The sequence below is a fragment of the Drosophila ananassae genome, chromosome XL (genome assembly GCF_017639315.1).
Source record: "Drosophila ananassae strain 14024-0371.13 chromosome XL, ASM1763931v2, whole genome shotgun sequence".
NCBI classification, from domain to species: domain Eukaryota; kingdom Metazoa; phylum Arthropoda; class Insecta; order Diptera; family Drosophilidae; genus Drosophila; species Drosophila ananassae.
Window position 1 is genome coordinate 4728310 of NC_057931.1, and position 285829 is coordinate 5014138.

General features: G+C 39.2%; 19 protein-coding genes and 5 long non-coding RNA genes across 38 annotated transcripts; 12 read left to right on the plus strand and 12 right to left on the minus strand.

Moving 5' to 3' along the window:
* Positions 1 to 200: 200 nt before the first annotated feature.
* LOC6503519 (midnolin homolog) lies at positions 201 to 30796 on the minus strand. Its single transcript, XM_001964186.4, has 4 exons — positions 29372 to 30796; positions 13541 to 13628; positions 2971 to 5235; positions 201 to 2904 (listed from the first exon to the last, which is right to left on the minus strand). Exons 1-4 carry the CDS (start codon positions 29800 to 29802, stop codon positions 2149 to 2151), a joined length of 3540 nt encoding a protein of 1179 aa, XP_001964222.1. The 5' UTR covers positions 29803 to 30796; the 3' UTR covers positions 201 to 2148.
* Positions 30797 to 31743: 947 nt separating this feature from the next.
* On the plus strand, positions 31744 to 36056 carry LOC6504119 (inosine-5'-monophosphate dehydrogenase). The gene is made up of 6 exons (XM_001964187.4): positions 31744 to 31851; positions 32122 to 32502; positions 33572 to 33722; positions 33935 to 34586; positions 34753 to 35293; positions 35354 to 36056. Exons 2-6 carry the CDS (start codon positions 32330 to 32332, stop codon positions 35457 to 35459), a joined length of 1623 nt encoding a protein of 540 aa, XP_001964223.1. The 5' UTR covers positions 31744 to 31851; positions 32122 to 32329; the 3' UTR covers positions 35460 to 36056.
* A 761-nt stretch (positions 36057 to 36817) lies between these two features.
* LOC6503518 (rabphilin-3A) lies at positions 36818 to 47853 on the minus strand. Its single transcript, XM_001964188.4, has 5 exons — positions 47490 to 47853; positions 42089 to 42555; positions 39731 to 40647; positions 38193 to 38407; positions 36818 to 38124 (listed from the first exon to the last, which is right to left on the minus strand). The coding sequence occupies exons 1-5, from the start codon at positions 47564 to 47566 to the stop codon at positions 37821 to 37823; spliced, it is 1980 nt and encodes a 659-aa protein (XP_001964224.1). The 5' UTR covers positions 47567 to 47853; the 3' UTR covers positions 36818 to 37820.
* Positions 38401 to 39452, plus strand: LOC123257495. Its single transcript, XR_006507572.1, has 2 exons — positions 38401 to 38620; positions 38684 to 39452. It is a non-coding gene; the product is annotated as an uncharacterized LOC123257495 (long non-coding RNA).
* A 3194-nt stretch (positions 47854 to 51047) lies between the features above and the next one.
* Positions 51048 to 56559, minus strand: LOC6503517 (vacuole membrane protein 1). The gene is made up of 5 exons (XM_014905480.3): positions 56374 to 56559; positions 52554 to 53058; positions 52214 to 52495; positions 51838 to 52144; positions 51048 to 51777 (listed from the first exon to the last, which is right to left on the minus strand). The coding sequence occupies exons 2-5, from the start codon at positions 53012 to 53014 to the stop codon at positions 51244 to 51246; spliced, it is 1584 nt and encodes a 527-aa protein (XP_014760966.1). The 5' UTR covers positions 53015 to 53058; positions 56374 to 56559; the 3' UTR covers positions 51048 to 51243.
* Positions 56560 to 57038: 479 nt separating this feature from the next.
* Positions 57039 to 59829, minus strand: LOC6503516 (gamma-aminobutyric acid receptor-associated protein). The gene is made up of 3 exons (XM_001964190.4): positions 59512 to 59829; positions 57792 to 57989; positions 57039 to 57721 (listed from the first exon to the last, which is right to left on the minus strand). Exons 1-3 carry the CDS (start codon positions 59599 to 59601, stop codon positions 57644 to 57646), a joined length of 366 nt encoding a protein of 121 aa, XP_001964226.1. The 5' UTR covers positions 59602 to 59829; the 3' UTR covers positions 57039 to 57643.
* Positions 59830 to 61270: 1441 nt separating this feature from the next.
* On the plus strand, positions 61271 to 66791 carry LOC6504120. 3 transcript variants are annotated; one of them, XM_032452870.2, is made up of 4 exons: positions 61491 to 61626; positions 61733 to 62106; positions 63083 to 64163; positions 64310 to 66791. In XM_032452870.2, the coding sequence occupies exons 3-4, from the start codon at positions 63338 to 63340 to the stop codon at positions 65245 to 65247; spliced, it is 1764 nt and encodes a 587-aa protein (XP_032308761.1). In that variant the 5' UTR covers positions 61491 to 61626; positions 61733 to 62106; positions 63083 to 63337; the 3' UTR covers positions 65248 to 66791. The 3 variants fall into 3 exon arrangements, with proteins under 3 accessions (XP_032308762.1, XP_001964227.1, XP_032308761.1); XM_032452871.2 differs by having other exon boundaries at positions 61271 to 62106; positions 63086 to 64163; XM_001964191.4 differs by having other exon boundaries at positions 61271 to 62106; positions 63256 to 64163.
* A 335-nt stretch (positions 66792 to 67126) lies between these two features.
* LOC6504121 (alpha-(1,6)-fucosyltransferase) lies at positions 67127 to 70997 on the plus strand. Its single transcript, XM_044716751.1, has 5 exons — positions 67127 to 67393; positions 67457 to 67919; positions 68635 to 69181; positions 69325 to 69749; positions 69810 to 70997. Exons 2-5 carry the CDS (start codon positions 67675 to 67677, stop codon positions 70447 to 70449), a joined length of 1857 nt encoding a protein of 618 aa, XP_044572686.1. The 5' UTR covers positions 67127 to 67393; positions 67457 to 67674; the 3' UTR covers positions 70450 to 70997.
* Positions 70998 to 73094: 2097 nt separating this feature from the next.
* Positions 73095 to 74570, plus strand: LOC116655270 (alpha-(1,6)-fucosyltransferase-like). The gene is made up of 2 exons (XM_032452884.2): positions 73095 to 73324; positions 73385 to 74570. The coding sequence occupies exons 1-2, from the start codon at positions 73290 to 73292 to the stop codon at positions 74022 to 74024; spliced, it is 675 nt and encodes a 224-aa protein (XP_032308775.1). The 5' UTR covers positions 73095 to 73289; the 3' UTR covers positions 74025 to 74570.
* Positions 74571 to 78127: 3557 nt separating this feature from the next.
* Positions 78128 to 79454, plus strand: LOC6504122. The gene is made up of 2 exons (XM_001964193.4): positions 78128 to 78671; positions 78865 to 79454. The coding sequence occupies exons 1-2, from the start codon at positions 78563 to 78565 to the stop codon at positions 79098 to 79100; spliced, it is 345 nt and encodes a 114-aa protein (XP_001964229.1). The 5' UTR covers positions 78128 to 78562; the 3' UTR covers positions 79101 to 79454.
* LOC6503515 (phosphorylase b kinase gamma catalytic chain, skeletal muscle/heart isoform) lies at positions 79207 to 88590 on the minus strand. Of its 3 annotated transcripts, none has more exons than XM_014905479.3 (11): positions 88399 to 88590; positions 87523 to 87838; positions 87005 to 87150; positions 86323 to 86501; positions 85981 to 86265; positions 85828 to 85918; positions 85274 to 85410; positions 85121 to 85218; positions 82571 to 83194; positions 80607 to 80765; positions 79207 to 79992 (listed from the first exon to the last, which is right to left on the minus strand). In XM_014905479.3, the coding sequence occupies exons 3-11, from the start codon at positions 87094 to 87096 to the stop codon at positions 79858 to 79860; spliced, it is 1800 nt and encodes a 599-aa protein (XP_014760965.1). In that variant the 5' UTR covers positions 87097 to 87150; positions 87523 to 87838; positions 88399 to 88590; the 3' UTR covers positions 79207 to 79857. The 3 variants fall into 3 exon arrangements, with proteins under 3 accessions (XP_014760965.1, XP_032308759.1, XP_032308760.1); XM_032452868.2 differs by lacking the exon at positions 82571 to 83194 and adding an exon at positions 84375 to 84458; XM_032452869.2 differs by lacking the exon at positions 82571 to 83194.
* Positions 88591 to 90690: 2100 nt separating this feature from the next.
* LOC6503514 lies at positions 90691 to 104958 on the minus strand. 2 transcript variants are annotated; one of them, XM_032452855.2, is made up of 7 exons: positions 104598 to 104958; positions 102681 to 102994; positions 99669 to 102364; positions 96450 to 96623; positions 94180 to 94546; positions 92359 to 93107; positions 90691 to 90809 (listed from the first exon to the last, which is right to left on the minus strand). In XM_032452855.2, exons 2-6 carry the CDS (start codon positions 102973 to 102975, stop codon positions 92512 to 92514), a joined length of 4128 nt encoding a protein of 1375 aa, XP_032308746.1. In that variant the 5' UTR covers positions 102976 to 102994; positions 104598 to 104958; the 3' UTR covers positions 90691 to 90809; positions 92359 to 92511. The 2 variants fall into 2 exon arrangements, with proteins under 2 accessions (XP_032308746.1, XP_032308748.1); XM_032452857.2 differs by lacking the exons at positions 92359 to 93107; positions 104598 to 104958.
* A 170-nt stretch (positions 104959 to 105128) lies between these two features.
* LOC6504123 (COMM domain-containing protein 10) lies at positions 105129 to 106180 on the plus strand. The gene is made up of 2 exons (XM_001964196.4): positions 105129 to 105297; positions 105358 to 106180. The coding sequence occupies exons 1-2, from the start codon at positions 105266 to 105268 to the stop codon at positions 106052 to 106054; spliced, it is 729 nt and encodes a 242-aa protein (XP_001964232.1). The 5' UTR covers positions 105129 to 105265; the 3' UTR covers positions 106055 to 106180.
* LOC116655275 lies at positions 106067 to 119742 on the minus strand. The gene is made up of 3 exons (XR_004310408.2): positions 119437 to 119742; positions 119214 to 119384; positions 106067 to 106139 (listed from the first exon to the last, which is right to left on the minus strand). It is a non-coding gene; the product is annotated as an uncharacterized LOC116655275 (long non-coding RNA).
* Positions 119743 to 122768: 3026 nt separating this feature from the next.
* LOC6503513 (activating transcription factor 3) lies at positions 122769 to 162719 on the minus strand. The gene is made up of 5 exons (XM_032452866.2): positions 161949 to 162719; positions 143819 to 143872; positions 132070 to 132985; positions 131900 to 131989; positions 122769 to 128125 (listed from the first exon to the last, which is right to left on the minus strand). The coding sequence occupies exons 3-5, from the start codon at positions 132337 to 132339 to the stop codon at positions 126605 to 126607; spliced, it is 1881 nt and encodes a 626-aa protein (XP_032308757.1). The 5' UTR covers positions 132340 to 132985; positions 143819 to 143872; positions 161949 to 162719; the 3' UTR covers positions 122769 to 126604.
* A 22268-nt stretch (positions 162720 to 184987) lies between these two features.
* LOC6504124 lies at positions 184988 to 186477 on the plus strand. Its single transcript, XM_001964198.4, has one exon. It carries the CDS (start codon positions 185175 to 185177, stop codon positions 186357 to 186359), a length of 1185 nt encoding a protein of 394 aa, XP_001964234.2. The 5' UTR covers positions 184988 to 185174; the 3' UTR covers positions 186360 to 186477.
* A 250-nt stretch (positions 186478 to 186727) lies between these two features.
* Positions 186728 to 188332, minus strand: LOC6503511 (glycine-rich cell wall structural protein 1.0). The gene is made up of 2 exons (XM_001964199.4): positions 188086 to 188332; positions 186728 to 187557 (listed from the first exon to the last, which is right to left on the minus strand). The coding sequence occupies exons 1-2, from the start codon at positions 188089 to 188091 to the stop codon at positions 186961 to 186963; spliced, it is 603 nt and encodes a 200-aa protein (XP_001964235.1). The 5' UTR covers positions 188092 to 188332; the 3' UTR covers positions 186728 to 186960.
* A 1233-nt stretch (positions 188333 to 189565) lies between these two features.
* Positions 189566 to 190075, plus strand: LOC116655280. Its single transcript, XR_004310414.2, has 2 exons — positions 189566 to 189663; positions 189733 to 190075. It is a non-coding gene; the product is annotated as an uncharacterized LOC116655280 (long non-coding RNA).
* Positions 190076 to 192148: 2073 nt separating this feature from the next.
* On the minus strand, positions 192149 to 199209 carry LOC6503510 (DNA-binding protein Ewg). Of its 7 annotated transcripts, XM_014905472.3 has the most exons (8): positions 198138 to 198969; positions 197859 to 198068; positions 197034 to 197549; positions 195581 to 195706; positions 194770 to 194905; positions 194582 to 194700; positions 192812 to 192838; positions 192580 to 192683 (listed from the first exon to the last, which is right to left on the minus strand). In XM_014905472.3, the coding sequence occupies exons 1-7, from the start codon at positions 198825 to 198827 to the stop codon at positions 192833 to 192835; spliced, it is 1803 nt and encodes a 600-aa protein (XP_014760958.1). In that variant the 5' UTR covers positions 198828 to 198969; the 3' UTR covers positions 192580 to 192683; positions 192812 to 192832. The 7 variants fall into 7 exon arrangements, 5 of the variants coding, with proteins under 5 accessions (XP_001964236.2, XP_014760958.1, XP_014760957.1 ...); XM_001964200.4 differs by lacking the exon at positions 192812 to 192838 and having other exon boundaries at positions 192149 to 192683; positions 198138 to 199209; XM_014905471.3 differs by lacking the exons at positions 192580 to 192683; positions 192812 to 192838 and adding an exon at positions 192905 to 193413.
* An 11037-nt stretch (positions 199210 to 210246) lies between these two features.
* On the minus strand, positions 210247 to 243400 carry LOC6503509 (ras-related protein Rap-2a). Of its 4 annotated transcripts, none has more exons than XM_044716759.1 (7): positions 243122 to 243400; positions 233774 to 233972; positions 233359 to 233538; positions 230350 to 230581; positions 221136 to 221339; positions 212361 to 212453; positions 210247 to 212297 (listed from the first exon to the last, which is right to left on the minus strand). In XM_044716759.1, the coding sequence occupies exons 3-7, from the start codon at positions 233445 to 233447 to the stop codon at positions 211965 to 211967; spliced, it is 951 nt and encodes a 316-aa protein (XP_044572694.1). In that variant the 5' UTR covers positions 233448 to 233538; positions 233774 to 233972; positions 243122 to 243400; the 3' UTR covers positions 210247 to 211964. The 4 variants fall into 4 exon arrangements, with proteins under 4 accessions (XP_044572694.1, XP_044572693.1, XP_044572691.1 ...); XM_044716758.1 differs by having other exon boundaries at positions 221142 to 221339; positions 233359 to 233606; XM_044716756.1 differs by having other exon boundaries at positions 233359 to 233606.
* On the plus strand, positions 213210 to 215443 carry LOC123257497 (RNA polymerase II degradation factor 1-like). The gene is made up of 2 exons (XM_044716755.1): positions 213210 to 213270; positions 213344 to 215443. Exon 2 carries the CDS (start codon positions 213347 to 213349, stop codon positions 214868 to 214870), a length of 1524 nt encoding a protein of 507 aa, XP_044572690.1. The 5' UTR covers positions 213210 to 213270; positions 213344 to 213346; the 3' UTR covers positions 214871 to 215443.
* A 3826-nt stretch (positions 243401 to 247226) lies between the features above and the next one.
* Positions 247227 to 248197, plus strand: LOC26514118. The gene is made up of 2 exons (XR_001408527.3): positions 247227 to 247531; positions 247583 to 248197. It is a non-coding gene; the product is annotated as an uncharacterized LOC26514118 (long non-coding RNA).
* Positions 248198 to 259983: 11786 nt separating this feature from the next.
* LOC123257498 lies at positions 259984 to 260321 on the minus strand. The gene is made up of 2 exons (XR_006507574.1): positions 260224 to 260321; positions 259984 to 260160 (listed from the first exon to the last, which is right to left on the minus strand). It is a non-coding gene; the product is annotated as an uncharacterized LOC123257498 (long non-coding RNA).
* A 9689-nt stretch (positions 260322 to 270010) lies between these two features.
* Positions 270011 to 271416, plus strand: LOC6504127. The gene is made up of 2 exons (XM_001964203.4): positions 270011 to 270340; positions 270408 to 271416. Exon 2 carries the CDS (start codon positions 270633 to 270635, stop codon positions 271230 to 271232), a length of 600 nt encoding a protein of 199 aa, XP_001964239.1. The 5' UTR covers positions 270011 to 270340; positions 270408 to 270632; the 3' UTR covers positions 271233 to 271416.
* Positions 271417 to 285829: the final 14413 nt, after the last annotated feature.

A 285829-nucleotide genomic window follows, 5' to 3' on the forward strand; every position in this document is an offset into this window, starting at 1 on the left:
CTCTCTCTCTTTTCTCTCATTCGTTCCATTCTTGTCCTCTCTTCCATCCCACAAGTCCCACAATTCCACTCTCTTTAATCGTTACTCGTCGATCGCTACTCTTTACTCGCTATTCTTTTATCTCTTATCGTACATCAATCTTATATGCCACCTAATTCTACTTTATAAGTTTTCTTTTTTTCTTAATTTTTATTTGTTAATTTAATTTTAATTTATGAAGAAATAGACATGGAAAGTTATATAGATGGATAGCTAAGTAGAGGGGGGGGTATACAACTAAGAAACTAAAAAAAAAGAGGGCCTCTTATCCTTTTTTTTTTTTTTTGTAAAAATTGCACATAACTGTTCTTAGCTTGCACATATCCTTTATATTTTTTAGGTTAGATTATTATTATTTTTTTTTCAGTGTTTCAAAGTTTCCTTTTGGTCGATACTCTTCCTCCTCCTTTTTCTCTCTCTCTCGAGTGTGTGTGAGTGTGTGTGTGTGTGTGAGGGTGAGGAGGTTATGTATTTTACAATTCTTACTAAAGTTCCACATATATATAATATATATTATATATATCTTCTATATATATCCCATATATATTATTTGTATCTGCAATTGGCACATCTTTTTCTAAAATAAATAAAAAGTTTAATGGATGATGTGTGTATTTTTTTCTCGCAGTGTATTGCACATAAGGAACACAAGAAACAGGATCAAACGTGTTCAGTTTCATGAAAAAAGGGGGTTTCGAAGCTCAAAAATAAATTGAAATAAAAAATATTAAAAAATCAAATAAAATAATATTAAAAATAAATAAAAATACCATTTTTTACATGTTAACTAAACCATTTACTAAACATTTATTAAAATCAAGTAGTGTTTGTAATGAAATCAACTCAAAAGTTCAAAACTCGCCTAAAAACTAATTGCATTATTTTTAAAAATAGAATTTTTTTAGGACAATTGTTTGTGTGTGTGTGTGTGTGTGTGTAGGTGTAGGAATAATAATTATAATTATAATAATAAAAAAAAAACACATTTAATTTAAATCTACAAAGTAGGTTAGCTTAGACACTTTTTTGTTTCTTATTTTTTTTTAATTTCTGTTTATGATTTTTTAAGGGAAAACTTAACTAACAATAATCATAAAAGTTGGATAATTTTTTTGTTTTTTTTTTTTTAAATGAATAGAGAACATAGTAACTTACTAACTAATTTAATAGTGTGTGTGTGAATAAAATTTAATTCGAAATTAAAACACATTCTCGCTGGGAGGGGGGGGGGGGGGGGGGGGGGGTAATATAATTGAATAAAAATTAAATATAATAAACGATTTTCTATTAAGGCAAATTAGGTTTAAAGCGCCACATTCTGTGTTTTTTTTCCATCTTTTTTTTTCTTTCAGTGTAAAATGTAACATAAAGCTGCCAAAGCCAAGGTGTGTGTGTGTGCTTCTGTGCGTATAATTTTTCATTTTTTTTTTAGCTCTACTAAATTTTTTTTTAAGCATATTTTTTCTTTATAATTCTAAATTTTATATTCCATTAAATTTTAATTTTTTTTTCTCTTAATTGTTGACATTGGGTTGGGGGGGGGGGTGTGTTGAAAGAAAATTTCACTAAATTCAATTTACAAAGCATGAAATGATTTTTTTTTCCAGTGTATTTCTTCGAAAGTGCAGCTCTTTATCCGATCCGATTCGTGTCTCAACATGTTCACAAAATCGTCTTCAAAAAACAAATTCCTCTCTCTCTCTCTCTTGAATGTTAATAATTAATAGTTGAAGGAGCTCTCTTTACTCTCTCTCTTCCTCTCTGTTGTTATCCCGTTGTTCTGCTTGTTCTTCTTGTTCTTGTTATTGTTTTCTCTTAAAATTAATTTAACAGCGTCCTTTGTTTTTGTTTTGTTTTTTTTTTTTTTTTGTAATTATGTAATGCCCCTACTCTTCTTCTTTTTTTGCCATGCGTCTGTGCGTCTTAATATTTTTTTTTTAAGTCTTATTTGATGCACTCGCGAATCCAATTGTTTTTTTTTTTTCCAGTGTTTTGTTTTTAGTTTTCTTCTTCTTTGTTGTGTTGATGTTTGTTGTTGTGTTCTTCTTCTTCTTGCTATATACTATACTAGTAAATGCTAAAAAATAGGATCATTTTTAGGGTTAGACTTTAGGCCGCCGTATCCACTTCCTCCACAATGTGATTCGGCGAGACTTCACTCCCCCCACCACCACCTGCCCCTGCCCCTGCACCTGTCGCTGCCCCTGCCGCTGTGGCAGCTGCCGCCGCCGCTGTTGTTGTTGTTGTTGTTGTGGGAGATGATGTTGTTGTTGCTGTTGCTGTGTTACTGCCACTTGTAGTACTGCCCTTGGGAGTAGTTCCCTTCTCATTATTCGCCACCAGGGCACTAACAGCACTATATTGCATCGATGTGGCAGGTCCCGAAGCACCCGGAGTGCTTGTGCCACCCGTGATCTGAGCTGCCGCCTGGGCAGTGGCTGTGGGCGTGGCATACGGACCACTCTTTAGCTTCCGGGCCTCTCGCTTCTGCTTGTGCTGTTGCATGACCAGACGCAGCTGGTCCATTTTGGAGCGGGTCTTCATGTTGGCCAGCTCCACGGTGCACTTCTGGCAGGTGTACTCCCGTTCCCCGTCCCGGAACCGGCAGCTGCAACCGCCGCCATTCGTAGCTGCCTCGGTGGCTGCCACACAACAGCTGTGCGGCTTCGACGAGGAGGAGGTGGTGGTGGTGGAGGATGATGATGATGATGATGCCTTGGAGGACGTGGAAGATGATGAGGAGGATGCATAGCCTTGGCAGTCGCGGTAGGAGCAACTAACTCCGTTGCCAGACGCCGCCGCCGCTGCCGCCGACTGCTGTTGGGCGCGACTGTTGCACTTGGCGCAGTTGTGGTGCTTGGAGTACTGCAAGGATAACAAGGATCAGTAAGGAAATAGAAGATCAGAAGGAGTATCCTTTAAGCTACTTACCATTTTGCTGCGCGAACCATGATGCATGCCACTGCCGCTTGATCCTGAACCGGAACTGGAGCCGGAGCCCGAGCCAGAGCTGCCAGAGGAGGAGCCGGATCCGGTGCTACTGGGAGCCTCGAAGCTAATCCGGGCACCCCTTCCATACTGGGGCGTGGCACTCAGCAGATCGTTCAGGATGTGTATCACCGTGGAGATGTCCCGCTTGGGCCTTCCATACCGATCCTGCAGCGCCGGGTTCAGGGTGCCGGAGAAGGTGCCCGAATAGATGCCCTTGCCGTGATTCTTCATCGACTCGATGACGGCTCCCGAGCCGCCCTTTCGCGGCGTCTCATCGCCGTTGTGACCAGATCCAGAGCCGCTGCCGGAGCTGCCCGAGTTGCCGCCACTTCCGGAGGAGCCGCTGCCAGAGGAGCTGCCACTAGAGGAGGAGGAGGAGCTGCCACCGCCGCCGGACAGATCGATCTTGTTGGTGAACACCTCCTTGGAGAGTTTGCGCAAAGTCTGGGTAAGATTCCGAGAGGCCTCGGCCAGAGTGCGAGTATCGGAGACACCCAGAGTGGAATCGTCCGGTTCGGGGATGGCCGGTGGCGCCACCACTGCAGCTGCTGCTGTTGCTGTTGCTGTGGCAGAGCCTGTTGTGGCAGCACCTGCAGATCCTGCCACTCCAGCTGATCCAGCTCCCACCACAGCCTGCTCCAGCTTGCGACGCGATGAGGTCGAGGAGGTGGCCGATGAGGACGAGGAGGAGCAGGAAGAGGCGCTGGTTGCCTGATAGAAGTGTCCATGTCCGTGACCATGTCCATGGCCATGTCCTCCATGTCCACCGTGCCCATGACCGTGACCATGTCCGTGGTAGTGGCGATGCTTCAGCCGAGTGATCCGATTGTTGCCCGTCTTGTGGAGCATCGAGTTGCCGGAGAAGATGACGCCCGCAGCTCCGGGGGCTATGGAGCGGGCAGCGAAGCCGGCATTTGTGCAACTGGCATCGGGGCACTTGCTGCTGCTGCTACTTGCCACTGCAGTGGCTTGCTGACCCGATCCAGATCGGGTTAATGGAGGTGCTGCTGCTGCTGCTGCCACGGCGGCAGGAGCGACCTGCGGTGGTGGAAGCGGTGTGGGCGGTAGGCGGGTGCACAGACAGGATGTCAGTTTGGCGGCAATTGGATCTTGTTGGCAACCGCCGGTGGCACATGAAGAGCTGTTGCCGGAGCAACTGCATCCGGCGGCCGCAGAGGAGCTGGAATTCGATGTGGAATTGATTGGATTGGAACTGGAACTGGAGTTGGAGTTGGAAGTAGCACTGGCCACCGGCTGAGGAATGGTCTTGATGGCCGTCATCTTAATGGGACTGGATACCAGATTCGACAGCGACTTAATCGGTGACTGTTCCATCAAATTCTTTCCACTCTTGGACGACATAGTCTGTCCGGATGATGATGAGGAGGAGGAGGCCTTGTCCTTGGCCAGATTCTCGACAATACTCTGACATCCCTTGATCAGTAGCTTGGTCAGATCCGGATTCTGTACAGCCGATCCTGCGGTGGTATTCGATCCGGAACTTCCCGAACCGGAAGCACTTTCTCCGTACAGCTTCCGCAGCGAGGACATCCCGCCACCACTGCCGGCCGCCACGGCCGAGGCGTTGTGATGATGATGGTGGTGGTGATAGTGATGATGATGGTGATGCTGGCCATGGCCGTGACTGGAGGAGTGACCATGCCCGTGACTGTGACTGTGGTGCCCATGGCCGTGACTATGTCCATGATGATGATGATGGCCGCCATGCCACGAGCCGTGCTGCAGGCTGGGATGCTGATGACTATGGACATGTCCGTGGCCGATCCTGCCACTTGCTCGTTGTCCGGACGAGCGGTTTCTCGACGACGACGACGAGGAGGAGGATGAGGATGAGGAGTTCGACGACGAAGAGGACGATGATGAGCCAGAGCTACCTCCTCCCACGGCCAGAACGGGAACACCGCTGGCGGATGTGGCTGTGGAACTGCCACTTGCCGTCACTGCTGCCGTGGAGCAACCACTTCCCACGGCCGGCGTGGTGGAGGTCGATGAGGTAACTGCCCCACCGCTACTGCTGCCGGTTGAGGCCGGGTTAACCGTACTGAGTTGCAACTGGATGAGCATCATGTGGTCGCCCAGGCGCATGCTCAGGTTCAGAGGCGTCTTGCCGCTGAGGAAGTCGTTCACCTGTGAGTCGTTGAGGGATTCCAGTGCCTGCATAACTGTGTTTTCTGGACGCTGAGCCTGAAAAGCAAACAGAAATTCAATAAAAATTAGTTCTCTTTCGGGATTTAATTGAAAAATTAACAAATAATTAAAATATGAACTGCTTAGGATGATCTAGACAGGCTGTGGTCCGAACTGCTTTAAGAAACTGCTTGAAAAGTTACAAAAGCAGTATAAGAAGCAGTATATTCTGCAAGCAGTCGACTGTAAGCAGTAGACTGTTATTTAACAGTAGGGAGTAAGAATACTAGACTTTATATTTTTTTCACAGTTTATTGAAAATGGTAGTGGTACTAACCCCCACACCCCACACATTCCAATCAAATGAATCTCATAATATTAATAAAATATATGAAATATCTCCCCTAGACCTAGACCAAATATCATTATTTGCGAGGTGCCTCCGGGGGCTCTATTGTTGGACGTGATTCAATTCAATACACTTCCCCACCACCCAAGCCCCCCAATTCCTACAATCCTACAATCCCTCCCATACAAAACCCCCTTCTTTGTGTTTTGCGATCAAATATTTGCAAATAAAGCCAACTCAACGCCTCAATTGCGTCACAAAAGGGTTTCCAACTAAGTGTTAATGCCACAGAGTAAGAAAATAAAATTTTAAAACGACTTTAAAGGTAAGTTTTTAAGTAAAATATAAAACAAAAAAAAAGCGAGAGCTTAACAAAGGAAAGTAAACTGTTCGAAGCTTGATTTTTGTTTTTAGAGGTCTGGGTCTGGGTTAATTAATCATTTCCATTGCATATGGAACAAGACAGCAGCGGGTAAGTAAATAGTACTACTATGTAATACTACTTAAAGGTAAGTGATAAGTTAAGATAGTTATAAGAAATAGTATACAGAAAGTGAATGAATTGCAAATGAAGATAGTCTTAAGATAGTCCTAAGAATAATCTTAAGATAGTCCTAAGAATAGTCTTAAGATAGTCCTAAGAATAGCCTTAAGATATAGTATATAGAGTGTGATATAGACCCCCCCTTGTAACTATAACTCCAACCGCTACTGTGCCAAGTGAAATAAAATGCAAAGACTGGCTGGAAAGCAGGGGCGCGACACCCGGGAGGGTCTGCGATCTGCGATCTGCGCTCTGACACAGTGACCCAATAATATTCAAATGAAGACAAAAAACACAGAGCTCTCTGCTAAACTAAAATGAAGATATTATGAGGATGATTATCGTAGTGATGATGATGATGGGACTGCCTACTTTCTCTTTGCCATTTGACGCGCAGCATGGAACCTTATGCAACCTTGTGGCTGCTGTTGCTCCCTCCCTGCCACTGCCTCCTAAATAAATAAATAAATAAATAAAAAAAAACAGCCGGCCTAGCAACCGGCCAAAGTCGAAGTCGAGCCTATTTGGTGACGAAGTAACCATGGCTATGAGATGTTACTTTTTGGTGTGTTGCCTCCCTGCCTGCCTGCCTCTGCCACTGCCACTGCCTGTGACTCTGCCTGTTAAGTGTACCAAGGTCAACTTACGTCACCGTCAAGCCAAAGCCCCCGGCGAAATCGAAATTTTCAAATTTTAAACCTCAAGACTCGGTCCCCAAAAAAAAAAAACAACAACCACAACAATCGCAACAAAGACAGTCAATGCTGTAATTTATTAACTTTGTGCAAATTGACTTGACGTTTTTTCTTTTTTTTTTGTATTTTGTATTTTACTTTGCAACTTGGCAGGGAAAACGTGGATTTTTTTTTTGGTTAACCGGTTTCTTCACGACACAAAAGTAACTAATACATCATAATCGAAGCCCTAGATTTAAAGCCCTGGCTTGAAGGGAAAATGAAAGCTACTTGTTGCACTTGCATACGAAATTAGAGAGTTACTTCATAAGGGAAGTCAGGGAGATAGCTCTGATATATATATATATATATATAGTACAGATAGATAGTTAAATAATTAATTGAAATAATAATTAGAGCGGAAACTAAAAAGGTAGATGATATCCGGTACTCTTTTTAATAAAATTTAAATAATCCCTAATCCATAAAATATATAATTTACTAAACCGACTTCTCATTATTTAAACGAAAAAAAAAATAGCAAAGTACACGTAACACAAAGAAAAAATATTTGTACATTTTTGGGACAAAGCATTTGCTTTTTTATATTTTTTTGTTTGATTTTTTTTTTTGGCGTTAGTTTTGCACTGACTGGCTGGCTATCTTTGCGTGCGTGTTTGTATGTGTTTGTTTGCTGACCATGAAATTATTTTTATTGCGTAGCGTTTTCAATGGAAGTTGTGGATGTGAGAGTGAGCCTCTACCACCTACCACCTACCACTTGCCTCTGGATCTGTACCCTAGACCTATATGCCTGGGCCCTCCTCTTCTAGAGAAAAACACTTGACAATGTGTAACAAATGAAATTGGCCAAAGCGCCATAGCGCCAAAGCTACAAACTGCTTGCTTTTTGATAAGAAGAACCAGAACCTGGCCATCCAATCCACCCACTTGTATATTAGTTGGTTGTACTTTATAGTGCCAGGGCAGCGGAATAAAGACAAAGACCGGCGCCAGCAATGACGCCTTGTTTGCGTCCATTATCTGGACACATCCCGGTACCATACCGGTCCGCTTCAGACCACACTACACTACACAAAAAAAAAAAAAGGGGCACTTGTCGCTTAAAAAAAAGTCACATAACAGTCATATACACGAATGTTCCAAGAAACCTACATGTTTCTTTTATAAAAAGAATCTCATATCTACATATATTTCTTTGTTATGTCGTCGCTGGGCTGGGCTTTTGGCTTTTGGCTTTTCTTATCTATTTAATTATGGGAATTTTTTCCACTACGAATGGAACCTACAAAACAAAAGAATTCGAATAGTTTCACGTTTGAATTGTGCATTGTAATTGAAAGTTATCGGCGAGTGAAGCGCCGGGGCATAAAACAAAAGGCTGGCTTCTTTAGCTTTCGATTAGAAAGAAATCTAATAAAAACAATCAATAATTACTCATGCTTCAACGGTAATTAAATCGAAACTAATAATAGACAGCCAGCTAGTTAACTAGTCAGCTAGCTACTAGAGTAAAATGGCAAACAAAAGCAATCTCCAAGTACCATAGCCCGAGTCAGAGTTGATTTCGAAGAAATATAAATAATAATGCGATGAATGCTGGATAAATAATCAACTACAAACTACAGAAGGGTAAATCACACACAGAGTGGCAGTCTGTGATGGAATTGGAATTTTATCAATGAAATTCAAGACGAGATCAGTTTAAGAATCAAAACAAGTAACAAGTACAGTCATCGATCGATAAAGAAGCGAGACAAGAGAGGGCGGACGAGAAACGTGTCTGCCACATCCGCTACAGTGAGTTAACAGTGCTCGCTTAACAGTTCTGTTATCCGGATGAATAAAGAAGCAGATGAAGATATAAACCGGATTTGCGGAAATCTCCAAGCTCTTGTATTTCCGTTGTTTTTTGCTTCCAACTCGACGCCACTCCGTTAAGAGTTTATGAAACAGAAAGAACTTGTTGACACTGAAGATTATGATAATGAAGATGATGACAATGATGATGATGCAAGTAGTGTGATGGCTCGTGTTGCAAGAACAAAGCAGATAAAGGGCACTCTCATCGCCAAAATATAACAAAAAAAAAACAAAAACTACGTAAATCAATATATAAACTATCAGTAACTATGACTTCATAGCAACTGTATAGTATTTTTTATCACAAAAAAACAAGAAATTTCTTTGATAAATAAATAAGAATATTTCCGGCGATGACGACATCCCCTAAATTATCTGATAGATATGCCCCACACACATAATGAAGAGATACAATGGGGCATCCCAGTGAAGACCCAAGATAGTAGCATTTCACATTCCAGGCAGAGCCCAGAAGAGAAGTTTCAGATAAGTTGCCTGATTTCCATTGAAGAAAGCACCAGATAGAGATGGCTTCAGATGAGAAGAAAGAGAGAGAGAGAGAGGTAGAAGGGGAGTGGCACGAGAAGAAGGCAAAGTTCGCCAGACAAAGACAAATAGAACTGGTTAATAACCTGTCCCCTTGGCTTCTTCGTTCGCATCTTGTGCATTTTTTCCTTTTTCTTGCACTTCTTCCTACCTCTTCTCTCCTTTTTGGCAACAAAAAACAAAAAAAAAAAACATACAAAGGACACATAAATTGGACTGGTCACACCCAAAAGCCAACATTGTTGTCATCATTTGGATACTATATCTCCGATATTTTGGCTTTTTATGAGCATCTTTGTTGCTTTGTCTGCGAAGAGGACTGAGACTGAGACTGAGACTGGCACTGGTACTGGTACACTGGTACTATGGACTATCATCCAGCGTCATCATCATTATTATTATTTTTACCATCAAGCATCACTGTCCACTGTCATCATCCTCCACTCGATGATCTTTTCGCTGTTATCAACTGGCATGGCCCTTTGTCTGCCGCTTTTGGCTTTTGTCTTTCTGGACTTGCAATTAAAATCATTTCCATAAATCTATGCACCACCACACAGCACCACACTCGGACTCGGATACACCCACACACTCACTCAACCCCTTCAATCCTGTCTGTTGTTGCAGAAATGCCAAAAATACAAAAAGGAAAAGTAATTAATTTGACAGGCAAACGCCAGCGCATCATTTAAACCACATAAATAATGAAAACGAATTCGAATCGAAAAGAGTATATTTTTTTTGTTTTTTTGGCTTGGCAAGTGGGTGGGTAGGTGGTAGGTTGGAGGACGTCTCCGTCAGTGTCGCCGCTGCCTCCCAGTTCTTTCACAGTTTTCATTCTCCTCTGTGACAGTCGGTCATGGGGCAGCATGAATCGGTGGTAGTGGTGGTGCTGGTGGTGCGGTGGTGGCTGACAACGCCCACCCACTTGATTGTCATTGCCGACAGTGAGATATACACTGAGAGGAAACAATGAGAAAGACTCTCTCCAATGTTACTTTTAGAAATATATATATTTCTTACTGTGCAATTTCTGCATCTGGCATGTGGTTATTGTTGATTTCTTCGCCAAAAAAGTCGCAATGAAATCGAAAATAGTGACAAAACCACAAAAAGGTGCCCCACTGGGAAGGCGAAATGAAGAAGAAAACAGAAAATTGGAAAGGAAATTTTGGTCTTCTCTTCAGGACTGACAGAAGCCAGGGAATAATGCATTTCACTTCTTGTATTGGGAGTTCTTTAATGCCTTTTGTTTCAAAAGTTAAAATGAAGAAAAGTAATTGAAAGATTGAAATAAAAATCGAAATAAATCTCGATATATATATGCTTATTTTTAAGTATATACATCAGAGAATGCTTCTCAAAAAAAAAAACATTGCGATAATAAACTTTACAAAATATTACTGTTAATAATAGCAGCTCTTTTTGGCCTGTCTGCGATAAAATATGGAACAGAGCAGAGTGTCAAGATAAAATTGGAGCAATATGCAAATGTCGTGACAGACAAATGAATATATTATATATATTTTTAGGCAATGTGTGGCGAATACTTTTACTTTTTCTTAGACAATTGAAACAGAGAGAGAGGCAGGAGGAGGTTAAGAGGTTGTGATCCAAAAGATCGAAAGATCAAAGTCACCTTTACTCACTCGAAGCAGTCAACAGTGTCAATAAATCCAGAGATGTCTCCATCAAATCAACCTGTCACTTGTTAACATACATTCATTCGGAGAGCTTCGAGGAGGAGATGAAGAAGGAGGATACAACACACACCTGTCCAGGTTGACAAGCAGTCGCCACTGAATTGCAATGTTTTCAGCTCATTTTTCTGCTACCTTTTTGGCTACTCTGGCTGTTGCTAATTAGGAGGCAATGGCATGGGCATGAGGTGGCAAAAAAAAAGGAAGACAATATAAAAAATAAATACAAAAAATAAATAAAATTAAAGTATTATGACTCAGAGAGAGAGACGCACCTTTACCTTTTTGGAAGATACATAAAGCATACATTCTTATTTAAGAAAAGATTATACAGATTTCTTTCGTACCTTTCTGGTTTCTTGCCTTTTTTTTCCCTTAAATCCTTAACCAATTTATTTCGCGACAAAGTTCAAATAAAATTAAAAAAAAAACAAAAAACAAGCTTTAAAAAAAGAAGACGCAAATTGTTAATTGGCTATTTAAACAATTTATTTTTTCGTTGCAATTTCGTTTTGTAAATAAATTTTAATCAGCATTTCTTATTGACTTTTTTTTCGCGTCTTTTTTTTTATCAAGAGACTGAATTCTTTTGAGAATTATTATTTATTCTAGTTGATAATTTGTTTATATTTGGCATTAAATTGATTAATGACTTTAAAGCCTCAATAAAAAACTAATAAATGCTCTTCTATAAGCAATTTTTTAATGTATTTTTTTTATTTTAAAACGAATACAGAAATGTATGCAATGTATATGCAAAATTTGGAGCTTGTCTGGTCGTCTTTTTTTGGGATTTTTATGGATTTTTCGTGCATGCCAAAATATTTCTTTGTTCAGATCACGAAAATTGCATGAAATTTTATACATACATATGTACATGTATGTGTTATAAACACACACACACACATACGAGTGTGTATGTTTTGAATGCAATATGAATTGCAATAAATATGGCCAGCAAATGTCTGCCAAAAAGAGTAACAAAGGTGTGTGTTGTATAGAAGAGGATATCATCCGGAATAAAAATTCTCATATTAGAAATACATTTCCAATGAAAAGCCATGAAATAAATCAATTTTTAAGCTTCCTCTTTCAAAAGAAAATGTAAATAAAATATATAGGAACTCGTACAACTCATATTTGAATCAATTTAATACGAAAAAGAGGTTATATCTGAGATATAATGGAAGTTCAAAGGAAAAATATTAATAATACTATAAGGATGAGGCCTATAAAGATACATTTTGTATCTTAAATGTCCAATAAGACTCCCTAATCCATCATTTCCTGACAAAAATGGAATAATTTAGTATCCAGGTTACCCAATTACTGGCTTTATTGTCGATCCAGAGTGCGTGCCACTCACTGAATGGCAAACATCCATTGATAATAATGTTGCAAATGGCAATCAGAGACAAGCACACTTGTTGCTGTTGCTGTTTCTGGTGCTGCATCATGTTGCAACATTGCAGAGTCACGCGCATTGAAAGAGATTGGTAATAGCCACTTCCAGTAGAGTTGTTGGAAGACTGGAAGTGGATTTGTTGCCAGGTTGCCAGGTTACCCGCTTGCCCTGGCTCATAATTCAAACGGTAAACGGTAAATCAAACGGTTGTGTGTGGCAACCACACAACACACACACACACACATACAAACATCAACAAGAAGTGGAGCAAGAGGAAAAGTGCAAAGAAGCGCAAAAAGATAACGACACAGAAGCAAAGAAGGAAATAAGAATGATTATTTTGGAAATATTTAAACCTAAAAATGGTGAAAATAATGTATATTTTAAAATATAGTTACCAGGCACACTCCTTAACCCACCATACTCACCACACAGCTCACTTTTAACCCACCACAACTGGCCAAAAATCCACAATCAGGGCCAACAGGCGCAACTGCGCATACAAATGCAAACTTGACCTTTAGATGGCGCTGTTGTTTCAATTCAAAATCAGCCCGAAAAACTTTCTCATTAAAAAATCACGCACATTCGATAAAAAAAAAGGCGAAAGAAACCTTCAAAAGGCCAAGTCAAGGAGCGAAAAAAGGCTAAGAGAGAATTTAAGGCTTAAACCGTTTTTTTTTTGGCCCATCAAGCGATCGTCAACTCCAAAAAGGTTTAATTTTTGTTCACTTTTTGGAATAAATTAAATTACTCCACAAATCGACTGTGAGAGAGATTCCAACGAAAGCCTGCATTTTAAGGTTATATGTACACCCCCGTCGAAAATCAAAGTAGGCTAAAAACCAGTTGAGGCTGGTAACAAATGTATGTGTGTAATAAAAATAAATATGTAAATAAATTAAAATTAATTAATGTCAAACAACTTTGGCAACGACAAATGACAACAACAAAAACGGATGAACAATAATCGGCCAGAATGCCAGATTCGAATGTGAAACGGAATTTAGTCGAATTAGTCACAGTCTCACAACAGAGTGATATCTAATCGTTCAGAAATTCATTAAACACACTTTCAGATTTAAGATTTGGCTTTAAAGAGATACGCTACAAAGTATCTAGAACTACTAGAACCAGTTGAGAATTTTAAATAAAGTTGAAATAACTATATAACTGGAACTATAATGGATATAATGGAATAACTTAGACTATAACCCATCTATCTCTTATATAGAGTCAAAATATTAAGTCTTAACTTACCAGTAGACCAGTTTCCACATTTGGTATCAAAAATATCTTAGAGCCATCCATTAGATTGTGATCTTTAAGTGTGCCATCCTGTAGTTCCCTGAAAATAGATTCGAAAAAGAGAATCATTAGTTTCAAGTTGAAAGATTCTTGAAATAAAAATAAAACCAGCTGACGAATGCCATCAAGTTTTAGCGAAATAGCTGAAAAGACAAAGTATCCACAAAAATACAAAGAATAATAATAATAAAAGAAAGAATTAAGAGTCAATTTAATAATCAAGAAAAAGGCGGCGTGCGCCATTCGTTGTATTTTTGGCCACTTAACAGTACAGTCACAAAACAAACACTGAGAAAAATAAGAGCCAAGGGGATTATATCGGCATTTTAATGGATAATATAATTAATTTGGCATTTGATTTCTTTGCTTTTGTTTAGTCTCTCAAACGAGCAATTTTTTTTTGGCCAGAAAGCAAATTATATAGTATCGATATTGGAATATTGCTGGGAATTTTTTTCTGAGGCGTTGATTTGCTGCTGTCAGCACTCTTGCATGCGTAATGAAATTTTTTCTGCGACATTTGAGACATTTTTTTATATAAAAGTCAACCGAACCCAACAACAATAACAATCATAAAATATTTACAAAAAAAAAAAAAATGCGGCAAAAGCACATAAAAATCGATGCGTTTTTTGCCACTTTAACAAAATATCCATAAGACTACATACATATATATCCCTTGATATATGCCAGGCCACGTTTTTTATTTAGTATTATAAACTGGTCTGTATAAAAAATACTAATATCGTTAGTCATTGAAAAGATACAACAAAAAAAAAAGCAGGTACTTATAAGGAGAGATTTAAATCAGATTATTAAAAAGGTTATTTTGTAAGTTAACTGGGTTAAGAAAGTGATGGGGCTTGATATTCAATGAGAATTTAAAGAAATTTTATTCAAAAAATAATAATAAGACTTCAAACAGAGTATCTAGTCTCTATTTTAAGACTAAAACTTAATTTTAAAGCAACAAATAGCTTAAATTCTCTCCTAAAACTTAAGAAACAGAACCAGAAACTCTTTTAAAATGAGAACTTACAAGCTCAGAGACAAAAATTAAAAGTTCAAGCACTCCATTTATTTTTTGTTCTGTTTTGTATTTATTTTATTTTTATTTTCTCCTGTAATTGTTTCTTGTTTCGGAATGTAACAAAAGTCAAAAGTTAAACGCTGTTGACACTTTACTTTTCACTTTTGTTTTTTTTATTTTTGGGGAATTGTAATTCGCAGGTGTGTTAAGTGAGACACAACACCAACAAGAACAATAAGAATAAAAAAAAAAAAAACAGTAACAGCTGCCGCTTATTTGTTTAATTCCATTTACTTGGGATAATAAAGAGAGAAAAATATGGGAAGCCAGAGACTCCCAGACTCGAATGAAAATTAACCGCCAAAGAATCGGTTTTCCATTATTTGCATACTAAATTGTTAACAATTTAGATAAAGATATAGATATAGGATAGGTATGAGAAAATCATTATAAAACGTATATATGTATATAGTTCATATAGTTAATAAATTGTTTAATAATAGTTGTATCTTGTATCTTGTATCTTAGTCTCTATTTTGGCTCCGATTTTGGGGCTTCCCCTTCACTTCACAAAAGTACAGTTGCCACAGCAGCTGACGCAAGCCCTTATATAGAGTATATATATACATAATTACAAGTGTGTGTTATATATAGCTATGTAATCTATATACTAGTTACATTTGTTTTGGCTAGCAACGAAAAGTCACAGAGCCATAACAGAGATTCAAAACATAAATCGGATAATTGTGATAGAGGGAGTAGACAGGTAGACAGGCCTTTAAAATTAAGAGAAATAATAGGTTGAACCCTATATATCTCTACTATATCTATCTTTTTTGATAAATCTACTATGTTGCGGCGAAGATAGTCTTGCCTTTGCGGCGAATTGACAGACAGACAATGCGATGCGGTAACCCTGGCAACATAAACATGAAAACACAGCAACAATGGCAACACTGATACTGCTTGGAAACGAACCAATAAACTAAAATGCAGACCAAAAAAAAACCAAAAAAAGCAAAAAAGCAAACGAGGCAAACGAGCGCGTTTAATGACTGCATGCATGATGATGAATTGATAAGATTTTGGTTAGCTGGCTCTGGGCTCTGGGCTCTGGGCTGGCACGGAAAGCGTATTCGAATTTGGGTCAACGAAAGGGGCGTGGCAACAGCAACAGCAACGCTCCGGTTGCACGCAACATTCGGTTACACACACACACACAAACACACACACAGATGACACAAAACACGCACCGGCGGCGGCCAACTCGTATTGAAGGAGGAGGGGAAGTCCCAAAGCGACAAATTCAAACTTTAAACTTACAAATTGCATAAAACATTTATATTTTTAACACTTTACTTACCAATAAAATTTTTTTTTTATAAAAAAAATATATAACTTTTGAGTAAAAAAAGAAAAAGAGAAAAACTGTATAAAAACTTTTCTAAAAATTGTGTTGCTTGTTTGGAAATTAAAATAAAACTAAATAATATCGAGAAATTTCGAGGATTTGATAAAAATACAAAAGTGACAGGAAAAAGCAAAGCATACTTGCATTTTTAAGCAAAATATGAGACAAAATATGAGAAATACTTAAAAAAATGCAAATTACATGTGATTTTGGGGAGAAAAAGCAAAGAAATCTTGAGGAAAAAGAAAATCACAATATACTCTTCTTCTACTGAGAGAAATTTCAAAGTAGTTTCATGATTTCCATATACACGCTATTCTACGTCTTACATCTTATGTTACGCAATGGGCAGCATAACATAAGTGCGTTTTCTTTGTTTCTTGCGCTCTCTCATTCGCTCGCTAACTCTCCGTCTCGCTTGCACTCTTGGCCAGACAAGCATCAACACGTTGCAGTTATCAATTGCAGGTTGCAGGTGCCAAAATGAGCGAAACTCACCACAGCGGAAAGAGAGCCAGAGAGAGAGAGAGAGATTGGAGAGAGGGAGTACTCTCCCAGAGAGAGCATAAATATAACAAGGGAGAGGGGGAAGTTTCTCATTAAATTGCTTTATTATTTTTATTTTTTATTAATTTAATATTAAATATTAAAGTGTTTTTTTTTTCATATTCTTTTTTTGTTGTGTCTATGACGGTTGAGGTGTGTTTTTTTTTTTTTTTTGCTTAAGCTTTTATGTCTACGGGGGTTTCCGCTGCCTCTGTCTCTGCCTCTGCCTCTGCCAGCGGCGCTGCCTTTACGCAATAGACGACGCAATGTGACGCGACGACAAAGCAACAGCAACAACAATAGCGAAGGCCGCCGCTGGCTGGTGGGTGGGCGGAAAGGGGGGCACGGCAGGCCAGACAGACAGACGGATAAAGGGAGGGTGTGAGGGGGAGGTGGGCAAAGGTGAGGCGGCTGAAGAAGAAGAAGAAGCCAGAAAGCAGAATTTAACAACTAAGGTGGAATGGAAGTGGAAAACCAAACCAAAAAGAGGCAAAAAAAAAAAAGGGAAATAGAAGAAAGGCCTAAAGTCGGGCACTTTTCAAGCATGTATCTGGGTATGTCTTAAAGAGTGTATCTATGAGATACAAGATACTAGATAACAGATAACAGATACTGTTGGCTATTATTTGAGGTTATGTTAGTTTTTCTCTCTAAATATCAGTTATAAATATCATTTATAAGTTATCCCCCCTTTTTTTTTAATAAAAGTTATTGTTTTTTTACCCCTTTTTATGCTTTAAATTTCAAAGCCACCGCGGGATCAGAGGTTAGATGCTTCCGGCACGCTCTCTTGGCCCTTTGGCTTGGCTTCTCTCCCACTCTCTTACTCCCTGCTCTCTCTCTCCCTGCTCTCTCTCTCTCGATCTCTCTTTTATTCTGAGTTCTGAGCCTCTGGCTTCTTTTCGTCCGTGGGGGTATTCGGCATAGCCTTTTCGGAGCTATGTAATTTCAAACCGGGGAACCAAGTGAATTGTCATAAAATTCCACCACCTTGCACATACGATTCTCTAGTTCTTTTTACACACATACACCACATACCATACATACATACCATATATGTGTATCTGTATCTGTGTATCTATGTATCTATGGTAGTGTATTTTAAGCATCATGGTGCGTAAATTATCATATTTTACTGCCTAGAAAGGAGAAGGAAATGGTATAAAGAAGGCTACTGGGATTCAATACCAAACAAAAAAAGCGAGTTAGAAAGAGACAGGATGCCTAAGGACATTCCACATCCAGTCATCCTGCTCGCTCGCTCTCTCCTTTATTCTTTTTACACATGCTGGCTAGAGAGTAGAAGCCTAAAAGAGAAAGAGCGACAGGAGATTTTCCAAAGGATAACCACGACCAGGAGCAGGACCAGAACCAGGACGAGATGGTCAAAAAAAAAAGGACCAACAAGGCAGGCCTTCAAAAAAATGTATCTGGGAAAAAAATAAAAATTGCCGACTAAATGTCTGGCCAAAAAGTTTTGGGGCTAAAAGAAATAAGAGAAGGGGGGCAGGGGCAGGGCAGGACCAGACTCCTCCTCCTTTAAGGACTCAAGGGCAACACACCCTGTAGGCCAGCAGGATTAAAGAAATGGAATAGAATGGAATATGAGAAAAATTCCAAGAAGATGGCAAAAAAGTAAAAAAACTGAAACAAATTCTAAATTGGAGAAGAAGAAATTAAACATTTCTCATTAAAATTCTTCAATCTACAACTTCTCACATACTAGAAGCCATTAAAAATTGTAATAAGAGAGACTTTTGTAATATTATTACTAAGATTAGACCTCCCTTGACCCGAGAAACTCTATACCCATATATGATATCATATCATCCCCCAAAAAACTATCATATTTCCAACTGCCCCCCCGCCTATTTAACCCCTTAAATGTCAGTTAACTCTCTCAGCCGGTTACCGATTGCATAACCTTTTCTTTGTTTTTATCCAGAGACACTTGATTTCATTTCAATTTCGATCCTCACGGAAATGTCAACTAACTAGAATATCTATTAATTTGTTCTCTAATCTAGTTTTGAAATAAAAAACTTCATAGATCGATAAATGGATAGATTCTATAGATTTTTTTCTTTTATTTATTTATTTATTTTGTTATCTCAAAACGCGTTTTAAACGAGAATCAGTTAGCCAGTTGAAGAGAGTAATATTTTTGGGGTTGGCAACTTGGGGTCTGAACTATTTGCCAAAGATATGAGGAAGTATTTCACAGATATTTGCTTGAAATACGTCAACAGAGATACAGATACAGCTGGCAGATACAGATAGGAACGTGTTAATTAATAGTATTCTGTCTCTGTCGTAGGTAGATACTATTTTTTGTGAGGAATGGAAGTTGTTACAACTTGTCACTTGGCTAGAAAGAGCTTCTATCATTATTGGATTTAAAGAAAATCCTCTATTTGATTTAATTTTATCTGAAAGGTATCTAAATGACTTTATAAACTTAATTTTTGTCGCCCTTAAAGCGTCACATTGATGGTATAGATACCTGATATCTAACAAATATCCTTTTTCCGCGACGGTCTGTTGTTGCTACCCCTAAAGGCTACTTTAAAGTCAACTAATCCTTACTTTGATTACCAAATACACACACACACACACAGGGGGCCACAGCCTGGTTGCCACAACCTGGTGCACCATCATCAACACCAGCAACCACACAGCAGCCACCACTGTGGCAGAGTCCACTTGGCTGTTAGGCTGAAGTGAAAAACGGGAAAAACACAAAATTTCCAGCCCAGCTTTCACTTGAGAGAAGCTTTTCCTTCAGCCTTCTATCCTCCAACATCTACACCCACATCATCATCATACTTTTTTGGGATGGGAAGGGAAGGGAAACCACCCACATGGCAGCAACTTGGGGTTGCAACCACCATTCGTTGCCTTTAGCTGCTGCTGATGACTTTCATTAATTTCCGGCCGAAAAAGCTGCACCACCATTGCTTTTGTGGTGGTATGTGGGTGGGAAATGGCTATAGGAGTATAGGAGTGGGTAGGTGTGTGGCAGTGGGTGTGGAAGTGGAAAGGTGGTGGTGGTGGTGGGATTAGAACGCCTCTTTTAAAAGGGAGCTAGGCTAGCTTGTGGCATTGACCATATGGTGGTGCAGACTAACCAATTGCGGGCCAGTTGCCATCCTTATGACTGTATCTAATCTAATTTATTCATTTTTGCATTTATTTAGAACTAGTTTAGTTTAGTCTTTTTATCGAAAACCTCTCAATAATTCAATATTTAGACATAGTTTCCTTAACTAATGGGTGTTAGGTCTTAGGGTTTGACTCTCCCTGGTCTAAAATAATTTTTCTTTATTTTTTTCTATAGTTTTTCTTCTTTAGAAAAGTATTTTTAAACCAAAATCTCTTAATAATTCAACATTATGTCTCCAGGTTCGACTCCAAGCCAAAAAAAAATAGTTTTTATTGTTTCTTCTTTAAAAAAGTATTTTTTAATCAATAGTACCTCCATAATTAAACATTTAGAAATATTTTTCTTAACTAATGAGTCTTGGGGTTCGACTCCGGTCCAAATTAATATTCTCTTAATCAAAACCCTTAAAAAATCACTCATTTAGAGCAAATTCAACAAACTTCTAAGCCCTTAGGTTCGACTCCTGATCTAAATATTATTATTTTTTAATAAAAATACAATTTTTTTCTTTAAAAAATAGTTTCTTAGCAAAACTTGCAATAAAAAACTAATCCAAACTTGTGTTTTTGACATAAACTCAGTATCTATGTATCTGAAGTAGCTTTGTATCTTGCTATCTATGTATCTGAGATCCGGCCACCGTGGGAGGTGAGATTCATCCGGGCTGTCAGCTGCAGTTTTGCCAGCCAGCCACGCCCCCTACCTACTCCCCGTTCGACTAAACGCCCCTTTATGGTGATTTTGTTAAAGCTTTTGTTTTAAAGAAAAAAAAAATCAAAAAAGAAAGAAAGGGTTGAGCCAGGAAAGGAAAGAGAAAAAGAATGAAAAGGGGAAGGAAAAGAGAGAAAGAGGATAGGCTGGTGAGAGGGGGAGGAGGAGTGGAAAATCGATGGCAACAGCTGAATCGCAGCTTTATAGAGTCAACATCACATCGCATTTGCATGCCGGGGGCGTTAAGGGGGCGTGCCACACAGACACACACACACACACACACACACACACAGCATCCAACACAACAAAGACAAATTAAACAAAGAAATCAGCGAGCGAAGGGTGGAGAGGGAGGGGGTGATGGCTGCTGGTGATAAAGTAAAGGGAAGAGAGGAGGGGTGGAGGCGGGGGCGGTCTGGCAGCAACAAACAACAATGAGAAATCACAGCAAGCGACTAAAAATAGCAAAAATAAAAAAAAAATAACGAAACGCCCCCGCAAGCGGCAAACGGCAAAAAAAAAAAATCCACCTACGAGAAAATAAAAATTTAAAAAAAAAAAAACAAATAAGAAAAAAATCAGCAAATGCTTCTAATTTCGAACTATTGATTCAGAAGGTTTCCGCTGCCGACGTCAACTGCAAGGCTAGAGCTGAGAGCAGCGGCAGCGACGGCGATAGCGGCAGAGGCAGAGGCAGCAGCCACCGGAAGACATTTTTGCGCGAAAAGGGCAAACAGAGAAAATGCAAAAAAAAAAAATATATTTGAAAAATAAGAATATATAGAAACTAAAAATAAAATATAAATTTATATTTTTAAATTACCACTGTATCCCCCCCTCTCACTCTAGCACAGCTCTAATTTTTTTTTATTTTATTATTAATTTTTTTTTTTTTAATTCATCATCTGTGGGGGCTGCGCGCGCACACACATATGCAAGCAAACAAACACACACACACGCGCCACAAAGAGAGCTAAGTCAAAGCACACCGAGAGAGAGAGAGAAAGCAAGCCAGCCAGAGAGTTAGACGGCAGTGGGGCAACCGTTGGGGCTAGAGAGGTGGGGAGGAGCAGCCAGGCGGAGAGAGAGGGAGGGAGAGAGAGCCAATGCAGTGCAAACAACAATTGCCGGCCGGTCGAGCCACAAAAGCAGCGCTGCAGCAGCGGCAGAGGCAAAGGCAGAAAGCAGCGAAGCAAAGCAATCTGTTGATGGAGCTTGGGGGCTTTTGAAGGTGGGTTCGGGAGAGAAGAGGAGAGGAGAGGGGTAGTGTGGTGATGTGGGGCTTCTCTCTGATGACGTTATTGATGCCGTAAGTTGTTGTTGTTTTTTTATTTATATTGTTTTTTTTTTTTTGCATTGAAAGTAAAGGCGACGTAGAAACTGCAGTTATTGAAGCAAATTGTTAGAGATGCACTGAGAGAAATGGGGTGGTAGTTTCAAGGGAATTAATATATATATTTATTTATTAAAAAAAAAAAATATATATAAGGAGTTTATTAGTTTTTGTTTGTATTATATATTCTTAAACTTATTTATTCTTAAATATTTTTTTTAATAATATATTTATATATAATATTTTTGTTTAGTGTCTTAACTGAAAATTAGAATGGTATTGTAGGAGAAGTATGAATGATTATGATGATTATTATGAGGATGATGATGAGGAAAATCCATGTGAATGAAAACCATTATCCCAAACAGAATCATAAAGAAATATCTGATTTAATCAATTAATGGATAGAGGATTTCCTTTCTCTATTAATATTCTATTTTTTTAAGTACTACTATTATTTTTTACTATTTGTTTTTTTTTTTAAGAAAACCCCATATTTCATTGTGAGTCAAGACCCGAGTATGATTAATGAATGATCCATGGACTATTAGTAACCTTCTTTATTTAGAAAAGAAACAAATATTACAAATATTCTTTGCTTATTTTTCCTATTTTATTTTTTTCACTTTGAAGAATTGCTATTAATGGCTATTAAAATTAAGACTTTGCATTTTTTTAATATTATTTTTTTATTATCATAAACAATGGTGGTTGGTGGCATGGTGGCATGGCGGCATGGTGGTGGTGCAATGACACATCCTCCCAACCAACCACCAAAAAAAAAAAGAGGAGCAATACTTGGGAGGAGGTGGGTCAAGAGAAGAGTCATTGGTCTGTGGGCCATAAATAGGCGGCAGCATCAGAATCTTGCCTCGTTGTTGCATGCAATTTGGCACAAGGAGTGAGCGGCGGGTGAGTGGCAAGTATCTGCCAGATACAAGATACAAGATACACAGAGAGACTAGCTATACTAGCACAAGGAAAACATGCAAACGTGCCGTTAGTTCAGATTTGGCCACTATTTTTGTATCTTACAGATACACACACTCACCTAGCCATTAGATACAGATACATACACAGCCCGAGCGCACCTTAAATAAACTTAAAAGAAGGCAACCCCTCCAACCACCCAAAAACAGAAAAACAACCACCCATCCATCCACCCACTCATTGCCCAACCCATCAGATACACTAAAAGGAAAACAAATACATACAAGGTAGATGAGATATTCTATCTATATTAGTGCAGGTATCTGAGAGAGTATTTTTCACTTTATAGAACTATAGATTCTGGCAGGGATACCCCCTTTTTTTCTCACAGTGCTAGGCCATCTCAGGCTGCTTTTTCAGTTTATTCTAATAATTCAGTGGATGGCTACCGACTAGCTGCTGTTGCAAGCTGCAGTGGCAGTGGCAGAAGCAGTAGAAGCAGTGAGGTGTGGCGCCATCTAGCGCCGAACAAAGCCAAGGCTAAGGGCCTAAGGGTAAGGCAAGACGGATGAGGAGGAGGCAGCCAAAATGGCAGCCTTCGAAATTGGCCAGCGGGGGTGTGTGGAAGGGAGAGACTGAGAGAAGACGAAGAAGAGAAAGAAGAAGAAGGCAGGCAGGTGATGCCCCATGGCTGCCATACTTTCCCACTCACTAAACGAGTTTCAAAAAAACACACACTAAGATACCTAACTACAAAGAAAAATGAGATAAACAAGAGAAGGAAGTGTAATCTTAAGAGAAGAATCACCAAGGACCCTAAGGATTCTAAAAATTAAAAGAAATAACTAAAATATTTCCCCAAAAACTAAAAGAGAGAGAGCTCCAAAAGGGCTGAGAGCAAAAGAAGAGAGCCAGAGAGTGAGAGCGCATGGTGGCTCAGAAGAGAGGCTCTCTTGTGTAACCTGATCTTCAAAGTATGACCAGAGGAGCAAAGGGTGGGGGGTGGAGGGGGACAGTGGGACTAATAGAGACCCAAAAACAACAAAAGAGGCATCTAAAAAAAAAAAAAAACAGAACAAAGCACATTGTCCGTCCATATTTCAAACAAGATCTCAGCTCCTCTCACTCGCTCTCCCAGCTAATCAACAACAACGTCAAATAAAATATAAAAAAAAAAAATATACACACACACACACACATACATAACAACAACTAACAACTGCGCAACAAAGCAAGCAAAATCGAAAAAAAACGACGCCGGAAAGAAAAGTGCCTGCTTTTCACCCTTAACCCATGACGGCCAAACCCACAACATAGGCAATAAAGTTTCGATCGAAACGTTAGATAAGAGAAGATCACGAAGAGAGTGGGAGGAGGAGAAGGACGGTGGAGTGGCGTGGCGTGGTGGCAGAGAGGGTCCTCACGGGGCAAGCCCCAAAAAAAGCGCCACTTCACAAATCCACCACACTCTCGGCTCTCGGGCCCAAAGAAACTCACCTCAAATAACCCCAATTTCAACTCAAGAGGGGCTATAGTACTAATTTCTACTGTAGAAATTATGGTATTATTAGCATATTTATTAGAATAAAGTTAGAAAAGACATAGGGACTGCTATACCTTCATATTAAAGACTAATGTCTGTTAATGTCTGTTATCTTCGAAAACATAGACTTTTATGCTTCTAATTTCTAAAAAACTGGACTTATGGTTAGTTCTTTAGGTAGATTCTATAAGGAACACCTATAGGACCTGGTCTATATAGCCTAGGCACCCTATTTGGCTTACTTAGAGGGTTTTAAGACTAATTCCAAGTCAAATAGCTTAAAATCAAAGAATCTGATGTTAAGAATCAGAGATATAAAGCCATTTCTTCTAAGAAGATGATACTATACTTTGTAGAACCTCTTCCTTTGAAGAACCTCTTCCTTCGAGAGCCTCTTCCTTTGAAGAATCTACCTCTTGGAAGGGGTATCCTTTGGAGGATCTCAAGTCAAATAGCTTAAAATCAAAGAATTAGATGCTAAGAATCTGATATACAGGGCTATTTCTTCTAAGAAGACGATACTATACTTATACGTAGAATATCTTCCTTTGAAGAATCTCTTCCTTTGAAGAATCTCTTCCTTTGAAGAATCTCCTTCTTTGTAGAATCTCTTCCTTTGAAGAACCTCTTTCCTTATAAAACCTCTTCCTTTGTCTCTTGAAAGGGTATGTAGAAAGAGGGAAGCACCTGAGAGACAACTAGAGACCCCCTTAAGCATAGCCAGACTATATAACCCCCTTGCTGTCTGAAAGTCAGAAGCCCCATCTCTCACGTAACCCCACCTATGTACGTACTTCCTGCTCCTCGTTCCAGAATCATCAACATGGAACTAAAATTACGAAAATTAAAAATGTTGATAATACAAAAAGGCCGCACCAGGGCCAAAGCGAAATCATGGGAGGCGACTTTATTGCGACTATGTATATTGGTTGCGTGTGCTTGGCGCGTTATTACGTAGTCTCCTAGTCTCATAGTCTAATAGTCTCATAGTCTAATAGTCTCCTAGTCTCATAGTCTCCTACCCTCATAGTCTCATAGCTTTATAGCCTCCTAGGTCTATCTGAAGAACCCCAAGATAGAGTGGGAAAGGTGGGTAGGTAAGGTGGTTTGGATCGGTACCGGACCTGGGAGCTTATGTCATTGAGAGCTCACACACACACACACACACACACACACACCTTGGGAGTGTCTAGAAATCGGGGGACCTGATAGCGACCTGGCACTGGGACATCTAATCTGCTTTCAATATTTCTGATACGACATTATTTCTCCTCTATTCGCACTATGTTTTGTTTTTTTTTTTACTTCTTGCCTATCTGCTTGAATCTTTTTTAGAATATTTCTTTTTTTTCAGTTCTTGCCACATTATGTTGTACGTAGTACTTGCTACCTACTGATCCATTGCTTGCGCTTCTCTCTACTTTTTATTTATTTCTTCTCAAATCCGGTTTGTTGTTAGGTGTTCTTGGTGTTTCTTTGGGTTGAACCACCACGTGTGTGTGACTGTGTGTGTGTGTGTCTGTGTTGCTCTTTAAAGGGTTGATGTTCGTTTCGAATAAACAAAGAAACATAAAAATGTTCATGGCTTTTAGTTACGGCATTATTTTGTTTCCATTTAAAATGCTATTACCAGTTTCTTTCCTTAAGAATTTAGAGGGAAAATGGTTTTCAAAAGATATCTTTTATGTTTTATCTTGTTATTTGATATTATTATATGAAGTAGAAGGTATAGAAGCTTTAAGATCTTCCTTCAAGAGTTCAAAACTCTTCAAAAAACATGTTTTCAATTACAGTTTTTTGAAGTTCTTGAACTAAGGTATCTTATAACTTACTATTTAATATTATTATTTGAAAGAGAAGACTTACAACCTTTAAAAGAACCTTCAAGAGTTCAAAACTCTTAAAAAAAACATATTTTCAAGTAATGTTTTTTGAAGTTTTTGAACTAATATAGCTTAACTTCCTATAGCTTCCTTAAGTATAGCTCCTTTTGTTAAAAATTTCCTATTTAAAGTTACTCTTGTTGGTATAACTCTTGTTTCTAATCTATTTCTATCTTAAGTTAAAGCGTATTATCCCTGAAAACCACGTGATTTTGAAGAAGGGTTGCTTCTAACTTCTAGTTCCTCTTGAGAGTCTCTCCCTCTGCTAGATCTGGTTCTGGGTTCTGGGTCTTCCATATTTCCATATTTTCCATTTGGACACTGGCCATGATGTCTCTGTGATATAGGGATTCCAGATGCCTGCTTTTCGGTGGTGCATCCGATACATATTGGTGGCATGGTGGTGACTTTATAAATATGCTACAAAATGCGACTTGTTCAGTGATGTGTGTGTGTGTGTGTAGAGTCTTGTGGCCCTTATTTTCTAGACGGACCTTCTTGCCTCGCCTCGCCTCCATTTTTCCTGGTGGTGGCTTCGGTTTCGGTTTCGGCTTCTCCATTTCCTTTCGCATCTTCCTCTTCTGCGGGCGGGCGGGCGGTGGTGTTGCACAAACGGACGGAACGGAACGGTGGTGTGAAATAAGCTTTCAACGAAAGGCTTTTTTTTCTTCTTTTTTTCTCCACCAGAGACCACCAGGGTGGTAGGTTTTTCTTCTTATCAGTAATAGGCGGTGGTGGTGGGCATCTATGGCTTCTTCTTCTTCTTTAACTTCTACATTTTGCCAGTTTTGCTTTTAGGCCTTATTCTTATGTGCTTCTTCTTCATTACAACGGGGTTATAAGCCAACAACATATGACATTCAGACAAAGAAGAAGACAACAGAGAGAGAGAGAGAGAGAGAGGTAGGCCATTTTCCGAATGTCCGATAAGAGAAGAAGAAGAAGAAGAAGCAGCAGGAGGAGATGCAGATGGAGAGAAGGAAGATGAAGACGAAGAAGAAGACGAAAAATAAAAGGCAATTTGATTGCAGAACAAAGAGAAGAAGAGCATATAAAAAAAAATCTCTGCCACACACACACACTTACACACTTACAGACACATGTTCGAGAAGCCGGCAGAAGAAGATGAAATAAAAAAAATAAATAAATAAAAAAAAATAAAATAACTTCAAGTGGAAACAAAAAACCAGCACTGTAAGATGAGAAAAATAAAAAAACAAAAAAAAAAAGAATGAGAAGTGAGAGACAACAACACCGTGACGCCATTGCTTTTGTTGTTGCTGTAAAGTGGCATAAAACAGATGCAACACAGGAGAAAGAGAGAGAGGAAGTAGAATTCTTCTTATCAGTCAAGTTTTCTTCTTCTCTTCTTTTTTTCACGAAGAAAGCCAAACAAAGAAAGGGGTGAGAGAGATGAAGAAGAAGGGCAGAGGAGGACTACTCCTCCTCTCAATTAGAAATCTATTTGCAGAAATACAGTACAACACAGAAGAAGAAGAAAACATATGGAGGAGAAGTTGCAACCAGAAAGGGACAGACAGAGAGAGACAAAGAGAAGCGCCCAGCCCCAGTCGCCCGCATTGTTGGGAAGTCACTGTAATGCCGCATGGACATCTCTTTGAGAATAAGGATAATTTATTTAATTTTTTAAGTTAAAAATATAAATAAAATACCTTTTTATTTACCTTCGAACTAACAGAGATGGCAGACTGTTAGTTAACAGAGGCAGTTAACAGTTAACAGTGCCATTAACAGTTGCAGTTCAGATGCAGTTAACAGTGCAACGCAACTAGTTGGAAATTGTCTCTCTCTCTCTCTCTCTCTCTCTCTCTCGCACTTGCTTGCACTTTTTGCTTTGCATTTTTCTGTTTTTGTTTGTTTTTTATTTTTTTTTACATTTTTTTTTTGCCGGTTATGCGCACACTTTTGTGTTTTATTTTTTTTTTCATTTTTTTTTTGCGTTGTTTTGTAAAAATAACAAATTGATTATGAAATCGCTAGCAAGTGTGTAAGTGTGTGTTTGTGATCATTTGAAACTCCCCTCCCCTCCCCTTCCCCCTCCACCATCCATTAAACTTTGAGGTTAACCCTTCAGATATGCCAATTTCTGTTGCTATTTTTTTTGGAGGTTATATCAATAATAATCATAATAATGAGAGGAGAGGAGAGAGAAATAGCAAACAAAGAGGTTAGAAAGAGACGATAATATAAACGATAATCAAAGGCATTTAAGCTAAACAACAACAACAATAATAAAAAAAAAAATGAATCTACACTGAACTTTCAACCTGACAATCTGCATTCCAAATGTGTCCCAATCAGTAGTGTTCCATATAGAAATTACCTCATTTTGGCTCATAATCTTGTATGGTATGTATTTGGCAAGTTCCAGTTTCCCAGTCCAGGTGACAAAACAACTACCGATTACGATAAACAGGCCAAGGGAATAGTGGTTGCATCATTAGGTTGAACTACTTTTCAAGTAACTCCAACTTGCCTCTCAAATTTCAGCTTTAAAGCATCACTTTTTGAGATTTCAACCAAAAGCACGTGTTTAAATACGTTTCTGAGCACTTTTTAGAGTAGCCAGATGTGCCAACTACCTTTTCTAACAGAGAATTTGAGAATTATACAACTTTAAATAGAAATAAAAACTAATTTTCAATTAACTCTAAAGTTTCCTTTAAAATTTCAGCTTAAAAGCATCAATTAAACACGTTATTGAGCACTGTTTAGAGTGACCAGATTGTGCCGATTATCCTTTCTAATAGAGAAATGGAAATAGAGACTCTTTTTTTTAAATTTTCTCTAATTTGCGTCTCAAAATACAGCTTTAAAGCATTCATTTTAGTGATCTAAACAAAAAACACGTGTTTAAATACGTTTCTAATCACTGTTTAGAGTGACCAGATGTGCTAATTATATTTTCTAATATCGAAATAGGATAATAGAGATTACTTTTCAATTTCCTCAAACTAGCCTCTCAAAACTCAACTTTAAAACATAAATTTCATAAATCCCAACCAAAAGTACGTGTTTTAAACACATTTGTAACCACTGTTTAGAGTGACCAGATGTGACAATTACCTTTTCTAATTAATTTCTGACAAGAGAAATGAATTTCTTCCTTGTTCCCAGCACATGTTGGCTTATAAGAAGTGGCATGCAACCCTTCTTTGAGACACAAATGAGTGGCAAGAGTATATAAAGTAACAGTATATAAAGTAACTCACTTTTCTCGATGCAACAATCGTATACGATCCTTGGCCACCTTCAGCTTTTTGGCAATAATCTTCTTCAGGCTCTCGATGCTGATGTGCGGCTCGACGCTGACGCCAAAGTTGCCGCCGGTGCTGGTGCTGATGTTTAGATTAACGGTTGCTGTTGCTGCCACTGCTGCTGCTGCTGCTGCTGCTGTTGCTGCTGCTGCTGCTGCTGCAGTTGTTGTTGCCAAGCGCTGTAAGGCGTTGCTACCGCCGCCAGTATTGTTGTTGCTGTTGGTGTTGCCGGCGTTGCTGTTGCTACCACACCCAGCTGCGCTGCCGGCCGAAGATGCTGCTGCTGCTGCTGATGCTGATGCTGTTGTTGTTGTTGTTGTTGCTGTTGCTGCCTCATTTTGGCCATCGGCCGTAGTAGCCGAATTGGTGGCCGCCGATTTATCCATATTTTTTTTTTTTAATTTTTAATATTATATTTTAATATTTTTGGAGAGAGTTGTTGTTGCTTGCAAGCTCTCTTCTCTTCTCTTTCTTTCTGTATATATTTGTATATATATATCCCTTTCACTCACTGGAGGGCTCACAGCAAAAAAAAAATTTAACAAAATTTTTGCTGCCGCTGCTGCTGCTTCTACTGCCGCTGCTGCTGCTGCTGCTGCTAAGAAATCGCGTAACGGCACACACGCGGCGCGTTTTCGGTTCGATTTCAATTTCCAATCGATTTTCTATACACACCACACCTTACACACGCACACGCACACACATATATATATGAATGCCGCAACTGCCTCTGCCGCTCTACAATTTTTCCTTCTATCTTTTTTTGAAATTTAATTTTTTTTAAGAGTCTCTCTGGATGCTGGGATAGTAGTTGCGGGAGGATCTGCGGGTTAGGATGGTGGTTTCTTTTTTTTTTTTTTTTGGTGTGTGGGAGAGCGACGCGGCACTTACGAAGTCATAATTTTTTTGTTTTTTTTTTTTTGCAAATTTTATTATTTTATTTTTTTGTTTGAATTGAAATTGCAATGGCCAGGTACGTATTATTGGGATGCTCTCTCTAATCGCTATTAGTATTTTTTGCTATTGGCTATTTGACAAAAAATTTGATGGTTGTTTTTTCGTGTGTTGCCTGTCACCTCGTTTCGATTGGAATTCTTTTTTTTTTTTTTTGACTACCAGTCAGTTTTGAAATTTTTCCTTCTTGTTACGTTGATTGGAATTTTTTCTTATTTTTATAAATTTTTTTTTTTTGCCACAAACTGCTGTTAGTGTTACTGTTACAATTTGCTGCACTACACACACACACACACTCGGCCTGGAGACAAACGAGTCGAAACACACTGTGGCAAGTGAAGCGGTGCCAACCGCCAAATAGCATCTGACCAGGTCGTCCGTGTGCCCGTCTCCGGATGCGATATTTCCCTCCCCAAAACCGCATTCAGTGCACCCTGTAGCTGGTTTAGGGTTACCCTGTGGCAGCAGCACGCCGGTGCTTGCCTCGATAGTCGTTCTGTTCGCCTGGAACTAGTTCGATAACATTGCTTTTTGGCTTTTTTAACGCAAAAAGTAATACCATTTTTTGTAAATTTTCTTTTTGAATTGATTATTATTGACTTTATACATTTTTTGGATGTTGTTGATTATTTTTTTCATAATTAGCACTCTTAAATATATATATTGTGGAGTTTTTAACCGAATTCGAGGTCAGAAATTTTCAAAATTCAGCTCCATTTTGTTTTAAAATATAAATTTAGAAATAACTAACAAGTTTCTATTCCAAAAAACAACTGAAACTTAAAATATGCTATTTCTGATCATTTATTCGTTAGATTATATGGCTTCTATGAGATAGAGTTGCCTTGGCTATGTTTTTTTTATATTTTTTTGGTTTTTTAAAAATATAAATATTAGGACCAAGGTTCTTAAGTTTCTTATTATTTTATTTTAATTAATTTATCCTCGATTGAATATTTTTTAATTGCTTGTTTTTCACAACAGAAATGGATACAAAATTTTTGAAATAAACCTGTATTTTAATCGATAGTAGAATCGATTTTGAACTCTATTATTTATTTCGTTTAATTAAAATTATATTAAGTTTAGTTATTCATAGACTTATAAACAAAATAAAAAGCTTATTTTAATATTAAAAATTTATTAAGATTTTATAAAACTAAATAAAACATATATGTATAAAGAAATCAACAAAAATGTGTTTAAATTCTTCTCAAAAAATATTTAAATATAAGTTCTCTGTAATAATATTTAGAAAATTAAGTAGGGATAGTTGTTGCTCTAAAATATGTAATTTAGAGAAAGCTATCTTTTTTTTTAAGTAAGCCCCCTCGAGAGCACTTGGTAACCCTGCTGCGAACTGGTTCAAATGGTTCCATACCGTAACCGGAACCAGTCGCCGCGGTATATAGAGCCACCACGTTTCGGCGGCCGCCGCATTGCTGAACTGCAACGGACTCGACTTGCCTGCGGCTGGACTGGTAAGTGACGAAACCATGTGCTCCGGCTAGAAGCTGGCCTGGCAACCGATTTGATTCTGGAATCGAGTCTACCACCACCCGGCCACCCACAGCTCCCGCCTCTCTTAGCCTTTAAAGCGCCCAATTAACCTTGTTATATATTTTTTTTTCTTCTTTGCTCTTATTTTTTTTTTTTTTTACCATTTTTTTTATGTGTGTCCCTTGACAATTTTCTTTTCTTTCTGTGTGTGCGTGTGTGTGTGTGTGTGTAATTGCGTTGCGGGGAAAAAGCTAACAAGCATTTGCCAAAAAAAAATAAATAAATAAATTTAAAAAAATAAAACACATTTAAGGAAGAATAAAAAATTGGAAAAAAAAAAATCAAAAATCTTAAAAATTTTTTGGTTTGTTTATCGCCCGCAATCGCACTCGCATCTCGTATCTCTCTCTCTCAATCGGTCGGTTGCCGTTTCCCAAAGTTGAACGGACGAACAAAAATATGGAAAGCCCACAGAAGCAGCAACAACAACAACAGCAACAGACACCGGCGGTGGCAAAGTTGAACGGCTTCCTGGAGGCCACCAAGGAAACAACGGGTGCAATAGACGAACAGCTGCAGGATGGTCTCAGCTGCCGGGAGCTCTTCCAGAATGGCGAGGGCTTGACCTACAAGTAAGCTAACAGAATCTCACTTCATTTTGGGTTTAGAGTCTGGCTCTTTCGAGGGGGGAAATACAATTAGAAACATGGAAAAATTTATATTTATTTTAGGATTTTTTAGGTGTTTTTTGATTATTTTATTCTGTATTTTATCTTAAAAGTTATATAAAAAGAAGGAGTTTGTCCTTCTGTACGTCAGTCTCTGTGAGTCCTTTAAGGAGTTCCTAATGAAATTCTTCTTAAAACATATCGAAAATGATATATAGAAGTGTTCTGATACGATCTTTTTAATATTTTTCTTTCAAATGTTGTAGAAAGAGGACCTTGTCCTTCTGTCCTTCAGTCTCTGTGAGTCCTTTAAGGAGTTCCTAAAGAAATTCTTCTAGAAACATATCAAAAATGCCATACAGAAGTGTTCTGATACGATCTTTTTAATATTTTTCTCTTAAAAGTTCTCTAAACAGTGCCTAGTCCGTCTGGTAATCAGTCAAAAATGTACTTCGAAAGAATATTCCTGACAAGATCCTTTTAATATTTAGTCTTAAGACTTCCATAAACATGTCTAGATCTAGATCTCTTTCCAGATGTCTGTCTGTCTTCTTGTTTATTAAAGACCGACCTCAAGCCAACGATCTAAGGAATATGTTTATTATTCTAGTAACAGAATACCCCCCTAAGTAGTAGTCTCTCTCCAAAGAGATAGCTCTTCAGACTTACTTTCACACAGACAGACAAATAAACAATTCCATGACTTTGTTATTGTTGATTCATAAATCACAAAAAAAATAACAAACAAAAATAAAAATTAATCAAAACAGGGAGCAATTTAAAGGTATAATAGATGCCAAATTAATATTCGTAAAATTCCATTTAAAAGTCATAGCTTCATTGGTAATCATTTTCTTCACAAAACCCGAAACATAATTAACATTTCTACGTCGAGTGTTTAATATTTTGGAAGCCCTTCTAATTGTATTCTCCCCTTCCTAAGACTAACAAGAAAAACCTGATTATATATGAGAATAAGAATTAGAACCTCCTATAACACCCTGACAAAAAAAAAACCCCCCTTAACCCACAGTGATTTTCTCATATTACCCGGCTACATAAATTTCATCGCCGAGTCTGTCGATCTGAGTTCTCCCCTCACGAAGGCCATAACCCTGAGGGCTCCACTGGTTAGCTCGCCCATGGACACGGTAACCGAATCGGAGATGGCCATAGCCATGGCGGTAAGTACAAAAATACAATTTGATACCAATTGGGAATATAAATATATAAAATATATATACCAATTGGAATGAAAGCTGTGGTTGTAACTCAACACTTTTACGCGCCTCTCTAACCGCCACAAAAAAAAAACCTCTTGTGTTTCTCTCGCTTTGATCCGAATCTGATTCAAATATGATCCGTATCTGATACCACTACGATCATCCTCGTGCAGCTGTGTGGTGGCATTGGCATCATCCATCACAACTGCACGCCGGAATACCAGGCGTTGGAGGTGCACAAGGTTAAGAAGTACAAGCACGGCTTCATGCGTGATCCTTCGGTGATGTCGCCCACAAATACGGTGGGTGATGTCCTTGAGGCACGACGTAAAAATGGCTTCACCGGCTATCCGGTCACTGAGAATGGCAAACTTGGTGGTAAACTCCTTGGAATGGTAACATCACGTGATATTGATTTCCGTGAGAATCAACCGGAGGTCCTTCTAAGGGATATTATGACCACAGAACTGGTAACTGCCCCCAATGGGATTAATTTGCCAACGGCGAATGCTATTCTGGAGAAGAGCAAGAAGGGCAAGCTGCCGATCATTAATCAGGCTGGGGAACTGGTCGCCATGATTGCTAGGACGGATTTGAAGAAGGCACGTTCCTATCCGAATGCCTCCAAGGACTCCAATAAGCAGTTGTTGGTGGGCGCCGCCATCGGAACGAGGGTGGAGGACAAGGCACGTCTCCAACTCCTGGTGGCCAATGGTGTGGATGTCATTGTACTGGACTCGTCGCAGGGCAATTCCATCTACCAGGTGGAGATGATCAAGTATATTAAGGAGACCTATCCGGAACTGCAGGTTATCGGAGGAAATGGTGAGTTCTGAGAGAGAGATTCGATGGAACTTCAGATAGCCCAATGATGGCAATTATAATGACATTATCTTTGGTAGTATCCGATAATGGGATACGCCATACTGTTATCTGAAAGATTGGATAAAAAAAAAACAGGCCACTATCTAACACACACATTCCCTTCTAGTGGTGACTCGGGCCCAGGCCAAGAACCTCATCGATGCCGGCGTGGATGGACTGCGAGTGGGCATGGGCTCTGGATCCATTTGCATTACCCAGGAGGTGATGGCCTGTGGCTGTCCCCAGGCCACGGCCGTCTACCAGGTCTCCACCTACGCTCGACAGTTTGGTGTTCCGGTGATAGCTGATGGTGGGATTCAATCCATTGGACATATTGTGAAGGCTTTGGCTCTGGGAGCCAGTGCTGTGATGATGGGCTCCCTGCTGGCTGGCACATCCGAAGCACCCGGCGAATACTTCTTCTCCGATGGCGTGAGATTGAAGAAGTACCGAGGCATGGGCTCCCTGGAGGCGATGGAGCGGGGTGATGCCAAGGGTGCTGCCATGTCGCGTTACTACCACAACGAGATGGACAAGATGAAGGTGGCCCAGGGTGTCAGTGGTAGTATTGTGGACAAGGGCAGTGTCCTGCGATATCTGCCCTATCTGGAGTGCGGTCTCCAGCACAGTTGTCAGGACATCGGTGCCAATTCAGTGGCCAAGTTGAGGTGATATATTGATTCTCCTTAAGGGTACTTTGGTCTTATTATCCTATATATCCTTTTCAGGGACATGATCTACAATGGACAGCTGCGATTCATGAAGCGCACTCATTCCGCCCAGCTGGAGGGCAATGTCCATGGTCTCTTCAGTTACGAGAAGCGTCTCTTCTAACATACACCCATGGCTGGTGGGACAGTTTGTGGTAGTGGTGGTGGTGGTGGTGGTGGTGGTGGTGGTGTCCAGCATCCTGTCCAGCAGCAACAACAAGGACATCGTAGACAGCAACAGCATCGCCACAGATCAGGACGAGCTAGTACTCAACCCGATTATGCCCGACTATTCGATCGAAAGTGAAAAGAAAATCCAGATCCAATTGAACCAGTTTTTTTTAGATTTAAGAAACATGTTTTTTGAAACATACAGATTCCCCCCCACCCCCTTTTATATAATTTCCGATTCGAATGTGTATACCATTTAATATCCATAAAGATATAGAATCCATAGGAACTTAAGTGTTTACAGGCGATCTTGATCTGTTTAGAATTGTATGTAAACTATATGAAATACATATATATATATATGATATATGATATATATTGTATATCCTTATCCATTATCCATATTCTTATCCGCTATATGTATATAGATGTTGAAACTCTCTATTTGTATAGTGTTTTTGGATATAAAGTTGGATATATTTCAAGTTTTAAGCACCTCTTTATGCCAAAATTTATTAAATGTCAAATTGAAATATGACAGAAAATGGAATACTTATTTATTTTTTGGATTGAAACGTTATCTTTGACACGTGGAAGGGGTTCTACTCTTATCTCTTAATTGTTTTTCTAATTTTTTTTTATTTCATAATCATAATGATTATGTTTTATGTGCTGTAATTAGGGGGGGACTTTATTTGTTTGTTATTGTAACTATTCAGATTGCAATATCACTTACCTTGATCTATATTTTTTTGAGGAACTAATATTTGAACAATGCTTTCAATTGTTCTGGTTTTATGAGAGGCTCTTGTATACTATTTTTAAAAAAATTAAAAAAGGAATATATTTCCAGAATCTTATATCAGATTTTTAAAGAACGAAAGAGGAGTCTTGTATACTATTTTTATAGATTATTTTTATAGATTTTATAGATTCCTTTGGAAGCTCACTTTCCTTTTGATTTATGGAACATAATTGTGTCTAATTTATGATCCTTTAAATATTATAAACCTTTTTTTATTAGAATCACCCCTTAAACCCGCAAAGAATAAAACTTAAAACTCAAACTCAATTTTAGAATATAGCTGTATATATATTTTCGATATATTTTGAAGTACATAAGTGTAAGTTTGATTATAGATTGAATTTAGCAATGAATCGAAAAGATTTGTTTTAGTTTTTCTCTTTTTTTTTTTGATGTTGATTAACCCCTTGGTAAGGACACTTAAATAAGCTATATACAGTTTACAAAAAAATGCCGATAAGATCCAAAGTATATAGACATAGAAAATTCAGGTTACATTACATAGATTTGTTTTTTTTTTTTTGTGTATTTTGTTTTTTTGGAAAGCTTAATCATACACTCCCACACACTTTCATACTTTATCCTTCTATCTCTTTCCCTAGCAACTCTCTCTCTCTCTCACTCACACGCAGGCATATCAAAAATATATGTATATTTTATATATTTATATATATATGTATTTGTATAAGTTTAAATATTAGTGTATATTTGGAGCTAAAGTCAAGTGGGGTCTGGCTTCTAATTTTTTGGCAGGTTTTTGATTTATTTTTTTTTTTAATACATATTTAAAATTTATTTTGAGCAATATTTGGTAGTTATTTTGGAAGAATTTATTTTTGAACTTTCTGTTTTAGTTTTTAAGTTTTTAGAAGAAAATACTATCTTTTTGATTGTTTAAATTTTAATAAAAGATATTTTGAATAAATATGAGAGTTTTAAGGGTCCCTCTTTTTGTTTAAAATACAAAATTAAATATTCAAATTTTCCATTAAATAAAATAATTTTTTTAGAAGAACACAAACGACCTCGAAAGTAAAGAAAAGTTGAAAGGAATTTGTGATGGAAGCCAGTAGAGACCAACTTCTTGTCTATTTAAATATTAAAAATAAATATTTAATATATTAAATAAATATTAAAATTATAATAAAACTTAAACAAAAAGATCTTGGGAAAGTAAAGGAGGAAATAAGAGCAGGAAGGTGGAGTAGAAACCTTCTATTTTTCTAGTTCTTTTAATAAAAAATAAAAAATAAAATAAGAAAAGCAGAGAAGGGGGGCCTTTGAAGGGTTAATACTTTGGAAATATTAGCTGTCTTACAATATTTATGATAAAAATTAAATTTTAAATTTTTTTTTACAACAAAGAACAAAAAAATCCTGCCAAAAATTGAGAAACCATCTAAGTGACTTTCAAGGATAAGTTCGATAAGATTGAATCGATTTTAGTTTTGGAATAGAGCTGGGCGGGGCAGGTTGGGCGGCGGGCGGGATTATAAATTGTATTTTCGATTAGTGGGCGGGATTGTCGGGGGCGAGGCAGTGCCACTTCTCATGGAAATGATCCGGCAGCCGGATGCAATCGAGCCACTGCTGGAGGCGATCTCCCTTGCTCTGAGCCCCCAACTGGAGGCTGCCGAGGAAGTCGTTGCTCTTGCCCAGATCCTTATCCCAAACGGTCAGGATGAGCATCTCCTTGTTGAGGTCATGGGGACTGGCCTCGAAGTAGAACTCCTCATTATAAATGGGATTAAGAGTGCGCCACTTGACGCTGGTCTTGTGCTTTTTGTTCTTGTGCGCATCGGGTTTCAATTGTCTTTAAAAAATAGATATAAATTTTATAAAAAATAGAGTAGAGAGTAGAGTTTGAAGAAGAGAACTCACATTTTGACAAAGGGATCGGAGCTGCCATTGTTGTCCATTGGCATCAGATTGATGCACTGCTTCACGTTCACCACCAGAGCCCGGCGCTTCGTGTTGTAGCAGAGCGAGAGCAGCATCTTTCCATTCGGCCAGTTCTGGGACATCTCCGCCGCATTGCTGTACTGGTCCTCCGCCCCCAGGGGCACTGAGATCCGGTACTGGGTTGTGCTGTGCACCTGCGGTCCCACAAATGAGAATAAGATACAATTTTCAATCTTTAAAATAATGAATATCGAGATAGGCTCCCTCGAACCAATCCCAAGGAACTTAAATATAAACCAGGATCACAAAACCCTTTATTAATAAGAACTACATTTTTTTCCAGCTGTTCCAGCCGACTATGCAAGAGTCCAACCCAAAATCTGGCCAAGGAGCACTCAAAACAATAGGTAAAAATAATCAAATTTCATTTTATTTTTGAATAAATTTCAAAGGGATCATTTATGGCCCAGATCCATAGCTATATCTCAGCCAATTATGACCCGATCCTGAAAAGGGATACCTTCTAGGACTTCTGGATCGATTCCCCATCGTTCTGCATCAAAATCCGGACGGATAATATTTTTTCAAATTTTTCATAATTTTTGTGGCCAGATCCCTTCCAGAAGGCGGGATTTCCATATAGGGCCCCGATCTATGGCTATATCTCAGCCAATTCTGATCCGATCTTCAAAAGGGATGCCTTTTATGATTAGGGGGTCGATTTCCTCTCATTCTGCATCAAAATAAGTACCCAATATAGTTTTTAAAATTTTTTTTCCTTTTTTGTAGAGATACCCATTGAAAAGTGCTCGATTTGTGTAATTTTAGTGCCCATTTTGCTAGAATGCTTGGGAAAATAGTTGCTCCGCCACTCTTGCGGCAAAAAGAGAACCATGCTTAATCATAAAATAAAAAATTTAAAACGCAAATCAATAAAATAAAATCAGCGAACAAAATATAAGATTCACACGGGCGAGCAACCTTACAAGAGCCCACTTTTAGCTTTTTAAAATAAAATAAATTAAGAAAAATGTTTAAAAATAAAATAATAAAATGAGGAAAGAAGGAAAGAAGGCATGTAGTATTGTCGCCAAAGCTACAAAACCCATGAATAAAAATAAATAAAAAGAAAAAATAAAATAAATAAGAGATAGAAGTAACCCACACGGGAGAGAGACCGTACAAGAGCCCAAGTTGGAAATTAGAAAAAATAATAAATAAAATAATAATTAAAATAAATAAATATTCCTATTAATTTGGGAAAGAGGCGAGATGTTGAGGCCTTTGAGTCGAGAAGCCGACTGAATAAAAATGGAAAGAAATCTGGGGACTTGAAATTTCCAAAAAAAAAAAAAGTCAAGGCTACTGTGATGATTGAGGAAGGCCAGTGTTGGAAAGCAAAGAATGAGGCAATATAATGCTATTTGTTCTTTTTCAACACTACTCTTAAACTATTAGAAACCCAGTGTCCATTTAATATCTAATTTAAAGCGAAAACCCCTTTAAATAGAACTCACCGTTGAGAGGCAGACCTTGGCCGCCCCCAGGAAGTCATGGCCGTACTTGTCATCATCGAATAGTGCCACATAGAGTAGGGAATTGCCCAACTCCTCCGGCTCCACGCCGACAAACTGCAACGTCTCATTGAACTCCGGATTCCGGGTCTTATGGACCGTCTTGGTGCGCTGCCATCGGGTGTATTTGGTGTGGGCCTCGGGCGTTATGATGTTCAGTTTGCAGTAGGGATCGGTGAGACCGGCGGCATCCATGGCCGGAAGATCCCTGGCCCTCACCATCGTACAGTCCAAACTGTGGAAGGCCTCCCGATAGCTAATGGCGATCTCCAGCCAGCCGAGTAGCGGATCCCGGCAGTGTTGCTGCTGCTGTTGATGGTACGGCTGGGATTGGGATTGGGATTGGGTGGTGGACTGTGCCTGGGATTGGGATTGAGATTGGGTGGTGTGGGAGTTGCCGGAATTACCCGATCCGGAGCTGTCGCTGATCGACCAAGAAGAGCTCACAGAACCGCGACGCAGGAAGCTGCTCTCCCGCCGCAACTTGGAGGACATGCTGACACTGTCATAATCCGGACACTCGGACGGCCGATGACTCTGCTGTCGTCCAAAGAAGAAGGAGTTGGAGAGCTTCCGTTCGCCGCCATCGATGAAGCTCCGTATGGAACCATAAGCCCTCAACCGAAAGCTATCGTCCCTCTGAAGCCGTCCGCCGGTGGTGGAGCCGCTCTTCGAGATGCCACCAGTTCCAGAGGCACTACCATTACTAGCTGAAGCACCAGCAGGACCACCGTCCACCTCGTCCTCCGGCTCGGAGTGACTGGAACTGGAACTGCTGTCGTTCACCCGGATCGTTAGCTTCTTAATCCGCGCCGGACGCGTCGGTGTGCCGTGGCAGCTCTGTACGGCCCGCGTGTCTCCTGTGTTTTAGGACAGAGACAAAAATTATCGATTAACGATAACGATTTATTCGATTATTCGATCTTTGCTCTAGAATCAAAGTTCTAGGAGGTAATGGCACTTAGAAATAGTTGCTCTTAAAGTGGAGTTTTAAGATTAAACTTATTATTTCTAATCCGATAGTAATATCGATGACTAACGATAACGATTATTCCGATAGCAATTGAAATTGTTGTGTATTTATCGATAACGGAGTTTTAAACGCATTCTTTTTTATTTTCAGATTAATCGAAGCATTTGGGAGTTACTGATAGAGTTGTATCGATTTCTAGGCCCTCTTTGTTAAGTTATCGGTTATCGGAGTATTTCGATTGCTTTTTCGCTTATATAACATTTGAATTTAAGCTCTCTTTATTTTATAATTAAAAAAATAAAATCAATTTTTAATTGTTATTTTAATCACTCTTTGAAAGTTGAAACATTTTATGATGTTTCTGAAAAGAGAGATTAAAAAACTTTCGTTACTGACTTTTGTTTTGGAATTTCAATTTCACGATAATGTAATGACATTAAATGGTATTTTATATTTGTAGTTATATGTTAGTAGTTTGTAGCGCAAATTGCCATCATATTTTCATGCGAATTTTGCTCTCTTTGTGGCAATATAAGCCGGAATATTGCCATAAAAGGCTTACATTTCAAGGCCACTGCAATTTTCAACCCACCATCCCACCCATCCACCCATCCACCACTATAATTAAATAAGTTTGCATATATGGATGCGGTTGTCTGTGCTGTAGTTAGTTTATGGATGGATTTTTGCTTCAAACCCCCAACCACCCACCTTCCTACTCTCGTTTTTGAAAAGTTTCAACTTTCATCTGATCTAATTAGATGCTCTCTTGCCTCTTTAAAGAGTTATTTTCTTTTTTTTGTTATATTTTATTAACAAACTTGCTTAATTTCATCGCAATTAAAATTCAATTAAAAACGGAAATTACTATCAAATTTAATTTGTCAAGGTTTTTCGCTCCATGGGGCACTTGGAACTGGAACTTTGTTAACTAATTTAAATACCAATTTAGGACCAATTTTGCAACCCTTTTTTAAGCCTAAATTCCATGGAATTTAAATATAATTTGAATAAATAAATATTTGTACTTATTTTTAGACTAATGGGTCTACCTATTTATTTATCTTTCGCTTCAAGATGAAAATTAAATTTTATTTTTAAATTGATGCCCTCCAGAAATAAAACTAAAAATGTTATGGAAAGTATAATTCCTTCTGCTACGTGACTTTTGGCCTTAACTTCATTTGGTTACCCGGAATTTGGGTCAGAATTCAACCCGGAACCCGGAATTTGAATTCTTTGTTTTGGAAACTTTAAAGCCGAGACCGAATTCCGGACACGTTCTAGGGCTGGGATTTTGGGATGCCAACCTCCGTAGAGATACCCACCTGCCATGGTGCCTCCAATGCATGGTGTGGGTGTGGGCGTGGCACTGGCACTTCGCGGAATATCATACTTGGGTAATCCCTTGAAGAACCAAGCACCGGACTTCTTCCACATCTCCCGTGTCTCGGAACAGATGCGACATAGCCAGATCTCACGGGATTTCTCGCTGGTATGGTAACGGATATTGATGTCCAGACTGCACTTGGTGCAGACCGCCTGGCGGCAATCCTCGCATATGATCCGATGGCCACGTAGTAGCCCGAAGGTGTCACCACAAAGACGGCAACAGTTCGGGCCACGTTCCACGGCATGTTGCTTAATCTTCTCAACTCGCTCCACCAGTCGACCCACTCTTAGACGTTCCGCCACTTCGATCTCCTCATTCCGACGGATCACCGATATGATGGCCTCCTGCTCCTCGGGCCGTAGGGGTTCACTGCTCTTGGAGCTGCTCCATCCGGCTTTCAATCTGAATTAGGGGGATACAAGATGGAGAATAACAAGCTATTACAGTGAGAGAATAAGAGGTTAAATATGTGATGTATTGATGAGGAAGTAACTGGTAGAGTAACCACTTTTCCCTCAGTGTAGTCAAATTAGGGTTGGCTAGGGATTGGTATTGGGGTGGACCCTAATGAGCTGGTCTAATGCGGTTTCCATGTTCCTACCCCCTCGGACCACTCGGCCAAAATGTCAAGTTCAAAGTTAATTAACTCGAGCCTCGGGTTCATTACACCCATTAACACCACCCCCCCGCCGTCACAGTCTGAATTATAAATGGGGATGGCAACCCTAGACCTAGTCCTTTAGACCACGCCATATGATAGGAAAATGTAATTTTTTTAAGTGTCTAGGTAGTCTCCTCACCCAAATATTCAATTAAATAATTAAGTACCGGTTATAAGCTATATCTGATGGCATTTAATATTCGATGTGTCCTCCTATCTATTTATTTTTAGCTCTTTCTGATTATTTTTTACAGGATCTAGTAAAGATTAAGCTATTCTATTAGCTCTTTTATCCATCAACTATTTGGGCAACTTTTCGTCACTGTTTTCCCTCACAAAAAACCTTTTTAAAAACTAGCAACTATTTCTGCCCTCAAGGATAGCCCTTCATACTTGCCAAGTATTTTCAAGTTGTTTAAATATTTAAACAACTCTGTCCCCCCCCCTTTTTAAATAATGAAAGTAAGGTCGTTGTGGAACTTTTTTTTTGTGGGAAAATTTAAGAGAAAAGTTACTGAGAAATTTTTACTTCTAGTCTGTAGTCTGTAGACTTGTTTCCTAAATTCCACATAGTTATAGAGCCACTCAGATGCCATTAATGGAAAAAAAAATATAGCCCACATACGGGCAGGCACTTGGAGTGGCATGCAAATCCGGTTTGTTGCCTTCACGGCGGCGGGTTTATTGACTCTACGTGGTGTGTGTGTGGTGTGTGGGTGGTGTGTGGGTGGTGTGTGGGTGGTGTGTGGGAGTGTGGATGGTTGCCTAAATGCCCTTGTGGGTTCCTTAACATCATAATTAAATTACAAAATTCGTTTAGTGCTCTATCAACAATGGTGTCCCAAAAAAATAATGATTATCCTTGAGGGAGAAGCCAAGTTCAGGTCAGAGTTTATTGTTACACGAAAATCTGATTGTTTCTGTCGCAAAAAAAAAAAACAAACAATAAAAGAGAGAAGTACTCACTCGACTGGGCATGACAAAGTCGGATTCTTATCCATTACAACATATCTTTGTCATGGAACTAAGCCACTGGAGTCTCACATTAAAGCCCCCACCAACAATCAAATAAATGTGCCTTAAGGTTAAGCTACAAGGATTTTCCTCTGATTTGATTTGATTTGAATATTTGCGAGTACAATCCAAAAACTTAAAACTTACAAGCCAGCAATTAAAATAATTTATTCAAGCAACTGGGATGCCTTGAACCGAAAAAAAAGAGCCCCCAGTTCAAGTGAATAATCATTTGCATATCCACGAAAATCCATTCATGTTTTATTGAAGATTCTTGTAATAATCATCGTCTGTAATAGGGTTTCAGAGTCTTACTCTCCACTCTTCATCGCGAAAAGTAAATTAAAAAGTCGAGACTTTCACAATAAGAAGCCAAAATTTAACTCGACTCAATTTTACTCGCAATGGCTTTGACTTTGGCTTCTTTAGCTCCTCATAGCCAGGCGAAATTCAATTTCAACTGGAAGGAAAAATACAAAAAAAAACAAAAATAAAAAAAGGAAAATAAGAGGGAAAAATACACAAAATTGAAGCTCAATTTCAATTTAAAAAGTCAAGGGGGAGCGCTGGTAGATACTTCCGTTTAAAATTCGATATCTTTGTAGTTTTATAATGTTTCAAAAAAATAAAAGAGAGAAAAAGAGTTAAAAATATAAGTCTTGACGCCTAAAAGTAGGCTTTTTATTTTTAGATAAGGTGCTTTTTTAAGATCTACTTGTTATAATATTCCAGTATGCAAAGTATCTTCTACAAAATAGCTTTTAAATAAAGTCCTTTGAAGTATTCTAGCTGCAACACCCAAAAGCAGGCAACAAATTTAAAATTTATAGCCTACTTACAGGCTTTCCAGCTATCTACTCTTTTCTACTTATTTTTTATAGTTGAAAATCATTAGTATTCCCCACAAAAGACCTATTAGACAACGTCCTTTTCAAATAATCCACTTAAAACACCTAAAAGTAGGCAACACATTTCAAATTTATAGCCTACTTACAGGTTTTTGTGCTATTAAATAGCTCTTTTTTTAATAATCACTAAATTTAAATTAAAAGTAAAAAAAACTACAAAAGAACTACCACCAATAGTCCAATCCTTGCCAATAATCCACTTAAAACACCGAAAAGTAGGCAACAAAAGCCAGGCATATCCGGCAATTGATTTCAAAAATATCCGACTCCCACGTAAATTATTTAATTTTACAAATGGCACTCTGTGTGGCACATGTCAAAGAATGCCGAGCCAGTTACTTTTGTGGTCTTGCGTTGAATTTAATAAATGTCGGAGAGTGCTGCGTGTCGCCAGATTTGGGCGTCCTGGCGGCCTGGGTGCCAGAGAGATCGTCTCATTTGCATAGTTAAGCAGCCAAAAAAAAAATATAAAAAAATAAAATGCCAACTGGAGTCCTGGCTGGGAAGTCAGTCCTGTGGCCGCGATTTGAGTTCGCGTTAATTCTCCACTTCTTACGCTCCTTTGACTTCCTTTGGCTCCTCTTTGACTTTGGCTTTCCTCGTGCCTCGTGCCCTGTGGCTCTCCCTTGAGTTGTAATTTGAATTTCAAGTACAGAGCCAATGCCACGAGCAGTCTCACGGCTCCCCGCAACTTCCCAACATGCCACAGAAACACAAAAAACAAAAAAAAAAACCCCATAACCCCCTTACTCAGTCGCCCAAAAAAAAGCAACTTGTTTCTATGCTGCTGGGTTTTTTGAGTGAACTTGAATGGTTACTTTTATTTTAATTTAAAACTTCTTTGTTCATCCATGTTAGTTTGCATAAAAATAGTATTAAATACTTTGTTAAGTCTTTAATATATTTTGAAAATAATATCAAGCATACGCACGGTTGGCTTTTTGTTATTTTATGAATTTTAATGAGTTTTGAAGTGCTTGGATAGAAATTATGGGAGTATTTTGGCCTTAAAGAAGGTCTTTATCGTCTTTTGGTCATAAAATTTCATTAAAGTCTCATTAGAAAGAAAATTTAAATATATTACTCATACGCCATGTTGTTCTTTTATGAACTTTAAGGGATTTTGGGTAAAGTTTTATGCAAATGAAGTCCTTAATTTCTTAAGGAACTCCTCTTTTTATTCATTCTTGTCCTTAAACTTTATTTAGGATCTTAGTTGAAAGAATATATAAAAATATCACTCATACGCCATGGTGTTTTTGAGTTATTTTAAATATTTTTTATTATTTTTAGGATATCATCTTTTTAGACACTTTTTGGCTAAAAATTATGTTATACTTTCTAGTAATTTGATCTTTTGAAGCCTTTTCTAAGTAGTTTTTTTCCTTTTCCCATGAAATCAATCATACGCAGTGTTGTCTCCGTCATCATATAAGTATTTTTGATAAATATAACTAAAAAGAAACTAAAAAATGCTTCTTATAAGAGCTATAACTCTATTTATGATCTTACCTATTTGTCTAATTATAACTCATACGCCCTGTAGGCTTTCCTTTTCAAGAAGTTATAGCACCAAGTCCACCCTAAACTTTTCGTGAGTCCTTACAATGTTGCCAGCGAACGGAAGTGTAAATTGCACACTTGAAACCTGGCAGCCTTCAGCCCACCAGAGGCAGCAGCCCTCGCCCGCATATACTCCGGTTGTTGTTGTGTGTGTGTGTGTGTGTGTGTGTGTGTGTGTGTGCGGCTTTTTGTATTTTTAATGCGCCCAAGTCGCATTTACAGTCAGCTGGGATTGATTCGAGTCGAGTAGAGTCGAAGCCCCAAACAGTATGCTACTATATTGCGAGCATATGTTGGGGATATCGGTGGTGGTTATAATGCTTTTTGGGTAGAAGGGGCTAAAAAGCTAGTAGGGTAGAAGTGGGCGTGCCACACAAATCATGTAAATGGCCTCCCCATCCTTTTTATTTTTTTATTTTTATTTTTTTTTTTCTGCGTCAATTGCAATAAATAAATGAAAGGCTCGGCGAGGGGCGTCGTAAAAAAATTGAGGCATTATTAAAATTTAATTAATCTGTCAGCATGCAACAATTATGATTAGAAACGCACACAAAGACAGCTCAGGGACGGACGCATCAGTATGTGTTAGTGTTAGTGTTAGTGTTAGTGTTAGTATGTGTGTATGTATGTATGTGTTAGTGAGCGCACAGCACATGTACAAATATTTCATTTGATTAGGAAGACAATGTCGTGCGCTTTCGGCTAATCAGCCACAACCACACACTCTCACACACACACAGAGACACACACTCTCTCTTCTTGGCCAAGTCAAAGTTAATTAAATTATGACTAAAGCTTTTGTCAAGTTCGCGCTTGTAGTTGTTTTGTTTAACTCACACACACTAACACACCCACACACACACTTATCACACACCAAAAAAAAAAAATGGAAGCCACTCTTATCAGACGGCGGTTTTTTATATTATTTTTTTTTGTTTTTTGTTTTTTTTGGAGTGGTTAGTGTGACGCATTCAGCCAATTGTTGCATTTCAATGCCATGTTTTCAAGGGACACTTGCAGGCACAGTAGAGCCTCTATTTAACAAACTATTCAGTGTTAGACGCTGAAAAGTATGCTACTTTTTTGTTAGATCTTGTCCATCACCATCACACAATAACATATATTGCAAGACACCCGAAAAAAAATGAAGACTCTTTCCTCATAGGGTAGCTCTACTGTACTATACTCACTTGGCACGCAGGGCCAGCTGTCTGTCACTGGGACAGACAAACTTGTTGGCCGTGTTGTTGCGGTTCTGGAAGTCCATCTTCTCACATTATAATCGCCGTATTTTTTATCTTGCGGGACAGCGGCTCCTCCCATTCATTGCCAGCCTTATTCCCGTTAGTACCGTTATTCAGTTGCTACCAACTGTTGTTTTTTTTTTTTAGCAGCGGCATGCAAGACTCTACACGTCGGACAACGGTTGCGAAGAGTTACGGCACGTTGGTCGGTCGGTGGTGTCGAGTCGACGTCCGTGTGCGCACGCAGCCTGGTTGGCGTCTGAGGCACAACTGCCAAGCGGCGACTGCCGAAAGTCCGCCAGTACCGTTACAAATTTTTCGTAGCAATGCCAGCTAGAGATGGCACTTTTACTATCGAAGCTATCGAAAGTAATCGAAATAAGATATTAAAACTCCTGAATCTATAATAAAATATAATTCTTGCCATGATTTATTTATGATAATTTTATAAATAATAAGCCATCTAACTTATCCGATCGATAGACTAAGGTTTAACCTATTCCCATCTCTAGAAAGTATCGTATTGTGGCCCCCCTTACCATGCCTGTTGCACTGCGGAGTCTCGACTAGCGGCCATATGGCTGGCTACGCGCAGGAAGCTGCCAAAGTGGCGGGTTGTGTGATGCGGCATTCGGGGCCGATGGGGCCGTTGGGGGAACTGACAGTGCTGGGGAGAGCTTTGTGTCATATTTGCACGCGCACAGGCCGAAAGCAAAGCTCGCAGCCCCAAGCCAGGCACTTGAGCACGGCCATCAGCCTAACCACAGTGATGGCAACTCGTAAAAGTATTAATTGCTTAGCTTTTTTTTCAGGACTTTAGTCTTTAGAAAAAATAAGTTAAATAATCTTTGTAAAAACTTATAGCTCCTTACAGCTAATGATTCTTAAGATTAAATCTTAACTTAAAAATATAATTTATTTAGATACAAAGATGTATCTCAAAGTTTTCATCTTCCTAGAGTTTAAAGATAACTGCCAATTTGGCTTGAAAACTGCTAACTCTCTCATATCTGAAAAAGGCTCTTGCACGCGCCTTATCTCACTCTCTCTCTCTCTTGCTCTTGTTCCCCTAGTCCTTGGGCACACTCGACAGCTCTCCAAACTCTCTGATGGCCCTCTCGCTCGCACGCAGCATAATTGTATTGCATACTTTGGCGCACCGACTAAACTGCCATTAGGAAGGAGAAAGGGGAGAAAGGGGGTAGGGGGCGGGGCTGGTCTGGGCTGGGAAGGTGCCAAGTTTTAAGACTAAAACGGAGGCTTAGCTCTCTTCGGTCGCAGCTGTGTGAGGTCGAGGTGTATCAACTAATGTCAAAGGCGACACGCACGTAGTCGCCTCTCGCACCTCGCATCAGAGCTCTCTAACTGTTTCTCGTGTGTGTGTGAGTGTGTTTGTCTCTCTGTCTTTCCGACTGTCTGTCTATCGGACGGCGTGCGTGTTTGTCTGTCTGTCTCTGACTGTGTGTAGTTGCGGAGGGTGTGGCCTCCGTCCTACGCACCGTCCGTGCAGCCAAGCGGAATTTATGCCGTTAGCTTTGGCCAGGACACGGTGTAACTGTAAATGCCCAGCTTCCAGCTAAATCCCTCCATCCCCCCCTTACCCCACTGTACTGTGTCCATTTTAAATAAATGCTGACAGCTAAATGAAAATATTTAACGTACGTGCAGAATTCTAGCCGCTGACATTTTGCACGTCCCGTTATTTTATTTTTTTTTATTCCTGTCCGGACTTGTCCGTCTCTCAGACGGATAGACGTCAGCCTAACAGCGGCCATCTCGCTCGCACTAGTTGAACAATAAATAGAAGCACCTAGTCCGTCCGAATGTGTTGACACTGTAGGACGTTTTTCGCCGTTAGCCGCTGGCAGTTGTCATCGCTGTTTGCCTTCCTCCTGGGCAGTGGCGTCGCATTAGGGGGGGTCCTTAACATATCACTAATTAAATAAATAAAAAAAATTAAACTTTAAATAGAATTCTTTTTAAGAAACTTTTTAAATAAAAAAATATTTTAAATTTTAAAGCCTACTTTTAAGCTAAATCTCGTTCATGTTTAGACATGAATTTCAAGTTCAAACATGAAACTATTTGCCTCAAGCCTCTGCCTATTGTTGTTGCTGCTGAATGTTGACAGGATTAGGGATTCAAAGCGCGTCCGCATCATCGCTAGCCACCCCCCGCCCCTCTGTCCTGCCAGCAGCGACAATTGTCCTTCAAGCCGGACACTCGAAACGGGGTGAAGAAGAAGCCGAGAGAAGGGGGGTGGGTGGTGCCAGGAGCTATTTGGCTTAATGAGTGCCAGCTTGATTTCAAAATGGAGGCCAACTGTTGATAACGGATTTTCTGCAAATCTAAGCGATCCGTAATCCCCCCCACTAATTTTCTCTATTTTTATGGCCTACTGGTCGTATGAGTGATTTTTTTCCCTCCCCCCATACAAGAACCAACGTGTCGTATGAGTAATTTTCTAAGCTAACCTCCCAAAGAAAAGGGTTTTTTTTAAATTGTTTATTTATATTTCCTTTATTATTCAGCATGTTTTTTTATTTTTGCAATTATTATTTATTTATTTTTTATTTATTTATTTTTTGTCCAGTTCAGTTCCTTTAATATAATTTACTTATAGCCTTTTTTTCGTTTCAATTTTGTTTTAACTATTTTTTTTTTGCATATTTCACTGTCAGTTCCTCTTTGTTTTGAGTTTTACATGAGTTTCTTGTTGTTTCTTTTTTTTGTATATCAATATTTTGTTAATATGTATGTATAATTCAGGATTTGGTTATTTATTGTTAATTATTTCCCCCAATTATGCAGTTTTGTTAGTAACCCATTTTCAGTCCCAAATTAAATTTATTGAATACATTGGCTTTCATTCTTCTTTAATATCCATATTTTCGTTTTTATTTTCTTGTATTTTCTTTCATTTTATTTGATTTATTTTCTGTTTTAGTTTTCTACTTCTGGCTATGAAATTTTGGGCTAAATTTCTGTTTGCTCTGGCATGTTTATGCATGTTTATGCTTGTTTGTGTTTGTCTTTTTGCAGAACTTTTTGCACAATTTGCTTTTCATTAAGTGCGACTAGCAGCTCTCCTTCTCCTTCTCCCTCTCCCTCTTTCTCTTCGCTCTTTTTTTTTTATCAATTGTATAATTAAATAAAAAAAAAGTACCGTTGTCAGACATGTTTAGAGCTGTTTTTTTCTTGTAAACTACTAAAATATATTTATCTTTTTTGTATATATATCTAGTATATTTATCCTGATCCTGGCTAAAGTGATTCCTACTCAAGGACATTTACTTTTTATCTTTTATCTGTTCTTTTTTTTTCATCTTTTTTCCTAATCTAGACTATAACGGTAAATTCCTTGGGCTGAACCGGCCAAAAAAAAAAAACCTTTTCATACATATAACTATCTCGCTCTAGCTCGCTCGCTAACTCTCTTGCTCTCTCTTACTCTCTCTCTCTCTCTCTCTCTCTGTTTCGCTCACACATGCATACAAAATACAGTTATAATGATCAGCATCGCGCATACTTCCGTTATAATTTGACTAAAAAGCGAAAGCCGCAAAAACAAAATAATTTTAACGAATTGAGACGAGTCCTTGTCCTTTCGCGTGAGTCCTTGTCCTCGTTTTTGGTGATAAAACATAAAAAATAGGATATTGCCGCTCTCTTTCTTATAACTCTTTTCTCTTCTCATTCTCTAATCCCTTAGAGCCTTCTGTTTGGCGGGCTTTTTGGGCATCACTGTCGCCGTTGCCGTTGCCGTCGCCGTCAGTGGTGGCATTGTGGTTGTTACCGTTTTTTGGCTAGCTCCTGCCGCTGCCACCGCCTTCTTGTGCAGCCTCTTGTGATAGCTCTGGGCCAATGAGTTCACAATCGAAACCACAAAATAACAGACCATTCCAATGACAAAAGTTTCAAAGATCTTCGATAGCAAGTTGCCAGAGTCGGTGGCAGCTCCAGTGGCACCACCACGTCGATGCAATCGCTGCTTCTGATTCTTGAGGAAGGCCTTGAACGGCTCCTGGAGCTTATGACCCAAATAGGGTAGCCCCGCCAGCAGATCCACCGCCCGTTCGATCAGAGTCTCATTGAAAGCGATAATTACAAAGATCTTCTGGATATGCATCTTGATGACGGCCTTGCCGATGAGTGTGGCCCCGAAGAAGGTCCAGAATGGCACCAAGAAGTGGCCGCACGTTATGCCAGCCAGATCGAACAAAGGATTAGGAATCTACAAAGTCAAATGTGTAAAATAAGGACACTTGGCAGGACAATGATTTTCACCACTCACGCTTGCACAGGCCAGAATGCCAAAGAACCCAACTCGCTCCACCACCCGCTCCATGAACAGCTTCCCCTTGTCCATCAGACTGAGGTTCTTTTGATGGCGCTTGGCATTCAGGGCCTCGAACTCGGCCAACTCCTCGGCATCATCCGGATCATAGCCGGACAGTCGCGCCGCCTTGGCCATGAAGTAAGGAGGCAGTTCACCCAGAGCAGTGCCAGCACCCCACAAGAACGCCTCCAGACGCACCTTGGACATGATGGACCAGATATTGGGCACTCTCTTGTCATACGGCTCCTCCGGACAGATGATGCTGTGAAGGATATAGAACAAGGATTAACTTAAAGTCTCCTTTTAAGGATCATCTGTATGATGCACTTACTCATCCGGGTATGGTGGCTGTGGGAATCGAAGCGAATTGCACTCGTAGGCCGCCAATGTAACGCTGGCTATGTGCGGCCCCAAATACAGGAGGAACGTGTGGAGGCCAGTGCCCAATCCCACCGACGAGAGAACACCCAGACCCAGCCAATAGACAAAGAACCAGGTGTTCCTCCGGACAAACTCAATGGCCAGCTGATGGGGACCATCCACTTTGTAAACTAAGCTAAATACGATGCCTAATACTATCAGAATGGCCAGCAAGAGTCTCTGCTGCAGTAGTCTATAATGGATAGAGGAGGATTAAATATTAGGATGAGGAAGTAGAGGATGAAGCTAACCTGGAACTCCATGTATGCAGCAGGGCAGTTAACTCGAGGGCACAGTACTTGAGGGTTTGGAGTGGACGTCGCCAGAGAACCAGCTGGCTACGCTCCTCCCGCTCACGTTCGCGCTGTTTGTCTTTTTGGTTCTTCTCCTTGCGACTGTTGGGCGCTACTTTGCCCAAAAGTGGTGTGTCCAGCATCCTGTGCGAGGTGGACACTTTCGAGGAGCTAGTGGTGTGGTTGTTAGTAGTATTGTTATTTGCTTTTAAACTTCCGTTGGCTGCCACTGTCACTGACGCTTGTGGCAATTGCCTCTTGTGGTTTTTGTTGTTGGAATTGCTATTATTGTGGCGATTTTTTTGGTTTTGATTTTGATTTTGATTTTGGTGATTTTGGGATGCATGGCTACTGCTGCTGCTGCTGCTACTGCTGCTGCTGCTGGTGAGGATCGTCTCCTTCTTCGAGTGTTGTGACATTTAAGCGGTTTTTTGGCTGGTTTTTTGTAAGGCTGATCGGAAAACTAAAAAAAAAAAATGCCACAAAATATAAAATAAAAATGTAGAGTAGAGTCTCTCCAATTGATATTCCAATGCCACTGATGATGATGATCCCGATCCTTCCGGACTGGACACAAATTTTTTCACCACAAATGATTTTTAATTTTGACAAAAAATAATAGATTCTCTGCTATTTCGTTAAAAAAATATCTTATTAATGACGACTACTTGCACGAACTTGCGTTGCAAAAATTTAAATATTTTATAGAAATACGAAAGGAAAGTAAATAAATAAAAAAAAAAAACACTTAAATTGGACTGATAAAAGTGATAAGCTCTAAAGCGACGAGGGGCTGCCAAGTGTGTGTACGGTGTGTACGGCTCTATGTCTGAATTATTTCTAACCGATTGCCCTGATTTCCCCCCCAAAAGCCTTTCAAATTTCAAATTTCACTAACGCACCGCGTACTACAACTAACTAATACTACTTAATATTATATTTAAATCGGTGGACGATAAGAGGATCCACTACTTGCGAATAATTCTCATATTTAAATAGCGATTCGAGGGGCAAAATACACTTTTTCTTATCAATTTCATTCAGAGTTCGATACATTACGATATGGATTTGAAGAAGAGGTCTATAAAGAGGGGTTCTCGTTGGAATTTTATTTATTTTAAAGGTGGAGGATCCTGCTTTTTTGTCTTGGACTTTGGGTTAGGAGGCTACTTCCGTATTCGAGTTAGAGTTCCACATCTAACATCTATTTTTTTTTAGGAAATAACTTTATATTTTTAAAAGTATATATATTTAGTGTCTTTTTATATACATTTAAAAAAAATCATAGGTAAAAAAAATTAATATTTTGTCATTACTATTTTGCTTCTTATTCAAAAAAATATTAAAAATATATAATCTGAATAAGAATCTTTCTAGGTTATTATTTATAGCGATTATTGTATATTCTTCTATAATTCTATAATTTTAAATATATTTATAAACATTTTTAGCTAAAATACTACAATTTTATAATCAGAAAAGTGATAATATTTCTGTAATCTTCTGTAAGATATTTTCTCTCAGACCTAGAATCTTAATATCTTAGAGTATTAATCATAGAGTCTAGAGTATAATTTTTCTATAATTCTATAATTTTCTATAAATTGTAGCTAAAAAACTATTATTTTATAATCATAAAAGTGATATCTTCTAATATCTTCTTCTGTAATATGTTCTATAAGATTCTACCTCTTAGAACCTAAAATCTAAATATCCTAGAGTATTAATCATAACGACTATATCTTTATTCCTCTATAATTCAAAAAGTATGCGGGTTAGTTGATAGTTTTATTTATTTTATTTTTTTTTAAATTGAATTTGATTTGGTGGGAAAATGTTTTTAATTTTCGGTAGCTATGCGGCCGCCTGTCTGCCACTTGACTTGGCGAGTGTGTGTTGTGTTTGTGTGTGTGTTTAAAAGTGTAAATGTGCGAAGCCCGCGGAAAAGCACAACAACAACAATAGCAATAAGAAATGTGAGGAAAAATAAAAAAAATAACAATAGAAGCACTAAAGAACGAAAAACAACAAAAAAGCGCGAGATTATCATGCGATACTCGAGCGCCAATAAAACGGATCCACGTGAAGCAAGCCAGAAACAGAACACAAAGCGTAACAGAAACAGAAGCAGAAAACAGAAACAAAAAACTGAAACAGAAGCAGAAGCAGAAGCACAAAACAGAACACAACAATAACAAAAAACAGCGCCACAAAGCTAATATTGTTTTTGTTTTTTGTTTATAATTAAAATACCCTTTTTTTAAAGAGATATTTAAATATTTTTGTTCAAAAGGCTATAAATTATTGACCTTTCTTTGATCTTTCTTTAATTTATAATTTAAACAATAACTATTAGTTCTATAAGTTAGAAATTTTCAAAGATTTCAAGAGTATAAGAGTAAAAATAATAACATTTCTTAAAAATTATGACTTTTTAAATGATTTTTAAACACTTTACCCTACTAAGACTTAAAATTCTAATATTTTTTAACACTTTAAAGAAGATAAGACCATAAATTAGTGTGTTTTTGTCTTATCTTTTTTAAAATTTAACTTTTTAGAAGACTATCTGATAAAAAAAATGCATAAACTGTGAAAAAAATTCAAAAAATCTTTAGTTTTCAGATAAAATAAATAAAAACTCTACATTTTTGAAAGGTTTAAGATAAAGTTTTATTTAAAAATGCTATAAACATAAGTTCTAAAGTTCAAAACCCTAAAAAAATACTTTTAAGAACTTTTTAATTGAAAAATTATTGTTATAAGAGCATTATCCCACAGATTTATGGTTTAAAATTGAAAATAAAAACAATATAAAAAGATTTAAGACTAAAGTCTTACTTTAAAAATAGTACCTAAAGTTCAAAACCCTAAAAAAAACATATTTTAAATTATAAGGAACCATTAAAGGGTATATTAGAGGGTTAAAAACTAAAAGATATAGAAATATTTAAACTAGAGACAGACTTTTAAAGAAAAAGAATAAACTATTGAGTTAAAACTGCAAGAAAAAAACTATTTTTGATAATTTTCCATATAAAAAAAATAAAAACAATATACCCTCATTCACAAGAATGGGTATAGAATCTTCGTTTCCGGCCTTTTGAAGTTTTTGTTATTGTTCCTAGAGGGTAACTACTTTGCCTAATCAGCATTTAGAGCCATAATTTAATAAATCCCCCTACTCATCACTTATTTTTTTTATTTTATTTATTTAGCTCATTTTTTTTTAGTTTTTTTTTTATTATTTTTTTTTTTTTTGCAGTAAGTTAGTAAGTTAGTAACTGGTAGTAAGTAGGTGGCAGTAGTGTGTGGCAACCAATGCAGCTGTTCCACGTCGTACCGGGAAAGTGGGGTGTCGGTGTGACTTTGGCAGGGGGGGGTGGTGGTTGCAAAAGCCACCCCCAAATAACAAAAACAAAGAAACAAACGCCGCCACAAGGGGCAAGCAAAGAAAAAGGAAAATAGAAATAAAATAATGAAGAAAAAAAAGAAAAGGAAAATGCGACAACAAATCAATTGAAGCCAAGAGAAATAACTACGCCACCAATAAATAACTATTTTTTAATATATTTTTTTTAATCTAATTTACACCGTCACGAGTACAACAACAACAACAACAACAACAACAACAGCAATAACAAACAATGTCAGGTCGAATTTTTTTCGCGTTTTTTCTTTTTTTTCTCATTTTTTTTTCTTGCGACAACTGTTTTGTAACTTTTGGTTGAAGTAACCGCCTTTATGGGTAATGCCAGTGATCCCATATGGTGTTTACCTGATTCTTTAACTTTCTACGTATGACCCGTCGTTATGGCTCGGCCGTAATTGCACTTTGGCACGATGTTTCACATGAAAACAGCGATTTGTTAATAATTTTAAGTAGCCCAGCCGATCGACTGGTGGGTGGCTGCACCGACGCTTCACAACACTGCCACGCCACCACTGTCCAGCACTTGGCCAAAAAGTGTGGCCAATTTTGTTAAGGCCAGTGCTGCCCATCAAGTGGATGGTAAGGCGCGCAATTCAAAATAGCTAGACTTGCTACTTAGTGATAAGAGCTAGGTTTTTTTTGGCGATAAGATATTGTGAAACAAAAGTATGAGTCACTAACTAGAAACAAAGGGTGTTGGATATATAGTATAGACTAAAATTAATATTTTTCTTAAAAAAAATACAGTTAAAAATGATTAAAAACCCTTAGGAATGATAAGAACCCTACACTTGTATGATTTAAAATAAGTAGAAAGTGCGAGAAAGATTGGTACAACTTCCCTACAGAGATAAGGATTTTTTTTCTTAATAATATATATATATATATATTTTGTAAGACATTCTCTTTGTCAAAACAAGACAGTTATCAGTTAAGTATTCTTTCCTAATCCCAGAAATATATATATATATATATATATTTTTATCGGAGAAACAAAGAAAAGCCAGAGCTTTGTATACTTTTGTTGTTTTTATTTATTTAATAATAGATTAATTACCATACACTTAACCGAGAGAGTCCTATTCGTAACCATACACACTAAATATGCACAAAATTTTCTTGTATTGTTTTAAAAAAAAAAAAAACTCATATATAGAGGGGGTTGTAGGAGAAAAGGAGCGCATTTAAAAAAAAAAACGTTAAAAAAAAAACAAAATTTAAAGCAAAGTAAAGTACAAAAGTGCGAAATATTTTATTGCACGAGGGAGGGAGGGGGGTATAGTTAGGGGTGTTAGTTAATGGACTTTAGTTGAAATACTAACGCGTTTTTAGAAAAATGTGTATATATATAAAATAATTCTTCACATAACAATTGTTTTTTGTCGTTTTTCTGTTTTGGTTTTTTCTTCTTTTTTTTTTTGTTTTGTTTCCTAAGTTCAGATCATATATATTTTTTTTTTTGTTATTTTTTTTTTTCAATTCGTTTAGCTAACTTTTGCGTCCTTATTTTTTTTTTTTTTTAAGCTGCTTGCGAAACATAAAATATAGTTTATATTTATATATAGGGGGTGTGTGGGTGTGTGTGTGTGTGTGTTGTTTCGGTTTCTTAGCCAAGTTAGTTAATCGCGGCCATTCCATAGACATTCTCATCCGAATAGGCAATGTACAGGAAGTAATCCTCCTCATGATGTTCCTACAAAAAAATTATACATAATTTTTTAATAAAAAAAAAAAATATAAATAAATAGGAATAAGACACATACCTGATAGAGGGATCCCATGGTAGCCGATGTTGGTGGAATGACGTTGTTCACAAAGAAGAAGAGTGCATCCTCGGGACGCAGGTGGATGCGCTTGCGAATCAGAAAGTAGAACTGGCCGACGGTGAGGTCAGAGGGCACCAGGTACTTCTTCTTGTCCAGATCTCCAATACGCGCCTTGGGTGCCTTCTCAACAATCACCTTTAAAATTTTAAATTAAAAATTTATTAAAAATAATGTAAACTGCATTACGTGACAAAAATATTTCAACATATTTTGCAATTTCTGTGTTTCTAATTACATTCTACTACGTGTATTATTGCATAAGTCATCAAATTTCATAAAAATCGTGCTTAAAATTTCTATTTTTTAAATGACAAATATTTAAGATATTTTTGTTTGCAATTTTTTTTAAACTCTATAGTTAAAAAACTAGTATTAGTGAGTTTTTTTTGTTTATTTTGGCATCGATCCTGGTGGAAATTAATTGGCCAACTGGTTTCTGGCCAAGTTTGGAGCAGGAAGCCGGGGTTAGCAGCATAATGAATACCAAATTAGCAAAATGAGAACCCCCCCTAGAGCAAAAACTCAACCTTAGAGCCAAAAACAAGCGTCATTGGCCGAAATCAAGGTGTTTTTTTTTTTTTTTTATAATATAGTATTAGTATGTACTATATATTAGTTAGTATTTTAGTATTGGTACTATATAGAATTCAGATATATATATCAGCTGGCCTTGCCCCTCGGTCAGCTGTTGTGATGTTATGTGATTTCTTTTTTCGAAATTTTGTGCATTTGCCAAAAACAAAAAAAAAAAATAAATAAATAAAAACAAAGAGAAATAACAATAATATACATATGTATGTATGTATGCAACTCACATACACACTTACACACATATACATATTTAAAGCAATTTTTTTGTATATTATGTAGTTGGGGCACCTTCAGAAAGGAGTTTACTGATAAGGTGATGAAATATTTAATTATTTTGCATTTTTATTTATTTATTTTGTTTTTTTTTTCTCTCCATCTATGACTAATTCGTAGTACTAGTATGTGTTTTTTTTAAACAAAAACAAGCTTCGAATGACAGTGTTAGTGAGTGATTTGTTTTTATGCGCAGTACTTTGCTTAATTTTTTTTTTGTTTTTTTTTTTGTTTTTTGCAAACAAACTAAAACCGAAACCGAAAATGAAATTAAAATTAAAAACAACTGGTTGTGATCTCTCTCTCTCTCTGGCACCACCACCCCCTGTAACAGCTGAGCAAGTGAAACGACTATACATACATACATACAAAAAGAAGAAAACAAGAAAAAACAAAAAACAAAAAAAGAACAAAGCACTTTGAATGTATTTGTGCGTTAGAGGGGGGCTTCAGATTCAGATTCAAATTCAAAATCAAATTCATTTGTTTTTCTCTTTTTTTAGACTAACCTCCCCCCCACCACCTCTTTATGCAACATGCACCTGCCTGGCTAACAAGCAGGTGTAAAATTAATAACAATTACTGACATTTTCCCCCCAATATGCGCAGTATTGATTTTCTTCGGAATACAATACAAAAAAACAAGAAAAAAGAAGAAAAAAAAAAAGCAAACGACGCAAAACAAACGCATACATACAAACTAGCCAACACACACATACACCCACACATACATCTGTTTATATATGCATTTATATGAGAAGAGGGGGGGGATTGGGGATTGGGGGGTACTTACAGGCACACGGTCTGGATATTTGCGACGGATCTTGTCCCCCTCAGCGCGTCGCTTCTCGAAAGCGTGCTCTTCCTTGTACTGGAACTTCATGATTGTGGCAATAAGGTAATTGGCTAAGAAACGCAGTTTTCTTTGATTTTCACTTTTTTTCGCCACCAACAACAACAACTAAACTATACAAAAGTGTATATTGATGGCCGTGTATGTAATTGTGTCTTTCGCTGCTAGTTTGTGTATGTGTGCGGTCTCCGCAGCTGTCGCTCCTATATTGCTCTGTATTGCTGATTGCTGGCTTTGGGGGCTTTGAAGTAGGGTTGTTAAAAATTTATAAAAAATATCAATTTATCGATATGCGTCATCAATATATCGATAGTTGTGTCTCCAATCACGAAAAATGGTAGGTCTCCCAGTAGTACTTCAGCGTGGTGGCAACAATAGCTAACTATTTGGTATTTTTATAGGTATTTTTAGCTATCGTTTATTATATCGATATTTGACAAGTACTTCTCAGAACTAGATGGCGCTAAAAAAAAATTGTGTCGAAAGATCTATTTAAGAAGAATGTAGATTTTCGAAACAAAGGTAAAATTTTAAGATTCCTATTTATGATAATTCTCTCAAGTTAATAGTACCTTAATATCTTATTCATTTGTATAAAATAATATTTAAAAGTAAGTTTTGCGGGAAATATTAGTTGTCATCTGGCAGCACTGAAATGGTACACACACACACACACACACACACTTATCGCCTGAGTGTATTGGAGTGTGAAAAATGAAACTGGCAAAAACGCAAAAACGAGCGAATCAGAAACAGGGTCGTAGTTAACTCGGGAGGGGGGGTGTGTGTGTGCACGAAATGACTAATACCCCCAGCCAAGCGTGAGAGAACAAAGCTCTGCGAATTGGGGGCACATGTTGGGGGGAATTTCCAAATTTTTCCAAATACCCGATTGTTTTTGAAAAACGGAAAACGGGTTTTTGAAATGGCGGCCAAGTGGGGTAAAGGAAATGTGGAAAGTCGCCGCTAACAGATGGCCCTTCTCATCGAAATATCGATACGATGTATCTTCTATCTATCGCACGTACTTATAGTGGTGTGTGTTTGTGGAAGCAGGCGACGACGACGGGGTATAAAATAAGCGAATCGCAGGCACAAGCAGAGGCCGAAAACAACTAAATTGCAGCTGCTATATGGCTATGGCTCGCGGTAAAGGCGAAAGAACGCCGAAAGGCAAACGAGCGATAGGCGAACTGAGTGGCGCGTCATGGGCGTAGACCCATGGGATGGGTACTTGACTTGACTGTTAAGTAGTCTCTGAAAAACAGGAATGCGACTGGTTATTCAAATGTATTTTATGCTTTCTTTGAATTTCAGTTTTCGGTTAACATATTTAACAATCAATGAATGAACTTGGGGTTAGAAATAGATAAAATGACGGAAGTAAATAGTTATAGACCAGCTGATTGAGATATTTATTGGGAAAAAGCCTCTTCAATATGCATTTCTATCGCCACACGTGGGGGGCCATAAATAAGCTCGTCGTGCTTGCACAAACGCGACTAAAAATTTAATGCCCCTGACGCATCCGCAACCCCTCATGAATAATGGGACAACGACGCCGCTGCTGCATCGCAACTGAGTCCAGTGTTGCCAGCTTAGCTGCTTTAAAGCTCGATATATATTGAGATATTATTTGTAACTATTATTAAGATTGTTTAAAACTAAATAATTAAATTAATAACATGTCAAATTTATTATTAAATATAAAAATTAATATTTTTTAATAAAAATATATATAGTTCTACTTAATACTTAATTTTAAAAGTTCGAAAAATAAAAACAACTCTTTGTAGTTATATTTTTGTAATTTTTTATAGTTTCTTCGTTAAGTTTAATTAGTTTTTTATTAATTTTAGGTCGTATTTATTGCTAAGCTAGCACCTTCTGGCTGTAAACAACGTGGCAACACTGCCCGACGCAACCGAGAGAGCCAAGCAGCGCCATCACACACAGACGTCGCCGGCAAGCGAAACGTTGAGGGGTGCCAGAAGAGAGATACAGATACAATCGGGGAAGCTAGAGCGGGCGAGATAGCGATAGCTCCTGTTACCAGTTCGTAGTTCCCAGTTAGGCAGGCAGTTGTCTTCCACAGCTGCACGCTATCCTTTTGTGTTGTCGTCACACCGTGTTTAAATCGCCCCCCTTTTTTTGTGTTCAGGCCTGTTTGGCATCGACGCCCCTGTCACAGGCAGAAGAAGAAGAAGCAGAGAAGGTAGAAGAAGAAGCAAAAGCAGTGGCAGTAGCAGTAGAGAGAAGCGAAGCAGAGGCAACAGCAGAAACGAACGAAACAGCAGAAACAGCACACAGCTCGGTAAAGGCAAAAAGGCAAAGCTGTGGAGTAGTTGTTTGGATGTGGACGGAACGGAAGACTGTCGGCGACTAACATAAAATTAAAAAAAACCAAAATACATGCTGGCTGGCTGGCGGTGGCAATCGCAGCTCATCGCATCAAGCATCTCCAGGCATTCTTGCATCAACGCATCTTGCATTAAAGCATCTTGCAACAACGCATCATCTCGTATCGCATCAAAGGTAAGCAAAGCAAAGCAAGCCTCCTAAACGCCGCGTACCGAATTCCCGGCCACATTCTCTACTCTCTTCATGTTCAGTTCTGCCGAAGTCGGATCCCAATCGCCATCTGAATCTTTCGCTAAACTGAACTGAATGATGTGTTTCAGTTTGGCCTGCCAGCCTAGCGTGTATGTTCATGTCTCTCTGTATGTGTGTGTGTGTTTGTGTGTGTTTTTGCGATATTTGGCAATGTAAGTGTGACTATATAGTTTTTTTTTGTTGTTGTGGGGGGGTGAAGCAAAAAAGCTCTTCTCTATGTTGCCAAGAAAATAAGTTTGGATAAAAAAGCATTTGTATTTTTTTTTTTCAACAAAATATATCAAATAGAAATTTTCTGCTGCTGTTGTGTCTTTGTGTGTGTGTGTGTGTGTGTGTTTCTGTTTCACTCACTTTCAGTGTATGTGTGCGCTTCGCACTCTCTCTGGGTGTGCAAGAGAGTGCGTGTGTGTTAGTGATGGCAGTTGGTATTAGTGCTGGCAGTTATGTGTTAGTGACGGACCAAAAAGAACCCGACTTGGACAACGACAACGACACTGTAAAAATTCGATTTGTATGTTATGTGTGTGTGTGTGTGGTGTGCGAGGCGGCGAGAAGAATTTTTTTTGCGAATAGAGTGCCGATTTATCGGTTTTGAGTAAATAAAACAAAATAACAACATTAGAAGCGGCCGAGACAGCGGCTAGCACTACTAACAGTAATCAATTGCAACCGAATTAAATACAAATTCCCCCTCTGTTATCCACTCCCCCCCTCTGCATATGTAATCGTAACTGTAAAGCTAATTGTATGCCTTCTTTTTTTTTTCGCTCTCTTTGTCCACCACTCTCTCTCTCTGACTGTGGCTCTCTCTTTTTTTTGCTTCTTCTGCTTTCTGGCATTCTGGCTTTCTTCCTCTTCTCTGCGCTTGGTCTCTGCAACATTTCGCCGGTGGAAATAGCAGTACATTGAGAGGAGCAGCAACGGAAGGACACGAGTGAGGAGCCAGGATATCAACCAAAAGCGATTGTTATAAAAAATCCACGAATCCTGGGCCGCTTCACTACCACCACCACTACATCATCATCATCATCATCATCATTATTCTCATTATCATCCCTTAATCTTCATCAGGATTGGCTGAAATTGGCAGGATCAGGAATAGGAACAGGAACAGGATCTGGATCAGGATCAGGATTAGGATTATAGCCCAAAAATGTCCAACGGGAATGCGTCGGCCTCGTTCTTCGAGAACGGGACCGCCACACAGTTCGAATACTGCTACCAGATGTACCCCGAGGTCCTCAAGCTGAAGGCCGAGAAGCGCTCCAAGAAGCCACAGGAGCTCATCCGTTTGGATCAATGGTATCAGAATGAACTGCCCAAGCTGATCAAGGCACGCGGCAAGGACGCCCACATGGTATATGACGAACTGGTACAGAGCATGAAATGGAAACAGTCGCGTGGCAAGTTCTATCCCCAGTTGTCCTACTTGGTCAAGGTGAATACACCCCGTGCCGTCGTCCAGGAGACAAAGAAGGCCTTCCGCAAGCTACCCAATTTGGAGCAAGCGATTACAGCTTTATCGAACCTCAAGGGTGTCGGGACAACAATGGCATCCGCCCTGTTGGCCGCCGCCGCCCCCGACTCAGCACCGTTTATGGCCGATGAATGCCTGATGGCCATACCGGAGATCGAGGGTATCGATTATACCACCAAGGAGTACCTCAACTTCGTCAATCACATCCAGTCTACAGTGGAGCGCCTCAATGCTGAGGTTGGTGGCGAGACGCCGCACTGGTCGCCGCATCGTGTCGAATTGGCATTATGGTCGCATTATGTCGCCAATGACCTCAGTCCCGAGATGCTGGACGATATGCCGGCGCCGGGAGCAACTGCATCATCGGGCAATACAGTTGCCGGTGGTGCCGGCAATCTCAGCACAAATGGTAGTCTGGGCAGCAAGAGCAGCAAGGTTCTCGATGGCGATGATACCAATGACGGTGTGGCCGTCGATCTGGACGACGAGAGCCTGGGAGCAGGTAAGTGTTTCTACCCCGAGATTCATGACTTTCGTATTGTTGGTGGCGGTTTTTTGTGGTTTCTTGGGCGAGTTATTCCCCCCAACTAGACCACAACCCGTCACTGACCACTGCAGACCATTACTTAGAGTGTTTTTTGTCCACAGGCGGTCGGAACACTGCTACCGAATCGGAGACAGAGAACGAGAACACCAACCCGGCTGTCCTCACCGGCGACTCCAAGATCAACAACAGCAACAGCAATGCAGCTGGTGTGGTGGGCGCTTTGCAGGACGGCGACTCGAACTTTGTATCGAACGATTCCACCTCACAGGAGCCGATCATCGATGACAATGATGGCACCACACAGACAACCGCCACCACCACATCCACGGAGGACGGTGAGCCGGCCATGTCCCTGGGAATTGGCATTGGAATTGGCATTGGCATTGGAATGGGTGTGAGTGGCGGCGGAACACCGCTGGCCAGCGACTCGGAGAGCAATCTGGAGGCGCCACTTAAAGCCAACAGTCTGACAAGCCTCAACCAGCCAGCAGCAGCAGCAGCACCAGCACAGCCCACGAGCCATGCTCCCAGCCAGCAGCCGCACAACAACAACAAGCAGATCACCAACAACGGGCAGGTAGCCTCTCCAGGCACAGAGGCAGGATCAGCAGGAGCAGTTCCTGAAGTAAAGCCGACCAGCAAAGTGGGAGTGGCCGCCAATGGTAATGGCAATGGCAATGGAGTGCTGGGCGATGGAGAGGACGAGGATGAGGAGGAACTGGAGGAGGAGGATGAGGACGAGAACGAGAATGAGGCGGAGATAGAGGCTGATGAGAGCAACAGTAGCAATGGCATTGTGCGGGACAGTAAACTGCAGCAGTTGCAGCAGGTGGTGGCGACGAACAAAGCAGAAGCGGCGGAGACGGAGACGGCGGCGGCGGCAGCGGCAGCAGCGGCGGCGGGAGATGATGGCGTGGTGGTGGCAGCCATTGGCCAGAAGCGATCGGCACTGCACTGCGATATGGAGCTGAAGAATGCCGGCGGCGGCGGCGGTGTGGGGGAGAAGTCGCCGGAGCTGAAGAAACTGCGCAGCGAATGAGGCGGGCGAGGATGCGGAAATGATAACGAATGGCGGATGCGGATACGGATGCGGATACGGATATGGAAGCTGAGGCGGAAGCGGAAGCGATGGGGGTAGAGGGGGGGGGCGGTTCGATTCGATTTCAATATCGGGGGTTTACCGGACACACCGTATCTGGTGGAAAGACATATGTATGTAGTGCAGTTGAGTCCGAAATAGAGACATAGAGCAACATTACCTACACTTTACCACAACAACATTCAAGAAATTCTACTATTAAGCAACTAATTATACCTACATATAATATATTATATATATATAAACGACATATAACGAGAGAACACACAACACACAACACAACACAGCACACAACACTCACGCAACATGAAACATAAAAAAGAAAACAAAGCTCAGATCATATAGAAGGAGGGGGGAGACAGCAGAACCACAAACATTTCAATAGGAATAGGGATAGAAAGTGAGGAGGAGAAGAATTAGAATCAGGCCGCAAGTGTAGACAGTAGACAGGCAGAAGAATCAGAATCAGAAGAATCCGATATCCGATCATGATGAAATAGAAACCGAGAAGAGCTGGAGAAGATGAAGAAAGAGAGTTCAGATTGCAGCAACAGCATGTTAACTTAATATTATTAATTGAAACGAAAAGCAAATACATAAATAGAAAAAAAAAAAAAAACTATATAAACCAGATCCAGATGGAAGCGATATTTTTACATACAGAAGTCAAGAAAATAAGGAACATTTAAATATAACATTTAAAAGAAATTTACAAATGCCGCAGTTGCCCACTACATACAACAAAAAAAAAAGAAATTAATATTAAAACAAAAAAAAAAACAGAAAAAGGATGAAAAGGAAAACAATAATTATAATAAAAAAAAAGAAACAGAAAAGTAATTTATATACATAAGTATTTAAATTTAACAATAAATCAAAACTTGTCGCATATAAACACGCATTCGTCGTGATTCCGAGATCCCCAACGCCCCCAGCCACGCCCCCTATATATATATATTCTGCCACAGCTCGCTCTCTCTCTCTCACTCTATCTCTCTCTCTCTCTCTAACACACAACAAATCGGAAGAAACAAAGCAAAACAAAACAAAACAAAAACAAAACTCATTTCAAAAACACTAAGAAATTTTTGTGGTCGTAACTGTAATAATATAATTTATATTTTATGTGTACAACTTTTTTTTTTTTAAAAAAACTATACATATACTGAATTTTTTATAATTTATACGATAATCACTTTTTCATTTTTGATTTCCACAAACGGACAGTCCTAACTGGATGGAGTGTAGGGGATGCTTTGGGGGGGAATTGTTGGAGACGGTGACGATGGCGGGCAGTGCCTGCCACCCACCCCCATGTGACCTCCAAGGCGACCCGGCAATCGCACCCAGTTCGGACTTCACGCAAAAAGAAAACAGCAAAAAAAAAACACACATCTCAAAATTATAATCATTTTATTATTAGTAGCATAAGACCGAATAAAATGTGAAATATTAAGAGAACACGTCATCAAACTGAACAAAAATCGCCATACGTTTTGAGTTTTTTCAACATCCCAAGTGAGCAGCGCGTTTTTCAAATTCAAATTTGAAAAGGAGTCGACTTTTTTTCAGTATATCGAAATTTCGATAGTCCGCTATCGATATGTACCATTAAAAAAAAAAGTCTGGCAGCCCTGTTAGAGATGAGCGCTACTGTTGTATAGCTTTGAAACGATTATTTTCGTATGAAATTTACCTTATATATGTTTATAAACATATTTTATTATATTTACAGGTTTTTTCCTTACACAAATAATATATTTCCTGTTGGAGTGCAAAATTTGTAGTATTCTTGTGATAAAGCTATCGGCAACTAGAACTAGAATATATCGCTGCAGTTGTCACATCACTAGGCCTGACAGCACTGCCTAAAAGAAAACACTGGGACCCAGGAACAACATATACAAGCGCTGGCGTTTTCGCACCAATTTGCTAGTGCCACGACTGCCGATCAGGCTAAACCCTCGCCTCCGGATTCCCGCTATCACTTTCTCAGACATCGACACCGTCTAACTAACACTTCCCCCCCATCCACCCACCCCCACATCGAACACGGAGCAGCAGCAGCAGCAAAAAAAAAAAAAAGGTTCTTAATTGAAGTCATTCGGCAAGCGTGAAATTTACTGGTCCACCATCTGCCATTCGACAGACAGACCATCATTTCCATCCCATCGTCGCACCGGTGCAGCCTGCATATTAACAACGATGTCAGCGATCCCTATTGGTGGCGGGCCAGTGAATCGGAGTTAAGGGACTATGCTCCGGACAGCCTGCAGTGGCTGCAGCACTGACACCCCCAAGGACACACCACTCGAAGGATAGTGTGGTAGAAAAGACTTAACAAGGACCACTCATCACCTCGCGGCCATGCTGCTGGTACGGCAGCTGTTCGGTGCCTCGGCCAATTCCTGGGCCCGCGCCCTCATCTTCTTCGTCCTGGCCTGGGTGGCACTGGTCTATGTGTTCGTGGTGAAGCTGACGAACACCCAGGGCCAGCAGGCGGCTGGCGAGAGTGAGCTGAACGCCCGAAGGATCAACCAGGCGCTGCAGATGCTCGAGCATACGCGCCAGCGGAACGAGGAACTGAAGCAGCTCATCGATGAGTTGATGAGGTAAGGGAGCTAGGATCTAGGATGTAGTATACTTCTATAAGAGATATATAGTTGTCCGATTGGTATATGAGTTTAAAAAGGAAGAAACAAACAGGAAGACCTTTAAATTCCTGACCATTGAAGCCACTTTGACTCCTATCTCTCTAATATTATCTGCAAAAGAAACCTCCTCTGCTTTCCATCCATTCCTTCCATATCCACAAAATCCATCAACACTGCACTGCCCTAGGGAACAGGAAACATATGGCGAAAAAACTAGTTTTTTTTTTGTTTCAATCATTGCTTTTAATGTTAAACAGATGGACTGGCTATCCAGTTCGTGCATAAATGCATCTGTTCTGGTTCTATAATTATAAATATTTATTTTGATTGTGTTAACTTATTGTCTGTTTATCGATCCAAGAGGCCATTGAACTCTGCGAGGGCCTAATTAGGAGATCAATTAGCTTAATTAGGAGTTATGGTTCGCCCATTTCCCGCAACAGATCGGAAATTAGAGTCACAGTTACATAGAAACAGTTTAAATATCAGAGTTTAGAGGCGGATAGCTCGCCAAATTACCATTTTTATCGTAAATGGGGAAATGGCGAGTCGGATTTTGAAACTGTCGTGCAATGTGTTGGTTAATTATTCATGCCACGCCAACAGATTACAAACGATAAGCTGCTTACTCACCCGCAATCCGCACTGTTATGTGCGTGTTCTCCACTTCCAGCGATCAACTGGACAAGCAGAGCGCCCTCAAGCTCGTCCAGCGGCTGGAGAACGATGCCCAAAACACAAAGAACTCGGCGGATGGCATCGGACCCGAACCGGAGTCATTGTTTGAATCGGCGCCCGCCGATTTGCGTAGCTGGAACAACGTGGTGGAGGCGGCACCCAACGACATTGTGGACGTGGGGGAGCATGGCGAAATTGAGCCGAGTCTGGAGTATGAGTTCACCCGCCGTCGCATCCAGACAAATATTGGAGAGATCTGGAATTTCTTTAGCAGCGAGCTGGGCAAGGTGCGCAAGGCGGTGGCCGCCGGTCATGCTAACACCGACCTGGAGGAGACCATCAACCAGGTGCTGTTGCAGGGCGCGGAGCATAAGCGGTCGCTGCTGAGCGATATGGAACACCTGCGGCGGTCGGATGGCTATGAGGCGTGGCGCCACAGGGAGGCCAAAGAGCTCAGTGATCTGGTGCAGCGGCGGCTGCATCATCTACAGAATCCTAGGGACTGTCAGAATGCGCGAAAGCTTGTCTGCAAGCTGAATAAGGTGAGAAATGAAACAGTTTTCTTGTTTTTTTTATTTATTCTTTTATTTTTCAGGTAATTTACGCTCCAATACATCCCTAGATCCCTAGGATCCATAACTATCTCTATAATACCATAACTAATCCTGTAATCCTTTACTTCCAGGGCTGTGGCTATGGATGTCAATTGCATCATGTGGTCTACTGCTTCATTGTGGCCTATGCCACCGAAAGGACACTGATCCTGAAGTCTCGTGGCTGGCGCTATCACAAAGGTGGCTGGGAGGAGGTGTTCCAGCCGGTCTCAAACAGCTGCCATGATGCGGGCACCGCCAACACATACAACTGGCCCGGCAAACCCAACACCCAGGTGCTGGTCCTGCCCATTATTGACTCGCTAATGCCGCGTCCCCCGTACCTGCCGCTCGCCGTGCCCGAGGACTTGGCACCGCGTCTGAAGCGCCTCCATGGTGACCCTATTGTCTGGTGGGTTGGCCAGTTCCTTAAATATCTGCTCCGTCCGCAGACAACGACACGGGACTTTCTTACCGCCGGTATGCGAAACTTGGGCTGGGAGAGGCCCATTGTCGGGTGAGTTGGACTCATAAAGAGGGAAGTAAAATATTGCTAACATGGCATCTGTTTCCTTAGCGTCCATGTGCGTCGAACGGACAAGGTGGGCACGGAGGCAGCCTGCCACAGCGTGGAGGAGTATATGACCCATGTGGAGGACTACTACCGCACACTGGAGGTGAACGGAACGAGCGTTGTACGTCGCATCTTTCTCGCCTCGGACGATGCCCTGGTGATTGAGGAGGCGCGCCGAAAATATCCAGAGTATCAGATCATCGGTGATCCGGAGGTGGCACGCATGGCATCAGTTTCCACGCGCTATACGGACACAGCGCTGAACGGCATCATTCTGGACATACACCTGCTCTCGATGTCCGACCACTTGGTGTGTACCTTCTCGTCCCAGGTGTGCCGTGTCGCCTACGAGATTATGCAAACGATGTACCCAGATGCGGCACACCGGTTCAAGTCGCTGGACGACATTTACTACTACGGAGGTCAGAACGCGCACAATCGCCGTGTCGTTATCGCGCACAAGCCCCGTTCGCACGAGGATCTGCAGCTGCGCGTCGGCGATCTTGTGTCCGTGGCTGGTAATCATTGGGATGGTAACTCCAAAGGAAAGAACACGCGCACCAATCAAGGCGGCCTATTCCCATCCTTCAAAGTGGAGGAGAAAGTGGACACCGCCAAGCTACCGCTCTATCCGGGCGTTTAGTTGGATATATATATATATATAAATATTTATATAAAATGACAAAGAACCCAGTTGGTCGGTTAGTCCGCCATGTTGTTGATTGAATCTGTGAATCTATTGAATCTCTTTAGCCGCATTCCACCCGGTATCCTACGCCGCCCGGTGCACTTCGGTTCAGCATTTCCAGAATCTCAACCAGATATCTCTAGCTCTATGTCTCGAATAATAATTCGTATGTTCTGTTCATCTGTGCTTCTTCGTGTTCGTCTAGATTTTTATGCCCTGGATCTGATTCGGATTCTGATACTGATTCTGATTCTGCATTTGTACAAGTCTTTTTATTATTTATAAGTCGAAAGCCGAAGAAATTATGTTGACAAGAATATACATTTAAAACAAAGAAACAAAGTATATATATAAAGAAATTATATATAGGAGTGCATGTAGGTTCACTAAGCGCAATATAGTCTATCACCTGTAAAATAGTTGAAAAAGATAAGAGAACGTAAAAAAACAAAATCTGATTACTTCAATAGCAAAAGGAATAAATAGAAATGTTTTAAAAAGAATGTATTGTGTGCTTTGTACATGTTTTTAAGTGCCAGCGCTCTTATAAGCTCTTGAAAGCGCATTTCTGACCCGATCTGGCAACGCTGCACATTTTTGAAATCAGCGTTCCAATTCCCACCGAACTGCATCATTAGTTTTTCGAAATCGAACAACTCATTTTCGACCCGATTTTCGAAAAAATGGAAAGGGGTTACATCACGTTTATTCTCGATTTTGGCTGAAAATTTTATTGTCCGATTTCGGCGATCTTTGGATGCATTTCGACTAATTTTGGGGTGCTGATTCCGAAAATGTGCGGCGTTGCCAGATCGGGCCACAAATGGCCGAGATACAGGCTCTAGAAACTCCATTTCTGGCCCGATCTGGCAACGCTGCGCATTTTCGGAATCAGCGTTCAAATTCCCATCGAACTGCATCATTAGTTTTTCAAAATCGAACAACTCATTTTCGACCCGATTTTTGAAAAAATGGAAAGGGGTTACATCACGTTTTTTCTCGATTTTGGCTGAAAATTTTATTGTCCGATTTCGGCGATCTTTGGATGCATTTCGACTAATTTTGGGGTGCTGATTTCGAAAATGTGCGGCGTTGCCAGATCGGGCCACAAATGGCCGAGATACAGGCTCTAGAAACTCCATTTCTGGCCCGATCTGGCAACGCTGCGCATTTTCGGAATCAGCGTTCAAATTCCCATCGAACTGCATCATTAGTTTTTCGAAATCGAACAACTCATTTTCGACCCGATTTTCGAAAAAATGGAAAGGGGTTACATCACGTTTTTTCTCGATTTTGGCTGAAAATTTTATTGTCCGATTTCGGCGATCTTTGGATGCATTTCGACTAATTTTGGGGTGCTGATTCCGAAAATGTGCGGCGTTGCCAGATCGGGCCACAAACGGCCGAGATACAGGCTCTAGAAACTCCATTTCTGGCCCGATCTGGCAACGCTGCGCATTTTCGGAATCAGCGTTCAAATTCCCATCGAACTGCATCATTAGTTTTTCAAAATCGAACAACTCATTTTCGACCCGATTTTTGAAAAAATGGAAAGGGGTTACATCACGTTTTTTCTCGATTTTGGCTGAAAATTTTATTGTCCGATTTCGGCGATCTTTGGATGCATTTCGACTAATTTTGGGGTGCTGATTCCGAAAATGTGCGGCGTTGCCAGATCGGGCCACAAACGGCCGAGATACAGGCTCTAGAAACTCCATTTCTGGCCCGATCTGGCAACGCTGCGCATTTTCGGAATCAGCGTTCAAATTCCCATCGAACTGCATCATTAGTTTTTCAAAATCGAACAACTCATTTTCGACCCGATTTTTGAAAAAATGGAAAGGGGTTACATCACGTTTTTTCTCGATTTTGGCTGAAAATTTTATTGTCCGATTTCGGCGATCTTTGGATGCATTTCGACTAATTTTGGGGTGCTGATTCCGAAAATGTGCGGCGTTGCCTGATCGGGCCACAAACGGCCGAGATACAGGCTCTAGAAACTCCATTTCTGGCCCGATCTGGCAACGCTGCGCATTTTCGGAATCAGCGTTCAAATTCCCATCGAACTGCATCATTAGTTTTTCGAAATCGAACAACTCATTTTCGACCCGATTTTCGAAAAAATGGAAAGGGGTTACATCACGTTTTTTCTCGATTTTGGCTGAAAATTTTATTGTCCGATTTCGGCGATCTTTGGATGCATTTCGACTAATTTTGGGGTGCTGATTCCGAAAATGTGCGGCGTTGCCAGATCGGGCCACAAATGGCCGAGATACAGGCTCTAGAAACTCCATTTCTGGCCCGATCTGGCAACGCTGCGCATTTTCGGAATCAGCGTTCAAATTCCCATCGAACTGCATCATTAGTTTTTCGAAATCGAACAACTCATTTTCGACCCGATTTTCGAAAAAATGGAAAGGGGTTACATCACGTTTATTCTCGATTTTGGCTGAAAATTTTATTGTCCGATTTCGGCGAACTTTGGATGCATTTCGACTAATTTTGGGGTGCTGATTCCGAAAATGTGCGGCGTTGCCAGATCGGGCCACAAACGGCCGAGATACAGGCTCTAGAAACTCCATTTCTGGCCCGATCTGGCAACGCTGCGCATTTTCGGAATCAGCGTTCAAATTCCCATCGAACCGCGTCCCCCGTACCTGCCGCTCGCCGTGCCCGAGGACTTGGCACCGCGTCTGAAGCGCCTCCATGGTGACCCTATTGTCTGGTGGGTTGGCCAGTTCCTTAAATATCTGCTCCGTCCGCAGACAACGACACGGGACTTTCTTACCGCCGGTATGCGAAACTTGGGCTGGGAGAGGCCCATTGTCGGGTGAGTTGGACTCATAAAGAGGGAAGTAAAATATTGCTAACATGGCATCTGTTTCCTTAGCGTCCATGTGCGTCGAACGGACAAGGTGGGCACGGAGGCAGCCTGCAACAGCGTGGAGGAGTATATGACCCGTGTGGAGGACTACTACCGCACACTGGAGGTGAACGGAACGAGCGTTGTACGTCGCATCTTTCTCGCCTCGGACGATGCCCTGGTGATTGAGGAGGCGCGCCGAAAATATCCAGAGTATCAGATCATCGGTGATCCGGAGGTGGCACGCATGGCATCAGTTTCCACGCGCTATACGGACACAGCGCTGAACGGCATCATTCTGGACATACACCTGCTCTCGATGTCCGACCACTTGGTGTGTACCTTCTCGTCCCAGGTGTGCCGTGTCGCCTACGAGATTATGCAAACGATGTACCCAGATGCGGCACACCGGTTCAAGTCGCTGGACGACATTTACTACTACGGAGGTCAGAACGCGCACAATCGCCGTGTCGTTATCGCGCACAAGCCCCGTTCGCACGAGGATCTGCAGCTGCGCGTCGGCGATCTTGTGTCCGTGGCTGGTAATCATTGGGATGGTAACTCCAAAGGAAAGAACACGCGCACCAATCAAGGCGGCCTATTCCCATCCTTCAAAGTGGAGGAGAAAGTGGACACCGCCAAGCTACCGCTCTATCCGGGCGTTTAGTTGGATATATATATATATATATATTTATATAAAATGACAAAGAACCCAGTTGGTCGGTTAGTCCGCCATGTTGTTGATTGAATCTGTGAATCTATTGAATCTCTTTAGCCGCATTCCACCCGGTATCCTACGCCGCCCGGTGCACTTCGGTTCAGCATTTCCAGAATCTCAACCAGATATCTCTAGCTCTATGTCTCGAATAATAATTCGTATGTTCTGTTCATCTGTGCTTCTTCGTGTTCGTCTAGATTTTTATGCCCTGGATCTGATTCGGATTCTGATACTGATTCTGATTCTGCATTTGTACAAGTCTTTTTATTATTTATAAGTCGAAAGCCGAAGAAATTATGTTGACAAGAATATACATTTAAAACAAAGAAACAAAGTATATATATAAAGAAATTATATATAGGAGTGCATGTAGGTTCACTAAGCGCAATATAGTCTATCACCTGTAAAATAGTTGAAAAAGATAAGAGAACGTAAAAAAACAAAATCTGATTACTTCAATAGCAAAAGGAATAAATAGAAATGTTTTAAAAAGAATGTATTGTGTGCTTTGTACATGTTTTTAAGTGCCAGCGCTCTTATAAGCTCTTGAAAGCGCATTTCTGACCCGATCTGGCAACGCTGCACATTTTTGAAATCAGCGTTCCAATTCCCACCGAACTGCATCATTAGTTTTTCGAAATCGAACAACTCATTTTCGACCCGATTTTCGAAAAAATGGAAAGGGGTTACATCACGTTTATTCTCGATTTTGGCTGAAAATTTTATTGTCCGATTTCGGCGATCTTTGGATGCATTTCGACTAATTTTGGGGTGCTGATTCCGAAAATGTGCGGCGTTGCCAGATCGGGCCACAAATGGCCGAGATACAGGCTCTAGAAACTCCATTTCTGGCCCGATCTGGCAACGCTGCGCATTTTCGGAATCAGCGTTCAAATTCCCATCGAACTGCATCATTAGTTTTTCAAAATCGAACAACTCATTTTCGACCCGATTTTTGAAAAAATGGAAAGGGGTTACATCACGTTTTTTCTCGATTTTGGCTGAAAATTTTATTGTCCGATTTCGGCGATCTTTGGATGCATTTCGACTAATTTTGGGGTGCTGATTTCGAAAATGTGCGGCGTTGCCAGATCGGGCCACAAATGGCCGAGATACAGGCTCTAGAAACTCCATTTCTGGCCCGATCTGGCAACGCTGCGCATTTTCGGAATCAGCGTTCAAATTCCCATCGAACTGCATCATTAGTTTTTCGAAATCGAACAACTCATTTTCGACCCGATTTTCGAAAAAATGGAAAGGGGTTACATCACGTTTTTTCTCGATTTTGGCTGAAAATTTTATTGTCCGATTTCGGCGATCTTTGGATGCATTTCGACTAATTTTGGGGTGCTGATTCCGAAAATGTGCGGCGTTGCCAGATCGGGCCACAAACGGCCGAGATACAGGCTCTAGAAACTCCATTTCTGGCCCGATCTGGCAACGCTGCGCATTTTCGGAATCAGCGTTCAAATTCCCATCGAACTGCATCATTAGTTTTTCAAAATCGAACAACTCATTTTCGACCCGATTTTTGAAAAAATGGAAAGGGGTTACATCACGTTTTTTCTCGATTTTGGCTGAAAATTTTATTGTCCGATTTCGGCGATCTTTGGATGCATTTCGACTAATTTTGGGGTGCTGATTCCGAAAATGTGCGGCGTTGCCAGATCGGGCCACAAACGGCCGAGATACAGGCTCTAGAAACTCCATTTCTGGCCCGATCTGGCAACGCTGCGCATTTTCGGAATCAGCGTTCAAATTCCCATCGAACTGCATCATTAGTTTTTCAAAATCGAACAACTCATTTTCGACCCGATTTTTGAAAAAATGGAAAGGGGTTACATCACGTTTTTTCTCGATTTTGGCTGAAAATTTTATTGTCCGATTTCGGCGATCTTTGGATGCATTTCGACTAATTTTGGGGTGCTGATTCCGAAAATGTGCGGCGTTGCCTGATCGGGCCACAAACGGCCGAGATACAGGCTCTAGAAACTCCATTTCTGGCCCGATCTGGCAACGCTGCGCATTTTCGGAATCAGCGTTCAAATTCCCATCGAACTGCATCATTAGTTTTTCGAAATCGAACAACTCATTTTCGACCCGATTTTCGAAAAAATGGAAAGGGGTTACATCACGTTTTTTCTCGATTTTGGCTGAAAATTTTATTGTCCGATTTCGGCGATCTTTGGATGCATTTCGACTAATTTTGGGGTGCTGATTCCGAAAATGTGCGGCGTTGCCAGATCGGGCCACAAATGGCCGAGATACAGGCTCTAGAAACTCCATTTCTGGCCCGATCTGGCAACGCTGCGCATTTTCGGAATCAGCGTTCAAATTCCCATCGAACTGCATCATTAGTTTTTCGAAATCGAACAACTCATTTTCGACCCGATTTTCGAAAAAATGGAAAGGGGTTACATCACGTTTATTCTCGATTTTGGCTGAAAATTTTATTGTCCGATTTCGGCGAACTTTGGATGCATTTCGACTAATTTTGGGGTGCTGATTCCGAAAATGTGCGGCGTTGCCAGATCGGGCCACAAACGGCCGAGATACAGGCTCTAGAAACTCCATTTCTGGCCCGATCTGGCAACGCTGCGCATTTTCGGAATCAGCGTTCAAATTCCCATCGAACTGCATCATTAGTTTTTCGAAATCGAACAACTCATTTTCGACCCGATTTTCGAAAAAATGGAAAGGGGTTACATCACGTTTATTCTCGATTTTGGCTGAAAATTTTATTGTCCGATTTCGGCGATCTTTGGATGCATTTCGACTAATTTTGGGGTGCTGATTCCGAAAATGTGCGGCGTTGCCAGATCGGGCCACAAACGGCCGAGATACAGGCTCTAGAAACTCCATTTCTGGCCCGATCTGGCAACGCTGCGCATTTTCGGAATCAGCGTTCAAATTCCCATCGAACTGCATCATTAGTTTTTCGAAATCGAACAACTCATTTTCGACCCGATTTTCGAAAAAATGGAAAGGGCTTACATCACGTTTTTTCTCGATTTTGGCTGAAAATTTTATTGTCCGATTTCGGCGATCTTTGGATGCATTTCGACTAATTTTGGGGTGCTGATTCCGAAAATGTGCGGCGTTGCCAGATCGGGCCACAAATGGCCGAGATACAGGCTCTAGAAACTCCATTTCTGGCCCGATCTGGCAACGCTGCGCATTTTCGGAATCAGCGTTCAAATTCCCATCGAACTGCATCATTAGTTTTTCGAAATCGAACAACTCATTTTCGACCCGATTTTCGAAAAAATGGAAAGGGGTTACATCACGTTTTTTCTCGATTTTGGCTGAAAATTTTATTGTCCGATTTCGGCGATCTTTGGATGCATTTCGACTAATTTTGGGGTGCTGATTCCGAAAATGTGCGGCGTTGCCAGATCGGGCCACAAATGGCCGAGATACAGGCTCTAGAAACTCCATTTCTGGCCCGATCTGGCAACGCTGCACATTTTCGGAATCATAATTCCACTTCATCGGATAATTCCACTTTTTTTAAGATCGGATATGAATTGGCAGAGATATGCTCATCGGAAGGGGCCAAGGTGGGGATAGTGTAGAAATCGCATCATTTTAGAGGGGTACCCCTTGGAAAAATGTAGAAAAATTAAAAAGGAAGGGTAAATGACTCCCTGAAAAAAGCATAGGCGGACATTAACGGACATTTCGCAATTATATTTATGGATATTGATTAGCTGGGGACTTGTTTTATGGGATTTGGGTTCAAGACCCGTTCGGCGCCGGCGAAAGTGCCCTCGCGATGAGTCAGTAACCCTGGGGACCTCTTAATAGCATTCTGAAAACCGCAGGAATTCCACACTCAAAACAAGAAAATTCCCAAAAAAAGCAAAATATGTCAAATAAAAAACAAAACAAAAATTCAACGGGCGCCGGGTCGAACCGAAAAAAAATCAGAAACGTGATAAGGTGGCTCTCCCCCGACTTCTCACCTCATCCCAAAACAAAAAAAAATATAAACGAAATCATTAATAAATATATTAAAAATGAACGAATGTGTGTGTGTGTGTGGTTGTGTTTGCTCATAAATAAATTAAAGTTGAATAAAATGAAATTAACACACGAGAGATGAGTGTCGTTGGTGTGTGGGGGCAATTGTAATTAAATACTCAATGAACCGATGGGAAGTCGTCGTCGTTGGCCAGTAAACAAAAAACAAAAAGCAAAAAAAAATATAATATTTTTATTATTGTTAATAATAAGAACAAGAAAAGCAGCCAAACAGGCAGCTGGAGGAGGATCACTGGGAGCTGGAAGCTGGAAGCTGGATCGTTGGACAAGGTCAAGTCGGATTAGCCCCCGTCTCATTCCGGGCCTGATAACTGGCAATCGGTATAAAGCATTGGAGCTTCGGCTCAGAAACCAGCACTTGCCGACCAGCACTCCAGTCGATAGCATTTCCACAATCACATTCCTTTCAATTTCAATCGAAAAACCAGAACCAGCACTGCAGGATGTCTCGTTTCGTCGCCATTGCCGCCATTGTCTTCATCTGCCTGGCCGTTATCCTGGGAGGACAACAGGCCCAGGGTGCCATTGCCAGGGTTAAGGCCGCCAATCCCGGTAAGCAGGAACTTTAATTATAATCTTAAAAAATTGTCTTTGTTGTTAAAAATTTTATTTGTAAAATATTGCTTTTATATTTATAATTTCAATATTAAAATTATAAAAAAAATCTTAACCTATAGATAGAACTATTATAATTTCTAAAATCATTCGATTAATTCGATCAACACTCTCGCTTCTTCGATAACAGATCATCCCGGAAAGTGCGTGCTGGGCCCCAATTCCGTGATGTCTCCTGGCCAGACCGGCAAGGCTCCCAACCATCCTTGCGCCGGCGTGGAGTGCCACGGCGATGGGCATGCCACCATCACTACCTGTGCCGCGGTGGCGCCACCCAAGGGCTGCAAGCTCCGTGACTTTGTCAACACGAACCGTGACTTCCCCGCCTGCTGTGAACGCAACTACGATTGCTCCAAGCACATCTAATTGCTGTTATCGATAACCTATCGATTCATTTGATCGTTTTTTTTTTTGTTTTTTTTATTTATTGTGTATACTACAACATAACAATTAAAATGTAAACGCTTAGCAATACAATTAAATAATTTAATAGAATCATTAACAGAAAATACATATGCATGTACGCTTGCTCGTGTGGGTTTAGATTTAGGCTTTATCTTTAGATTTAGGTTAGGATAATGAGGCAAGGACCTTGGGACCCATGGAGATGCGGCTCTCTCTTCCGCATCTTCCACTCTGCTCGTTGTTCGGCTCGTTCTGACAATATTTGTTGTTAACTAACTGATATTTAATCACATAGAATATGTTTATCGTTTATCGTTTATCGGTAAAAAAAAAAAGTTAAATAGAATAAACAAAATCACAAGGACAAAAAGGCTGAGAGAGAACAACTATACATATGTACACTTGTGTGCTTTTTTTGCTCTTTTCACTGATGGTTTTTATCGTTATTTTGTATCGTTTGTTATCGAAAGCGATTGCAGAACGAGGCGATATCGATATCGAAGGCATGTCCTTTTTTGGTGTATATCCTTTCAATCTCCTATCGATCTCCAGTATATGTTTCTTTTCTAGTAACTTTGCTTAATTCGTTTTTCTGTTGTTGCTTACTTCTGGCTTCGCTTTCGCTTTCGCTTTTCCTTTTGCTCTTTTTTCTTTCTTTGTGTGTGTTTTGTGCTTAAATAGCTCAGCAGCGACCACGCCCAGTTGCGAACACCGCCTCCTATCGACTGAGATTGTTGATGTAAAGGGCATGGAGCTCGGTGCGGGGAGTATTCTCGAAGAGGGCGGCCCGGTTTTGGCCCTCGCCCTTCTTCACCCAGTGGCCATAGACACGGAAGGCACAGCCATCGATAACCTATAAAAAAAGGGATAATTTTAATCAAAAAAGGATAAACAATAGTTCTAGACTAGATAACTTAGGAGTAGACTATGATTACTAAACTTTTTCAGTGAAAAAAATGATCAAGAATGGGTCTATGGCTTCAAAATGGTTGTTTGGATCATGTCGCTTTAAAACGACATAAAATTATGGCGTTTTAATCATCAAGATCAATATTCACGAAGAAAAAGCTATCATATTATAGCTATTTTAAGTTTCTCAAACTTCAGAACGACATAAAATCTTCCTAAAAGAGCGACATCGATATTTTATCATCGCTTTAAAACGACATAAAATATTTATAGAAAAACGACATATATATATCGTAACTATGTCGTTTTAATCATCTAGATCATCATTTTTGAATAAAAAGACAAGATATTATAGCTATTTTAAGTTTCTGAAACTTCTTAACGACATAAAATCTTCGTAAAAGAACGACATCGATATGTTATCGATAATTTTTCCTTCCTATTGTTGGAGGGAAACTTCTAAACGACATAAAATCTTCGTAAAAGAACGACATGATATCGATATGATATCGATAATTTGTCCTTCCAATTGTTATCTTTATCGAAAAAGCAACTCACCTTGCGCAGAACCTTGACGCGGTACGGATCCCGGATCGCCTCCTCAACGTGAAGCGGCTCGGCGGTATACCGGAGACGACGTATCCGGATTACGGCCCTTATCACCAATATGGCGAATTGGAACTTTTTGCGTGCGTTGAAGCGACTCTGTTTCCGCAGCTAAATGGTGTTAAAGAGAAGGACATGGATTAGTTATCGAAGCCAATCGATAGCAACTTGCATTGCGTGTTGATCTCATTGTTGGCTTTGTGTTTATATTTTTTTTGTTTTATTCTTTTTTTTATTGTTTGTTAAGTGCACACGCCATGGGTTAAACGGGGGTTATATATATGGTTAGTGTTTGTTTTTTTGGGGGGTTAGTCAGTCGGTCGGCGGGGTTAAGAGTTGAACAAGATTCAACGAGTGGGATTAGTGGGTTAGATCCTTGCGGACAACACAGAAAGAGGGTACTTTGTCTCTATACCTCAAGTGTTATTTATAGACATTGGTTAGTTGTGGGGATTATAGGGTTAAGCATGAGTCTGAATGGGAGTGTGAAGTGTTAGTTAATAGTGTTTTTTTAAAACAAAATACACAGAAAATAGAATAGAACAGAATAGTAAGCAAAGCGAACAAGAGTTAATGGTTTTAGGAGGTGGAACAGAACAAGGAGTGGTGTGGACTTGACAACGCTATTTAATAATAGTATATATCGGATATTGAGTGATTGGATGGATGTACATAAATATGCAATTGAATCTATCTATCAGTTTGACTTGGTTTACTCACAAGGGAGTCTCCACAACACCGACTTATAGACACACATCCTATAAGGGCGTTGAGACTCTGACAATATAGAGACACATGACACAAACACACAAAACGTGTATAACATCATCAAATCATCAACAGTGGAGGAGATTAAACGAAAAATAATCCATCAGTGAAACGATAATCTTTTGGGGTGTCGTTGTGTTTATATAAAATATACAGATACAGATACAGATACAAATACAGATACAGAGATACAGAAACAGATATATGGGTGTATGTATTTTGTGGGTTAATCAGAGCTAATAATACCATGCCTTTTGGGGTTAATCGTGGGGGTTAAGTACCCTAGCTCCCTACAACACACAGACAGAAATACTATAATGAGATATAGACACACGACCGGGGAGTTAAGCGGACTATATATATATATATCTAAGCCGGAAAGCAAGTCAACTACATACAGTTCTAAGTGGTATATATCATCCAGTTCACCCGAGAGATATGTACTAGAGAAAGGTGCATATAATACAAACATGGTGTTTACTCTCTATGATATAGAGTGATATACTAAGTGTCGTCTATAAGAAAATATATAATAAAATTAAGAGTGCGGTATAAAGTACACGATCTTAGGCTTATCTAATTGCAACTAGGGTGTTACGATGGATCGATAGATCGATGGATGGATGGGAAGCAGTGTCCTTCGATCCACAGACTTACTGTCTTAGACAGAGATAGTGTGCGCGTATGTGAGTGAGAGGGATGATAGTGGATGAGTTTCTAAAAAATAGAGGATTTTTTTCAAAATATTTCTTTTTTTTCGAAGTGAAGTCTATGTGCTGGGGGATGTGATCTAAGAAGCTCTAGAAATTAATCGGCAAATAGTGATCAGTAAGTCATACGTGAGGTTCTAAGTGGGAATTAGAAAAGGAAAACTCAAAATTTAAAAAAAAAAGGGAAATTTTTGAAAAAGGGATATTTTTGAAAAAGGGAAGTTTTTGAAAAATAATTTGAAAAAATTATTTGAAGAGTTGTAAGATCTGAACAAGTTTTTGAAATAGTTTTTAAAATATTTAAGACTGAAATATAATTATATAAGCTATTTTAAACTTAACAATTTCCCTTTTTTTGAGTTTTCTTTTTTTAATTTTTATTTTTGGGATAATGTTTTTGTGGTAAAAGCAAAAAAAGTAAATCAAAGGAAAACCTGCCTGCACGGGTATTGGTGCATGGAACAAGTGCTTGCCGCCGGCTGTCAGGCTCTCGCCTGGCTGTTGCAAGTTCTGTTGCAAGTGCAACTGTTGTTGCTGTTGTAGCTGCTGTTGCTGCTGCTGCTGCTGCTGCTGTTGCTGCGACTGCAACTGCAACTGCAACTGCGACTGCGATGGTGCCTGCTGCTGAGGCTGTTGCTGATAGTAGACCGTTGCCGTGAGCGTTTTGTGGGAGGAGCAGGAGGCGGAGGAGGAGGAGGAGGTGGCAGATATGGACGTGGCCGAGGCAGATGCAGTGGCAGAAGTGGAGGCTATGGCGGAGATGGGCCCAGAGGCGGTGGATGAGGTGGAGGTGGTGGCATGGCAGGAGGAGGTTGCTATCGCAATGGCGGTGGCATCGTCCAGAGGGCCGTCCCGCAGCCGGTTCGAGGAGTAGGAGCTCTGGGGCGCCCCATAGTACAGGTAGGCGGGGCCGTTCAGCTGCCCAAAGCGGTAAGAGCTGCCAGAGGCAGTCGCCGCCGCCGCCGTTGCACCACCGACCGTGCCACCATTAGCCCCCACCTCGCCCTGGAGGTGGGGATACCGACTGGAGACCATCGTTTGGCGGCGTTCACCCATCAGCACCTGCCATTATTGGCACAGAACAGAACATATCGAGAGAAGTGCAGTTTCGAGGCAGGCCAGGCAGTGGCAGTGGCAGCAGCAGAGTAGTCGCGGAAGAAATTAAAATTTGGTTATAAGTTTAAAAATAAATGTGTAAGGATGAAAGGGGGACCATTTTTCTTATAACTAATCTCTATAAGGTAGGTCTTAGAGCTAGAAGGTGCCTAGGAGCTCCCTGAGATACACTTTATATGCACCTTGCCTGGGGGGACTATCGGGTATCGATTAATAATCGATAATCTATCATAGTAATAGTAAAATCTAGTTATTTAAATTTAGTATTAAAAGATAACCTCTTCCAGTCCTGGATATGTAATATTATAATCGATATCTATATCTCACTACCTTTGATCTCACTCTGACTATCGGGAACATGCAGTGACTCGATAACTGGGAAGGGACAATCGGGTCTGGAACTGGGAATTCCTGGGCTACGACACAAGGACCCTACTCTAATCGGTTTTTCATTTGAAATTAATTAATTAATTTAAGGCATGCAGACACAGAGATTTCAAAAATATATATATAAGACAGAGCATGAATATCGAATGGCAAGCGCTGAGCTGTTATCGGTTATCGGTTTGGAGTTAATCGAATATCTTTTTTACACACAAACATGGTGTTTTTTGAGAGAGGTGAGTGGAGGGGGAGTACAAAAAACGAGATGTAGGAATTAGGGGGGGGATCTTGTTATCGTTATCAATCAAATAGGGGGGCATCTCATCTCGCAATCAACAAGCAAAACAGATCAGATGCAATAGTTCTTTTGTTTGTTTGTTTTTCTGTTTTTTTTTTTTGTTCGGTTAGAAGTTATTATGCTGGCATATAATATATATTATATATTTTATATTATTATATATATAGTTGATGTACAGATCGAAGCAGAAACAGAAACAAAAACAAAACAGAATGCACGGAACACAGAGACGAACGAATAGAAGATGCAAAGGGCCGGACGGACGGAGTATGAGTTTGAAATGATAGAGCCGGCCCGGCCCCGATAGTTTTTGTTTGTTTGTTTGTTTTGGTTTGGTTGGTTGGTCATCGGGATTATCGTTATTACAGCGATTACGGCTCCGATTAATGGAGACACACAGCACAGAGAGAGGGAGATTGGGTTAGTCCGGGAACAGTTCGTTACCAGTGCGATCTCAGTGATGCGACTCATTCGTCGGGACTTGGTCGACAGGCTGCGCTTGAGGCCATCAATGTTTTGCTCGAACAGCTATCGAATTAATCGATTTTATCGAGTTTTTTGGTTTTTATTTTTTAAAATTAATTGAAACCGAACGTATACGTATATATGTAAGGAAAAGAAGAAAGAAAATGGTTTTGGTTGTAATAAAAAATCGTAATCATAAAACATAAACTTAAAGCAAATGCACAAAACTATCGATTAAAAAAGGGGGAGGTCTGTCAGGCCATAGATCTGACAGTGTGTTACATCCCTAAACTTAAACTTATGCCAGGAATATCAGGATTCGGAAATCAGAAATAATAATCATAATTTTAATTTGTAGGATAAATAGTAAGAAGCAGTTAATAGGCTGTTTTGTGAGTGGGTGAGTCACAGAGTTCTTAATTTTTTGTTTGGTTTTTAGGAATTATGTGTTTTAGAGACAATTGCAGGGGCGGGTTGTTGGGAGAGTTGTGTGTTTGATTCCTCACCAGAGGCTCTTAGTCTATGGGTCTATTGTGAAAGCTTTATATACAAGGACTAGGACTAGGACTAGGACTAGGACTAGCACCCGAAATAAATAAAAAAATAAAAAGACTTCTGGGTAAAAATGCCCCTTGTTCGAACGCGGATACCTAAAAGGTGTGTAGACTGATCTCTTTGGGAATAAAAAACAGAGTAGTCTTGGTCCTAATGGGACGAGAACTTACCATTTGGTTGAAGAATGGATGTCTTAATACTTCCTTGACGGTGATACGTTGCGCAGGATCAACGACTAGACATTTGCGTATCAGATCCTTTGGATCCTCTACAAAAATATCATTAAATCTATTTCTTTTAAGAGGTAACTGGCAAGTACTCACCTGAAATATCTGCCCATTCGGGCGAGGTGAAGCTGTATTTGCCCTCCATTATATTTCGCAACATGACCATCTGTTTGCGGTGCCAGAAGGGCGGACAGCCGACGAGCAACGTGAACATAATCACGCCACAGGCCCATCTGTTTTTTCGAAAGGAGGAAGAGGTGTTGAATTCAGTGTGTCGAGGCATAACAGGAGACCCTTATTGGCATTTAAGCAGCACACCACCACCACCACTAGCACCACCACCCATTGCAGCCACAAATCTATATGCTTTCGTTCGTTTTGCTGAATCCAAGAAAAATAGTTGACACAACATCGACAACCGATCGAGTATCCGATTTCCTATTCTTCTACGCTGTGCAAGTCAGAGCCAGAGGCGTGACTCAGAGCTGGTTTTGGGTATTTTCTTTTGAGGAATGAATCAATTGTAAAGTCGCACGTTAATCGTAACACTACCTAAAGTATTATGTCGGCCTTGACAGAAATTGTATATATGTATATAGACAGGGGGGAGTGCTGCATAAATGAATTCCCTAACTAATATTATGTCATACATATCCACTTCCTGGGAGTAGCCGGGTGAGCCCTCGAACATGTTGCACTTGAGAGTTTCCGGCGCCAAGTAGCCAGGTGTTCCACACAGATCTGAAAAGGACAAACAGACATTACAAAGGATAATAGTTATAGTTAGATAGTAACTCCTCAACCTGTTAGCTTCTCGCCCTCTTGCAGCTGCCTGGCGAAACCAAAGTCCGTGATCTTAACATTGTGATTCTCGTCCAGCAATATGTTCTCGGGCTTCAAGTCACGATGGACGATATTCTTGGCATGGATATACTCCACACCCTCGAATATCTGTCGCATAATGGTGCGGGTCTTCTTCTCGGATAAAGTAACCACGGAGGTCAGATAGTCGAAGAGCTCACCCTTGGGACACAGCTCGAAGACGAGGAAAACAAATGCATCTGACTCGAAAACGTCCTGTAGATCAACTGGAAAGACAAAAAAGGATTAGAGAATGAGAAGAAATCTATCTGGGAGGAACTCACTTATGTAGGGATGCCCCATGACCTGGCGCAGTATTGAGATTTCTTGTCTGGTTGCTTCGAGCATGTGATATGGATTCGTTTCACCCGCCTCCGTGGTGGCGCCCAGATCGATGATCTTGGCGGCGAACTCCTTGCCGGTCTCCTTTTCGATGCATCGCCGGACCGTTGAGCTGATGCCCCTGAAAATAGCGAACAAATAAGATCATGTAAGTGGACACTTGCTTTCGGCATGATTGTGATTTATCTAAGGAGCCGTTCCCATCCCGCCTCTCAACAGATAAGGAGACTGTCGTCGTCGTTGCAGTCATGTAAGTTTGTTTTTTGTTTTTTTATTCACAAATTGTAAATTGTTGCCCTTGTTGTTCCTCATCTCGGTTGTAATTGTCAAGTGCAATCCGGATTTATGATTGGATATGGAAACACCATATACCCAACCGATTAGCCGGCAACCAGGCGCCGCTCCAAGCCACTCCAAGCCGCTCCGAGATGGCCCTGTGACTCATGGCACAGTTTTTTTGTTTTTTTGCCAAAAAGACAAGCAAGAAGTTGGATAACTGCAAGCTCCGCACTAAATATAAACAATAATTGATTTCTTTTCTTGTGAAATGCCATTCTCTCCGAGGGATCTATACTTTTTTCGATGAAATAGCATTAGTATTGGAGTCAGATGTCCATCACTTACCTGCCGAGTATCTCCTTGGGCTCGTATTTGGCGTAGAAACCCTTGGCGGCATCCTTGTCCGGCAACAGGTCATCCTCCTCGTCCTTGGCCATCAGATCCAGTGAAATGTTGCCGCTTAAGCGATAATTTTGGGTGGTAACTTCTCTCTGGGAAAAGGGGCAATAGGGATTACGGATTACTGGTCAGTGGTTGGCTCATCTCGCTTGAATGTTAATCTGGGACTGGAACTGGGAGTGGGTCGGGCTGGCAGATCGTGTTGCGATCGTTTAAGGCGTTGCTATTTTTATAACGGATCGGATCGTATCGGATCGGATCGGATCAGAGATCTGATTCTGTTATGGAGGAGGCTCCAGGGAACAGGGAACAGGGAGCAGGTGACAAGTGCAAGTGGAATGAATCTGTGCAACTGAGAACTGAGAGTGCCGCCGGATTCATTTAACTTTTTCGTTATATTTATTATTATTTCTTTTCTTAATTTTTTTTTTATTTTTTATATTTTTTATTTTTGTTTTAATTACCAAGTGCCGCTGGTGGTGGTGGCTGCTTCGGTTGCTGCTCCGATTTGTTGTGCGATTTAACTTTCGTGTGTAGTTTTTTTTTTTATTTTTTTTTTGGAGGTAGGGGGGAATGGAAAAATCCCTATTCCAGGGGGCCCACTGTCTCTCTCTCTCTCTCTGTCTCACTCTCCCTTCTCTGGCTGGCTTTCTCTCGCTCTTACGCTCAGCTGTTGGCGGCGACGGTGACGGTGACGGCGACTGAGGCAGCGGCGGCGGCGGCTGAGGCAACAACGACGGTGGCGACTACTGAGCTGATTTAATTAATAACGAATGCCAACTACAAGCAGAAGATCGATTTGAATGGCAGAGAGCCCACAAGGAGGCAAGAACAAGAATAGAAAAAAAATAAAAATAAAAAAATTAAATCAAAAATAATAGAATTTGCATTAAAATACTTATGAATGATTACACAACAACAAAAAGTCAATTTGTTTTTGGTTGTTCTTGTTGTTGTTGTTATTATTGCAGCACACACACACTACTTATTATTGTTGTTGTTCCTTATCAGTAACAGTACTTCTCTGGCTATTGTTGTTGTTGTTGTTCGAAAAAAAAAAGAGTTGTGTTTTGATTTCAATCACACACACACACACACCCCCCTCTCCCTCACATATGTAAACAGTTAGGTGGAGTATTGAGGATCCGATTATCATTCGCATCTACTATCCTCCTTTGCAATCAAGAGACACACACACACACACACACACCCTCGCAGTGGGGCAGAGAACACACACGCACCTCTCGGTGTCCACTAAGCGGGTACATTTCAATGTCAACTAAGGTTAAAAGCAGTTCGCTTTTCAGCGGAGTTGGCTGCTGCACCACCGATTCACATACATTCCGGGCCGCACTGTTGGCTGGTCACTTGCAACGCCGCTTCTCGCATAACTCCACGTCTGATATTAGGCGGATTAAATTGCAGAAAACCGTGTATTTGTATTGACACAATCACAAAAAAAAAAACATCCACAGGCAGCACTAATAAATCATTTATCGATATTGCGATAAGCCGGTTATCGCCACTGCCGGCAGTGTTGGTAAATTAGTGATGGCAGGGCTGGCCACATCAACGACTCACGCTAGTGGTGGCTGAACTTTGGCGGTCCCTTTTTTTAGCTTTTTAAATTTCAAATTTAAATTATCATTCTTATATTTTGAATAACAAAAAACTGTTAATGTTGATGTATGTTAATATTTATTTACGGAATACAATTGTAAAAAATATTTAATAAGTGCTAAATGTATATAATAATTATGAGGCAAACGTTACAATTTTCTTTTTTTTTGCTTTCTTCCGATTCCGGATGGGGAACTTTTGGGGAAGAATTTCTTTTTGGGAAGGAAGAAAGGAAATGGAAGCGGTATATAGTGTGTGGGTCAGAAGATCATACCGCTCGTCTTACACTTAAGGTTTTACTTTTTCCACATTAATATATATATATATATATATATTTTTTTTAATCAGCGTTTTGTCAGCGAAACTTGAAGCGATATCGTTGCAGATTTGATTTAACCTTTCAGATACAGTCGGAAATACGTTGATTTGTTGTTTTTTTGTATATTTACTATCAAAATACCGTAAATGGAATACAAATACAAATACAAATGAAGCAGCGAACACACTCGCGAAACGGTTGTTCAATCAGTGCCGTAGATACAATTACAATATAATAATATTATTAATTTATAGAAAAAAAAAACACATGTAATATATATATATGGTATATATATATGCATATATATATATATATATAAAGAAGACACACACACACACAGAGGCGATGCGCCAGCGGCACCGCCTTGTTGTTGTACACATACACATGGGGGGTACTAGGCCTACGGGACTTACAAATAATATCTATATATATACGTATCTTTATGGATCATATCGCCATACTCTGTCGACTCTAGCATCGATTTTGTGTCTGTCCGATCTGGGTATTTATTTTTTTTTTCACCTAAGCGCTCGCTTTTCGGGGACTATTTATTGGGAATGGGTTTTCGTTTTTTGTGGGAATGAATAAATGGAGGATCAGTAGGAGAATCAGTAGGATCTGGATCAGTAGAGCAGGTCCGTCTTCTGGGTGCCTTCGCTGTACACCACTCCTGGTCCCGGCGTCGCCGTCAGATGGTAATCATCTTCGTCCACTGCAGCGCCGTCTCCATTGGATGATGCTCCTTCTGCTCCTGCTCCTCCTGCTATTGAATTCGGTTCTGGATCCTTGATGAGTCCCTCGCCGAGGCCCACCAGACTGCCATTGCCATTGAACATGGCCCGGTTGGCATTGGCTCCGGCCGGACTGGTGCCATTACTGCTGGAGTTGCTGCTTCCGCTGCTGCTGCTCTCGGGTAGGGCGTACCGGGTGATGCCCAGCTGGAAGAGGCTGTCCATCGGCGTGCCGCCCTTCATGGGCGTGTAGAAGCCCAGTGCCTTGGAACCTAAAATTGTTCAAAATTCAACATTAGTTTGGGTTTAAATACAATTTTTTTGTTTTTGAATTGAAAAATCTGATGGGTTAGTTGTTCTTAAGAGTAACAAGTGGCACCGAGTTTTGGGGAGAATATTTTCAACCAGGTGGTGGGTAGTGGGTGGGATTTGATGGGTGGATAATGATGATGGTGGATGGCGGATGGTTCTCCAGTCCGATTAAGGGGAACTCTCCAAGCAAACGAAACTTAAACTGGACTTGGAAATGGAAATGGAAATGGAAGTGAGGAGGAAGTATGAAACGATGACTGGCAAGGCAATGATGATGATGACGAGGATGTGCCAAGTGCTGGGTGCTGGGGTGCTGGGGTGCTGGATGGTGGTGGTGTTTCCACAATAAATAAATAGAAATATTTCGTGTTTTTTTTTTGTTCTAATCTCTGAGGGGTTAGTTACCTTAATAGTAATATGAATTGGCGATTAGTTTTGATTGCCCAGCGGAGCAGACAGAGCAAGTGCACTGGGTTAGAGGTGTTCTTGTTCGCTTAGATTTTTTAGATTTTTTTTGGTTCTTGGGTTTTATGATTATTGTTATTTTGTTATTTGCGGGTTGAGCTGCTGCTTTTCGGATCGGGTTATCTGCGCCTCGGCTTGGCATTATTTTTATTTATTTTTTTTTGTAATCATAGATATTTATTTTGGATTTAATTTTCTTTCATTTCATTTCAGTATTTTTTTTTTTTTGTTTGTTTGGTTTCGGTATACAATAGATATTATTTCAACGATTTGCTTATGTATTCTGTTTACATTTAAATAATATCTGCAAAAAGAAATTAGTATGAACGAAAAAAAATTGAAATCGAGGGTAGAAATAGAAGTAGAATGGGTTGGGATGGGGTAGCTTTTTTTTAACAAAAGGTTGCTTCTTGAAATGGAAACCCCACAGAAAGAGATGGCAAGCCCCGCACAGAAAGAGATGGGATGCATAAGCAGTTTCAATTGCAATTCAATACATGCCTCAACAAAAAGCAACGTACAAAAGGCACTATAACTATAGTACATAATTAATATATACACATATATGTACTGTATATAGACAGAGGCACACAACACGACACACAAATGCACAAAAAACACATCAATTGAAACGGAAAACGAAACTAAGGAAGTTTTGGCTTGCAAGTGCCACTTGCAACACTGGCCGGGCATGCTATAGTGTTGCAAAATAGCAGGTGTCCGCTGTCCGTCCTCCGCTGTCCGTCAATTATACAGTTTTACTTCCAAATCTTATTAAAAAAAAAAGGTTTAGACATAATTTTGAAGCTTAAACTAAATATTTTCAAGCTGGCAATTAATTTTAAAACAAATTGTTTAAAATTCTGACAAATTTTGAAAGATTTTTTGTCCGCTGTCCGCCAATTAAACATTTAAGATTTAAGGTCTGAAACAAAAACTATTTAAGCCTTAGTTTAAAGCCAAAACAAATTTTATAACAATTTCCAAACAAATACTTTAAAATTAAAGCTTATTTCAAAGTTTCAGTCTGTCTGTCCGCTGTCCGCGATTTAAAAATTAATTTAAAAGCAGAAAACAAACATATTTAAGCAATCTATTAAAAGCAAAATAGCAGGCTTTGTTTTTGGCTAAAAATTAACTAAAATCTAAAGAATAAATAGGAATCACAGTACAAATAACTAAAATACAATAAAATTTAAGTAAATATCCGCCGTGTAAACCTAACAACTAGCTCTTAAGAACTATTATTTTCAGGATAAGGAACAGATGAAGCCCTAATTTTTAGCCAGGGGTTTATAGCAGGGTTTGTTGTAACAGAAAAGCATCTATATCCCATTAATCTCCGACTCCAATTGTTTATATTACAGCATCATCCAGGTCTGTCCAGGTAACTCTAGGTGGCTTCATCGCAAACTCTGGCTCCGCATAAACGTGGCATCAGGAAGCGCATCTAATAATTGATTAATCGTGTGTTTCGAGTGTCCGGCCGCCCCAGTGTTTTTATTTTTTAACATTTATTAACTTTACTTTTTCTATTTGTTTGTTGTGTTTGTTTTGTGAGTGTTGTTTTTGAGTTGGTTGGGATGTTGTTCCTTTCTTCCGCATTGAGTTGTTATTATTATTGTTTTTGGAATCGGAATGGAACTTTACACTTTACAGCTTACAGTTTAGCGGCCATTTGAAAAAAATGATCAACAACCAGTTATGGGAACGGATCGGGGTCACCATGGAGGTTTTGCCAACAAAGGAGGTGTTGAACGGACCGGGTACCGGGTACCGGATACCGGGAGTTATGGGTGATTTTCTAGCCTAATTTTAAACAAATATCATTTAAAGGTCTTGGCAATGCCTACGTTTCGGTGGCTGGCTGGGGATATCTCTGGTTCTGGTACTGGTACTGGTACTGGTTTCTGGTTCTTGTTTTGGAGTAGAGTCTGTTGGTGTTTTTTGGTTTTTTTTTTTATTTTTTTTTTTTGAGGAGAGCTTAGAGTGGCGGCATCGGGACATCAGACATAGTAGAGCGTAGTGCCTGGTATGCGGGCCTGGAGCAGGGCGGTGCTGGCATTGGGCAGGGCCAGCGACGACGGCAGACTGGGCCGACGACGTGGCTCCCGTTGGTCAGGGATCTGGATCTGGATCTGGAGCTGATCGTGCTCTCCTTTATCATATTTACTCTGCTGTGTCGGCGATTGCTCCTCCGAAGTGCCTCCTGCCTCCTGCCGTGCCATTGGTGAAAAGGAGAAGGAGGCCGCCTTGCGAGGTCCTCTTGTAGCTGGCAGGGATCTGGGTGTGGCATCATCGTTTTGCAGGAAGCAGGCATACTGCGGCTTCAGCAACACCGAAGGACGGTGGCTTCTACGCAGCGGCTGTGGCTTCGCCGGGAGCTGGGGGCGCTTGGCGACCGTGACATCGTTGTTGTTTCTGGCAGCGATTGGCGCCAATCCGGTTGCCGATGGTTGTGTCATTGTTGCTGTTTCTTTTGGCGGAGGTGATGGTGCTTCGGATGTTGCCACACTGGCTATGGCAGGTTCGGGCGGCGACTGCTGTGGCTGTTGTTGTGGCAACTGTTGCAAGATAATACCCCTCCCTAAACTTGGGTAATCTGCAAAAATAGTCGAGGGAGTCGAAATTGAAGCCATGCTCCGCATCCAACGGCTAATGGCTAGTGGCTAGTGGCTAGTGGTTGTGCTTCAGTTGATGGTCTTCTTCTCTTATTTTTTTTGGCCAAAAAATCATATTGGAATGGAATTTAAAACACAAACTGAAGCACAACTCTGGAATGGATTAGAGTTCTAGAGCAGGGAGGATAATAGTGGTGGTGGTAGTGGAGTAGAGGCTGCTAGCTGATTGGCTCCACCCACCTGATGAGCCTGGTCAGCCTGGTCAGCCTGGTCAGCCGGCGGAGCTGGGCGCCCAGGTCTCGGAGCTTGGGCCAACAGCCATTGCCGTTACCCACCGACCTGGGGCTAGATATTGTGGGAACTGAGACGGAGACTGGTGGTGGGTGGTCTGGTGTATCATTATTATTATCTGTAAAGTGTTAGAAGTCTTGGGATTATCAGAGGTTATCCCTTAAAAGGTAATACTATCTCCTGCTTAGACCCTGAAGAATTCTTCCCCTTTCTTCTAATTTTTTTTTGTTGTTTTTTTGACTTAAAAGTAATGATATGTTAGTGGTCCTTGAGATCCTTGAGACAAAAAAATAAAACTAAAAAAAGAGACAACTAAGATAGAGGTCGAGATGAGTGATGGATGATGAGTGGGTGGGTGGGTGGTTGGGTGGGTAGAGTGTGATTATAATTAATAAAAAAAAAAAAATAACTAAAAAAACAGCTTTAAGGACACAAGACAGAGACAGAGACAGAGACAGTGGTAGAAAGAAAGAGACAGAGGCAGGCAGTTAGATAGAGAGAGACTGAGTCAGGCAGGCAGGCAGGCAGTGTATGATAGACAGAGACAGAGTGACTAAGATATCGACAGAGACAGAGACAGAGCAAGCCATTCCATATATTTTTTTTTTTTTGATGCTGCTACTACTGTTGCTGCTGCTGCTGCTGCATCTGCTGCTTCTACTGCATCTGCTGCATGCCACACCACATACATATGTATGTATGTGTGGAGTAACGCACGCTTGGATGGATAATGCGGAACGGAACGGAACCGATATTACTTACCCAACGGTAAATTCCCCAGCATCGTGCCGCCCCCCGTCGCCCCCGGCACCGACGCCGCCTGCTTGTTGTTACTGTGTCCAAGTCCATGCCCATGTCCATGTCCATGCCCTAATCCCTGTCCCGCCGTCGAGGTGGGCAACTCAATGATCTCATCCACAGTAACATGATGATGCTGCTGATGCTGCTGTTGCTCCAGTTCCAACTGCTGGCGATGCTGGAGCAACTGCATCTGCTCCGCCAGGGGCAGCTGGTGGTGCTTGCCAACATGGCCGAAGGGATCGGCGTACGGCGGGTCGTCAATGGTCATCGATGCCTCGGAGGGGTATTCAAATGTCGATGTCAGCGTGTCGTTGAACTGCACGCGGAACTGTGTGGGAAAAAGATCAAGAAATCCGAGTCAGTAAACGAGTTTCATCAACTGGAATAGATAATTAGTTTCCAGAGGAGTGCTGTGGTGTTATTTGGGGGGTTTTGGGGGGTATCCATGACCCATGATACACGATAGCTTCTATTTGGCTTCTGAAGTTCCTACAACCTCCAATGATAGTTTCTCTAGTGACTTCAGGGCTTCAAAGATTGATGTTCTTCTAAAAACTAGTCCTTATATACCACATAACACCTATATTATCCCTAATTTCATTCATTTATCATTTTATTAGAATATTATTATAAAAAAGAAGGTATATTTCATGATATAGCTCTTCTGTTGGCTTCTTAAGTTCCTTCAAACCATTTTCTTTAATAATATTCTTCTCAAAACTAGTCCTTATATGTCCTAGAACTCCCTCAAAACCCTCTTTAACTCTAAATTCCCACTTTCCCTATCAATACTCTTATCATTTTATTCTGTAAATCATAGTATTCTTATAAAAAAATGATTATGACACAATTATTTAGGGTTTCAGGAGGTATAGTAAGTGATATAGCTCTTCTGTTGACTTGCCAAGATCCTCAAACTCTCTTATTTATATAACTTATATTATACAACTCCCCTGTTATCCTTCCTAAGTTCCTCAAACCCTCTTTAACTATTAAAACCCCAACCCTATCACTACCACAACCATTTTATGACAATATTCCTTAAAAAAAAGTAACTAAACCTTAATTATTTAGAGTTTCAAGAGGAATATAACATGAAATAGTCCCTCCAACCCCTTCCAATATTCCCCCTCTAATATTCTCCTAAAAAAGAAGCCATTCTTGAAGAAACCCAAAAAACCACAACTGATAACAGCTCCTCCTATCAATGGATTCGTTTCTAATCACCACCCGATAAAAAAAATATCCAGACTGTGAAGGACAAAGGGAGTATCCAACTGGCCATCACTCTGGCCACTTTCCAAGACCAAGACACCAACTAGACCTTATAGCTCCAAGGTTAGCCAAGATCCGTTTAAAATACGAGTCTCTAATGCATTATGTATTAGGCAGTTTCGATTTCATTGGCATTTGAATAAATTATTTTATTCCAAAGGTTGGTGTCTCTTCTCCAGATACCATAAACTATAGACCAGATGGCTATGAACTCCTCTCCTGTCTAACCGTGACATTGTGGCAATTACAAATTGGATTGGCCGCCTCTGTTGTTGGAGTAACTCAGAGTCCCCCCCAGAGTTACTCATCGACCTTATCGGAGAATAGCTACCAAGATACCAACCCCCAAGTGACTCAACCCCACCATGATGATGATGATGGTGATGAAGAATCGGCTTCTCTTATCGAAGAAAACAAACCCCCGATTGAATTGATTTCAAAATTTCAGGCTGCTGCTCTTTGAAAAATAAAAATAAAAAAAAAAGAGTTTCCCTATCAGTCACACTGATGGAAAGCACCTGAATCGGAATATATATATATATATATATAATACAAGTTAAATACAAGATAGAAGCAAATATAATGCAACTTGATTAATAGTCCGCTCCGATAAATATAAAAAAAATAATATAATATAGTATTTAAAACCTTCTTATCGAGGTGGAAGGCCCAGGTGGAATTCGGTCTCCACTTCCCCCACTATTTCTGGTATTTGTTCAATACTGACTATAAATATGTGGCCACCACACAGTGGAGGAATATAATCTTATCTTATCCTTCCATAACATACAATAAAAAGCAAACTATTGATATTGGTGACTTGGTGGTAGCTTTTTTTGTGGGGGGGAATAACAATATCCACTCCACTCCTGACTCACTCCTTGGGTATTTCTCTATAAGAGGGATAAGAGGGAGTCCTGGAGATCCTCCTAATCCTCCCAATCCTCAAAACTCACCGTCGACTCTTTGGGTTTGTGGCGTATGCTGGACTTTCCATCAATCACAATGTTGGCATTCTCGAACTCCACATCGCACGGCGATGGCGGGCACATGGATAGGTCGTCGTAGTCCGTGTCCGTCGACGTCTCCACGGAGAGGTCGCCCAGCAACACGAATCCCGGCTCATTTGGCTGCAAAAAAAAAAAAACAAAAAAACAATAAGCGGAAATTGTAGTAATTAGTATTGTTATTATATGACAAGTGGGAGGTGGATTGGATTACCGACGAGATGGAAGGCAACTCGATACCCTTATGGCGTTATTTTTTTTTATATAAAAAAAAGTGATTCCCAGCTGTTCTGGGGATTAAAGTCACAAATTCCTCAAGAGATTGGATTACAAGGGGGGAGGGAGTAAGAGTGTTTAAATAATAGTAACAGGTACTAGAGAGATATTATATTAAAATAAAAAATAAATAAATTAAACTTATCCCCTCCATACATATGTATGTGATTCAAAAAAGTGAAATTCTGGGAAATGTCATTCCCGGTTGTGGGTCATCATCGGCAGCTGTGAGTCACGGCAGGGGGAAGGGGAAAGGGGGGCTGCCCAAGGGTCCACAGTCCAGAGTCCGTCCAGAGTGAGTCCCTCTTGTTCCCAGAGTCTCGGCTCCCCAATCCCAGTCCCAGTTGGCCCATTTTCGTGCCACCAATAGCGACCCCCAGCCATATGCCACAAAAAAATACAAAAAAAAAACACAAAAAAAAGAGACAACAGATAATAAACTCCAAAAGATAAACAAAAATCAAAGTCAAAAGACAGAGATGCAAAAGCAAAAACAAAAGCAAAAGTCAGAAGTAAAAGCAAAGCAAACACACCACAAGTGGAAGTGAACAAAAAAAAAAAACAAAAACAACAAAGAGGAAAAGAAAGAATTGACAAAATTGGGTTCACCGCTGGAAAGAGAGTGAGAGGATAAGCGAGAGGAGAGGAGCAAGGACAGGTAGATGGGGGGGAGGCTATGGGGAGCCAAAGGGGCGGTGGGAGGTCGTACGAAAGAGAGAGAGAGCGCCAGAGAACGGCACAAAGCACAAACAAAACGGGTTTTCAGGCAGCAACCGGTGCGAACAAGAAGAAGCAGTGGGGAACGAGAGCCAGGAGAGCAGAAAAGATAGAGAGAGAGAGATCGACTGCCAGAGATGCCCAACTATTCCAAAAAGCTAAGAGATACTAGAGTTTATAAGCTAGATATAGATAGTTTTGGAAAATATTAACTGTTTTTCAATAAAAAAAATTAAATATTATTAGATCTTATTGGAAAAAAAATGATTTTTATAAAAAAAATAGTATTTAAAATTAAAAAAAGCTATTATACTAATATAAAAATACAAAAAATAAATCTTAATAATTAAACAGACCCAAAAATATAGCTATCTCAAAGCATTAAAGATAAAAAATAGATTAAAAAAAAATAGTTTTTTAAAGCAGAGTCGAACTCCTCACTAAAAAGCCAACTAATCATCACTAGATAAAGCCAGTTTGCAAGGCAGCTACAGGATCTGAAACAGCTGTGCCTGGGCCCAGCCCAGCCCAGTCCAGTCTGCCATCCAAGTCGACCAAAAAAACCCAAGTTCCAGCCGGCAATCTATCCCACAGATACAAGCTACATAATACTTATAGAGGGGGCAAAAAAAAAAAGATAAGTTTGGCTTGGAACTTTGATGGGAGCAGGAAGCGCAGAAATATCTTCTCATGTCCACATGCATGCCATGCCACCAAGAAACTGGTTTCCCAAGCAGAGCAGAGCAGAGCAATCAAAAATAAGTAAAGAACTGCAGCCCAAAAGCCCAGAGAAGAAGGGATCGAAGACTGAAGACAGAAGACTGAGACAGAGAAGACTGGCAGCAGATGCGACTTGCATCTGGTTGCAGGGCAGGGAACAAAGCAGACTTTGGGAAATAATATGCAGATACTATATACTATATATTATATACTATAGTATATAGTATATGCATATGGGAGTGACTCTGGCACATGTCGCACTGGGAGGAATCGGGGCTATCGATCGGAGAGCTATTCAAGGCGAATTTTAATTGACTCGAAGACTCGGAGACTGAGAAGATCAATGCGAATTCTTCAAGAATTCAGTGAGCTTCTCCTACAACTACTTATAGAGAGGTTTGTTGCCTTTTTGGGGGCGCCTTCCTCATAACCATAATTAAAGATCATTTGTTGATCAAATGTTGATTATCTTGACTCTCCAGATAGAGACTGGGGGACTGGAGGCACTGAGGTCTACTCTATGATTGAATGGAACCAGTCATTTGGAGAAGAGATCGAAAGTAATTATAGGAAAGGTATAATAATCCTCGGAAGAAAGCCAGTAACTACTCTTAAGGCTAGTAACAAAGTAGTAGTTAAGATATGGGAGTAGACAGTCTAAGAAGAGAGGTCCTTGAGGTATCATTATGTTTCTTTAATCCCAAAGATCAATAATCTCAAGACTACAGAAGAATCACTCCCACAAGTGACTCACAAAAGCCACACCGAAGAAAGAGTATCCAAGGTTCTACACAATTCTTCAAGCATTCTTCAGAAAGCTAGTAACTACTATAGGAGCTCTAGTAGCTCTAGTAACTAAGTAGTAGTTGGTTTTCGAAGTACAAAGTCTATGAAGATCACTAATCTCAAGACTCCTGATCACTTCTCCCACAAACGCCTCACAAAAGACTGCCTAGATTCCGACAATCGAAAGAAAGCCACCCCGGGGAAAGAGTATCCAAGCTTCTCCACCATTCTTCCAGATATCTTCAGCTCAGTTCGGTTCAGAGCTGCCTCTCAGTTCCGTTCTCGCCGCCTCTTGTTGAACTTTCGAAATGCGCATGATCGCTCTTTGTTTCATATTTGTTTATATGGCATGGCCGCCGTATGACACAAAAAGAAATACATATATCTATATATCTATCTATCTTTCTAGCCACATACATATGTATATAATATAATAATAAAACAAATAGTAAATAAAATGAATGTAGAATGGGAGAAGGAAACTGAAAACTGAAAACCATAACAACAGAGCCTCCAACACACAAAATTATTATCAAAAAATAATAATAATTCACGGGGTAATTGTTAAGCATGAATAATCCGCAAGATAAGACTGCTACTGGTCACATTCTTCCACCCGGGGAGGGAAGAATTCTTCCACAGACAGAGACTATAAGAGAGACGACTCACCTTTGGCAGCTCCCGCTTGCGCCTGAAGATCACAACATCGCTTTCGATATAATCCGGGACTCCCTTGGTGCTCTTCGAGAAGTTGAACACCATCGAGTTGTCCGTCGCCGTGTGACTGGAACTGGCCATCACTCCGACGACTCCGGCTCCCTGATTCCTTGTCTTTCGCAGCGTAACCATCGGTGAGGCGGTGGTGGCATCCGTTTCACAATTGTTATGATTGTGATGGAGATGATGGAGGTTCTGGTGACTACTGCTACTGCTGGTGGGTGGCTCCTTGGTGTTTATCACGGTATCGAGACTAGTGGTGGGTGAGCCGAGCGATCCACCCGCTCCAGATCCAATGCCGCCGGCTTCCGTTGACTTCTTCATCTCATTGATCCGATTCTTTTCGATCTCCCGACTCGTCAATGGCGGCGTGATGCCCTGGCTGTTAAATAGCGGCCGGATAACTCCAATCTGCTTGGTGGTACTGGACGAGGATGATGATGATTCCGTGTTTAGTTTCCGTACTGGTACTGCTGCTCCTACAGCTGCTGCTACATGCACGTTCTCAGTCGTGGGAGCGAATGATCGGTGCAGGGCGCCTCCCGCTTCCGTCGCCGGGCTCTTCGTCGCCGGACTGGGCTTATCGCCTGCCGCGCCCATTTTATCGGAGCGTAGCTGGCACTCATTGTTTTCGTCGTCATCGCCATCGTCGCTGCCATCGCCATCGCCATCGCCTTCGCCATCGTCGTCGCCTTCGTTGTCGTGCTTCTCGTTGTTGTCGTCATCGCCTTCGCCTTCGCCTTCCCCTGCGACATCGCCCTCATCTCTGTCTCCATCACCCTCGTCGTGCGCCGCCTTCGCCTCAGTCTCGCTCGGCGCCTCGCTGGGCTGTGTTATGGTGGCCACCTGCTCCTCCGCCGGCTGCTGCTCCTCCGCCGCCGTCGTCTCTGCCAGATCGATGCGCCGCATCGCCTGCCTTGGTATTATATCCGGATGATTAACTGGACGCAGTGGCGTAGAGGAGGCAAAGCCGACACTGGTCGGCGCCACTTTCTGCTCCTTGATTATCGACTTGTAGCTGGCCACCTTGCTGGCCACTCCTCCAACTCCATTGGAGCGGTGGGCAGTCCTGGGCCGGCGATTGGCGCTCGCCTCGAACATCTTGAGCGTTTGCTTGACAAGATCGGGTGGCGGTCGTTCCGTATCATCGATAATCGAGGCCAGACGCTTCGGTGGCGCAGTATCCGTGCCGCTGTGCAACCGTTCCCGGGCATTATGGATCTTGTCCTCGATGGTGACGCAGGTGGGCGAGGCGGCCGGTGAGGTGGCTACCGCCATTGCCATCGTTTTGGCTGCCGGTGCATTGGATCCTGGTGTCATGTTGCTGCTGCGCTGACTATTCCACGGCGACTTCTCGCAGAGCAGGGCCTCCACGGACCGGGCCCGCTTCATCACCTCATTACCGCGCTTAAAGTGCCTCGATCGGTTGCCATTGGCCACCACACCGGGCTTGGTGTCGTCGCTGGGCGGATTCTGGACAGAGCTGGGTGCTGTGGGTGGCACTGTTCCATTGGCACCCAAGCTAACCGGTCGCTGGATGGGCCTTGGCGTTGGCTTCGCCCCCAAAATGGGTGGCGGTGTGGATTTGGCACGCACTTGACTGATGGCCACCGTCTCCTCGGCCAGTTCCGCCTCCCCCTCCCCATCGGCCTCGTCGTCGTCGCGATCGAGGAGCGTGTTCAGGCTGGTGGATCGTTGGAGGCGCTGTTTGCTGTTCTGCTGCCGAGATTCGCGCAGGGCCAGGCTGAGGTAGCGACACCGTAGCTTCGATACAATGCCCGGTCCATAGCTTAGATCCTCTCCAGTGTCCACCAGAGAATCCTGTAGATTTGAGGGACTACCTTCGGGATCTCCACCGGCACTGCCGCTGCCAGCACTGATCTTTCCGGGTATGTGTCGGTGGTGGTGCTGGCCATTTTGTTTCGTCGTTTTTTTCATTTCTTGCATGGCGACCATTGTCGGTTTTACCGTTACCTTGCTGGGCGACACTAACTGTTGTTGTTGTTGTTGATGATGTTGCTGCTGTTGTTGTTGTTGTTGCTGCTGTTGTTGTTGGATGAACTTGTTGCTCTGCAATTTATCGGATATAGATTTTGTCTTGCAGGAGCTGGAGCTAGAGCTCTTATTATCGAGTTGGCTCGCTTCTGGGAACAACGAGCCTTCAGCAACGCTCTGGCCGGGTTTGCATTTCGTTAACAATTGATTTGCTGACGACGACGACGTTGCTGCTGCTGCCGCTGCTGTCGCTGCCGCTTGTGTTGCTGCTGCTGCTGCTGCTGCTGTTGCTGTCTCCGTTAATGCTCCAGTTGTCTCTGCTGCCGCTGTGCCAGATTCAACTTCACCACGAATATGGGAGCGAACTGACAGCCCCACCATGCCTACCGCTGCTGCCGGCTCTCCACGCTCTCTCAGATCCGTATTTAGAATCTCTGACTGTTGCTCCTGACTTCGTTGAGTGTTTAGTAAACTCGATCTCTGCTTTGGTATGGGTGCTAATGGTGTTGTTGTTGTTGTTGTTGTTGGTAGTTCTGTTGCAACAACAAAGTCTTTGCCTTGGGTATGATGACCTCCGGTTAGAGATTTCTCAGACTTTTCCTCTGCTAGCAGCGCCGCATTCGCATTTCTCTTGGCCAGTGCTTGACTAGCGTCTAAAAAAAACAAAAGAGAGAGAAGATAATTGGCAAGGCACACAAACACAATCAGTTCTCAATTTTCTGGCTTCAAATAAAACTAGTTTGGCTTTTCGACCAGGTGGCAACCTCGCCATATCGATAGCGCGTTATCGATAGTTCGGCGCGCTGTTTAAATAAAAACAGACTTGAAAGTGAGAGTAACGGAAAACCAGATTCAAAATTATATCAAATTATGAAGCTAACAAGTCACTAACTAAGATGATAATAGAAACAGCTGGATATTTAGATTACATAATCCACAGAGAGACAGGTGTATTGGCCAGTTGCTCACCTGAATTGCTGGCACCTGGCACTGGCACTTCCGGCAAAGCCCCACAACTGCCACCGCCGGCCTCGGTGGGTGAGGCGGCGACGGACGCCGCCTGGGTGCGGGCCACGTTCGTTTTGCGCCGCTGGATGAGATCCTTCTTCCACTGCGGCATGTCCGGCAGGAAGCCGGAAGTGGGCGACATCTCAGCTATCGCTCCACCCACTGATCCAGGTCCTGCTCCTCCTCCAGCTCCTGCTCCCGCCTCATCCGTGAGTAAATGCAATGATGGCCGCTTCGGCGGCTGGTGTGACTCCATTATTGGGGCTCGTCTTGGTCTGCAAAGAGCATTATTTGGTGCATTAGTGCATGGCTATCTGGGTAACTGGGCTTTTGGAATTCCTCCTAGCTAGCTCAGCTCCTTCTCTGCATCTTGACCCGTTCGCGCACCCACTTAGACTGAGAATGGCCAAAAGCCGGAGCAATCAGCGAATGCCGATGCCCACGATGCTCTACAGTGAAATGCTTGGGGCATAGCCGAATCCCAAAAGAACCAATTGGATTTCCATAAGAGAGCATATTGTGTAATTTCCCTAAATTGTACATCTAAGCATATTTTCTGGCTAGTGCCGAGTTGGCAGAATTATTCTTAAATATTACATGGCTTTAAAGCTTCAAATATTTAGATATTAAGAGTTGGAGCTACTCCCCGGGAAGGTGAATCTATAACTTACTTCACCTTGTCTATGACGAAGTTATATTTATAGGATTGCCTCTATACGGATACGGGGTTCTTGAAATTTATGGCCTATTGATAAACTAACTACCATATAACGTTCCTACTAACTGATAATAAGTACTCCGGCTGGCATTAATTTTTTCCAGTAATTAGAGTTGTTTCTGCAAATGGATTTTCGATTAATTAAATATTGAAAATGTGAAAAAATACATACTTTTTTAGCTCTAGCTCAAGCTTTTCGATATATATTTCTAAAAAAAAATAGTTAATTTTGTTTAGAGCAGCAGGGTATCCTCCGTATCGAAATGACCGCCCCGACTCGACTTTTATTTTTCTTAATTGGATTAAACGCTGTTTTTATAGCCCAAGCCCGGGCCAAAAAAAAAACAAAACAAAAACAAAATGAAAAAAATGCAAAGGTAAGAAGCGAAGAAACCCCAATATTTTTCCAACATAAATATGCTAAACTGCCATAATGAGCGGAAAATGCCATAAATAGAAGAAAACCAGAAAAACGGCAGAAGAAAATGTTTTCTTTTTTGGGTTTTTTTTTTTTTCGCTGAAATGATTGCATGGCTAGATTGTTGGAATTGTTTCTTCAGCTTTATAGTTCCCACTTTTTTTGCATAGCTGGGCGATAAAAAAAAAAAATAATTATTATTATTTTTAATTCCTTTCTACCCCCCCGCTTCTACCCCTTTGTCACCTATCTTGGTGTGTATATATCTCTTGTATTTGTTTCTTCTTCTGGCTCGCCCAATGGGGTGGGTGACAGGGAGGGAGTATGCTGAAGTGCTGGACTGGTGGAGTGCTGGAGTGGTGGAGAGTGGGAGATTGGGAGAGCGAGAAAGGGGCTGCAAATTGCAGACGAAGCATAAAATAAACAACCCACGGCGCGCTATCGATTTTTTTTCGGAAAAAAGAGCTGCTGCTGGTGCTTCTGCTTTTTGAGATACACGTACACCAAAATACACTGAAACAAATCGAAAAACTTCACTTATCAGTTTGGGCGAGCTATTTGAAAACTAACGGGAATTAATTGATAAAAAAAAAAAGAATGGGGGAAGCCTACAAGAGAGGAAGAGAGAGAGAGAGAGCACCCACCAGAGCCGGGTTTTGTTTATTTACACACAAAAAACAATAAACAAAACACACAAATAGTGACTGGCTACGGCTCCTGCAGGATATCTTAGTATTCTTACTTTGTAGTTTTGTTGGGTAGCTTTTGGTGGGTGCAGTAGCTCACTGCTTTTCACTTTTCCGCTTTCCACTTTTTCCGCCCGTCCGCTTTCCACTCCACAAAAACACCATTCGACGCCCTGGCCCGAATTCCTGCTGGATCTCCTCCGCCGGACTCTCCTCCGCGCACTTTCAACTGCCACTGCAACTGCAACTGCTGCACTTCTAGGGGTCTAGGACGTGTGGCGTGGGTGCACACTCGCTGCGCCTCAAAAGTGCATCTTTTGCAGCAAAACCGAAACAGCAATAACACTGCCCAGCTCAGTTACCAGCATTGTTGCGATACTTTCCAACACTGAACAGATATCGGCCTGAACTATCGAAAGGAGTAAGCCCAGCTTTTCTCCGACGAATATAAGTGCAGAATTAAAAGAGTTCTAGAAAATAAAACAGAAGAAGGAATAAATTAATTAGAAATATTGTTTAAATAAAAAGATTCCAGTTATTACCTTGTCTGGAGATAAAATCAGGCTGGAAATGGCAACTCTCCTAACAGCTGTCCATATCGATAGTTATCGTTTCCTTTTTGTTATTATTACTTCTCTACATAAACAATTTGCTGGAATATATAAATTAAATAAATATAAGCTTAATTATAGAAAACCCCCGCACAGAAGATAAACCCATTCCAATGAGCATTAACTGGATAAAAATCACCGATAGGTATAGAACATCTAAATAATCAATTGAATGCAAAAAAATATTAATAAATTATTAATTTAGAGCCCGGGAGGGCATCAAGATCATCAATGCCCTGCCCTACGACACCTTTAACACAGTGCTGCTTTACACTCACCGTCAAATGAGTCCTAGTGCAACGGGTGCACCTGCGGCGAATGCCACCAGTACCGTGGGCACCAGTGTGACGACCACAGAGCGGGCGGACAGCAGCACCGACGATAATCCCACCAGCAGCAGCGAGCCGGAGTACACTTTGGAGGAACTGGAACGATTGGTGGGCGTGCCAAGGGCCGACTTCCTTCTGCTGATCAAAACCTTTTCCTACATCCTGCGCCGCATCTCCACGTTCATCATCAAGCCCAGCCTGCTGCAGCGGGAACTGCGCGAGAAGCTTCAGCTGGAGGACGAGGCCAAGATCGATGCCATTCTGCGGCTGTGGGTGCGGGAGACCAATCCGATCATGAACAACCTGGCCAGCAAGCGCTACGAGTCCAATGTCATCGAGGATGCCGCCTGGAAACTAAACATGGAGATCTCCTCTCACTGCCAGCAGCGGGAGAAGACACCGCTGACTGTCCTCCAAATGAAAACCGGAGCTGGCGAAGACATTAACATCGAGATGAACCATGCAGAGCTCCTGGAACTCTATAATCAATTTGAGAATATACAAGGGGAACTGGACGCCATGCTGGCCATGAAGGCTCCCGAAGCAGCGGCTCCTGCTGCCAATAATCCGTAGTGTTGGACACTTGACCAATCCTGGTGCCAATTTAGTTGTTAATAGATCTTTGTTGTAGTATTCTTGTGAAGAAAAATCTATGGACCTAAAAGTTTGCAATATTAAAAGCCAATTTTTTAACCGGTACTCGGAGAGTACAAGAGTATTATTATTCGTGGAAATATGTATATCTATGGAAGAAGGTATCATTTTTAAGCCAGAATCAATCCAAACATTAACATTTTTTAAGTTTTTAGTTTTCTATTTTAAATTTAAGTCAGCAGCCTAGAAGTATGCCCCAATATTTCATTTGCGCCAGATTCAAAGTTAGGTGTTTATCGATAGTCCTTGACTTTACGAAATAAAAAGCATTTTCCCTTGAATTATTATGGGTTGCAGCTACTTTAAATCTATTTGGATACTTATTAAAGCCTGAAGATTATATGCAAAGTAATAATAATACCAATTAATTGAAAAATATCTGAAATAAAATATTTTTCGATGTTCTTAGAGAAAATTATCGGTTTTCTGGAGATGAACGGTCACATCTTAGCAGTCCCGGCGCCAAATTTAAAAAATAAAATGGCAAATGGACTGTTATAGAATCGCAAAAACCCCAGAAGCCAAAGTTTCGAAAACAAATAAGAATGGATCTAAAAAAAATTCGTGAAAAACAGGTTTCAAACAAACAGCGTAGAATCAGCGCTGAGCACAATGAGTAATAATCAAGAATTATGCAAATCCTGCACTGCAACGCTTAGTAATGCGCGAAGAAACATCAAAGCTTGATTGATTGCCAATTAGTCATGAGTAGAGCTATTAATTTGCTGTAGATGCCAAATTTGTAGCTTTTTCGTTGTTATTTTGCTGCGCCAAACACTTAAATTTCGATTTGCATTCGAATTTCGACGACGATTCGAGTCGAGTTAATAATATCTCACTTGTAATTAATTTCGTTTTTGTGTGGGCGTTGCATGGTTGAAAACTATTAATATTTTGACCTTAGGCAGTCCACACTGCAGCCACATCTCAGTGTGTCAATAGTGCAGATTTGCAGGCCCCACTCCCCACTCTTACTGCATCGCAAATTGTTATTTTTTTGTGGGCCTTTGCCACGGCCCATTTGGCGAGACAAATGCTGCACCTGACTTCAGTATTGTTTATGGGTTTTTGTGTGTGCAGACACATAAATCACAAGCCCAATAAAAGCTGTACAGTGCGTAGGTGACCTTGCCAGGAAAACTAACACCTCGGGAAACGAAATAATTGTATTTTTAGTTTTTACTTATTAACTGCATGTGCAGAATATTTTTACATTGCCCAGCATTTAAGCACATATTTTGAATGAGGAAAGGAGCTACTGAGTTCCCTGATTCCAAAATGGTACACAGTTTCCAGATCGGTTATGAATTGGCAGAGATATTCACTTGGAAAGGTGGCCAAAATGGGGATACTGCGAAATCGCAGCATTTTATAGGGGAACCCCTTGGGAAAAAATCGAAAAATTAAAAAATGATATTTAAGCAATATTTTGGATAGGGAAAGGAGCTACTGAGTTCCCTGATTCCAAAATGGTACACCATTTCCCGATCGGATATGAATTGGCAGAGATATTCACATCGGAATGGGGCCAAAATGGGGATACTGCGAAATCGCAGCATTTTATAGGGGAACCCCTTGGGAAAAAATCGAAAAATTAAAAAACGATAGTTAAGCAATATTTTAAATAAGGAAAGGAGCTACTGAGTTCCCTGATTCCAAAATGGTACACCATTTCCCGATCGGATATGAATTGGCAGAGATATTCACATCGGAATTGGGCCAAAATGGGGATACTGCGAAATCGCAGCATTTTATAGGGGAACCCCTTGGGAAAAAATCGAAAAATTAAAAAACGATATTTAAGCAATATTTTGGATGGGGAAAGGAGCTACTGAGTTCCCTGATTCCAAAATGGTACACCATTTCCCGATCGGATATGAATTGGCAGAGATATTCACATCGGAATTGGGCCAAAATGGGGATACTGCGAAATCGCAGCATTTTATAGGGGAACCCCTTGGGAAAAAATCGAAAAATTAAAAAACGATAGTTAAGCAATATTTTGGATGGGGAAAGGAGCTACTGAGTTCCCTGATTCCAAAATGGTATACTATTTCCAGATCGGATTCCAATTGGCAGAGATATTCACATCGGAATGGGGCCAAAATGGGGATACTGCGAAATCGCAGCATTTTATAGGGGAACCCCTTGGGAAAAAATCGAAAAATTAAAAAACGATAGTTAAGCAATATTTTGGATGGGGAAAGGAGCTACTGAGTTCCCTGATTCCAAAATGGTATACTATTTCCAGATCGGATTCCAATTGGCAGAGATATTCACATCGGAATGGGGCCAAAATGGGGATACTGCGAAATCGCAGCATTTTATAGGGGAACCCCTTGGGAAAAAATCGAAAAATTAAAAAACGATATTTAAGCAATATTTTGGATGGGGAAAGGAGCTACTGAGTTCCCTGATTCCAAAATGGTACACCATTTCCTGATCGGATATGAATTGGCAGAGATATTCACATCGGAATTGGGCCAAAATGGGGATACTGCGAAATCGCAGCATTTTATAGGGGAACCCCTTGGGAAAAAATCGAAAAATTTAAAAACGATAGTTAAGCAATATTTTGGATGGGGAAAGGAGCTACTGAGTTCCCTGATTCCAAAATGGTACACCATTTCCCGATCGGATATGAATTGGCCGAGATATTCACATCGGAATTGGGCCAAAATGGGGATACTGCGAAATCGCAGCATTTTATAGGGGAACCCCTTGGGAAAAAATCGAAAAATTTAAAAACGATAGTTAAGCAATATTTTGGATGAGGAAAGGAGCTACTGAGTTCCCTGATTCCAAAATGGTATACTATTTCCAGATCGGATTCCAATTGGCAGAGATATTCACATCGGAATGGGGCCAAAATGGGGATACTGCGAAATCGCAGCATTTTATAGGGGAACCCCTTGGGAAAAAATCGAAAAATTAAAAAACGATATTTAAGCAATATTTTGGATGGGGAAAGGAGCTACTGAGTTCCCTGATTCCAAAATGGTACACCATTTCCCGATCGGATATGAATTGGCAGAGATATTCACATCGGAATGGGGCCAAAATGGGGATACTGCGAAATCGCAGCATTTTATAGGGGAACCCCTTGGGAAAAAATCGAAAAATTAAAAAACGATAGTTAAGCAATATTTTGGATGGGGAAAGGAGCTACTGAGTTCCCTGATTCCAAAATGGTATACTATTTCCAGATCGGATTCCAATTGGCAGAGATATTCACATCGGAATGGGGCCAAAATGGGGATACTGCGAAATCGCAGCATTTTATAGGGGAACCCCTTGGGAAAAAATCGAAAAATTAAAAAACGATATTTAAGCAATATTTTGGATGGGGAAAGGAGCTACTGAGTTCCCTGATTCCAAAATGGTACACCATTTCCCGATCGGATATGAATTGGCAGAGATATTCACATCGGAATGGGGCCAAAATGGGGATACTGCGAAATCGCAGCATTTTATAGGGGAACCCCTTGGGAAAAAATCGAAAAATTAAAAAACGATAGTTAAGCAATATTTTGGATGGGGAAAGGAGCTACTGAGTTCCCTGATTCCAAAATGGTACACCATTTCCCGATCGGATATGAATTGGCAGAGATATTCACATCGGAATTGGGCCAAAATGGGGATACTGCGAAATCGCAGCATTTTATAGGGGAACCCCTTGGGAAAAAATCGAAAAATTAAAAAACGATAGTTAAGCAATATTTTGGATGGGGAAAGGAGCTACTGAGTTCCCTGATTCCAAAATGGTATACTATTTCCAGATCGGATTCCAATTGGCAGAGATATTCACATCGGAATGGGGCCAAAATGGGGATACTGCGAAATCGCAGCATTTTATAGGGGAACCCCTTGGGAAAAAATCGAAAAATTAAAAAACGATATTTAAGCAATATTTTGGATGGGGAAAGGAGCTACTGAGTTCCCTGATTCCAAAATGGTACACCATTTCCCGATCGGATATGAATTGGCAGAGATATTCACATCGGAATGGGGCCAAAATGGGGATACTGCGAAATCGCAGCATTTTATAGGGGAACCCCTTGGGAAAAAATCGAAAAATTAAAAAACGATAGTTAAGCAATATTTTGGATGGGGAAAGGAGCTACTGAGTTCCCTGATTCCAAAATGGTACACCATTTCCCGATCGGATATGAATTGGCAGAGATATTCACATCGGAATTGGGCCAAAATGGGGATACTGCGAAATCGCAGCATTTTATAGGGGAATCCCTTGGGAAAAAATCGAAAAATTAAAAAACGATAGTTAAGCAATAGTTTGGATGGGGAAAGGAGCTACTGAGTTCCCTGATTCCAAAATGGTACACCATTTCCCGATCGGATATGAATTGGCAGAGATATTCACATCGGAATTGGGCCAAAATGGGGATACTGCGAAATCGCAGCATTTTATAGGGGAACCCCTTGGGAAAAAATCGAAAAATTAAAAAACGATAGTTAAGCAATATTTTGGATGGGGAAAGGAGCTACTGAGTTCCCTGATTCCAAAATGGTATACTATTTCCAGATCGGATTCCAATTGGCAGAGATATTCACATCGGAATGGGGCCAAAATGGGGATACTGCGAAATCGCAGCATTTTATAGGGGAACCCCTTGGGAAAAAATCGAAAAATTAAAAAACGATAGTTAAGCAATATTTTAAATAAGGAAAGGAGCTACTGAGTTCCCTGATTCCAAAATGGTACACCATTTCCCGATCGGATATGAATTGGCAGAGATATTCACATCGGAATGGGGCCAAAATGGGGATACTGCGAAATCGCAGCATTTTATAGGGGAACCCCTTGGGAAAAAATCGAAAAATTAAAAAACGATAGTTAAGCAATATTTTGGATGAGGAAAGGAGCTACTGAGTTCCCTGATTCCAAAATGGTATACTATTTCCAGATCGGATTTCAATTGGCAGAGATATTCACATCGGAATGGGGCCAAAATGGGGATACTGCGAAATCGCAGCATTTTATAGGGGAACCCCTTGGGAAAAAATCGAAAAATTAAAAAACGATATTTAAGCAATATTTTGGATGGGGAAAGGAGCTACTGAGTTCCCTGATTCCAAAATGGTACACCATTTCCCGATCGGATATGAATTGGCAGAGATATTCACATCGGAATTGGGCCAAAATGGGGATACTGCGAAATCGCAGCATTTTATAGGGGAACCCCTTGGGAAAAAATCGAAAAATTAAAAAACGATATTTAAGCAATATTTTGGATGGGGAAAGGAGCTACTGAGTTCCCTGATTCCAAAATGGTACACCATTTCCCGATCGGATATGAATTGGCAGAGATATTCACATCGGAATTGGGCCAAAATGGGGATACTGCGAAATCGCAGCATTTTATAGGGGAACCCCTTGGGAAAAAATCGAAAAATTAAAAAACGATAGTTAAGCAATATTTTGGATGGGGAAAGGAGCTACTGAGTTCCCTGATTCCAAAATGGTATACTATTTCCAGATCGGATTCCAATTGGCAGAGATATTCACATCGGAATGGGGCCAAAATGGGGATACTGCGAAATTGCAGCATTTTATAGGGGAACCCCTTGGGAAAAAATCGAAAAATTAAAAAACGATATTTAAGCAATATTTTGGATGGGGAAAGGAGCTACTGAGTTCCCTGATTCCAAAATGGTACACCATTTCCTGATCGGATATGAATTGGCAGAGATATTCACATCGGAATTGGGCCAAAATGGGGATACTGCGAAATCGCAGCATTTTATAGGGGAACCCCTTGGGAAAAAATCGAAAAATTAAAAAACGATAGTTAAGCAATATTTTGGATGGGGAAAGGAGCTACTGAGTTCCCTGATTCCAAAATGGTATACTATTTCCAGATCGGATTCCAATTGGCAGAGATATTCACATCGGAATGGGGCCAAAATGGGGATACTGCGAAATCGCAGCATTTTATAGGGGAACCCCTTGGGAAAAAATCGAAAAATTAAAAAACGATAGTTAAGCAATATTTTAAATAAGGAAAGGAGCTACTGAGTTCCCTGATTCCAAAATGGTACACCATTTCCCGATCGGATATGAATTGGCAGAGATATTCACATCGGAATGGGGCCAAAATGGGGATACTGCGAAATCGCAGCATTTTATAGGGGAACCCCTTGGGAAAAAATCGAAAAATTAAAAAACGATAGTTAAGCAATATTTTGGATGAGGAAAGGAGCTACTGAGTTCCCTGATTCCAAAATGGTATACTATTTCCAGATCGGATTTCAATTGGCAGAGATATTCACATCGGAATGGGGCCAAAATGGGGATACTGCGAAATCGCAGCATTTTATAGGGGAACCCCTTGGGAAAAAATCGAAAAATTAAAAAACGATATTTAAGCAATATTTTGGATGGGGAAAGGAGCTACTGAGTTCCCTGATTCCAAAATGGTACACCATTTCCCGATCGGATATGAATTGGCAGAGATATTCACATCGGAATTGGGCCAAAATGGGGATACTGCGAAATCGCAGCATTTTATAGGGGAACCCCTTGGGAAAAAATCGAAAAATTAAAAAACGATATTTAAGCAATATTTTGGATGGGGAAAGGAGCTACTGAGTTCCCTGATTCCAAAATGGTACACCATTTCCCGATCGGATATGAATTGGCAGAGATATTCACATCGGAATTGGGCCAAAATGGGGATACTGCGAAATCGCAGCATTTTATAGGGGAACCCCTTGGGAAAAAATCGAAAAATTAAAAAACGATAGTTAAGCAATATTTTGGATGGGGAAAGGAGCTACTGAGTTCCCTGATTCCAAAATGGTATACTATTTCCAGATCGGATTCCAATTGGCAGAGATATTCACATCGGAATGGGGCCAAAATGGGGATACTGCGAAATTGCAGCATTTTATAGGGGAACCCCTTGGGAAAAAATCGAAAAATTAAAAAACGATATTTAAGCAATATTTTGGATGGGGAAAGGAGCTACTGAGTTCCCTGATTCCAAAATGGTACACCATTTCCTGATCGGATATGAATTGGCAGAGATATTCACATCGGAATTGGGCCAAAATGGGGATACTGCGAAATCGCAGCATTTTATAGGGGAACCCCTTGGGAAAAAATCGAAAAATTTAAAAACGATAGTTAAGCAATATTTTGGATGGGGAAAGGAGCTACTGAGTTCCCTGATTCCAAAATGGTACACCATTTCCCGATCGGATATGAATTGGCCGAGATATTCACATCGGAATTGGGCCAAAATGGGGATACTGCGAAATCGCAGCATTTTATAGGGGAACCCCTTGGGAAAAAATCGAAAAATTTAAAAACGATAGTTAAGCAATATTTTGGATGAGGAAAGGAGCTACTGAGTTCCCTGATTCCAAAATGGTATACTATTTCCAGATCGGATTCCAATTGGCAGAGATATTCACATCGGAATGGGGCCAAAATGGGGATACTGCGAAATCGCAGCATTTTATAGGGGAACCCCTTGGGAAAAAATCGAAAAATTAAAAAACGATATTTAAGCAATATTTTGGATGGGGAAAGGAGCTACTGAGTTCCCTGATTCCAAAATGGTACACCATTTCCCGATCGGATATGAATTGGCAGAGATATTCACATCGGAATGGGGCCAAAATGGGGATACTGCGAAATCGCAGCATTTTATAGGGGAACCCCTTGGGAAAAAATCGAAAAATTAAAAAACGATATTTAAGCAATATTTTGGATGGGGAAAGGAGCTACTGAGTTCCCTGATTCCAAAATGGTACACCATTTCCCGATCGGATATGAATTGGCAGAGATATTCACATCGGAATTGGGCCAAAATGGGGATACTGCGAAATCGCAGCATTTTATAGGGGAACCCCTTGGGAAAAAATCGAAAAATTAAAAAACGATAGTTAAGCAATATTTTGGATGGGGAAAGGAGCTACTGAGTTCCCTGATTCCAAAATGGTATACTATTTCCAGATCGGATTCCAATTGGCAGAGATATTCACATCGGAATGGGGCCAAAATGGGGATACTGCGAAATCGCAGCATTTTATAGGGGAACCCCTTGGGAAAAAATCGAAAAATTAAAAAACGATATTTAAGCAATATTTTGGATGGGGAAAGGAGCTACTGAGTTCCCTGATTCCAAAATGGTACACCATTTCCCGATCGGATATGAATTGGCAGAGATATTCACATCGGAATTGGGCCAAAATGGGGATACTGCGAAATCGCAGCATTTTATAGGGGAATCCCTTGGGAAAAAATCGAAAAATTAAAAAACGATAGTTAAGCAATAGTTTGGATGGGGAAAGGAGCTACTGAGTTCCCTGATTCCAAAATGGTACACCATTTCCCGATCGGATATGAATTGGCAGAGATATTCACATCGGAATGGGGCCAAAATGGGGATACTGCGAAATCGCAGCATTTTATAGGGGAACCCCTTGGGAAAAAATCGAAAAATTAAAAAACGATAGTTAAGCAATATTTTGGATGAGGAAAGGAGCTACTGAGTTCCCTGATTCCAAAATGGTATACTATTTCCAGATCGGATTCCAATTGGCAGAGATATTCACATCGGAATGGGGCCAAAATGGGGATACTGCGAAATCGCAGCATTTTATAGGGGAACCCCTTGGGAAAAAATCGAAAAATTAAAAAACGATAGTTAAGCAATATTTTGGATGAGGAAAGGAGCTACTGAGTTCCCTGATTCCAAAATGGTATACTATTTCCAGATCGGATTCCAATTGGCAGAGATATTCACATCGGAATGGGGCCAAAATGGGGATACTGCGAAATCGCAGCATTTTATAGGGGAACCCCTTGGGAAAAAATCGAAAAATTAAAAAACGATAGTTAAGCAATATTTTGAATAAGGAAAGGAGCTACTGAGTTCCCTGATTCCAAAATGGTATACTATTTCCAGATCGGATTCCAATTGGCAGAGATATTCACATCGGAATGGGGCCAAAATGGGGATACTGCGAAATCGCAGCATTTTATAGGGGAACCCCTTGGGAAAAAATCGAAAAATTAAAAAACGATAGTTAAGCAATATTTTGAATAAGGAAAGGAGCTACTGAGTTCCCTGATTCCAAAATGGTACACCATTTCCCGATCGGATATGAATTGGCAGAGATATTCACATCGGAATGGGGCCAAAATGGGGATACTGCGAAATCGCAGCATTTTATAGGGGAACCCCTTGGGAAAAAATCGAAAAATTAAAAAACGATATTTAAGCAATATTTTGGATGAGGAAAGGAGCTACTGAGTTCCCTGATTCCAAAATGGTATACTATTTCCAGATCGGATTCCAATTGGCAGAGATATTCACATCGGAATGGGGCCAAAATGGGGATACTGCGAAATCGCAGCATTTTATAGGGGAACCCCTTGGGAAAAAATCGAAAAATTAAAAAACGATAGTTAAGCAATATTTTGAATAAGGAAAGGAGCTACTGAGTTCCCTGATTCCAAAATGGTACACCATTTCCCGATCGGATATGAATTGGCAGAGATATTCACATCGGAATGGGGCCAAAATGGGGATACTGCGAAATCGCAGCATTTTATAGGGGAACCCCTTGGGAAAAAATCGAAAAATTAAAAAACGATATTTAAGCAATATTTTGGATGAGGAAAGGAGCTACTGAGTTCCCTGATTCCAAAATGGTATACTATTTCCAGATCGGATTCCAATTGGCAGAGATATTCACATCGGAATGGGGCCAAAATGGGGATACTGCGAAATCGCAGCATTTTATAGGGGAACCCCTTGGGAAAAAATCGAAAAATTAAAAAACGATAGTTAAGCAATATTTTGGATGGGGAAAGGAGCTACTGAGTTCCCTGATTCCAAAATGGTATACTATTTCCAGATCGGATTCCAATTGGCAGAGATATTCACATCGGAATGGGGCCAAAATGGGGATACTGCGAAATCGCAGCATTTTATAGGGGAACCCCTTGGGAAAAAATCGAAAAATTAAAAAACGATAGTTAAGCAATATTTTGGATGGGGAAAGGAGCTACTGAGTTCCCTGATTCCAAAATGGTACACCATTTCCAGATCGGATTCCAATTGGCAGAGATATTCACATCGGAATGGGGCCAAAATGGGGATACTGCGAAATCGCAGCATTTTATAGGGGAACCCCTTGGGAAAAAATCGAAAAATTAAAAAACTATATTTAAGCAATATTTTGGATGGGGAAAGGAGCTACTGAGTTCCCTGATTCCAAAATGGTATACTATTTCCAGATCGGATTCCAATTGGCAGAGATATTCACATCGGAATGGGGCCAAAATGGGGATACTGCGAAATCGCAGCATTTTATAGGAGAACCCCTTGGGAAAAAATCGAAAAATTAAAAAACGATAGTTAAGCAATATTTTGGATGGGGAAAGGAGCTACTGAGTTCCCTGATTCCAAAATGGTACACCATTTCCCGATCGGATATGAATTGGCAGAGATATTCACATCGGAATGGGGCCAAAATGGGGATACTGCGAAATCGCAGCATTTTATAGGGGAACCCCTTGGGAAAAAATCGAAAAATTAAAAAACGATATTTAAGCAATATTTTGGATGAGGAAAGGAGCTACTGAGTTCCCTGATTCCAAAATGGTATACTATTTCCAGATCGGATTCCAATTGGCAGAGATATTCACATCGGAATGGGGCCAAAATGGGGATACTGCGAAATCGCAGCATTTTATAGGGGAACCCCTTGGGAAAAAATCGAAAAATTAAAAAACGATAGTTAAGCAATATTTTGAATAAGGAAAGGAGCTACTGAGTTCCCTGATTCCAAAATGGTACACCATTTCCCGATCGGATATGAATTGGCAGAGATATTCACATCGGAATGGGGCCAAAATGGGGATACTGCGAAATCGCAGCATTTTATAGGGGAACCCCTTGGGAAAAAATCGAAAAATTAAAAAACGATAGTTAAGCAATATTTTGGATGAGGAAAGGAGCTACTGAGTTCCCTGATTCCAAAATGGTATACTATTTCCAGATCAGATTCCAATTGGCAGAGATATTCACATCGGAATGGGGCCAAAATGGGGATACTGCGAAATCGCAGCATTTTATAGGGGAACCCCTTGGGAAAAAATCGAAAAATTAAAAAACGATATTTAAGCAATATTTTGGATGGGGAAAGGAGCTACTGAGTTCCCTGATTCCAAAATGGTATACTATTTCCAGATCAGATTCCAATTGGCAGAGATATTCACATCGGAATGGGGCCAAAATGGGGATACTGCGAAATCGCAGCATTTTATAGGGGAACCCCTTGGGAAAAAATCGAAAAATTAAAAAACGATATTTAAGCAATATTTTGGATGGGGAAAGGAGCTACTGAGTTCCCTGATTCCAAAATGGTATACTATTTCCAGATCGGATTCCAATTGGCAGAGATATTCACATCGGAATGGGGTCAAAATGGGGATACTGCGAAATCGCAGCATTTTATAGGGGAACCCCTTGGGAAAAAATCGAAAAATTAAAAAACGATAGTTAAGCAATATTTTGGATGAGGAAAGGAGCTACTGAGTTCCCTGATTCCAAAATGGTATACTATTTCCAGATCGGATTCCAATTGGCAGAGATATTCACATCGGAATGGGGCCAAAATGGGGATACTGCGAAATCGCAGCATTTTATAGGGGAACCCCTTGGGAAAAAATCGAAAAATTAAAAAACTATATTTAAGCAATATTTTGGATGGGGAAAGGAGCTACTGAGTTCCCTGATTCCAAAATGGTATACTATTTCCAGATCGGATTCCAATTGGCAGAGATATTCACATCGGAATGGGGCCAAAATGGGGATACTGCGAAATCGCAGCATTTTATAGGGGAACCCCTTGGGAAAAAATCGAAAAATTAAAAAACGATAGTTAAGCAATATTTTGGATGGGGAAAGGAGCTACTGAGTTCCCTGATTCCAAAATGGTACACCATTTCCCGATCGGATATGAATTGGCAGAGATATTCACATCGGAATGGGGCCAAAATGGGGATACTGCGAAATCGCAGCATTTTATAGGGGAACCCCTTGGGAAAAAATCGAAAAATTAAAAAACGATAGTTAAGCAATATTTTGGATGAGGAAAGGAGCTACTGAGTTCCCTGATTCCAAAATGGTATACTATTTCCAGATCGGATTCCAATTGGCAGAGATATTCACATCGGAATGGGGCCAAAATGGAGATACTGCGAAATCGCAGCATTTTATAGGGGAACCCCTTGGGAAAAAATCGAAAAATTAAAAAACGATATTTAAGCAATATTTTGGATAGGGAAAGGAGCTACTGAGTTCCCTGATTCCAAAATGGTATACTATTTCCAGATCGGATTCCAATTGGCAGAGATATTCACATCGGAATGGGGTCAAAATGGGGATACTGCGAAATCGCAGCATTTTATAGGGGAACCCCTTGGGAAAAAATCGAAAAATTAAAAAACGATAGTTAAGCAATATTTTGGATGAGGAAAGGAGCTACTGAGTTCCCTGATTCCAAAATGGTATACTATTTCCAGATCGGATTCCAATTGGCAGAGATATTCACATCGGAATGGGGCCAAAATGGGGATACTGCGAAATCGCAGCATTTTATAGGGGAACCCCTTGGGAAAAAATCGAAAAATTAAAAAACGATAGTTAAGCAATATTTTGAATAAGGAAAGGAGCTACTGAGTTCCCTGATTCCAAAATGGTACACCATTTCCCGATCGGATATGAATTGGCAGAGATATTCACATCGGAATGGGGCCAAAATGGGGATACTGCGAAATCGCAGCATTTTATAGGGGAACCCCTTGGGAAAAAATCGAAAAATTAAAAAACAATATTTAAGCAATATTTTGAATGAGGAAAGGAGCTACTGAGTTCCCTGATTCCAAAATGGTATACAATTTCCAGATAGGATATGATATGGCAGAGATATTCACATCGGAATGGGTAATAGTTATGATATTTAGAAACCCACCATTTTTTTAAATTTGTTAAGTACGTACAGTTTTGTATGCTACAATAAAATGTATATTCTTTACCAGAGTGACTTTTTTGATGTCGGAATAGGTCCTTACTGCTTCCTTGGTTCAATTTATGTTTACCAAATGCGCTGGTTTTAGAAATAAGATGTTTTCCTGGCTGGCTTAGTGGTTTTCACAAAGTACAGTCGCATATCGGCGTTTTTAATGTAACTTAGTTAAATAAAGAGACTTAAAAAATATTTCTTTAATCCATTTTAGGTCGGGAAAGCCATTTACTTACTGCGATTACATAAGATCACATATGAATAAGAGTTTACCAATTAGAATAAGAAAATCCAGGCACCACATCCACAGTTAGCAGTATCCCTCATTTCAGACGTAAAACAAGCAATGTCAGTTGGTGAAAAATAGCAGTCCTTCATCTTTAAGTATCCAGTAAGCTGTAGATCCATTATTTCTGTAACTTATACTCCATTATGCTGTATATTTTCCAATTTGCAACAAAGAAAGCAACAAAGAAAGACGCCAAGCAGACGGCCATCTTAGTTAGAGAGGAGCCAGGATAACTAATAAATCTTGATCTTGATCAGTAACCTATCGATAACAAAATACTGTTTTGACACGCGATAGTTGAAAAAAGTTACATCTCAAACAAAACTTCCATCCCAATAACAGGGAAATTCTGGTAAACCCAATTGGAAACATTTTTATATTGAATTATTAGGCGGGAAAATGTATTTTCCATAATTTGGATAGCTTCTTTGTTGTTCTGGTAGCTGCATATTTCATTTTTGAAACAAAGTTTTTCAAACAACAGCACATATTTTGGGGTCTTTCACCATTTAAAACGTTCCAGAAGTAGAACTTTATTGTATCTATGAGATGAGTAAAAAGATTTCTCTTATCTTAGATGACTTTTCAACTTAAATGGACTTCAAAAAGTCTATTACCCATAGTATGATCCCTATAAAACCTAAAGTTATGAAGAAAAAACTGAGGAAAATCAAAAAAATAGAACCCAATCAGTGCTTAGGAACTTTTGCCTATTTTAAGTTATTTAAGCAAAGGTTTTTAATCCGAAAGACTTTTGCACAATACTTTGGAGTCTAGGAGACTAAATAATTGCCTTATTTGTAACTTCATTGCCCATATTTTGCGAAATTTTACATTTTCGAAGAGCAGAAAACCAATTAGATTTCCATCCGCCATTTTGTTTCTAGAGAGGAGCAACGATCAATACCTTGATATCGATAAAAAATACTTCAATTCTGAGAAAAATACGTATCTATCGATACAAAATACTGAATTTTTCGACGATAGTGTCATCAGGAGGCCTAGTAAACCCAATTGGAAAAATTCGAAAAACTACAACATTTTATTTAAAAAATGCACTATTTAAATCATTTTGAATTCTTATTAAACTAGGGAGATATCTTAAGGATTAAATAATCCGATTTATACATGAAAACGAATGGATTCTTGACTATATGATGCCCAGTACTCTTCTAACCGAAATCCTCAACCTTTTGAATTATTGTTGCTAAGTTTTAAGTATTTTTGATTATTTAACATAGATTTACTTTTTTTTTTATAAATATTTGAAAAATCCTCAGTAATGAGTAACCGATTGTTTCCCTTCCACATATGGAAGTCAGTTTTTATTTATAATTTTTAAATTATTCTCCACTCCAGACAGCTAATTAGTTTATGGAGGTGGTGGAGCAGGTTCCCGACCTGTCTATTTTTTAATGTTCTTGACCAGGCCACGCCTTGGATGCAGATATATATATATATATAACAATAAGTAATCCCGCTCCCAGCAATCTGAAGTCGTACAATTACCGTTTCCCAACCTTCTGGGGGCACTGAGTCACTGATAGACTCTTTTCCATGGCATATGGACCTTGGCAGACAGCAGGTCGACAGTTGGCCGCCAACATAGGAGGTGGAGGGTAGAAGGTGGTTGCCTCGGAAATAGCTAATCTCAAGTCTTTTGGCGGCCCCGAAGACATTTCCCATTTATCACAATCGCACTTGCTATGGTCTGGTGTGGTGTTTTGTTGTGTGGTGTGTGTTGTTGGCATAATTTTTCACTTAACGCACGACTATAAATACCCAATGGTGCAACACATGTAAGACTCTATCTAAATTCAAATACTGATACACCTGGTCAGGTACTGATACACCTACCTCTATGTATGTAGCATGGGATTGCTAATAGTTAACTCAATGATAATGCGTTCCGTTGTTATTTATGACCGATATTTTATGCGATTAAATGCCATAATTTATCAAAGCACTGCGACGGTTGGCTTCGATTTCGGTTCGATTTTTATATTTCATCGCCAGTGGGATCTAAAATATTGTTCCGAACCGGATGACGTTTCTAGACTAGAACTTGTGATTAAATGATATTTTAAAATATGATAACTAATAGACCCTTATAACATAAACCATCTTATAAAATGGTACTGCAATTAGAAAAAAATAGAATTTTAAAATCTAAGGTTTTAGAGGTTCCCCTCTTATCGCAGTTGCAGTTGCAAACTTTATGTTGCACATTTGAAACTGCAATATCTTAGCAACCAACACCCACAATCGTGTGGTCGGTGCATCAGGCCACTCCGGGGGTGACTCCAGCAATATCCCGCGGAGGCGGTGACCCAATACCCCAATCTATGTATGACACATGCCTCGCTGCATCGAGGATTTTGTTCTTTTATTACTGTTATAACATTCAGTAAGCAATTAGGCATTAATCACGGCCGGGGGCAGCATTAATCATCCAACCAAACGGATCCGATTCGATCGGCAACAGCAGCAGCAGCAACAGCAGCTCTACTATATAACTTTGAGCGCCAAAAGCGAGCCTTCAACTTATGCATATGAGATGTCGGTCGGAGAATCGGTGTAAGCCGATGTTTCTATCTATATTCATATAGTCATGGGGGTAAATATTGTGGCCAAGAATAATTGGCGACCAGCAGCTAGTGTCTGTCGGATGCAAGAGACACTACGACCTGAGACATGATGTCACCGTCTGTTTATAAACCGGCCCGTCAGCGATGCAGATCCGATCTAATATCGACGGGGGGCGGAAGGCGGTCGGTAGGTAATGAATAAATCGGAGGAGGCGGGACAGATCGGATCGGATCGGCAGAACAGATTGTCCCACGCCCACGCCGAGACACGCGCCAAGAATGAACACATTCGAGAGTAAACAATTGGTTTCAGAAATGCATTTCAAAACGAAACTATAGATGCTCTATAAGTTATTATAATAATATAGTATTCTACAATAAAAAATAGTATTAAATCGAAGGTATAGTGGGGATATAGGATATATATCCTTCAGGTACTAAACACTTATTTCAAAAGATCCTTTTTAAATCCAACCAAAAGACATCTTTAAGCCAAAATACCTCTCATAAAATAGAGCATACTTATGGAGCCAATGAAGGCAGGTCAGGTTGATTCAGATATTGCCCACTGGGCATAGATGACGTTGGGCTATACTTATAGATACTATATCCCCCCCGACTCCCACTGGTAGCCACTTAAAACCCAACGGCGGCAGATCAGAGAAATTAAAAACATAAAAAGCCAATAATGTTTTTTTTTTGGATATTAAACTTGAATTTTTATTGTAGTTCTTTTAGAGTGTGATCGGTTGTGGTCGGATCGGATCGGAGATGGTTTACAGAGACAGTTAGAGATACAGATACAGATGCGGATACAGCGAACGTTAGAGATACGGATACAGCTACTTGGATAACATAGAACACTCTGGATAGGGAGCTTCTTTTCTTTTCATATTATTTTTTTCTTAATTTTTGTTGACTATCAATTAGATCTGTTAGACATACATCGATTGGATGAGGGAAGGAGGCTTGGCTTTCACAATTCAAGTCATTTAGATCTATTTTCCGTATAGTTTTGCTCTCGTCAAAATTACACAAATAATATCCGGGACTCTCAATCTCAACACATTCGACACTTTGCATATTATTTCGTATTATTATTTTTTTTTAGCACAGTTTGTGGGAGTTTTCTTTGTTTTTGTTGCTTGCTCTTGCTTCTTGTGGACATACATACAAATATTTCATTAATATATAGTAGATCTTTAACTTTATCAATATCTTTTTAGCAATATACATGGATATATATATAGGTCTAGGGCTATACATTTCGGGGGGGTACTATTTTTTGGGTTTTATTTCTACCTGCAGCTGAGTTTTGGTTGGTATTTATTTTTAAACATTAATCAACATTCAATTATCGTTATCGTTGATCGGTAATCGGTAATCGTTAATCGTTTATCGTTACTTTTGTCCAGGTACTTTTGTAGCGCATTTTGTGTTTTCAACTTCTTGATTTATTTTATTTTTTTATAGCCTATTTTTTAACTAAAATCTAAGGATGAGGGTCCAGTTTCAGGTCAAGGTCAGGGTTACAGGTCATAGGTCAGAGGTTAGATGATGGAGAAATGCAGATGCGCCACTAAAGAAATTATTATTCCGTCTAGAATGAGAGCGAGTTTGGTGGTTTTTCCGATGATTTCGATCTACTGCTACGATGACTTCTATTTTATACGAATTTTTTTTTTTAGTCCTCCATTCAGCTGCAGGCAGAAGCGATTCCCCAAAAAACGACCCCGAACTCAAAACTCAACACTTTCTTTTAGGCCATATATTATATAGATATATATTAGAGAATATTAATCGAAAAACAAACAAACAAATCGTCGAAAAAATATCGATTATACAGAGTAGAAAAAAAAATAAAATGATAAACAAAAATTTACAAGCGAGAAGTTTCATTTCGGCCCTCGGTAGCGAGGGTGTTAACATGGATTTGATTGCATTTTGCCATTTACAGTTACGGTTTACAGTTTACAGTTTACAGTTAACATTTACAGTTACGAATTACATTTAACATCGAATGTGGTGATGGCAACCCTGGTTGTTCCCCAACTCGCCTGACCTGAGTGTTTAAAACTTTTCAAAGTTTTTTCTTTTCTTTTTTATTAATATATATATTTTTTTGATTTTTTCTTTTGTTTTTTTTTTTTTTGGTTGGAAGCTGAAAATAATATCAATATGTCGGCGAGCAAAGGAACAGGGTTGCCCTTTGTGTGTATGAGGTAAACTTTTGCTTAAGGTGTATGCTCAAATACAATTTTAATTAATAATTTTAAATCAATTTTTGTTTTTTTGTTTTTTTTTTTTGCATATATGCTTAACAATCCTATTCAGGGCAAATAGGCAGGCATTTTCTTGTGAGGGAAGAGAGTGACATAACATTATGGTAGACTTGGTAACTCTAGCGAAAGGCGGTGCTCATGGGGGTGTTATATAAATAGATTGGATTCTTTAATTACATAGATTTAATTTGATCAAATATATAATTTATCGTTATCGTTATCGTTATCGTTATCGATGGTTGGTTAACTCTTTAGTACAAATCGAGGCAATTACAATTACGAAACAATTTCAAAGCACTTATTGTGAGGGTAATTTGAATTTTTATATTCTTTTATATTTTTTTTTTTGTAGTTTGTGTTTTTTGTTTGGGGGATGCTCCTTTAGGCCACTTTTTGGTGTTCACAGCTGTTTATACACACAAATTTGTATACATATATATAATTTTATATCCGTATATATATATATATATATATATAAATGAACTCTGCTCGATCAAGCAATAGACACACACAAATATATAGACTTTTTGTTTTTTTGTTTTTAGTACACGATTGTATATATAATCCACGACTCATCCTACCATATGTATAATATTATATATAATATATAAATTACAAAAGTTGTTCATCGTTTTAACTGTAATAAGGCGCAAGTTGAAAGGAGTTGCAAAGTTACAATGTATTTTTTTTTGCATTTTTTTTGTTGTATTTTTAGTAGCACTTTAAGGTCTTCGATTTCCACCCAATACATACAATATATATATATATATCTCTCTGGTGTATATAATTATAATATTTATATCATGTCGTTGTTGTAGATTAGTTTTCCAAAAGAATTAACAAAGTGTAGATTAGTAATCTAGTTTTAGTTTTCAATTTAAAGTTTTCATGTTTTAAGTTTTCTTTTTTTTGTCGTTTTTCATTTTTGATTAAGGCAACATCTTACACAATTTTTTATCAATCATCTTCTTTTTTAAACTTAGCTTATCAAATAATGGACACAAAAAAAAAAAACAAAAATTCATACACGTATTTGTTTTTTGTTGTTTAAAGATAGGGTTTATATAATATATATATATAGGGTTTATCACTGACTAAGCCTAGGATTACAAAAAAAATATCAAACGTCATCATATATCCGGCTTCCTGCTTCCAATTCTCAACTTCCTCTTCCACTAATCTCTCTCGCGATTATTTTTTATTTTTTTTCAATTACACATAATAAGCATATATAGTCATCGATTATCATTTATCATTTATCGTTTATCGTTAATCGTAATTTTAAGGCTTCGTTGGGAGCAAAAGAGCAAAAACAAAAAGAATCGAACAAATTAAAATTAATAATTACTGATGCGGATGTGACTGCTAGCAGTTAATAACTGCACTTTCTCTCTCTCTCTCTATCTCTCTTTAGTTCAAGCTATCTAGCTCTTTCGCACAAGCTTGCAATGGAATGTTATCGATATATCTAGGTATCGTATCAAAAAAATTGGGGTTATGTACAGTTGTGCAAGTGCTTATCTCTGCATGTGAGTGTGCTTCTGTGCTTTCTGCGCTCTGTTTCTTTCCTTTTTTTTTTTTATAAAAACTTTTTAAATGTTACACAATATTATAATAATAATAATAATAATAATTACAAAAAAAAAAAAACGTTATTTGTTAATTGTTTCTGCTTTTGCTTTCATGAGGTAGTCAAGCCACAGGCTGGATGCCGCTCCAGGCGGTCCTGGGGGATTGGATCATGGGATTTTTTCATCGGATGGATAATATTCGAGTGGTCATGTTTTGGGGGGGAACTCTGCTGTTGGAAGAACTTGGATTGGGATTATTGGGATTACTATTATCTGGGATAAATTTGGCTCTTTGAATGGGTGGAGGACTTGGACTTGGGACCAGCTAGCTGCGACTTCTTCAGTTTCTTTCTCTAATTTCTACTCTCCCTCTGGCGCTGTTAGGATTGTGATTAGTAGAGTGTATGTCAGGAGGGGGGGGGTCTGGCCACCTAGCACCAATAGTCTACATGGGTCCAGGCCGGATCCTGCTCCTCGCCAAGCTGCAACTCCATCTCCAGTTCGAGTTCCACCTGGGAATCGGTGGTGTTGTGTGATGATGATGGATTATTCGGTAGGGGGGGAAGGTTTGGTGCGGTCTGCTGATGATTGAAGGCTGGGAGGAGTATGTCACGGTCGCCAGATCGTTCTCGTTCTCGTTCTCGTTCTCGCTCCCTATCCTCCGGCACCCTTCCTCACGCCAAACAACCACCGTTCGTCATGAAAGTGGCCGTATCCAAGTCCACATACTCGCTATCCTCCAGCATCTGGGACAGTAGATCGTTGCTGTAGCAACCATTCTTCAGCAACAGCACCTGCTCCTCATCGTAGCACGGTGTCATCACGCCCACACCCACACCAACACCCACTCCCACACCCACTCCGACACCGATGTTGCTGTGCTGCAGGCCCTGATGGAAGTCGACCATGTGATTGTTGTTGTTATTATTGTTCCCGGCAACACCATTATTCCCATTGCCATTGCTGTTGTGGACGACGGAGGCCATGTTGAGGCCATTGATGCCGCAGGACGAGGGCAGGACACTGACAGCATGCTTGATGTCCGGGAAGCCATCACTCGGTTCGAACAGGAACCTCTCGGCACTCAGGGCGGTGGTGTAGGGACTCTGCGAGTCCACCAGTTCGTTTTTGACAAACTCGATGGCGCTGCTATTGCTGGTGTTGCTGGCTTGTTGCTGATGTTGCTGCTGCTGCTGTTGCTGCTGTTGTTGCTGGTGCTGTTGCTGTTGGTGTTGCTGACTGGCTTGGCTGGTGTTGTTGCTGGCAGAGTTGGGATTGCTGCTGCTGTTGCTGTTGTTGTTGGTGGTGGTGTTGCTGGTGTTCAAGCCATCACAGTTCGGTACATAGTCGGAGATTAGACCCGGACTGGGATTCGATTGCTGATGGTCCAGTAGACTGTTGTTGCTGCTGTTGCTGCTGCTGGTGGTGCTGTTGCTGCTGGTGGACTGTTGCTGCTGTTGCTGGTAGCCGGCATGCTCGAACTCCTGGGCACTCGGCGATGGCTTACAATATCCGTTCGGCAACTGTTGGGCCATGGCGGCTGCCGTCTTGGAACCAAACTTAAATGTCGCCATCGATGGTATACTCTGAACCCGCTGTTGCTGCTGCTGCTGTTGCTGTTGCTGACTGTTACTGCTCACCTGATCCCCATTGCCCAGCTCCAGCTCCAGTTCGGCCAGGTACTTCTGGGCCGGGGACTGCAGCAGGTGATTTGGTAGAATGCAACCTCCAGATCGCAGGCAACCGTGCGACTGCAACATCTCTATCAGCCTCCTCCTATCCGTCTCCAGCGCTCGCACTTGACTCTTCAGGTCGACATTCTGGGTGTCCAGGACCTCCGATTCCTTGATCAGATTCTGAGTCCGCTCCCGCTTCTTCATCCGGCACTTGGTGGCCGCAATTTTGTTCCTCTCCCGGCGCCTCCTCCTCCGATCCTCATCCTCTGGCGTCAATCCCTTCGGTTGGGATTTCGTTTCGCTGTCCTCGTCACTGGACTCCTCCAGATCGTCATCGTTGTTGTTGCTCATGTTGCCGCTGTAGTTGTGGCTGCTGCTCATGTTGTTGTGGTTGCTGCTGCTCCGCCTGGAGTATTTGGAGTGGGGTTGCTCCGATCCGGAGCTGGAGTCGCAGGTGGATAGCTTGCGTTTGCTTTGGATGGAAAGTTTCAGGCCCTCCTTGATCAGTTGCGAGCAGGTCTAGAAAAGCGCAAAAAAAAAGACAAAAATTTTAAATAAAACTTGTAGATTGTTGCGAAGTTAGTGTCTTAATTATTTTAGGCATTTATGTGGCACTTTTCAGCGTCCTTCGAGCCAAAAGCCGTTTGTCACCAATTACCAAAAACGGCCAAAAACCCAAAGAAGGCAGTCCCCCCAAGTTGGCCAAGACTGCAGTTTTTTTTGTTGTCTGATTTTTAAACCCAAATCAGCAGAAAAAATCTTCATACTTTTGATGTTATTTTCCCTTAAAAATACATCAAATAAATATATAATATCTTTCTGTTTTTGTTTTTTTTTTTGGGGGAATTTGTGGAAAGTTTAAGGTTTACCTGAAAGGTAGATATTATGACGAATCGCGACCCGATTTCTTTCGGGACAAGGGAGAGATTATCTCCGGCGGCATTTTCAACTTTGTTTATTTATTTGCCAGCGTTTTATTTTTATTTTTTTTTGCATTTTAACTTAGGGTTGGGTACTGGTACTGGGCTTGGGATGTTTTTTTTTTGTAGGTATGGTTTTGGGTTTGGGTCTGGGACTGGGTCTGGGGACACTCTCGAGAGCTTTGCATGAATTATAAATATTAAAACCGACAAAAAACAGATAGAAATCTGGCCACGACACGCCCGAAAATCACTAAAAAATACATGCTCTCTCTCACTCTGTTACTGACAAGTGCATTTCGGCAGCAGTGGGTGGGCAGCATAAAAAATAAAATCAAAAAAAAAATGCACAAAAAAACATGGAAAAAAAAAGAGACAACCTCGAGAGCAAGTTGCACTGGGCCTGAGCTCCATTTATGGAGCTTGGAGCAGGAACAGATGGTCTTCACTCGGCACATTGTCAACTTTCGTTCAACAATTGTTGATTGACTGCAAATGGCATCGGGTCTTTCCGACTTGGGAGATGCCCTAAAATGAGGCAATTACTCGGAGGGAGAGTTGAATAAACAGAAAAGGGTTTGGGGAACTATTTCGGCTTAAAAAATTAGGAAAAACTGAAATTGCAACTGAATTGAAGCAAAGTTGAAACTTAAATAGAGTATATATATGAATATAATATTGAATTTATAAAAAATCAATTAAACTAAAAGCAAAATGAAAAAAATAAATTGAAACAAAGTTGAAATAATGTTGAAAAAGAGTTGAAACAAAATTGAAACTAATAAAAATTAGCAAATATATAAGAAAAATAGTTTATTAATTAAAAAAACATAATGAAATTGAAAAAAAGAATTGAAATAAAGTTGAATCAAAGTTGACACTAAATATTTCAAAAACTTAAATTCTTACAATAAATATATTATTGACAATATTGAAATAAAATTGTATTCAAATTGAAATATAGTTGAAATAAAGTTGAAAATGAAAAATGAGCAACAATCTGAATACAAATTATAAAATATCCCTTGAAAATCGAACCAAAGACCCAAAAACTGCTGCAACTTGTCATAATTGTCTCGTTAAAGCCATTCAATTAGCCCATTTTTGATCGGCAGCTCATTAATGAGTCGTTGGGACCGAATCTGAGCACATTTTCGCATTTTGTTTGTTGTCTGGTCGAGAAATTGTTCGGATGCCATTGGAGGGGGACCAGTGGAGGTATCAAATCGCACAGACCCAGAGACCCCGAGACCCCGAGACCCACAGGCGGCCCAGCCGGACAGAGACCCCTCCCCATTTTTTGATTGAACGCGCCCTTCTTTTCAATGTTGTTGTCCCTTCTGTTTAAATTTTTTTTGATTTTTTTTCTGTTGGTGGATCGCCAGGCAGGCCACGTTTCATTTGAATTTTAGGCACGATGCGCTTGCTTTATTTATTGACCCAGAAATCAGATAAATAAATTTTTGTTTAAAAAAAGCGACAAGAGAAGAAATAAACCAAAAAAACCGAAAAACCAAAATCATAATAATCGCATGTTGAATTGGCCAAATTGGAGCCAAAAAAAAAAATACATGGAACATATGACCATATGGTCTTTGTACGACATGAAGTTGAAATAAAACTGGCTGTGTTTTGGAAACTTCTGGCGGAAAATTGTGCAACAATATCATTGTCGATGGCATATGGGTATTAAAATGGGAACACTCACAGGTTGCAAGTTCAGGTTGCAGGCCCAGGCCCAGGCCCGGACCCAGCCAAGCCTTTCTTTACAATTCACATCGTGAATTTCATACGAAAGAGTTAATTTCTCATATTTGGGCTGTTGTGGCTGTCAAATTTGCATTTTGTTTGGCTTGTTTGCACTTTTGCACATTTCATTTGCCTCTTTTGTTTATTTTTTATGTATTTTTTTTATAAAAATTGAAGTCATTCGTGCCAACATTTGTGCAAATATTTAAGCAACAAAGTGAAACATTCACAGGAAACCCAAGAGTTCATATGAAAAGGTCACGAAAAAAGGTAGAATCTTTTAGTCTTAAAGTCAAGACACTTGCAGTTTCAATCTGTCTTCAATCTGGCCGCCTTAATTCAGCCAGTTTTCATTCATTCATTCAACCGATGACTGTCTGACGATCACCCACGCACCGCACGACGTGCGCCGTGCAAAAAAAAAAATATCAACCCACGCACTGACCAACTGTCCGCTTGTCCGTCTGTCCACTTGTCCGGCACTTTGTCCGCCTGCGACGTGAGCTTCTGGTGGCGTCGCCTCTCCACCATGTAGGCGTCAATTGCGAGACGCAACAAGAATTGATTTCATTTTTGGCCGACACTGGCTGCGTTCGAGTATCTGTATCTACATATCTGTAAGTGCATTTTGTATCTGTATCTGTATCTGTATCTGCATCTGTGAGGGCGGGGGCGGGGGGAGAATCATACTCTTGACTGACTGGCTGACTGACATTGGCCTTAATGAGGCACGTAACTGCCGCCGCTTGGCGTTATGAACTTCAGCGATTAATTCATATTCACTCGACAAATTAGAGGCCGTCTAAAGATTCTCTCGAATAACGCATCCCTCAGATACATGCCTACTTTCCCAGTAATTGCCAGGTGTTTCTCTATATATATGTACATATATATATTTTTTGTGATTTATGATTATTACTTGAAACGAATTTATAGTCGTTGGGGCGTTGGAAAGGGGGGCGGTCGTTCGACTGCAAGTTTTTAATTGCCAAAAGGGGGTGGCCGCGTGCGGTGCACTTTTTTTTTTTTTTTTTCAATTTGTTTTCCAACAAATTTCCCATAAATTTCCTCACCCACTGACGGCTATATGGCCTCCGTTTCTGGCCACTTTCTATATATTTCGGCATTACAATATCCACATTTTTTGAAATATATTCCCAAAAAGCACTTCAATTGGCTACTGATTGATAGAAACAGTCTTCAAAATAAATATATTGTTTTTGTTTGATTTATTTTTCCATTTCTAGACCATTTTTAGTGACTTTTTAAAGGGAATTTCAGTTATTATTTATTTTTGGGGATTTTTTATAATTTTATTTATGAAAAATAAGGAAGAAACTTGATTTTTAGAGTTTTAAGAGTAAGTCTTAATTATGGGCTTTTTATAAGATTATTTTAAGACTTTTAATAGCTTTAAAAAATATATATTTAATATTTAAAAAAATCAACAAATTTTTGTTTCTTTTATTTAAGAAAAAAACAATTTTTAAATACCATTCTGTTAGAACTTTGTTTCATTTTCATTTTTAATGGAAACTTTCACCTTTTTTCTTAGCTTTAAGATATCTTTAAAAAATCTTTCCTTAAAACTAAATAAAAAAATAAAATAAATTAATTTAATTACCTGTTGCACACTTGGGGTGGTGGCCGTGCCGGCTGGTGAGTCGAGCGGCGATCCGGAGCAACTGGAATGACTGCTGTCCTGTGAGTGTGACTGCAATGAAAAATATTAAGTATACGCTGATTAAGTATACGCCCTGGTGGATGGTTTTTTTTTTCGGGGAGACAACTCACCTGTCCGTTGGGTGGGCCATTGAAGTTGCGGACCGTGACACCGGGCGTGGAGGCGGCACTGCAGGAGGCCGAGGATGCCACAGAGACGGAGGCCACCGCCGCAGAGACGGCGGCCGCCACTCCGGCTCCATAATTGAAGCTGTCCAGGGGATTCGTCATTGCGATCAGGGAGTTGACGATTTCGGGGGTCTTGGGGGTGTGGCCGCCCAGACCGAAGCTGTTGCTATCGATGCTGAGCAGCGAGGCGGCCGGTATGTTTGAGTTGAACATGGCTATCGATATAATCGGTTATCGGTTTGATCGATCTTATCGATTTTATTGAAAATATATATATATTTAAACCAAAAACAAACTAAACACAAAATTATAATTAAATTAACTTGCTTATTTTGCTTTCTTTCTTGTTGTTTTCTTTTTTAATTTTTAAACTTTTAATTTTAAATTTTATTTTTTATTTTTTAAATCACAGTTGAAGGCCTACGCGTTGCACTTGTTGTGTTGGAACGGTTACTGCTCACCAAGTTCTCATGTATAATATATGTATATAAATATTTAATATTTAATATTTTATATATTTTTTGTATTTTTAGTTGTATATAGTTCTGGGCTTTTAAACCCGATCTGTTATCGGAGGCACACACTTTACTCTGTTTTCACTTTTGTTTTTTTAGTTTGTTTTTTATCACAAGTTGATGTTTGTTTTTTTGCTCTAGGACTGAGTTGGATATTTTTTTATCGTCAAGTTTTGGTTCTCTGGGGTTTGGTTATATGGCCGATCCATCGATTAAGATTTCTTTTTATTTTGTATTTTTTATTATTATTATTTTTAATTATTTTTTAGTGTGTGTTGTTGCTCAGATCGCGGGGGCCGAGCGAATGCGTTGAACGTTGAACAGCCGGCACCTCGGCAGCGAATCTGCAAAAAAAAAAACACAGAAAGAGAGAGCAAGTGAGTATATGAAAGAGAGGCAAGTAGAGAATAGAAAGAGATGGATATATGCCAATAGAGAGAGAGAGTAACATGCCGCATGTCAACGTAAACAAAAGCAATTAAATTATAAAATAAACTCGACTAAATTGATTTATGTAAGTCGAAGTGGGCTTCCAAGATGCACTCGCGTGTCACGCGATCAGAAGCCTACAAATCACGCTCACGATATCGTGATTGATCACGCACCAAGTCCAGCATTCAATCAACAAAAAAAAAAGCAACAAAAAAACTGCTTCAATTAAATCATTAATCGTTTTAATTGAGACCAGGCACACTTTCCATATTAAAAATTAAGAAATAGTGGGTGAAAAAAATAAAAAAAATAATAAAAAAATAAAACACATTCCTCTGGGGGTTGAACTTGGGGGTGAAGGTGAACAAAAGGAGAAACTGCAATTGAAACGGAATTGAAATGCAATTGAAGGCAATCATCTATGGAATTTGTTTGTCTTTTTCAAAGAATTTCAAAGTCTAGTCTTTAGAAAACAAAAAAAAAAGATAAATAATTAAGTTAAAAACTCCGTTTAATTTTATTGAAATTCCTTAGCCAGAAAGGGGTGAGTTTTTGTGGTTTTTCGGTTGTCAGAATAAGGGGGGGATGCCAGCAAATTCTGCCCAAAATGCAAATTGAGGCTGTCAAACTTCAAAAGCCCCAGAAAAACAAGAACACAAAAATCTCATTTTGGCTTTTGTGGTGCTCTTCTGGCCATTTATCATATGGCCCAGAAGTGTTTGGCTATATGTTCTGTTGTATATATATATTTTTATTCCACCAACGACTTGGTGTCTGTGTGTGTTAGTGACATGCTCTATAAGTTTTAGTGCTTTAGTGGCCATCCGCCCCCCCCCTACACTGCAGCCCTGTAATAACCCCCTTTTTTTCGGGGAAACAACTGAAGGCAGAATAAAGAATTATGATTTATGACTTTCGCATGTTTCTTTATTTTTATTATTTTTGTTTTTTTTTTTTTTTTTGGTGGATTTAGGATTGGAGGCTTGGGGGTTAGGGGTTTTTGTATTTTTGGTCTTTTGTTATGAGAGCTTTTAGTGCCTGGGGCTGCCTTTGATGTTGCTGCTGCTGTTGCAACGAAAATCACTTTTGACATTCGTCTGGCACACAAATCGCTGCGTTTTGGCCCCAGCTCTCGGCCAAGTTAACTCCGGTTTATTTTGACCAAATGCGGTGGACGTCAAACGTCAAAATCGAAAAAAAAAATAAACAAAACGGCGCATGCGTGGCCCCCTCGAGAACATTTTTTGGGGTCAGGGCAAAGCAATGCCATCTAAAATCTATTTATTTTTTATTAAAATATTATAGAACTCATACGCCCTGTTGCCACTAAACTGGAGAGCTGGAAGACCAACTGCACTTGCCACTTTTGACATTCCTCAGTTGGAAATAAAGTCATTTGCGGCTGATTTGTGGCCGGCATGTGAATTGGCCTCAAGTGTGCCAGCCAAGTCGTTGTTTCGATCATGCGATCGATCAATCGATCAGTGATCAGTGATGGGGGAAAAACAGAGAACAGAAGCTTGCACAACGATATACTCAAACATATACTCTTTGAACTTATATCTGTATCTGTATCTGTATCTGTTGAATTTATATGGCAAGATCACTGGGGTGCCTCACCATGAATATGCGATTGAGGTGCCAGTATGCCGGCTACAAAAAAGAAGCTTGAAAAAGAAAAACTTGGGTTATCGAGCGCCACTTATCGGCAAACTACTAAAGAATTTATCAATTAAATATTCAATTAGTTGTGTTTTTTTATGGTAATCCAAAAAAAAATATAATAAATTGTCAAGTTTGGTATTGATTATTTTAGTTTTTTATTTAATTAAATAAAGGTTTAATGTTTTAATCTATTTTTGCCGTTAATTTTGCAACTAATTGAGACATTAATCGATTAAAATGGTTAATTAGTATTTAAGATAGTAATCGAAGTAGTTTAAACGATAGTTATCGTTTTATCTCTTTCTTAGGCTTTTTGAATTTCGAAAAAATCGTTTAAACTACATTTTTCATTCGAAAAAATCGATTATTGATCGATTTCTCTCAACCAAACTCCCGTTATCGATAAAATGCCCAAATATTTCAAATAACCAGCTGACATTTAAGCTGATTCACCGAAAATACTGTTGGGAAATGTCATTATTACAATTTATAGGTGTACTTGCTCCGGTCACGTCGCTCCAAAACCCGTCACTTGAATCCCCTGTATCCCCGATTCTCTCAACAAAAAAATATTCGACTAAAAAGTGTGACTGATTCGATGAGTCAGTGGGTGCGAGCATTCCATACTAACGATTTCGATTTCGATTTTAATTTCAATTCCGATTCCGAATCCGATTTTGGATTCCCGTTCCATTTGCATGCAAATTGAAATTGAATGAATTATGAACCCGATGCGATTGCACAATCGAATCGGACACTCGCCGGCGAACATGGAACATTATATTAATAACACTTTATAACGGCGATATATGTACATAATGCCCGGGATCGAGGAGCACGGAGCACGGAGCCGTATAGTAGCCCCCGTATCGGGGCGTGCTCGGGAGTGTTCGGTGTGAAATTGTTATACCCCCAATACGGGCCATATATGCTATATACAATATATGATATATATAGTATTTTGTTCGCACATCTCTCGCTGTTTATCGTCTTTTCTGTTTCAGTACGTGCCTTCCTCGCACTCCACATTTCACACGAATAATCGTGAAAGAGGGGGGGTATGGGGGAATGCCAGACAAATTTAAAAAAAAAAAATACAAAAAATATATATACATATATATCCATTAAGTTGGAAACAAAAAATTGGATATGAAATGAAGCATATCGGGGAGCATGTATTGGGAAAGCACTTGAAATGGTTTAATATTTTGGGTTTCTGTTTTTGGGGATAAGTGAGTTTCTAATGGGAATTTTCTAAAAAAAATAAAGGTTTAAATTTTTTTTTAAATTTAGATATGTTAGTTTTTGGTTCTAAGAATAAGAACTCCTTAAAATCTAGCAGTTTTCCTTTAGAATATTAAATCAAAAATGTCTTGTTAGTTCTCTAAGTTTTAAGTAAATATTATAACATTTTTTCTCATAAAAACTAATCTTAAAAATATAATTTTTTGTTTATTTCATGTCCATTTTTATGTCATTTTAAGTTTCTGGAAAAACAATTCCCTAAAAGCCATGCACTTTTCCTTGCAAACTCCTTTACTTTTCGAAGCAATTATCGCATAACTTCCTTGAAGGAAACTTTGAAAACTTCTAAAAAGTTTGTGTATTTGTGAGATACTTGCATATCTGAGATTCCGGGGAATTCCAGAAAGTCATCTATTTGTCTTTTATTTGTTTGCTTTTATTTCTGCCAGCGTCATCATCATCATTATCATTATCATATAGTATCGTATCGAATGGCATTCCAATCCTTTGAAACTTTCAAGTGCCAGATAGTTTGTGGTATCTTTGAAGTCCATATTCCATGTTCTATTACTCTATTTTATATTGTTTCTCTATTCTTTTCCATTTTCCCCTATTTCCTATTCTTTAATTCATTTATTCATATTCCGGCATTGTTGTCTTTTTGGCCAAAATGGATTTTTTTTTTGAGCAGAAAGTTGTTGGCCATTATGCCGTGTGGGTGTATCTGTATCTGTATCTTTGTTGTTCTGTATCTGTGTGAGTATGTTTGTGTGTATCTGTGTGTGACCATAAAAATAAACTTTCATTGTTGTTGTTTCGGTTTCTTGGCCGGGCTTAATTAAAAGCATTGGCCAAAGCCAAACACAGAAAGGCCAAAGGCAAACACACGCCAAAGAACGAGTATCTGATAGATACGAAGGCGAAAAAAAAGCTACCCCCCTTTTCAGATGTTTTCTAATTAAGTGTCATTGATGCACCAGAGAGGGCGTGGCCACAGCCCCCTCTCTCTCTCTAGGGGGGGCCCTGCTGTCCTGAACAAATCTCCTCGAAGATGCCACCAACTTTACACTTTAATTAGGCATTCCAGATAGTCCATCTATCTATCCATCTATCTGACTTTGATTAGTTTGCTAATTGCCCCGACTTTAATGCCCCCCAAGGGGGGTACTACTTTGTATCTCACCCCCTTTAGGGGGGGTCGTAGTGGAAGTAAAGTGATAAAAACTGAGCTCCAAGCGAGGCTATTAACATAAAACTTTACGAATGGGCTATAGAAGGAAAAATTTTCCAAAGGGGGGTTGCTATTTCCCTATTTCACATTTCGTGTGTATGGATGTGACTACCCTCCCTGTATAAAGGCCATCCAAAAATGGGCCGCGTGGCGATTCAATTAATTTATTATTCACTTAAGAGCGCCGCGGGAAGAGATGGGACTGGGAGGTTAACTTCTTAGGGGGGGTGGCACATAAAAATGTTATAAAAATTAAGCGCACACTGAGCCACTAAATGAGAGATAGAAGGAAGAAAGCTGGCCAACAATTTTCTTATTATTATTTTTTTTTTTTTCGCACATTCCGTATGCGTCCCGCAGTTTTGTGCCAAAAATGTCCTGACAGCAGGAGTTCGGGGGGGTTTTTCCATCCGATAAGGGGGTGGTCTTATGGAGAACGCGTGGCTTACAGTTTACAGTTATATAAGCATTTCGGGCACGTTCCGAGCGTTAAGTTCGAGACCCAGGCAGACGCACAAAACTATAAATATGAAAATTTTTTGCAATTTTCGGACGAAAGCCATTAACTTCCAACACGAATAAGGAATACTCTCTCATAAAAATTTTAATATTAATTTTTGGGGGTGAATATATCAAGTTTTTTATACTAGAGGAATGAAGATAAAATATATCTCATTTAGGAATATCTAAAAGAAATATTTTAAAAATTAAAAACTATATTTCTTTTCTATTAAAATCCTAAAAAAAAGCCTAGAAGCCTAGAAACACTTGCCACTTTTGACAGCTATTTAGTAAACAAAGCTAATTTGTTGGAAAAAAAAAGAAAAACTTACAAAAACCAAATATAAACAAAAGAGGAAAATTTATATATAAACAAATATAAACAAATACTAAACAGATTAAAGTAAGAACCACAATTTGAAAAAGGGATAAAAAGGGATAGGGTATATCCTGGAGGATCATAAAAAGTCAGAACTATCCGAAAGAAAGTAATTGAAAAGCGTGGAAAATGGGAAATTATGGAAATTATTTTTGAAAAGGGTAGGAGTTCAATTACTCTTCTAGTCTTTTTCCCCTTTTTTTCTTGTTTTTAAATAAATATAAGTATTTAATATTAATGGAATGCGATTGTGCAACTGAAAAAGTATCTAGATACTTGTCTGATAAGAGTTTTATTTTTTTTTTAGATACTTCAAAGTATCTTTGTATCTATAGCCATGTATCTGTAGCCATGTATCTGTAGCTGTTGTTCGCGGCAAGGACGTTTGCAATCAGAACTTTCATTAAACTTTTCTGTGTATTTTTTATCAGGGCTTATCAGGCATTTCAAAAGATGTCTTATCGAAAAGCGACAAATCTTATCAACCTCTTTAATTTTTTAGTATTTCTTTTTTTTTTTTAGGGGTTTTCCTCTCACTTGTTGGAATTATTCTTACCAACCGGAATCTAATTAATTTCCAGAGCTAATTCATTATGTGACATCGTAGCGATTTATGTTGATTAAGGTGACATTATCGCAGTGCCGAGTTTCTTTTTTTTTTTTTTTTTCTTTTTTTTATTTATTGTTATTTATGAGCACTTTTTTACTGAGTGCCCCCCCCCCTTCTTTACTTGACCCTCCCTTGTCTGTTGGAATTTTATCTGCTTTGTTTGCTTTGGTTTTTCGGTGGCTTTTCGACCAAAAAGCCATTTAGAACACTTTTCGCACCTCGTTCGTACCACAAAGATACAGAGATACTTTTGTATCTGTTAGATGCTTCTCGAGTTCTTGGCCATGCGACAGCTGTCAGATGGTTAGGTGATGAGGAGGAGACGGTGGCGGGGGCGTTATACTTCATTATGATGATGATCATCAGTGGCCAGCTCATCATCGCCATCGTCTTGGTGATTTTTATGAAGGAATTCGCATTAAAAATGTTTATTGTGTTTATTTATTGCGAACGAGAACCGAGAACGGGCCAAAATGGAAACACACATACACCATCAGATACACAGTATCTATCAGATACAGATACTCAGCCACAGATACAGATACAGAGATACATCCACATATAGATTCTCTACAAAGTAGATCTAATGGAAATTTCTGTGTTGGCGACGCTGTAACTTGGAAAAAAAAAAAATTGGAAAAAAAATTTTTGAAAATTCAAAAAAAGCAGAGGCGTCCGGGGGATTTGTGGCTAATTTTTTTTTTACACTTGTTCGTGGCAGCTGCCAGCTGTCCAGAGAGTTCGAGGAAATCCTCAGAATCAGCCCCAGCCTCAGGCCATCCGGGGGCATAAACATTTTCCAGTTCCAGTTCTTAACTTTTTTTTTTTACCGCGAAAAGAGTGCCATTTTCAACACAAATCCGAATAACAAAGAAATTTCAATTATTTCGATTAAAATCAAAAGAAAACCATTGAACTCCCCATAAATTCAATTCGCAATTTATGACTAACAAAAAATAATAGAAAAAGAGATAAGAAAAATATAATTTCAACATAAATAAATTAAAGAAATAATCAAACAAAGGTTCTATACTTTATTCCATATCTTTGCCAATTTTTGTCTGATTTCTAAAAGGAATATCTTAATATAATCTGTGATCTATTCCCCATCATTCTTTATTAAAATCTTGAAACAAAATATTTTTTAGATTTTTTTCAACATTTTTAATAGAAGCTGGGAAAAGCTGGGTTTTTGCTGGGCTATATCTCAGATATTTCTTAACCGATTTTAAAGCGGAATACCTTAAACGAATCTCAGATATATTCCCCATCATTCTGCATCAAAATTAGAGGATGAAATATTTTTTTAAATTTTTTCAACATTTTATGGGGAGACCCATTCCAAAAGAGGATTTTTTCATATATGGCCCAGATACATAGCTATATCTCAACCATTTCTCTTCCGATTCTTAAAAGGAATACCTTAAACGATTTGTGGATATATTCCTTAACAATTTTTATAAAAATCCACACAAAAAATATTTTTTGTAATTTTTCCCAAAATTTTCTCTAATATGACACTTTCCAAAGAAATAATTTATAATTTTAAGCCAAAACCCCCTTAAAAAAAGGCTCCTACTATTTTATTATTTAATTTGTCAGAGTGATATTTTATCCCAAGCTGAATGTCTAATTTCTTGGTGCCTTATTTTTTTGGGGAATTTCAAAATTTATGCGCCAGGGAGTGCCGAAAAAAAGAAGCTAAAAAATGGGATTAGAGAGCTGGACAGTGGCGTGGGTGCCGGGGCAGGGAGCAGGAGGGGGCTGGACGATATAGAAGAGGAGGCAACATCAATTAGCGGACGGCGAATGTGTCCCAAATGTATTATGGCCCAGCCCAAGAGTGCCACGCCCATTGCACCTACAACAAAGCAGCGGGAGCCAAAAAAAAAAACAAAAAAAAAGCACAAAGTGGCGTATCAAGAGGACATGTGGCGTGTCCTTGACACATATCCTGCCATTTGCTTGGCACGCACATTTCACATGTGTGAGTATACTACACATATGTATATAAAAAATAAAAAAAAAAAATATATATATATATATATTTTTTAGAGGCAACGCCTTGCGGGGCTTCATCAGAAAAGAAGACAATAGTGGCCCTAATCCATTTGAACTTTCCTCGTTGCCAACTCTCGCTCTCCCTCGCCCCAAACTATATGCCAGCTATCTGTCTCCCTCATCAAGGATATGCCAAGGATAATAAAAACGAATTCTCCTACTTTATGGGCCAAGAGCCGAAACTTTTGTGGCTTCCTTCGGCTCTGGCTCTGGCCCTGTGGCCTCATGTGTGGAAGGAAAGTTAAGTTTGTAAGAGCCGTAATATAATCCTAATGGAATTTACACTCAAACTTTACAATAGCAAGGACACAGCGAGTCCTTTGTGGCACAGGAAGGACCAGCCACCGAAGGGAAGTGGAAATTATATCCGACTTGAGAGCAAAAAAAAGGGAAATTGAAAGAAAAAAGAACACAGGTTCGACTCAGACTTCCACATTAATTTATTTTTATTTATTTATCTATTTTATATTTATTTATCTATTTTATATTTATATTTTATGTATTTATTATTTTTTATGATTTTTCTTTTTAAGCAGAACCTTAGATCCAGCAACATATTGCTACCAAATGTTGTCTCGCTTGAGTTGCAACGGGTTTCGGAATCAGATTTTTGTTTTTGAATTTAAATTTGAATTTGGATACTAATTCCGATTCCGAATCCAATCTGGCAGCCAAATCATCGCTCTGAAGGTCAAGTGCATTAAGGCGCAACGGAAGCGAGGCAAAAAAAAAAAAAAAGAAAAATGTGGAAATGTTAAAAGCGCCACGACAGCTATTTATTTTGTTCTATTTTTTGCTTTTAGTTTTTCTATTTTTTTCGTAAAAATCTATTAGATAAATAGTAGAAGGGGATGCGTGTGTGAGCGTAGTAAATTGTGATTTTATTTGATTTGATTTTGAGACGAAAAATCGAGCCATATATTTATCCTTGTAGCCTGGATATCCTTGTATCCTTGTATCTTGGACTAACTTGAACCTAATTGTGCGTGTCAGGCAGCCACAAAAGCCACAGAAACAAAAAAAAAAAAGAAAAAAGAAACATGTGGGTGTGTTTTTAGCCAAAGTCCACAGGCAACTGGCCAAAACAAGGACCGACACCGAGTCCTGTCGCAGGACGAAAAAGTCGTTAATAAGAGCGGAAATGCTGGCGCCGACATTATCATTTCGGCCTCCACCCTCTTACGGCGCAATTATGATAATTGAGTGAGCTGAAAATGCGAAGGATAGACTGAGACTGAGACTGAGACTGAGACTGAGAAATTGGATAGGGGAATGCGAATAGTGGCTGGAAGGTGGCTAAAAGGGAGGCAGACAGGTTAAATTGCGCGTAACTCGACTGTAAATGCGGCAGATTCTTGTCTTGGTCTCTCTTTGATTGATTCGTCAGCGAAACACGCCAATGAAAGTACAACGCACAAAAAACCCACAAAATAAAACAAGAATTAAGAGGCAATTCAAGTCCAAGACGAAGTTTTTAATACCCTTGGCTTGCTGAAAAAGTTTCAAGGTTCTAGGTCTCAAGATAACAAAGTTATGAGTACTTTTGTGAAATTGGCGGACACGCGGACAGGCGGACAGGGAGGTTTCCAGGGTGCAGGTATAGGATTTAAGACAGATTTTGTTTTATTTAAAGACAGTCTCTATACCAAATTTTAAAACTGTAACTTTGAAATTAAGCAACTTTTTTCTTAAAAAAACCCTTTTAACGGACACGCGGACAGCCAAACAGTGGAATTTTCAGAGTTTAGGTATGGTTTATTGGACAGATTTTGTATTATTTAAAGCCAACTATATAAAAGAAGTCTCTATACCAAATTTCATGCCTATATCTTTAAAATAAATCAACTTTTTTCACCAAAATACCTATTTAACGGACACGCGGACAGTAGTTTTTGTTATTTTCTTGTAAAATCCATCCCCTAAAACCATTGTACTCTCCGAAAGTGTATTAAACATAAAACCAAGAACAGGACAAACGAACCAAGTGGCGCCCAATTGTCTCGAGGACCTCAAACCCCGCCAGATGCAGCCAAACACACACATTACTCGCCTTGGCCCCGTGACGCACATACTTGTATGTAATTTGGACCAGCCCTACCATGCTATACCCCCTGGAATCCCTGGGGGAGCTGGCCCAGGGGTTATGGGGTTATGAATTGATTGCGTGGTGAAAATTTGCTGTCTTTTGATTGATTTCGCTTGACTTGGCCGATCCGTTTCTTTGTGTTTTCTTTGCGTGTCGCTTTGCCCCTGCGTGTGCCACAGTGCGTATGGGTAATATTTTATTTTCTTTTTCTTGTTTTTTTTGTTTTTTAGCCAGGAAGCTGTGTTTGTGTTTGTGTTTTTGGGCTTCCCTTCCCATTTTTGGATCGCCTTAGCGGTACTATATATAGCAGTGCCATTTAATGGATTGTTTACTCCGCGAACGGCCAGAAATGGGACGGATTGCAGTTGGCATAAACAGAAAAAAAAGCGAATTGAAACGGAACTGGACGATTTTTTGGGGTGCTGGATGGGTAAAAATTATGAAATTAAATTTAGATTTGTTTTATCTTTTATTTTGAATTATTTGAAGCCCAAAAATATGGTCAGAAACCATTAAAGTCAAAGGAAAGAATTATTTTTGGGAGAACATATCGGACTATATGATACCCGGTACTTGCAGATTTTGTTATAATTCAATGGAAATTGGTTCTAAATAGATACCTGTGGAATAAGTTAGAATTGAAAAAAAATTCATTTTTCTAAGTAATCTTTATAAAATGTACTTTAAAATATGAAATAAAATATAACATATATGATATATATATTTAAATCATACTGAGAATTCCTAGAAGTCAGAAAAAAGACTAATTTTAAAGACTATATTTAAGACTATATGATACCCGGTACTAGGCCCTCGGTAGAACATCCCATAATTGAATGAAAAATGACTTTTTCCGAGTAACCTTTGTAAAGATTCGTGAATTCTTGGTTATAGCTTCCAACGAATTGATTGCAAATTGAAAGTAAATTGAAACCGGCTCTGGCGGAGCTATCGCACTTGGACTTACCATTAAAAAAATGCACAAATCGCCGCTCCGAGCCGAGTCGAGCCGACCAGAGCTCTGAAATGGTAAGAAAAAAAGAGGAAACTGTTAGCATTTATTAGCGTCTAATGTACAAACACAATGTGCATGGCATGAATTTTGGATTTGAAACCGAAAACCGACAAAACCGACAAAAAAATACAGTCAGGTCCCCCCCTTTACACATCAATAATTGCGGCTTACGGCCATCTATTATGTGTGTTTACTGTGTGTTAAGACGATTGATGGTTATTGATTAGGCGAACGACCCGGAGATATATAATATATAATATATGGATGTCTATATATTATATACTATAAAGAGGGGGGGACTCGTATGATTCATTTGCGAATACAAAAATGAAGAAGAAAACGACGCTAAAAACAAAACTGGCGTAGGTAGCGCCAATTTTTTAGGCAAACACCGAGAACTGTGATGGGTTTATCAGCTTAAAAGATACTCATATTCATACTCATTTGAATATATTTTGAGAGTCTCTGTATCTCAGTTGGTGAAAGTATCAAAGGCAAGTCTGATACACCCACTTGAGTAGAAGGTATCTGGCCCCGGGAGTGCCCATTAATTTGGCTTAAATCTTGAAAGGGGATTTCTGTTTATTTGGACTCCAGGAGAGAAAGAACTCCCTCCACTGGAACTTTGTGTATTTTTTGGGCATCTTGAAATTCGCCACCGTAACCGCTACTTCATTTGCATCGATTGTATTGCATTTTTTATTTGCATTTATTTTTTTATTTAATTTCTTTTGGGAATGGTATTTGGCTTGAATGCCTGGCAACGGTTTCGGTTTCGATTTTGATTTCGATTTCGGGTCTTGGTTTTTTGTTATTTTGTGCGATTTTTCGCGTTTAATTCGCATTGAAATGTGCAAAGGCCCCAATTAGGTGCAATTAACAGCAATTTTGTTGCTGCCGTTGCTGCTGCTGTTTTGGCCCAGCCCCGGTCCCAGTCCCAGTCTGTTGGCCAAAAAGGAGTAGGAGTGTGGGCCAGAAACCGCATTGAAAGAAGGCTTAATTGAGTCCTCGTGGTCGGACGAATGAAGTGATGAAGGATAATTTAGACATGGGCCTTTCCATTCCCCACTGACTGATTGGTATTCAGGTGGTGACTGATTGTATAACTCAGTGGCAGTTGTAGGAGGGAATTAGGGCCTTCAGAGCTTGAACTAGTTGGGAATTCTAAAGAAAAATAATGTAAAATGATACCCGGTACTTGTGGAAATGGTAATATTTTAACTTCTTTTATTTATTTCAAGTAATAGCTTGTAATTTTTGTATATTTCTCTACCTAAAAAGAAATGAAAGCCACTAGAGCTAGAACCAGTTGAGAATTATAGGCCCAAAACAGGCATAATGATACCCGGTACTTGTAAAAATAGAAATAATTAACTTTACATGGTTTATTTTAAGTAATATCTATACAACCATTAAAATATATCTAATTTAATGAGTATATGATACCTGGCACCTTTTTCCCTGTAATTTATTCTAATACCTCCTAAAAAACCAATAAATTCATGATTCTTAGTTATAAACTTTGATTAAAAAACCCCATTAATAAAAACCTAATCCAAGCAGACAAAAAACAAAGTATTACCTTTCAATAATCCCCTCTTCAAGTCTTCAAATCCCGTCTAACGAGTAATAAACACACCTTGTATTTAAATCAAAATTTAGAAATAAAAAAAAGATGCTAAAATTAAACTTGAAATGACAGTCGTTTAGAGATTTTTTTTCTCCCAGTTCCCAGGTCCAGACCAAATGTTAATTTGCGGTAATTGCGATAGGGAGGGTATCTATGGGTGGAACTATGGAGATTTGTAATACAAATGTGTGTTTTATGGAGCTCATTAGGGGGTAATATTAAATCGACACTCGTAATATCCAACATCGAATGGGAATCTGAATGGAGATGACCTTGACTGGATGCACTCTGAGATCTGGAGAGTATATCTGGGCAGTATCTATATATAGAAGGCAATTAGTATGATTCTTAATGACTCTCTCTAGGGGGGAGGAGAGGAGCAGCAATTAACCAACGACAGCTGCTCTATAATAGTAGTAAAAAAATAAATATACATATATTTTTTTGGCACTCAACGAGGTGGAGACACATTAAAAATTATTTAATTAAGTGGTTCTCTCAAGTTGTTGGGGCATTTTGTGTTCCAACCACTTGAGAGTCTTGATGTTGATTGTCTAATTTCATTAATCTATTGGGGGGAAAAGGAAAGGAGGGCCAAGATGCCCAGTAGCTGAATGAATCAAATAGTATGGCAGTGTGCCAGGCGGACGCTCGTTTTGACCCACTGTGCGCCGCTCTTTTGTCAATTAGAATTTAGAATTTGACCTCTGTGCACTATATACACTACACATATAGACTAGATATATATGAAGCGGAATCGAATCGAAATCGGTTGGTTCATTGCGTGGGACTAACGTCCGACACATAAATCACACTTGAGTGCCAGAAAAACCGAAAATAATCGCTTAATTAGCCGCCAAGCCGCCAATCGACCAAAGTCCAATTGGAAGTGCACCTATTTTATTTTTTTATTTCCCTACCCAGGCGCCATTCAAATTAAGGAAACTGCCAAAAAAAAAAAAAACCCCTCTTATCCTGACCTTGGGGCTTAATCAACAATAGAAACACCAGAAAACCTTTTAATTCAAATAATTAAGACCAAATCAAGTATAATTATGGGTTTTGGGTTTAAAGGAAGACCCATATGCTAATTAGTTTGGTTATTAATCTTTAAATTAGCAGGGCTTAGATATTATTTATTAATTTTTTTATTTCTAGAGATTGGTTTCCAGAGACTTTATTTGATTTAAGATCAAAGAAGGAATAAGGGAGTTGTAGGGCTAGCTAGGGAGTAGTTTTATTTAAGATTTAAGATTATTTAAGAAAATAATAGTTAAAACATATACAAAAAATCTAAAAAATGTCTTTATGTAAAAAAAATAAAAGAAACTTTAATATTTATATTTTATTTATATTTTAAAAGCAACCTAACACCTTAAAACATATCAAGCCTAGCAGTTTTTAGAGTTTTTATGGAAAATCAAAGAAAACTATATTCTATGTTTTATTTAAAAGTTTTTATATAAAAAAATATATTAAAAAATTAAAAAAAAATTAAAATTATTTTAAAAAGTATTTTTTTAACCAAGCAATATATATTTTCAAACAGAAATTAACAAAATAAACTTTAATCTAACATCTGGAATAAAAATCTCTTTATTTAAAAAAAGGTTTAAGTAATAAATTATTAAAAAACATACCTAAGACCTTAAAAAACATAATATTTAATTATTTATTTTTAAGCCTTATAGTTTAGAGTATCTAAAAATAGTTTAGAAAACTATAAAAAAGGGTAGCTTCCTAAAAAATTAAATATTCCTAAAAAGAAACTGTAGTTATGGGATTATGCAACGCTAATTAAACCTTTTTTTTCAGTTTTTTTTTCTATATTTTTTTACTAATAGACTTTGCAATCAATAGGCTTAAAATTATTACAGCTGTTTTTGTATCTTCTTCTAGTTTTTTTTTTGTCTAAAAATTATACGTTTTGTTTTTAATGTTTGTTTTTTTGGCCCCAGGCTAAAGGGAAGCATCAGGGCACCCGGAATGTAACTGATTTATGGCCGGGCCCTTCCTGGTACTGGTAATCAGAGAGATCAGGGCGTGGCTGCCGCTCTTGGCCGTTAGAGGGGGGAAGCTTTAGACCCCAACTTTTCGACCTTCAACGGAGTTACAAAAGACTATACTCTTTCACACTGAATTCTTCGTGCTTTGTTTCAAAAGTCTGGGGCTTCTAATGCTTCCGGTTTGCAGCTCACTTTTTGGCTCTCAGATGTGTTGTAAGTTGAAGGTCTTGCCGGCGATAAGATATGGCCATAATGCCCAACAGACCCACAGAGGGGGGAGTGCTCACTCCGATTCCGATTCCGACTCCGACAAGTCGCACTGTCGTGTTTAATATTGATTAGCCCCGACCGACCTGGCCAATTTTGGTGGCAAAGTACACATAGACCATTAAAAAGTCATTACAAAAGCACATCACACACATGTAAGGGGGGGTCTATAAAGAGTTAAAAGGAGGGAGAGGGGGGGAGGCACTGAGACAAGTACCTCGGCATAATTGCAGAGGGGCAATCAAAAGGTTCCACGCCACACGGGAAGTTCCATGCCCAAAAAGACTCTCCGACTCGGCGTTGGAAGTTGCGTTTTTGGATTTCCGCTTGAAGTCTCCGTCGTCGTGTCTGGTTTTAACAGAGACCCCCCTTTAATGTCTGCTCTTCCCCCCCTCTTTTTTTTTAAAGGGTTTTTTTGGATTGACTTGTACTTGTATTTGTATTTGTATTTGTCCATTGATAATGAACGCCAATTATCGTGTGCTTGTTTGTTTGCTGATTTTTTTTTATATTTTTTTTTTTCATTTTTGTGGCTGAGTTTCCCCCCTTCTATAAGTAATACTTTTAACCACAGAGAGTGCCAAACACCTCAGCAAGTTGACCGTGACTCAGTTAGATGAACAATTTCTTAAATATTTGCACCAGCCTGATGCACTTTTCCAATCGCCCCATACGATCCACCCATGGATCGTTCTAGGAATTGGCTAAAAATCCGTATGAAATCCATTTGATAACCCTATCACAGCCAATACAATTAACCCAATTAAACCGATTACTCCAAGGTGATCAATAAAATTAAAGGTAATTAGCCTCGGCGGGGTTTTGCACTCGAGAGTTATCGAAATAATCGATAGGTTTATATTTTTAGGTTTTCTTTTCAGGTAAAAATGTATAAATATACTTTTTTATACAATAATAAGCTATAATCTGTGGGATTTTAAACTACAATTAATCTTAGAGACCTATCGAAGTTATCGAAATTAATCGAAATGAAAATATTTACAGAAAATCACCAAACTGATGAGTTTGAACTCTTAAAACAAGAATATTTCAACTTAATATCTCAAAATAAATACACTTTAGTGGCCGGAATGTCAAAATATCTAACATTTTTGTTCCCTAACTTTCACTAATTTATCGAAACAATCGATAGTTTTTTATCGAAATTAATCGTAATGAAAATATCTACAGAAAAGCATCAATCTGATGAGTTGTAACCCTCAAACCAAGACTATTTGAAGTAAATCTCTTACTTAATCCAAAAAAAATATATAAAACTAAGCAAAATAAACACATTACTAGCCAGAGACCCTCAAAATACTTAAAATTTTTAGGCCCCCAACTCAATAAATCGTTGGCTCTTTGTTCCCGCTTTGATCTTTCAACAAAAGAAATTCAACGAAATTTATTTGCCACCTGAGAAGAGCCTTCACATGGTGACCGAGACCGAGAATATATAGAATATATTTTTTATTCAAGCATTTTATATGTATCAAGGGGTAGGGGTATGGTCTGGGAACTGCCACTTGGAAAGCCATAAAATGCCTATGTAAATGTCCGGCCGTAAATTCGGTCAAATAAAGTGAGGGGGAGATCCAACCTTCAGGGGCGACATATACATAGGTGCTAGGTGCTAGGTGCTAGGTGGTAGGTGGTAGGTGCTTGGTGGGTAGACACTATGACTGGAGAGGATGGGGCTGATGATCTTTTCGAGGCGCCGCCGCCTGCTATTCTGTTCAAATCGCTTTTGTCATTATTACAGTAATTGATTGATTGATTAACTTGCAGTCGGTAATTGAATTGAAAAGTGACCGCCGGGGCATGTGCCCGGATAGAATCGTATCGCATGGGCGTGGCACTTTGACGATCGGTCGTGTCAGCACTGTTGCTTTTTTTTTTTTTGTTTTTGTTTCTACTATAATTGTGTAGTTGTCGCTTCAATGTCGCCGCTTTTCAGTTGCAAATTAATGCTGACAATGCAACAGAAATGGATACTAGAATTACAGGCATATACCCGGGCATGTTCACATCCGATCTGGATGCGAGGGAGATCTTATCGTTCAACAAAAAACAACATTAAATTGGAACAATCGACTTTATAGGGAGTCTGGGGAAAAGAATTTGTTGTCTTGCAACAAAGTAAGAAGACTATAATGTATCTTGAGGTGGGGTCACAAGTCAAGTGAGTCAAAAAATAAACATACAAAGTCTATAAAGTACGTTTCAAAGGTTCAGCTCATAAAATCCCAAAACGAACTTATACAACAAGTTGGAACTACAAAATATGGATAATCTTTAATTGCAAATAAGTACTTTAGAGTTATACAATCTACATTCTCTTCTCTTTCAGCCGTACATTGTATGGCAGCGCCTACTAAAAACTCAAAGTATCTAATACCTATCTTGAAAGCAATGAGTTCAAAGAAGCATCTTAAAGAATCTAAACTAAAAGTCAAACAATCTTAACTCTCTTTTCTTTCAGCCGTACATTGTGTGGCAGCTTCTGCTAAGAACTTACCCTTTCTACAACCTCTTTGAGGAAAATTCTTCAAATACTTCAATTAACGTTGAATAAATGCGGGGTTACGCCTCACCATCAATATGATTATGATAATAGGGGAGGGAGACCAGAAATATTTTTGATTGGTGAGGTTTTTTTTTCTTGTACTTTTTGAGTTTTTGTTGCTTGTTTGTTTGGTCGTTGCGGGGGCTTTATGATATTTTAATTTATTTTGAATTCCAAATGAATTGCTTATTGTTTTAAATGGAGGTTCGGATGGGTTTGTTTCGATTGCTAATTAGCATAGCAGAAACAAAGCTCGGAAATACAAACTAAAATAAATAGAGGCAGAGAAGTAGAAATATCCGAGTCCGAACTGTGTGTGGAAACAAACAAAAGAGTCGACGAGTACAAATACTAAAGAGAAACTAGTTTCGACTAATGAATGGTGAGGTGTGCGTGAATGGGAAGTTGAAAAATAATATTAAAAAAAAAAATATATATATATATATAGTATATGTAGAAAGAGAGGAGTGGGAAGTGGCTAATGGTGAATATGGCAAATGAAATGCCAATGAACCAAAGAGGCCAAATTGCTATTTTTCTTTTATTTCTCTCCGATTTGCTTTGAATAATTTATGAATGCTTTTGCCAATTCTGATTCCTATTCCTATTCTGAACCAAAGACTTATGGCCATTCATTCGAAAGTATCGACGTATTCGGGAATGGGAATGGTCAGGAAATCTTTCCTCAAATCGGTCAGCGTGTCAGACCCAGGAGAGATGTCTTTCTTTTACTTTTCTCTGATTCTGACTCTGACTCTGACTAATGCAAGAGACCCCTGGATAAATATATCGACCGGCTATCAACTTCTACTCAGAGCAGCTAAGTGTAACGAAGTTTGAAATCCACACAAACATACTCGCTGGAACAGAACAGAAAGCTTTTAACGCCCACGCCAAGGCCAAAGCTAATTTGCATATCTCAACGCGCATACACGAAGCCCGAAACCCACAAAAATAATATACAATATATCCCAGAAAGAAAAAAAAAAACACACAAGCAAGAAAAAGAATATAAAAAAGTACATATTATCAGAGACAAGTTCGACAAAGAAACGCTTTAAAAAATGTTGTACAAGAAAAGCAACTTTTGCAATGTTTTCTTATCATAATTATATAATTTTGCATATTTGGCAACAGGGTTTCGTTTTAATTATCTCTTAAGCTGATTTTTTTTTGGCGAATGTCAACGAACTGGTGACCATCGACGGGGTCACCACACACTTGGCTGCATGCGATCGGGGTCACCCGCTTTTCAGAAGACTACTTTGCGGTCTAACAAGGAAGTCAAGATCTTAAATAGTTCTTAGAGATATAATATATACTTATCAGAGACATATATTTCTGTATTGGAGTAATCACCCCATTGTCGGGGTCACCAGCTGTTCTATGCTGCGGATATTCATGCTAATGTATCCCTCAGATACATTCGACCCATGTGCGTGTGTAACTAAATACAATGCAAATTTCTTTCGACTCAATTACTCAAAAAAAAAAGACTACAAAAAAAACAGAGAACCAGCTCGAAATACATTATCAGACAGACAGGGCCAGGGGCTCATGCAAATTATATATATTTTACACCCCCATGACGTTGCAGGGGCATAATTAATTAGTTGAACGGGGCACGGAACTTGGACCGACTCGGTGTTTGAGTTTTACTTTTTTTTTTTTTTTGGGTTCGAGTTCAGGCCAGAGTCGCTCTTTATTTTATTTTATTTTTATTTTTTTCGCCTTTTTTTTATTTGGGTCTTGTGCTAATGAGTCCATATTGTGCGAAAAAAACACGAAAACACACACAACTAGTGTTGCCAAGTAGCTTTGCTAAAAATAGAAACTAATAGAAATATATCATATATATATCGTACCCCCAGAGACAGAAAGATATAGTTGGCTGATCGTGAAAATATTATTTTATTACTGAGGAAGAGGTATAAACAAAGTGGTTTATAGTTCTTCTTGGTGACCTTCGACTATCATGTTGAGGTGACAACCCTGGCCCGTTAGGAAGAGGAAGAGGAAGAAGAAGAAGCTATTAAAATGGATTCCCGCCGGACTTCCTGGCCAGATCACATTACCAGTTCCTTCTCTCCCTCTCTATCTCTTTCTCTCTGTTTGGCTGGACAACGGACATGACCCAAAAAAAAAACAACAATAAAAACAAAAACATAGAAAAGAAGAATAAAGGAATAAGAGAGAGAGAGAGAGGGGGGGAGAGGGAGAAGGTGACCCATAAAACACGATATGCAGCAGCGAAAGTGATGACACAAAACCGGGAATGCCCGAAAGAGATAGCTGGTGGTGGCAAGGTGGGTGAAGCGAAAGCCAAACCTTTTGGGCCAAGCCCTCGGGCGCCCACTGCATTAATATGATTAGCAGGAGGATAGAGGGAGCCACCTAGAAGCGACCCATAGAAGAAAGGAAGCCACAAGGAGAACTAATGCCATTTCCTGGAACGCGCCCAATGTCGGCAGAAGGTCACCACTATACCACTCTCTCTCTCTCTCTCTCTCTCTCTCTGTTGTGACCTGACCCACCATATGGCCACCAGGGCACCACCGAAAAAAAAAAAACATATATTTTCAACCACCAGCTATCTTGGTAACTCAAAAGTGCAGCCCACGTGCAGTTGGCCCGGAGTGGGTGGGGGTGAGGTGCTTTCGACTTCGACTTCGACTTGTTGTGTGGGCCGGTTTCTTAAGCCACAAGATATGAGCTTATAGTATAAGCCACGGAAGTGCAGACGCCAACGTAACTGTACGTAACAAACCAATTGGAAGTACAGTGGGCACTCCAATAAAGAAAATATAACAGTTATAAGAAATGGTTTGGAGTTCGACTCCAGCTTAGGAGGTTTTTTTTTGGTTATTTATATAAAAAACTATTTACTTTAGTATTTTTTTTAAATAAAATTAAGAATAATTAACAGTAAGTATTAAAAAACCAAGTAAGATTTCTTTTTTCATTTAACCTTTAAAGAAATACGTTTTTTTTATTTTTTTTAAATTGTTTTGTTATTTTTTGGTAAAATATTAAGTATATACTAAAAAATTACATTTAATATATTCTTAACTACTAAGGTTTAACTTAAAAACTGAACTTTAGATCTTTAAATACTTTTTATTTAATTACCCCCTTAAAAACAGTAATAACTCAAATATTTTAGAAACTTTTAATTATAGTTTTTCGGAACTATTATAATTTTCTTCTTAAAATGCAAATTTGAAACTAAAAGTAGCCCTTAACGAGCAGCCACTGTAATAGAGCTGGTCGAATTGGGGCTTGGAATGTGTAGGTGATGGAGGCCCCCCCTCAAAATCAGGGGAAGCCCTTGACTGCCGTTTAACCCTTGACTTTCTTTGATTTTAGTCTTTTTTTTTATTACTGGATGGGTTCAACCATCTCTTGTTTATTTACTCTTTTTATTTATTTTTTATTTGTTACTTTTTTAAGAGGAAGTTTCTTCTTAAATCCTCTCAAATCTGATGCTCATTTATCACTTTTATCCAACGGATTGGCCAAACATTCAATTTCCCTATGCAAATCGACTACCTCCAAGCTCATTGTGTATTATTTTATTTATTTTTTTTTGTATTTTTATTTTTTTTCGGACCTTGAACAAGGTGAAGTTGATTGCTACAAGGCACTGTGTGGCACTGTTGTTGGTCTGAAGTTCAAAGTTAAGCCAACGACGAGGAAGGGGCATAAACAATGAACACAAAAAACGAATAAAAAACCAAAAAATTCACACCTCCAAAAGAGGGGAGGGGAGGGGAGGATTGCAGACAAATGATGCAGCCATCAATCAATGATTGATGGATTAAAAAATCGGAAAAAAAGGCCAACAAAATGATGCATTTTATGAGAAAGATTTCCGAAAAAAAAATAGAAAGTCATTTAGGGAAGATATTTCTTCATAATTATTTTTTATATATATTTTTTTTAAGCTTGTTGGCTTGTATTTTATTTTATTTTTTTTTAATTTTAAACAATTAACCCTTGTTGCCTTTTTATTGAAATCCCCAAAACCTGGCACGCTTCTCCACCAGATGTCTGTCTTTCTTTCTTTTTTTTTACCTGTTATGCTAAAAATTCCAGATTTTTATTTTTAATTTACTTTATTTTTTTTTTAAATTTTTTATTGCGCAATGAATTTGAAATCGCATCCCAGAGAGGTGACAAATTATTTCAGCTTGTTCCAGTGACCTTGACAAAAATAAATAATCAAAAAAAAAGCGAAAAAAAAACTCACTTAACAATCCAATTTTCCAGCCAGCAATTTGTTTTTGTCAAATTTTTCTTTGTTTTAAGTAAATTATGAATAATTTCTGTCTCACAAAACAAGGGGGGGGGGGGGATACTCACAAAAAAAAAGAAAAGGAAAAATGATATATAAACCCGAACCCGAAATTTTCCCATATTTAAGTAACCTTCACTTAACCCCTCATCCGTTCTCTTTTAATTGTTATATAATTAAGATGCGAAATGTTATTATTATTCTATTATTAATCATTATATTCTATTATTTGAGAGTTTTTCATCTCTTCTAGTGTCTGATTTTATGGATCAAAAAGCGTAACACCGACATTCAACCAAAAAAAAAAATGTATTTTTTTATTATTTTTTTTTCTGCCCATCGCAGCGGAAAGTCATTAACACAGTGTACCCCGATTTGGTTTCGGATTTGGATATGTATTCGTATACGAGTTCAGATCTAATGACTTTCTGCCCCGGCCATTTGTCTTTTCGGGCCGAAAAGAATCCCAAAAAAGCTCCAAAAGATATCGGATGGGGGGCTCCCAGGGAATGAAATGGCAGCTTGGCTGCTAATGTTTATGACTCTGCCCTTGAAGACCCTTATTTTTGGCCAAAAAGCTGATGAGCTTGGGTTTCTTACTCTTTTAATTTCGGTTTCAAGGTCGTAATGCAGTTTTGGTAATCAAATTTTCGAGGGAAGTGCAGTTTTTTGTTCTTATTTTTTGAGAAACTTGTCCGTGTGTCCGCTTGTCCGTTTGTCCGTCTGCCCTCTCAACTGTCTATTTCTTTTTATTTTTTCCTAATAGTTTATTAGTTTTAGCATTAGCTTCTTTTTTACTCATTTTTTTAATACAATTTTGTCATTTTTTTAGTTTTTATTTTGATTTTAAACTGTCCGCGTGTCCGCTTGTCCGTTTATTCTTCTTCCTGCTTGACTATCTATTTTTTTCTATAGTGTATTTTTTCTATATATAATATATTTTATTAAGCAATTTTGTAATTTTTTAAAATTTTTATCCTATTATTAGACTGTCCGCGTGTCCGCTTGTCCGCTTGTCCGCTTTATTTTTCTTTTTTGCCATTTGTTTTAAGTTTATTTATTTAGATTATTATTATTCTTACCAATTATTAAATTTTTCTTTTAAAACCTAAAGCTTTACTTAACCCACCTTTGCTTTTTTTTAAGTTTTTACCCAAAAACCTCCATAAATCAAGTATTTATTTGAATTTTTCAAACTTCTAATGGCACATTCTACCTTATTGGGGCATTGAGGGCAAACACATTTGAACATGGCCACGCCCACAACTTTACAAGCCACTCTAGACAAGTTTTTAAACTTTTTTGTTGTTTTTTTTTTATATTTTTTTTATTAGCCCACGTATGGAAGCCCATCTTTATACCTTCTTGTCTGAGAGGGCTGGCAAGCATGATTTTTGTGTTTTTTGTGTATTTTTTTTTACTTTTTTGGCAAGCGTGAGAATCCACTAACTGATTTTTCAGCCTTTGGGCCATCAGCATTTCAAGTTCAATTTTGTATTTGAATTTCGGATTTGGAATTTTTTTTTTTTGATTTTTTATTCGATTCTGGGCTTACGTGCAATGAAAGCAAAAGTAAAAAAAAAAGCACCACCCACCCCCTCAGATACCCCTTTTTGGGCACTCTCGTTTTTTATAGTTTTTTATTGTCCCCCCCCCCATCGCCCCCCTCCCTGTCGGTTTGGGCCATTAAAACGCAGCAGAGCGTAACGCCAGCGTCGACTGCAATTCAAATGACCGAAAAAGTGAGATGGATAGATTTAGAGACAGAGACAGGGATAGAGGGGGGGTACAGAATGATAGGAGGATGAGGGGGTGGTGCGTGTATTTTTGCCGAGGGGGTGGTGGTGCCAAAAAGGGGGTGACATGTCAACGGAACGTAATTTATTGATCAGCACATAAAAAAAAAAAGAAAAAAGAAATAAATAAAAATAAATAAAATAAAGAGAAGCAAGAGCCAAAGCAGACACAGAGAAAGAACAAGAAACAGAAATAGCAAGAGAATAGAATAAATAAATAAATAAAAGTCGAAAAACCAGAGACGGAGAAAGGGGGGGAGGGGTGGCAGAAGGAATAGCGAATTTTGGGGGCCTCTCATTATTATTATTTATTTTTTTCTATTTTTTTTTTTTTTTTTTGGCAAAAATAAATTAGAATTAGATACACACATGCTCAGATACAAAGATACTTAGATACAAAGATACAGGCTACAGCCGGCCAAGAAATGCGTAGATACAAAACCAACGACGACACATTTCCAGTTTAGCCAAAAAACAAAAAACAACAAAAAAAATAAAAATAAATAAAATAAAACGAAAAACGAAAAATTGGGGAAACTGTGGGGGCCAGAAGGGGTCAGAGGCGGGTCAGAAGGGGTTTGGATCGGTCTCACATATGGCTGCAATTAAGTAATTTTTGGAGCAACAGAAACACAAAATAATGATATATAGACGAGACATGCTAGGCATAGACCTAGACGCACACGTATCTGTATCTGTATCTGTATCTGTTAGATGTACATGTGAATGTATCCGTATCCGTAAATGTATCTACAAAGCCACAAACCCGAAAAATCTACAAAAACACACAGAGAATAGAAAAACAGAAGAGAAAAGGAAATAGGAAAAAAGTACAATAAAAAAAAAGAGAAAAAATAAAAAAAATCATTAAGAAAAAAGGAAATATGTATATTTCTTTAGTTTTTTTTATTAAAATAAAAATTAAAATTAAAAAAAAATAAATATATAAAAAAAACTAACAAATAAAATCAAGATTTCCAACTCCTGCTTAACTTTTTCCTTTTGTTTCCTTCTAAAATTCTCAACTGGTTCTAGCAAGCATACAAATTTTATTCGATTTTCTAAATTTAAATGGAATTCTACTAAAAAATAACGAAATAAGTATTAATTTAATACAAAATATACCCTAGAATACCATATTCCCCATCCATATGGTTATAATCCCACTTCTTGAACTTTTTTTAGCTTTTTTTTTTTATTCTTCAAAGTAACTGCTGTTCTTGTGTTTTCCTTATTTTTGTTATTACTTTATATGATTTTTTTTATTGTTGTTTTTGGGAAAATAAGAAGAAACCGAATCAGAAACAGTCGTAAAATCCAAAAACAAAAATTTAATGTGCCTCAAGGTTAGCAGCGAAAAGCAGCGACGTTGACTGCGAAGCGCACAAAAATGAAACAAAAATTAACAAAAAAAAAAACAGAAAAAAGTCTGTACACGACAAAACAACAACAACTACGAACGCACAACAAAAATAAAATTCGTGATGAATTTTAAACAATAAATACAAACAACAAACAAATGTTGAGAAAAAAAAAATTAAGACTGGAAGAGATAGGGCGGGCTTTGGGGCAGCTGTGGGAGGTGGAGAGGGGGAGGGAGTAGGTAGGGGGGGAGGGCCAAGGAAAGGTTAAGGCAAAGGTTATACGAAAACGGTTTTTTTTTCCAAAAAATTTTTAGTCATTTATTTGGGAGGAAAGAATGAGAGAGAGTGCGATTACGAATACAAATAGCGATGGTCAAGAATTTTAGAGGAGGAATGCGAATTAGTGTGATCTTACTCGAAAAGAATGCAATTAGTGTGACCAGGTATTGTATATTTAATAGTTCGTTTCTAAAAAATCATAAGAAAAAGTGTGGTCTTGCCACAAAAGAATACAAAAAATGTAAACATATAGAAAATGATAAATTAGTGTGGTCTTACTCCCAAAGAATTAAAAAAAAGTGACCAAGCTTGAATAAATTCCCTGAAAACCTTTAAAAATGAAGAAAACTAGAGTACTACCTAGTCGTTTCGATCGCAAAGCTCACATTCTAAGACTGTTTCCTCTCGGTTTCAGTTAAAGAGAATTGTTATTTGTGAAGCTCTTACTGGCTTCGCATTTTCGACTGTCGACAAGTTGACAAATGGCAAACCGGTTTGGCTTTTGGCCAGCACCAGCTCCAGCTCCAGCCCCTCCCAGATCCCCCTTAGATGCTCCTCACAATAAAAAAAAAAATAAAAATAAAAAAGCGAAGGCGAGCTTAACTAACACTCATTTTTGGGATGTATAGAAAGAATATATATAAAAAGTTTATATAAATAAATAAAATACTCGTTAGCAAAACCCCAAATGCATACAAAATTTTAAATAAAATATAAATAAAAAAAAGAAAGAAAGCGCGTGGGCGATATCGAGAATGGAAATACAATTTATTTTTGGGGAATTGGAAACGGGAATGGGAATCGAGTCTGAGACTGAAATAAAGTACGAAGCAAACATCAATTGGTTAATCAATTTGCTGAAAAGTGAATTGAACGAATTAAGCTGATTGCACGGCCTACAAATGCGGGCTTCGATGTTCAGTTTGGGCTTAAGACCGAGTGGTTCACCCCTTTTTTCTCCCTTTGGGGATTACAAATATTGCCTGACTGCTTCTTGGCTGGCTTGTCTGTTCGATGTTTCATTTTGTTATGGTAGTCTTTGTGCTTTTTCTTTATTTACTTGAAAGGTTTCTTATGATAATGGAGGGTTCTGGCAGTTTTATCCATTTCTTATCATTTAATGTCTATTGTTGGGGTTACTAGTTACTCGCTACTCGTTACTAGCTACCAATTACTTTTTTTTACTAGTTACTGGTTACTCTTTATTCGTTACTCGTCACTAATTGCTAATTACTATCAAGTATCTGTCAGTTTTGCCATTTTTTCCATTATTTTCTGAAAGTTTACTTTAAGTAGTTATATTTTACTAGCTACTAGTTATTATTTACTCTTCAATCGTTACTTCTTACTAGCTATTAGTTACTAGTTCTTTAAGTTTTGTCCTTGTTACTAGTTACTCTTTGCTTTTTATTCGTTTCTCGTCACTAGTTACTAATTCCTGTTTAGGTTGTGCCACTTTTTTCCTTTTTCCTATCATATTTTGTCAGTTCACTTATATTTTTTAGTTCTTTTTTACTAGTTACTCTTTAATATTTACTCGTTACTAGTTTCAATACGTTTTAACACTGCTTACTAGTCACTAGTCACTAGTTTAACCTAAATAAACAAGAAACCAAACGATTTGAATGAATTTTCTAGTTAAAATTGTTTTTCCCCAAAAGGTCCTGCGCCCATTTCTTGACCAATGTCCTTGTAACTTAATAGTGCCTGGCCCCTGACTACCTGCCAGGTTGCATCAACCAGCTATAGCCTTAGCTTTAGTTTACTTTACTTTACTTGTTGATGCAACAATTGGTGGGCCCCTCCCCCATGATTATTGGTTAAATCTGTTGAAATGTTTACATTCGCTGCCACATGCACTGGGGGCTATGGGGGCTATTGGACATTTGAGTTTTTGTTTGCGGTGACAATTTTCATTGCTTTTGGTAGCAACACACATGGTGCATTCATATAATATTGTTTTTTCTTTTCTGTTTTGTAAAAATTATTCACAAGCAAATGGAGAGCTCTGACAGTTTTTGAATTTTTTGACAGGCATCTCCTCCTCATTGCCTCGAAAATATGGATTTGAGATGGTTCGCTGGCTGGATGGTATGGGGATATTATACAGATGTTATATGGGTATATGGGTATATGCTTGGCTGCCCCACTGATAGCCTGTCAAGGCCATAAACTAAAGCCCAACTCCCTCCCATTAGACCCCAAAAAAACAGTCCGGAGCTCCTCATTAATGCGCACTATACTCGCTGTTTGGGCGCTTAAAACGCCATTTGGGCGTTAGCCCGACCCGGACTGTTCAGTTGTCTTTGTTGTTTTTCTTGTTTTGTTTTATTTTTTTTTTTTGAATAATATAGTAACTGAATTTATACACAAGACACTGAGAGAAAAAAGGGAGGGTTATAATAAAGTAATAACTGGAAAAGTAAGTCGAAGAATTCAAAACTTCTTAGTAACTATTTGTTTTTTTTTTTTTCATTTTGTTTTTGGTTTTTAAACCTTAAACCTTGATTTATTTTAAATATAATTATTTATTCTTTTAACTATATTTTTTGTAGTGTATTTTTTGGCAAATGTCAAGTATTTCTTCCACACATGTCCCGAAAATACAAACTTCTGTTGTTTTCGGAACATTAGATGCTCCCTGTGAGTGACGCCGCCTTTGGACATGGATCTGGATCTGGTACTTCTGGATCTCTCACCCCCTTGGCTGCCACCCCTAATCCACCCCCCCTTTCCCCCCCTAAAAGTTACTGTAACTACTGCGTCTTCGTCTGTCGGATTGCCAACAATGGGCATCATTCATCGGCTGGGAAAGAGTTCTCAGTTCTCAGTTCCGAGTTCTGAAATTCTAAGTTCTTCAATGAAGGGGGGGGCCCCACAGAGCTTGTACATTGTATAGTGAGTACCGAGGGTTGCCCCTGGAGTGGGGTGGGGTGTGGCATTTTCCGCAATTCACTGTTCACTGTTCACTGTCGGCGATAAAATGCGCAATGGGATAAGTCCTTTTCGGTGGCCTCTGTCGGCCTGAATTGCGAAAAAAAAAATATATATATTTAAGGGGGTTGCTATAAATATATATATTTAAGGGGCACGTACATATATGTATATATGAGGGATGGTTTTCCATGGAGGGGGGTGGATCATAAAAATATTATTTATTAATGAATGCATTTTGTTGAGATATTTTCGCCAAAAAGTGTCCATAAATCCAATTGGCAATGGTTCTTTCAGTATCTGTATCTTTTACTTTGTATCTGTGTGAGTGATATCTATGTGTATTAGTGTGTGTGTGTGTGTGTGCAGCAGCTGATTAATGAAGAAGTGCGCAAAGGCAGAAAACACCTGTTAACCTCTTGGTATCTGTGCCTTGTAGCTCGTATCTTTGTATCTGTGTGTGTGTGTTCTGGCCTCTTAAATGATGAGTTGGCAAATGTATCTATGTATCTTTGTATCTGTTATTATTTTACAAATTAAATATTTACCAAAAATGTAAACACACAATGTATATACTCTATCATTCATTACAAAAAAATACAAAATTCCTCGAACATACATACCCTACAAATATAATCAATGGAGCTCTTTCAGTGTTTATTATCGTGAATTGAATGATTTCTAGTAGAATTCTATTCCTCTACGTATTTACTTTGTTTACTTAAGTTTTTGGTGAATTAAAGTTTCCAATACGGAAAGATTTCCCCACTGAATGGCATTCCATTTTGGTTATTACTTGACCTGTTGACCAGTTGACCAGTGGAGGCCCCCTTTGGACTTCTATGTAGTTTCCCAGAAACCCCGTACAATATCGGGGAATACCTCTCCATATCATATAACATGTGAGAAAAGTCACGTACTTTTCTCGTTTACACGAGATTCTTACCTAGGGGAAGATTCCACCTGCTGGATTGTATCTCTCTCTCTCTCTCTCTCTCTCTCTTTGCTTCATACACCGCTTTCCAACACTGTTTTCCAGGCGACAGACACCTGTTTGGGTTTTGGGGTTTAGTTTTCGAAAAAAGGCTGCACTTTTTTTTTCCTTCTATATTTTTTTTTTTCGAAAGGAATTTTTTTAACAAAAAAACACACTTTTGTGACACTAAAGCGTAAAGCTGTGGTAAGGCATTGTGGTATTTTAGTTGTTGTTGTTGGTTTTGTTGCTAAAGCACTTTTTTTTTCTTTGTTCAACACTTGAAAAAAATATTGTACGATCTCTGGTTTTGTTTTGATTTTGATTTTTTTTTTGGAAATATTTTATTCGCGATTTATATTTTTCATTTGGAAGGGGTGTTCAGTATATATGTGTTTTTATAAGATATAGATTTGTTTTGGGGGGTTCTGGGGGTTTAGTCATTACAGTTTTTTGCTATTTGTTGGCAAAAATAAAAAGATAAATAGCTGGGAAGTAGCTACTAGGGGGGACTTGTAACTTTCAACGCAACACGACACAACCTTGTTCGACAGGCCGTACCTCAGTGTACTCGCGACGAGACCAACACGTTGAATAAAGTTCGAGCAGCGTTCAAATTCGCTTAAAGCTTCAGCCAGCGGCAGCGGCGGCGTCGACGTCGACAGTGGCAGTGGCACGGCGTACGGCATTCGGCGTGCGATTCTAATGCCCCGAGAACAGAACGAACGGAAATGGAACTGGCCAAGGCGCGGCCCCCGTTTTTTGTTATTATTGTTGTTGTTTCTGCCTCTGCCAGCGTTCTAAGTCGTCGCCATAAAATCTAATAAGAACACTATTGATTGTATGTGTCTGTGTGTGTGTGTGTGTTGGGTTCTAGTTGGAAAAGGGGGTTGGGCCGAGGGGCGGCATGGAACGGTAAGGGGTGGGATTTGAGAAATAAAAACAACAACAACAACCGACGACCCACAGTCTGTCCCACTGTCAGCCTGAGGAACGTGTGGGAATGGGCCGCGGCAAACAAATAAACAAACACACACCACAAACATTGGGCAGAGGCGCCGGCAGAATGGATATCTGGAAGATATCAGTGGGGATTTCAGAGATAAAAAATATAAAAGTTTAATGCGACAAAAAATCAATACGATAAGATAGAAATTGTAAGGTACAAAAATATATAGAAAAAGTGACTTAAATAAAATAAATAATAGTATTATTTTTAGTTGAATGTTTTTAATTTAACAATATGGAACTTAATTTTTGAGTTTAAGAACAGATAGTGACATTTAAGCCATTTTTTATGGCCATAAATAAATAAATTGCTAAAAAAAATATATTATTTGGTTAAATCTTTACTGTTTTTAAGATTGAATTATAATATTTTTTGTATTTTAAGTATAATTTTTTATAATTTCTATATAATATACTTTTTAATGTTAATATTTAATAAAAAAAAATGTTGTTCTTCAATATAGAGAGGTTTTCTTTTTAAATTTCATCATTAAACTAAAGAACCCTACTTATAGATATCAAGTATCTAGTAATCCTGGGGCAACCCCTTTTCAGCTACGCCTCTTGCGAAATGGAAGTAGCGGTGGAAGTGGAATCGGAACGGCAGCGAAGATATCCGAAAATCAAGTGCGTGTGTGTGTGTGGGAGAGGAGAGTGTGTTTGCTCTTCTGCCTCTCTCTCTCTCTTTCTGCCACATTCTCCTTTCTCGCAATGAGGGCCAAGAAGGCTACTGAATTTTTGGTAATAGTTTTTCAAAAAAAAATAAAAAATTTGCATGGAACTTGGTAAGAGGGAGGGGAGGTGAGCGGAAGAACACTACAGATTAGAAGCCAAATCGGACAGGCGATCGATTAACTTTTGGATCTTGGAATAAAAAAGCATTGCCCGCTTATCAGTTACTATTTTTTTTTATTTTTTTTTTTTGCCTGCGAATCTTGTGACCCAGCCCTCGCCACCACCCACTTTTTCCGCTAGTCCACCACCACCACTACCACTCCGCCCTCCTTGCAACATCATACTGTTTGACTCTCTTTCTCTCCCTCTCTGGTTCGCAGGGAATGCTTGGAATTGGAATCTTATTGCATACACGCATTCGCATTTGAAATGCAGCGACGTCGACTGCGACGCCGTGACCTTGAAAATGTTTTTTACGACTCTCAGTGCCTCTCTTTCTGGCCAGTGGCCAGGTGGCGGCATCTCTGTCGTTTGTGGGAGCTTAGGCGGCATGCGCAGCCGGCTTGGCTTAGTTTCAACCTCAAATCGATTGTATCTTTCAGATACTTTTGCTTTTCAAACTTTTCTTTAGTTTTCCATATCTCTTGTTATCACAAGAACCTGTCAGCATAAAAATCATAAAAAATTATGACAAATTGTTGCAAAAGAAGAAGATAAAGAAAAACACTTAATTATTGCATAAAACAACAAAAAAAAAACAAAAAAAACCAACAACAAGGGCAACTTATGACTCTGATAAGGCTCCCTCTCTACCTCTCTCTCTCTTCCTCTGCCAACGCTATCGGTTATCGGTTATCAGCTAACGGTAACAGACGCAGAGACGCGGGCAGCGACGTGACAGAGCTCAGAGCCCAAGTCCAGTGCCAGGAGCTGGAAGGAGTTCTTACCTGTGTACCGTAGAGTGGCAATTCGCTCGCCAATCAATCAACAATTTCATTTTAATCACTGGGAACGGAACACCGGCTCACCACCACCACCACCACCAACAACAACAACAACAAAACGACAATAAAACACAAATAATACAAGCAAAAAAAAAACAACAAAAAACGAATAAGAAAAAAAACGCCGGCTACAAAAACGCAATGAAAACAATAACAAAACTGTGCAACTTTGAGAGAGAGCGTAAAAGAGAGAGAGAGATAGACTGGCCAAGAGAGAGGCTAAGAGAGAACCGGCTGTGTTTCATTGCCATTCATTCCGCACTCACACTCAGTTTGTTTGTCCCACTCACGTTTCCACGCGTCCGCCGAAAGCGAAAAGGCAAAATAGCGAAAAAAAAAACCAAGCAAAAAACTAAAAACAACAAAAAAAGTAAAAAAGCGAAAGCTTCGTGCACCTTCGGCACGCTTTGGAGCTCCACTTCGTGAAACATCGGGCTATAGAGAATGTATAGTGGGCTATTTTTAGACACTGACTCGCATCATGCCGAGCTCTCATACGCCGGCGATCTCGTCATTTCGATGCTGATTGGTCGAAAGCTTCCAATAGAAACGACAGCGGCGGCAACAGTACCCACTGGGGGCAACAGCAACAAAAACAACAACAATGATTCTCCAACACAGAAAAGTTCTATGTCGCCGCCGTCGCTGCCTCCGTCGTCGGCGTCGTCGTCGTCGTCGCTGTTGGCATCTAATAGCGAATTTATAAAGGAATAAAATGAGCATTAAAAGCGGATAGAAGAGGGAGGGTAGATGGCGGGTGGTGGGTGGTGGGAGGTAGCAAGTGGCATATGGAAATTGTTGCAGCAGCTGCGGCACCCAAAAGTGTGCCAAAAATTGTCCCAAAGAAAGTGCAAGCTAACACACACACACACACACACATACACAGATGCAGATGCAGATACTTACACCAGCGGTTAGAAAATTAGCAAACGGCAATAAAAAAGAAATAAAAAATAAAACATTAAAATGCAAATATTGAGATTAAAACAAGAATTACTTTCTACAAAGTTATAAATCAATTTTAATTTAGTTTAAAACTTAAAATAAATTTTAGCCAAAAAACACCTAATCAGAAACTGCATATTTTGGGGGACATTATAAACCTGTAACTGCGAATTCCAGTTAAGCTTAACATTATACACTGAGAAAAATAAGAAATTAATAAAGAAATAATTTTGAAAATATATTACTCATACGCCCTGTTGTCTGGGCTATAATTTCATATTTTTAATAATAATTCTATAAATATTCCTAATGAGATGTAGTTGTTTTTTTTTAAAGATTATTACTCATTATTTAAAATTCTAGAGCTGATAAGTAAATAGGAAATGGTAAAGGGAAGAGATTTGCTTTAAAAAGAGTTACTTTCTAAGAGGTTTTTATTAAAAAGTTGTTTTTTTTTGTTAAATTGTGGTTTTTAAGATAAGGGATTAAAAAAAGCTATAAGACTTATGTTTATTTACATACAATATAAATATTCTTAGAAGGCTTAGAAGGATTTTTTTAATTTTAGATTGGAAGTAAAATTGAATATTTCAATACTTTAGAGAGTTTTTATCTCTTTTTTTTTAAAAAATATTTAAAAAAAGGGTTAATCTTATTAGTGTTTTGTTGAGTAATAAAGAAAAGAAGCTTGAAAAGGCTAAAAAATATATAGAATCTATAAAAATCACTAAAAATAATAAATATATATATAAGCAATAATAATTAAATAAATATTTGTATGATACAAAATATGAGCACCTATAAAAATCCTAGAAATAAAATCTATTATATTCAAATATTATCTTAGTAACCCAACTGAAAGTAACAAGTGCTCCCGTTGTGACCGCCACTGTGGCCATCTGGCTGGGAAGATGGTAAGATTACAGGCGACGCACTGGGCTGCTCTGGGCGCCTGTTAGTGCTTCTGCAACTGCAGTGGGAGAAGCTCACAGATACTCGCTGTGGTTCGTGTGTGGGTGGGTGTAGTTTAGCACCATCCGCCCAGTATCTGCACCTCCGCCCCCGACCCCCTCCGCATTTTCCGCCACGTGTTAGTCAATTGGAATTGTCAGTTATTGTTGCTGCAGGCGCATTCATAGCTAAAATTTTGCTTTAATGAAATGCTAAAACGTGTTATGTAAAGCAACAACAAAACAGTATAAGGAATAGAGACTTTCCTCATACCCTATCTAAAAATTATATTAAAAATACTGCTAAGGAATAGTATATACCTTGGAAAATGTCGAGTTAGAGGGTATCTTTTTGCAATTTCAATAGCAATTTCTGTGCGCTCTCCGCATATGTATATGCAAATAAAAATTAATCATTGCAAACTAACGAAACCCATAAAAAAATCAACTTAACAACAATTTGGAGAGTATAACTCAAGGGCTGGACTAAGAGATACTCATTAAATAGATACTCTTTAAGGTACAATATTAAATAATACAAATTAGAGAAAATATAAATTAAATAAAATAATAAAAAATTTAATATAATATAATACCTGGTACTGCTTATGTTAAATAATAAAAATAAGATAAGTACCAGGTATTAAATATTAAAAAAAAAAAATCTTTTTATTCTATATCATGTTTTTCTTTATAATATAATCTTAAATGATAAGAATTAGAAAATTACCAGGTATTATATATTTTTTTAAAGACTATTTTTATTCTAGAACATGTTTTTCTTTAAAATATAATATAAAATAATAAGAAATTAGAAAAGTACCAGGTATTATATCTTTTATTCTAAAATTCTAGAAAACTATAAGCTCTATAAAGACTATATTTTTTTTGTGGGTCGACTATAATATTTTACGACTTTTCTTTGTATTACTCACCCAGCTATGAGCTATACCCCCTCCGACACTAACACTATTTTGAGAAACTGCAATGACCAATGACTTTGTGGCAATTTAAGACACTATTCGAAGGACTGTTCTATTCTGTTCTGTGCGACGCAAAAAGGTGAAAAATAAAATTGAAAAATTAGCATACCGATCGATCTATAGTACTATATAGTATCTATATCTATATGATGGTTCTGCGATTACGAATCATAATCTAATGAATGCAATTGTACTCTCTGTCCGGAAATGCCGGATGAGCTAATCGAAGGTGTTGGGTAAGATCAGGGCCAGGAGTTGATCATTAGTCTCAGGTGAAGTAAAGTCATCGATCAGCCCTCGCATCGATCAGGGCTTACAGCTTCCAGTCACTTGATTTATCTACCAATTCGTGTAATGTCCAATGCCAAGCCCAAAAAAATATCGTCTTAGAACACACACGTAGAGACAGCCTTCGGCGACAAGTTTTCAACCAAAAATATATATAGTATTTTACAAACATATATTTAGTAAAGTCTCTGACAGATCACCGATTGTCCAGCAGAGCTTGTCACTCCCCACTTGTTTATGTTTACAAGTTGGCAGAAAGGGTCTACAAATTGTCTATCGATCTATGTCTGGCTCTGAATTCATGCCATTGGCTCTCCGGATTTCGACTACTTGGCTACTGGCTACTGGATTTGGGCTTTTGGGTCTTAATACCCTAACCGGAAAGGAGCATACATATATTTGCATAGTCACTGGAGGAAAAAAAAATAGAAAAATACTACACTAACTCTTATCATATTTTCGATATCGATGTGAGCTTTGAACGCCGTAAACTTCAAGTCAGTATGAAAGAATATTTCTTATCACCTTCACTGACTACGTCACAAAGACCCATAAACAATTATATTATAAAGAAAGAAAAATAAAAAATCAAAGGTATATGAAGAGTATCTTGAAGAACGGTTTCTTGGCTATACTTTCAGACCGTTTGTCCATCGTTTTGGATACTTTGAATCTTGTTTTTTCCGCATACCATTGCCGAACCTGACCTGAAGTATGGTAGAAATCGGAGATCAGGGCACTGAAGATTAACACATCTCCTATAGAGTTAAATGACACGATCGATGGCCAACCTGTCTCCAAGTTCGAGTCACTAAGCTGCCATTATTGATTAGTTTTTAGTTTGTTTTTAGCTTGGTAACATCTTAATGCAAAAATCATAAATCAAACGATCGCTAGAGTCACACAAATGTAGTCTTGAAAAAAAAAAATACTATATAGAGAGGAAAAAAATGGAAAAAAAAATATACAGATTTTTGTGGCACAATGTGGCACATTGTGTGTTGGCCTCCGTGCATCCGAACGCTGCATGCCGCATTTTTTATGGCTCACGCAAGACCATAAAAAATTCTTGGCTCTGCTGGATTACAAATTGGTGAAATAGCAAAATGGCCAACCAGAGGGTATGGGAAACGGGGCCGAAACTACAAAGTAGCCCATACATTTACAGGAAATCCAAAAAAACACTGTCCGCTGTCCGCTTAAGGGAGGGTGTACCGTTTACTACTGTTATAGGGATCTAATGATAACTAGATTGGTCTGAAAATTAATTTATAACTCTGCCTAGGTATAATCTTATATATAAAGGACATAAATATTTAGTTAGTCTAAAAAAATACTGTCCGCTGTCCGCTTAAGGGAAGGTGTGGCTTTTACTACTGTTATAATGATCTAAAGATAAATATTTTTATCCGAAAATGACATTTTAAACCTTTCAATTTATTTTTTTTATAATCTTCAATGTAAAAACATGTAGTTTCGCTTGAAAACTCCTGTCCGCTGTCCGCTCAAGAGAGGTTGTGGCTTGAAAACCCCTTTAGAATGATAAATTTTCATTGTAACTCCCCCACTGGCCTTTGTTTTTTTAATCATTGCTTGAGTGTAGTAGATATTTAGTAAACAAGGCAAGTAGTCATCATTTCTACAAAGAAGTTTTTATTTTTTGGCGGGCCTTTGAGATGACGAAGCAACGCCACCTGGCGTAGGAAGTGTGTACTCTTTTTTTCAGGGGAAATCCGGTGACTCTCGGATATATGTATATTTTCTTCTAGGATGCACCATCATCGATACTTGCAACCTTTCTGAGTAGTATTGTTGCCACTGCCACCACACAAGGCAAACATTATTGTCTGTGGGCAGCAGCACGCGAGAATAGCTTCCGGGCTTTCTTCATTTTCGTTTTTAGCCCTCAATTTTTATGGTTCCGTGTGGGTCGCACTACCACCCAGTGTAGTTTTTCTAGGAATCGGATCAATAACAGGGGCGGCGACACGACAGCCGCCAAGGGCGCCAGTCCTTCCAGGCCTCTCAGTCCTCCTAGTCCTTCCACTCCTCCTAGTCCTCCTAGTCCTCCTAGTCCTTCAGGCCGTCAATCCTTCAGTTAACCAGCCATCGTCGCCCTTTATAAACTTCAATTAGAAGTTAAGCGTGTGGAAAGGACCAAAAGGACTCCCAGGACTCCTTTACTTTTAAATCGATTACGAGAATACCCTTTAATTCCATTTCTTACAAAAAATCTCAACCCATTTTTCAACTAAAAATGAGCAACAACTGGTGACCCATTTTCTGATTGAAAGAAAGAAAGAACTGTCATCCTGGGAGGAGGTGGGTGGTTGGGCGGTAGTCCTTGTAGGGCAAAGGACTCAAAGCCACACCCGAAAGCTTAGCGAGGGGCACATACCTTGAAAGCGAAACTTTGCATTGTTTTGGATCTACTTCGTATCGATTGACGTAGCTTTTCCTGCTTCCCAGACCCTCCAGCTCTCCACACACTAAAAAAAAAAAATAGCTGAAAAAAATAGAAAATATATAGAGTCAGGGAGCGAGGTCCTGCACGCAACATGAAAACTTTCTTTCACATTTTTTCGACGCCCGCTTTTACGATACGAAATTACGATTGTATAATAAAGCCGTAGAGAGAGAGTGAGAAAGGGAGAGCTAATAGAGTGAGAGGGAAGGAACAACGATGGAGACATTGCCGTACAAGTCCGTAGTCCGTAGTCCGGGTCCTGGTCCGGGCCAAGTGGGCCGCCATTTTGTGTGCAGACTTGTGGCGCCAGTTTTATGTACTCGCCGAGCAACACGCGTCCGCGGACAAGCGGACAGACGGACAGGCGGACAGGCGGACAATGGGGCCAAAGGACAGGGGACAGGGGCATCTAGGGGGTTGCCAGGCTGTTCGATAGGGTTGTCGAGTTTTCTTTAACTAATTAGGGAAATATAAATATAATTAAATTAAAAAAGCTATAAAAAATTAAATTAAAAATCTAAAAAGAGTATGGTCACACTATTTTAGATAATTATTAATTAACGTATACAATTTACTTTAAATTTCCAAATCGTTTTAATTTTAAATTAAAAAAAAAACTATCATAAACCCCCAACACCCCCAAAAACTTCCATTATCCTTCAACTTATACCTCTAATAAATTCGCAGTACTCGACAACCCTAGAACACTAAAAACTCAGACCGTGCGATTGCGGACTGAGGACTGTCGACTGCGGATGTGCGACTAGGACATAAACTCATTTATTGTGTGGGCTGTGCCTCTACCCACTCCCACTCCTGCCGGAGGACCTCCTCCTACTGCTAGCCATGTCCTGGTATCCATCCCGTGTGTCCAAATGGTCGCCAGGCGGGCGTGCGCTACGCAATTAATTCAAACACTCGAAGGACACAGGTCACAGGTTCTCCAATCATTTTCACAGGGATACTATTTTTTTTCCTTCTTCTCAGTTTTCTTTATTTTTTGAGGAAAAACTGGACGGGTGTCCTGGAATATTTGCGTATGTGATTTGACCCCGGCATGTGGCTAATGGCGTCAACAAACGATTGCCAGAACGCCAGGACACCCCACACTCACTCACTAGGTCCTTGGGCCTACAAAAATTTACCCCCTTATGTCCTTTTTTCTGTGTATTTAACCCTCGAATGGATAGAATGGATGGACAAAAAAAACCAACAAAGATATAATAAATGTATCATGTGTAAGTACAATTTTGGCAGGAATATGCATTTTAAGGGATTATTATGATTATACAGGAATTTATAATAGTTCCATTCTATTTTTTTTACATAATTATAAAGGGAAAATTATCATTCGAGGGCGTGTGGGTTAATAATGGGTAGTTTTTTGGGGGTTTTTATTAACATATAATTTAATTTAATTATTTATTTAGGGAGGGGTGTACTTGAAAGGGAAATGGAATATTTATAAACCACTTTGATCCTGGCTTTCTTTTGATGTTTTCTTTTATCGAAGAAATCGATAAAAATGCGATAAGTTGGTAGAGAATATCGATAACTTTTTTATATAAAATTAATGTAATTTTTAGCTTATTTATATCTATTTATTTTATCCATTTAATTTAACGAATGTTTATAAACCACTTTAATCTTTCCTTTCTTCTAAATTTTTTTATCATAGAAATCGATAAATATCGATAACTTTTTTTTTATAAAATCCACTTCATTTTAAGCTTTTCTTATATAGTTTCTAGCTTTAATTTTTAATGTCTTTTAAACACTAATTAACCCAAAAATTATTACAAAATATTGGGGCTAAGGTTCATTCGCAGATGGAATCGTTTGATATTCGCCGGCATACAAAACAAAAATATATAGTCATTTATTTTAAAATACAATATTGGTGCTAAGTACGAAGTAGTTCTTCGCTGATAAGGCTCAGAAGTCAGAGGCCCAGATTGCCACGGGGATGTGGGGATGACTGTCATAGTGCCCCCTTGGGGTGGCGCCACTGTCCTGATAGCAAACGTTGAACGCTGGAATGTTCTCAATTAAAATGAATCATATCCTCAACCTACAAGTGAACTCTGAGTGGAATTAGAGATTACAATATTCCATTCATGCGACCGTGTGTTGGTTTGGTTGCTTTCTGCTTTTCAATTCCCCACTATATAGTATTCACAAAAATATATATATATTTTTTTTTTGGAGTGACTGGCAAGCGTAACTTTTAATCGAGTAATCATATTATATTTGCAGAATGACCTTGTCAGTAACAAAAGCTTTTGAAGAGGAACTTGAGAAAGTGTCTTATGAATGAGTTGGAAAGTGTATTAAATAATTTAAAATTCTAGACGTTTCTAATCTATTTTTAAGATTAAGATTATTTATTTTTCTAATATTTTTTATCGATAAAAATTAGAAGACTATCAATAGATGCTATACCTTAAGCTAAAATCGATAATAATCGATTTATCGCTTAATGTTTTTTTTTATAAGTAAAACTTATATATTTCTTATAAAAACTTTATCGTTTATCTGTTTATTGCTTGGCTATTGATAAAAAAAGAGATAACTTCCTTACAATGTATATTTATTTATTTGCAAAATCGATAAAAAAAAAGTATCAGTTTGAGATTTTATGATTCATGCAGTTGAAAATTGATACAGAAATGATAAATACATAAAAATATTGCTATTTTTGTTTACATTTTGATAGTTCCTATCTTCTATATCAGTAGTTTAGTTTGTGAAGTCATTTATTTTCTGTGTAAAATCTGGATAGGAAGTATGCTGTCCGTGTGTCCGTTTGTCCGTCTGTCCGCGGAGAATAATTAATTATATTTTTAAGAAGAATCATATAATCATGTTGGAAAGTCTGTATAAAAGTTTAAATCTTCCAAGGTAGATGATATCTTAGATGTCCTTCTTTGGGGAATATCTGTATAACCCTGTCCGTGTGTCCGCTTGTCCGCCTGTCCGTGTGTAGAGAATATATTAACATTCCCTACTATTTTAGCAAGTAATGGAAATCTTTCCAAGTTAGTCATCCCGTTGGGAAAATAAAGATGGAGTTATCTAAACTATGAGGAGAGGACCCATTAGCCCCTCCCCTTGACAGACCTGGTTGGCCAACGGAGATAAGTGCCGATCGAGTGGCGTGAAATCATATGCGAAAATAGCGACAATTACTTAACGCAATTAATAAATTCAAGCCGGCAACTATTGGCAATAAATTATAAGCGCCGGCTGGCTGATAAAGGCCCTCTCGGATCGATGATGGCGTTTTTCGAGGGATCGATTCGGATCGAGGGCCGACGAAAATCGGCGAAAAAAAAACCACAAAAACAAAAATAAATAAAAATCGCGAATCGCTTAGATCGTAACCGGAGGCAGCCGATTGGCCGGACTTTCGATTGAGCTTCAACTATCGCCAGCCAATCATCTTTCTGATTGATAGGAATTCCCGAAAAGGGGTGACCCAGGGCCGAGGAGGGTGGCCACGAGGGCTCTACGAGGGTTCTACAAGGGTATTCTTCGCCGATTAGATTGCCAAACATTCCAGGCATTAAGTCATGCTCTAAAACGGGGGCTCGATCGGTATCTGTAACCGTATCTTTAACGGCATTTGTAACTGTAAATTTTATTAGATCTGCCACGAGGCCTTCAAGTCCTTTGGTATTTTTCCACCCAGAATATTCTTTGTTTTGGCCATCAGAGAAACGAATTACCCCTTATTTATAACCAATTTTTTGGGGCAGACTCCTCCAAAATGGAGTTTCATATATGGCCCAGTGTTATAGCCATATCTCGGCCAATTCGCATCCGATTCTCAAAAGGATTACCTTTAACGACTTCTGGACTGATTCCCCATCGATCTGCATCAAAATCCTGCAACAAAATATTTTTTCACTTTTTTTCAATATTTTCTGGGGAGACCCCTTGCAGAATGGGGCAGTTTCATATATGGCCCAGTGTTATAGCCATATCTCGGCCAATTCTCATCCGATTCTCAAAAGGATTACCTTTAACGTTTTCTGGATCGATTCCCCATCGATCTGCATTAAAATCCTGCCACGAAATATTTTTTCACTTTTTTTCAATATTTTCTGGGGAGACCCCTTGCAGAATGGGGCAGTTTCATATATGGCCCAGTGTTATAGCCATATCTCGGCCAATTCTCATCCGATTCTCAAAAGGATTACCTTTAATGACTTCTGGACTGATTCCCCATCGATCTGCATCAAAATCCTGCCACGAAATATTTTTTCACTTTTTTTCAATATTTTCTGGGGAGACCCCTTGCAGAATGGGGCAGTTTCATATATGGCCCAGTGTTATAGCCATATCTCGGCCAATTCTCATCCGATTCTCAAAAGGATTACCTTTAATGACTTCTGGACTGATTCCCCATCGATCTGCATCAAAATCCTGCCACGAAATATTTTTTCACTTTTTTTCAATATTTTCTGGGGAGACCCCTTGCAGAATGGGGCAGTTTCATATATGGCCCAGTGTTATAGCCATATCTCGGCCAATTCTCATCCGATTCTCAAAAGGATTACCTTAAACGTTTTCTGGATCGATTCCCCATCGAGCTGCATCAAAATCCTGAAACGAAATATTTTTTCACTTTTTTTTCAATATTTTCTGGGGAGACCCCTTGCAGAATGGGGCAGTTTCATATATGGCCCAGTGTTATAGCCATATCTCGGCCAATTCTCATCCGATTCTCAAGCGGAATACCTTAAACGTTTTCTGGATCGATTCCCCATCGATCTGCATTAAAATCCTGCCACGAAATATTTTTTCACTTTTTTTCAATATTTTCTGGGGAGACCCCTTGCAGAATGGGGCAGTTTCATATATGGCCCAGTGTTATAGCCATATCTCGGCCAATTCTCATCCGATTCTCAAAAGGATTACCTTAAACGTTTTCTGGATCGATTCCCCATCGAGCTGCATCAAAATCCTGAAACGAAATATTTTTTCACCTTTTTTTCAATATTTTCTGGGGAGACCCCTTGCAGAATGGGGCAGTTTCATATATGGCCCAGTGTTATAGCCATATCTCGGCCAATTCTCATCCGATTCTCAAAAGGATTGCCGTTAACGTTTTCTGGATTGATTCCCCATCGGTCTGCATCAAAATCCTGAAACGAAATATTTTTTCACTTTTTTTCAATATTTTCTGGGGAGACCCCTTGCAGAATGGGGCAGTTTCATATATGGCCCAGTGTTATAGCCATATCTCGGCCAATTCTCATCCGATTCTCAAAAGGATTACCTTTAACGTTTTCTGGATCGATTCCCCATCGATCTGCATTAAAATCCTGCCACGAAATATTTTTTCACTTTTTTTCAATATTTTCTGGGGAGACCCCTTGCAGAATGGGGCAGTTTCATATATGGCCCAGTGTTATAGCCATATCTCGGCCAATTCTCATCCGATTCTCAAAAGGATTACCTTTAATGACTTCTGGACTGATTCCCCATCGATCTGCATCAAAATCCTGCCACGAAATATTTTTTCACTTTTTTTCAATATTTTCTGGGGAGACCCCTTGCAGAATGGGGCAGTTTCATATATGGCCCAGTGTTATAGCCATATCTCGGCCAATTCTCATCCGATTCTCAAGCGGAATACCTTAAACGTTTTCTGGATCGATTCCCCATCGATCTGCATTAAAATCCTGCCACGAAATATTTTTTCACTTTTTTTCAATATTTTCTGGGGAGACCCCTTGCAGAATGGGGCAGTTTCATATATGGCCCAGTGTTATAGCCATATCTCGGCCAATTCTCATCCGATTCTCAAAAGGATTACCTTTAATGACTTCTGGACTGATTCCCCATCGATCTGCATCAAAATCCTGAAACGAAATATTTTTCACTTTTTTTCAATATTTTCTGGGGAGACCCCTTGCAGAATGGGGCAGTTTCATATATGGCCCAGTGTTATAGCCATATCTCGGCCAATTCTCATCCGATTCTCAAAAGGATTGCCGTTAACGTTTTCTGGATTGATTCCCCATCGGTCTGCATCAAAATCCTGAAACGAAATATTTTTTCACTTTTTTTCAATATTTTCTGGGGAGACCCCTTGCAGAATGGGGCAGTTTCATATATGGCCCAGTGTTATAGCCATATCTCGGCCAATTCTCATCCGATTCTCAAAAGGATTGCCGTTAACGTTTTCTGGATTGATTCCCCATCGGTCTGCATCAAAATCCTGAAACGAAATATTTTTCCACTTTTTTTCAATATTTTCTGGGGAGACCCCTTGCAGAATGGGGCAGTTTCATATATGGCCCAGTGTTATAGCCATATCTCGGCCAATTCTCATCCGATTCTCAAAAGGATTACCTTTAATGACTTCTGGACTGATTCCCCATCGATCTGCATCAAAATCCTGAAACGAAATATTTTTCACTTTTTTTCAATATTTTCTGGGGAGACCCCTTGCAGAATGGGGCAGTTTCATATATGGCCCAGTGTTATAGCCATATCTCGGCCAATTCTCATCCGATTCTCAAAAGGATTGCCGTTAACGTTTTCTGGATTGATTCCCCATCGGTCTGCATCAAAATCCTGAAACGAAATATTTTTTCACTTTTTTTCAATATTTTCTGGGGAGACCCCTTGCAGAATGGGGCAGTTTCATATATGGCCCAGTGTTATAGCCATATCTCGGCCAATTCTCATCCGATTCTCAAAAGGATTGCCGTTAACGTTTTCTGGATTGATTCCCCATCGGTCTGCATCAAAATCCTGAAACGAAATATTTTTCCACTTTTTTTCAATATTTTCTGGGGAGACCCCTTGCAGAATGGGGCAGTTTCATATATGGCCCAGTGTTATAGCCATATCTCGGCCAATTCTCATCCGATTCTCAAAAGGATTGCCGTTAACGTTTTCTGGATTGATTCCCCATCGGTCTGCATCAAAATCCTGAAACGAAATATTTTTTCACTTTTTTTCAATATTTTCTGGGGAGACCCCTTGCAGAATGGGGCAGTTTCATATATGGCCCAGTGTTATAGCCATATCTCGGCCAATTCTCATCCGATTCCCAAAAGGATTACCTTTAACGATTTCTGGACTGATTCCCCGTCGATCTGCATCAAAATCCTGCCACGAAATATTTTTTCACTTTTTTTCAATATTTTCTGGGGCGACCCCTTGCAGAATGGGGCAGTTTCATATATGGCCCAGTGTTATAGCCATATCTCGGCCAATTCTCATCCGATTCTCAAAAGGATTACCTTTAAAGACTTCTGAATCGATTCCCCATCGATCTGCATCAAAATCCTTCCACGAAATATTTTTTCACTTTTTTTCAATATTTTCTGGGGAGACCCCTTGCAGAATGGGGCAGTTTCATACATGGCCCAGTGTTATAGCCATATCTCGGCCAATTCTCATCCGATTCTCAAAAGGATTGCTTTTAACGTTTTCTGGATTGATTCCCCATCAATCTGCTTAAAAATCCTGCAAATAATTATATATTTTAAGTTTTTATAAATTTCCCGGAAGATTCCTTGTATAATTCATGTTTCATATGCTATTTATTTGAAGGTTCAGATTATCTTTTTCTTCAATCCATTCCTGATTGAACAAAGAGCATTTAAAAAAGATATAAAATAATCTCCAAAAACCTTTAATTAATTACAAAAATTATAAATATTTTCGCTGTCGTTTAATCATCAAACTAAATGATGGCTTTTTACGATTTTTCAATAACCTTTATGGCCCCTGTAATTTCCAGCAAATAAAACTGCCGAAAAGCGTCGAAATAAACACTAAGCTGATTAGAGTCTTTTGGCCACGTTTGCTGTTGTTTGAAAATATTGAAAAAAAAATTGCTAAAGAGACAAACAAACAACAACACACCAATCAGCACACACAACATTACAATCATAATAATTTATATGCAAATCAAATATATGTTTTGTGATTAAACCGTTTTGCTTTTTTCATTAACACCACCGAGCACCGCGGTCGTCCCTGCCTTAACTAAATACAACCACCACCCCACTCCTCCCGGCCCCCGCTGGGCTGACAACTTGTCAACCAAATCCAATAGATTGTCTTTTTTCCACCAGAGATGGCATTTCGAGACCCGAAAAGCCTTTAAGATTTTCAGTTTCAGTTTCGTGAGGAAAACATTGCGTATACGCCAGGTTGTGCTCATGCTCGTGGAGAGTAACAGGTGTTTCTTTCGATTTGTTTGTAATTTTCATTGCAGTTTGAAAGGTGTTGTACGGAATGTTTATGCACATTTTAATTAAATTTTATTTATTCTATTTCTATTATTTTTAGCTTAATAGTAGAACAAAGAATACATAAAATAAGAGTGTTTTCTTGCAATCTCTTTATAAGAAACAAGATTAATATTAAGATTTCTTCCATAAGATTTATTATTTCATATAGTGTTTAATTCTTCTAAATAGTATTTTATTTTGATTTTTATACAATTTTTTAAGCTATTTTATAAGATTTTCTCTAAAGAAGCCTCTTATAACCCAAAATATTACGTATACGGCCTGTATGACAAGAATACTTGTGAGTGTTATGGAAATTATAGTAAAAATATTAATAAAACCTTACTTTTTAGAAGTTTTTAATGTTTTAAAATTAAAAATAAAATATTACAAAATTCTATTAAACTTTTAAAGCCAGGAATACCTTTAATTTTGATACTGATTATATTTAATTTTTATATTATTATATATAATATATAAGCCTGATCTTTGTTTGGGGAAAAATGGCGTCTAGCACATCACTAGTGGAGAGTATGGGCCTGGCCAAAAAGCCGATCAGACGAACGGGCGGGCAGCTCTGCTTTTGATTAAGCTCATTTGCATTTGAATGGCAGTGCCGGACGATGGTATTATGTTACTCCACGGGGGAGTTGGCCAAGAGGAGAGGGGCCCAGAGGGAGACGAAAGCGGGAATTTGGCTTTGAATTTCTAATAAGTCAAGTTATTTGCGCATGACTCAACCTAAGATACAAGCTTCGTATATATATTTATTCATGATACTTCGATTCGTTTGGGGATCGGCTTGGAAGCGAAGGGGCCTGTTGTTGGGTTAGTTGGGCAAATATTTATAGAACCAGCTAGCCAGCCAGTCAGTCAGCCAGCCAATTCAACTATCTATTAAATACTCATAGAGCTATAGCTTATTTTTAGCTGCTGAATCTTCACTCCAGTCCCCCAGTACCCAGTCCAGCCAATCGGTCTGCTTAAACAATAATAACAAAAACCACAGAGTATAAAAGTTAGAAATTAATAAAAATAAAAGCAAAATGTCGAATGAGTGGATGAGTAGTCGTCGTGACATGAACCCGAATCCAAGTTGACTAATAATACCTCTGGCGGCACATTTGTCATATTCCGCCCGAAGGTCGTTGCTTAATTTTTCGATCTTGCTCCTAATTCCTTTATGACAGCCAACAGTAGGCCAACAAAAAAAAAAAAGTGGCCAAAAAGGTGGCCAAAAGTCGACTAAAAGTCGGCCAAAACAAATGTCCAACAAAAACACAAAAATATAAATATATTTTTTAGAAATATCAAATGAGGTCCTTCAAGTATTATGACAAGAAATACTTGTCTTTAGTTTAAATAATTTATAAAATTTGTTCTTAAGTCTTAATAATTTTTTAAGGTAAAAAAAATAATATCTAGTTTAACAAAATTATTTCTACAAGTTTCCTTGTACTTTAAATATTTTTAAATATTTTAAAAAGGAACTATATAATACCCGGTTTTCATCTCTCAAATTTATGACTTAATCTTAAAAATTTTTATTTTTCCTTATTGCATTATCCAATTTCCCCCACATTTTCCTTTTCTTGTTTGTTTTTTTTTAAAGAAGAATTAAGAATTTTTTCAATGGCATCCCAAAAACCTAAAACGCAATCATTTCCAATTATTCACAATTACTTTCGGTTCTACCCCACTCTCAACTTTTAAACTTTTCAGGTTTTTATTTTTTTTTCTCTCATTTTTTTTTTGGCACATTTGCTGGCTCCAGCGAGTCGGGCATTGTGGATGAATTAGTCAGGAAATTAATTAATCAAAACTAACGCAAAGAGCAGAACACAAACAGAATGTAAAAAACAAAAAAAAAAAAACCAAAAAAAAAAATAAATAAATAAAAGTTGCTCTACAATTTGTTGCCTGTCATTTGTATGGCGCTACTCCCCTCCTATTTTTTGTTATATTTTGTGTCGCCACTATTGTGACTCTGTACCCACGACCACCCCCCCTTCAGTCGTCTGGCAGTAGGGCATTTGAACAACATCCCCCCCTTAGTAGACCCGCCTTCCGCTTTCTGTCCCCGCCGGACAACCTTGAGAGGCGCTTAAAATGTTTTGATTATTATATTATTATTGTTTCTGTTTTTATCCGAAAATAATAGCCAGGGGGGTGATAGATAGGGTAGGTGGGTAGGTGTGGGGTCTGCGGTCCAGGAAAGATTATCTCTAGCGGGTTTCCAGGTTGGCCATTCAATTCAATCAATTAATAAAACAAGAACCGAGCCAATATGTTTTCATTTCCATATATCTTTTTTTTTCCATAAATGTACAATGGCATAATTAAATAATAATAATTATTTGTATTCAATTTAATGGATTTTTTTTGGTATGTTTACACTGAAACAAATATTATATTAATTTAATTTTGATTGAAAAAGAATAATAAATTAACTGAAATAATATTTTTTCATAACTTGTTGCTCTGTTTAATAAATTATTTGAGTTAACAGGAAAGAGAAACTTAAAAAATATTGTTAAGCAAATAACAACAAAAGCCTTAAAATGTATATTAGTTATAAATTAACATCTGAATAGACTTTTTGTATATTTTATTAATAAAGTCAAGATTTGGTTTCTACGTCAAAGTTTTTTTTGGTAAAAGTGAAAAAAAATATTAATGGTTAAAATATAAAACACATTTTATACAAAAATGGAAATAAAAATTTAAAAACGTTGTATAAAAATTACTTATAATATGCTCTTAATTTTATATAAATATTTTATGAGTTCGTTACCCAGTTTCCAAGACACATCTTGCTTCAAAAAAGGTAAAAAAAAAAACCTAAAAACCAGCTATTTGAAAAAGTCCATTGAATAAATTAAATTTAAAAATAAAAACTGGTAAATCAACTGATTAAAATTAAAATCATCTTTTTTTCTAGAATATTTGCGGTCTATTTTAGACATGTTAATTATTATTATTTATTGAATAACTATTTAAATGAATTCGTTCGTCTCTGAAGTGAATAAATAGCTTTCGGGGGCCATATGGAAAGCGTCAAGGCTTGGTTGCAAATGCAAGAAGCTTCTTTCCCGGTAATCGAGTTCATTTAAATGCATTAAACTTGTCTCATTATGCCGCGTCAGTGTGGCACTAAGGGGCATCTGTGCAACACGAATCCTAAAACACCAATACCCAATCCAATCCAATCCAATCCAAATCAAACCATTCGAACTGAGTCATCTGCAGTGGGGAAATCGGGCTAGGATCGGGGCTACGGGCCACTCGGACATATGGCAGCAGTGGGCCGCAAATTGTTGAACAAACAAAAAACATTTCGTGCAATTTGTACGCGCCAAAGGAAAATACGGAATTCTGCGGTGAGATTGGCCCACAATTGTGAACAAGAATATATAAGCTATTTTGGGGAAATTTATTAAGAGATTAAATGGTTTAAAGGACAGACGGACAAGCGGACTGAAGAAATATTTAATTTCTAGTTCTTCAAAATATTAAGGTAAATGGCAGTAATAGAAAATATACAGGATAAGGTATAGGGATTAGGAAAAAATTAATAAATTTAGTTAGTTTGTGATTTATTTTAATATAAACGGACAAGCGGACACGCGGACAAATAATTCCCATAAAAGTACCTTAGCCAAGACCAAAACCCACAAAAACCACAACAAATTTCCTCTATTTATAACTACTCAAAAAACACAATAAAAAACTAATTTCTTGGCAAAAATTGTAGAAGAATATGTGGCCAACCATACCTGTTCGTGTGTATGGGAGCATTTTGGCCAATTTATTGTTGCATTTGGCAACTGGGCGGTGAAATTTTGTTCTCGCTTTGATCTTGACGCGTTTTTGACACTCGCCGAGCATTTCGTCGATTTTGTTTTCTGGCCAAAAAGAGGAAAAGATTGGGTATTAGGGGGGGTTCTTATTTTTATTTTTTTTTTATATTTATGCCGGACGGACAGCCAACGGCATGTGCCTCGCATTTTTCATTTCATTTTTCAACTCAAATACGTATATGATGAGTTTTATTTTCCTGCCATACACATTTCGGCGCATTACTCAGCTGCAAGTGGAATTGGCTTGAAATCGCCTTAAAATCCTCAGAAATCCACAGAAATTGTAGAAGAAGTGTATTCGTTTCGGTTTCTATATATATTTTTAGACGCATTCGGATCGGGCGATTCTATATGCAAAGCATATTCGCAATTTGTATGCTCGATCATAGTCCCAGAGGTCAGGCCAATTGCATTTTTTCAATTGCTATTTATTTGTCATCAAGGAGATGGGGGATTATTTATTATTTTTTTTTTTATATAGTTTAAGTGATTTTATTTTTGCAATAAAAACATTAAAAAGTGTCATTAGAAGAGTAAATAATGGCCTAAATGGCTTTAAAGTATGCCTATTGTCTTTGTTTTCTTTATTTTTATAGATTCTATAGTTTCTAGATAATTAAGTAACTAAAATTTTACAAATTTAAAAATTTCTAAATATTTTTTATCTAAAGAATAGTCAAATCTTTGAATTTCTTCCAAAATTTTTTCCTTAAAATTTCCCTTTAAGTTTTATAAAAATTATTTTAAAGTATATTTACTTTTTTTTCATTATTATTTATTTTTTAACTTGAATAATCTCAAACTTTAATAATTTTTTATTAAAAATAACACTAAAAATAGGTTTGAAACCAAACTAACCTAGAGTCTGGTTTAGAAAAATCCCCTTGTTTGTGTCTCCGCTGAATGAAAAGTACCACCGGTTTGAGTCTGACCTAAATAAAAGAAAGAGCTCTTAATTAATGAAGAAAATCCATTAAAAATAAACTAAAAAACAATCAAATGTTATAGGAATCTAGTTCATAAAATGTTTTCCATTTCCCGGCAGCTTGTTAGCTTGTTTTTTGTATTTTTTTTTCTGGCTTTTAGTTGTTTTTGTTTGCACTCGTTTAGACTTCACCTTGCCCTCCAGTCGGACAGGCAGGCCGGCACGCAACGAAAGCGGGCCAATTAAGATGGTCGAAAAGCACCCCCCGAGGGGGTTGCCAGGGGGGCAGAGGGGGTGGTGTGGCGGGGGGAAACTGTCAACTGGCAATTGGCCAAGGCGCACGCACCGTGGCGTCTCCGCCGCCTCTGGAGATCTGAAAAGGGGGTGCCAGGAGGCAGAGGCGCAGGGCATCAGGTGGCGTGGGTGGAATATATATTTATATATATATATATATGTTTTAATGTATATATAGGTATATACATAGTGCGTCAGAGGCGACAACGATGGCGCGGAAGTAGCATCCACCTCCACTGCCACCTCCCCCTTAATGACCTTGACAGCTCCCGTTTTGATTTATGCGGCATTTTGCAAAAGTCAACAAATGAAAATGACACAGAAATAATGCCAGCCGAAGAGCCAAAGAGCCACAGAGCCAAGGAGCTCTCCCCCATGATTTCGATTTCTTTACCCGCCAAGGTCATTCGCAGAAATAGAAAGCTCCCCTTTCAAAATAATCCAAAAAACAAATAAAGCAAAAAGTTCTGAAGATGATCTATGGCCCCAATCAGGGATTACAAATAGCTTGGGGTTTTCATGGCAAATTATAAAACGCAGAGGTTAAAAAAAATTAAATAAAATATATATATATTTAAAAAGAAAAGATGAGATAGATCAGATACTATCATACTATCATTCTATTATACTATCATACTATCATACTATCATACTATCATACTATCATACTATCATACTATCATACTATCATACTATCATACTATCATACTATCATACTATCATACTATCACACTATCATACTATCATACTATCATACTATCATACTATCATACTATCATACTATCATACTATCATACTATCATACTATCATACTATCATACTATCATACTATCACACTATCATACTATCATACTATCATACTATCATACTATCATACTATCATACTATCATACTATCATACTATCATACTATCATACTATCATACTATCATACTATCATACTATCATACTATCATACTATCATACTATCATACTATCATACTTTCGTACTATCATACTATCATACTATCATACTATCATACTATCATACTATCACACTATCATACTATCATACTATCATACTATCATACTATCATACTATCATACTATCATACTTTCGTACTATCATACTATCATACTATCATACTATCATACTATCATACTATCATACTATCATACTATCATACTATCATACTATCATACTATCATACTATCATACTATCATACTATCATACTTTCGTACTATCATACTATCATACTATCATACTATCATACTATCATACTATCATACTATCATACTATCATACTTTCGTACTATACCACATCTAGTAGGTTTTGAAGTATATTTCATATGGAAAAGTCAATGAGACTCAGTTAGTCAGCCCCTTCGTCAATTAAAATCTTGCAATCCTGGGAAACGGAACTACTGGACACATTCTCAACAAAAAAAACAAAAAATACAGCAACGGTTCTCGCCTTGTCATTCGCTCCGGAGGACTGGACTATATATATTTTTTTGATTTTGATTTAAATCGGGGAATATCAGAAACGTTCGTAACCTATGTCCCGGAGCGGCGACCGAGACGGGCACACTCGGGACAACACGAACCTGGCAGGGAGCGGCGACAGCATGGGTTCGATGGGCAGCCGTCAGTTGACGCCGGCCCAGATGCACAGCTACCAGGAGACCACCGGGCTATCCGTCGAACAGTTGGAACAGTTGAACACCCGTTTCCGGGCACTGGATCGCCACCAGCGTGGCTATCTAACTCCGACGGATCTATTGCGTATTCCGCAATTGGTCCAGAATCCATTACATCGACAGATCGTTGATGGTTTCTTCCCCACCTGCGATCCCAGTGCCCGGCTGACGTTCGCCCAGTTCGTGGAGACGTGCGCCACGTTCATGGTGCCACAATATGGCGGCAATGGCGCCCCCTGTCGCAATACCCGGGCCCAGAAGCTGCGGCTCCTCTCCAAGATGTTCGACACGCGACGCATTGGCCGGATCCGACGTGACGACTTTCGCTTCATAATGCGATGTCTCTTGACTCCCGACACAGAAGAACCACAGTCCGAGCAGGACAAACCGAAGGAAGATCAAAAGGATACTAGTAATCCGAAGGATACAATGGCTCCTAAGAGTCAGGAGGATACAAAAAGTCTACAAGACCCTGGGAGTTCACAGGAAACTAAGGATCTGGAAGAAGAATCTGAGAGTCTTGAAGAAACCAATAGCCCTCCAGAAACAAAGACTCTACAGGATACAAAGACGAAAAAGGATACAAAAACCAAAGTGGCCAAGAAGCTGCAGTACACCAAGACGCAAAAGGGACTGAAGAGCCAAAAGGATCCTATAAAGCCCCCGGAGGACAGGCCCAAGCCGGTGCCCCTCTCCAAGGAACAAATCGCCGACGCCGAGCTGGAGGCCGAGTTCACGCTCCTGGAGCACCAGGCCTTCGGCTCACTGACCTGCGAGGAGGTGTCCTACGAGGAGTTTGAGGAGCGTCTCGGCAGCGCCAATATCGATGGGCGTCTCTCGATCGCCAAGTGGCTCATGGAGGACGCTGATGATCTGTTGGGCGCCAGATTTCGGCGTTACGGCATTGCCAACAGCAACAATGATGCTAACGGGACTACGCCAGGGACTATACTGCCGGGTAATGCCGCCAACAACAATAACACCAAAAAGGATGAGTCGATTTTTCAATTTTTCTTCTCGCTGCTGGACGTTTTGTATCAATAATTGTGAAAATAATTATCGGAACGAGTATACTGCCGCTTTTTCGATCTTTTGTATGCACTTTTGTCTGAAAAATTGTACAAAATTCGAACAAAAAATATAATCCAAATTCACAAAATCATATTAATATTAATTTCTAAAAAAAAAGAAATAATTGCATACTTTAGGGGGCTCTATTTCGAACAGGGAATACTTTTAGGGGAACTTTTTAAGTTTCTTCGAAAGAATATAAAAATAAAATACTACAATTTAAATTCAAAATTGTATAAAATTACAAAATAAGTAATTCTTAGTCTACTTAAATTTTTAATCTAAAAACTCCCCAAAAAAATCAATTAAAAACATAATATATTAACAATTTAGGATACATTTATTGTCTCGGCCGCCTTTAGCGAAAAATAAAAAATATAAAATCGTACAAAATATGTGCCTGGAAAATGTTAAAATTTAATTAAAATTAAAATTAATTTACCAGGCAGGCGATTTTTGTAAAATTCTGTAACAGTTCTTGGGGGCTGAGTAACAAAAAACAAGCAAAAAAAAAACATCTTTCGATTATGTACAGTATTTACAAGTTTTTGTTTTCGTATTTTCTCTCAGTGGCTTAGGCCCAGCCACCGGCCGGCTGCCAGCCACCGCCGCCACCTCCGCCGCCGGAGGACCAGCCGCCGCCGCCGCCACCGCCATGTCCACCGCCGGAACTGAGCTTGATGATCTTGATGACCTTGGTGCCGCCGCCTCCATGGCCTCCACCTCCGCCGCCGCCGGACCAGCCACCGCCTCCACCGCCGCCGGAAGACCAGCCGCCGCCGCCGCCTCCTCCATGACCACCTCCTCCTCCTCCGCCGCCCAGGCTGATGATCTTGATGAGCTTGACGTCTCCACCACCGCCGCCGCCGCCATGTCCTCCTCCACCACCGCCAGAGGACCAGCCACCGCCGCCTCCTCCACCGCCCGACCAGCCACCGCCTCCTCCTCCTCCTGACGACCAGCCTCCACCGCCTCCACCTCCTCCGCTTTCCGTAATCACTTTAATGATCTGGACATCGCCACCGCCGCCTCCACCATGACCGCCACCGCCGCCTGAGGACCAGCCACCGCCTCCTCCTCCTCCGCCGCCAGAAGACCAGCCACCGCCGCCACCTGGCTTCGGTTTGGCCGACACACTGGCCACTCCAATAATCAAAAGGCACACAAAGGCCTGGAAAAAAAAAATAAAAAATATTAAAAATTGTATGCTGAAAATATTATTTAATTTTAAAATATAAAAGAGCTATGATTTATTGAGATGATCCTTATTTTTTAGATCCTTTGTTTTCTTTTTAGGCTGGACCATTTTTTCAAAAAATAAAAACCAAACAAAGTAAAGACTTGTGAGGAGTTATAAGGGATATAATGGACGGATTATATTGATTCCAACTTTAAAATATCATCCAGAAAACATGAAGAAAGCCAGGTGGAAAGTTACAGCCAGATATCTTCAAAACCGAGGGATTATTTCAAAGGAATACCAATTTGGCGGACAAACGGACACACGGACAAGGCTATATCCATTTAAAAAGTGATTCTGAAAACTCCACAACCGGCACTTTTTTAAAAACCAAACACTCTAACCACTCTAGTAATTTTTTATAAAAAAAATATCACTTTTTTAAGATCACTTAAAAAAAAAATGAATAGCACCACATGGCGTATACGTAATATTTTATGATTATTATCCTTGCCGTACTTTCATGTCTTGGAACGCTGGGCTTGGTTTAAATTGTTGAGTGCGCTCTGGGAACGCGGCGAATCCACAACTGACATGACACCGCTGCCAGGCCGGGCTTATATACGAAAAGATGCCGCCAAGTTGCAAGCTGGCTGGCGATGGTTGCAGGTTGCAAGTTGCAGTCTTCAGGCGGTGCACAGCATATACGATTAACCGGAAAAGCGCAGCAGCCGAAGTGCAGGCAGAAAAGCAAAAGGAAAAGCCATTTTCCAAGCTACACTGAGAGGAATATAAAGATAAAATAATAAAGAAATGGGAAATTAATTAGAGTTTCTAAGAAAAATAAAAATAAAAACCAAAGATTGAAAATTAATAAAAAAATTAATATTTTTTTTAAATTTCTTACCAATTTCTTTGAGTGTAGACTGGGATGTTGCAGCAATGTGGGCCAAATGCTGCCGCATCATCGTTGCCATTAGTCCAGGGAGGGGGAGGCGCCTTCAGGGATTGGAAATGGGACCTAAAGTTGCAACTTGAATTTGGATTCGGATTCGGATTGAGTTTTTGGGATTCACTTTCTGGTCGGGTGGCAGCCGGGTGGCAGGAAGGCGAAAGCTGCCTCAACTCATAACTGAAAATGCATTCGTTTGTCGCATTTGGCCAAAAAGTTTTGTTTGTATAGCGCATCCCATAGATGCTGCACCTTTCCCATTGCATAATCCACAAGCAACATCAGCAAGAGCAACACAAGCAACATCAGGCCAACTTGCAACTTGTGGCGTTGGCCATTATTTGATTTGCATCTGGCTGGATCTCGCCCGTAATGGTAATTTGCCCCAAAACGATGACAAAGCCCATTGGATTAAGCTGGCCAACTTTAGCCTCCTGGCCATCGTCCGTCCGTCCAGTCATCCAGTCCACCAATCCATCATTTCGGGCGTGACGATGTCGAATTGGCTTTTCTCAAAAAAACCAAAAAAGCAAAAAACAACCACAAAATCACCACAAAATATGACCAAAATCTCACGATTAGTCACAATATTTTTGGTTTAGTTTCGAAAGAAAAGAAAAGGAAAGGAAAGGAAAAGGGGGTACTGCCATATGGTAATTGCCGGATAAAATGGTATAGTGCCTATAAACAAGAAATAAATTAAAGTTGATCTTCCTTGTATAAAAATCTGTTGGAAGGCTTCGAAAGATATATACTCTTTTTAACAAAATTCAATAAAATATCTCATATATCAGCTCTATAGAAACTATAGGATATAGTCCACCGATCTTGATAGTGCCATCATATATCCTAAAACCCTTCAAAAGAAACCTGTATACCAAAATTCAAGTATCTATCTTTTAAATTAAAGAAATAGTTCAAGTTTAAGCAAATTGGCGGACAAACGGACACACGGACAAGGCTGAAAAATGGTCTTTTTAATAAAAATTATCCCCTTTCTGGCCAACTAATCCCCAAAACCATAATACCCTACCTCTGATACAAAACTCTCATCCATAAATCATACATTTAATTGTCAAAGACTTGAAAAGGTTCGACTTTTCATTTAACTACAAAAATATTAGGAAATGATTTATAAGCGATGGGTTGGTGTCTTTGATAGTTTTTGAAAAAAATTTCCCAAGACCTTCTCCTTCTCACATAATCCCAATCAGGCTGGAAAGAAAAAGGTGATCGCAATGCGTAATGGATGGCATAACTTTTTTGTAAGTTGTCTTCGAGACATAAACAGTAGTCTGGACTCCCGTGGAAAGCAATTAATATGCACCCATGGGGGCAAGACCGTAGTTGCGACGCCTCCTTGCCTCATTACACTGCCATTGAGGGCGTGTATCGCGCTATTTTAGTGGGCGTGGCGTCGGCACTTCACTAATTGCTGATGGATATGTAAAATGCAAAATGCAATATGGAAAAATCAGAAAATGCAAATGGAGATGCGGTCGTTGTCGAGGAAAGTGCAATATGAACGGCACAATAAATTTCACATCTCTTACACAATTTCTTCTATTTTTTTTTTATATTTTTTCCCCTTTTTTAGTTGTAAGTTAAGGATGGTGCAGGTAACACGACAAAGTCAACAAACTAAACAAACTGCCGACAATTGCACTCTCCCAGACGCAATACTTGTTGCAGGTTGCAAGTTGCCGGCGAGTTGGTGGCAACAACACACGCATCATCACTTGGGGGCTGGCTGTGGCATCTCCTCGGCGAATAATTCAAATTCGAAAAACGTTCAAGATGCAAGATCTCAACAAATGACCTGTCAATGGCCCAAAGAGCAACATAGTGGCTGGCACACTTTCAAAAAATAAATTCCAAAATGAGTTATGTTTGGAAGTAATTGAAATTTTTGTAAAAAAAAGGTATTTTTGAAAACAAGTTTGGCGGGAAACTATTTTTAACTGCCTCAGTTGTGTTAATATGATATTAATAGAATGGATATTAATAATAATTAGACTTTTCAATTCTCATCTAAGCAGGGCTTGCAGGAAAAGCCAAGAAACAAACCTATTTTTCTAGCGTTATTAACACTGGGTTTGGTTCTTGGCTTTGCTCAAAGAACTAAACCAGTTGGGAATTTTAACTAGAACTAAAAAAAAAGCAATCAAGTGCTCGGTTTGATTGTTTTTTGTATTAAAGGATTACATTTTTAAAAGAAAAAAGTTTATAAATATTGATTCTAAAGCAATCGATGTATTCTTATCAAGTTTTTACCGTATATTAATTAAAAACAAGATTATTTTTCATAGTTTTAAAATTTGAAAAAAAAAAATACATTAAGGGACTTTTTACACTTTAGAATTAAGAAGTTTTTTATTGAATTTAATTGAAAATGTATCGTGAGGTAAATAGGGAATAGAATCTTTCTTTAAGCTATAAGGTAGAAGGTGTATACGTAAATATATACATAGGAAAGTATATAAAATAAAAATTATAAATAAACAAAAATAGTTTAAAATACCAAAATAAAATAAAAGATAACGTTTGATATCAAATATTATCTCAATATTTAAAGAAAGATCTCCCGGATCAAAAATAAAGCCATTAAACCAAATCAGAGAATATAAACCTCCACTGTGCCAGCCAAAAATATAAAAAAAATTCGATGGTTAAGTCAACAAGAAACTTGCCACTTGCAACGGGCAACTTGCAACATGCAACTAGCAAATGGCAACGAGGAAGCACAACAACTGCGACCTATGGGCCGCCAAAAAAAAAAAAGGCTGGAGGAGAGGGCAGTGTCAGCTGTGGCAGTGGCAGCAGATGCATCTCCAGTTGCACAGAGTCGAAGTCCCCCCCAGAGTCTCCACACTCCACACTCGGTTAGTGCCACATAGTGTGGTTTGTAGTGTAGTGGAGCAGCGGGTCAACGTATCGGCTTTGGCTTTCATTTAAATTACAATGGGAAGGCCTCCGGAATGGGAATGGGTATGGGAATGGGGAAAACGTGTTTCCCGCCACGCTGCCACGCTGCCACTATGAACTTATGATACTTTTGGTGTGTGTCTGTAATTTTCGTATCGAAGCTGCAGTTTAGACAGATCGGCATCGGCATTGGCGGCTCTCACCTTCCCACCGATTGTTTCCGGATTGTTGCATCATCCGGCGTCACCAGGCTTCCTGCTTCGATGGGCCACCAAAAAAAATCCAAAAGAAAAAAAATATTAAAAGCCACATCCTTCCTTAAAAACAATACTTTGATTTTTTTTTTTACATACACTTTTCGATTTATTCGATAATTATGCATAGGTTCGTTATCGTAATCGTTATCGTTAGTAATTAGATAATTTAATTAAATTTAAAGTGATGCTCTCTGTTTACATTGCAATGGAGGCTAGGGGGTGGCCTCAGTTGTCCTAATTTGTATATATATATTTTTTAAACTCCTTAATTGTTTTTTTTTTTGCTCATTTGGTTAATTATTGCAAACATTAGAGTATATTTAGTGTATATACTGTATATTATATTTATATTATTTATATATAAGAGCTGTACGTACAAGTAACGCTTATAATGCTTAGACATAGGCATATGTATAGTACGATATTTTTAATAGCTATTGAGTAGCCAGCCCACAATTGAACTATTTATATAGCCAATAAAAACTCAATCAATTTAAAAAAAAAAATACACACACGCATACACACTTATTAAGATGAAAAAAAAAAAATAGATAACTATATTGGAGGTTTTTTAAAGTTTAAGTTTAATTTTCTACGCGAAGACTAGACTGGGTTGATTCAGATTTTTTACAGAAATTCGCTCTCGTGACTAGAACTTTTTACGGATGACTAGATCCAGGAGGTGATCCAGGATGGTGGATGGTTAGAGTGTGAGCCTAGCCTGGAGAGCAGCCGCCATGTCACTCGCTCAATCCCGGCGAGATCATGGCGTCGATGGGCTCGAGCTATTGCTCCATTATAATTGTATCCTCGGTCTTAACGTTGCCGGAGTTGATGGCCTCCATGGCCTTGCTGAGGAGTGTGGCATCCTTGAGACTGACGACCTGGACCAGTTGGGGTTCCTGGCCGGGGCCGCCTTGGATCATCATTTGGTGCATGCCGGGCGAGACGGTAATAGTTTCCAGTTGGTCGCCATTCTCCACCTTTTGAAAGGGAAAAAATTAAAATATTATTATTAATAGACTCTCTTAATTTCTCTTTAAAAAATATATATATAATATATCCTTGAAAACCAGTGCTTGTTGATGGAAAAAAAATCAAGCATACTTACAGAAAATCAGCTTAAATAAAATCATATCTATAAATAAAAAGGGAAATTATTAAAAATATATTTCAACTCTATGGAATAAAGAACAAATTAAAATAAAATCACAACAACAAAGGATTTATTCAATAAAATTTGTTGGCTTTTTGCACTTCTTTACAACATATTTTTTTTTAAGGGGGGGAGGATATAAAAAAAAATTTGGTCTAAAACTTAAAATGATTTTCAATAATATACATATCAAATAAAACATTTAAACACAATAATAATAATAATAATAATAATAATAGTAATAGTAATAGTAATAGTAATTAAAAATGAATTCAATAAAACACAATAGCATAATAGTAATAGATCAACATAAACTGAAATATGCACTCCACGATGGTATATAGGATATATACATCTAGTTATCTAGTTATATATGATATATAGTTATTAGCTCCTGTTCCTTAAGACATTTTTAATGCCATTTGACTAATTTGTTTGTTTGTTTTTTTTTTGGGAGGGGGTTTCAAATTCACTTTCACTTTCGCTCTAAACTCTAAGTGGCTTCTCCTCGATGGTCCCTGTGTGTCTGTGTGTGTGTTTCTTGACTACTTAACAAGCTAAAAATAATAATAATAATAATAATAGTAATAGTATAACTATCCCAATAAAGTTTCAACTTAAGACAACAACTACTACGGTTAATATTTGGTTTGGTGTGTTTCTAAGCAAGATTATGTGCACTTTCATTCCATCTTATGGCTAACCACCTAATCCTACTTTAAATCCTTTTTTAAAATCTAAATTTTAACATTTAGATTATTATTTGAAATTTAGAAAAATTTAATTCATAATTCTTTTTGTTGTTGTAGCTCTAGGAACATGATGAACTTTTTCATTTAGTTTTGATTTTTGGTTTCAATTATCAACAATTATTGGTTTCGATTTGGTTTCTTCCCTAAATTCTCACTTTCTTCTAATCTTTCTTCTAATTATTCCACTTTCTTTTTCTTTTCTTATTTTTTTTTTTTTTGGCATTCACAATTGGTGTTTCTCTAAGTTTAATTATTTAATTTTTAAATGGCAAGTGCATTTTTATTGTTTTTTGTGCAAAAGCCGTTTTTTTCTGACTAGATTCGAGATGGGCTTGGATTTATGGAGGATCTACTCCAGGTGCTCCAGTTTGATGGTCTTGGCTGGCAGCTGCAAGTGAAAGTTCGTCAAACTGGCACTGTCCACACACCTAATCGCCGACGAGGAGCAGGAGGAGGCCGAGGACGAGGTGGTTGTCACCTCCATGGACTTTGTACTTTTCGTTTTCAGAGAACTGCTACTGCCACCGCCTCCTGCCCCCGGCTTTCTACGCCTCTGACCCAAGGCTACCTCGCCTGGTAAATTCCCTCCCCTTCTGGTGGACCTGGTACTGGCAGCCACCTGACCCATTGCCGGCCCAGCCAGGACAATGGGCAGCGGCATCTTAATGCTATTATTGTTATTCGCTAGCGCACTATTGTTGTTATTCTGGAAGCTACTCCCACTACTGTTGCCGACGTTGACACTGGCTGCCGCCGCGGAGGTGGTGCTGGTGGTGGTGGCCGCTAGGTAGTATCTGCCCCCGGGCGCCGCCTGCAAGGTGGCCGGCTGACCCACCAATGTTGCACCGCCACCACGCCGACCCACCGCCGTTCCTGCACTAATCAGCGAGTAACACTGGACGCCCGCAAAGTTGGCGCCTCCGCCGGTGGTGGTGGTGGTGTTGGATGAACTACGTGTGGCACTTGTATCTACCTGCATGGGCGCCAGGCACACGGTGCCGTCGCTATTCGTTATCTGCTGCATGTTCGCCATCACGGACTGGTACATGGACACTGGCACCGAGATCACATTGCTCACCGACACGGGATAGCCTGAAAGAGTGATTTGAAGAGTTAATTTCCAATCTTTAAGGAGAAGTTATTTGTATTTTGGATGCTCACCCTGACCATCCTCGGTGGTGATGAATATTTGGCCATCTTGCGTCTCGGTGAGGTCCACGGTCATGTTCTCGTGGCCATTGACGTCGGTGAGACTCTGTACTGTCTGGATGGTGGCGCCGCCCTCGCCTTGATGGAGCTGTGAAGGAAGGGGATTTGGATATTAGATTGGAAATTTAAGGGAGTATGGTATGTGATACCCGGTACTCCTAACTCTAGCTAAGTTTTAGATATTTCTATTATTTTAAATAGGTCTTGAAGAGAAACCCTTTACTTTCCAATAAAAAACCTTCTATATAGATCTCTGACAAGTACCGGGTATTAATATTAATATTACTTTTGAATTAGAAGTTTAAGGAGGATAGTATGTGATACCTGGTACTTATTTTTAGTATTTTTGGGAAGGGTTTAAATTATTTCTATTATTTTAAATACTTTCTAATGGGAAATAGTCTAGAAACCCCTTCTATATAGTTCTCTGAAGAGTAACGGGTATAAATATTAGAGATAGAATGGAAAGGATTGGATTTAAAAAGTATTAGGAGGATGGTATATAATATCCGGTACTCATAACTCATATTTTTAGTAAAGGTATATAGTATTTCTATTACTTTAAATACATCTTGGATAGATCTCTTAAGAGTACCGGGTATAAATATTAAATATAATTTATTTAAAAGCATTAGGAAGATAGTATGTGATGCCCGGTACTTTAAACTCAACTCCATTTATAATATAAACTTTCTAGACACCCTCTATATGTAAATGCCCCCTAGAAGTACCTGGTATAAATATTACATCAAGAAAGACTCACCGTTGCCACGCCCTGAACCTGAGCTGTGGTTCCATCCGGCAGGGTAATGATGGGATTATTGGGATCCACCTGGATCAGGGACACAGTGCCATCGGCATTCTGCGAGAGAACCGTCTGGGTGGTATACTGTTTTAAAAAACAAACAAAAACTAGTTAGTAACTCCATCAAAACTATTACTATTTCAACAAATATTTCAAAATAAAATTTAATAAAATATAAAAAATAATTATAAACAAAATGCAAAAAAAACAAGCCATGTTAAGTCAAAAAAAAAGAGAATGATTTGTGTTTTTTGTGGGTAGTAGAGGGTCGGTTGTTGTATTTACATGTGCGGGTAATAGTGTGTTTGTTCGATTGTGTGTGTTGGGATGCAAATAATGACGAAAATAACCAATAACTCGATGATGTGCAAACGCATTCGCACAAAACCCATTCGCTGCAAAAGAAAGACAAACAAACAAAACAAAAAATAATCATATCAAATTAGGTATTCAAACAATAAAAAAAATTAACAAAAAAGACCATCATCGTCCTTGTTGGTAGCAGAACTCAAAGTGGTAGCAACAATATCCAAAATAATCACACCAACTAAGGGCTGAGCCAAAGAAAAAGTGGGAAAAAGAAAAAATTTGGTGATTTTTGGAAGCAGTTGGGAGTTGTTGAGAGTTTTCTGGCCTGGTTTTTATAAAGTTTTCTGGTTCTACTCCTTTGAGTCACTATCCATTAAGATCCATTAAGACTTAATACAAGTTTCATACAAAACTATTGAAATAGAGGCTTTTTTCAAAATTTTGAGGTTATCTTTTTTTAAGAGACATTTTGAGGTTATCTTTTTTTAAGAGACATTTTAAGGTTATCTTTCTTTAAGAGACTCGTATTTTTATGCAAGTTTAAGGCTTTGGATTAAGGTTGTGATCTATACTAAACAGAAATTGTCTCAAAACTAGTCGCTTTTTACAAATGATTTAAAAAAAAGGCTTTCTATTTGAAATTTTGAGGTTATCCTTTCTTAAAAGACATGTTGGAACATGTTTTGAGCCAGTTTCAGCTTTAGGTTTTAGGTTATGATCTATTCTGACTATTAATTGTCTCAAAACCAGTAGTTTCTCACAAAATGTTTTGAATTTCAGACTTTCTATTCGAAATTTTGAGGTTATCCTTCTCAAAGAGACATGTTGGAACATGTTCCACAGCTTCTTACAACATGATTAGGCCATTTTAGGCTTTTAATTTGGGGTTATGATGAAAACTAGGTATAAACTGTCTCTCAAAAAGAGTTTTGGAAGTGAAATACAATAAAGTAGAGCTATATCTTCTATCCTAACTGCTATATTCAGATTAAATTGCAACATTATTAATGAAAAAGCCATCTCAACCACTCCCCACTGCCTTCCAGGCTCGATTAGTGTAGATAAGTAGTGGAAGTAGACTTTTAGTCGGATTAGTACGAACATCAACGTCGCTCAGCGTTATGGGCTCGATGCAGACTTGGGCATTGGCGATCTGCTGGGCGGTGACCGTTTGGGCGGCATTCGACTGGGCGGCCGCTGCCGCCGCAGCAGCGGCACTTACGGCAGCTGCTGTTGTCGGGACCGCTGTCGCCGTGGCCGTGCCACTGGCGGTGGTCAGTTGGATGGTCTGCGGCTGTCCTCCGCTCACCGGCTGGATATGAACGGTGCTTGGCAGTCCCGTAGTCTGATGGTGTTGGCTCTGTTGCTGCTGATGCTGTTGCTGATGATGATGTTGCTGCTGCTGTTGGCTCTGTTGCTGCTGCTGTTGTTGCTGCTGCGGGGCTGGGGCCTGACAGATCTCGATCTTTGTGGAGGCGGGCAGCGTGGCCGTGGTGGTCACGTGCTGGTTATTGGTGCTCTGGATGATCGTGGGGGCTGGGGTGTTGCTCTGGGCCGTGTGCGTGGTGATCACTGTGCCGGCGCTGTTGATCTTAACGACGTTGACCTGTTGCGGTTGCTGTGTTTTTTGGGGAATATGATTCGGATTGTTGGATTGGATGGTTGGATTAGTAGATGGTATAATGCATTCCCAAATTCCAGATGCCAAATGCCAAATGCCAGATGCGTATTAGTGGTTTTTGAAATGGCAGTGAAATGTGTATTTAATCCCGAAACCCCATAGTCGCTTTCCAAAAAACAGACTATTCCTCGAAAGAGTACTTATTTTTAAGGACTTGGAACAAAGGATATTACAGATAGTCCTTATAAGTACTATTTCTTTTCAAAAAAAGAGAAAAGATAATCCCCACTCCTTATAGCAACTCACATTGCTGTTGCCCGTGGGTGGTGTCATGGTGGTCACCGTGTGTATAGTTGGTGGATTGGAGAGCTCCATGTCCTCGTCCTCATCGCCCGACTGCGAGATCAGGGCGTTCACCTTGTCCTCATCATCGGCGAACGTCGGCAGCAGATCCTCCCGTCCATGGTACTTGTAGCAGTTGATCACGATCTTCCTCAGGGCATGGGTCCAGCTGATCTGGTTTTCCCGGAAAGAGATTACAGAGAGATTACTACCAATACATCATAGCATATCTTAGATACCCACCTTCTGCTTGTCATCCTCGGACCTGGCATCCATCCGTACATTGGCCCAGGGCAGCTCCTTGGGCCACCATGGCGGTCGAGTGGACTCCCTGCCCCAGCCGGGCTTGCCCCTTCCAGTGGAATACTTGAGCATCAGCGGAATGAATGCCCGCAACTGGGCCTGGGTCATCTTCTCCACCGGAGTGGGTATACCATCAATTACCAGACCGGGCAACTCGAACAGCGAGGGATCGTCCTGGGGCGGTGGTGGCGCCTGCTGGGCCAGTGCATTGTCCAGCTCGTCCATCACAATGTTCTTCAGATTCCGCAGCACATCCTCCAGCGGCTTGGCCCCAAATACCTTGTAACTGGTGTTGGGTTTCCCCGGCGTGGCCACCAGCACCACCGCCTGCTTGCCCACCCGGCCCGTAAACTCGTAGATGATGCCTCTCAGCTTCCTCAACAAACGGTTCTGTTGCCTCTTCCGCACCGAGGGATTCGTTTCGAAGCAGTGTGGACGCTTTCGCTTCTTGGAACTGGCAATGGCGGCAGCGGCTGCCACGCCCACTGGCCCAGCGGCGGCCAGCTGATGGGCGACATCGTCGTTGACGGGCAGGGGGCCGAGATCGCCCTCATAGAGACTGCCATCGCTGCTGATGAGATCCTCATCGTCGTCCTCGGAGCCCAGGGACTGGATGTCCTCGTCGAGCATCTCGATTTTGTAGGTGGTGCCGTTGCTCTGGGAGCTGTTGCCGCCGCTCTGGACCTGGCCGCCGCCACCGCCGCTGGTGGTGATTGTGGTGACATTCAGGCCACTGCCGGAACTACTGCTACCGCCGGCATTGCCACCGCCGCCGGAGCCACCGCCGGAGGTTGTGGTCACCACCACATTGCCCGCCGAACTCCGCTGGCTACCCGCCGGCGCGACGACCAACCGATAGCTTGTGGTGGCCAGCTTGTCTGTGTTCCTGCTCCTCCTCCTCCTTGATCCTCCTCCTGGTCTTCTTCTCAACGGGCTCGCGATCCTTAAAGCTAATCCTTTCTGGCCACAATCCTGGGGCTTCTTATTCGCATGCGCAGTGTGATAAGCAGAGCTGTTAAGAGTTAAAAAATAAATCTATTTTAATTTTAAATTTTACATTTTTTTAATTTTAAATAGTTTTTTTTATTTCTAGGGTTTCTATCTCTGTTTTCTGTTTTTCTTTCCCGCTCTCTTCGGCCACTGATAGCGAACTAATTACAGCGTATGAGCTGGGTAGTCCAGACTTGCGCACTCGGGATACCCTTTACTCGAGAAGGTATATGGTATTATAGGTTATATGGTATTATATGATATATCAAAGATATGATAAGATATGCTAATGAAATGATATGATTTTGAATTAAATACTTGAGATATTATGGGATATACTAATATGATTCCTAATGATAAAAAAAAATATAATGAAGATAGATGATATAATATTATATTATATGATATATCTGAGATGTAATTTTATATTATGTAACTAAGTTATATCCTATTATCATATAATTATTGGATATAAGACATTATTGTAGTCTTTTTTAAAGAGTTATTTGAGTTTTATCAAAAGTTTTCAACAAAATAAACAAAAATCTTTAATAAATCCTCATAAATACTAAGTATTGGATGGTATTTTTATAGAAAAATACATCTATTCTTATATTTTTCAGTATTTTCTTTATAAAAAGCTTAAAATCCTAAGTAAATTTGATGTTTTAAGTTTGAAAACTTTAGAAATACAATAAACAGACCGAAATACATAATTTCTATGACTTTCAAAAGAATCTGCAGAGAATAAATATATTTTTTATACATTAGAATAGTTATAACTGAAAACTTTAGTATAAATGGTATATTTTCTGTTTCAACTAAACCACTTTCCTCTCAAAGACTCTCTTAAAGAATCTGTAGAAACAATATATTTTGTAGAAATAATGATCTACCAACCCAAGAACCAATACACCCCATCCCTTCCAACAAAGACTACAGGGTACTCTCCCAACCACACAGTTGTAGAACTTTGTTCGCTTATTTTCTTTTTGTTTTTTTTTTGTTTTCCAATTTTTTTCTTTATTGCTGATAAGCGGCAAGTGAATCAGGTCAAAAGCGCGCATGCGCAACAACGAGTGTTGTTTTTTTCTTTCTTTTTTTAGGCTTTAGACCAGGGGTGCCCAAGCACTGCTTATGACAGAGCAAATTCCAATACCTATGCACAAAAGCACAAATACATATGAGCGATAGTTTTTTTTTTTTTTTCTATCGTATCACTGAAAAAAATTTTTGTAACATTTTCAACAGAAAAAAAAAAAAAAATTTTTTTCGGATAATTGAGAATTAATTTTAGGATTATAATTATTTTCAATATGCTCAATTATTTTTCGAATTTTTTTTACTGCGCTTCCATATCGGCTTGTGACGCAGATACTTTAGCATAGCATTTAATAAAATGCCTTTCCAAATTAATTTTTTTGTTTCCGCTTATTATTATATTACATATAATACATTGCTGCTCGCAAAGAAAATTTTCGACAAAGAAAAAATGCATCGTTCCACAGTCAACCATTCTGTCCAAAACCACAACAAGAAGTGATTTTTTGCAGTGAAAAGTTTTCGGCAATCCAACAACAAAATGCCAGAAAAGTGTTGAAACTGTTTAAGTGTTATTAAACTACGAAAAATTGTTATTGTAATTTGCCTTGCCTATACTGGGAGCAGCACACGTATATGATTTTGCTCTACCCATATGACAGAGCAATCCAACAACAAAGGAGGAACGAGAGCAATGGGACTGGGCATCCCTGCTTTAGACTTTATATAAGACAGAAGTCGAATAACAATGCCCCATCTAGACTCTATATGTAACTCTTGTAACTCGAACGGTGTCAGATTAGCCGCTCAGGTCGCCGCCATATGTACGTAGCTCCAGTCTGGCTCCCTTGGCACCCAAAAAGGGGCGATCGGGGTGATATCGATGTGGGGCGATCGTAATGAAATACAAAACTTTTGGAGACAAAAAACGAAAATAAATAAAATAAAAATGCAAATATATGAGATATAAGATATGAGGTATATAGGGGTGATATATAGCCTGCGGGTGCAAGGTGAACAGAGAGCGACCGTATGTGGCACAGGTATCAGAAGAGCGACCCTGACACCACACGACAGAGATAGCAGTTATGTATATTCCCGTTACCTCTCAGGGGGTGTCTCTTTCTATTTTGATATTCAGGCTAAGGGATAAGGGCTAAGGGCTCTGCTTTCCACATAGACTGGTTTAGGGGGTGATTGGGTTTTAATTTTAAATATTTAAATATTTAGAAGATAATACCTAAGTGGGCTAGTTACCACATAAGCACATTACCCCCTCTCTTTCTTTAGTTATAGAAACTATCTCTATTTAAAAAAATAGGAATTTTTTAAACTTTTTTTTTAAAAAAATAATAATAATTTATAAACAAATGAAAGCTCTCTCTTTTGGCAAGTCTCCAGAGTGCGCAGAATCCCCCAGCTTGGGGGAGCTACTACCTCTCTCTCTCTCTCTCTTTGTCTCTCTGTCTAACTAGGCATAGTGCCCTCTCTCTCTGTGGCTTTCTTGGGGGCCGTTGCACGTGCGCACTGATAATATTTAAATCTTAACTTTATTTTGCTTTATTTTTTATGAAATATTTTTGCTTAAGTAAGCAATATTTTTTATAAAATATTTTATATATTTTTCTTTTTTTTTTTGCTTGCCTTGGCTTTTTTTTAATTCCCAAGGGGGTGGCTGGAATACTTCCAATAAGGGGTTTCCAACTCTTAATTATATATATTTTTTAAAATTTTTATTTTTAATGATTATCCTTAATTTTTTTTGGCACGCACTTTAAGCACTAAAAATAAACACTTTTAAAAAATTGCACTTTTTTTTATAAATATACATATATAAAAATTTTTTTTTTTGAGAATATTTTCCGGAGAGACCAACGAACCGCACCGCACCGCTGTCCGTCCGTGTGTGCCCCGAATGTCCGTGTGGTGGCGGGTGGTGGTGGTGCTACTACTGCCCTGCTGGTGGTGGTGGTGGTGGTGCGGCTGCCTTTCTGTTTTCTGTTTTGTGTTTCTGTTTCGGTTTTCTGTTTTTCTGTTTTCTGTTTTCTGTTGTTGTGGCGCTGCTCAAGTTCTATTTGCGTTTGCTCAGAAACTTGGAAGGCAACGACGGCAACGCAGCAGCAGCAGCGTCGACGCCGCCGCCGGAACGAGACAGGCGCACCACAACCCAACAGAGAGAGAGCGAAAGAGAGAGCGCCCTTGGCGTAGACTGTGAGAGTGAAAGAGAGAGTGCTATAGCGAAAGCAACCCCACGGAGTGATTGCGACAAAGCAGCGACGTCGACGCAGTGAAAAATCAATACTGCGCCCATGCGTCGACTTGGCCACATGAAATGGCTATATATAGGCTATATCTATCTTTTTTTTTATCTTTTTTTTTTTTTTAATATTTAAATAAAATTAAAAATAAATTTTTAAGAAAAAAAAAAACACTTTATATTCCCAGGGCTAAGCTTTTAAGCTGGTGCGAAAGAGACCACTATAAGGCATCACAACAGCCACCCACCACCCCTAACAGAAAAAAAGAAGAAGAGCAAGAGAGAGCCAAAGAGAGCCTTTAATTATTAAACTCACCTGTCACAAAAAAAGCACACTCCTTAAAAAATAATAAAAAATTTTAATCAAAAATACTAAAAATAATTAATTTTAATTTTAAAATACTGCCAGAAAGAGACAATCGTACTTCTGCCACCCTCTCCCAGGCACGAACTGAGAGCACCAGAGCACAGATTGTGGGAAAAAAGCAACCCCTAAAGTCCCAAAAATGCACTTTTCACCACTTTACGCCACCACTGTATGAAATATTTCATAAAAAAAAAGAATATATCTAAAAACAACGCAAACTCGTAACGCTCGTGATAAGAATGCTTATCCAGTGTTTACCAACCCCCTCCCTCTCCATCGACCAAGTGACTGGCATCCATATGGCCACGCATGCACTGCTCGCACCACCCCCTACAGCCACCATAGAAGCCAAAGCCACCATCACCCCATCCCACTGATAGGGGTGGTTTTCCGCCATCAGTGCTGCGCGCGTGCCGAGCAGCCCTCCAACAGTGGAGGGTCGAAAAAAAAGTGATACAATAATAAAAAAAATATTTTTATTATTGTTGTTGCAAGATCAACTTGATTTCATCCCTATTGTTGCAACTAAAAAGGGGAGGGGGGATCTTGATGTAACTAGAATTTATTAAAAACCAGTTTTAATACACGGATATATATAAAGATAAATAAAATATATTAAAATTAATATTAAAAACTAATTAAAACTTAATTGTATAGCTAAATAATAATATTTTTATTTTAACATTTAAATTAATTAATATTTAGAGTAAGGTCCTGGCACTGTACCTATTTTGATGACCTCTAGTGTCCTGTATCTGTGGGATTTTTGGGGTTGCGTGCGCAGCGCTTTTCCTCGGCCACCCCCCGCCTCCTGGCCAATAACTGCGCCAAGGGCCCTGAGAAGCATGCTACAAGCTGTAAGCTGTAAGCTTCTAGCTGCAAGCTCGTGTCAAGGCAACGGACTCTGAGATACACACCCAATGGGGTTACCAGTGCGTGAAGGCTTGATATTTTATTTTTTTTTTAACTTTTAATTATTGTGATTCCTAGCAAGGTCATACTGGGCGCTTGCGCATATGGTCACACACATTTTCTGAAAATTCTAATTTCTCAATTTCAATTGCATTCTTTACTCTCTTCTTTTAATTATTTTTCTTTTTTTTTAGATTATTTTGAATCTGTTTTATTTTTAAACTAAAAGAGAGAGACTGAGAGAAGAGAGAGAGAGCATTTGAAAGTGATTAGAAGAGAGCGCATCTCTAGATTTTAGTTTGCGATTCTTGGGATGCCTAGAGATGGGGAGACTGTGTGGGTGGGTGGCGAGATGGTGGGTGCATGCGCCCACCGCCTGTTATCACCAGTACAGCTACAACAGCAACAAACTCCCACTGCGTCAGCGCACACAGACACACATGCGTAGTAGTCACCCATACTGGTGCAATCGGCGCATGCTGGAGCAGCACAGTGGGCGGGACTGGGTCAGATTATATATAGTCTGATATCGGATTTTTTTTTTTTTAAATTATATAAATAGCTGCTGGGCTGTAAAAATAAAATGTTTATTAAAATTTAATCTTCAAACAATTAATAAAATTATAAATTATAAGTGCATTTTAGACTTGTGGCTCCCACCGTGCGCATCTCCCTTGGCGCTCTCGCTCTGTCTATCCCCCTCGCTCTCTTCCAAATATATAATCGATAGCTATTTTTTGTTCTATCTCCTCGCTAAATTTCCCGCTCTCCCACTTTCCTTTCTCACTCTCTCTCTCTCTCTCTCTGAATTGTTGTTTGTGTATTTGTCTACAAAACAAAAACAATTACTCTAGTGATAACGGGAAAAAGAAAAGAACAGAGTATGGGCGAGAAGAAATATGTTACGCATGCGGCGGTCTTTGTTAGTGGCGGTGGCGGCGGCGCAGCAACCACCCCACCACCCAACCACCCAAAGGAACAACAACAACTGCCACACAACTGTAAACAAAAGTTTGTAAATACTTTTCCAGCAATTCCAATTGGAACTGTACTTGTTTTCCACCACGAACCACCCCCAAAAAAAAAAAAAAAAAAAAACACAGTAGTGTCCCTCATTATTAGGCAAAGCTTTTTGGGAAAAATCTCAACGGCTGCTGTGTATCTGTGTATGTGTGTGTGTGTGTGTGTTTTGGTGTGTATCCCTTGGAATCTTTAGCTTTAGGGGGTGGTAGCAACGGGGGCAGTGATGCTTGCAACCCCTGTGTGGCAGCCACAAACACAAACACACACAGTGACAGCCTCTGCTGGGACATATTGCACTCCAATTGGGAGCACCCCAATTAGATTTTGCATTTCTGTGTTACGCATACGCCATGTATGCACTGACGGGCCACTGTACCTCTACCCCTCCCCCCTGTGACGACTGTGTGGCACGAGGAGAGGAGCAGAATTCTTGCTGCGGCGCATGTTTTAATTACGGACACTCGCAGTTGGCTTTTCTTTAAGGCGCCGCTGTAACGCTGCCACACACACACACCCGCACACACACTAGGATACTTTCTATTCTTATTAGATAATACAGTGGCGTACGCAGGATTTTTTTCAGAAGGGGAAATTGGATGGGGAAATTATGTTTACCGTTATTTCGACTGAAACATATGCGCACTAACAACAACAAAAAAATACTTTTTACAATTAACCGTTACACGTCTGCGTCGCTCTCACTCTCGCACACATACGCACCTGCGTGGGTTCTTCTTGTTGTCTCCTTATTTTTCTCCTCCTGTTTTCTTTTTTTTGCAGCTCCTTTTTGGTTACTCGTTTCGTTTTCTGATAACACGCATACACTAGTGGTGGGGGGGAGGAAGAAAAACAACAACAACAACAACAACAGCAGGGAATACACACGCGCACTTCAGTATATGAGTGTGTGTGTGTTTGGGGGTGTTTGCGTAGGTATTGGTGTGTTTGCCCCTGCGTCGTCGCTCCGATTTGTGGCGTTTATTTATTATCACACTGCACATGCGAATATTCCGTGCATTTTACATTTGCGCACTGCCGCCGCTGGCGAATCCGTTTGCCGTCGCCGCACCGTTTGCCCGCTAACCGCACGCGCGCTTTTCCGTACCGTTTCGCAGATGCCGCTGCCCCAGCGATTTTTCCTTGATTTTTCCAATTTTCCTTTAATTCGGAGCCCGTTCTTTAGTATTTTTTTTTTGTTCTGCGACAACACGCAGGGATGGGCGACAGTCGATAACGCATCGGATGGAGTGTTGGAAAATGTTTTCGCTCTACCATTTAGTATCCTTTAAACCGATTTTATAACTCATTTATGAATAACATTTTCATTAAATAATTATTTATATTTTGTTTTTCGTTACTTTTTGTTAAAAAATAGCATTTGTTGGTTTATTTATGGTACATTTCTCCTTAACATGCGCCATCTATGGGCTATTTCCGGAGGTGCGATTTATCGATTTAGTGCGATAACCAGCACTGTATAGCAGTGTTGCTTTTGAGCGCCAAAAATTCAAAATTTACCCGCTCTGTTCACAAAAAAAGGATTTAACTTTAAAAAAAAAGAAAAAAACACTAAGTCCTTTACATATTCTGCAAGTTGAATCGCAATCACACGTAAGCCCTTCACAAGGCAGCTAGCAATATTAATTTAAAGTCAGCTAGGCAGGCCAAATGAGAGGCTGACATACAAATTACTTCCTAGGACATTTCTTATCACTTTTTAAATATAAAAAAAATAAAAAAAACAGGATAACAATTGCGATGCGAGAACCGAACACTGCCAGATGAATTCTGAAGGCGAACTGAGCTGCTGTCCACTGTAACTAAGGCCTTTTTATATGCTTATAGCGAGCATATCGCTTGAACCCATATTAGGATATATATAAAGATTAAAACCCCACAGTCCCTGCCTGCATGAGGCGGAGTAATTCCAATTATATAAGAGGCACAAATCACGAAAGACTCTCGGTCTTATCGCTGAAGTCCGACCCGTATTACTGGGTTCTCTATACACAAAAAAATAAAAATAAGAGAAAGAAAGGGTTTTTTTTAGTACATATGTGTGCCATGGGATATATATGTAGTTATAGGGGTGGCGGGACCAACCGGATTTCCTATCGCCAGACCGATGTATTTTTTTGTTCCTATCTTGAATCTGGATTCCAGATGCAGATCCGTACATCTCTCGGGTTCTCTGGCAATGATCTTGAAGTGGCGGAAATGGGTCATCACTGACCTCGAAGTCTTAACTTTTGCTTTCCAGGTTTTCCCTGAAATATATTTTAATATTATATATAATATTTAATTAAAAATGAATAGAACTCTTTTATTAAATTGTGTATGACAAAATATTATTATTTTTATAAAGATAAAAAATAAATTTCTCATGAAACTATGAAACATTAAAGCTATATATAAATACAAATATTAGCTTAGTACTTGACTCATAATTTTAATCAAAATTATAATTATTAATAATACTTTTTAGCAAGAAATACTGGAAACTTGAAGTCAAAATTTCAGATGATAAGCTCCCCCCCAATTATATCATCTGGCGTGGGGCAGAACTTACTTTGTTATTGACTCCCGTTTACACCTTTATGTTCAAGGTCTGTGGATGCAACTGCCCCTCCTACCTCCGCAGAAATGGGCGCCCAATGGCCACCACCCCCCCAGACCTAGTGGCAAGCCGCCTCCCCCTACAAGGTCACACTCCTTGTGTGTACACACGGCTATAGTTTTGCGTAGAAAACACTACCACACATATATGTTTTTTATTTAAATATATATCCGATTTGTAACCGGGAATCCTATTTTGAATTTTGGTTTTTGCGGGTTTTTTTTAAATAATGTTTTTGTTTCTATTTTTTTTGTTGGGTAAATAATGCCGGCTTAGAACCACGACTAGTTGTGTGATTTGCGGTGAGAAAGAGCTCGTGGCACGTTGCAAGTGCCTGGAATGCCCGTGTGGCACTGCCGCACAACTGTCGGCGACCCATTTAAGCCACCCGGCTGACCCACCGAGCAGCAAAGACAAAAAAATACAAAAAAAAATGGCCAAAAACAGCGGCTCTGCACGTACAACTACTACGAAGTACTACTACTACGGAATACGAATACGGTTGTGCCCCAAACATACTAGTGCCCCAAAATCACCCAGACAGGGACACGTGTGTGTACTGGCATATGTGTGTGTGTGTGTGGGTAGTGTGTGTTCTTGGCCCTGTTCGGTTCACATGGCTCATACGCAACGTGGGCTCCACTGCGCCTGCGTCTGTTTTGAAATGAAAAGACATTGTCCTCTTCGCCTGCTAATATTATTCCTTTTTGCCAGCCCACTGCTGACCTACAGGACAGGCAGTGGGCTATATTGGGGTTTCATAAGCCGGGATTTAAATTAAAATCCATTCGGGAAGCTAAATTTGTTCTATCCATGATCTTAAGTAAGGGGTTGCCGCAGAAAAAATTTGCAGAAAAATCATAAAAAAATTTACAGGCTAAGATTTTTGTAGATAACGACGGGGAATTAACCCACGATTTGTTTAAGCTATTCCTTTTAAAAATCGGATAAAAATTAATAAAGATATGGAGTTTCGAAAAATTTAATTTTCCACATTTTTAAGTTTTCTAACCTTGGAAGGGGACTCCTTAGAAAATTTTTAAAAAAATCTAAAAAATATTCAAAGTTTAGATTTAAATGCAGAATGACGTAGATTCAATCCAAAATTATTTAAAGATATTCCTTTTAAGAATCGCATACAAATTGATAAAGATATATACTTTTAAAAAAATCTAAACTGGAAATATTTTATTTTTCATCTTTTTGAATGGGTCTCATTAGAAAAATTCGTACAAAAAATGTAAAAAATTTTCAAGGTTGAGATTTAAAAGCAGAATAATGGAGAATAAATCTAAGATTATTTAAAGACATTCCTTTTAAGAATCGGAATACAATTGGTAGGGATATGAAATTTTGAAAAGCTAAAATTTTGAAATTTTTTATTTCTTCCACTTTGGAGACTATTCATCTTCCAGCTATTTAATTCCAATTATTTAAATTATTTAATTACTAATAAACATAGGAGCATAATAAAAAAAACTAATATAAAACAAAATAATCTTAAATTTTTTAAATTTGACTCAGAGTGTAATTTTGCCTCGGACTATGACTTAATAAATAAATATTTCTGAACACAGCATGGGGCTATGCCCAAAGTCTTTATCTTTTTGGAGCTGTGGCTTTTCGATTACACATTAATTAGTAATAATAAGTATTTTTATGATTTTTGCAGGCAGCTGGAGAGTCGATGTGGCCGAGGGGAACCTTCGGGCTGAGCTCCTGGCAGTTATCCTGTGCACTTCGCGCTTATTTGTTTGGCCTTGGGTTTGGTGCTCGGGTTTGTTATTGTCGCTATCGGCCCGCCGGCATCGATTATTCGAAACGATTTGGCATTGCCACGCCCCCTTTAATGGCCCAGACCAGCCCCCAAAAGTCTGGGCCAAGTACAGTGGGGATATGGTTAAGGACTTCCATATGTTATTACTTTTGTATGTGTTTTTGTAGAAAGTCCTCACTGTAATTAGTGGAAAAAAATTGTTATCGATAGCTTTAAGCTTTCCCCATCACTAGCTTTAAGTTCCCGCCAAAAGTTGCGCCATTTTAAATAAAAATAAAACGAAGCTTTTAAGCACAAAAAAATGTCTTCGACTTGCATTTATTTCCGGTTCTTGTCTCTCGTTTTTATCAATTACATTTATAATTATTTTTCATTATGTATATGTATGTATATAGTATATGCATATGTATTGCCGTATGTATGTAAATAATCGTATATATATATATTATTTTCCATTTAAGATATCCAGCTAGCAGGTTCTCTTTTGAAATTCGGAACGCGCTTTAGGAACCGCAGAAATTCTTTTTATTTTTTTTCGCAAATATTTCTTGTATAATATATTGTTAGAAAGAGAGATTTAGAGAGAGAGTGAGAGAGAGAGAGGGGGATAGGAAAGGATTCGGGATCTGTACCAGATACAACCATAGGCCCATGTCCGTTCTACATAAATAAGGAGCCGAAGGATCAAATGCTCCTCCGGCCTCTAAGATCTTAGTCAATTCTACGTGGCTTTGCTTTCTTTCTGTGTTAACTAACGCACTGTGTCCTCAAAGCGATTAATTAATAATTACTTTCGTTTTCAATTTATTTATTTTTCATATAACTTGAATTTAACCAACTGTGGTTCATGGGGTAGAGGGATTCTCGGCCACAGTGCGCCGCCTAACTAAATCAATCGTTTTTTAAATCTTTTTTTTAATTCTACAAAAAATTCTCACACACTTACCACTACTTCGGGGCTCTCTACTTTATTTTTGTTTTTGTTGGCCTTTCTTCTAAATTACACACCTTTTTTTATGGGGGGATTTCTCAATAAATTTTGGCATTTTAATGATGATTTTTTTGTGGGTATTTAGCTCTGGCAGGATTCCCATCAAATAGTCATATTTCCTCAATAATTTCAATCAAAATTCACCTGCAAATGCCCATTTTCTCATTAAATAATTTTTGTTTTATGAAACAACCACTTGTACACACCGATATATATATTTTTTTAAATATAGTAGATGCAGTGGCTTGCCCTGCTTTGATATTGTACGATTTTTGCTGGAATTAAATAATTACATAAATTACATAAATTCTTTAAAGTTTTCATTTCGTTTGCAACACATCGATATCCATATAAGTTTAAGTATTTTTGGCATTAGCATATATCCATATAGTAATTCAATATATTAGTATTTGAAATATGTCCTTTAGCAATACATAAATATAACGCTCTTTGTATTCTTGTTATTGTTTTGTTTTTTGTATTCCAATTGTATTTTCCATGTAATACTCGTACAATATATGGATGTATATAGAATATGTTTTTAAATAGCTGCGTTACACTTTGGCCCGATTTTTATTTCGTTCTGAATCCGAAATTATCCTTAACTTGATCCTTAACCACTGCCATACTGGGTAACAACTTGGTATTCCTCCATACTCCATAAATATCTCTATCATTATATAGTTGCATTTGCTTTTTTTGTCTTTGTCTTTGTCTTTGTCTTTGGTGTTTTCATTGCGTTTTCAATCTTCAATCTTTTTCCTGGCACTATGCGCTCGCCTGGCTCGCACAATTAACCAACACTACTAGCTAACTGTAAATAGTAATTCAAATAAATTACAATTTCTAAATTAAACAAAAATAAGATGAAAAAAAAAAACCATTTGTAATGTAATGTACACTCAATACTTTTCTACTTTGTTCTACAGATAGATTTTGTAGGTAATCCCTTTCCTTAACTATGCATTTGCTTTTTTTTGGTTTCCGCTTGTGCTTTCGTTACCGCTTCCCAACACTAACTCATACAGCTTGGCCAACACTGGCCAACACCCAAAAGCCGCTACCTTGGACCTATTGTCTAAAAAAATATGTCTTCTTCGCTGTCTTTAGGTACACAGATCGGCCTAAATGCTCGCTAAATGGGATTATTCCTATACATATGTATATATATGTATATATGCTATATGTTCCTGTACCGTCGGTATAAGGGGTAACTGTAACTGTAGACACACACACACATACAAGGTACACAGAGACACGTATAAAAGAATTTTTCTTCACTTCTACTGACCTTTCTGTTTATTATATTATATATGTAGATATATCTTCTTTTTTTTTGGTTTGTGAGTAATATATAGCTTGCTAACAATTCGATTTTTTTTCTACCACATGTATTGTATATATATCTTTTGTCATTTTGAGAGCTGAGTTTTGAGAAACCAGAGGCTATGAGATAGGTACTAAAGTCATTTGTGGAGCGATAATAGCAATAGAGATAGGTACATTCGAGTCGGGAGATTACTCCTTTGTAGTTATTATTTCAAAAACCAGACAACACTTTGTATATATGTAGGTCTTTGATGGGGTATCTGGGCTGAAGTTTTTTAGGGGGAAAAAAAGTATTGAAAACCGTTTTTAGGAGACCGTTTAGTTTCAGTTTTTCTTTTGTTTAGTAACAATAATTCTCAGTATCAGTTTAGGTTTGAATTCTTTCGTTCTTTGTAGTTTTTAGTTTTCAGTTTGTAGTTTGTAGTTTTTGTAATTCATTTGGTAAGTGCCCCGGAAATGCTGTTTAGGAGATGCTGCACGAGTTGCGTTTGGCGCCCAGGCTGCGTTCCTGGATGCGTTGCAAGTGTTGCAACTGCGCCGGTGTTGGGGCATGAGAGCCACTGCCACTGCCGCTGCCAGAAGAGGAGCCAGCAGCAGCTGCTGCCGCAGCGGCGGCGGCCGAAGTGGAGGCAGCACCCTGGTGGTGGGCCTGGTTGTGATGATGGTGGTGGTGGTGGTGCAGCGGAGTGCCCGGGCCGTTGTTGCCGATCTGCTGGGGCAAGGATTGGCGGCGCCGTCGTAGCGCCGGGCTCAAGTTGTAGGTGATCTTGGCCTGGGCCAGTAGCTCCTTGAAAACCTTACAAAAAAAATATAAAATAAATTTTATAATATAGTAATTTCTATTATTTTTAAGACTCACCTGTGTTACGTTCTCGTTGATGGCGGCGGAGGCCTCTACAAAACCATTCTCCCAGTCCACAGTCACCACGGACTCGGTGGTGGCATATTCAACCTGCAACAAATATCTCATACTATTAGATTATCCTTAAAATCCAATTAAAAAACAATTGATTTATAAATTAAGCAAATTTGTTAATTAGCAAAGTCATTGCTCTTGACAGCTCTACCATGGTCACACCTTTGGTAGAGGTTGTGTGCTTTATCCAATTGGTCACACTGTTTTCTTAGAAAATAATGATTTTATTAGCCAATTATTGAGCTAAAAATATTATATTTAAATGATTTAACATCTTATTATTATTATCTCTTTTTAAACATAAGTTTCAAGTCTTTCAAAGTACAAAACTCTATCAATAGATTTTCCCGCCCAAAACACACTAATCTCACGTTTTGAAACTCAATTCAAACTAGAAAAATATGACCGTTTTTCCAGAAAAAAATCAAGTAGGCCTTGGAGCGTTTTCTAGTAGGCGACGCACCGAAAAAAATTTGGATTCGAAACGCACCTAAGCTCGAACGATGCCCCAGAATTCCAGAAACATTCAGTCGCTCGAGCTATTCAGTACGATTATTACGAAAAAAACCAAATATTTGTAAAAAAAATCTTTGGAATTTATTATTTGGCAAATAAAAAACTTAAAAATTTTGAAGCATAAAAAGATCAAAATAATAAAAACCAAAAAAAAAAATATAAAACAGTGAAAAATAACAAAAAAAATATAAAAATCTTAAAACCCATAAAAAAAAATATTAAAAACTATAAAATCACAAAAAAAAAATAGTAAAATTGTTACTTAAGCTAAAAAAATATAGCAAAATTTTAATATAAAATTATAAAAATTATAAAATTGAAAAAGATAAAAAAAAGGGTAAGTACTAGTACTATTAATTACTAGATTAATTTTCATATTTAATTTTTTTAAATTTTTTTGTGATTTCTAGGTTATGTTTAGGAACCCGCAGGATGAACACGTTCGGCGCCCATTACCACCAATTGGCGCCGAACGGGCTGCCCGTCTTGCGGCTCGCAACAGCCTCAACTTGAAGACATCGCAGGGCGGCGGAGGTGCCACCGATGTGTGGCAGAACCCGGGTGGCTCTGAGCATGGATGCACCCCCTTCCGGGTCTGCGGTCTGTGGAGTGTGGGCGACGAGGATGGCATCGAGCATGACGAGAACTGTGTCCATCGGCAGCAGAACGCGGCACTGGCGGCATGCCTTGGACGCGGGAATCCCTGGTCGTGGATGGGCTCCACCTGGAGCGGTGCTGGCGGCAGTAACAACTTCGGTGGTGGTGGCACTGTGAGTGGCTGGGAGCGAGACACGATGCTGGATAGTGTCGCCAATCGTGGTGGTATGGGACATCGGGATCCTGGCGAGACCTTCACAGCCAATATGGGTTCGCAGCGCTATCAGCCGCAGGGACATCAAACCCATCATCATAATCAGCAGCAGCAGCATCAGCAGCAGCATCAGCAGCAGCAGCATCAGCAGCAGCAACATCATCAACCGCAACACCACCACCAGCAGCCGCAGCAGCCGCCGCAGCAGCAGCACCACCAGCCGCATCATCAACCACAACTTCAGTCGCAGCACCACCAGCTACCGCATCAACAGGCCCCACCCCAGATGCACCAGCAGGTGCACCCCCAGCTCCACCGTCATCCCCATCCGGAGACAGCGCCCATGACCCAGCCCCCCACCTATCGGGCTCCGTCCCTGTTGCATCGCTCCAATTTGGGGCACGTATCTACCCCCGATTCCGGGTCTACTCTCTTCCACGAGCTACTCCGCGCCCAGGAGAGGACTTGCAGCCTGGCACAGCGCATCCATGATCTACTACCCACCGATCCACTGCGCCGGCAGTTCCAGCACCAGCTGTTCAACCAACAGATCCAGATCGAACAGCAGCTCTGTGTGGTACTGGAGCAGAAGCTGGACTTGGTCACCAAGGCGATGCACGTGAGTCCCGAACTGGCACACTCCTACTACCTGTTCCAGCCGACCTCCGACTGGGGTGGCATTGGGGCGGCACTCGCCACGGGCATATCGCCCGGGAATATGGGTACCAATGTCCCGACTGGCGTCAGAGCCTCGACACCGCTACCATCTACGGATCATGCTGATCTCAGTCTGGACATGTCCCGGCTTGGAATGCGTAGCCCGGAGGTTACACCGGCGGCCACATCAACACCTTTGCAGGAGAATCGTACGTGTCCCAGTCCGGGAGGTCCTGTCAGTATTTCTGTGCCTGGTCCCAGTCGAGTTACCATGAGCCAGGGCACCAATACGATGTCACCACCCGCCCATATGGGTCATCTGCAGAGCAACTGCATCCCGTCGACCTCTAATTCCGCCTCCGTAGCCGCTCCTCCCTCCATCCAGTACAATACTGTGGCCAGATGCGCTGCGATGGAGGGGAATCAGTGCCTTGTTGATACTTTCCGGGAGGATTTGGAGAGATCATGAGGCCAGGCGATCGGGGGCGGGATTAGGGGCGACACAGACATCCAAATGAACTATGGTGGGAGTACGAGAGAGATCCAGGAGTATCCAGATGTGGCAAGATCCGGAAGAGTTGCCGGAAGAGTTCCGGAAGGAGGTAATACCCATAGTAACACTAATGATTTAGGCTGGGGTCCTGACCTCGAATGGAATGTCTGGCGTCGATATCCGAAACGGAAAACAAATCGAAAATATCGTAGAAATATGAAAGTGAAGCAGGACATTAATCTGCTGTTCCAAGATGAGGACAAGGAGAATAATATTCGGAGAGTTGTGAATGAAAAGGATTTCGCAAAGGAGTTTAAGATAGAGTCCAAGGACAAGCCGCTGGATCAGGACAGAGCTGATTGATTATTTTTAAATGTGGGAGAAGTCGAGACCCAGAGATGTTAGGAGCATTTTACACTGAAAAAAACATCTGACAATGGGATACTTCAACTTTTGGGAAATGCGCTCATCGAAACACAAGGAAACTGTTTGGAAATTAGTTAAGAGCTATACAGGAATAACAATGGAATCACACTGGAAAGACACGAGAATCCGAATGGAATCTTCAACTCTGAAAACCAAATCCACTAAACCTCAAGGAAGAAGCACGAAAATACGAATAAAAAACTAGCGGAGACAGATAGCTACAAATAGCTATTAAACTACTACACTACCCTACAAACTACCCTACAAACTACCCTACACACTACACTAAATGCTACACTAAATGCTACACTAAATGCTACACTAAATGCTACACTAAATGCTACACTAAATATTACACTAAATATTACACTAAATACTACACTAAATATTACACTAAATATTACACTAAATATTACACTAGAAACCATTAAACAAACACTCCGAAAGGCAAAGACAATCACAATGCTGGACGGGCAATCAATCATCAATCGTATCATTATGAAGAAAGCGTGGCGAGCTGCATTATACTGAAAATGGACACCAACTGCAAAAACTGCTGCGGATGAACCAGAAAAGGCAAAAACCAAATGCACAGACTTGTAAATAGTTCACGAGACACTACACGAGACACTCTATCCAGAAAACTCAAATGTAAAAAACACAAGAAAATTTGTAAATATTTAAACCCAAAAAACAAAACACAAATAAACTAAACACCTTACACTGAAATTTTTAAAAAGGACTTTTTATTTAAGAGTGGGAGATACCAAGAGTACTAGGAGGGAATATGAAGATATAGCTATAGATTTAACACTTTAATAATTAACATAAAGGTGATACCCCACAAATTCCAAAAATTTTTAATAAATATTTTCTGTCTGGTTTTTGATGCAGAACGATGGGGAATCGATCCACAAATCGTTTAAGGTATTCCGCTTGAAAATCGGAAGGGAATTGACTAAGATATAGCTATAGCCCTGGGCCAGATGGGGAAATCAAGGATTTTGCAAGGGGTCGCCCCACAAAATATTGAAAAATAGTGAAAAAATATTTTCTGCTCAGATTTGATGGAATATTTAGTGCAGAATGATGGAGAATCGCTCCACAAATCGTTTAAGGTATTCCGCTTGAGAATCGGATGAGAATTGGCGGAGATATAGCTATGGCCCTGGACCAGATGGGGAAATCCTGGATTTTGCAAGGGGTCGCCCCACAAAATATTGAAAAAAATTGAAAAAATATTTTGTGCTCAGATTTTGATGCAGAATGATGGAGAATCGCTCCACAAATCGTTTAAGGTATTCCGCTTGAGAATCGGATGAGAATTGGCGGAGATATAGCTATGGCCCTTGACCAGATGGGGAAATCCTGGATTTTGCAAGGGGTCGCCCCACAAAATATTGAAAAATAGTGAAAAAATATTTTCTGCTCAGATTTTGATGCAGAATGATGGAGAATCGCTCCACAAATCGTTTAAGGTATTCCGCTTGAGAATCGGATGAGAATTGGCGGAGATATAGCTATGGCCCTGGACCAGATGGGGAAATCCTGGATTTTGCAAGGGGTCGCCCCACAAAATATTGAAAAAAATTGAAAAAATGTTTTGTTGTCAGATTTTGATGCAGAATGATGGAGAATCGCTTCACAAATCGTTTAAGGTATTCCGCTTGAGAATCGGATGAGAATTGGCGGAGATATAGCTATGGCCCTGGACCAGATGGGGAAATCCTGGATTTTGCAAGGGGTCGCCCCACAAAATATTGAAAAAAATTGAAAAAATATTTTCTGCTCAGTTTTTGATGCAGAATGATGGAGAATCGCTCCACAAATCGTTTAAGGTATTCCGCTTGAGAATCGGATGAGAATTGGCGGAGATATAGCTATGGCCCTGGACCAGATGGGGAAATCCTGGATTTTGCAAGGGGTCGCCCCACAAAATATTGAAAAAAATTGAAAAAATATTTTGTGCTCAGATTTTGATGCAGAATGATGGAGAATCGCTCCACAAATCGTTTAAGGTATTCCGCTTGAGAATCGGATGAGAATTGGCGGAGATATAGCTATGGCCCTGGACCAGATGGGGAAATCCTGGATTTTGCAAGGGGTCGCCCCACAAAATATTGAAAAAAATTGAAAAAATATTTTGTTGTCAGATTTTGATGCAGAATGATGGAGAATCTCTCCACAAATCGTTTAAGGTATTCCGCTCATGAATCGAACATGAATTGGCAGAGCTATAGCTAAAGATATGGGCCATGTACCGATTTCCAGTATTTTGAAGGGGGTCTAATAGACACTTCTTTAAGACTTCCAAGGTTTAATATTCCCCGGAATAAAATGGAATCAATTTACTTCTAAAAAAAGCCCACCCAGCCATAAAAAACTGAATGCGAACTTTATTTCTTATCGGGCATCGAAAATCCTTATAGACGTCTAAATTGTGGCGGTAAATGGCCAAAAAAAGGCAACAAAAAAATTGCCAAAATCGAGAAGGTAAAAAAGGGAGAAGACCTAAGAAATTTGCTGACTTTGAACCGAAAATCGGAAGCTTAATTCTTCCAAATGAACAAACTCCAAGAAGCTGCAACAAAAAAAAAAAAGAATAAATATATTTGGATGGTATACATACGCCTACTAAGGTTTAAAACGGACTAAACCAAAAAAGTGACATAAAGGCGACAACAACAAAAAACTTGATTTCGCTTCGTTGAACAAAAAAAAAAAAAAAAAATACATCCCAAGACCCGAAAGTCTCCAGCTAGGAGGGGAAGGATGTCACAAAAAGTACATATATATATAATATATATGAGGGCTGGGGGCTCTAAGCCAAGGAAGGAGAGAGCGCGACAGTCTGGCGTTTGCTGGCAATTTGCATTTTTATTATATCAGAACTTGGTTAAAGTCAATACACCCCAAGGAGGTGGCCCAGACAGGAGGAAGGTCTGACTGTACAACCACTTATGCAAAACTACGTACGTAATGGCGAAAAAAAACGCATCAAATAAGTGACAAATAAAAAACCGAAGAACCCAAAAGGTCCAAAAAACAATCAAGAGCCGGGGCCCAAGGAAAAGATAAACAAAGGCAAATTAAAATTTATAAAGCCCAAAGCCCAAAATGAAGTTGACCAACTGTTACTGAGATCTCCCACCAAAAAAAAAGCAAAGGATTCTACATTGATAAATTTATATAATCAAAGACAAGCCAAAGAAATGATAAGGCAATTAATTTAAGTAAATAAAAATAGGGCCAGGAAAGGGCAGAAGCGAAGCTGGAGAAGAGGGTTTGACGGACAGACGGACAGGGATATCTTTCAATATATTTATAAAAAAAACTTTTGGGCTAAATTCTAATAACCTGTATAAAGTGAATATAATATTGGAAGTTTTTAGAGGGAATTTTAGAAGGTTTGTGAATAGAAAAACTGTTAGAAGCCTTTTAAGATTAAAATAAAATATTCTATTCAAAGAAAATATTAAGTTTAAAGTCTATAATCTTAAAACTCAAGAGAACAACAAACGCAGAGACGGACAAGGATATTTTTCAATATATTCATAATTAAGTCACTTTTGGGCTAAACTCTAATACTTTATGATTAAAATATAATATTCCATTCAAAGTCTATAGGTTTAAGACTTAAGGACAAACCTTCAAAATCCCTAATAAAAACCACATTTGAAATCAAATTAAAAATACTCCCCGAAAGTTTATAAAAACAAGATCCTCTTCTGATATAGTCCTTTGATATGTGGCAACTAAAAATCTGCATAAATTAAAGCACCCAGGAAACTTGCCACATTTCGGTTAAACAATTCAAATTTTCGGTTTTTATTTTTTGGTATTTCAAATTTTACATTTCTTGCTGGGGTAGCGAGATGTGTTTTCCTTTCAAGTTTCCCATTCGACGAAAATCAAAGTGAAGTTTCCTTTTTACGAGAAGCAAACTTTACCTTTGCCGGGTTCGGGTTTTTGCCTTCACGTTTGCGTATGTTTCGCCTTTAGTTTTTATGATGCCCGAATTTATTATGGAATCATTTGGCCCGAGGCCGCAAAAGCCTCGCAAAAAAGAAAAAAAAAATGTAAGAAACTTATGCAGAAAGCGTGGCCAAATGATGCTCACTTAAGATATGCAAAGTACTTCCAAGGGTCGAGGACTTAGTTTCGGTTTTTCGGGCTTCTCTTATTACCAAAAATTGTGGTTTATTTTATTTGTGATTATTTCGTGTTTAAATATTTGAAATTGATATTTAAAATGTAACTTTTTGCAGAGCAACAATTTCTATTTAATATCCTTACTGGCAGCCAACTCAAATGTCTCACATTCCTTGACTCGATTTTATTTGCTTTTTTCTACTTGTTTCTCTCGAATTTGTGTTGCACGCTTTTTGGCAAGGAATTTGCAATGCAGCAGTGACACCAGAAGACGTCCTGCCCGAGGGAGGACGTCTTCTGGCCATCCTGACGATGGCAGCCGCAGTTGCAGTAGAAGCCCGCCCAAAAGGACCTACTTTCTGTCTGCCCCCCAGAGATCCTTCGGTACATTGCGCGGGATGTTGCATACTTTTCAGCTCTGGTCGCGCACTAATTATGCAAAGGCGGCCAGGAGGGGCTGCTGGGGGGCGGTCCAAGGCGAAAGGATATAAAGCGGTGGCACAGAAAGAAATTTTATTTTAAAAAATCGAAATCTAAAGAGTTTAAATCAAAAAGAGTTTAACTCTCTATTCTTCTGAATTCTTAAATAGTTTTCTTAAATAAAAATAATAATTTTAAAAAATATAGAGTAAATATTTGTTTAAAGTGCAACCACTTTTGATGGCATTTCATTTTGGTGAGACTTTCGAGCGTAGTTTGCACTTTATTCACGAGCCTGTCTGACATTATGACCCCTCGACCCTGCCACATCCACTTTGACATTTTAAATGTTGCAATTTCTTCCTCACATTTTTTTCTCCCACTGTTGTTGTTGTTGTATGTTGCAGCTCTGACATCTGCAACAGATGACCAATGTTTTATAGCTGCCACAAATAATGTGAGAACTCCTATTGAATGAACAATGTACTGACTGGCACACTGTCATTTTTAAGCTCGGATGAAATTCTGACAAATTGTTTAACTGACTTTCCACTTTCCGCTTGCCACTTGCCACTTTCTACTCTCCACTTGCTTCCCCATCCTTTTATTATTTTTATTTTTCTCCTTTTTTTTTTGGAGGGGCGGAAAAAGTTTTGATTAAACTGTTTGTCCTTTATGGCCCTTACCCTTCGACCGCCCTTCCTCCGGGTTACGCTTGACAAACTTTACATAATTGCCGAAAACGCCCCGAATAACGCTCCAAAAAAAAAGCAATTTCCATTGGCTCGGTGATGGGTGGCATGTGGCAAGTATCCAAAGTGTCCGGAGCGGAGTCAGTTATTGTAGTAAACACGCCTTCAAGCCACTGACTGACAACAATCAAAGCGGTCTCGCAGTGTTACCAACAAACAGCAATTAAAATTGATGCAAATTAGCAGTCAGCCAGCCCGGCAAGCCTTTCGTCCTTGAATGGTGACCCCGACGGTGTGACCCCGTACTCTTACTTACCTCTCGTGGTGTTGCTTCAACGGATTATCGATATTATTAACGGAAACTAATATTGGAGCAGCCTAATGTGGTTTCTTTTTAGAGGTGACCCCGAAAAGGTGACCCCGTTCTCTTACTTTCCTCATGCTATGTTTCTTCGTCCCCTAAAAGATTGATCTTATTGTTCTAAAGTGTAGAATCTAAATCATTATGAGCTAAAGCTAATATGATAGCCCCGAAGATGGTGTATACTCACACTTACCTCTCGTTCAGTTTCCCCATCAGCCAATAGATCGATCTTGTTGCCCACAACCACTATGGGCACCGCGGTGGTGGCCTTCGTCTCATGGATCTGATCCCGGATGGCGCGAACCTCTTCGAAAGTAGTAGCATCAGTGACATCATAGACCAGGATGAAAGCATCAGCCGAGGATATCGAAAGGGCTCGCATCGCCGGGAACTAAGGGGGTTTGAAAACAAATACGAGGTGATTAAGGGGGTTCTTAATAAAAATTTGTATAAGAATAGGTCCCATAAACATAAATATTGTAAGAATTAATAGTTTTCTTACTTTTTTAAAGGCAATTTTTGTTTAAACCACCCAACTATGACCTTCCTAGTCCATAATTATGGAGCGTTTATGTGTTTATATTTCAAAGCAGATAATCAAATTTCGAAATACATTTAGCCCCCAAGAGGGGCGGGAAAATGACAGAGTGGGCGTGGCCATTAGGGGGTACCTCAGGGGGAGGGTGGTTAAAAATGAGTTAAAGTGTTGGACAAGGAATGTAAATTACAGTAACGGCAGCCATCAACAACAATTGTTTCCTCAATAATAATTTGCATATTATTATTCTCACACAGACATACATATATGTACCGGCACTCACACAGATATATATTATATATATTTATGCACACATATTTGAATAATCACGGATAATAATGTAAATTTCGTTTTCTATGCCCGTTAAACATTTTCACACTTGGCGCGAACAATTTCCCCGTCAAGTGGAAGGAAAAGCACATGGAAAAAAATTGAATCTATTTGTTGTTGTGCCAACAGTATGTGTGTGTGTCTCATATGCGTGTGTGCATAATTTTCTAAAATCACCCAGCTATATATATTATATTTTTCCTTTTTTTTTCCCCAGAGCGAGACAGAGAAGTGTGAAAAAATATGCCACGAAATTAACGAAATATTCGCATAAAAGTGCTTGTGCATCGCTGCGTTTGGCTCTAAATTGGATTATTTTTTAGAATTTTTATTTTTTTCAAAATCCATCCCTGCCTTTAAAAATCCATCAAATGATTTTTTTTCAAAGCTCTTCAGTAAATATTGGCAGGACGAAAAATGCATTTTTGTTTGCTTTTCAGTGTCGGATGTGTCTGTTTGGGTGGAGATATGAATATTTTTTCTCTCTGCACTCCGTACTATCCCCGAATATTCCCCTTAATTAATATTTACACACACAAAACTATGTCATATCGTGGCTGTTTGTTTCGGGTTTAATTAAAGGTCCTTGATGTCCTGACCCTGAACTCTGGTTCTGGTTCTGGTTCTGGTCCCTGGCTCCTGTCATTTCACAGTTCGCTATTGTGGCACTTTCAACCCAACTCAGACTCGGATTCAGATTCGTTTTCGCTTTCGGATTCATATACACTGTTTGGTTTTCATTTTCGGTGCACCATGTGTTTTGTTTTGAATCTTTTAAATTCCCCGGACATCGTTCAGATCGGAGAAGGAAGTCCAATCAGGACACAAATGAAACAAATTAGTCTCATAACTGGAAGAAATGAGTTTTCTTTAAGAATTTATTACCCAAATAGGGTATTTTAGATATTCATGCAAGTGTTTAATTACGCTTTACAACACTAAATAGAGTGCATTTTAGGTTATGAACGAAATTTTATCAAAAAAAGAAACTGATTAGGCAGAGTCTTGTATTAATTACCTCTTTTTTGTCCCTTTCAAGCCCTCTACCCCCAAAATTTTCTCCAAGTGCAATAGATACATGGAAGGCTTAATGTTGGTGAAAATTTATAGGAAAACTGGGAGGAGGAGCAGAACAACTGCGGCGACAGTTCACTGGCATCGTCTTCATCTCCATTCTCGTTTGTCTGACAGGCCGGAGAACCGCAACCGCAGCATTTTGGCCAAAAGATACATTCGTATCTATGTGTTTCGCAAATGAGAGTATATGGGTGTTGTGTGAGTGTGTACTACCCTCTCCTGCCCCAGTACTAATGGCTTTCAAAAGCATGTGCCTGCCGAGTTAGTTTCAAATTGAATACTCAAACAAAAAATATACATAAAGGGCCAACACAACAAAAAATAAAAAGAAGGCCAAATACAAAAAAGGAGCAGTCGGTGTTAATAAAAAGGCTAGCATTGAAATGTGTGCAGGCCACTGAAAAATGAAAATCCAAATGAAAATCTCCCAACGAGGAAACAAAAAAGCACACACACATACCCACAAAATGAGCGCCGAAAGGAAAACCCTCGAAAACAATGGCCACCCAAGTGTCCTGCCGTTCAGATAGCACAAGGGTTGCCAAGGATAGGGGGCTGGCAGGATGGGCCACAAAAAAAAAGCCAGTAGAGTGGGTGGAGGGATGCTGTTGGCTCGACCTTGTACCTGAACTTGAACCCGAAATGGGGGGCGAGAAGCCTTAACCTAAAAATGGCCACTAAACGATTGGAAATTGTTGCGGAAACAAATGGTTAACAAGTCGAGGAACAGAATCAATTTGGTCTCTTATTTTGGGGCTTGGGAATTCAATTTAATTGCGGCGAATTAATTATTAATTTTTAGCTGGACTTGGGTCTGTTAGTTTTTCTAGAAAAGGGAGGGAAAAGTAATGGAACTCACTGCCATTTCAACCACATTGCAAAGTTCGGAGTACGAAAAGGTTAAGGTTTAAAAATTCATAGAATTTATTTTCCTATAAAATTTAAAGGGGAAATTTAATGCCATTTTTCAAAAAATTGTTTTCTTTACTTCAAAAACCTTTTTTTTAACTCTTTTTTTTATATATATTAAGGCCCTATTTCCTTTTTTCCTTAAATGCATTTACAATTTCCCTCACAAAACTTGGCACTTAACAATTTTCTTAAGCTTTTATTCTATTCTTGTGATTTTATTTTAGAATTCCTTGAATTTCCCAACACCTGTTCGGGACGTGTCTCTTTCTGAAGAATTCCTAGAATTTATTTCCCTCCCTCTTAAAAAATACCTTTATTCGCTGACTTTTAAATTTCTTTTCTTCGCCAGCCATTGAAATTTGTTTAGCTTTAGGACCGAGCAGGACCGAGCATCATTTCCATGTCCATGTACCAGACAATTTCCGAAACGCAACTTAAAGAAGCTTCATTTTGGGGCACAACCTCAGTCTCCTCACTCTCCTGCCTCCATAGCATTTCCTTCTTTATTTTATTTTCCAGCTCTGCCCCCCAGTCTGTGAGGAAAACCGATGTTTTCATCTCATCAAAAACGAGTTGGAAATGTTTTCTCATTTCTTTATAAATTTATTCTGTTTTTTTTTTTTTTTGGCGCTGAGCAGCCATTGTTATGATAGCATATTACTGTAAATAACACGCTCAAGATGCCACCACAGGGGCTGGGAACCGGAAGAGGAAGTGAAAGCTAGGGGCATGTGGAGGCGGAGGTGGCGGAGACCTGTAACCGAATACCATCGAATGGAAGCTCATCTTGAATGTGGCTCAGAACTCTGTTGCTCTGGAGGACATTTTGTGCATCGCATATAGGTAACTCTACGGCCACCAATTTCAGGATACTCTCCACATCCTGCCACGCCCCCCACCAGTCGCCATCACCGCCGCCGCCGCCGTCCCCCGTCACAGACATCCCCCGCCTGTGGTTTCCGCTTGTTACACATGCGACAAGCCAGGCGCCCCACCGCAAGGATCCTGGGCCTGAGCCAGAGAGCCTGTTCCTGTTGCTGTCAGATCTACTTTGCTGCACAGAGAGAAAAAAGGGGTCAGTATTGGTACTTGTAGTTCTGTGGGAAATCTCAAGAAATACTATCTATTTTGTCTTGCTTTTGAAGGGATTTTGAGCCTCTAGCTCGAAGGACCAAAAAATTAAAAAATTATTTCTTAAATAGGTTTATATTTTTTTTAACTATTAATTGTCTGAGGTAAGCCCGGTTTTATGTTACTTTTAAAAATAATAATAATAAAAAAAGAGCAAATTAAATTAAAATATTATTATATTTTAAGTATGACTCGAGGGACCAAAGGATTTCAGAATAAATAATATTAGCTAATGCTTAGAATTTACTTCAAAAACTGTATTTTCCAGGAACTATTTCTCCTGAATTTTTTCTCTCTGTGTCCTACCAAACATCCTCTCCCCCACCCCTGAGTCCTTGGCCAATCCTGTAACCCCCTCGCCCATTTTCCACACGCTGCCTCTTGATTTCTCAATGGACTGCCGACGTTTGCCACTTTCCACTTGCCGAGCTGATTGTGTGACTTTTGTTTTGCGCATTTCGATAGCATTTTTGCATCCATAGATGATGCCACAGGATGCCAATGGAAATACGCTAAAAATATAAAAAAATATTGTATGTTGAAGCAAAGTCTGGGATTTCAAATTGCAAATATTGGCATCGAGGCAAAAGTGAATTTCTCTCCTGATATCCATCCATATTGCAGATTCAAGGAATTTTTAGTGAGGAACTCAAAGGCAGAGCAAAAACTACTGTCGGAATTACAGAATGAAACAGAAGTTGATTCAATTTTTTGGAATAGAAGCGATGCGGCAATGGCATCAACATTTGGTCGAGGTAAACAAGACCAAATAAAACAAAACACTTAGTTGATTCGGAGTCCGAACAGAAAATGCAAAAACTTTAACTTGGTTTAAAGTTCACTAACAGGATTCACACGTGCCGCATGTCCTGGGTCCATATCCTTTTAGTTTTTCAGTCTCAGTTTCTGTGGGTGTGGGTGTGGGTGTGTGTGTGCGTGGGTGTCCAGTGGGTGTCCAGAGTGTGTGTTTGTGTTTTTGTGGCCTGGAGTTATTGAATTTTTGAATTTTTGCGTACTTGACTCAAAGCTACCAGAGGAGAAGCTTCCAATAGTTTTGGGATTAAGTGGAGTCCAAATATTTGGAATTCATGAAACAAAAAACGAGAAATACAATTTTAAGAGAATGTTCAGTAAATATTTGTAATAAAATCCACTCTCACTCAGTCCTCTGGTTTTTATCCAGATAATGTCAAAGGTAACACACATAAAATATATATATTTTTGTTTGTATATATTTGTGTTTTTTTTTTTTGTATCCCCAATTCCAGGGAAGGTCCTTGTGGCTCGAGTCAGAGCCAGAGCCAGATCCAGAGCCAATGTGATATTAATTTGAAAAAAAAAAAAAACGCAGCAGTGACACCGAAAAGAAAAAAATTATAATAATAATGCAATTGAGTATTGGGCCGATGTCGAAGTCGATTATGAACTCATAACGTGGGCATTATTGATTCGCAAAATGAAAAAATGGAAAATGTAAAATGCGGATTCAATGGGCCGGGGCGAGAATGGGCGGAGAAAATCCAATTACATATCGCTCGCAGGCGGAGGCGGGTGCTAAAAAAATAATAATGCACTCCGGCTGGATGAGAAGAACAAAAAAAAAACCAAACAATGGCAACGAGAATCGGGTTTCGGGTTAAGCTTCATTTTAAACAATATTTTCTGACGCTGTTGCTGCTGCTGGTGGTGGTGGTGCCAATGAAATTCAATTATAATTAACATCGGGAAGGATACGGGGTATTTTGAAGGTCGACCCTGTCGGTTAACAGCTTTGGACCAGTACTATGGTATCTATATATTTTTTAAAAATATTTGCAAATTGGAATTTTTGTGCAAATACCATTTGTAGCAGGTAAACATCGAATTGTTTCATCCACTTCTGTTTTCTTTTTTTTTTTGTGCCAGTAATTTCAGTTGCCGTTGGAAATTTGAAACAAATATTGATAGAACAGAGGAGGCAGGAGGCAGGAACAAGGACGAGGCGAGAACAGAAGGAGCAAATGTGTGGCCTGCGGCTTGTTATCTTTTGGCACACGCAAAAATATCACTCATACGCATGGTGGGACCTTGCCAGAGGACTAAGTCGGCGTGAAAACTATTTGGCCACATTGCGGTGGTCCAGTCACGGCCACTTTAAGGCTAAAAGTGGGGCACATAAAGTGGATTATATCGTATATAGTTCTAAGAATAAAAGAATAATAAGATAGAAGTACCAGCTATCATATAGTTATATTTTATTATTGCAGAGTTCTGGGGATAAATAAAAAAAATACAGAGAAGTATCAGGTATTATATAGTAAAAGCATAAAAGTATGCTACATAAATTGGTTTTCATTTAGAAAATAAACTGAGTGGTAACAGGTATCATTTAATATTTTTTTATTATTATATTTTATTGAAAAAACCATCACACCCTCTAGAACCTATTAATTGGCATTCAAATAACGCCACTATAGTTTCCTCTTGTTGCCACAAATTAAGTAATACACCTACACCTACACCATTTTTTGTATGTTTGATTTTAATTGGAAATGGTAGCTTGATTCAATAAAACATGCTTTTTGCATCACGTTCCTGTGCGGCATAATTAATGCCTCTGCCTCTGCCTCTGCCTCTGCCATTATTTTCCATGCATTTTAATGTAATTTTGTGTTAAGTGAATTAAAGTCGAAGCCGCACGTGGGCGGCAATGTAATATTTCAATATGTTTTATATATTTTTTCAGGGGAGTTATATTTCCAACTCATTTGCATCTATCCTGATGGCTTTGAAAGGTAAAGACTCTACTGAAAGTACCAGTTACCAGATACCTTTTAGCCTTGTAGCTACCATTGTTTAGCCCATAATTATGACTATGAAACGCACTGTGTCCCATGTGTATCTTTTGGGGGACAGCATTTTGTGTGTTTTGTTGGTCACTTCCCTGAAAAAGATTGCGCATCCGCACCGTGTGCCGCAGCAAATGTTTTCCATCTGATGACGAATGCGGCCAACAATGGGAAAATGGGAAAATGAAAAGTGTCGTGGGGGAATGGTGTGGAGTGTGGAGTTTTTGAAAAACTGCAGTAGCTCGTTGGATTGGGGAAAAGGAAAACGAACGGGGTGCAAATCCCCTCGCAATCAACGCATATATCAGGATTATGTGACACCAGACTTGACCTACTCTTCTCCTTCGTCCGGATCGTCCCGGCAAGGACTATTATTAACCCTCTGCCAAGATACACACACATAAGAATATATATGTATATAGAAGCATGATGTGACCTGCCACTAGGCGATTTATGTTTCCGCCCGCCAGCCTCTTCCTTCGGCGGAGGAGGAGGACGCCTCTGTCCTGGCCGCTAGTTGCCCGTCGCCCCAAGGGCTCGTAAAATTTATGAGCAGTGCGTGAATGTGTTAAAATTTATGCCTTGTTTGTTGTTAGCCTTGTTAGACCCGGTAGTTGTTGTTTTTAGTCAGCCTAACCTGCAAAATGAATCGGAATCAAGGGGTTCGTCGGCCTGTCAAACGTTTATTCCTTTATTGTTTATTCAGGATCCCCAGAAAAGGGAGTACCCTCCCTGGGATTTGGAGCTAGGGACTTGGGGTGTCCTTAATGATTTTCTCACTTGCAAGGATTCATTTGTCGGTCCATTATGGCCAAGAGTCAGGATTCGCTTGAGCTACCGAGCGAATCCGTTTCATTAGTTCCATTCTACCTTTATTTTTTGTTGTATTATTTTGATTGCTGCCGTTGCTATTTTTGTAGCGAGTCCCTGCCATCCATATCTGTTGTAAGATTGCATTGTATAAAACATAAATCGAATGGTGCACTTGAAAAAATATTGAAGGTGGCAGGGAAAAGGTCTTTGAAAGGGTACACAGGGAGAATTGAATGAAAGAGTTTCTAAATTGTATATGTTTTTTAATAAAAATGTTGTGTAATAATACCGGGTACTTCTAAGGCTTAAAATAAGGCCTTAAAGTATGCCATCAAATATATAATTTTAGTTCTAAAGGAGGTAGAGTCTTAGTAAGTACCGGATATCATACTTTAGCAATACTTTATTCTTTTTCTATATTTTAAAGATAAAAGTATAGCTTCTATTACTTGTTTCTTAGCTCTAATTTTGAAGTTTGAAGCCCAAAAGTAGACTACAAAAATTCTGAATAAATTATAAAGTAGAAAGAGTCTCTAAAGGTACCGGGTATGTTTTCTTTATTTTTATTTAAGAATTTATTAAGCCATTTGTTAAGCAATCTTTTTAAATGAAAATATGTAGTTTTCTTAACATTTTTTTTACTAAAATTTGTGCCCAGTGCCTTGGACGTATGACATATGAATGCTCTCTCATTTTCGCCAAGGACACCATCACCATCGAATGTCGAGCCAGAGTCACAGTTCAGTTGGCTTGACTGGGCTTGCACTCCCTGCCTGACTGACTCCATTTGTAGCCATCATCCATGTTCGTTTATGCGTCTATATATATGTATTGGATATGTATAGGGATGACGGGCATTGTGCCTGCCCTGCACTCATAAGGTATGAATAAGGACCTCCCCAGCCCCCATTATACATATATATTTTTTTTTTTTGTTGTATTCACCTCTCGAAAAGTGTTCGCTTTTATGAACAAGCATTTCGAATCGCGGACGCAGCGGAAGTGCCAGCGAAATTGAATCGCAGGCTGTAATTTCCGTTGCACCCAGCTGGTTGTATGATGATGATGATGATGATGATGGTCCTGCTTCACAAGCTTCAGAAGCAGAGTTCCCGGAACCAGGAGCCACGTTCCATCAGCCATCAGCCGTCAGCCCACAGGAGCAAGTAGGACGAGCAGGACTCACCTGGCCAGTTGTCGCTCTTTGAAATATTGAAAAGCAACTAAATGCTACTGGCGTCCTGTTGCAGCCCATTAGAGTCGGTTATTTAAAATTAAAAGCTTGCTTCTCTTTTGCTCTCCGCCGTACCAGCAGGACTCCAGCCGCAGGATAAGCCACCATGAGTATACCCCCTTTACACTCCCCCCTTAACCTCCTTGGCCGCAAACAATTTGATTCACTTAATGAACCCGGCGTGCAAGGAGGACCTCCGGGCCTCCGGGCCAGAGTGCTGCACTCATAAAAATATTCAATTCGATTTCTGCTAATTTCTGAATGAATTACAACGTCCGGAAAGTGTGCAATTTGGGTTTCAAGAGCGGGAATCTAAGGATCTAATGGATAATTAGATTTAAAATCACTTTTGACTCTTAATTGTTTAGTTTTTGGTTCATTAATAAGGAAATTATGGTTTTTCTAGGGTTTCTGAAGGGCTTTGTTAGGGGTTTTGTTCTTTAAAATAATTTTTTTAAATAAATTATTAGATTAATTGGAAATTTAATCATTTAAGAAAGTATTAATATATAGTAGTATAGAGACCTTTCGTACTCACCTCATAGGAACCAGCCGTATCAAGGATATCGAGGGTTAGACTAACCCCAGCAATGGAGAAGTTACCCTGGTGCATCTCCTCAATAGTCCGCTTGTACTTGGTGCTGAAGGTATTGTAGAGAAACTGTGTGATTATCGAGGTCTTGCCCACTTTGGCGGAGCCCATGACGACGATTTTGTGGCGGGCGTTGGCCGGTCCGATGGCATCGTCCACGGCATTGTTCCGGCCCACTCTGCGTATGCGTGATGCGATTTTCGGATGGACACAAAAAAGGGTTAAAAAAAAAGACACACATTTTATAATCCAGAGCAGGCAGTGAAAGAGATAGGTAGTTTATATAAAGAGAGAAATGGCAACAATGTGGTACGTGACTTGAGCGAGTTAAGTTCGTTGCAATTCAATTAATTGTGATGCGGCGGATGGGCCTTTTCCTCTTCATTTTGATGCATGATTTAATAACTTCCCCCCCACACGGCACAGGCAGGGACAGTCTACCTTTTTTCATTGCCACCACACCCCTTTCAATTTGCAATGGGCGTCCTGGGCGCCGGAGGAGCTCTTTATCCCCTGGGCGACTCATTAAATCTGTGCGCCACATTTAAAATTAATCATTACGTCGCAACATCACAAAGCGACACAAGCGACACAACCGACACACAGCAAACAAAAGGCGGACTCCCCTTCTCACATAAACATTATATTATATATCCCCACCAGTCACTATATATATATATTATATATATATTCCTGGTATATAGCACACAGTTACACCTGTTCAGGTGTGTTCCGGCTGGTGCTCCTCTTGTTTGCAAATTAATTGGGAACCGTGGGAATTATTTGTATTTAAAGCAATGTCCGCTTTGCAGCTTGTCATAAAATACCTTTAAGGCCTTTACGGTGGGTTTAATATATGTTTTTGTTAAGGTCCGGGATATATATGTATTTTGCAGTAGAGGTACTAGTAATATATACTCACTAAGAAGCTCATGAAACCTATTATTTAAATAGCTCTTACTTTTTGATTTGTTCTACAACTATTTTATTTTAAAATTTAACCTACACCCATATAGCTTTATAAATAATATTTCTTTCAAGGATCTAAGGTATATATTGTGGGAAAAATAAAACCCAAAAACCAAACCAAATAATTGCTCTGTAATGACACTGTCTATACAATTTTTGTTGCGCCACATCATGGGTGGAGAGTGGACATGGGGTTGGGCAAAAACTTTGTTATCTTTTTCTGCAGGATGACAGCGAAAGTTAACAGTTGGCAGGAAATATCCTTGACAGTGAAAAGCCCACGGGGTGAGGTGGAAGGCCAAGATTGGATGGAACGTGGATGGACCCATATATGCGATGAAATCCAATGCCATTTCCGGCTGGACATTGTTCGAAAAGCCACAGAATCCGAGAGCTCTTGGCCACTGACAGCTCTCCTTTCCTCGTCGTCTAACTTCGTCCGAGTATCCTTCGAGTATCCTTTGCCAGCCAGTGACGATAAATCAGGGAAATCCCATCCCTTCCTCCCCCCCTCGGTAAGAAATCGGAAAAAGGAGAAGTGCTATAATTGCCCATCCTGAGACAACGGATCAAATTTGACTTTAATAAGCGCGTTTTATTTTCTCTTAGTATTTTTATTTATTTTTTTTTTTGGCACCTTGTCGGCATATTCTATAAATATTTTCCCACGGGTGTTGGGTGGCAGGAGGTCAGTTGGGAGAAAAAAAAATAAAAACAAGAAAAAAAATTAAACAAGAAAGAAAAATGTAATCAAAGGCCCAGGCAGAAGCGAAGAAAACGAAAACGAGCCAAACATGAAATTCTTGTCCTGACAGCCGAAACAAAGGAAAAGTATGCAAACTACGAACGGACAGACGGACAGACGGACAAGCGGACACCCGGACAGGGGGACAAGCGGACAGACGGACAGAGACGTCCTGGCAGATAGCCGGAAAATCAGGAAGGGAAACGCCTTTTTTCCTCTTCCCTTTCCACATTTTCCTTTTCCATTCATGCCTCTTCTGTGTATTTTTTTTTCTTTCGTGTACTCCTCGTCCTTTCTTTCATTTTTTTCGTCCTTTGAACTTGATGAAGAAATGAAAATGTTTGCCCCAAAAGTAAAAACAAAAACAAAAAATTAAAACCCCTTCCACATCACTTTCGAGTTGTATATATATATGTATAGAATATATCCTGGGGAGGAACCGATCTAACCACATTCTCTTCGACTTGTGGAATGTTTCCTATAAAGTTCCAGGACTTTGGAGCTCGCCAGGAATTGAGGAATTTCTGGGGAGCTGGAAAATTCTTGAGCAATTATTGCGGGCAGCGATTGAAGTTCCTTTGCAACTTTGACACTTTTGGTTGCTTTTTCTTTTCAGGGAATTCAAGTTCAGATCTTTCTTAAGGGGCTTTAAAAAAGCATGTTTTTTAGTGCAGTTTGGTCACACTTTTTCAGAAATTAATTTAACATTTTCATCACTTGTTTAATATTTTGTTCAAAGACTAAAAGAAGTAAGGTCTTAGTCTCAAATAAAACTGAAATTTCTCCCAATTCTGGCCACTTCAATCTTCTGCAACTATCTTTCTTAAGCCTGGCCACACTTGTCTTTTTAAATATTGAATTTTTTGCAACTTGGCCACACTTTTTTAGAAACTACTTTAATATTTTTATCATTTTTTTAACTTATTGTTTAAAAACTGAAATAAGTAAGGTCTTAGTCTCAAATAAAGTTCTTCTCTTCCTTCCACTATCTTTCTTAAGCCTGGCCACACTTTCGTCCCTTTTGGCCCAACCCACTTTTTTATGAACTATAAAAAAATTGGGCTACTCAGCGGCTCAACAAGCATATCCTTTTACCCTTCTGGCTTGCCTTTTTTTCGTGAAAGTGCCTCGGAATATCCAGGTGAGATGCTCTACCTTTACATATGCTTTTGTGTTTTATTTTTGGGAGGATGGAGGAAAGCGGGTTTTCTTTTTTTTGGGTTTACTGGGCCATAACTTACTTGTCGCGTTTGGGCTTCTCCTCGGCATTGTCGTCCTTCATGAAGGAGGGCTGCAGGCTGAACCGGCGACGCAAGTGACGACCACGCATCCTGCTGCTATGTTGTTCCTCTTCCTGTTTGTTGTTTTTTTTTTTGGTGACGAAAGTTCCTCTGCAATGCTCTTCGTTTGCTTTTTTTCCGCTAAGTGTTTGCATAAACAGTGGACAAAAAACGATAACTTGTCAGTGGCACTGTCTGGGAAACTGCCGCTGTGGTGCGTGCGAATTTTTATTATCAGCAGTGTTGGTGTGGAGAGTGGGTGGGTGGGTGTAAGTGTTAGTGTAAGTGGGGCAGTAACTGTTGCAGTAACTGTAGCGCTAACTGCCAACTGTTATGGCCACGTTAACGGCGTTGCTCTCCAGCTACCGTTTCTTACCTTAGTTTATTATTAGCCCTCCTTGTTGGCTGGTTTTTGTGTTTTTGTTTTTTTTTTTGGTTTTTCTGGCTAATATACACAAATATTTGCCCGTTTGCTGGAGCTTTACTTTGCGTTTCGTCTCGTCTTGCGTTTCGTTTTAATTACGTGACTCGATGATGATAATTTCCTTGGCCAGTTCTCCCCGTCTTCTGTTTGCCTGCAAATTGAAAATGTTCCGGATGAGACAGAGCCATAAATTACAAAACCCCCAACCCACTATTCTTATTCGTAGTACTTTCCACCCTTTTTGGGCCAAGATAAGCTCAACACGGCGGGGTGTCGGCATTTGATAATTGAAATTAAAGTTAAAATCGTTATCTTTAAAAGGATACAATGCAGGATACTCAAATAAATTTACAAAAATTAGTTTTCAAATGGACTAAGGTCACACTAAACAAACAAGCTTAAACATGTTTGTACAATAGTATTAAAATACTAAAAACAAGTATTATTTGACAATTGGAATGCTTTCTTTCCATATTCCAGAGAGTTCTGGAGTTAAGATACCTACAATATTTTCTTTTATTTTAATTACTATTATATTCTTTTGTTAGTGTATAGTGGAAAAAAACTGTAGGATTTCCTGAAAGTTGGCTCCACTCGGGCTAATTAAACAGATTTATGCGAGGTGCGAAGGTGAAAGTGAAAGCTGTAACTTCCCCTTTGCTCACTAAATGTTTGGCTACTTATTTTAATTTCTCGACTATTTCTGTTGCACGGCAGGCAAGGAGGTAAGGACTAAGCCCAGTCCTTGGACTTAACGTTCAAACAAAAGGAGGAACAAAATCTAGCAAAAAAAAAATAGAAAAAAATCCAGAAAGTCTGGGGAGGAGACTCTGACATTAATTAGACTTTAATGGAGTAAGTAGACGAGGCACACACACACAGAATGAGAGGGGGAGGGGTAGAGTCCTGGCAACCAGATAATGCAGGAAATTAGATGCAGATGCCCCGGCAACTGAGGCATCTCTTCAAAATGCATTTCAGGCGATTAAATGTTACTTGAAGTGCAACTTAATCTGCCCCCAAACACACAAATACACATCTGCGGCACTTGACACTTGCACCCGACCTTGCCCCAAAAAAAAAAAAAAAAGATGGAAGACTCCTGTAGTTAGCACAATGTGCAACAAATTGTGGCAACAACTCACCCTCACCCCAAAAAGGAAGAAGCAACGGAAATCGCTGGAAAATGCCTCGAAATCGCTAGGAAAATGCGAGGAAATTCAGGAAAAGCTCAGTTGCAACGGCGAGACCAAAACCCAGACGCCACTCGAGGCAACTCAATTGTCGGGTATTATGCATATTCTGCGGTCTCTGAATCATTTTCGGTCTCTCCGAAAAATATCTACATTATATTTATATTATATACCTGGCTTTGTAACAAAATAATGAGCTCAAGAAGGAGAAAATGGTAGAAAATGATGCTGGCTCGTTATTTTGTATTTAGTTAGTGCTGCTTAGTTGGTTTTTATTTAAAATGCTTGAGGTCTTGTTGGGATTGTTTTAAAAGCAGCTATGGGCACACTAAATAATCAAGTTCTGCTAATCTATGTATCCTTTTTTTATCGATTTAATTATTTAAAAGATTTTCCAATTCAATAGATAGAAAAAAGAAATATTTTTCTACTACGTTGGTTTTTATTGAAAATATCTTAAAGATCCTTTTAGGATTGCTTTAAAAGCAGCTAGGGCACACTAAATAATCTAATTTAAACATGATTCTCTATAATAAGTGTGACCGTTCGTCCACTAATCTATTTGTCCTTTTTTTCAGGCTTTTAATTATTTAAAAGATTTTCCAATTCAATAGACACATTTCCCATGAAAGTTGGGAAAAGTAAATAAAGAAATATTTTTCCACTTCATGGATTTATTTTGCATTTTGTACACGTTTTGGTTGCCTACTTTTGGGAGCATTTAAGATTCACTTTTGCCAGGACCTGCTCTGCTTTTTTTTTCAATATTCTGTGGGCTTCCGAGCCGAAAGCCGTTTAAGGAAGTGAAACTTTGAATGTGTGTGTTAGATGGGTGTGTGTTACATGAGAAGGAACTGGTCTTAAGACCAGTTGATCCAAAACTACCAGAGGAGTCGGGGGAGGAAAACTTTGGTTGCAGCTTAGGAGCCCGAAAATTTGCTCAAGTTAAACGAGTTGCGGCATATTGACTGCAGTCAGCTGAATAAATGGATTATCCTCCGACCAGCAAGGACGACAGCGCAGGACGAAGCAGGGCGGAGAGGAAATTGCCTGCGGTTCCTGTGTATTGTCTTCGTCCTTACGCCTTACTCTGGATCTCTGCGGTCTTTCCTATTTCCCAAATATTTAGTTCGTTCTTCTTTCTATTCTCTCTAAAAACCAAATTAATTTTCAGTCTACATTTTTCTGCTTTTTTTTTTTGGTTTGTTGGTCGAATCGAGAAAAGGTCGAATCGAAAAAAGTTGAGTTGCCAGTCATGCTGAAAATCGGTGGAAAAAATTGAAACTTTTCAATTGCACTTGAACAATTCGATTTGCATAAAGTTAAGAGGGAAAAAATTGCAAAAAAAATTGCCAAAAAAAAGTTTCAAAAACTTTGATTCTTCTCACGAATCTCAGACTAGACTAGAATTATTATTTTCCGGATTAATTTTCTCATCACTTCCTGTTGCTTTATTTTATTATCGGTTTAACATTTTCCGCCTTCTCATCGCATTGCCATTTTATGAATTTAAACATAACGATAATAATAATAATAAATCATTGAATAAGTACTTAGGGGAGAGAGAGACGGAGTGGCAGCCTGAATCGTAAAACGTATATTTCGAAATAAATAATCATGAAAACGTAGCGGCCATAAAACGAAATGAATTGAAATACAAAATTGCCAACGGGGCTGGGATAATTTTCTAAGGCAGACCAGGTACTACCCATTTACCTGTCGTCTCTGAGAGAAAATTTCTTAAAACGAATAATAAAATTAGCAGTAAACTGTCGGAAACTCTTTTTACTTTCCCTGACAAAAATGAATGGAAAAATCGTTCTATGGAAATTCAATGATACTTTCCATTTTGCTGGCAGTTTTGCGGTTTGCTCGTGTTTGGGATTATCTCGCATTCCCCCAACTTGAATGCCTAATGTCCTGGCCAAACACCCACCCAGCTACCCACCCATCTAGAGTCCAGAGTCCATAGTCCAGAGACCATAGAGTCCTGAGTCCACATAGTCCATATAGTTCACCCATCTGGCATTTGCCTTGGCATCTGGTGTGGTGTATTTAGTGCTCAAAAGGTTCGTGACTGGCCCTGAATGCATTGGCTCACCTGTTTCTGCCGAAACTCAAACCCACCAAGCCGTCCGTCCGCCCACCAACCCAAGCCAGGTGCAACACTAAAATTGAAAAGCATAAATACTTGCATGTGCATAAACATAAAGCTCTATATGTACACAGATATGTACAGGTAGAGAGCTATGTAGGTGGGCTGCTGGTTGTAGGTGGTGCTGCTGGTAGTGGGTGGTGGTCCAGATGCTCTTGAAAAGAGCCACAAACGCTGGCAGTCTATAGACCCCGCCTCTGGGTCTCCCCCCATCATATTTCTTTTGTCATTATATTTTTTTTTTTAATTTTTTACCACAGAGATCTCGCGTATTTTATAATTGGCCATGTTCAGTTTTGATGGGAAAATCAGGCAAGTGGTTAGCTGTGGCTGGGTGGGAGGTGGCTTTGGCAGAAATGAGAGATTTTAGCTTCCAGCAGATTCCAGTTGAGGCAAAAGTTATTAGAAGTTTAGACAACAAGACAGGAAAGGTAACTTTTCGGGGCGAAGCTGAACTTTATGGAAAGCACTCTCTACCCAAGTAGCAAGTTTTTATATTTTGTATTTTAAAAGAAAGTAACGAAAAATTTAATAATTATTATAATTGGTTGGACAAGCAGATGGACATGATGTTGAAAGGATTTCTTCTTTGTGGGTTTTAAAAATGGAAAAATTTCTTAGAAACACTTTGAATAATTTGGAATATTTTATTTAAAATTTATTGCTGAAGATTTTTGTTATCTAAGTTCCGGAAAAATGATTAATTTCAAGCTTGTAACTGTCGAAACTTTGTAAGAAAATAAACTTATCATATCTAAGACTTCATTAAGAAAGAATAAACACTCGTGTATTTGAAAGAAACTTTGAAGAAAATTAAAATAAAAGACAGCAACGAAATGACAATAATGCTAATAATTTAATGGCGTTAAGGAATGAAAATAAAAAAAAAGAAAAAGGAGATAATATACAAGGCAATGGAATGGAACAAAGGACAGCAACAATTGGCAAAGCAACAGGCTGACAACACACCAGAAAAAGCCAAAAACAAAAAAACCGAAAAGCAACAATGGCCAGAACAAACAAAGATAAACAACAGAAAATTCCTCTGGGGGCCAGAAAAATAAATTTTCCTTTTTCTCTGTTTTTTTTTCTTTTCTTTTTTGGCCAGAATGCTAATGAATCGAGGCGGATGAGCTGGAGAGGAGTCTCTATATAGCCTATATATTTTATGGGAGGGACTGATGGGTAGGCTCTGCACAGAAATCTGATGAAAAACAAATAAACAATCAGAGACAAGGAAAGCGAGGCGGGAGCCAAAATGAAATGTCACAAACGAAACAAAAGCGATGGAGAATGGAGCACCCTAGTATCCTGGGGCAGGGTTGGTGGGGTGCCCAGGATGAGCAACAGTGGACAAATACAAATAAAAATAAAAAAAAAAGGAAGGAGAGGAGCGGCCTGGGCCTCAAAAATAGATTTTAAATCGAAAGACTCGGCGTCCATTGAGTCTCAAAGTTGTGTATAAATAGAGCATCAAAGCGCACTCTAAGCCCCACAATTGTTGAGCTCTCGACTAGTCCACAAAGAGCCAAACGACAACCGAGAACCAAGAACCAAAATCAAAATCAAACAATTTCAAATTCCGATTCGGAATTAAACAAAAATAACACAAAAGATGAAAAGTGTCCGGGGTAAGCGCACTTTTGTTGTCAGATTTGAACAGAAAAGGATTCTGGCCGTACTTTCTCGCTTCCATCCAAAGTAATCTACTTTATTTATTATTATCGTAGTCTTTTCCTTTTTGGCAGACAACATTTCCATTACGGCATAAGCTGGTATACTAGGAGATTTAAAAGCATCTCTTTTCGGTAGCCAATGAGTGAGCCAAAGTAGTCATAACATAGGATCAAAATTCTAGTGCACACTTTTGGGCGAGAGTCGGCAATTGAGTTGAGGACTTTATGGGGTCAGAAAGTGAGGAAGAGTTGGTGTGGTTGAGTCTATGGAATAAGTGATACCTGCTACTAGTTTATAAGAGTCTCTGTGCCAAAAAAGAAGATTCTATCTGTTAAGGTCACTGAAATAGTGGACTTTAAAGGCCTAGAATGGCAAGAATATGGCATATCCCTCCTAATACCTTCCCGAAAACTATTAAAGTCCTTCGGGAAGATTTAGGATATTGAACCCAAGCCATAAACTACACAAGTCGGCAATCAGACCGAATTAAATATTACATTCCCCCGGTGGTCTTACCAATTCCGCCTACTTGTGTAACTTTGTCTTTCCCCAATTGATTTGAATATTTATGAAAAAGCCAAGTCGTATGTGTCACAAAATAGTACAAGTGGAGAAGGGTGGGTAGTGGGTAGCTTTTTTGGGACCAGGATCGGCTTAATCGTAAAGCCGCAGCCAAAACGAGGGCTCAAGTAATTATAAATGCCATTTTGTGTCGGTTTTGTTTAGCATGAAGAGATAAGAGAGCAGTCGGTGGGTCGGTGGGAAAGGGTTAACATGGGGGTGGTCTTATAAGTGTGTGTGTTGGAGGCGGTGTTGGGTTAACGTGGGACATGCATATTTATCATTCATGTAGGCACACACACACACAAATCGTGTGTGTCTGTCTGCTTGCCTCATGAATGACACGAAAAAGGCAATTTAAACAAACAGCCAGCACCTCCTTCACCCTAAAATAAAAGGGGTTTGGCTCGTTGGTGGTGTTTTCCAGCCGCAGGCATTACAAAAATTTCACGCACACACTGCGACACACATAGGAGGGTACCCGCACTGTCAACATTCAACATTCAACAGTGGCAGCAAATAGCAAAGAGTATCAGCAGCAACAACAAGTGCTTATCAGCCACGACAACAATAATGAGAATCGGCCCAAAAGCAAGTTGGCCCGAAACAGAAACAGAAACAGAACCCAGAAGCCCAACTGAGCCAAGTTAAAGCCAGAAGACTGAGCACTGAAGTCTGAGTTACGCGTCGAAAAAAATGAAAGCCAATGACCCAAAGCAGCCAAATGACATGCCGGCACCTACACACACTCACATACACTGGGAGAAAAAAAGGGAAGGGCACGCAGCAAAATACAAAAAAATATAAAAAACTTCTTATCAGCCAAGGGCCATGTGGGTTGGAGCTTGTTGCTTGCAACAGTGAGGCAAGAATGGTGTTTAAAAGGGAAAATTCTGGTTTTAATTAGTTTTGGTGACGAAATAGATAATGTGTTTTAATTTTAAAACAATATTTAAGTGGCTTATGAGAGAAGTATTTAAAGAAAGAGTGGTACTAGAGTTGAAAACTGTTACTAGAAATGTTTAAGTTGGATGTTCTTTTATTGCTAATATATTTTTAAATACCAAGTTCTTTCGTCACTAGAATTTAAGCTCTAAAACCTAAGGATAAGGCAAAGATTCAGTTTTTTTTTTTTAATTTTAAAGATTTTTAATCGTCTAATGTGAAAAAAACGAGTATCTTTTAAATATATATTTTGTTTAGCCTTTTATCTCTTTAATATATGTATATTATAAGGACTGTAATATATTCTTTATTTTATTCTTTATTTTCTTAAATATATCTCAAGATACTGTGCGCGAAGAACGGTCTTTTGTTTAATTTTTTTTTGCGCCAAGTTTCTGCTCTAGTTTTGCGCTTCCCCGCCGCGTTCTCCACAACTTCATCTTTATGGTTGAAGGAGATCCAACTACAAGAGCAACATATTATATAGAATATGGAATATATATATATATATATACAAGAACCGACAACAGGCAGCCGACAAGTGACTTGAGGAAGAGAAGAGCAACAATGACAGCGACAATTTGTGAGGATTTTTATAGACAAGCCTCTTGGTGGGAAATTATGGTCTGGCCTGCCCCGGCCTGGCCTCCTCCTTCGAAGGATACACACACATACACATATAGAGATAGTTTCCAAGGGTGTGTGTGTGTGTGTCTTAGAGTGTGTGTGCGTGCTTGTACTAATGAGACAATTTCCACTAGTTTCGTGTGCGTGTGTTGTGGTATGTTGACTTGAATTTTATCCCCTAATGAACTGTCCCAAGACTGCGACACTGACTTGTTGCTCTCTCTCCTCGCTCCTCACTCCTAATGCCCCGACACCTACAAAGTCCCAACGCCCTAACAGCCACGCCCTCGTGTCCAAGTACTTTTGCCTTGGGTTTTTGGTGCCACATTGTTGTCGTTTCAATTAGTGTTTCAACGCGACCATCCATCCATTGCGCCAAGGGAATCAGAATCAGAATCAGAATCGGAGTCGGAATGGGAATAGGAATCGCAATTGGAATATCTCAATGAATAACTTGATTTGGCGACCGATAAGCGAGTTGGGGGAATTGCAATCGTATCAATAAATACAGTGCGTAATGGTAGTGTAAGGAAGAGTGCCAATAAGTAGGCAGCAAAAAGAATACAAGAAATATATCAAAAAGTAAATTAAAGAAGTGTCTACTTAAGTACCTTGGATTAATGTTAAGAAATCTTAAGTAGTTTGCGGTTTTAATTAATTATTTTGATTAACAATTACCCACACCTTGATGGTGGTTACCTTAACCGAACCTTATGCCACCGAAACGCACTGTCCTCCCCTCCGCGGATACAAATCCACGAAAATCGTTCTGCGAATTCGCACTGAGCCCCCTTAATCCGCCCGTTTTTTCATATATCCCGGGATAACCGGGGCCTCCAATGGAGTGGTATGAAGTGGTATGGAGTGGAGTTACCAATCCTGGAATCGGTGGAGAAGGCCGGAGAAGGGGCGGGGCACTTAATCTGCATGGCTGTCATAACAATGAGTGAGCGATTACACACGAGACTGATAAGGGAAGAGCTCCTGTGGTGTCCTGCCTTCGCTTACTTTTCTTTCCCATTTTTTTTTGGGATGTATCTTTTAGACACGTATTTTTTTTTGCATCTTGTAGGTTGGTTGCTGATTGAGCTGGTTTAATGGCTGGCCGAAAAGGAATTTATATGCGTCTAAGACAAAAGGCCATTAAAATAGCAACCTCCCATGGGGTCTCCAGACCATAAAGCATCAAACCATTAACCGATCCGAAGTTTCCACTTCACTGGCCTTCGAAAGGGGATTCCCAAAATGTCTATATATACACAACAAGAAAATGGAAGTGCTTCTCGAAATAAAAATCATATTCATATTCGTATTTGGAAGCATGACATTGATGAGTAATAAGTTCGATAGCCGACTGCTGGCCATGACAATGGAAATATTAAGCCAATAGAGCGGTTTATCTTTTTTGTGGAATATAAATATTTTATCGCATTATCGATTCCGATTACTCAGTTAATGAATTATAGATATATATATATATATTCTATATATATAGGGAGGGAGTGTGCATAAATATATTTGGATATTTTTTGTGGCAAAGGAGCAGAAAAAAAAAAGAATCCCTGCAAAGCAGGCAACTGCGACAAGTGCGATAAGAAGTTGGCCAATAATGGCATAATAATAAATCATAACTTTGGCCAACACACACACACACACACACAGAGAGTCATAAAAAATATGCAAGAATCAAAAAAAATAAATAAATATAAAAAAATAAAACAAACAAAACTAAACAAAAAAGAACCGTACAACATGTCGTATGCGTAATTTCACTCAGATTTCTAAACTTTTTTCACGTTTTTCTGTTTTTTTTCTGTTCTGTTTTCTGTTTTTGTTTTTATAATTTACCTTATCAACTATCACACGAAAAAAAAACTGACAAATATATATAATCAGAGCAACAACAAGAGCCAAAAGTTCATTGAATTAATTATGACAAGCGATGAGTTTATTTATGATCAATGTAGATTACAAATGAATTATCGTTCGCCGGATCGAAATAGATAAAAAATGGGCCAAAAAAATTTGTTACGGTAGCCAAACAGATATGGAAATATTTCTTCAAAACTCAACACACTAATTAGTAAAACAATTAACTTTAATACACCATTAAAAGAGTTACTAAAAATCACATAGAAGTACCTTTTATTTCTGGTTTTTTTTTTTCAAAACTTTTGCGAAAACTTTACGTTTCTCTCTCTTGCCTCACAATCAAAAAATCACAATCACAAGTTCTCAAAAAATAAAAAAAATATATATATTTATTTATTTAATTTTTAAATGAATCCTTTTTTTTTTGGATTTTGATTTAAGATTTTTTCCAGCTTCGTTGGTTGTTTGGAAATAGATGGTTTGGTTTTTTTTTGGGGCAGGCAGCGGCAGAAGAACACGCTGCGTCGAGTTCCCGGGAAAAACTGGCACTGGAGGAGCGTTACACTTGATGCATGCCCCCGAAATCGCAATTCGCAATCGTGAAAGCCGAAACCCAAAACCGAAACAGCGCCACCGAATCCAAAAAAAGCCGAAGTGTGCCAAGGTGAGCGAGTGGATCGGACAGGGGCCGTGAGGGCGGTCTGGTGTGAAAAGTGGGTGGTGGTGGTGGTGGTTGGTTGCTTTTCGGGAAAAGCGCCCAACAAGTGCATGCCCAAAAAAATAGGCAAAAAAAAAATATTAAAAAAAAGGGAAACAGAAATTCAAACTCAGCAAAAGGAGTCCTGCCAGGACGAGTCATAGAAGAGGGGATGGAGACAACCGGAAACCGGGACGAAAGGCTACAGAAAGCTTTAGCTGAATCAGCGCACTTGCGAAGGAGCTTTCCCGCCAGCCAGAGCTTTCCGTGTGGTTTCTTTTGTTTTTGCCGCGCGAATGCAACAGCTACAGATACATCTGGCATAAGATACATTCAAAAGATACATCCCAAAGATTTGATAGATGTCCGGATACAGAGATATGAAGTCGTATCCCCAAATAAATGGGATACGTGAATAATAGATGGCCATTATTCACTCTCCTGGCCCCCAACCTGCGGGCCACAATAACTTTCCAATAAATCCAGAAGTCCTGCAAGAAGTCCTGCGAGAATTTATAGATTGCCAGGTCAAAGGTTAGGGGCATTATTTCTTTATTTTTATGAATTAAAAGGAGAAGAGACTTTATTGTTTTATATATATTTTTAAACTTAATTAGTCAGGGAATACAAGGATATCGAAATGGCTTATAAAAGTCTAATAAAAGCTTCTCAAAATGTCCTTTAAAATACAACTTTAAATGCATTTATTTGCAAGGAATTCTTATTTTGTTTTTAACGAAAGGAATAAAATCAATTAAAATATACAAAAAATATATAAAAAAAGAAAACATTTCAAGCAATTAACTTTAAATCTTTATAAAAAGAGAACTATTTAATAAATAATACTATTTATTTGTGAAAAAATGGCCACAAAACATTAAAAAACTTGTGCAAGCTAATAAAATGAAGAAAAATATAAATACTCCATTTTTTTTAGGATAAATGAAATGTCATACAATACAGACAACAAATGAAAAAGTGCTTCTGATGGGTTTTTATGAGACTTTTTAATAAATCCAGATTAATATATTTTTTTCAGAAAAAAGTAATGGTTTTAAAAAGGGAAATAGTTGTTGAAATGTTTATAAAATAAAACTGAATTGTAATGCTTTATTTAAATGTAGTTAATTATAGGTTACTTAATAAAAAATATATATTTAAATTTCTACAAAAATAAATATGAAATAATAGAGCAAGACCAGTTGGCACTTCCTAAGGAGCTATTTATTTTTATAATTTCCTAGCCTTTCTACAATTTTTTTTAATAAACAAATAAAAAATAATATAAAAGAGAAAAAAGTCCTTGCTAGAGGATTAAAATAAAAATAGAACGTAAGCAATTATTTAATAGTGTGGGACATGCAATGTAAACAAAATAATTCCCGTTGAAGGTGAAAGGACATAGCCACTAAATCCTGCCAGACCGCAAGAAACAATCCTGCCACACAACAGCAACAGAAGCAGAAGCAGCAGTGGCGGCGGCAGCCATCGTGCCACGGTGCCATCGTGCCACCTTGCAACATCCGATCCGGCGTCATAAATCTGTTTAAATTAGCTGTTAAACAGGTCGTATACGCGATGCTTGGTTGCAAGTTGTTAGTTGGCAGTTGGCAGTTGCCAGTTGCAAGTTGCTAGTTGCAAGTTGCTAGTTGATAGTTGATAGTTGTTGTTGCTATTGCTGTTGCTGACACCGCCTTATGTTTCGTGGGATAATCTTGCATCCATCTCGCCATTCCTGGGCATTGTCATAAGAGGCTTACCACCAGCCACCAGCCAAGGACATCAAGGACACGGCATCGGGCAATCATCAAGCCGTTATAAATCCCATGAAACTCGTTCAAACAGGAATTAAAAAAAATATGTATGTATATTGTTTAAATAAAAATAACGAAAGAGCGGGAAAACATTCAAATTAAGACCGAAACAAACCGAGAATGGCCACAAAGTTGCACTCGTACTCTTGCCCCCCGCCGTCTCGTGGAAACTTGCTCCGCACTTCCCACATCATCTTATGTTCTGTTCCTGCCCCTGTGACCACCTCTCCCCCTATCCAGGCCGGGGAAAAACTTTTTAATTTCCATCCGTAATTGTGAGACAGACCATGAAAACGACAATTGAATGTAGCCACAGCAAAGAGATCGTCCAAAGTTGCTCCGCCACTACAAAGTTGCAATTGCAACACGGGGGGATTGCCACCAGATTGGATTGGATTGGTTTGGTTTGGTTGGGTTTCGCTTGCTTCGGATGGACTTCGGTTCGGTTGGGCGAAGTGGACACAGATGTGTCACCGACGACTGCACAAATACGTGTCTTTAATATCAGGCATCTTCAGGGCATTCAAAATAAATTTTAAAAAAATTTTAAAAATAAATATAATATTTGGAACAACAAACAAAAACTTCCCTACTTGGCTCAAAGCTATATCTCAGCCAATTCTCAACCGATTCTCAAGCGGAATACCTTAAACGATTTTTGGATCGATATCTCATCGTTCTGCATCAAAATCCTGACACGAAATATTTTTTAAATTTTTTTCAAAATTTTATGGGCAGACCCCTTGTGAAATGCGGGATTTCCGTATATGGCCCAGAGTCATGGCTATATCTCAGCCGATTCTCATCCGATCCTTGAGCGGAATACCTTAAACGATTTCTGGACCGATTCCCCATCATTCTGCATCAAAATCCTGACACGAAATATTTTTTAAATTTTTTTCAAAATTTTATGGGCAGACCCCTTGTGAAATGCGGGATTTCCGTATATGGCCCAGAGTCATGGCTATATCTCAGCCGATTCTCATCCGATCCTTGAGCGGAATACCTTAAACGATTTATGGACCGATTCCCCATCATTCTGCATCAAAATCGTGACACGAAATATTTTTTAAATTTTTTTCAAAATTTTATGGGCAGACCCCTTGTGAAATGCGGGATTTCCGCATATGGCCCAGAGTCATGGCTATATCTCAGCCGATTCTCATCCGATCCTTGAGCGGAATACCTTAAACGATTTCTGGACCGATTCCCCATCATTCTGCATCAAAATCGTGACACGAAATATTTTTTAAATTTTTTTCAAAATTTTATGGGCAGACCCCTTGTGAAATGCGGGATTTCCGCATATGGCCCAGAGTCATGGCTATATCTCAGCCGATTCTCATCCGATCCTTGAGCGGAATACCTTAAACGATTTCTGGACCGATTCCCCATCATTCTGCATCAAAATCGTGACACGAAATATTTTTTAAATTTTTTTCAAAATTTTATTGGCAGACCCCTTGTGAAATGCGGGATTTCTTATATGGCCCAGAGTCATGGCTATATCTCAGCCGATTCTCATCCGATCCTTGAGCGGAATACCTTAAACGATTTCTGGACCGATTCCTCATCATTCTGCATCAAAATCCTGACACGAAATATTTCTTAAATTTTTTTCAAAATTTTATGGGCAGACCCCTTGTGAAATGCGGGATTTCCGTATATGGCCCAGAGTCATGGCTATATCTCAGCCGATTCTCATCCGATCCTTGAGCGAAATACCTTAAACGATTTCTGGACCGATTCCTCATCATTCTGCATCAAAATCCTGACACGAAATATTTTTTAAATTTTTTTCAAAATTTTATCGGATGACTTTGCGGAGAAAAACTGAAAGTCGCAGCAACCCATGACTCAAAATCAAGCAATCCATGGATTCAACTGTCAAATCCATATTGTCGTCGACTCTAGAACGAAGCCGAAATATTTCAGTAACAATCCAGCTCTGGAAGCAATAACATCTAATAAATAATAATAAGAAAATAAAAATAATACCTCTATAATTTATATAATATAGTTAAAATAATTAAAATTGGTTGAAAATTAAATTAAATGAGGGTTTATCGTTCTTTTTGTGTTAAATTCAAAATGAAACTACAGTGAAACCTGTTACGGTGACGACCATGGATAATTTGGGATGATTAGAATTAGATTGCTCGCTTTAAGGTAAGTTTTGAATAAAAATTGTGAGGATGACGTTTTTATTATTCCATCTAGTTCGATACTCTCTGGAATTTGGAGGCGTCCTTAAACATAGGCTTTATCCCTATTGGATGTTTTTATTTGGACCTTAATGGGCCCTCTTGTCCAGGAATATCAGGATCTAAGCCAGATACTCCTATAGGAGTAGAGATCTCCTGTGACTGCCTGGAAGGACTTGAAGAAAGAAGAAAAGCTGGCCAGTCTAGAAGGATGTGTTAGGACCTTAAAGGGCTCCCTGGCCAGGAATAAATGGGTTTACGCTAAAAGGACTTTAAAGGAAGGACAGAACTATCGTCCTAAAATTCCTGATGGGTTTCTTTTTCAAAATTCAAAAAGTCTTCCTTGGACAGAAGCTATTTTCGAACCACCATTCTGGACTGTTCGGCAACACTTTACATTCCGAAGTGCAAAATTCCAAGTGGATCAAGATTAGGAAGCACGCTGAGGTCCCTGAAACACACATTCCACACACTCTTTACACTCTACACACTCCCTACCAGGAAGCGGACTATAAACTACTGGCTTGTTATTTTGTTCTTTGGCCATTCGGCTGTTTATTAATAATTGGCAACTAACACTAGATCTAAATTTCGACCATCAATAAACCAGCTAGCTTGGCTCTGTAACACATTCATGGGAATATCGAAAAAAAATGCGAAAATTTCATTTTTTATACTTTACTCGCCACTGCCAGTCTCTACTCGCCACTTGGCACTTGCCACTTGCCTCTTGCCACTGACAACAATCACAATCACATCATCTGTTAACATGCAAATCAATGTTAGTTGCAGCATCTGTCCTGTCCTTCTGTCTGGATATTCCATATATCCTTCGCTCATTCCATCGGGCCGTCATTCTATCATTCCAGATGGGGCAAGAACTTGGGGGGGCTCAGTTGGTAAGCGGCTTGTATGTGCATGGCATGCAACATTTCCGCTTCGCCGCTCCCAAGTAAAGCCAGCTCAGTGCGCCACCTCTTGCCACACGGCCCTCATGCCCCATTTGCCGTTGCCTCTGATGCTCTCCCTCTCTCCTGCTCCTTGTCCTCCTTGCCACAGGACACATTCGCTTTAATCTGCCACTGCCTGCCGGCCACCACCTCTCTCCCCGCATATATCCGACAGCATTTAAGCAGATGGTGGAGCCTACAAAAGTGTCGAGATTAATTAAGAAAAATAAATTATAATTAAGAGAATTAATTCCAATACCAAGATTTTTTAGCTTTTTATTTGTATTTAAAGTAAAATATATAGTACAATATTTTGTTAAGAAACCTTTATTTAAATTTAAATCCATTTCGGGACTTATTCTTTCTATTTTTTGTTAAATTTTGAACCTTAACACCATTTTTTTTATTTTATTAGGAACATTTTGCTATGAATTATGATTAATATATAAATTTTAGACAGTTTCAAAATATTACTAAAAATATTTATTAATTAAATCAAAAATATATAAGATTTAAAATGAATTTCTAACCTTTGTCGCCTTGCTGGCACGCCCTCATGCCCCTTTACGCGGCATGTACATACATACATATATATATGTATTTGTTGCATGTATGAGAGTGTGTGTGTGTGTGGCATGTAAATGAAGTCTACGGCTGTCTATCCGTATATATCACACGTACACCAGCTCAGTGAGCGCCACACACACGTAAGTATAGAAGAACGGATGGAGAACAGGCGGACAGACGGACAGGCGGACAGGATAGGGGGACAAACAGGGAGACGGACGGACACGTATAGCTCGAGTCCCGGAGTCGTCGCCTGATGTGTATTAATGCCGTGCGGGTGCCACATGCCAGATGGAAACAGTTCAATCATAATAAACTCCCAGTCAATTTTTAATGATACAAAAAAAGAAAAAAACATAGAACAAAAAAAGCGTGAAAAGAAAAGACAAATGTGCGCCCCCATCTCTATCTTTTATTTATATTATATTTTTCTTTTTTTTTGTTGCTGCCTTTTAGGGGCAAAGGCCGCATAGAGCGAAATAAATTGTTGCATATGTTAGGGCGTTCGCCCCGCCATTTTTCCCTCCAAAGCTAATAACATTTTGTGAATTATGGACATTTTTTTAATTGCCATTAAAGTGTTACAAATCAATGATTTTTTTTCTCCCCCAAGTGTCATAACCGAACAGTTTTATGGCCAAGTTACGATTCAATTAATCGATTAATCGCTCTTCTCTGTGTTTTATTCTTCAATCGGACTGACGACTGACTGACTGACTGACTGACTGGAGTGATGATTGATCTGGTTGTGATTTAAATGGTCCCTCGACTGAGCTCTGAATTATTAATGACGTATTCGTCATCCTTGCCGGATTACGACCCCAAACTCGTATACGTTTGCCTTACACAATAATTTGGATGTGCGAGGCGCATAAAAATTTTCATTTCAGCTCGTTAGCCCACACGGCGTATACGTAACGCGGCTCCCACCACCCATACGACTGTATTTCGTTTATAAATAAAATCGTATATATAAAACTTTACGCCCAATTGATTTCGATTTCATTTTAATGAATTTTGCGGCCTCAGCGGAATATATATATTATATATTTTATTTTATTTTTTTTCCTTTTTTTTTGGGGGGGGGGGCTTTTTTTGTGGGCCAGAAATAACCAGGATTTCCTTATTCCTGTCTGACAGTCAGTGCGTATAGTAGTTTGCTTTTAGGTGTTTATTTATGCCACTGCCTTGGCACAAACGTTCAATTAAAATTTCAATTATTAGCTGGCAAACAGACAGGAGGGGCTGGAGTGAAAGAGACAGGCATTGGGGGGGCAGAGAGAGAAGGATATAGAGGGTGTGTGTCGGGGAATTCAGAGAGATTCAGAGAATATTTGTTATTATTTTTTTTTTGAGGGTTTCAAAAGGTAATTAATTATAAAAAAATTTATTTGAGAAAGGTAGTTGAATATTTAAGCTATTAAAATTATAAAATAAAAGTATTTAAGGATTTAATTTTTTTTTAAATTAATTTTAAATAGATAGAAACCTTATGTTTGTAAGAAACTTGCTCCTAAAACTCTATTAGATACTCCTTTTTAATAACCTTTTAATTTATCTTTTAGAAGACTCATTTTTCCTCAATTTTCTATTAAAGTAAGAGTAAAATATTCATTCTACGTTTAAATACTTCATCCCTTGAGTAAACAATAAACAAAAAAGAGTCGAAATTCAGGGGAGTCGAGTTGGGCTGGTGGCCGGCCGGCCGGCTGCCTGGAATAATAAGTTGAAATTTCAGACCAATAATTAAAATGCTTAAAGTTTTCCATTTTTCATATGCCTCGTGCCGTAAATGAGAAGGCAGAATTCGAGGTAATTTGCTTACAGAGTCGAGTCGAGTACTCGGTTTTCTCTGGTTTCCTCGGAAATTCCCAATCTCCTTTCATTATTTTGCAGTTAAACAATGGCCAGTAGTGCACTAACGTTAACCACATTTCTGGCTAAAAACCAATTGGGAAAAAAGGCGAATGGAAAACGAATGAAATATCTTCATATATTCACATTTATCTGGCATATCCTCACATGTCCGAATGCTTGCAGCGTGAAATTGTGGGACAAAGCTGTCAGCAGGGTGCCTGCTACCTGCTACCAGCTACCTGCCACATGCCACATGCCACCTGCTGCCTGTTGCCAGCCACGCCCCCTGTTGTCAGGCAACCATCCACCCATATATCCCCTATCCCCCATTTTTTTGCTCTTTGAGGCAAACAATATGCACATTTCTGACTTACAGGTGGCTCTGCATAAATTCATAGAAAACTTTATATTTGTTTTCCGAGCTTTATCTCTCTTATTGAAATAGCTTGTTGAAACAGGGATTTAATTGTTAAAGTTGTAACTATTAAATTCTAGTTTAGAATGGCTAGATTTTGGTTACTTGTGCGAGGCATTTTATGTTGCAACACGAGTACGAGTGCGAGAGTTGACAGAGGCCTTTTGCAAAATGACAAAATAAATACCCAAGGGCTTCGGCTTCAACAATAAAAATAAAAATATAAATAAAAAACAATGCCAACCGAACCGGGCCACCAACAAAAATAAAAACAAATAAATTAAGAACATAAAAAATAAAAAAAACAAAAATATAAAAACAAAAACATTGTGATAGAACCCGCATCTGTTTGCGGTTTGTACGTCTCTTGCCACATTTCAGTGTGTCCCTTTTTTTTTTTGGAGGGAGGTGGGGACAGGTGCTATCTATGTGTGTGTGCAAGGGGGCGTGGCAAGTGGTAGGTGTACGGGTACTGGTACTGGTACTGGTACCACATCCACCGATAAGCAGAACTGGGCTGGAAAAGCAGGGAGCCGGCGAGCACGCAAAGCGCAATTCGTTTATCAATTTCTCTTTTCAAAAGCGGATTTCAAAATGGTTTTCCATCTGTGTGGGTTTCCTCTTTCAATGTCTGTGTCTGTATTCTGTATTCTGTATCTATGTGTGTCTTTGAGTTTAGGTGTACGTGTATCTCGATCTTATAATTGCATTTTAATTTGCAACAAATTCAATTCCAGTAGCAAACATTTAATGTAGTTTATGCAATTCCTGTGCACCCAACTGTGTATTGCCACTGTGCTCTGTCTCTCTGTGCTTACTTCTGTGTTGCAAATAGAGTTAGACACTGAGAGAAAAAATATAAAGGCTTTAAGAAACATAAGAACATAATTTTATAGAGAGTTTAAGAGTTAAAGGGGTGTTATAAGCCAACAGAGAGGTATGAATTTTTTCAGAGAACTCTAAAAACATATCTTAGTTAAGGCGCTGCCATATATTGTACGACCTTTAATTCATTTCTTGCAGTGTTTCCTACTTCCTGGTAAATCTAATAATGAAGAGCATAACTTTTGTAAAGTAACAATTCATTTTCGGATTCATATTCAGGTGTTGACCCTCCACCTCCAACTACTTTTTGAATTCAAAACTCAAACTTAAACAGAAACACCCGAGACCCTAACCCCCTCGACTCTGGTTCAGCTTCTCTGATTGGCCTGGTCAGATAGCCAGGGACTGGGAAATCGGTTGATTTATGAGCTGGACATGCAAAGGAGTTGGCAAATTGCACTGGCCAGTCAAAGGTCACAATGAGGCCAGAGGATGGAGCACATACATAGGTGCACACAACATCGCACATCACATCGTATCACATCAATAACAATAAGGCCAGAAGCCTACGTGCATGTAGCAGTCAAGTAAATCTAATTTGGCAGCAATTCGGTCAACTCAACTAAACTCAACTCTACTCATCACATACGTATATCCTACAGTTCCTATCTACAAAGTACAGAGACTGCTCCTCCATTCGGTCTTGGTCTGGGTCTTGGTCTTGGTCTCGGTCTCGGTCTCCTTCTCTTGGCCCTGGCTTATTATTGATGGTAATGAAAATTTGATGATGGCCAGCAGACTTTGTCGTCTCCTACTGCTTTGCTGCTTTTTCTGAGCTTCTACTCCTGCTACTCTGCTTTTCTGAGCATGCTAATGATAATGACAATGACGATGATTGATTGATGTGTTCTTTTTGGTGTTTGCCTCGTCTGGTTGCTGCTGCTGCTGCTTCTGCTGTTTGTAGCTCGTTGTTGATTTTTTTTTTGTTGCTGTTGCTGTTGCTGCTGCCACAGAATCCTCTAAACCACCACCCCCGCACATCCTTTTTTGTAGGTTTGGTTTGGTTTGGTTTGGTGCCTTCAGAAAGGCAGTTAATTAGTGCGAACTGACTTGGCACCGAACTGAAAATTCAAATGAAGCGTCAAATGGTTTTTCTTACTGGTAGTATGAGTGGCTGATGGTTTGTTGGCCTCTGTCAACGACTCCCCAGTTGCCCTTTTTCAAGGCTTCAAGGTTCAGCCTCAGTCCAAACCCACCCATTCAGTAACTTCATGCATGTATTTATGAGAAGATTCTTAATAACTCTTTCAACTTTACGGAGATGGCGTTGCCTTTCCATCAACACACACACTTGGACCCAAAGACTCTGAAATGTGGGTCTGGAGCAATCTTATTTGATTGTTTCGCAAATTAAGTTTCCCAAAAACATGACCTTCTTGGAGTGTGCTTCTTAAGTGTGTTTAAGTCGAAGGTCTGTCCTTTGTCCTCTGTCCCTCGTCCTGTGGGGTGCCAGAGAACTTTTCCGGTTGTGGAAAGCAACAAGTTATGATTGCTTCGTAAACTGAAGTGTTGTTGGAAGACTTTTCAAGATTTAAGGAAAAATCATTATACCTTAGTAGGGGGTATTATCAGTAAGGGGAGTCTACAAAAAAGGGTTATGGCCATGCCCGTTCGGGGAGTATTATAATTTTGTGGAAAAATAAGCAGAGCAGTTTAGAAGACTCTAGCTCTTTTAGTTTTCAAGTTATAGGCTGGAGATTTGGCCTCTATACTCCCTATGCTAGCACTTAATATATATCTTAACAAGTCTAGAATCAGCTGACTATATCTTATGGTATTCATATTCATAAAGAAGAGTATTTGAAAGCCTGTTTAAAGTAAAAAGACCTCTTTTTCGGGGGCCTTTGTTCTCAGGCAAGGATTGATTTATTTTCCAGCTCGTTTATAATTATATACTTTTTGCATTTCCCTATTATTTTCACCCCCCGAAACCCCTTTGAATGTTGCTTTTGTCGGATGGCCGCATATTAATTGAAATTTTAGTGGCAGGCCAGGACAAACAAACCCATAGCCTGTCGTGTCGTGGTGTGTGTGGGTATCTGTGTGTTTACTTGCGGCGCCTGTCTGCACTGGTTGCAACTTGTAGTGGCACTTGTGTTGTTGTTTGACTAGCGGCTTTTGGGCCATCAATTTTGGCCCAATTCCCAGCCAACACAATGTCGCAAAATGACTGTCAGGCAGGCAGTTGTTTCGCGATCGATACTGGCTCGATTTGACAACAAAATTTTCCAGGCCACTCCATATCCACATCCACATCCACATTCAGTCGAATCATAAAAAAATAACTATGCAAAATCAATATAATTTGATTTGATTTGATTGCCATTTAAAAGCATATGCTCTTTATTAATTATGTTCTGATGACTGATGATTTCTTTCCTTTTTTTTTTCTCTTCTGGCATCGATTTCTAGGAAATCACATTCTCAAAATCGAAATGCAAATGCAATTCTTGAATAATTCACATTTTGTTTGTGCCACGGACTCTTGTGTGTGGTCTGAAAATTTTGGGAAGAAAATTAACAGAGATGACCGGAGATGTTGGTGGAATTTTTGTGCAAAGTGGGTCGGTACCACTCGTAGTGTCGTGATTAAATGCCAATGGCCAATCAACGCATGCCATGGAGACTTCTGCCATTTTCCATTTCCACATTTTCCCACACACACACACACACACACATTCCCATGCATGCATGTCCGCAGGACTCACAGGATGGAGGAACCGAACTAGGAACTTGCCGTCGGAAGCAAATCAGGAAGGAAAGTTCTGAAATTCCAAGCGAGTGCCATTCTCTCTGGTATTTCGATGGCTCCTCCTACGGCCAGAGACACGAAAATACATAATTTGAATTAAATCGGGTATTTAGAATGTTTGGAATCTGGCTTTAAGGCTTAACCAGATAAGTGTGCTACGAAAAGTGTACAATCCTTGTATTGGTTTAGGGGCTAGTATAAACTATTTTTAAAATATTATTATCCACCATCTATCCATCAACTATAATCTTTGTAGATTGAAAACTTAGCTCCCCATTCCTGTCCATCTTTATGATTTTTTTTCTCCGATTCAGTGTTGGATTTTTTGTTATTTTTACACTTTCTTTGATCTGGATTTGAACGCCCACACTCTGTTTGCATTTTCTCCAGCTTAATGCGCCCCGGTTATTGTTCTGTTCTGGCCACACTTTGGTGAGTAAGCAAATTGTTTAAGAGTGACAGCTGACTTACGCCCACACAGCATACAGCACCCACCAGAATCCGCAAACCGCCAGCACATCTGAATCCAAATCCCACCCATCCCATCCCATCCAGTCAATGTGATTCGAAGTGGAAAGCAGCGAAAGCAGAGAAAGCAGCACCCAAGTGAAAGTGAAGTTTGCCTAGGCCCTGGCCTAGCGATGTGATTTGAATGCCAAGTTTAATGAGAGCCAATCCCCAATCCCCCGATGCCCGATGCCCGATGCCGACTGCCGGACATCGAGTGTCCGGAATGGTTCCGATTCTCTGGATGTGGATGTAGATGTGGGTGCTGGTGTGGGAGTCCTGGGCTCAATAAGTTGCCATGATTCAGCTGTGGCCACAGCTTGTGACTGCCCTGGCCAGGACTCATCATCTTAGCACCCAAGAGGACTTCCTCCTCAGCCCTTCACTCCAAAACACCCCAAACCAAAAGTCCCATCCCACCCTCTGCAAACATAGAGTTTGAGGAAAGTGAGAAAAAATTGAGGGTTATGGGTTTATGCCATCGTGAAGTTCCAGAAAAGATAAAGAGTCTCTAACTTGAGATACTATATCTGCAAAATAAAATAACCTATCACTCTATAATTTGTATCAGGGTTCTGTTACTAGTCTTGGTACTAGTCTGTTTCTACTTCTACTTTAAAAGCTCAGTCTTAAATCCTTTGATTTAGAATCTTAAACAGCCTATCCTTCATAGCCTTCTTAGTCCTGTCCCTTTGTCCCTCTGTCCGCATGTCCTTGATTTAATTCATATCCTGTAACTCCGCATAAACGCCTCTCGTGGCGCCTGCATTTGCGCCTTTGGTCTCGAGACAGGCCCAAACAATTTGTCGTTGTCCCGGCCTGTCCGGACTCCCAGGCAGAGGATCCTGTTGCTGTCCTGTCAGCTGCTTGCCACCGCCTCCTCCACCCCCTCTTCTATATCCTATCGCCAGCCTGAAAAAAAAAAAAAACCGACGGGAGCAATCGATTTTCCCGGGGCTTAAGTCGGGAAAAACTCAACCTTAAAAATGCGCTTAAGTTTTATTGTATTCCAATCTCATTAACTTCTTTTATTATTATTTGTGTTGTGTGTTTTGTGTTTTGCTTTGCCTCCTTATCTCCTCCTCTGTGTTGGTCTGTGTCTGTGTCTGTGACTGGTGGGGATGGCAGGACCTTCCTTCCTTCCTGCTTTCCTTGGTCCTTTTCGGCCCAATTTACGCGTCTTCAACTTTTGCTTCTCCAACTGCGATTGACGTATGTAAGCAATAACGTTTCCTTCCTTACTTCTATGAGTGTGTGAGTGAGTGTTTGTGAGTGTGTGAGTGAGTGTTAGTGAGTATATTCGAGTGTGGGTGAGTCTGGGTGAGGTTGTGTGCAAATAAAATCGCATAAAATAAAGCAATATCCTTCACTTATTTGACATTTTGGGCCTACATTAATGAGGCCTAAACCAAAAGCCTCGCCCGAAAACTTTCCGGATCGAACGAGATGTGATTTATATACGTATATATTGGCCATATTATTGGAGTAGGATATGGTGGGCACTGTATTATGATTAATGGGCACCCTCTGACCATGACCAGCCAGAATCAGACACAGAATTCAATTCAATCGGATTAGGCGTTGATGTTTCGAAGGCGACTTTAAAGAACCACATCAGATTATGGCTCTCGGAGAATATACATACATCTTCATCCGGCCGTGCAGCAGCCTCTCTGTATCTGTATCCGTATCTGGAATATGTATCACTGTCTGTGTCCTCTGTCTGGGTCCTGCTCAGAGTCCCTGACATCATTAATGTCACTGCGCCTTCCCACTGAGATTGCCGGAGGGGTCAGGCGGCTTACATATTGTCAGTTGTGTCAGCTAACAGTTAACACACAAAACCACCCAAAATCCACCCAAAAAGCAACCACCCAACCACCACCCCAAAACAAAAAAAAACCGAACCACCCACTCTCAGCCCCGTTGTTCTGTGCTGTTTGCCTTTTGTTGCATTTTGCATGTTGTACTTCGATTTGCATAATCTTAATCTTTTGCACTCGCCAGGGATTTTCAGATGCCACATGCCACACCATGCCATGCCCCACCAAAAGAGACGGAGCCAGCATCGCTGAACAAAGCCGAACAAAGGGAAGTGGCTCCCAAGGAATCATCTGGCTAAGCTCATTGAACATTGACCGAGTTCTCACAATGTTGGTGACTTTGTTAACGCCTTGCAGCCGTTCTCTCCTTACATTATCCTTCAGCAGTTGCAATTGCAATTGCAATTGTCTTTTGTCCAAAACTTGCAAAGAAAGGATAGTTTTTCTAAAAGGGAGTCGATCTCAGGTTCCTATCTTGGTTTGCAATTGATTGAAATATTATAGGGTTGTACGATATAAACCCTATCTTATAGCCTCAAATATCATTAAATTTTTATTAAAAATAGTTTCTCTAAAAATACAAAAATATTATGCCCAATTAGGAGTTGAAACCCTGTACGTATTCCCTTTCCAAAAAGCCTTAGAGCCTTTTGGGCTTTGTTATCTGCTTTTAATGAGTAGTTGTTGGCCCTAATTTTGGGAAATCCATCTGTGCATCCAGGCTGTGGAGTGGCATTTAGTCGCAGACAGACCGAAAGTCATGTGAGAACATCAAAGGCCTGCAAAGGGGCTGCAGTGCCCGAGGTTTGTCTGGGAATTTGTGGCCCCTTTTTGGTTCAGCCATCGAATCGACTTCGACTTCCTTAATTAATGGAGGAGGCGAGGAGGCCAAATGAAAAGGAATAGAAAGGACAATGAAACGGATGAACAGATGGGGGCGGATGGAGGCTGGATTAGCTGCAATATGCCGCCCACGCTCGTTCAACATTTAGATACGCCAGCCTCATTGTTTTCCTTTATGCCTCCCAGCATCCTACCATCCTACCATCCCCTAGCAGCCTCAGTTTTCATCCCAAAGAGTATTTTCCATTCTCTGGGGGCCATTCGGAAATCTACTGAGCTATGCGCTTTGTTGGTTTTCAATCAAGAGTTTGTTTATCAATGTTTTGCTGGCAACAAAAGTTAATGGCTAATAACAAGCTGGCAACGTCATCGTCCTGGTACTGGGTACTCGTTACTGGTATTCGAATATTGTGTGCAATCATTGCAGGCAATGAACTTCCATCTGACCCTCCCCCGAACCACATTGCCACACAAAATGCGTCAAGGCGCCACCACAATTCTAGTTGCCCTCATTTTATATTTTTTTGTATTTTTGTACTTTCTACTTTTGGCCACCAATCAATTTTGAAAATGTGTTTTCTTATTTTTGTGGCACTTTGCACTTGGCACTTGGCACTGACCCAATCCCCTCGAAACTGGAGCATAGAAAACTTTTCTACTTGCAGCATTCGGTGGCAAGTTTGATGCCCCAATGCGAATGCGAATGCGATTGAGAATGGAGTTTTTGAGCTCTGTCTCTTGGAGCTTGCAGCTCACGCTAATTACTCAACTAAAGGACCAACTTGCTGAATGGAATGGAATGTATAGTTTTAGTTTTAAATTGCCACAAGAAGACACGGAGATGGATGAGGAAATGAGTGGGAGTAATTGAAAAGGTCGTAGTACAAGTTGCAAGAAAAAGCCAGAACGAATAAAAAATAGTTGAAGTTTTCAGTTGAGACTATAGATACCTGGTACTTGGGGGTACTGTTTTTTAAGCTATCCGACTTGGAAGAAAAAAGTACTATGAATTATCAGTACTATAGATAACCGGTACTTGAGTAGAGATTTTTGGAAAGGTTTTTAACTAAGTCAGATACCAGATTTATGTAATATTCTTTGAAATAAATATACTTCAGTAGGTTCTTACTATAAATTCCCAATACTTACACCTTTACAGAAAGAAAAAATATACTCTATACTCCCCCAAGTAGCAGGTATCAAAACATTAAGTATTTCATGCCAACAAATCTCCAAAGGAACTTTATCTTTCTTTTTCCCCCGCAGGACATAAGCGCCTTAAGGTATGCAACCTTCTTGCTTCCAAGACTTCTCCCATTAAACGTTTAAATATCTGAAAATTGATTTATTTAAAAGTGATATAAATTATTCGGCTGCTTTCAGGACATTTAATTATTGATTTCAAATCCAGCTTTGAAGTGAAATAAAAGCAGACGGCTTGCAGGTGAGACGTAGAGCGATTTAATCGCACCTGAGTGACAGTTGGCTGCCGTTAAGGACTTCTACAGGACACCCATCATTTGTCTTTGTCTATTTTCAGGTTCGACGTGCTTGGGCCTTTTGCCTTCTGCCCATAAAATCCCAGCAAATTACCTTAAAGAAAAGTTTTCGGCGCAACAACAACTTTGTGTCGGATCCAAAGCTATATAGCTTTCTGAATAAAAAGTAAGGATGTTTTGGAGAGCGAGCTCTGGCTCGCGGTGGCACGCAGCTTTCAAATCACTGTGACATTTAATGGCGGCACGCAACCCAGCAAACTCATAGATACACCCACACCCACACCCACACACTCCCACTCCAGATACAAATACAAATACATACAGATAGCTGTGGCAGCTGCGTTTAATGTCTACTGCCACCGGGATGGGAATGGGGGACGAACAACTTTTTCGGTCTGCCGGCGAAACAATTCAATTAATTATTGTCAAATTAAATGTAAAATATCAAAAGTTTCACACGATGCTGGGCAATAATTTTATTAAATAGATCGTCTGTCTGTTTAAGAAAAGAAAAAAAAAAAAAGGGAAAATAAAAACGGAAGGCACTGCCAGAGCTCACCTGAAGCCTCCGGAAGCGGAAGCAGCGGAGGAAGTCGTTGACATGTCGTCACTGTCACTGTAGCAGGAAGCAGGACATTGTTGTTGTTACTTCTCTTGTTGATCATGTTGTTGTTGTTATTGTTGTTATTGTTATTGTTGTTGTTGTTATTGTTGTTGTTGTGGCAGCGCATTCATCACCGCTTGAAAGTGCCCTGTCAGGTATCACAGCCAAAAGCAACAACAAAAACAACAACAACAGGTGCCGCAGGATGTCGCCATGTTGCAGGGACACTTGAAAAATTTTACAGATAATTCAAGAGATTTTAATATTTATTATTTTTTATTTAGAAAGTAATTCATTTTCTTGAGATTTCTTTTTCAAAAGTATTCTTTTTTGGACATATGTATGTGTGTTAAAATAGTTGCTAAAAAATAGTTAAAAGTTAGATTTAACTTAAATTGAACCAAGACTTTGTTTAAAATTGATAATATTCAAAGATTATTTTATTTAACAGACAGGTAAACATTTAAATATAATTGTTTATAAATAAAAAGCTATTTAATCTTCTAAAAGAACTAACAAAATGTATTTCCTTTCTTCTTTCTTTAAATACATTATTTTAAAAGTAATTTAATTACTTTAGCTATTTAATTTTTAAATTCCTTACATGATATAAATTATAATATAAATTGTAATATAGTTAAGGGTAGATTTTAAAGATTGTTAAGTTAAAAAATATAAAATAGAATGGGAAGGAAGGGCTCAATGTTAGGATTTATGAAGTGAATTATGATAATATATATATTAACAATTTAATATATATACCCTAAAATATCTAAATACTTAAAAATTTTATTAAAAAAGAGTTAACAGGAAAGAGTAAAGAGTAAAAGATATATTTATTTACTGAAAATGTTTTATAAATATTTGAATAAACTTTTAAAGCCACAAATTTTCACTTTCCAAGCACCCAAATATTAAACAATCTCTTATAATCTTATTATGATATACACCAGCAAATAAATTATTTAAAATTCCAGCCAAAGGCACTTAATAATTCACTTAAATTAGCAATTTGAATGGTAAACCGAAAGCCATCAGGCCATCAGCCATCAGAGCTATTCGGAGTATTGAAATTTTAAAGAAATTCCATGGATTTTAATTAGTAATTAAAGTTTGAATTCATTTTGAAGAGAGAAGGACTACTTAATTGAGAATTGCGATGAATTGGGCGAATTTTGGGGCGAAAAGTTTTGCGTAGCTCATTACCAGATAATTACATTAGCCAAAAATTTTGTTGTACTTTGATAATTGTGGCCCCTAATTGACGGCAGTAGTGCTTCAAAACTAATGCCAACAATTTCCTGAGTGTGCTATTGGCTTGATTGCTCGGCTTGGATGCGGCCAGGAGTCATAACATCGATCTAATCCCTCACTTAGGCTCTATTAGCGCTAATAACTTGATGTAGTTAGACACGTGTGGCAGGTTTGGATGAGAAGCAGGGTGTCAGAGTGGGGGGCAGGATGTGGCAAGTTGCATTTGCATGCCACTGCCACTGCCACTGGCATTCACAAAAGGAGGAGTGGTGTGGAGTCGAGTGTGAGATACGATGCAGAGGCCATATGGCCCACGGCTTTTGTCCACTGCGTGTGTTTCGGGTCGGGAATGTCAGCTTTCAGGACGAGCTAAGTAAAGGACATGTGCCACGCGTCCTCTGACTCCGCAAATGGAAAGCGAACTCTGCTCTCTGCTCTGCTTCACCTGTGTGGCTTCTCACCTTACTCGCCTTTAATTATCCGACTAATTTGATGAATGAAAGACACCTCGACTCGACATGCTCTCCTCCTCTGTTCCGGGTAACTTTCGAATAAGGACTGACTTTCTTCGACTGACTTTTCGTTTTTTTTCTGTTTTTTTTTTAATATTTATAAAAAATTCTTGGTTCAATAACTTGTGTTTGGAATTTGTGGGTGTAGCCACCAAATTGATTCGGGCACTTACAACATTAACTTTTGTTTCCCAACCGACTTTGAAGTTTATGCTAAAGGTGGTGTTTCTTTTTTTTTTTGGGTATACCCTGTAGTTTAATTGTTTCAAAGGGTATATGGGGGTTACAGAAAGGGGCTTAGATATTATACAAGGACAGAGCCTAACTTATTATATTATGTATACTTTTGTAGGTATAAAGAGGATTAAATATTATGTTTTTTGTTTAGTTTTATTATATCTTTTATATAACTTTAAAATATAAACTTTTATGTACTTGCCAGGGTATATAAGCCTACTTAGCTTGTAAAGAAACTAAATCCTTCTATAATTTTTAAAGAAAAAACCGGTTTGTTTACAAATTAAAAATCGGAAAATGTAAACATTCATATTTCCGTAGCATACTTTTTGGCCGCCACGAAGTCGAATAGCAATGAAGAATACAATTTTCCGGTATATTTGCTTATAAGAACATTGCCAACAAGATTTTAGTTTAGTAGTAATTTAATAAAATAATTAAAATAATTAATTAAATAAAATAGCGCCCTCCTCCTCGATTCTCATAGGTGGCACTTAAACAGGCCTGGAAACTCGGAAAATTAAATTTTTTTTTTTTAGTTTTATTGCAATAGTTATTGTTGTAGTATGTTTTTGTTGTAATATTTTGTTGTTGTAATATATTTTTGTTGTAATAATTATATTATATAATATAGTTTTTTTTTTAATTATTTGTTTTTCATTTTAAATTAAAAGAAAATCTATGACGTGGCCCATCGAACCCCTTTGAAGGCCACAGTCCACTGGCCTTCAAGTACACTGAGTATCGAGTACCAGGTATCACAGAATCCCATCTGGAGGAGCTACACTGGAGGAAGGCCATTTCTTTCGCTTTTATTTTTAAGAGCTTGAAGTAGAGAGGAAGGTTTTTGCGGAAAGTTCTCGCCAGTTGTGGCCGTTTGTTGCCTGGGGCATACTTTCCCAAATTGTTTTGCCAAAGAATGCTGGCTGGGATGACGGTTATCCTGGGCCAGTCCAGTGCAGCTGCATTTGAGCTCTCGGAGCTGACTGCTTACCATTTATCAAGTGTCCTGCGACACACGCGGCGTATGATTAATGCGCCTTGTGCCAGCCAGCCAGCCAGCCAGCCAGAGTTCGTTTCGGCAATTAGATTGCATTGCATTGCATTGCGTGCAAAAGGAGTGTAGAAGTGTAGGAGTGAGTGTCTTTGCCAGGATAACGAATCCAATTCAAATCTGAGACGAAATCTGTGGACTCGAAATGGCGGGGCATCAATCAGGCCCACAGTCACGGTCGTGATGCTAATAACGGGCAATAAATAATTGAGGGCGTGCGCTGTGATTTGTATGCGGAGTCGAATCCCTTTAGGGATATCCCCAGGATCTGGTAGGCTGCCTGGGCACCTGGGCAGAAAGGCCTCAAACACATCACACACACACATACACATATTGGATGGAGGATACACAGGATATCATTAAGGACATCACGAGTGGATGCCTAATTACACATTAGCATTTGGCTCTCGATTCAACGACATGGCCTTCCTGTCGTCAGTGTCGTCATTTCACTTCCAATTGATGCCCAATACACCCTCGTCCCTCGTCCTGCCCCAAGTCCTGTGTCCTTATTCCTTATTCGCTTGTTTTCCTGTTCAAATGTGTACATCGTTCAATATTCGATGTTCGATGGCCTCCCCAGGAACGTTAAGTCTACAAATGGGGCCCGATTCCCGCCCTCGGGGTGTACTTATCGAATGGCAAGGAGGCTCCTCCCAGGATCTTCCTCGTAGTTAAAACCAAACTGTATACACTGTCTAAAGAATAATGCAACTTCCGGTAATAATTATACACAAAACTCCACCCATTAAGTGTCCTTTTTGTGGAGGATAGTGCAGTATTTAGAGAAGACCATTTTCAGTAATTTATGACTGGCATCTTTAGGGCTATTACCGCAGATGGCAGCCACTCTTGCACCACTGTGCTTCAGGATATACAGGACACTTGGGCTCACGGCGGTGCTTATAGTCATAGTCCTTTTTTCTCCACTCCTGGAATCGCTTGCAGCATTCTCACAATTCGCATTCTCAGTTACTCAGTGAAGAGGTCCTGCGTTCCGCCATTTTCTCCATTTCTCTGTCCTTGTTTCTCTGCCGGAAATGGCTTGTTTGTACACACACACACACACACACACTTTGGGAGAAGGACACAGATACACCTGGGAGGAAACACTTACGCACACATGACGCCCAGTGGGCGTGGCCAACGCCTTTGTTTTTCCTCGGCCTGCTAACGCCTTTTTTTTCGGCCCATTTTTTGGTTCTATTCAGGTTTTCAGGGCTTTTTGGGTAAACTTTTTAATACCCTGGACTGGATTATGTTATTTTTTGCTTCTAAATTTAATTTAGAAATATTTTAAGATTTTTCGATGTATTATTTTTATATTTGTAGCATAAGAATAATTAGAATAAGAATAATTAGAATAAGAATTATCATCTATTTTTTGGCTCCTATGATATCCTGTAGAGTCCTGTAGAGTTTGGTTCCAGCTTGAAGCTTAAAAATGTTTAAAAAATACTAGATTCTTATGTTTTTTTATCTTATAAATTTAAGATTATGATTTCTTATAATTGAAGATTTATGCAGCCACCTTTTTTTCCAAACTCTTGACTACTTTTTTAATCCTTTAATCCTTAATCCCTATTAGTTTTTCTTGATTAATAATTAAATGAAAAGAATATTTTTTGTAGTGTCTATTGTTAGTGGAACTCTCTTCCTTGGTACTCTATGGTAATCTTAACCAAAAACTAGGACACGTGTCCGGTCAATCCTTGTTCTCCTTTCGCTGAGCTACGCAGTTTAGCGCTAAATCGCTTTATCATCAACACCTGTAAGAACCCGGCCAGGTGAGCTGCTGACGGAAAGTAAAAAAACCAGAAACCAAAAAAAAAAAAAAAGGAAAAATGAGATACCCATGCTGGCCAAGTGATATGGGACTTACTTTCCTTATCCAAGCCAACGAGCCAGACCAATTTCAGCGGAGGGGGTTTATTATTTTTTTTCTGTTCAGTTCAGTTCAGTTCCCAGGTAGATCCTCTCTCGGCGATGATTTGCATTGATATGTTTGCACAAGGCTCCATGTGAATTTTTTTCGGAGGTCCTGGGTATCCTGGGAGGTTTTCCTGGGTAGCCTGGATATCCTCTCCCTGTGTGTGTGTGTGTGTTTGCATATTTCTTATGCGCCTTATCCACGCGCCTAAAATAAACGCAAATTGCACGCAACCAAACAAACCCACACACACTCCCATGGAAAAAAATGTGAAAAAAAATGTGGAAAAAGTGAATTTCCAATCATCAGACTAAGGAAAAAAAACCCACAAAGTGCTCTGGCAATTTAGAATCTTTTATCATTTACATTTAGATATAAAGAAGGGAGGACTCTTCGAGGGATTTCAATTTTCGAGTGTCATATTTATTTAGCGACAAGTCCCCAGAGTAGTTTGGCTTGGAAGGGTGGAAGGTTGCAAGGTTGGAAGGGTAGATGTTGCCACAAAAAAAAAAAAACCAAATCCACCGCCAATTGATATTCAAAATGACATTTGTTTAAGGAAATTTAACAGAGATGGGGGAAACAGGTTCCTCAAAGTACACAATTAACTAGAAGACAATTGAAACAATTGACATTAATTGAAATTGGTGCGTGGGTGGTGGTTGGTGGCTGGTGGTGTTATAAAGAAATTACTGAGCTACAAGTTGGCCTAATCCTCCGGGCCAACAGAGTCTTATATTTTTAATCAAAAGAACTTGGGAAATCTGCCCTCCTAAAGCCATACATCCGTAAGCCAAAACAGAAACTTTACCTCAAACGATTTTTATAAAAGTTTAATCCCCCTGGCTTTACCGATTGCGCTTCATTACACTGTTAATTGAGAGTAATTGTATTTCAAAGTGATTTTGTATTTGCCGACTTAAAGGTGACCCCGACAAAGAAGTTTTCGGGTCGATTTGGGTTGCTGACCTCTCTGGCCCCTCAGCTCCCTCATATAATCGCACTTATGTATATATGAGGTGTATGAGAGGTCGGGGTCGGGCTTTGTATTTATACTCTTAGGGGAGGTTGTGATGAGTCCGTCATTTTTAAACCTATCGACTTGAAACTTTTCACAAAGCTTTACTAAAATGTACTTGTTCTTATTAAAAAGTTTAAAAAAGATCGGACAACTATATCCTCATTCAAATTAGGATAAAAAGAGTATCTAACCTTCATCTCAGTACAAAGTTCGAGCTCCCCTTCTCTCGAATATTTTTTTTGTATTTTTTTGTTTGGGCCAGGTCATCGAAAAGAGCAAAGCCAGACAAAGGAAAAGGTTGCTTTTTTTCGGTGGGAGTCGGTGTGGGTCGAAGGGAGCTCAGGCTAACAGATTTATTGGGGCAAGGGGCACAAAGCACGTGCAACTTCATTGAGCAGGAAACTCGTAAAACAGGACGAAAAACCCAACTTAAAGATACAATTTGGGATTAAGCATGCCGCCACTTGAAGGCTTCCCTTTCTTGTGGCTAACAGTATACATATATCCTCTATATATTCCTTTTTTATTTGTTTTTTTTTTTTTTTGAGGGCGATGATGACCTTTTGACTGCCTGGGAACTAAAGTCTTTTGCTCGCTCACTGTTTGATTTGCCAGCGAATTTGCCTTCTGCATTTTGTTTATTTTCTGCCAGTAGTTGCCAGCCATCCAGTATCCTTTATATATATATGTATGTAGTATCCTGTAGCCCGGTAACCCCAGTAACCCACCTGGCCATGGCCACTCGAGAGTTGCAATAAAATTTGTTGGCGCCACGGAGTTTTTCTGCCTTTTTCCCAGAGACCCCCCCCTCCTTGGGGTCATACTTTTCAATATACATCCTCTTTTTTTTATTTTTATTTCACTCTATGCATCCATTTCTCTGTTTTTTTTTGTTTGGCTTGTTTTTGACCCAATGACTTGGTCCTCGCTCCTATTTTTGGCTTGGCCCAGACTCGCTGGCGTCCCCATTTAGTTCGTTGCACTTTCGTTGGCCCAGTTCGATGGATTTTGGCATATTGCTTGGTACTCCTCCCAGCCACCAGCAGCAGCATCCAAAAGCCAAGTTAAAGTCGGTTGGCCAATACCAGAGCCCTAACTTCGATTCCCCTGCCTTAGCCTCCCAAAAAAATAACAAAACAAACAACTATTATTTGCATTTCCCCTTCACGAGTTTTCAGCGCGAACTTATTCAGCAAGAAATTGAAAAGACTGAAAGCTTTCTCCGGGTTGTGGTCTGGTCTAAACGATAGAGCTTTTCTTGGCCAAGTTTGGCTTCAGCTTCGAGCCAAGATCAACAGAAAAGCATCTTAAATAAAAGAGCTTAAGGCTTTATCGTTTTAATGAATTTATGGCTCATTAAAAGTGTCAACTTGTTTCTCGCACCTCAGATAAGGTGTTTTTTAAGTGGAATTTTATTAGGAGACTTCGCTACAAGTAATAATAATTTTAAATTAAAAGAACTAATAGAACTATAGCTTCAAATGTTAAAAATTATGAATCATAATTCCCCATTTTGGTTTCATAATTTTTGTCTATATCTTTTATTTTCCCAGACAGCTTATTACTGGCTGTTAGCAGATGTTTACTGAGCTCCCAACATTGTTGGCAACTAACTGCCAGGCAAACTGCCAGTATCGGTTATATAATTCCGCAGATGAGCACCCACAGGCAGTCAGTCGAGCAAGCATACTTGTACCTATTTCTTTTAATACTCTTTCCAAGGGGTATTCTTCTCATATCTGATAGCTTCAAGATCTTATTACAAGTTTGGTATTTATTATTTAATTTTTAAATCAGTAAAGTGTATAAGATATGAGACTTCCTCCTCCCAATATTCAGTGCTTGGATGTCCTAAGCGAAGCTGCCGACTCATGGATATCGCATCCATGCGATTCAGCGACAGGTTGAGTTTCCCCATTAGCCGAAAGATCCGCGACTGGATGGAGCAATACTCGTAGAAGTGTGCCCGGGCTACCCAAGCTACCACCTGAACCCACTGAACCCCCAGAGCTGGAGCTGGAGCTGGAGCTGGAGCTGGAATGGCTGCAATTGCGGTGTCATCATCATCCCACAAAAAAAAAAAAAAAAACACACATATAGCATATCTGTAAATGGAAATCATTTAAAGCATAAATTTCATGGGGTTATGTAAAGTATGCAACTTGCCTAGTAACATTCATTTTATTTGTTTATTAGTTGTGGTATTTTGAATTCCTTCTTACTTTGTATTGCAATTTTTTGCTTAGTTTTTTGTAAAATATTTGTATTGACCATTCGCCGGCTTCGTTTGATTAGAGTTCCACAAACAAATTAATGACGCAAATTGGGCAAACAAAAAGCCAAACACCGTCTAGAGTGTCTAGACCAGGCCCAGACCAAAAATCGTACCTGTCGAAAGTCATTTTGTGGCTTAGTCAGCTCGGAAATGCAAACACTTGGGGTACTGCTGGCCCATACATTTCCATGTGATCATGCCAATTGCACATTGGATTCAAAATTGCCATAAATTAACGTTTGAAAAATAGTAAACAAATGTTAGAAAACTATCTTTAAGGCTTTGGGAGGAAATATTTTTGAAAGTCAGGCAAGCCTTGGGAAAAATACTTTCTAATAGAAGGCTTGCTTGGTTTTTAGTTTTGAATTATTAAAAAATAGTTTTTGCCTTAAAATTTTTGTTTAAAAACCATTATATTTCAAAACCATTATATTAAAGTATAATATATATGATTTTAAGAGGAAACTTTTGTTCTAAAAGTTTTTTAAATATTTTTTAATACTTCTAAAGTAGATCGAATTTAAAATAAATCTTCTAAAGCTTATTAAAATATTTCTTTAAAACTTAAAATTAAAAATAGACCTTTAGTTACTTTTCCTATAGATTTAATTTATAAGCATCTAATTTTTAAGACTCAAAGTTATTTTTAAAGGTATTTTTTTAAGACCTTACCCTTTGAATATATATTTTTTTGAAACCACTGTTCTGTAACTCCCAGCTTGAAAGGTAATTGCACTTCATTTAAGCCTCTGGCCATTGTCCACTGCTTGCAACAGGTTCTGCCTCTTAATTATTTCCATAGTTATGCTATTTATTATATGGATTTTTTTGTTATTTTATTGTTTAGCCCCCGCTGCGAATATTTGTCAAGGGTCCAAAAAGCGCAAGCATTTAATTGCTTTGACAGCCATTCACTTTTCCAAAGGCCCGTTCCTAAGGATCCTAGCTAGCCACCATGCCACCTTGCCACCTAGCCACCTTGCCACCTTGCCACCTTCATATCTTGCCACCTGATTGCCCAAGAATTTAGTGCCTGCAGCCAATGGAGTAGAGTCGACTCGACTCGTCATTCATGTGTCTCCTTGGCAAACACACAACTTAATTAAGCTGCCTTGTTGGTGCCCCTCGGCAGTTGCTTAATTTGCATTTGTCTCTCGTCGCAATTGCAGCAGTTTCTTAACCAAAATATTACTCTTTTTAAGTTTAGTTTTTCAGTTTTAAGTTTTTTGTTTGGTTGGATGAGCCGACTGACGATCAGATGGACAGGAAGATGGATGGATGACTGGCTGCCACCGATTTGAATGCATTTTCTGGCCATTCAGGGGGCGGACTTGTTGTCGTCGGAATTCTAATTGAAATTTCAAAATCATAAATGGCCCAAAGAAAAAAAAATATTACTTGAAAACCTTTTGGGAGGAAAAGTAGGCTGTCGGAATCTAGTTATCCTAGCCGGATGATTTCGAGACAAGTGTCAGTATGTGGGCTTACCTGCCACCAACCACATGGCAAAAAATCAGAACTAAAATCGTCTGTGAACACACAAAAACACACCAAAAATCCCGGAAAAATTTCTACCCGAAAATCTTGACAAAATTATTTCAAATTTTCGGCCCAAAAAATAAAACCAAAAGTTTTGTGCGATCAAAAAATCTAATTTTTTCGATCGATCTAAAAAATATAAACGGGAATTTTTCGGAAGCTAGTCGTGTGTGTTTCTAAAACTTTCTAAAAAATACAATTAATTAATCGCGTTCTCGCCAAACAAATAAAATCTTCTTGGTGTTTGCAGGTGAGAGTTTCCTTTAAAGGATAATTCCCATAGAGGATAAATCCATTAACTGTTATTTTATTGACAGCTTTGGTTAATCAATTTGATTTTTTTGTGGAATTCGATTTCGGAAAATAAATATGTGCGCTTGGATCTGGTTGCTTGAGGCTAGGAAGTGAGGATCAATCCAGTTGGAAGCCCCACAGGAGGTAGCTGAAGGGCCCCCCCAAAGGACTCGAACGCCCGCATAAGTTCTCTGACTCAGGACCAGAATCAGGACCAGGACCAGGACTAAGGAGAACCCAAACTCAACATGGGCAAGAAGGGTAAAGGAAAGGGAAAGGGAAAGGGAAAAAAGAAGCCAGCGCAGTCGGTAATGGCGGTGGAGCCTCCACCATGTCCCCCATGTCCGGAGCTGCCCAAACAGATGCAGCCGCTGGACTCCTGCCCGGAGTCTAGCGGGCCGCACGACGTACTCCGTGCTCAACCGAATCATTATCCGGCCCTGTTACGGATTCCGGAGACCATGGCTGTGGTGGGATCGGAAAACGGATGCTACGACAGCATCTGTAAGTTGCTGAGGGCCGGATTCCGGTGTGCCGAGCGCGTTTTTGTGATGGCACCGTGGGGCAACTATGTGGTGTTCCGCTATCACAATAATAACGACTTCATCTACTTCCTGTTCGACGGCTGCACCTGCGACGTGAATCGGTTCCGGTATCTGGATCTTAGCTGTGGAACCGCCGGCTTCCTATTCTTCGACAACATGCACGACGTCATCAGCTACATCATCCAGTCCCGAAAGACCCGACTCTATCTGGAGAATCTCAACAAGATCGCCATCGACCAGATAGTGGAGGAGTACGGAGCCGTCACCTACACCCAGAAGGCCAAGTGTATGCGGTTTGCTTAGGCCCTTGCTTGGACTGACCTCTGATCCTCCTCCCGGATGACTTCGTTCGCTGAAACACTATTTTTCGGATCTGGAACCCTAACAAGACGCTCGACTAGTAGTTATCCTTGATCCCGATTATCACCGGCATCGCACAAACTTTGGCACACTTCGATCACAGTAAAGTTTTGGAATTCAGTTCAAAGTTGAGTGTTATCTATTTTTTTGTGGTTTTTTCAAGGGTTTTGTAGTTAAAGATGTCTTTTTCAAGGCCTGCTTGGGATGATTTGGATCTAGGTCTTAATTTTTTATGAAAAGTAAGATTGAGAGTAAGAGTAATAGGGAGTTTTAGAGGAGGATCATAGGAATAATAATTTTTAGTTTTAATTGGGAGTTATAGTAGAATATATTAGAATATTATAGATAAGTTATATTAGTTATATTAGCTATATAAAAGTTAGATATAATATTATTGGAAAATCCTATTAAATAATTCCTAGAAAGTCTATCAAAGTCGATGTTACCGCAGTGATCTCATGGGAATCAAGACCTGAATAGTCTGATATAGTAGTATGTTCAAGTATTTATCTCATTTTCCCAACAAGTTTTGTATTTAGCTGTTTATCATAAATACTTATGGTTAGCTTATGGTTTATGCATTTAAAAAAGAAACACTTGCCCAGAACAAAGCTTAAACAAACAAACTAATGACCAAACTCATTTCCTACCTGGTTGCCCATTCACTGGAGCATGAAAGTGTACTTAGTGTCCAGAGGCAGTGACTGTTTAATAGAGAAATCCGCAAGTGATATGGTTTAGTGATCAGAGATTCCAAGATTCCAGAGAAAAAAGAAGAAGCTTGAAGATATTTAAAAAAAAATACATATAGAAAAAATATCTTAAAGTAACAATTGCTTCTTGAGCTTCTGGCTTGGTTCACAGTTCAGGGACAAACTCGACATTTGTTTGAGTTTGTATCTCAATCTATTAGCTGAAGCTCAACTGAAGTATTTCTAGATGCATCTCAAAGTGAACTGCAAGAAATAATCTCAACAAAAATAGTAGGATAATGTATAATGTCTTTAAAGTTATATTTTTAAAAGATTTTTGATTGAAGGGCCTTTTCTATGTTATATTAGACCTAAAAATAGTGTCTCTAACATAATCTATACATTTTTCTTTCTGTGTAAAACTGCAGCTGTATCTACATCTCTTAACTGCGGGGTCTCAGCCACAGATACATTGTCGATTGTCGGTTTCTATCGCTTAGCTGCAAAAAGCAAGAGCAACCTTGCCACTTCTGTTTTGTGTGTGCACTTTTCTGGGACAGGGACAGGGACAGGGACGGTAACGCAGACACAGCGCCACTGAAAGAGATGGAGACAACAGACCAGATAGAGATAGAGATAGTACCATGTAAAACCTTAATAAATAATTATCCAAAAGCGAATGCCGCTTTTCAGTTGGCAACCAAACAAGCCAACCAAACACACACCGATCGCATTTGGGCTAATAAACAAGCCACAACTGGCAACCGTATTGAGCATTTGGAGCAGCCGTGTTCAATGTCTCCGGCGGAGAGCTAAGACCCCAGATTAGAGACAGATGAAATCCAATCCGAAGTGCTCAAGTAGATCAGCCCCATCAGTAACACAAGCAAACAGAAACCAAATAAAACAATCAAGCAAATAGCATCTAAAGTGCACCAAAAGAAATTCAAATAAATGGCTTCAAAAAGGTATAGATATTTTTTAAAATTATTTATTGGCTCAAGAACTTTATTTTCTTTAAGTAATAATTATTAATTTTTAATTTTTAAAGGTTCTAAAATTTCAAGGCATGCTTAAAGATATTTGAAAGATAAAAGAACTAAAAAGATCCTGACATACAATATATTTTTTGGCAAAACTTTAAGTAAAAATTATAAATAGTTAACAGCCTTTGAAAAATGCTTTAAAAAAATTGGGAAAAAATGGCTCCAATATTAACCGATTTATATATATTAAATTGAAATCAAATTAGTTGAAAAACTATTATTTTCAGTGTATTAATGCAAGGCTTTGAAAGCAATTGATTTTCAAGCTGAGCTCGTTAATTAAAACAACAATCACTGCACAGACAGAAGACAGAAGACCCCAGACCCCAGATGTGCGACAAAAGACACAAGACATATCAGAAGACTGCAGACTGAAGACTGCAGACTGAAGACTGCAGACTGCTGAAGACTGCAGGCTGAAGACTCGAGAGCTTGAAGAACTCGATTGTGATTGGGATTTCGGAGGCGCACCACTGGGCGCCTATTTGTTATTTTTTCGAGGTGCGTGGGCACTCCGCTTAAAGATGCTGAGATGCCTGTTAATTGCAGCCATTTGCACCACCAATGATACCTTTATGACCATCATCAACAAAAAATGCCAGACACTAAATGCAAATTTGTTGCCGTTTCGCTCGTTTAGAGTCTTGCATCTTAACGTTCTGTTCTGGCAATCAAATTGAATCTTTACTCTGAATCTTGACTCTTAAACCGAATTAGAATCTGAATCCGAATCGGAATCGGAATCAGATGCAGACAATGTCAAATGTTTGCCACTTGATTTAGATGGAGAGATATGTCTGACATGCGCACGAATAACTTGATTATGGGGTATAGCTATGGAGGTAACTGGAGGCAATCAGCGGTTTCTTTTCCACCGATCTGCATTTTCATAACTCGACTGGTTCGGTTCTACACATATTCTCTGGAAATCTTCCCTGCAGATCTATGGAAATAACTTCAGAAAACTGTAATATTTTCTTTAATTTATACGAGAAAATGTCGTGTTGCTTGGAAGTTCTAATTCTATTAACATAATGTTAAATAATTGTTTAGATAGCGGGCTTAGAATTAATATACAAGTAACTGATTTTATAATTTATTTACAAATATTTTAGTATTAGACTTAAGAATGGCTTTAATACAGATATATAAAAAAATTAGTACAATAACATTAGAAGTTATTAGGCTATAGCCTTTTCCTAAAAATACCTATTTCTAAGTTAGGTGAAAATCGTTAAACTTGAAGCTTTAAGTCTTTTATGTTTAAATATAATTTTCAAGTCTATATTTCCATAACAAAGTAAAGACTTAAATAAATATTTCTATATATAAATTAAGCCAGTAAAAATCCTCCGTAACCAAATATAATTGCAAAAAACCATAAAAAATAAGCCTTGAACTAAAAAAACAAGGTCCTCGTTAAAGCTTTCCATAACAATTCACAGTTGCCTTTAATTAAGATGAAGATTTTCCGTTGTTACCAAGTATTTTCCCAGCCCAGTTTACAGCCAAAGATGGCCAAACATAATTTTTGGCCAAAACAAAACGGAAGTTCATTAGGCTTTGTTTCAAAACGATGGCCGGCAATCGGCCAAAAAGAGATGAGCTTTGTCTTTGTCTTTTAGCTGTCTTCTGTCGTAATGGGCTAATTAAACGTGTTCGTGGCTTAAAGCCGAGTCGCTTTTGGGCCAACTCGGTTGGTTATCCCACGTCGATAAAGACACTCGCAATAAAATGGCAAATATTTACGCAAAATACCCCCAGAGACATTGAAATGCAAACAAAAGCCAGCCAAACAACAAACAAACAAATGCTATTTTTGCTACTGTCTTGCTAAAAAAAAAAATTAAGAGTGAAGCTTTAAAAAAAAAATGTTTATAAAAAAAATAAAACTACAAAAATTATTCAGCAGCATTTTGTTACAAATCGCGATAAGCAGAAACCAAAAACACGACGACGCCGGCGATGGCGACAGTCTTGGAGCTTTGTCTGAAATATGAAGAGCAGCAACATGCAACATGCGGCTAGCTGTTGTTGTTGTGGCAGTTGCCCCTGTCTTGGCAAACTGCCTCTGCCACTGGCTCTGCTTGCTGTTGGCGTTGCACTTCAAGAAAATACTGGTACTTTGGCACAAGTGGGCCTTTGCTTAATCCCATGAGTCATGGAAGCTGACTTGCAACCTGGAGCACTGCAAAAACTTGCCTAAGATTGTATATTTCCAAAGAAAAATATATTATTATTAATTTACTTAAAATATTATATAAGAAAAAGACTCTGGCAAAAACAAATTTATTATATATTTTATTTGAAATTTCATCAACAGTTCTTTTTGGTTTTTTAGTCTTGTATTACTTTTTATGATAAATATTGGCAGAATAATTTTATAAAAATGATTCCTAAATTATTTTGCGTAAATATTTTATAATCATATTTATAAAACATTTTTTTAGAGTACTCCCTGGATAGTCTGACCCGATCTAGCCGCACCTCGATCGCGATTTGCAATGATTTGCAATTGTTTCAGGCCGAACGGCGAGCTTTTCTTGTTATGCAAATTATTTAAGCCATTTTGCGGCATCGGGACTCGCCGACCTGTCCTTGACAGATGCCGTCAAGATGCCCTGAATCTGAGAAAAAATTTAATAAAATCTACAAGGCATTCCAGGTATTACCAAACTTTGAACTACCATAACTATACTAATATTTGACCGATCGGCAAATGTTATGTCTTCCTAATCTTGGCTTTTGAAGTATTTCTATCTTCCATTCAAATCTTGCTTTTGAACAATTGATACAATTTTCCAAAATTTTTATGAGGGTACCCCTTGGAAAATTTGAAAAATTTGGGTCAAAAATTTTATTGCCAGGTTTTGAAGGAATATCAAAGTACTCGAAGTTCTCAGCTCGGGAAGGTATAACATTTTCTGATAGGACACCTATAAGCCAAGTTATGGCAGTTGTAGTATTTTTTCTGGCCAAAATATCTAGGAATTCCACGGAGTTGCCCTCAGATGCATTTCCACTTCAGTCAATCAGTCAAAGTCGTCAATCTTTCAATCACAAAAGGTGTCTCTTGGCATGCATAATAATAGCCAGAAAAAAGGCAAGTTTTTCGGCAATTGCGACATGGGGAAAAAATTCTTGCCATTTTTTTTGGTGGGTTATTGCTCAACAAGTCATTCAATTTTCATTTTTTGGTTTTTCCCTTTTTGATTTTATTTTTTATTTAAGATTATTCTGTTGGTGTTGCGTTGGCGTTTCGCATAATTTGTCTGGCGCATGGTTTTTGGTTCAGATTTTTGGGGTTCCAGCTCGGTTTGTTTCCTCACTTGAGGTCTGGCATAAAAAATAAAAACTAAAAAAATAACAGAAACCGAAAAAAAAAATGTTGAGAAGCAAATTGCTTCCTTATTTGTATGTACAATGCGAGTCGAGTGAGTCTCTGGCCACATGCGAGTCTGTTTAAATGAGAAACAAATTGAAACCAATCAGCTGCCACCAACACATGCCCCACAGGACAGTGGCGGCGGAAAGTGTGCGGACAGCTCACAGTCGCCGCAGGAAGGAAACTGATCACTTGCCACTACTGGGCACTGAAATTAGAGCCAAACTATAAAATAAATAAGGAAGTTATTTGTGTTTAAAAGGAAGTTTATGATTTTAGTATTAAATAGTGTTTGTTTTTAAATATTTAAGGATAAGGAGATAAATATATATTAAATAAATAGTATATAATCATAATATAAAATATTATATAAATCATATTATAATTTATTAAGAATAGTACGTATTTCTTTCCCAACTTTTATAGCTACTACTTGAGATTAAATTTGAACAGAGAAAAGAGTAGAGTTTTCTTAGAAAAAAAACAATCCTAAAACTTAATTTTAAGTGCTAATAATTTAGCCAACCATTTAAGATTCTGTTGGACAATAACGAGGCATTTAAGACCACTGTTTGAGAGCTTGGCTGAGGAATTTGCGGCCCCAGCTACTGGCTCCGTTTTGGCCAACTTATGCTCCTCCGAGTCTGGGCCCGAATCTGAAACGGAATCTGAGCGACAGAGTCTCTGTCTGGGCCTCAGAGCGTGGGCGTTTGCTTTGATTTTAATTTTTTGTTTCAACCAGTTCAGTTGGGTTCAGTTTTGAGGCTCAATGGGCCGCCCTCTAATCTTATCGGCCGAAATTGATCTGCATTTTCAGGCAAGAACTGCCGGTTATGGCCAGTCTGGGTGCGCCGAACTCTCATTCCTTTAGTATTTTTATTTTTTACCTCAAAAAGATCTTTTACCAACTGGACAATGGACAATGGATCGATTATATGGGGCTGTTCGAGTGGGCCTTTGGGCCATGTCTTATCGGCCATCAATCAATCAATCAATCTCACTCGACGCTGGGGACATTGGTCTCTAATGAAAAGTAGCCAAAAGTATTCAAGTATCTATGTAGCTGAGTATCTCCGTATCTAAGTATCTCTGTATCTCAGTGTGGGTGTTTTTATATCTAATTTTTTGTTATTTTTCAGAGAGATACCAGAACAGTTCAATTAAACGGTAATGGAAACACATTTCTGTTACGGCAATTGTTGGTAATTTGTTTCGGCCATTTGTTTGTTTGGTTTTCAATTTGGGCCTGGTCGTTTTTAGGTTTTAGGTACGGCTTTAGGCTTAGAATCGTTAATGCGTCGTATCGGGCTAAAATAATATAAAAACTCGCCTTGAGATCATCGATCGATGGCGTGCCTCTAATTGAAGCGAATCGATTTTTGGATTCGTTTAAAATGTATCTACAATTTGTACGGCATGTCCGATTGATTGACTGCAAATGCCTTTATTTTATTTTATTTTTTTTTCCAACATCTATTTACTGTCTATTGTTTTATTATTTTATTTTTATTGTTGATTTGAACAAATCCCCCATCGGTGTTTACGGTTCGCTGACATTTCGTTTGAAAGTCAAGGTTATGGGTGGCCTCTGCGACGAAAAATTGTCAAGCTCGGATCTGCATAGAAATATTACTCCATTATATGGATATAATCTCTATAAATAGTATATATACAGTGTCCCCTGGCGATGCCATTTGCTGTGACATTTCGTTTGGCATTTGACAGTCGTAGGACATTTATTATGCGATCTGTAATCAGAGATCAGTGATCAGAGATCGGAGATCTGCGATCTGCCATCTATGATCCGATTTCTGAGATCTCCAGTGTGGGCTGGCTTATGTCGACTGTCAAGCCGACTGACTGAATGTCAGCTCGTTCGGATTGAATGCAATGCGATTCCTCTGAATTATGATCATCAATTTAAATCAAATTAAACATAAAAAAACCAATAAATTCTGCAACAAAACTGTTGCAAAAAGACGGCTATGACTTGCAAAGTTCATCTCGATGACTTAATGGCATTGATCGGCGAGAAAGAATCCAGGCTTCGAACCTTGAGCCGAACAAAGACTCGGCAGTCGACTAAATTTAAGAAGAAACCCTCCAAAAAGTTTGTATATCCAATAAAAAAAGATGAAACAATAGTGAACTCACAAAAAGGGTCAATTTTTTTGGAGGCACGTGAATTGCGCAAAAGTCTTTGTGGCAAAGTGGCAAGCAATTTGCCAGGCTACACGATTTATTAAGAGGTTTTGCAAAAAATACATCAACGACTAAAGGATATACTATTATACTTTTAAAATAAAATATTTCCATTTAATGTAGATTATTTTTGTAAGTTTAAAAATTTACCAATTCCAAGTCTTTTCAAATAAGAAGTCTTTTTTTGTGGCTCTTTTATTCTTTGGAATTATATTTATTTATTTTACCTGACATTTTCCTGACTAAAGACTAAATATTGCCGGTGTGGCAAGTGGCCGGTTCCTCTGTCCCCTCTCTCCCTGTCGTCTAACACCGACTCTCACCTCTTGAGGTTTCGGCCATCCAGTTGCTCCTTCTTGGCCAGTCGCGGCTTTGTCTTGTCCCATTTAACATTTTGGCACGCCGAGTGGCGCATCGAAGTGGCAGCCACAAAACCGATTGGAGAGGCAAGATTAAAATGCTTAAAAAATAGCTTTAAAAAATTGTACAAAAAATGAAAATATTTAGAATTAAATATAAAGTATATTTAAAGGCTAAATAATTAAGAAAGTTTATCTAAAAATAAGATCTATAAGCTTTCTCTTCATTATATTATTTTATTAATGTTGAAACCATTTATTTTTCTCTCTGCTTTTTTTTTAAATGTCTTAAGTTGACAGACAACAATGAATGTTTTAATTTTTTTTTTGGATTTTGGATTTTTGGGAAAAATGTCTGTGTGCCCTTTCACGTTTGCCGACAAATGTCAGGCTTCCATTGGAACTCACCAACCCAACAAACCAACCAACCAACCACCCACCCATCCACACACACACACCTATAAATACACATAAAAAAATGAATTGGAACTACTTGGGCTCCTGGGGCCCCTCTTGGAACCCCCTTCTGTGCGGTGACCCTGTTTCAACCTATTCACATTTCGAAGATGTCTGCCAAATAGCATTAAATTATAGCCAAGCCATCAATGTTGGGACAGGCATTGTGACACTGTGAAAAATAAAGGAGTTTTTATAAGAATAAAGTAAGGAAAAATTTAAGAAGGGCTTAGTCAAGTTTAAAAATGTTTTTGATGAAAATGAATGATTTTTTCGAACTAAAATTTGTAGCATAAGTCATAGGGTATTGAAACTCTTATTATTATAAAAATTGTGATAAAAAATATATATTTTATTTGATAAATAAGGTTTAATATTAAGCTTTTATTTGATATATTTTTCTTAGAGCTACTTATATTTTAATGTCATAAATAATAATTTAAATGCTAACTTTTTTTCGTGTGGGGTTGGGCTCTCAAGCCCATCAGATCATCCGCAACTTGCGGCTTTTGGCAAAAAAATAAAAAAAAAACGAAAAAAAACGTCAGCAAGTTGCAATTTTCGGTTCTATTGTTTCGGTTTCGGTTTTGGTTTTTGGTTTCTTAGTTTATTTTTTGTTTTTTTTTGGATTTCTTGTAAAGTTTCCCCGACGGCCATAGATTGGATTTTTGGTTATTGTGGTTACCTTTGCCTGCTTTATGCGCTTCATGCAACATTAGTCAATGACACTCGTCGCTGGTAGCTGCCGCTTGCCGCTTGCCGCTTGCCGCATTTGCCAGCTTGCAACATCATCTTGCGTCAGGCGCTGAAATGATTATATATATTTGCAACACCCCCCCCCCCCCCCCCCCCCCCCCCCCGCTGGTCCCACTCTCCAACGAATTTATGCAACATTATTTTTCTGTGTGGGTTTTGGTTTTATGATTATTTTTGTCTTTCGGTGACTATTTTTTGTTTTTGTTCTTTGAGGGCAGGAAGCAACTGCATCCCATCTCTTTGTTGTTGCAACATGCTGCAACGGGCAACTGGCAACGGGCAACTGGCAACAGGAGGCAACAGATTGTGGCAATCTCCTGTTTGTTTGGCTAATTAGCTATTAGTATTGCCGGCTGCCACATAATGCAAATGCAAATTAATTGCACATTAGCGAAATGAAATCAAATGACAGGAAGCCAACGACATCGACATCGCAGTAACAGCAGCAACATTAGCAGCAGCAACACTTGCAACCAAAGCTGCAACACCAGCAACATCCACTCTGACAACGTGTTGTCGTCGTTATCGTTTCTCGTTTCTTGTTCGCTGATGTCATCGAAGAAATTCAATAATTGCAAATTGTGAAAAATTGCCAACAAACATGGTGGGGGGCTGGGGCTGGGGGGGGAAGTACTTTACGCGCTTTTGGCCAACAGGAAACTCGTTTTGTGGCAGCTTCCTCCCCCTCGCCACCGCCCCTCCCCCCTTGACGCAATCCAATCGAAGCGAATTGCATCCAATTGAGGCGATTGCAATTGCTACTCTCGCTCCTCGCTTTCCTTTTCGTGTTGCGCATTTCACTGGGGGGACGTCCCCCTTTTCTCTCTTTCTTCTCAGTAGCTCTTTCTCTTTCACTTCTCGCGTGCACTAAACAAAACGCCTTTTTTCAATTAAATAACACTCTTATTTTATCATTTTTGTTGTAATTATATTATATATATAGATATATATTTACAAAAATAAAGAGTGTAACTTATTATTTATTATAAAATTATTATCCTTAAAAATAGTCCTAATTAAGGAATTGGAATATAAATAATAAATTTAGATAATTAAGTCTTCATAAAAACATAAAACAAAAAGTAAATAAAACAGCGCCCTCCTCCTCGATTCTCATAGGTGGCACCTAACCATCGCGTAAAAATAAAATAAAATAAATAAATTTCTTTAAAAAAAAAATAATAATAAATAAATTAAGAAAAAACAGCGCCCTCCTCCTCGATTCTCATAGGTGGCACCTAAGCAGCGCCAAAAAATGGATTTAAAAATTAATAAATAATTTTTTTTTTTATATAAATACTAAATAAATATTAATTAATTTCTAAAAACAGCGCCCTCCTCCTCGATTCTCATAGGTGGCACCTAACCAACGCCTAAAAATTAAATAAAAAAAATTTAGTTAAACTTTTTTTATGGTAATAAATTAGTAATAAGTTGATTTATTGTCTAGTAATAAACTCTAGTCTAGTAATGGAAACTAATAAATAAATACAGCGTCAGCCAGTTGTTTAAAATTAATACAAATTTCTTCGAGTGCAGTGTCCGGGTTGACACATCTTGTCAATTGCCATGATTATGTTGTCTGTGTTGCTCTTGTTGTTGCCATTGCTGCTGCTGCTAATGTGGCAGTTGCTGTTGCATCTGTTGCAGTTGCTGCTGAGTTGCTGTGTTGCCTTGTTGCTCTCATAACTAAAATGCTGGCAAATGCATTTTCAGTGGCCGGCAAGTGAAATTGGTTTCGCTTTCCCGTAAAAGCGTGTGACTTTTCTTTTCTTTTCATTTTCATTTTCGGTTTTCTCGGTGGTGGCAACATTGATTTCCTCTTTCATGGCCGGTTGCTGGTTGCGGCTCTCGCCACTATTTTTGGGGGCAACTCGCCTCAGCAATCCCGACTACAAAACCCGACTACAAAATGTTTCCTGCTCGCGGAAAGCGGCAAACCGAAAACTACAAATCGTGCCGAAAATGGGGGAAACTCTCTTTCTGCGAAATTGTCAACATTTTCGGCGTATTCGAGTATTTTTGCAATTTGCATGCCACGAAAATTTCACTTTCGCTCTTGCTCTCATCCAGCTTCCAGCTATGCAGCATCCATGTGGCAAGCTTCAGTTAACAACTTGCCAACAACTTCTTTCTGGCCAAATTGGCAGTTTTCTGCTAGCTTTCCCTGACATGAAAGCAACCCTTATGGTTTCAATTGTATAATCCAATTGTGTTACCAAACAAACCTCATCTTCCTGAAGAAGGAAAGTGTTTTTGAATTTAAATTGGTTCATTATATAAGGTTAAATTTTTAAGGCAGAATACTTTATTTTTATTGTATTTCAAAGAATTAAATATTTAAATAAATTATCATCTTCTTAACAACCAAACCCATAAAAAGGATAAATAAATCCTTTAAAGATAAATGCCACTGAGGAGGAATGAAAATAAAGCTCACTGGTAATTTAGATCAAAAATGATAATTTTTATGACGTACAAAATAAAGAAGAAGAAGAAAACAGGCCAAAAAAATAAAACCAAGTTCATGCCTTAAGTCTTTCGTTTTGCGAAATTTTCTGTGTGTCGCAGAGCTCGTCAGCTCGTTAAATTCCAGCCCCCCCTACCCTAGCTCCTCTAAAAATGTGATGGCAATAAAGCATGGAGCATCTTCAATAAATTTCCTGCAGCTGCCGACAAGATAAAGCTGTAGAAATTATACAACAAAATCAATTGCAGTTCGGTTGCCTCCGTTTTTTTTTTTTTGGTTGCTTGTTGCTGATGTTGCTGCTGCTGTGGATTGTTGGCTCTTTGAGGCTTTCGCCGCATGCCGACGTCTGTCTTATATAATAATTGACATGAGTAATCATTATGATCACTTGTTTGAACAATGAGCATTAACACTTTGGTGATGCCTCAGCTTCTCTGGAAAATCAGGAAAACCTTTTGCGTAATCTCTACTAGCTATATTTTATTTTTCTGCTTAAATATAAATTTTATATTATTTTTTTGGTAAAAATTTTCAACTAGCAGCTGGCAAATACACATTTTTGTTTTACAAAACCCCACTTGTAGCCCAACGACACGTGCTGGCTGACTTGGCAGCCGAGAGATTGAGTATCCGATTGACTGATTGACTGACTGAGCGCCTGATTGACTGACTGACTCATCGACCTGTCGCAGAAGGCATACTTCTTCTTGGCTCTGCTTTGCGAGTCATCTGAACATCTGCGACATCTTAAATCTACAATTCCAATTGCACAAAAAAAATAAAAGAAAAATACAGAAAACAAACGATGGCAAATGGCGGCCGACAAACAACAAAAGAATGTGTTGCAATTGAAAATAATTGTTTATGCTTGGCATTAAAATCATTACAAAACGACAAATACAACAATTGCCTTTGCCTTTGCCCCGTTTGCTGTGCAGAGCGGCTGTTGTTGAAATTTTTCAAGTTTCCAGCATTAACATTGACAGTTGCCAGTTTGTTTTTTTTTCCACCATTTTTCTTTGTTTTTTTTTTTTTGGCTTAAAAGCAAGTTTGCCGGTTTGCCGGAGAGAGGAAGCATGTTAAATCCAAATGAGAACGGCAAACAATGTACGGTAGCCCCAAACAAATGGCAACAACATTCGCATTTTCAACAAAACACTTGCCAAAAAAAAAATACAATACAAAATTATCTGAAGATGCTCCTTTACGAAAAAGAATCTCTTAAGTGAGAGGAAACATTAACCATAAAAGGCTTCTAAGAAAGTAGTTTGTTGAAGGAAGAAATAAAGTACAAAATACATTATTATATTTTCTAAAAATGCATATTCTAAATATTAGTTTTATTTAAAGTGCATTTATGCAATGCACCCTAAAACCCAGCTTTCCGAGGAACGCACACAACAATCGCGCTTCCTAAGCTCCAAAATCCAGTCACCTCGAGGCACAAAAGCCTCCAAAAATATGTGTACATTTAAAAATAAAACTAAAAAAAAAAATACAGAGTCTGAGGGACTTGGGACTGGATGAGCAGCATGCTTGACAGGTGACTGCTCAAAAATTTATTTGCATTAGTTGGTAACTGTGAAAGGCCGCGGAGCCTTTAGGTCTCCAAAGAGGCCCAAAGTACCCCAGTAAGTTGGTAAACAGAAGCCGCCGACAAGAAAAGTCAAAAGAACGTCGTCTCGCAAATCGATGACTCTGGGCTTTCGATGATTTTTTTTTTTGTTTAGGACGGAAAGTAAATATTTGAGTTGCGAGTCACTCGAACTCGAATCGGAAAAGGGCCCAGCTCGAGTTCTTAGCTGGTCATGATTTTGAAATTGTTTTCGAGTACATACTCTTTTTTTTCACATATGTACTCCTCAAGTCACAGGTTTCTTTATAGATTGGCCAGTTCTTTGGACAAACAGATGTAGGTACTGCTGTACACCCACCGATTCTGTCACTCAGGCTGTCACAGTCTGTCACCTTAATGAGATCTTAAATGCCAAATTAATGACAACATTTCTGCCACGGGGCTGGGTCCCTTCTTGGCCAGATTTTCATTTTTTTTTTTTTTTTGGTTAGCAAGATCGTGACTTTTTGTGGGCGAAACTCGTTACCAATTTCAGATTCTCTTTCTCTCGGCGAGTGAGTAGTGTAAGGCAAGTCCAAGACGAGGTTCTTTCGTGTCAAGTGGCCGTAGTTTCGGTCTCAGCCATAATTTTGTTTTCATTAACAATAAATTTCAATTAAGCTCACGATTTGGATATTAATAAAGTTTTCAGCATTTCAGCGGCACGAAACGCAAATAGCCCCAAAAAAAAGCCGCCGCACCGAAACCAAAAATAAGGCCACTAACTTGGATGCCAGCCAAGTGTGTAAACCTTATTTTTTTCATCGAATTTTCTTGATTTTTTTGGTTTAGTTTTTGGTTACTTGTCGCCAGATTTGTAGTGCTCGTGCCTGGCAGCTTGGCTGGAGATTTTTGTACAAATTTTCGTGGCCCAAGTTTATTGGCAACACGACGACAGTCCAAAGCTGACAGACCAATGGGCCATGTGGGTGTTCGAGCGGCTCTGGATAGGTTCTGATTTCAAAGATTTTAAGACTAACAGGATACTCTTTTAAGTCTTGTGATAATTAAGATTAAGTATCTTAACAAAATTGGGCTAAACGCTTATAGAATCATATAGTTTTTACTTAAATAAATTTAATAATTGCTTAAAAAAGGGCATTCCATCTGCAACTACTTGACTACAAAGTCAAGTTATCTCTTCTGGTTTTATTTTATAATTTTTTGTCTTTTTTTTCACTTGCAGGGCGTGTTGACAAATGGCCTCAAAATGCTGCCAAAAACTATGCCGGAGGTGTGCCAGTCTCTGATTCCCTCGATTCTCGGCCATAAATGACATTTGTTTTCTGCCCAGAAACTAGATAGAAAAAAATAAATATGAAAATATAAATGCATTTAAAATCTTTCACAAAGAGCCACCACCATTTATCATTTACACACCTTTCCCACAGCGATTATGAGTGTCTATAATTGGCAGTGTTTTATGCATATTAATTAATTAAGGCATTTGCAAGTCGAATCTGATCAGTTTTAAAAGCTGCCGGCCAACCCATTAATTAGCAAATTGCTTAAATGCCGCTCAGAGGAGCGAACTAAGAGCCATCAAGTATACGCAGCGT

What these genes read in the sequence shown, in the direction of transcription:
- LOC123257497 (XM_044716755.1), top strand. Translation starts at nt 213,347, where the DNA reads ATGTTTAGGAACCCGCAGGATGAACACGTTCGGCGCCCATTACCACCA.
- LOC6504120 (XM_032452871.2), top strand. Translation starts at nt 63,338, where the DNA reads ATGTCCAACGGGAATGCGTCGGCCTCGTTCTTCGAGAACGGGACCGCC. An exon ending in CGACGAGAGCCTGGGAGCAG is followed by an intron (nt 64,164 to 64,309) that starts GTAAGTGTTTCT and finishes TTTTGTCCACAG; the next exon opens with GCGGTCGGAACACTGCTACC.
- LOC6504119 (XM_001964187.4), top strand. Translation starts at nt 32,330, where the DNA reads ATGGAAAGCCCACAGAAGCAGCAACAACAACAACAGCAACAGACACCG. An exon ending in AGATGGCCATAGCCATGGCG is followed by an intron (nt 33,723 to 33,934) that starts GTAAGTACAAAA and finishes ATCCTCGTGCAG; the next exon opens with CTGTGTGGTGGCATTGGCAT. An exon ending in GCAGGTTATCGGAGGAAATG is followed by an intron (nt 34,587 to 34,752) that starts GTGAGTTCTGAG and finishes ATTCCCTTCTAG; the next exon opens with TGGTGACTCGGGCCCAGGCC.
- LOC6503519 (XM_001964186.4), bottom strand. Translation starts at nt 29,802, where the DNA reads ATGGATAAATCGGCGGCCACCAATTCGGCTACTACGGCCGATGGCCAA. An exon ending in ATGTGGAAACTGGTCTACTG is followed by an intron (nt 5,236 to 13,540) that starts GTAAGTTAAGAC and finishes TTTGCTTTTCAG; the next exon opens with GCTCAGCGTCCAGAAAACAC. An exon ending in ATGGTTCGCGCAGCAAAATG is followed by an intron (nt 2,905 to 2,970) that starts GTAAGTAGCTTA and finishes TTATCCTTGCAG; the next exon opens with TACTCCAAGCACCACAACTG.
- LOC6504123 (XM_001964196.4), top strand. Translation starts at nt 105,266, where the DNA reads ATGAGCATTAACTGGATAAAAATCACCGATAG. An exon ending in TGGATAAAAATCACCGATAG is followed by an intron (nt 105,298 to 105,357) that starts GTATAGAACATC and finishes TTATTAATTTAG; the next exon opens with AGCCCGGGAGGGCATCAAGA.
- LOC6503513 (XM_032452866.2), bottom strand. Translation starts at nt 132,339, where the DNA reads ATGTTCAACTCAAACATACCGGCCGCCTCGCTGCTCAGCATCGATAGC. An exon ending in ATGGCCCACCCAACGGACAG is followed by an intron (nt 131,990 to 132,069) that starts GTGAGTTGTCTC and finishes TTTTCATTGCAG; the next exon opens with TCACACTCACAGGACAGCAG. An exon ending in CCACCCCAAGTGTGCAACAG is followed by an intron (nt 128,126 to 131,899) that starts GTAATTAAATTA and finishes GCGCTTTTCTAG; the next exon opens with ACCTGCTCGCAACTGATCAA.
- LOC6503518 (XM_001964188.4), bottom strand. Translation starts at nt 47,566, where the DNA reads ATGGACTTCCAGAACCGCAACAACACGGCCAACAAGTTTGTCTGTCCC. An exon ending in CATTGGAGGCACCATGGCAG is followed by an intron (nt 40,648 to 42,088) that starts GTGGGTATCTCT and finishes CCTAAAACACAG; the next exon opens with GAGACACGCGGGCCGTACAG. An exon ending in CCAAGGTCTGCCTCTCAACG is followed by an intron (nt 38,408 to 39,730) that starts GTGAGTTCTATT and finishes GTGGGACCGCAG; the next exon opens with GTGCACAGCACAACCCAGTA.
- LOC6504127 (XM_001964203.4), top strand. Translation starts at nt 270,633, where the DNA reads ATGGGCAAGAAGGGTAAAGGAAAGGGAAAGGGAAAGGGAAAAAAGAAG.
- LOC6503516 (XM_001964190.4), bottom strand. Translation starts at nt 59,601, where the DNA reads ATGAAGTTCCAGTACAAGGAAGAGCACGCTTTCGAGAAGCGACGCGCT. An exon ending in AATATCCAGACCGTGTGCCT is followed by an intron (nt 57,990 to 59,511) that starts GTAAGTACCCCC and finishes AAAATTTTAAAG; the next exon opens with GTGATTGTTGAGAAGGCACC. An exon ending in CCATGGGATCCCTCTATCAG is followed by an intron (nt 57,722 to 57,791) that starts GTATGTGTCTTA and finishes ATTTTTTTGTAG; the next exon opens with GAACATCATGAGGAGGATTA.
- LOC6504124 (XM_001964198.4), top strand. Translation starts at nt 185,175, where the DNA reads ATGTCCCGGAGCGGCGACCGAGACGGGCACACTCGGGACAACACGAAC.
- LOC6503517 (XM_014905480.3), bottom strand. Translation starts at nt 53,014, where the DNA reads ATGTCACAACACTCGAAGAAGGAGACGATCCTCACCAGCAGCAGCAGC. An exon ending in CTGCATACATGGAGTTCCAG is followed by an intron (nt 52,496 to 52,553) that starts GTTAGCTTCATC and finishes TATCCATTATAG; the next exon opens with ACTACTGCAGCAGAGACTCT. An exon ending in CAGCCACCATACCCGGATGA is followed by an intron (nt 52,145 to 52,213) that starts GTAAGTGCATCA and finishes TATCCTTCACAG; the next exon opens with CATCATCTGTCCGGAGGAGC.
- LOC6503509 (XM_044716756.1), bottom strand. Translation starts at nt 233,552, where the DNA reads ATGCAAACACTTAGCGGAAAAAAAGCAAACGAAGAGCATTGCAGAGGA. An exon ending in GAGAAGCCCAAACGCGACAA is followed by an intron (nt 230,582 to 233,358) that starts GTAAGTTATGGC and finishes ACGCATACGCAG; the next exon opens with AGTGGGCCGGAACAATGCCG. An exon ending in AAACTGAACGAGAGGTAAGT is followed by an intron (nt 212,454 to 221,135) that starts GTGAGTATACAC and finishes TATTTGTTGCAG; the next exon opens with GTTGAATATGCCACCACCGA.
- LOC6503514 (XM_032452855.2), bottom strand. Translation starts at nt 102,975, where the DNA reads ATGGAGTCACACCAGCCGCCGAAGCGGCCATCATTGCATTTACTCACG. An exon ending in GCCAGGTGCCAGCAATTCAG is followed by an intron (nt 102,365 to 102,680) that starts GTGAGCAACTGG and finishes TGTTTTTTTTAG; the next exon opens with ACGCTAGTCAAGCACTGGCC. An exon ending in GCTGGGGAATTTACCGTTGG is followed by an intron (nt 93,108 to 94,179) that starts GTAAGTAATATC and finishes CTATTTTTGCAG; the next exon opens with ATTACCCAAGTTTAGGGAGG.
- LOC6504122 (XM_001964193.4), top strand. Translation starts at nt 78,563, where the DNA reads ATGTCTCGTTTCGTCGCCATTGCCGCCATTGTCTTCATCTGCCTGGCC. An exon ending in GGTTAAGGCCGCCAATCCCG is followed by an intron (nt 78,672 to 78,864) that starts GTAAGCAGGAAC and finishes CTTCGATAACAG; the next exon opens with ATCATCCCGGAAAGTGCGTG.
- LOC6504121 (XM_044716751.1), top strand. Translation starts at nt 67,675, where the DNA reads ATGCTGCTGGTACGGCAGCTGTTCGGTGCCTCGGCCAATTCCTGGGCC. An exon ending in TTGTCTGCAAGCTGAATAAG is followed by an intron (nt 69,182 to 69,324) that starts GTGAGAAATGAA and finishes CTTTACTTCCAG; the next exon opens with GGCTGTGGCTATGGATGTCA. An exon ending in TGGGAGAGGCCCATTGTCGG is followed by an intron (nt 69,750 to 69,809) that starts GTGAGTTGGACT and finishes CTGTTTCCTTAG; the next exon opens with CGTCCATGTGCGTCGAACGG.
- LOC6503515 (XM_014905479.3), bottom strand. Translation starts at nt 87,096, where the DNA reads ATGGCCAAGGACGAGGAGGATGACCTGTTGCCGGACAAGGATGCCGCC. An exon ending in AGAGGGCGAGAAGCTAACAG is followed by an intron (nt 85,919 to 85,980) that starts GTTGAGGAGTTA and finishes TGTCCTTTTCAG; the next exon opens with ATCTGTGTGGAACACCTGGC. An exon ending in CGAATGGGCAGATATTTCAG is followed by an intron (nt 85,219 to 85,273) that starts GTGAGTACTTGC and finishes ATATTTTTGTAG; the next exon opens with AGGATCCAAAGGATCTGATA.
- LOC6503510 (XM_014905474.3), bottom strand. Translation starts at nt 198,827, where the DNA reads ATGCTCGACGAGGACATCCAGTCCCTGGGCTCCGAGGACGACGATGAG. An exon ending in CCGAGGATGACAAGCAGAAG is followed by an intron (nt 198,069 to 198,137) that starts GTGGGTATCTAA and finishes CGGGAAAACCAG; the next exon opens with ATCAGCTGGACCCATGCCCT. An exon ending in AGGTTCAGGGCGTGGCAACG is followed by an intron (nt 194,906 to 195,580) that starts GTGAGTCTTTCT and finishes CTTCCTTCACAG; the next exon opens with CTCCATCAAGGCGAGGGCGG.
- LOC116655270 (XM_032452884.2), top strand. Translation starts at nt 73,290, where the DNA reads ATGCGAAACTTGGGCTGGGAGAGGCCCATTGTCGG. An exon ending in TGGGAGAGGCCCATTGTCGG is followed by an intron (nt 73,325 to 73,384) that starts GTGAGTTGGACT and finishes CTGTTTCCTTAG; the next exon opens with CGTCCATGTGCGTCGAACGG.